General features: G+C 35.3%; 6 protein-coding genes across 22 annotated transcripts; 3 read left to right on the forward strand and 3 right to left on the reverse strand.

The window, feature by feature from the left end:
• Positions 1-15601: 15601 nt before the first annotated feature.
• Positions 15602-41246, reverse strand: LOC123538349 (uncharacterized). Of its 3 annotated transcripts, none has more exons than XM_045322383.2 (13): positions 40976-41246; positions 38793-38985; positions 34367-34505; positions 31770-31935; positions 30520-30716; positions 29704-30195; positions 29025-29110; positions 28404-28492; positions 27633-27754; positions 25194-25361; positions 24241-24377; positions 23354-23448; positions 15602-22424 (listed from the first exon to the last, which is right to left on the reverse strand). In XM_045322383.2, the coding sequence occupies exons 2-13, from the start codon at positions 38893-38895 to the stop codon at positions 22335-22337; spliced, it is 1884 nt and encodes a 627-aa protein (XP_045178318.2). In that variant the 5' UTR covers positions 38896-38985; positions 40976-41246; the 3' UTR covers positions 15602-22334. The 3 variants fall into 3 exon arrangements, with proteins under 3 accessions (XP_045178318.2, XP_045178316.2, XP_045178317.2); XM_045322381.2 differs by having other exon boundaries at positions 23342-23448; positions 40976-41244; XM_045322382.2 differs by lacking the exon at positions 40976-41246 and adding an exon at positions 40814-40942 and having other exon boundaries at positions 23342-23448.
• A 6534-nt stretch (positions 41247-47780) lies between these two features.
• LOC123538451 (D-threo-3-hydroxyaspartate dehydratase-like) lies at positions 47781-73161 on the reverse strand. 2 transcript variants are annotated; one of them, XM_053530349.1, is made up of 9 exons: positions 73048-73161; positions 71226-71395; positions 69972-70109; positions 69103-69248; positions 68442-68619; positions 53804-53925; positions 53423-53624; positions 51317-51422; positions 47781-50400 (listed from the first exon to the last, which is right to left on the reverse strand). In XM_053530349.1, exons 2-9 carry the CDS (start codon positions 71378-71380, stop codon positions 50311-50313), a joined length of 1137 nt encoding a protein of 378 aa, XP_053386324.1. In that variant the 5' UTR covers positions 71381-71395; positions 73048-73161; the 3' UTR covers positions 47781-50310. The 2 variants fall into 2 exon arrangements, with proteins under 2 accessions (XP_053386324.1, XP_053386323.1); XM_053530348.1 differs by having other exon boundaries at positions 73017-73113.
• LOC128550725 (uncharacterized) lies at positions 58437-68286 on the forward strand. Its single transcript, XM_053530346.1, has 3 exons — positions 58437-58546; positions 61425-61487; positions 62446-68286. Exon 3 carries the CDS (start codon positions 62449-62451, stop codon positions 64336-64338), a length of 1890 nt encoding a protein of 629 aa, XP_053386321.1. The 5' UTR covers positions 58437-58546; positions 61425-61487; positions 62446-62448; the 3' UTR covers positions 64339-68286.
• Positions 73162-73164: 3 nt separating the features above from the next.
• On the forward strand, positions 73165-93554 carry LOC123538450 (tubulin delta chain-like). The gene is made up of 11 exons (XM_045322557.2): positions 73165-73340; positions 73551-73646; positions 75549-75601; positions 79308-79386; positions 82097-82297; positions 82771-82929; positions 85454-85549; positions 89495-89567; positions 90053-90194; positions 92432-92592; positions 92886-93554. The coding sequence occupies exons 1-11, from the start codon at positions 73246-73248 to the stop codon at positions 92952-92954; spliced, it is 1224 nt and encodes a 407-aa protein (XP_045178492.2). The 5' UTR covers positions 73165-73245; the 3' UTR covers positions 92955-93554.
• On the reverse strand, positions 93426-236530 carry LOC123538498 (electroneutral sodium bicarbonate exchanger 1-like). 14 transcript variants are annotated; one of them, XM_053530331.1, is made up of 28 exons: positions 236375-236530; positions 209238-209288; positions 185800-186223; positions 182905-183033; positions 167354-167407; positions 164721-164774; positions 152185-152323; positions 150256-150416; positions 148417-148635; positions 144446-144478; positions 137323-137379; positions 133093-133164; positions 126181-126350; positions 125438-125683; positions 123391-123650; positions 122132-122306; positions 121456-121589; positions 120027-120564; positions 118621-118734; positions 117884-118051; positions 114816-114994; positions 113913-113985; positions 113121-113297; positions 112383-112451; positions 108620-108760; positions 107807-108036; positions 105116-105157; positions 93426-101092 (listed from the first exon to the last, which is right to left on the reverse strand). In XM_053530331.1, the coding sequence occupies exons 3-28, from the start codon at positions 185912-185914 to the stop codon at positions 100873-100875; spliced, it is 3969 nt and encodes a 1322-aa protein (XP_053386306.1). In that variant the 5' UTR covers positions 185915-186223; positions 209238-209288; positions 236375-236530; the 3' UTR covers positions 93426-100872. The 14 variants fall into 14 exon arrangements, with proteins under 14 accessions (XP_053386306.1, XP_053386307.1, XP_053386309.1 ...); XM_053530332.1 differs by having other exon boundaries at positions 236371-236523; XM_053530334.1 differs by lacking the exon at positions 236375-236530 and adding an exon at positions 233155-233173.
• A 10424-nt stretch (positions 236531-246954) lies between these two features.
• Positions 246955-278943, forward strand: LOC123538468 (WW domain-containing adapter protein with coiled-coil-like). The gene is made up of 13 exons (XM_045322600.2): positions 246955-247130; positions 247296-247329; positions 249302-249458; positions 250591-250715; positions 251915-252042; positions 252683-252750; positions 253382-253693; positions 270039-270218; positions 270754-270822; positions 274647-275109; positions 275718-275892; positions 276785-276912; positions 278307-278943. The coding sequence occupies exons 1-13, from the start codon at positions 247090-247092 to the stop codon at positions 278404-278406; spliced, it is 1980 nt and encodes a 659-aa protein (XP_045178535.1). The 5' UTR covers positions 246955-247089; the 3' UTR covers positions 278407-278943.
• Positions 278944-287908: the final 8965 nt, after the last annotated feature.

Below are 287908 nucleotides of genomic sequence, written 5' to 3' on the forward strand. Positions count from 1 at the left end.
TTTTAATTTTTTTGGTTGATAACTAATAAGTTGGTGCGTTGTGGGGGGCATTGTAAAGCAAAAAGTCTTGTGGGTTTTGGGATTTTTTCTTATTTCGGCGGGATAATTAAAAGAATCCCAAAATAAATTTTTCAAACTATTTTGGTTATGTAAATTGTAAATTTTTTGTTTGCTTTGGTTGGAAAAGCGAATTCATATTTACGACTTCTGACTGTGTGTGGGTGGTTGTTTAAATTTTTTTATTTTTTTTTTTTTTTTTTTTTTTTGTCTTTTTTTTGCAAAAAGTTAAAATTTTTGCTTCGAACAGTAGAAAGGGTTTTAAATTTGATAAAAAAATGAGATTTAGGGATGTCGGTTATAAAAACCCGATGTCGGGACGGTGAGGAAAGTTAAAGTAAAGTGGTGTTAACGATGGTAAAGAATTTCGGAACGATGCGAATGCAAGGGGCAAATCTTTTAAATTATGGAAGTACTAAAAAATTGGTCGGTGGTTGAGTTATAAATGAAATAAGACGAAGTCTCAAAGCGAGGAAGAAAAAGATTTGCTAAAAAAAATATAATGTCTTTTATGTAACCCCAAAAATTTTACTATCAAAAGAAATTTGCGAGAAGTTAGTATTAAAATTTTTTTTATTTTTCTTTTTATCAACCAAATTATTGTTGTTGTATTTTTTTCTCGCTTGAATGCATCTAATAATAGGGGTTGCGGCTTTTGTCATAAAGTTATGTTTTAGTAATTCCCCGGAAAAATAGTAACAATTATGAATTGAAGATAAAGTGGTCACTTCGGTAATCAAAACCCAACTTTATTTCGGAAGTCCCCAATTAGGCGGTCATAAAATTTATGAAGCATTAAAATTATTTGATGTGACAATGTCATAAAAAAAACACTGGATTAAAAAAAAATTTTTAAAAGCGCAGGGAAAAAAAAAAACCAGACGGTCTGGCATCCCCCATGGTCTGAAGCCCTGTGGGCGGAAGCACTATGTTGTTTTTTTTTTGTCGGTTAATTTACGTGGGGGGAGCGTAAAAAACATTTCACGGATATTAGTATTTTTTAAAAATATAGAATTTTTTACATGTATTTGTGTACCTTTTGGGAAATTTATGGATATTTATTTTTCATTTTCCCGGAGTTGATCTGACCATATTCGCCCTTCATCAGACTTTTTTTGGGAAGCCCATTTTATTGTTAAGGGGCGTCCAAATGAAGATGGGAAGATCATTATAGAAATTTGCGGGCAAAGGGGTTTAAAAAAGAAAAGATGTAAATGTAAAAACCCTCCGTACCCCCCCCTCTTATTAAAATTAAAAGTTGCATTTCCCTTCCGAATCTTTGATTTGTCAAATAAAATTTTGAAATTCAAAAATCGTAAAAAAAAAAAAAAAAAACAATTTAAGTGATTTATTTTTTGAATCGGAAAGAATGTCTCGTTTGGTATAATTGGAAAAAAAAATAAAAAACTGGACTTTGTTTTTTGAAATTATTTTAGCTTATCTTTAATTATATTGCTGTTCATGTAAGTTATTAATAGGTGGTTAGTTTGTGAGTCAGTTAGGAAAAAGAAATAAAAACTTTAGAATTTTCTTTTAAAATTTTATGAAAAATTCATTTTTTTTATTTTTTCTTAACCTAAATTTGTCGAGATCAAAATTACTGCAAAAAAAGTTTTTTAATCCTATAATGGTAATTTTCGCATTAAAGTATACCAGGTGTGGTTTTTGCAAAGCATTTTTCTTTTTCTTGTGGTGGTATTTCTATAAAAATAAAACATTTGAGAATAGTCGAAATACAATGTAACTCTAAGCAATTTTTATTGTGCGGTCAGTTTTTTTGCCCCCATAGATTTGGGATGCGTGAAAATGTCTCCGTTGTAGGGCAAAAGTCTTGTACAAGATTTTTATTTGGGAAACTGTTCTTATGGGCGTTTTTCATTTTCCCCCAAAAAACGTAAGAAACCCCTTCTTTTTCTTTTTAACGACGGGTTTTTTGGGAGGTCATGATAAGACCCAAAACGGTGTTTAAAAACTTTTTTTTTTTTATTTATTTGGGTGTACTTTACAGGTGCAGTGAAAACTGATGTTTGAAGTTTTGGGAAAAATTTAAATTAAACATTTCACTATGGTAGCTAGGAACAAATGATTTTTAATTTTTTGTCAAAAAAAACCTTTGAACAAAAATGAAAAAAGTGTATTTTGTGAATTTTCCCTCTGTTTTGGCTCCAAAATTACGACAAAAAAATGTGAATTGTCGTTCCTGAAAACACAAATTTTTTTGACAACAGCAAATTTATGGTTTTGGAAAAGGGCAGATTTCTTCACCCCCCTATTTTCAATAAGTTGGTAAGACGTTTGATAACCGGCTTCGCCCCGGGTTTAGAAAATCTTATATCTACTTGCGACCCTAAAATGATTCTTTGGGGCCGTTTAGTAAAAATTTTGAAAAAATTCAAAGACATTATGTAGCGGTCAAATTTGAGTCAAATTTCAAACAGAAAAAATTGGTGTAGCTCTCTTTAAAATCTAATATTGATGAAGTATTTAAAACATGGGACATATTTATATAAAAAGTCCGAAAACCCCCCCTTTTGAAATTACAAAACGATAATTTTTTTTTATTTATCCCTTTTTACTTTCGTCTTTTTGTGCAGGAATCTTCAGCGACTTGTAAAATGTCCAACGCTCCCCCTAGTACTAAGAGAAAACCGGGCGATAAAGGAATGAAGGGTTAGTTTGGTTTTAATTAAATTTGTTTTGTGGTTTGACCTGATAGGTGGAAATGTAAGAGCATCTAATTTAAACATAACCGTAGACTTATTTTTTTGAGTTTGAATTTGTTGTTGTTTTTAAAAAAAGTAACAGAAGAGACACTTCCGAATTATCTGTGTAATAAATGCCCCTTTTCTTAAAATGTGAGGGAGTCTTTTATGCCTACTTCCCCTCTAGTTCCCTGTATTGTCTTAATGGTTTTTTTTCTTTTTCAATGCAAACTTGTGGCTTTGCGGTTTTCAGCCAAAATGTCCCCCAAAAAAAAATTTTTGTAAATTTTCAAAAAACCCTGTATGGTGAAGTTATTTTTTTTCCTATTCGCCCTTTTTTTGACTTTTGGGAAATTTAAAGCCCGTTTTTAGTATCTTTCTAAAATTTATCTATCGGAGAATATGTATTTAGAAATTTAGTGTATTTGAGCAAAAGAAAGACGTTTCTTGATGTGAGAAAAAAGTTTGCGATAGGGTTTTCCCTTGTTAGTTCCGGGGATATTTTAAAACCAACCATGGCGTTACCCCAAAGTGGGTTTCGAAAGGTGTTTAAATTTTTTACAACGCAGCTTTATACTTTCTGGTTACTTAGTTAACACTTTCTTTTGTGTTGCCCGTTTTCGTTTCTGTAATTATTTGCTGATAAAGTTTTGAAAAGTGTTTTGAAATGATGAAGTGACAGTTGTTTTTGAGCAATTTCATAATCTGTAAGATCAGTTTTTTGGGTAAAAATTTTTTTAAAAGGGAATTACGATTTAATGAAACCGAAAAATATAAGCATTGTTGATTTAAAAATGATTTGGTGTTTGGTTGGGCTGCTTCATCGATTGAAAAAACTGCACTCTACTTAAGTGGTGAAGCACGACTTAATATGAAGAAAATGGTAATTTGGCCACAGTGTCAAAAATTTAAATTGGGTGTCTTAATTTTTTTGGTATGTTAAAATTTTTTTCGGTGTGGGGGTGGAGCAGTAGGAAGGTTTTCGATTGTAAAATTTTTTTTATTCGTAGTGTGTGTTTTCATAATTTTTTTTGAATGATAAAAATTATTTTTTGTATAAAAAAATTTTTTTTTTTTTAAAAAATAAGAAAAAATTTTTGGGGCACTGCCGTTTGTCCCTTTCGTAACACACGTAAGTTTGACCCTCTTAACTTTCGTTTAGATGGTTGTGCCCAGTTCCCGACTTTTGTCCCGATTGGGGGCAAAAATTTTACTGATTTTTAAAAAATTTTTGGAAAGAATAAGTGTAAGAAAAAAGAAAGTTGCTCTTTAATAAATTTCTCATCGATTAGTTTAAATTATAAGGTTGTTTTTATCCCGGGTTTCATGGGATCAGGGGGGGGCACCCCGGGCGCACCCCCCCTTAAAATTGCCCGGGTACTAATTTTTCTTTTGTTTGGGACAATTACGCAAAAAATTAGTTTTTTCCCTCGACGCTCAGTACATTATTTGTCTTTTGTTCTGACTGAAAATTAAAAAAAAAAATTTTTTTTAGTCGCTTTGCTGATGGGGAAAAAAAATGCATTTCTTTGTCGTACATCGAAAACGTAATTTTTCTTTGTTCTGTGTTTTGAAATTAAAAAGAGCCGGCCTGGAAAAAACCCAAATAGTGCGTTTGACCCATTGCCCAGAACTGTGCATCGGATGGTCGGTTTGATGTTCGTAACAGTTTTGGGTTTTCAATAGGGTTTAAAGCGAAAGCTGGATCCTTACCCGTGTGGGGATGCGCGGGTGGTTTGACCAGCAGGGGGAAAGCCAAAGGGTTTGGGTTTTTTATGGGGCGGTTATGTATTTTTTTTTTTGTGATAGGTTTTTTTTGTTTGGGTGAAAAAAATGCATTGTTTTCCCCCCCCCCGCTTGTTGCCTTTAAAAAGAAATTTGTTAGGTAAACCCCCAAAAATCCCAAAAGGGGGAAAAAATTCCCGAACTTTCGAACGGGTTGTCGAAATTCTAAAAATTCTTTTTTTGTTTGGGGTTTTTTTTTGCCCCAAAAAGGATTTGGGTAATCCGAAATCCAAAAAACCAGAAGCCAGGAGGGGCAAAAAATTTTTGGGGGAGCAAAGACCCCCCCCTTTTTTACCTCATTTTTTCCCCCCCACCCCCTCCTAATCCCCTTTTTCCCCCCCCTTTTTTTTTTCCCTTAAACTCTTTTAAATAAACTTCTTTAAAACCCCCACCCCTCTGGTGACGGGTCTACATGCGTTTCTCATTTTCGCCCCCCGGCTCAAAATTTCTCCCCCTATTATCCATTTTCTCTTAAGGCCCCCCCCCCTTTCAAAGGGGGGGGTTCTTTCGGGAAAAAATTTTCTTACAAAAAAAAACCCTTTGGGGTTTAACTGCCCATAATGTGTCTGTTGGAAAATGGGGTTTTAAAACCCCCCAAAAACACAAAAACCCCCCCCCCCCATTCCTGACTTCCCTTTTCCCCCCTTTCAATATTTTTTTTTCCTTTAAAATTTTTAAGTTCTCCCAAATTTTATTTAATATTTAACCCCCCATTTTTAAATACTTTCCCCCTTTTCTTTCTAAACTCCCTATAATAATAAATTTTTCAACAAAATAACATTTTTTATTCTTCCTTTTTGCCTTTCCCCCCCCCATTTTTTTTTTTTTTTTTAATAAATTTTTCTTTTGTTTTCTTATATGTTCCCCCTTAAAATTTTAGGGTCGGGTTACTTCCTTCGGGTAAAAATAATGGGGATTTTGCTTAATTTTTTAAAAAAACCCTTTTTGCCGGCCCTCTAACCCTTTCTCTTTTTTTTCCCCCTTTCTTGAATCCCCCCCTTTTTTTTTTTTCTGAACAACGGGAAAGAAAGAACAAAGGGGGCAGAAAAGAAATTCCTAATTTACTTCCCCTTAAACCCATCGAATTTCTTTAATTTTCATATATTTAAATCGTTTAAAAGGTTCTGGGACCGAAATTTTACATTGCCTTTTTTGCAAATTTGAAAACATTTTTAACCATAGTTTGGTTTTCTTTATTCAATTCGAAGGCTTAAAAAATAACATGATTATCCCCCGATTTTAAAAAATGGGTTTCACCGAGTTTTTTTTGTATTTAAAATTCTACATCTGAAAAACCGGAATAAAGGCGAGTCTTTAACCGGAAATATAACACAAAACCTTTGGACTCGGCATATGGTTCTTTTTTTGTTTGCTAAATTTTTTAAAATATTATGGGTTTTTGAAAATTAAGATTTTTTTAAAAGACAAAAACAAAAAACATACCCAAAAACCACTTTTTAAAATTTTGTTGTTTTGTGCAAATTTTGTCAAGGGAACTGTACAAAATGTAATGATATTTTTTTAAATTGTTTTAAAAATATTATTTAAATTTGTAATAATAGTGAATCTAATATAATGAAGTTTTACTATCTGTGTTTTATTTGATTTGCAAAAATTTCGCTACCCGGACAGGTCTTGGATACAACCTCATTTAAGCTTTTGTGCCCAAAAATACGGGTAAAAAAGGGCTTTTAGGAAAAAAAAAAAATTTTTTTAGGGAATTTTTCCTGGAGAATTTTTAAATTTTGCTTATCATGAAAATTTGATTTTTGAAGTATTTTTAAAATTCACGCGGTCCTTCACCAATTTTTACTGACCCTTTTTTTTCCCGTCCGTTGGTAATTAAATTCGGGAACTTTTCTTGCCCCTTTATTTGTAAACATAGATCGGTGGCCTAAATCTGTTATTTGCTTTGTCGGACATGCTTAAAAAAAGGAAAAAAAAAAGAAAAAAAAACTAGTATTAATACGGAGGGTTATGTATTTCCCTTTGTTTTTAGATATCACAGGAAAGGGGGAGCTTAGGTGCAGCAGCGTTCAAGACCCCAATGATTTGTTTTACATTGGTGGACTAAATGAAACGTTTCTTAAATAAAATGAATTATTAAAAAACTGCACGGGTTTCTAAAAATTTTAAAATGATGACAGAAGGCGGTTAGTTTTTTCCCGAAAACTTGTATGAACTCAGTTTGTTTTCCCCTGTGTTTTTTTTTTTACAGGGATAACCTGAGTTTGCTAAAATTTTTTTAATTATGTCCCCTTTTTTTCTAAAAAAAGTGATAATCGAGACAGGGGTGATGAAGTCGAATTTCACATAATTTTTTCTAAAAAGATGGTTTTTTAGTGTAGAGATAGCATGAAATTAAAATGCTCCCCATTTTGAGGTTAAAGAAGTAAATTTAGTCAAAATATACTTCCGGGGTAGTTCGAAAGTGACCCCCATGTAATTGAATTTTTTGTTCCCTTTTTAGGCATTTGGGGGTAACCGGGGGCAAATGGGTATTATTTAACGTGGAAATTCAAAGTTTTTAAAATAAGACTTGATGGTTCCCGGTTTTTTTTTTGAAAAAAAAAAGGTTTTTATTTGCGGCCGGCAAATGAAGTATTGATTTTCACTGGTATACCATCCCCTTTTTTTTTTTGTTTTTCTTGTACAAATGCTTGATCGATATTTTTTTTTGAAAATAGGCTTTCTGAAACTGTATCAAATGGATATGAAATCGCCGTAGACCCTTGTATGTCGGTGCAAAAGTTAAATAAAAAATAAAAAAAAAAAAACTGGATTGAAGTAGAGGGAATTTTATAGAAAAAGGCTTTTATTTTTTTGGGTTTTTTTGCAAAGACTGTATTTTAAAACATAACAATTTTATTTCATCCCCTTTTTTTATTTCAATTTCGGGTTGCTATTTTTGATAAAATCAGATAAAAGTTTTTTAAAAAGTTTGGTGTAAAAAGGCCTTTCAGTGTTTGAGATTTTTAATTATTTGCTTTTGGAGGTTTTGTTGTAAACAAGTTTAACAACAGTTAATGTTAAATAAACCCCCCCAATATTCACGGTTTTTTCCTAGGCGGCCCAAAAATTTTTTTTTTTAAAATAATCTCGCCCGGTATGCTACGTTTTGACAGCGAAAAATGAGTCAGCGCCTTCGCTTTTCGGGAAAACGTTAAAAAGAAAGTAAACGGGGTGGGGTAATCCACGGGGGGGATTCGAACACATTTTTCCAATGAATTTTGTATTTTGAAAGGCCCAATCTAATCCACGGGCAATATGATCACGAATTTCCTTTCTATTGCAATGATGCAAATTTTTTTGGACCTTTTTAAAAAAACAGACTGAATTTATACGACAGCTTTCATGCATGTCGTTCTTACCTGTTTTCGTATTTTGATGTAAGTAGTATGTAAGGATCTAAAAGTATTGGTTTTTACCGCTGACAATGTTTTGATGGAATTCTTACATCACAAGTGTCCCGTGGGAAGGGAGTTAACTGCATTTCTCATTATGGCAAACGTTGAAAGATCAAAGCAGCAGTTCGGAATTAGACACGCTTGTTAATTAATGTAAGGCTAATTCCAAACAATCAATGTATGAGGAACAGTTTATCCAAAATAAGTATATATAAAGACTTATACTATATTTGAAGCAAATAACTAGAGCTAGATTATAAATAAATAAATAAGTTGATAAATAAATATATATATAAAAAAAGATACAGTAACAAATAAATAAATCTACTACTTTGTAAAATGAGTTCAACTTCCTTTCATTCATATTGGCTTGTTTTAAACATGTGCAATATGATCCGACTCTGGTAGAGGAGGCGGCGACTCATGTAGCAATAGCATGAGCTTGTCAAGAGTTGCAAGCAAATTTTGGGTGCCAAGACAACCCTGCACGACAAGGTCTTCGTTACTGCTATGCATGTGAAAAAACGCTACATGCACCAATTGTGGATGCAGATTTCACCCTAAATGTGTGGCAGATGAATTATTGGGCTATACAGACGAACTTCCGTTTGAATGCAAATACTGTTAATTTAAACACAGATTCTAAGACATTTTTAACACTGCACACTCCATCATGTATAAGGGTGTTAATACCATATTAAATGTTTCGGACATTAATCATGTAGAAAGTTGTCACAGATGTTGTGCTGTGCTTCTGCAAATTTAGGTTTAGATACAGATGCTCTGTAAATTCCAGTTATATGTTTTGTTTTATAAAGTTTCTTTGTTAAAAATGCAAGTAATACCGTAAAGAATGTCTTTGTTTATCATTGTAAACAAACAAACATTCTGTTTTTAAGAAGTTGGAACTGTTCGGAATTAGCCCCCCTGTTGTTCGGAATTACCCCCTCTGTTCGGAAATACACGTCCAATAGGTAATATCTTCAATACACTATACTGACAATATCTGTATACTTATATAGTTCGGAATTATACACGCTAAATCAGCTGGAATCACTCTATAAACAAGTTGTTTTTAAATGGCAATATAAGTGGGTATTTTCGAACATTCAACATTATTGCTTAACTGTTCGGAAATACCCACACCCGCTCTACATAGGTTAAACTCGGAAAAGAAAGTCGCATTTGTCTTGCGCAGGGGCTACTACGCCGTCTAAATGTATCAGCGTGGACTTCTTTTTTATTTGCTAATATGGGGTCAATGTTCATTTTCTTCGAACGATTTGAAAATACCTGGGCTTTTGTAAGACATGCCAGCTTTTCATCTACGAAAAAATGTTTGCACTCGGAAATAACACAAACTTCATCAAATCATTCCAAAGATCTTTTCTGATATTGTCTAAAAGTGTTAGCATATACCTCTGATGTTAGATACTTTATATTTTGAGCGCTGCATACCTACATATTTCAGAAATATCCTAAAATAAATGAGCCGCACCATGAGAAAACCAACACAGTGGCTTTTCGACCAGCATGGAGCATTCGCGCAGTCTGGTCAGGATCCATGCTGTTAACTAATGGTTTCTCTCATTGCAATAGGCTTTAAAATCGAACAGCGTGGATCCTTACCAGACTGCGCGGATGTGCAGGCTGGTCCGGATCCATGCTACTCGCAAAGCCACTATGTTGATTTTCTCATGGCACGGCTCATATATCACGTGGCGGAGCTGATCTTTTTAAATAAAAAATAAACATTTCACGCGATATCTAGTACTTTAAAATCAGTAAGAATTAATATACATGCACTTGGAACTTATATTAAGGGAAATTTCCTGTTGATTCTATGGAAGCGTTAAATAGCCTTCAGATGGTAATACGTTTTATAAGGCCGCCTGGGATATACCAAAGTAATGATATTTTCATAGATCACTTTATGTTCTTAAAATGATATAGACTAGCCACTAGACTGATGATAGATATATTTCTACATTCCCCTTTTTTCGAATTTAATTCCATAAAGACAAAAGCCAGTCTGTTTGAGAGATTTTACAGAGGATATTGAACATAGGATATTCACTACATTGTCAAAAAATGCAAAAAGATATCATAGCCTATGAGCTTGTCTAAAAATGATACTGAATATTACATTCAGCGGGACGGAATTGATAAATTGTTTGTATAATAAATAAAGGCCAAGGTTTCATAATGAAAAGCAGACGACCGCTTTGCACTTGACTAGAATCCACTTTTCCATACTCAAAAGTCAAGTTAAGGGGACGCATACTGCTACATTCACAGTTCATACAGCAATGCGGAAGGGGTGCATATTCAAGAAATCGATGGTGGGAAAATAAAAAACATATTCCTAAACTGATATAATACTGATGGACACCTGTAATATTCAGTATTTTGTGGATAAGGATGTGGTACTATGAATGTAATAGGAAAACAGAGGTCTTTGTGAAAGTACATTCAACACAAAATATTAAGCTTTTGTATAAGGAAAAAACAGGTTTTTTACAATAACAGTGTTCCAAATAATGTTGAAGGGATGAGATTTTCTTTCTAACACACCAGGTTTGCTTAAACATGTAAAAATTTAACGCCACGTCAGTTCAGCTCGGGATGGACGCCATATTTCTCATTGATAAAAAATGTAAACAAAAAAATCAGAGTGGGATTAGCATTGCAAAGGCATAACATGACATTCTACACAATGAATACCTTAGAACAGATGTCTAAGATGCTACACAGGTCAGGCGGGTTAAATGCATAATGGCGATCACTTGAAATTCATCTTGAAAAGGTGGTTAATTTTAGTTTGTTTACATGGTTTTTAATTTTCCCACGACTTCTCGGCGATTCACTGCAAATGTATTACTGCGCCGGACGAAAGGTAACTCTAATAAACAACGGGAGACAACTTAGGTGTCAGCACGTGTACGATTTTTAAAAAAACATGTCGATGATTATAATTTCTTATCAAATAATGAATCCTATTCAGATATTCGTCTTTAATATTAGAAAATTATTAATTTCTGGGGACATTTGTCAAAAAATATTACTTACATTGGACTACTTTGCGCATCAAACTGGTTTCCGCTTCAGTTGTGAGGCACTTCCGTTATACTTTTTGACAACAATAACAAAACATAAAATGAATCAATAGTCACTTATAAACCGACTGCTACTTAAATCAGTGTAAGTAAAGTTGTTGTTACAACATTATACATGTTCGTTACGTTATGAGATAAAGTTTATCTTGAACTGCATAATCCATTAATTACGTTTAGATGATATTGCATTTACAACTTATTTGACCCCATTTTTTTACGTGAATGACAGCATTCTCGTGCAACTCGTGCAAACAGAATTATGAAAAGTATGGTGGAGAATTCAAGGACAAATTATAAATGACATTAAAGTGAGGATAACTGTATATTCGTCCAGTTTTGATCATTGACATGCCTGCTGTGTATTAGTAACTTTTGTGAACAAGATTAGAATGTTACTTTTGCACATATACACATTGATTGGACCTCTCAACCAAATTTCATACCTTATTTTAGGGATTTTTAAGACAATACATTTTCAAAAGTTTGTTAAATGTGTTTTGATATTTAAGTGCATTGTAGTTCATGAATACCAAGTTAAAAATTAATAATGGCAACATTTCTAGGCCCTTATTGTAAGCCACTAGACTTCTGTAACGATAAATGTTTAATGTATTAAGGGGAATATACTCTTTTAGTTTTGGAATGTGGCATTCCTTGACCATCGTATCTTTTCTTATGCACTACTTTGTAAACAAACTAAATAATGTGTTTTAGCTTACATATGCGAAATGAAAAGCAATACAGTGACCATATTTCACATTCTTTCTTTAAATTAGAATCTGTAGGACATTGATAAATGTTTGGACAAGGTGAAGCACTATTATTTTCGCACCAAAAAGTCTTAATTGTTGACTTTGAATGTACACAAGAAGTCTTATGTAATTCAACAATAACTTTCTTGTTTCAGTTTTCTCATTTTTATTTTAGTGAGCAATCCTTTGTGTACTTATAACAGTTGAAACAGTATCCATTTCATGTACCAAAACCTTGTACTTTTTTGCAGGTAAATTTTATCATACCCCACCCACTTTTTTCTAATTTCAAAGTATGCGTCCCCTTAAACATTCTACACAGATTGAGAAGGTACAGCTACAGTAAACAACAATTAAGTTAATATTTTTTAAGGTTCTTTGCTGGAGGATTAACTTAAAAGGTTGCATAAAACAAAACCTATGTGTTGTTTATGCTCATGACGTATACATAATACACATTGAAGGAACCACATATACACTGCGAGGCTAGTACTACCTACGGTAGCACAGATGTGGCATAGATGTTTTATTACCTGTTTATGTTTTTATTTGTTTCGTGCTCACATGCCATCTAATACCTGCGCGTATTGATATAAAGATAGCATCTGCGCACGTATTAAGCAATATGTTCGCAGGTAATAGCTGGTAAGTGCTTACACAATAGTAAGTCATAACACCGGTACTTTCCAACATGGCGAGTGATACATTTTTACATGTGCGAGGATATATGAGCCGCGTCATGAGAAAGCCAACTTGGTGGCTTTGCGAACAGCATGGATCCAGACCAGCCTGCGCATACTCACAGTCTGGTCAAGATCCATGTTGTTCGCTTACGGTTTCTCTTATTGCTATAGGGTTTGAAACCGAACAGCATAGACTCTGGCACAGACTGTATGGATGCGCAAGCTGGTCTGGATCCATACTGGTCGCAAAGCCACTATGTTGGTATTCTCATGGCGCGGCTCATATATATTTTATATTGATATGTGCGCAGCTATTTCAATACAAGTATGTGCGCGTTTAAGATCTAATACGTCCGCCCGAAATAATTATTATCTGCTCACGTATTTGTATGAAATACAATAATCTTTATTTCTCCTCGGGTAACATTCTGCCCTCGGGTTGACAATATCAATGTCAAACACGTACGCTGCCATATGATATTTATATTATGTGACCTCTGTGCCACCGTAACAATCACTATATTCCCCGATATTTAAGATTAGTACTGTTATTTTAGGAAACGAAAAACGGCATAACACCTCTTAATTTCATCACCTCCATTTTCGGATTGATGAATGTTTATTTCAAAAAAGTATTCACTGACAGAGCAGACAGCCTAAACCGCACCCACTTCTTATATGTGAGGTCGTGGGTTCAATCTCCGACCGCTTATTTATGAAACTTCATACTGAGAAAATATTTTAAACGGTCTAGTAAAACATGGCATTTATTCTACAATTAATGAAAAAGCACTTATCGAATGGTACGTTAAGTACATACAGACTGTAGGCTTTCTGCATCATTAGTACAAAACACATTTTATAACATGTAACGGACATATAGTAAATGAAAGAAAATAGCATAGATAAATGGTTCGGAATATTTAAACTCGATATTAAAATACAAAATATGGTACGAAAGTCTAGTGTTTTTAATCATCAAAGTAGTATGATTGTTCGTAATTGACAGAATAATGCCTTTAAGATTTTGACCTCAAATACCACTGAGCTGCCGAGCGTACCGATCGCGTCAAAGCAGAAACTAATTCTTACATAAACAAATTATTAATTTTTAGTAGTTGCGTTGCTCAGAGGTGTCTTTCATGCCTTTTTAACATTTGAGGAACCAAACATTTTTTTTTCTTTGAAAATGCCGCTTAAACACTATCAACTTGAAAATAACGCCGAAATGCAGTTGATTCTTTGGTAAAACATTCAATATGTTACTTTCAATTTCACTTTACAGCAAACTCGTAGCTATTAAAATTTCTTATACCCCACCCACCCAGTATGTATCTTTTATGTACGGTTGCTTAAGAAGAGATAAGTGCGTTATCCTGTTTACTTCAAGTAAGCTGAAACATTCTCTTAAAATGTTTATTTTAGTAACTGCATTCTGACTTGATTTAAGTTTTTTAATCCTAATATTAAAACAGTTATGATCTCGTAAGTTTTTAACAGTTAAAGTTACAGTATTAATTTTTCAAATTCTTATCAAAACTGGGTGGGGCATTTTTCAGGTCTTATCATTATATCGTCCTTTCTGCTGATTTAATTTCTATAATGGTTCTTGACTGGGCAAATTACGGAGGAGAATTTTTCCAGAAGGTGCGGTATGTTTAGGTTGTTGGAGGATGGTCATTATGTTTTGAATTCAAGTTTATTTGTTAATAATGTCATTATATTGAAAATTATTGATTTCTTCGCATCGTATTTTTAACATATATATGAAGAATACTAGTACATTTGATGGAGATATATTAGGCATTTCAAATAAGAAAGGAAGTACTTAATAATGATTTAAGTCTTTGACACTAGCATTATGACTGAGGCAGATCGGGTTAGATTTGGATATGTTTCTCTTTGTGAACTTCAATTTAAAAGGAGAGTTTCCTCTAATCTCCTGCATTTTTTTAAATTTTTGGATTAAAAAAGTCCCGCGGTGCATATTTGTCATGTCAAATATATCGTCTATGCTTCAGTAAGTTTTATGACCCCGTCATATTATGTGACATCGTTGAGATCGCAATGCTACGGTCATAATCAGCAAAGCGGCCTGTGTTTAATCGTGTCGGTGGCATTGTAATTATACAATGTATAATATTTTCGCTGAGTAGAAACCCAGCTGTTACTTTATGATGGAATATTAGTATTAAGATAAAAAACTGATGTTTTGTTCTGTCAAAATGTCACAATATTTATTTTTTATTTATTTTCTAACCTCCCACGGGATTGTGCTCCCATTTAAAACAATGGGAGGTTTTCACCCGTGGGGTTTACGACTATTTTTTATTTCGCACAGTAATACATCTTTAAGTTAAATTTGAGTTGATATTGATAAAATTATAATTAATTAGCAAAAAGTGAAACATTAAATGCAATTTCAAAATTTCATCGAGTCGCCAGTGGGGGGTTTCCTCCCATAAAGAAAATGGGAGTTTTTTTTCAAAAGTCGTTTTTCAACGCGAAATCATGTCACAACAGTTTTTTATTGTATAAATTATTAATTTGAGTTAAAATATTTTGATTTGAAAATTTTAGAGAAAACCCACGGTTTTTTTCTCCCGTAATTGGTAAAGTGGGAGAAATCCACCCGTGGGACCTCCCATGGGTTAGCAAAAACCCCATGGGAGGAAAAAATACTCCCATGGGAGGACCCACTTTGAAAACCTCCCATGAATTCATTCTTTAACATATAAAGAAGAAAACGACCAATTATTACTCTATGGGATTAGAACTATCGTTAAATGTAAAAAAATCAGAGAAAAGTCAAAGGCAAAAGGTAGCTGAGTTTGCGATCCTCTGAATCTGCAGGTCGCTTTTTAATTGCCAAAACTGATTCATGTTATACCCGTTTTAGCTGTGAAACTCTGGTCAGCAATACAGGGTTATCATGGCCTTCGAATTAATTCCATCTGTATCACCGTTTGTATTACAATTATAATACATATTTTATGGTTGAATGCATACTTATCTATATAAATCCTACAAAGTCTATGTCGGACTTTATCAAAGGGATTATTAAAAAGGTTAGAAAATAAGAAAGCAAAACAAACAATATTTCAAGAGCGTAGCATTTTTAATGATCCACAGAACGCTATATGATTTTTTTTGTAATTGTTACAACTGAACAAACAGCATCAAACTAACAAGAGATGTAGTAAGATTATCTAGTAATAACTGACAGGTTCACAGTGAGAGTAGCGAAATATACCTCATTTTCAATAACATTACATAAATACCGTATTACTGACATATACATAGTATTGCCATAAAACGGAACGCCGACAACTTGGACATATCGGTGTAAGTATTGCCGTTTCATTTCTTTCATCGTTAATTAAGAAATAATTTATAGCAAAAGAATGTTTTAACACTATTTATGCACGATGGGCAATAATACGTCGGGCGTAATAATTTCATGAGGGCACAGCCCTCGTGTAATTATTTGTACGACGTATTACTGCCAGAGTGTATAAATGGTGTTAAAACACGCTTTTACTATAAATTATTTCAATTCTAATATGCCCTTAATCTAAAACAGTAGATAAAATATAGTAGCGCTCTTTCTTGGTCGCAGAAAAAACTTCACCGCACGTTAACATGACGTCATTCTAGCGTAAGCGTGTTTTAACAGAGACTGGCATATTAGAATTTCTATTCTAACATGGCTCGAATTGATTTCCAGTTAAGGTAGTTCTGCACGTTTGAAAAACCGAAAGTGATGGCGTAACGTTATTTATCCGGAAAACGTAGAATAAAGCCTGAATTCGGCGTACGGAAATGAAAATCATTTTATGGATCAATTGAAACCTGTGAGTAAATTTATTACAATGGCACTGTTGCTATATTTCTAAAGTCAAAATATGGTATTAAAACATACGGCACGTTAAAAATTCAAAATAATGTGTTAAAATTAGCGTGAAATGTCCGGTTCACGTTTATTATGGTTAAATATCTCAAAAATAAGCACACGGACCTATACATTTTATTTCACCAAATTATAGTGCCTATGTTTATTAACAATCGTGGAAAGTTTTATCAAAATCTACATTGTAGAAAAAATTCTATCCGCGAAAATGTTATGAAAGTTATGATTTTCCCATAGACTCCTATTATGAAATACTGCATGAGGTCCAAATTTTTCAAATCAGTCTAGCAAAAAATCAAGTACACGTCCCTATCTTTTTTATTTGCTGAATTTTCTAGGTATATTCTGAAGTTTTGAAAAATCAGAGTTTAATCAAATTCTACATTGTAGAAAAATTTTCGATCCAAACGTGCAGAACTACCTTAAACAAAGAAGAAAATCAAACGCAATATATCCTGCGATAAACAACGGTTGACGCACGGACCAGTAAGAGAGCATTATGACGTCAATTTTGACGTCATGTAGCCGCCTGACGTCCGATACATTACTCCTCGCGTAAATAAATTCCAGCATAATATTTATTGAAATATATCAACGTGCATGTCAGAATGAAAACAATCAAGGCCTTCTTGTGATTTATCGTCTAATTGACCACGGTTCATCGTTCAGATGCTTCAGTATTTAACCACTCGGGCTAACGCCCTCGTGGTTCAATTCCTACGCATCTGAACTCTGAACCGTGGTAAATTAGACGATAAACAACGCGAAGGCCTTGATTATTTGTTAATTAACTATTACGAATAGATCTATATGTTATCTTAAAATCTCATTAAAACTTTTCTTTAAAAACAAAATCTTTATTCCAAATTCAAAAGCTCTTTTTCATCCCTTCTATTCAAAAACTCTAAAACACATTCAAATTATTAAAAAAAAACAAGACATAATTTTAGTACTAATATGTATTAGTGTGTAAATTTACGCATTTACTGGCATGTTTTTCATATGGACGATTACCTAGCATTCTCCGGATTTTTACGGAAACCATTGCTCGCATGAGCTACATTGGCGGTCGAAGATTGCCGAAGTAACAGACCATCGTACGGAAATTGCCGATCAACTGTCTTCAATGCATAAAACATATCACATATAAACGTTTAACATAATCTTATCTAATGATCTAATAAAGCGTGTTGTTGTTTTTTTTTTCAAGATATTTATGAATTATCGTAACATTAGTGTAGCATGTATTTGCATTGCAAAGCAGTCAAAAACACTTGTCTTTTTTTTTAATATAAAAATGTTTAAGGAGGTAGGATACCTTGTTACAAGGGTAAATTCAAATTAGTTGAACCGCAGCATGTTTTTGTATTTCGTGTAATATGTAGTTTTAACTGCTATAATCTCAATTTCGTTCGTCTCTGTCCCTTCAAGTTCATTTTTTATCCAGGTTTGAAGAACATGACCCTCCAAAGGTATTTCATATTGAAAGAAGAAGGAAAATACGGATATTTAACACTTTTCAGTGTATTTTAGTTTCATTGATATCCGTAGAACTCTGCATAATTGATAATTTTACTGGTATGCACGTTATCTTTCTAATATAGGCTTAAAATGTATATGTCGCGGGGCTCGTGTTTCCATGGTAACGCATTTTCTCTCATTTCTAAACAATTATGTATAAAAATAGGGGTTTTCGACGGCTTCAGTGCCATTCTGTTAATGACCAACATGAAATATTTGGGTAATATTATTAGCAAAATACCAAGCACTTTACATGGTACCATATTTTTCATAAATTTTAAAGTAACCGTGGCAACAGAGATGTTTAAAATAGCTTATATCTTGCTGTTTGTCGTAATTTCTTTAAAAAAATATTGAATAAGATTATCTTTCTAGTTGATGTAGCTTTAAAACATGTTATTTCTAACGTAGGTTACATTTTCGTGTTATTTGCATTTATTCAAACAAATTTCACAGCTTAGAATACGTACAGCAGTACCCCTCGTCTGCCATTTTTCATGGAAAAATCGTTCAGCGTGCTGCTATTATTCTCATGGATATTGTTGAAATGAAAATAAAAAGCCGAAGCTGTGTTTCTTAAATAGACCAGTGCCAACGCTTTTGAATTTTACATTTAGATACATAGGTCACGGGCTTCGTTTCCATGGTAACATCAATTCAATTCAAGAAACCACAATTTTCTACTGAAATTCGAACAATTTTAGATCTTAGTTTTAGTATGTAAGTAACAAATTATCCATGGAACCTGAAAAATAGGTATTACAAATCAAACTGCTAGACTTTTTATTTGAAAATGGCCGTAACAAGTAACCTTTCACCCAACTATATTCCAAATAACATTGGCTGCCATCATCCATTTTCTTACATTCCGCATAACATTTCAATATAACTACATAACAGAAGCAAAATATTGATTATTATTCAGAGAAAAAGACTCATAAAAAATATTTCAGCAAATAATGGTTATTTGAAAATAGTTAAAATAAAGAAAATGTACAGAATTACGTACTTTCAAGATAAAAGCTATTAATTTTGCGCGGTAACTGACACGTAACGTCATGACGTCAATGACGTCATTTTAAGGCAACATTGTTTTGAAGCGTTTCTGCGGCAATTTATTCATTATTTCTGCATTATTAAACCATAAAGCATCAGATCGAAGACAAGTTCATGATTTGTTTTCAGAAGAATGAATATACAAACACATTTAGTTTGTCGTAAACGTCGTCGTAAATCGTCACGTTAGCTTCCGGTTGGACATGCGCACATACAAATATGAAGGTAACCTACCTCCTTAAGTGAAAATATGTTTCTTTAAGAAAACAAATATCTTAAAAGAGTGGAGTATAAAACATGACTTGTATAGACTTTTCCTCTTCTGTTAACAGCAAGGAAATACAAGGCAATTTGCCAAAACCCGACCTTGTGTGATTTATGAGCGACCTTAAAGGTCCCGGATGCAGATGTAGAATTTACGTCGAGTAATGTCTTTCATTTGACTTCGGATAATGTGTTCACATCACCAGCCACAGTAAATGAGCTTTTTACGCATTAAATGTGGAACCATCAGGGCAAACTTGATTGGGTAAAATAACCACATTGATCAGAATGTGGTGAAGGGCTGATTAATCATGGCGTCGGCGAATCATCAATGAATGGTACATGACATAATTGTTGACGGACGTTTTCACCATTTTACGAATTTTGACTATCTACTTATGAGCCAAAAATTGATCTAAATAAAGTACAACTACCACTACATACCAATAATGTGCGTGTAAACTGATTTTACTTAGACAAAATTGTGACAATTGACAACTCCTTTGCATTGTGTTCAAAATTGCCAAAATTACAGGTAATATGTTGTTGCTCCAAGTTTAGCTTTTTTTCACAGTTTATCTTCATTTTTAAGAAACCAGTATAATATTGCCAGTGAAAAAAAATATATATATATAAAACACAAGGTGTAAGAAAAAACTTTATATTTTTTACTTTTTTAACTTTCGGTTATGGAGTGGTAAGTCCGGTGCAACAAAGTTCCATGACTGTATATAGGTACAACACTTTTTGAGATCGTATGACACAAACTGTTAGGCGCTTTGTACAGATTTTGACAAAGTCAATGGCCATAACTACAGCAGTCTTATTAAATAAAAAAATAGGGTCACTGGGAAAGGAGAAAAAATATCAAACTAGAGCTGCTTTTTAGAAAAGCGCATGTCTCCCACAACTGCCTTATCAGACTTTCAGTGCTTTGATTATCAAAAACAAGTTTCAATGCTATAATTCCGAAGTGTCTAGGCCGATCTGCCTAGTTATCGAACTTGGCTGAGGACTTATTGGCAAACACATTTTGTTCAAGTTTGGTGAAGATCGGATGAGAAATGTTCGACTTATAGTGCGGACAAGATTTGTGACAGACACACACACACAGACAGGAGGAAATCAATATGTCTCCCAGGCCTCTGTGTGATGGGAGACATAATTATAAGGACAAACTTTAAAGAAAGTTGATGTAAAATTATGACTTAAGAAAAAGATTTTAGGATGCGTAATTGTGCTTTGTGCATCAAATGGTACAAAGAAAAGGGGGAGAACTGGCCAACCAACACGGCTCATAGGCACGTTTTGCCAAACACGAAAATAACAAAGCAATTTACTTTTTAAAAGTCTAACATGTCTGTATGTTTGTGTATGCCTTAATTAATCCTTTAAATTAGTTTTTGTTGTATCATTAATATTGTGAGACCAAAGTCAGTCTTAAAAATATTTTTCTCCATCTTCAAAATTATTGCGTTTTCTGAGGCGATATGAGCTTGTTAACTAGTACTATTTTCGCAACGTTTCGGACAAATCAAAAGTATGAATAAGATATAAACTCAAGTGTAAAATATTTTTCTGTCAAATATATAACAAATACATTTATGATGAGATGTTTGCTTTTCTAATAAATTGTACATGGTTTTCAGGTACAAGCAATGGATAACTAACTCAATTCAAAATATTTTTAGCGCGTACTATGACACATATCTACATACAGCATAACCGAAGTGCATTATTCATACTGAAATGTTTTTCTTTGCGTTTTAGAAAACCTATATAGTGCGTTTTATTCCACTTGGCGGGGCGGAGTTAATCTCTGACTTATGCAAATAATGGTAATCTTTTTCTTTTTTTAAAAAAACGAGCAAAATAGGTAGAACAACATGATTGTTTAATTCCGTAACGACTAAAGTTCAACGTCTCATTGGTTACATGTGCTACATATCCTGCACAATAATACAGTGGACCGTCTCGAACCCCCCACCCCCAAGGTCGAATAAAACGAACAATAGAACATGGAGCAAATAATTGATAGATGTGCAAATTGGCATTTGAAAAAGAAATCATATAAAATTGTTTTTTTAAGGAACTTACAACTAGTACAGGAACACAATATCATTAAAATCAAAAATGAATATCATGATATATGAAATTTAATATTATGAGAGTTGTCTTTAGAAGAAGATACGTGAAAACTTCATAAAATCTTGATTTGCAGAAAGGCAGCAATACAATTAACGGGTCAATCGTTTCTGTTTTAAATACTGCCAAGGCCTTTACTAAAATGTACTATGGAATTTGCGAATGCAGGAATAAGTGGGAATAGGTGTCATTTTTTGTATTTCAAAATGTGTATGATTGTGTAAAGTGTATAACTGTGTAGGATGTTTAGCCGAACAGACCGTGTGATTGTGTAGGATGTATAATTGTGTGTGGTGTACAACTGTGTAGCTGTGTAGGGTGTATGAATGTGTAGAGTGTGTAGTTGTGTAAGGTGTGAACATAAGTATGGTGTATGATTCTGTAGGTCGTGTAATTGTGTAAAATGTATGCTTGTGTAGCATGTGTATTATGTATGGTGTATGATTGTGTATATATAAGAATTGTAAAGTGTATAAGTATGTAAGATGTATAACTGTGCTCGGTGTATAATTGTGTTAAGTGTATCAATGTGTAATGTGTATAAGATATGTAGGTCATATGCTTATGGAGGGATATGGTAGCGTAAAATGTATAATTTGGTACGACATATATCTCTATACGGTGTATAACTGTGTAGGATGTATGATTGTGAAGGATGTGTGATTGTGTAGTGTGTATAACTGTGTAAGATCTATGACTGTGTAGGGCGTATAATTGCGGAGAGTGTATGGTTCATATTGGAGATTTTTAAGATTGTCGTACCCTTGTTTTTTCACTGAATGGATAAAGTATGTGTTCCTTTTTTAAAACAAGTGCATAATGTTGTTTTGCGTTTGAAAGTGCGTTCTGTTGGTAGCTTATGAAACAAAGAAGTGCATAATGACAGCTGTTTCTTTTAAAGCAGTGCATTGTGTACACGTGTTTAACAATTTAGTCTCACAAATGCGTAATTTTATCATCCTTAGAAGACTTTTTCGAGCTCTTTTTGACTTTAAGAATTTCTTCTTTTGTTGCTTTCAGCAAACTCTGAAATAGAAATAAAACAATTAACTGTTTCAAGTGCGTCAAGAAATAATCTCACATTCGTATTTTATCGGAAAATTTCGTTTGTTGTCGTAAAATAGTAAGTTATCGACTTCTAAGAGACAACATAGTATTCTCGACTTTGTTTAACATGTGCTCGGCACAAATCATAAGGCAGGAAATATAATTTTTAAAATTTTATTTCTTCATATAGTGCGTTGCTTTCTAAAATCTCTAACTTTATGACGGAAAAGGGCTAATATTTTCAAACTTTGTCACCAAATCAACATGTAACCGTGAATTTATTAACCTACGAGTATGTTACAAACTAAAAGTAATGGGTCGATTTAATTAAAGTTATTATTCTAAATAATGTGTTCACCTTTTCATACATCGACTCCTATGTGCGTCAATGATGCTATGTGCATTTTCATGTTTTTTACGAAACGATGTTCAAAGGTTTGCGACCACACAGGCATTGTAATATAGCTTATAATGCATTTTTTTAAGTACGGTATAAATCTCTTTACCATACTCTACAGATATGTAAATTATTTAGTTATAATATTGGCACAGTCATGAGTAAGTGCCCCTTTTATTAAACAGCATCTTTCTACAATTGAATTACGTTCTTTGGTATCAAGCTTAAACATGCCTCAATGTGCTATTTTGTCTAAAGAAAAACTCTTTGATGCATGAACACAATGCAAATACTACTTTTATTCAAAATAACAGTGGCACATATGCAAATATTACTTTGATGAATCAGTCATTTCACCAGTACAGTGCCGTTTTTTTAAAGAATAAAAAATTACAAAATTAAACGATCGACCAAAACTGCACATAGCAACTTTACGCACTCAGTGGTTCGATGTGAGATATGCACATTTATATTAATACTAATCAAGAACATTTCATACCTTTTTACTGACCTTTCCAATGACGTCAGTCAAGGGGGCAAACATTCCGTAGTTCTTTCTACAGTAAAAGTAACGTTTTCCAAGAAAACTACCATCTGACGTACCGGCTGAAACATACAATATAAAACTGCATTAGCAAGATATCCAAAAATACTTAATGAAATACATTTAAAAATTTATGACAACCTTTTATAGTTCATTGGACACAAAATGTTTATTAATTTTAAGTACTGGACAGAGAGTTTGAATCAGTGTGTACAGTACCGTGTTAGGGCGCCATCTTTCTTCATTACTTTCCCCATAATGTGAAGAAATCGTGTTAAATTATAAGATTCTTTCACCTGTTGTAGGTGCAGATGGGAATTTCCGGCCTCGAGGGTAACTGTTCAGGCGGTTACGAGGCGGAGGAGCCTCGTAACCGCCTAAACAGTTACCCTCGAGGCCGGAAATTCCCATCTGCACCTACAACCAGTGACAGAATCTTTTTCTTGAATCTTTTTCTTGCATACCATATTAAAGAAATAAGAATAGAAATAAAATCAATCGAACGGCTTTCTTTTTAGAACTATTTCTTCCAGCAGCGTATTTAAACAAAGCGCGGGAAACCAACGTCCGTAAACTGGAAAGACGTAATGACGTCCTAAAGACAAATAACAATGTTGAATTCCGGTTTTGTTTGATCAGTTGCAGCGTAACGTTATGAATTGTTGATAAAATAACATTTTTGAATCGAGAAATATACTATCAGGAAACAAAAGGAACGTATATTTTGACTCGTCATATTGTTAAAACTTTTGTTGATATCAAGATAATATGCTCTTCGCGTTTATTTTTATTTTTTTCATATTGAACTGAGGAAGACAGTGATATGTTAATGAAAATATTTTCGTCCGATGTACCTGCTGTGTCCAACTCTAGTCCAACAAACAACGCATGTGATTGGTCAATTTTATCCACGTGACCAATATACCGGATGTAGCCGGAATAACCTCCCTTGGTTGTCACATGGTCGTCTAACTGAACTTGCAGTTTACTACTACAAAAGAAAATGAAAAGAGGCGTCTAATATACATTATTCTATGTTATATCAATTTGATTAATATCAAATCACATCGTTTGATTATTGTTTGAGAAATGCGGAATTTGTTAAACTAGATTACTTTACCTTTCATTTCGTATAACTATCTTCATTATGGAATTATGTAAAAGGCAGTACTAGAAAGATGTATGTTTTAAAGCATAACAACAATGACTTTTATTGCCTAAGTTAACTATGCAAAGAAATTAATATAAAACTTAACAGTTTTATTCCTTAAAATGATTGGATACTGAAATAATTGAGTTATTGAAAAAAATTCAACTTGTGTTTTATTGAATGAAATGACTGTGTAATGAAATGACTGTATAATGAAATGACCGTGTAAGGAAATAAATGTGTAATACAATAACTGCGTAGAAATAATTGCATTATTGAAAAACAAATCACATCCTCTGGAAACAGTTTTATTGACTGAAATGATTGTGTAATGAAATAACTGCGTAATGAAATAAATGTGTAATGGATTAAATGTGTAATGAATTGACTCTGAAATGAAAATGACTGTATAGTCAATGAAATGACGATGTAATTAAATGAAAAGACTGAAAAGAGGAAGGAAACACCAAGAACGGAAGTCACACTGATATTTATTCAACAGCATAGTTCATGTGCGATGTTCATCCAGTTATACAGATATTTAAATAATAATTAAGTTTTTCGACTGGTTCGCCCGCCTATGCAAAGTAGTAGGAATACTATAAAGTCATTATTATTCGTGCCTAAGAAATTAAATGATTTCTCATTATAACTTACTTGACAGCATATCTATGCGGTTCATCCAAGTACACGTCCGAGTAATGTGACAGATCGTCCTCACTGCCCAAGGCATCGTGGCAGGTTGAACACTTACAGTTAGGGATTGGTCCGACGTAGGAAACAGACGTTATGGCTTGCCGCTTTGCGGCTGGTTTCTTGAAGAGGCTGAAAATAGACACAATCGAATATCATATTTATTATAAGAAACGTTTACTGGTTGAGGGAGCAGAAAGAAATATCTGACTCGAGAGCAGCTATTATGGCGAGGGTCACGTTACATCAAAAACTATTACCCGAGAATCAGATATAGAGAATCTGTCATTGGTCTCCGGTTAAGATCAGAAATCCCATCCCTCGGGCGCACCGCTCAAGTCTTAAACGAGGCTGTGCCGAGTTTAAGACTTGAGCGGTGCGCCCGAGGGTTGGGATTTTCGATCTTCACCGAACACCAATGATGGATTCTATTTCTCACTTACCACAACAGAAACAATGAAAACAAGTATGAAAATATGGAACTATTTAAAACGCGGGAAATTGACGTCCGTAAGCAGAAGTGACGTCATGACATTTCAGTGACGCATAATAACAAAGTTCCGCTTTAGTTTTATCGTTTGTAGCGTAACGGTACGCTCTTATCACAAAGTAACGAATTTTGAATCGAGAAATACACTATAAGGAACGGAGAGAAAAGATAAAGGTACCTGATTTTTAATTATTTTACATAAATAATATGTATATTCAGTGCATGAAATAGTCCGTCACAGGAGTGTGGGATAACCCATGTGAGATAAGATTTCCCAGCATTTCTAAAAATAGAGATTTTTCTGTCCGATAAGTGAGAAATTTCTATCCGCACTTTCAACAACTGATAAATTCTTTTTCTTGTATATTATAGACGAAAAGAAATAAATGGAATGTCTATTCTTTTAAAAAGATATTTTATCACAGTAGCATATTAATTTGCACATACTTTCGTAAATTATAGCAGATGAGCCATCTTACACGCGGTATAAGATGCGGACGAGTCATTGGATTATGCTGTCCGGCATGTTGAATAAGTAAGTTAGTAGTTAGTTGGGTTTTTTTTGTTTGTTTTTTTTTTTTAATTTTTGTCAAAACGGTCACAAAATGACACAAATAGTTACTAACAGTAACCATTGTCATAGCTCTGATCAGAGGAACGTTTATGTTGCTCTATGTATCAATGTCTGCTACACTTAAGTGCAACAAAAATGCATACAATATATTCGGACTTTAAATACCTCCTGATTTGCTAGTGGTAGCTCTAAATGGCACATTTGTCTCAAAAGATTACCTGATGGTCCCATAAACCTTTGAAACAGTCTTTGCCTATTTCTTCAAACAAAAATTTGTATCTTACCGAAATATCGAATGATTATACACCGAGTTGTATGATATTTGGCGAGTTGTTTGATATTTGGCGATGTATGATATTTGGCGAGTTGTATGATATTTGGCGAGTTGTACGATATTTGTATAATATTTGGCGAGTTGTATGATATTTGGCGAGTTGTATGATATTTGGCGAGTTGTACGATATTTGGCGATGTATGATATTTGGCGAGTTGTTTGATATTTGGCGAGTTGTACGCTATTTGGCGATGTATGATAGTTGGCGAGTTTTATGATATTTGGCAAGTTGTACGATATTTGGCGATATATGATATTTGGCGAGTTGTATGATATTTGGCGATGTATGATATTTGGCGAGTTGTATGCTATTTGGCATATGTGAAGATGAAAAAGAGTATAACATTTTTTCTTGTCATTTGCTTCAAACCAAGAAAACGAGGATTTTGTGAAAAAAAAGGATAGAAATGATAGCGTAAAAATGATTTCTATAGAATTTTTTTTTTTGGAGAGTACTCGGCAAAAATCTGAGATATGCTTTTGTACTTTGAACTTGTATAAAAACTTTTGTATGATTTATGTATCGGAACTTTTGAATCATAATGAACAAGGCAATCACTAAAATGCACATTTCGCGTTATTGAATTTGTTAACATTTTTAAAAACCTATTGAATTCATGAAACCTTTAAATAGATATACGATATAACTATGTTGTTGCATGATAATCATATGAAAATTTCCACAAGATAATGGCATGCCTTTTCACTGGTTAAAAGGTGGTCACATGGGGACTCCTATATTTTAGTGAAGGTATTAGATTAGCCTAAAAATAAGTGGTAAGTAAAGCAAGGCAATTATTGTTGTTAGTGACCCTCCATTGAAATATGTGTGGTCAGAATGATAAATACGGGAACTCGGTAACGCCTCGCCACCCGTTATTATTCTGACCCTATATATTTCCATGCAAAGTCACCAACACAACAAATATTAATGGCAAAACGAGGCTAATCAGTGAACGGGTCAGCGTGTTTGAAACAATATTAAGTGACCACTTATAGTCTAACCTTATCCTCTCATGTTCCGAGCCCGTTCTGGATGTCCTGTTACTGCCGGTATAATAACCATTGTCTTCTGTCACTTTTTCCTCATCTGTCTGTCCGTACGTCTTCGGTATAGCACCAGATGACTGTAATAATATTGAAACAATTAGTCCGTAATAACGTTCGGCAATTTCCGTGATTTTACGTATTCTCTGCATGCGATTTCGGCATTCTCCGGCTGGTTGTTCGTACGAACTACACTTAGCTGCCGGAGGGTGCCGAAATGGCATAAGGAAAATACGTAATCGTACCGGATATTGCCGAATGTCACGATGGGTCAATAATATAATAGATCACGTCTCATTAAGTTTTCGCTGCAGATTAGTACGGATACTGGTCAAGTTAGTAAAGGAAGTGTATATAGTGTCAAAGAAGGAATCTACTTAAAAGAACTCTTTTCGCCACAAAATACCTTCAAATATTTGTCGCTAAATAAATATGTATAATGAACTATGCGAGATATGAGTTTGCGCAAAATTATGTGGCAAACTAAACACAAGTAATTTGCACAGCTGCTGGGTCAGCTGATGTTATTACCATAAACTCAGGTATTTTTGCCAGTCTAAAAGTTAAGCTATATTTCAAATCGGAATTGGTTCGCGCACTAGAAGATTCGCGATCATATTGCCTCCTTGATGAACACATAGAACAATAATAGCATTTTGGTGAGTATTCAGCGAATATAGTGAAAATAAATCTCTCGCGATAATTTCTGATTTTAAAGTAGTTGTTTACCTCCATGCGTTTGAGACGCTTTTTCAGTTGGTCTATTTCTTTTCTAGCTTCATTCAAATCTTCTTCAAGCTTTGCATTGAGTCTTACGGCTGCAAAATGAAACATTAATACTCAAGTCTCTGGTCTTTAAGTTGTTAAATAGATGGCCTGGAGACAGACACTGCCTTTAAACACAGAATCAAACAAGAAAGGGTACATTTCTTTGTTAAATTTAAATATTTCAGACAATCAAAACCCAACTATTTTGAGCAAGCTGTGAAATTTCCCATTGAGGGCATGAATCGTTACTTAGTTTTAAGTATAGCGTGATTTCATCCAGAAAATACCGCTGTGAAAATACCGTTGTACGGTCAAAAACAGTATGCCAATACTCAGCATTTTTTAGGTTGCCGGTCTGGGACGGGTTAACAGTGTAACGTTCCTTTCCGGTCAGGAACAGGTTAACTAAGTACAGGCAAATATCCTAAACATACATATTGATTATATTTTATGCCAATATTTATATCTTTAAATGTGTTGACTACATGTATAGACTAAATAGTGCCATTCTTCAATTTTCATAATATGACAAAAATGTTGAACACGATGTTTATTTCACTAGTATCCTTCAAGTTTTGTTACATTTCATAAACTGCTCTTCCAGCGACTGATCCTTGTTTCTGTCCGTCTTGTCAAGGCAACACTGGACTTCTTTGGATTGCTTCGATCTAAAACGAAATCAAGAAGTGTCAAACCTGTCTGTAAAGACCACCTCTGATAAATAAAAAATGTCATTTTTGTTGACATGTGGTCTCTAAAAAAACAGGTAGTTCCACGCTATTATGTTGGAATAGGAAAACAGTGGCATTTGCAAACAGTTTCTATAGTAATGACTTTTGTTTGGAGGTTGTTTTTAGAACAAGTTTGACTGTAGATAAAGTTTTCAATAATATAACTTCATCGTCATTTTAAAAATATATTTCAATCTTAAATCATGATTCAAAATGTATTGGTAACTGAACACTTAATTTGAAATAAAAAATAGGATAAAATATTTCAACTCGTATCTATTTATTACATCAAAGATTGCTGAAATATATTTTCAAATAGCTTTCACCAAATGAAGTGTTTAAGTCTAGTAATGTAAATAAAAATGAAGGCATGAAATACGGGACTGAAAATAAATCATTTTGGTATACGTCTGTAAAAACATGTGTGATCAGCTACCTTATTTAATTTGTAAATTAACCGGTTATGAAATTTATTAAGCGTATTTGTCGTTCTGAACTTCATCAACAATTCCTTCACAGTAAAAACTTACTTTATCTTTATCGCTTTCAGATTTGGTATGGTAGTAATTTCGGGTAGAGAAACCCTACGTCGTTCAAGCAGTGATTTTTCTGTTTTGAATTGTTCCTGGTCAATGTTGATTTTCATTTCAAATTCATCTTTATCATCGTCACAATGTTTACTTTCCTCTTCAGTTTTAACACACACAGTTTCATCCTCAATATGAAGAGATACGAGCTCATTATGTTTAACATGACTAGACTCCTCAGTTTTTTCTTCAATAGCCGTTTCTTCGTCATCTTTATACTTCTCACTTAAATTCAGTTTTTCAATGTTGCTAAAAATATCACTGGATAAATCACCAACAATACATGTTGTTAAATCAATATCACAAACGCCATCTTCGTTGATGGTTTCCGGTTTGCTATCACGTGATTGCGCATGCTCACTGTTCAGTAAGAGTTGTGAACGCGGATGAGAGCGTTGCGATTCTCTGAATGCAGAAAGATTAGATGGAATTGACCTGAAAAGCAGAGAATTGCTTTAATCACTACTGCATATACATTGTGTCTCGGATATTTTTAACAAAGCAGGTAAAAGCTTCGTATCAAGGGTGATTAATGGAAAGTTACGTCTGCCGTCCGTGAATGTAATATCATGATACTGTAACCTTATTTACACAATACAAATTTGGGAATAAAGAGGTTACTAAACCTTTGAAATATATTTACATAGTGCCTGAACTATGATTTATACTGACATACGTACTGATTTCTTTCTTAATTATTCCCTGAAGGGTTAAATGCTTGAGATGACTAGATGACTATAACAGTGTTAATTTTTATACCTCGACGAACCATGTTTTCTGCTGTCGCTACTGCTCGCCGGAGAATATTGCACCCCAACAGGTCGGAGAGTTCCGCCACAGGGTTTGTCTAATTTTGGCGAGTAGCTGTATATTCCACCTTTATTCTTGTCAAGTTTTGGCGAGTAGCTGTAGCTACTGGAACTATTGCTGCATCTTGAATTCGATCTAAAATGCTCCTGTAAATCAATCAAAGAAGATAATATTCTGATACAAACTACTAACCAGCCAATTGCTATTTTGTTCATATCGTAGTTTCTTTTTTTCTTTCTTTTTTTTTTCTTTTTTAGCGTACATTTTAGAACATTATGTTGAATATGTATATCAAATATTAAAGAAAATCCAATCGCGCAATATTGTAATTCTATTAATTTTACTACCTCATCGCCCATCTTAAAAGGTCACAAACATGCAAATTAAAGTTTTATTTTCATAAGACGAGGTAAAACTTTTACAACATTACATTACTCTTTAAAAAGTGCTTATTTTCAGAAAAATATTTTAAGCAATGTTTAAGATATTTGTAAAATGAAAAAGGGCCTTTATGGCCCTAGATCGTTCACCTGAATTTCAGAGCTTAAACAGGCTAAAGAGCGCTTTGGATGAGGAGTATAATATGCTCCAGGTGTCGAAAGTGCCAGAGGCAGTAGACTTTAATAACATAAATAAAAGTGAAAAAACTGTTCAAATGCTACTGCTTAAGTTTGATAAAGATATATCAAGCGGTTCATAAGTAGAAGTCATTTAAAGGTATGGCTGTGTTGCGCTCTAGCGGTCCTTAAAAGGAACCAAGTGCCCCCATTTGAGTAAATTTGGGAGAGGACCTTATAATGATGCTATGGTCATGTAATTTGTATGGTCACTTGGTATTTGTTTGTAGGGAAGTTGATCGCTAGGGGTAGTTTGGGGCAAACGACCGTTAACTGATCAGCTTGTGGTGAGGACATATCGTTAGAACACGACTGGCAAATTACTGACGTACCATGAACAGATAGACGGCGGACAAGAGCCAACCAAACTAACTTACCTTAGCCTTCGGCTCGGATGTTCTGTCAATAACCTTGAAACATTTCCTATTTCTATGTTTCAGGAAATAATTTTCTGGGATCGTCCTCGAATAATTTTGAATCAAAGATCCGGATCTTCGCGATATAATAAACATCTAACAAGATACCATGAATATTACGCGCTCATCGCGCGCATAAGCGATATTTTCTAATTCATTTTCATACCTGTATTGCTAGGCTTTGTTCTTGTAATGATTTGATACATTGCTCTGTATATGAACTCAGGGAGGGTGGAGTCGGGCTCATAGAGTGACTTGGAACTGAGCCCCCGTTCAGAGATGACCGGAAAGCGTCGTTTTCTCTTCTTAAAATTCTCAATTTCCGTTCAAGACTGAAAAACAGAGAATAAATGAATCAAACTGCTGCAATATATGAACGTCTTCTTCCTCTGATCCTCCCTATCTAGCTCCATCATTCTCTACATCCCTTCCCTATCAGATCAATAATTTTGATTTTCTTTCAGTGCTAAACTTAAACTACGATAAATCAATTTAAACAGCACCTCTGTGTACCAACACTTTTCTCTTTCCCTTCCCCGTCAGTCCCAACACTTCCCTTTCCTCTTTCCCTGTTCATAACATCGTCAGCTCCCTCCACATTTTTCTCTTAATCAATGTCCATCTCCCTGTCCTGTCGGCTCCCCTCACCCTTCCATCTTCCTCTTTTCCTCACCACCGTGTATCTCCTCATCAGCCCCCACTATCTCTCCTATAAATCCCCCTTCCCTACTTTCCTCTTTCCTTCATACCTGTCCATCTTCTCTTTAGCCCCCCTCGTCCCTTACCCCTGTATATCTCCCCGTCAGTCCCCTCCCTCGCCTTTCCCTTTCCTCCCCACGTTTCCCTCTCCTCTTCAGTCCCCTCCCTCACCTTTCCCTTTCCTCCCCACGTTTCCCTCTCCTCTTCAGTCCCCTCCCTCACCTTTCCCTTTCCTCCCCACGTTTCCCTGTCCTCTTCAGTCCCCTCCCTCACTTTTCCCTTTCCTTCCCTCGTTTCCCTCTCCTCTTCAGTCTCCTCAGAACTTTACCCTTTCCATTCCCCGTCAGTCTCCTCCCTCACCTTTCCCTTTCCTTCCCTCGTTTCCCTCTCCTCTTCAGTCTCCCCAGAACTTTACCCTTTCCATTCCCCGTCAGTCTCCTCCCTCACATTTCCCTTTCCTTCCCTCGTTTCCCTCTCCTCTTCAGTCTCCTCAGAACTTTACCCTTTCCATTCCCCTTCAGTCCCCTCCCCCATTTTATCCTTTACATTATTCGTTTCTCTCTCCCTGGCAGTCCCTCTTCTAAACTTTCCTCTTTCCCTTACCACTGTCTACCCTGCCGTCAGCCTCCTGTCCAGCTTTCCTCTTTCCTTTACCCAGTCCAACCCTACTTTAGCCCTCTCCCCCACTTAATTAACTCTTTCCTTTACCCCTGTTTTATCTGTGGTTTTCCTATTAAAAAGTTACATTTAGATTCGGGTGTGAGATATCATTTAATCTGTGGAAAATTTGCATTTTATAATCTAACATTCCCAGTGTGAATTCGTGGTAGTACGCCTATTTTGTAGAAACTTTTTTGCATCTAGAAATCGTCCGCTATAAAGTGTGTCCTAATGGCCAGAACCATACTTCGTAGAGTATTTCTTCAGAGAGAGGAATATGATAATTATTCATCCCTAAGTTACAATTATTGCGCTTCTAACCGAATTTCTCCGCTCACCGAATTTCTCCTGTTGAACTAGTGTATACAGCAAGTCTACAACAAGCGCAGTAATGTTACTCAATTTGCGATATTACTCGCTTCAAGCCGCTATTTACAGTCATGCTGTATGGCTGATAAGCCCAAGCAGTTTGTAGATAGTACATAAGAAAAGTGCGTATGAATTCCGTGGAATGTGCACGATTCATGTTCGACATGAAAATGCGCTAAGTTTCGCCCCCAGGGAGTAATGTTTTTACACACATAACCTTTAACATTTGAGCTCGGTTTTCTAAATTTACGAGTAGAATTCTACATATTTGACCTTCAGTACTTTCGCATACTTTTCTAGAAATTTATACAAAAAAAATATTTCCGAATTTATAAATGCTAGGCACCTTTAACATCATGCAGAAAAGGTGAAAGACTAAAGTAATTACATTGTATCTAGTAAGAAGAGTAAACAGCGCCTTATCTTTGTGTATGTCTGAGAGTAAACAATACAAACTTTGTTTTAAAGTCATCCAAAGGCATGGAATGAAAATATATAATTCGGTTAAAGGTCATCATGAAAATTACACCACTTCTGACGTGGATATATCTCAGCCAAAAGTTTTTTGTTGTTTTTTTTTTTAAATCTAGAAAAGAAAATCCGGCTTACAAAGATTCTTTAACATGATAACTGATTACCCAATCTAAAGAAGACATCAAGAGAAATCTTTGAATTCCAGAACGAAAAACTTTCTGTTGTTAAAATAACGAAATTTTTATCATAATAATCGTTTTATTGGTTTTTAAAGCTATGTCTTTTTTTTCCAGATTTAAGCGGGCATAGGTTTCATTATTTGATTTTTTTTTAAATTCAGTGCCGTTTTTGTGTTACACATATTATTCATTTTTCACATTTCTTCCAGCAAATTTCTGAAACAGTGCTATCTCTAGCACTTCATGTAATGCCCTGATGGAAAACTCAGATCTTCCACAACAACTTCATGCTACGTATCAGCCACTGGAGCCTAACTTCTCTTTCATCGTTTTTGCAAAAAAATATACATTTTTATAAAAAGCAAGGCAATTTTATGCTTACCACTGTTTAGTTCGCATCAAATTGGCCACATCAGCACAGAGGGGTACGATCCCCTTTCTCGTACTGTTGACAACAAATGCCACAGCCCTGGCCGCCACCTCTTTGTCTTCCATAAGGCCGCATAGCTCGTTGTTACTATCTGTAAAATAAAATGTATTATGATGTGGTATAACGCTATACTATAAGATACAATACTATACGATATGATATAATAAAACACAGAAAAACACAACAAAAGACGATACGGTACAAGCACAGGTACAGTACAAGTACAAGTACAAACACAAGTACAGCACAGTAAGAAAACAGTACAGTACGAATACAGTACAGCACGGCACGGCACGGCACAGTACAGTACAGTACAGTACAGTACAGTACAGTAAGCATACAGTACAGTACAGTACAGTACAGTACAGTACAGTACAGTACAGTACAGTACAGTACAGTAAGAATACAGTACAGTACAGCACAGTAAGAGTACAGTACAGTACAGCACAGTATAGTAAAAGTATATTAAGAGTACAGTACAGTACAGTAAGTACAGTAAGAATACAGTGCAGTACAGTAAGAATACAGTACAGTACAACACAGTAAGAGTACAGTACAGTACAGTATAGTAAAAGTATAGTAAGAGTACAGTGCAGTACAGTACAGCACAGTAAGAATACAGTACAGTACAGTATAGTAAAAGTACAGTAAGAATACAGTACAGTACAGCACAGTAAGAGTACAGTACAGTACAGTATAGTAAAAATATAGTAAGAGTACAGTGCAGTACAGTAAGACAGTACAATACAGTACAGTACAGTAAAGCACAGTAAGAATACAGTGCAGTACAGTAAGAATACAGTACAGTACAGCACAGTAAGAGTACAGTACAGTACAGTATAGTTAAGTAAAAGTATATTAAGAGTACAGTACAGTACAGTAAAGCACAGTAAGAATACACTGCAGTACAGCAAGAATACAGTACAGTACAGTACAGTAAGAATACAGTACAGTACAGCACAGTAAGAGTACAGTACAGTACAATACAATACAGTATAGTAAAGTATATTAAGAGTACAGTACAGTACAGTAAAGCACAGTAAGAATACAGTGCAGTACAGCACAGTAAGAGTACAGTACAGTACAGTATAGTAAAAGTATAGTAAGAGTACAGTGCATTTCAGTAAAGCACAGTAAGAATACACTGCAGTACAGTAAGAATACAGTACAGTACAGTACAGTAAGAATACAGTACAGTACATCCCTATACTGCCTACAAACAAACACATTTTGCACGTAGTGTCTACAAACAAACACCATTCAACTTTACTGTCTACAAACAAAAACATTTCGTCAAATATTCTTCATCATTACTGTCTACAAATATACACTACATACAAACACACATCAAGCATTTAAATTCCTACCAACAAATACGAATCATCTTTCATCAAAACACGAACGGTTTATGTAACGTCCTGCAAACACACACACAATTTATCTTTAAGGTATTAAAACAAACACTGATCACCTTTAGTGTTTACAAACAAACATAGCACACCATTACCGTCTGCAAACACTGTTTATTCTTACCGTCTACAAACACACAAAGTTTTTCTAACTGTCTACCAACAGCCACAAATCATCCCTGTTATCTTTTACAAACAAACACAGGACATTCTTATTGTCTTTAAAACATACATTGTTTACCTAACAGTCTGCAAACAGACACAGTTCATTTCACTTTCTATACACAAACACAGTTAAATCTCATTGTTCACAAATACAGTCCATCCTCACCGTTAACAAAAGAAAGCAGTAAATCCTTTATGCACACACACACACACACACACGCACACGCACACGCACACGCACACGCACACACACACACACACACACACACAGTTCAATTAACTTCCCGAAAACAAACAAAGTTCAAACATACTGTCTACAAACAGACACAATTCATCCTTACTGTCTACAAACAAACACATATGGCCCTATTGTTTACAAACAAACAAGGTTTATCCTCCTAACAGTCTATAAACACACACAGTTTATTCAACTTCCTATAAATAAAGTTTACCCTTACTGTCTACAAATAGACACAGTTCTTCCTTACTGTTTACGAATAAACACAATATATTATTACTGTCTACAAATAAACACAGTTCACCCTCCTTACCGTCTATAAGCAAACCCAGTACATCGTTACTGTCTATAAACAAACACAATTCATCCTCACCGTCTACAAACACACACAATTTGTCTAACTTTCTACAATCAAAGATCATTTCTACTGTCTACAAACAAACACAGTTTATCTTTACTGTCTACAAGCAAACACAGTTTATTTCACTTCCATTGTTCAGATAATTGCTAACAAACAAACAAACATAGTATTTCCCCACTTCCAACCAGCTATCGCAGTTCAGTTTACTGCGGTAATAAGATACTTTAGAACAGTATTATGTTTATAAATGATCTTTGAGTCAAAATCAGGAATTCTTGTTGCGTATCCCGAAAACCCATTTTATAAAAAAATGTTAAGAAAAGATGTCGAAAGAAAAAAGTTCAGCTGACCTTTTTTCGTGACACCTCTTAAAAACTAACGCCAGGGAGGCCAAGAACTAGTTGTTGTTTTCTAATTTGTTGCAATTTGATATATTGTTTACGGTAATTCATTAGGAATCGTTTATGTTGAAACATAAAATGCCTTGAGAATAGCGATAGAAAAGTGTGATAGTTGGCAAAACCTTTCAGCATAAAGATAAATTATTCATGTTTTCGGAATAATATCATGTTTTGAATGAATTCCGCAAATATCTTCGTCTGATCAAATTCGTGCATCTGTAACACACTTTCCAGCTAAGGCTATACTATTAACTATGGTTTCCCGTTCAATTTCGGTTTCCTCTTGGTTACGGTCAGAAGCCACCACTTTTTTTTTTAATTTTATGAAAAATAGTAGGTAGAAACAACAGCTGTCACTATGGATGACAACAGCTGTCACTATGGATGATAAATGCCCCCGAAGCGTGCCCAAGAATGCTACAATTGTCTGTGCAAAAAAGATCACCTATCATTTTGTGACCTTGACCTTGACCTGAGAGACCCGGGTCATAAGCATGACACACCTTCTCAATATGGTTAACATTTGTGTCATATTATTTTCAAATCCCTTGATAAATTGCAGAGTTATGGACCAGACAAGAAACACCTTTGACTTCCAAGTATGACCTTGAACTTGGAGCTAGGGGTCTGGATCTTGCGCATGACATGTCGTCTCATTATGGGGAACATTTATGCCAAGTAATTTCAATATCCCTTGATCAATGGCAGAGTTATGAACCGGACAAGAAACAGACCATGTTAAAAATTTAACCTCTAAGTGTGACATTGACCTTAGAGCTAGGGGTCTGGATCTTGCGCATGACATGTCGTCTCATTATGGGGAAAAGTTATGCCAATTTAAGTTATTTCAAAATCCCTTCATGGATGGCAGAGATATTGACCGGACACGAAACAGACCATGTTAACCTTTGACCTATAAGTGTGACATTTACCTTGGAGCTAGGATTCTCTGGGTATTGCGCATGACACGTCGTCTTATTATGGTGAACACTTATGCCAAGATATTTCAAAATCCCTTTATGGATGGAAGAGTTACAGCCCAGACAAGAATTTACCGGACGCACGCACGAGAGTGCGATTTTAAATGCCCACCTCCGGTGGCATAAAATATACCGAAAGAACTGTGTATCTATAGACATCATATGTCATTCTTCATATTGTTACAACGAATATTTATCATAGGTTCGAACCCGTAGGGATCTCACAATTAAACCAAGCAGGACATGCGTATGAATTAGTGTACAAGAGTAAACACAAATAAAATGGGCGTTGTTTCTATGGTGAATTCGTATTTCAACAAAAGTAAGTATTTGATTTTTATCCCGGAAGTTTTCTGGTCATATCAACAAATATAAAACTGTTAATATATAAAAGTAAAGTGTAAAGTGTTTGTTTATTAGAGTGTCATCCCTACTGAAGTTGACAGCCAATTTGAGAATTATGAGACACCTACATACATTGAACAGCATAACTTCCCGATTCCTATTTTTTAATTGTCGGGCACCAGGCAGGTAGGCAATCGGTAACCATTATTTAGTTAGATGAACACCTAAAATTACCTTTGTGTAAGGTTTATTGTTAAGAGGGGTTAAGATAATCTTTCTTTCCAAATAGTCTTAGTAATTCTTTGATTTTAAATTTGAAAAAAAAAAACATAGAGATTTTGCGTTTTATATTAACTATTAAAATCTCATTTGGTTTTCAAGAGCTTTAAGGATATTTCACACTAAGATCTTATGAGAATTTCTGATCTGTTTTATTTTAAAATTTCTTGGAAAAAATAAAAAGAAATAATAATTCATACCTGTAAATGAGCTGACTTCGTCGGTGACCTGGTTCCATGACCATGATCTGTTATTTTCGCTGTATGGTGGACTGTGTTCTGCGCTGCTGGGTTCCAGCTCCATTCTTTGTATATGTTAGTATTCATACGCGCATCAAAATATAATTCTTAGTGATATTGGTCCCAAATTCCACACAATAATGTCGTCCGTTTTCTGAAGAAAAAATATTTTGTTTTGACATCATAAACGCTTTCGTAAATCGCAAACGTTTTTTCTCTTCAGTTATATCCTAATGGTTCATCTTTACTTTCTCCGAAACAATTTCAATTCAAAGAAAATTAATTGTGTTCCCGGACCTAGAAGCCGCTACACATTTTTCGAAAGTAAGGAAGTGAATTCGTTTGTTTGTAAAATAAATAAAAACTAAATTCCGTGAGTATTTTACAGAAGACATTGTGTCGTCTTTCCCTGATCCGAGCGGAGAAGTTTTCAGTTGCTTGCGGAGAATTGTTTAATACCGGGATCAAATCCAGGAAGTACATGCCAAACAACAGTTACTGTTGAAAAAAAGGCGCTAAACCGAAAAACAAACATGAACCAAATCAAAAAAATTGATTCAATGAATACTAGTAGGCAATATTAATTTAAAAAATCAACAACAACAACAACATAGATTGCACAAAGAATATGCGATGTGAAGTAAAACGAAATTAGCTGACTATATATCTAACACCTTACAATTAGGTTAAATGTAATTTTGTGGATTATAAACATGTTCAACTTTAGGACGTCGAATGGAGCCCTCGAGACAGCCTCTTCCCCACTCCCCTCCCCTTACAACAATGTGTCCAAATGCTTGATAGCACCATCAGCTCGAGCATGGTCGAGCACAAGTTGACATTAAAACATGAGCTTGGTGCGTTTTGTCCGCCATTGAAACTCCCAGAAACGTTATTTAAGAGCGGCAGCCTCCGGAGCATGAGTGATGTTTTACCATATTTATTCACGTATCTGTGTAGTGGAGAAACTAGCAATTGGATGAAAGAGTAGGGTTTAATTTGTCATCTTTACAGCAACACATACCATAAACCCCAGACAGTTATGAACTCGTTTCATGTTGACATATATCTGTAAAACAAATTGTCTCTACGCCAACATTAAAAAGCATTAAAAACGGAAATTTTTTCACCAAGCCCTTTATTATAAAGCCTTCTCATATATGTTTAAGTGAAAAAATTATCCCACCATATACTGAGTGACATAGTTTACCTTTCTTTCCTCTTAACCCATACCCTGCTAAACTTCTATAATGACCTTGTCCATCTTTCAATTTGGACAGTACCATTAACTCTTAAAAGGGGTGCTTATCAAACCAATTGAATGGCAAAAAGTGCAGATCTTGGTCAGACTGCACGGAGGTGCGGGCTGATAATGATCTACACTGGTTGCAAAGGCAGAATCAATGGTGTCCAGCATGATAATCCCTTCCTTTCTAATGAAAATGTTTACATGTGTGGAACAACCATCTCCATCGGAGAAAATCTTTTCTCAGACAGAATCTGAACAATGTCCTTTCTTCCAGCCTACTGGGTAAGCTATAGTGCTTCCAGAATAAGTTGATACTGTGATATTTCTGGAACTGAACGATAACCTCCTCACGAACGTTGTATAAGCACGTAATTTTTCTCCACGATGTATGCGTATGGTTTTCATGTGATTTATAATTCAAGGTCATTCCTAGAAAAGATCATGATAGGAGGGCACTGTCAGAAAAGATGAGGAATCGGCCTCTCATGCTAGAGGTAGGGGGTTCGAACCTCGCTAGTGTCACGACTGTGCCGTATGATATCACATGACCCCCAGTAATTCTAGATGTTATCTCGAAAATTATTTGAAATAAACTATATTTAAACTAAGCTTCAAGTGTTCGAGATTTTCTTCAAAGTTCGGTTCGAATGAATTCGTATATACAGTATGGTACACACAGAAAATACTAACAGAGGCCGAACTACCCGTACGATAAAAGCGTAGTACCACCCACCTTGAAGTCTCCCTGTGTCACGGTAACATTTTTAATCCGCTTAAAAAATTCCAGTAAGTACGCGACTCTAAAACAGTAAAACCGCTTAAAGATCCGTCTAAAAAGAGAAAAATCGAAACTATTTCCGAGAAATATGCCAACAAATATACTAAATAAACAAACCTGATAAAATATGAAAAGTTCACATTACATTCCATTTAAAACCTGTGTATCACGACTTATCTGCCTGTTTCGTCATTAACAAAACACTTCTATTTCACCGCATTAAATATACTTTCCAGGTTTGAAATAAATCATTATCATGTACAAGTTCATGTCATTTTTTTTTCACATATCGATCGTTATTAGGCAGATTCCATTAGTCCGCCATATTGGAATGAGAAAATATAGACTGGCTACGTCAGCCTAAAAGGCTTATCAGCTGAAAGTCAGCCGAACTTGTAAACAAGCATGTGATGAAACGTGGAGTGGAGCTGCATGAAATAAAATACGGTATAGCCGTGTGGTGCTGCTTAGATTTGCGCACTTGAAGTCAATCGAGCTATATTGTTCCGAAATATCTCTTTTGAACTTTTAATAAACATTTTAATACTACAAGGTTTAGGCGAAATGAATGGGCTCCAGTTTTACGTTGCGTTTCCTGTTAACGTAACGTGCACACAGCGGATATACACTTACAAACAATAAACATTTGCAAATAAAACTGATAGGTTTCTTCTCTCTATTTTATTGTAACGAAAAAAAATACTGCTTTTAATGAACATGTATTATACTTCTGCAGTCCTGCTACTGGCTGGAAAAATAGCATGCCATCGTTAACATTGAACAACAATGGTTGGTATATAGCGGTCTTGCAACCAACTGTTATTTGTTGTTTTTTTTTCAGTGAACAATTTCGTTAATTTTATTTTAAACATTTTTCATCACAGCAAACTTCCGTCTTAGCTCTGGTCATGTGTTTTGAGAGGAAAAGGGGCATACAGTCCGACTTGCTCGTGAGACCAGGTCTATTAAGAGAGCACTTGCATTAAGAGACCACTTTTTCAGTTACCAGAACGAATTATTTTGTATTAAGAGACCTTATGTGTTAGAGACACTTAATGCAAGCTGAAAATATTATTAGGAGTTATCCCCCATGAACAAAACACAAGGTGTGTTGGTAGCTGAATTTGCTTGTTGTACATACTGGATCATCAAAATTACATATTCCTAGAACAACCGTTGCCCGAAACATACCAAAATAATTCCTTTGCATTCTCTAGACATTCATTTGACACCCCTGTTGCTTAGAAATAAACGAAAAGTTCTCCGGGCCTGTTCCAGCTCAATATCTTTTGCTTTGTATAGACACAAGAGTAAATTGAAAACTGAAGCGTCCACGAAAAAATGAATTCAACATTTAAAAAAAATGCAAGAACTATAATTGTAGTCTGGGTTACCTGCCCCTTCACCGTTATGTGCTTAACAAATATGTTGACAATATGCGTTGTTATAACAGTTTGAAGACGGATCAAAGATCGCCTTGTGGGCTGAGACGCACGTCAATAAAAACTCAAAAACATTTTTTTTACAAAATTAATACTCCTTTTAAAATCATTTATTGGTTCTTGGAAATACACATAATATACATGCGTGTAAACAAACTGAAATCGGACGTACAGACTTACCGGACATGAAGAGTTCAACGCCCCGAGTAAGGCTCAAACCTACATCGGTGAGGGACATGTGATTCGCAGTCAGAGACCTTAATCACTTGGAGGCCCCTGGTTCACATGCACTTAGTGACTAGTACTAATATGAACGTTAACCATACTCAGTATGGAGTACTAATAGGATTGCGAAGCGTACTCCATGAGTAGTACAAATTAATATGGCCATGGAATATATTCAGTGAGTAGTACCAAAAGTGTCATTAACCGAACTCAGTGAGTAGTACTAATAAAACAAGAGCTCGTCGAACACGAAATGCCCCCCTTGATGCATTCAGTAATTGCACAAGGAACAGAAATTATTTGCTCACTGTAAACAAAAGTTCTACTGTTCTGGTTCAATATGACATTGACCTTTGACCTATTGACCTCAAAATCAACAGGGGTCATCTCCTGGTCATGATCAACCTCCCTATCAAGTTTAGTGATCCTAGGCCCAAGCGTTCTCAAGGTATCGTCTGGAAAGGGTTTAACTGTTCCGGGTCAATGTGACCTTGACCTTTAGCCTACAGATCTCAAAGCCTACAGGGGTCATCTACATGTCATGACCAACCTCCCTATTAAGTTTCATGATCCTAGGCCCAAGCATTCTCAAGTTGTTGTCTGGAAACGGTTTAAATTTTCTGGGTCACTGTAACCTTGACCTTTTACTTACGGACCTTAAAATCAATAGGGTTCATCTGCTGGTCATGATGAACCTCACTATCATCTTTCATGACCCTTGGCCCAAGCATTCTCAAGCTATCGTCCAGGAGCCGTTTAAACTGTTCCTGGCCATCTGCTGGTCATGATCAATCTCCCTATCAATTTTCCTGATCCTAGGCCCATGCGTTCTTGAGTTATCACCCGGAAACCGTTTTACTGTTCCTGGTCACTGTGACCTTGACTTTGATTAACTGACCTTAAAATCAATAGGAGTCATCTGCTGGTCATGATGAACCTCACTATCACCTTTCATGACCCTTGGCCCAAGCGTTCTCAAGTTACAGTCCAGAAACCGTTTAAACTGTTCCTGGCCAATCTGACCTTGAACTTTGACCAAATGATCTCAAAATCACTAGGGGTCATCTGCTGGTCATGATCAATCACCCTATCAAATTTCCTGATCCTAGGCCCATGCGTTCTTGAGTTATCGCCCTGAAACCGTTTTACTGTTCCTGGTCACTGTGACCTTGAACTTTGACCTACTGACCTCAAAATCAATAGGGCTCATCTGCTGGTCATGACCAACCTCCCTATCAAATTTCACGATCCTAGGCCCAAGCAATCTTGAGTTATCATCCGGAGACCGTTTAACTCTTCCGGGTCACTGTGACCTTGAACTTTGACATACTGACCTCAAAATCAATAGGGGTCATCTGCTGGTCATGACCAACCATCCTATCAACTTTCATGATCCTAGGCCCAAGCGTTCTTGAGTTATCATCCGGAAACCGTTTGACTGTTCAGGGTCACTGTGACCTTGACCTTTGACATACAGATCTCAAAATCAATAGGGGTCATCTGCAGGTGATGACCAACCTTACTACCAACTTTCATGACCCTAGGCCCAAGCGTTCTTGAGTTATCATCCGAGAACGGATTGGTCTACATACAGACTGACCAACCGACAGACAGACCGACCGACCTACACACAGACATCTGCAAAACAATATACCCCTCCTTCTTCGAAGGGGGGCATAACAATGAACCGTGTTCAGCGAGTAGTACTAACAGGGACAGGGACCGAACTCAGTGAGTAGAATGAATGGGGGCGTGCAACATACTAAGTGAGTAATAGTAAAAGGGTCGTAAACCTAATCAGTATAGTACAAATAGGGTTGATTAAAGTACTCAATGAGTAGTACTAGCAGGGACAGAAATCGCACTCACTGAGTTGTAAACCGTTCTCCTCGAGTAGTACTAATTACTTAGGCCGTGAACTGTTCTGAATTTACTAATAGGGCCACGAACCGTACTAAGTAAGTAGTACTTATAGGATCAGTACTTACAGTGTCATGACCCGTACTCAGGGAGCAAGTGAGTAACACTTATACGGCCGAGGAACATTTTCAGCGAAAAGTACTTTAACCAGCTCAAGCACACTTTGTGTTGTGTTACAAAGTGCTGTCCTTACGTATTTTCGAGCAACTTGCCATTTATGTAGTAGTACTTATATCAGCATTAACCCTACTGAGCGAGTATAACTAACAGCACCATGACCCCTACACTGAGTAGTATTGACACTGTGCTCATTGCTCAATAAGTACTAAAGGCACCATTAACTCTAACTTTGCGAGTAGTATTCATGGCACTGTAAAACGCTACTCATAGTACTAGTGCCATGAACCCTACTCAGTAAATAGTACTAAAAGTGTCTTGAAGTCTACTCACTAACTTTACTTAAAAACATCATAAACTCTAATCAGTAGTACTATGACACAGTGAATCGTACTTTCTAGGGAGTATCAACAGCGCCGTGAATACTACTCGGTAAGTAGTATTAAAATTACAGTACATCCTACTCAGCATGGAGACAGACTAACATGGAAACATAAATGAGATAGAGACAGACTGACATGCAAACATAAATGAGATAGAGACAGAGTGACATGCAAACATAAATAACATAGAGACAGACTGACATGCAAACATGAATGAGATACAGACAGACTGACATGCAAACATAAATGAGATACAGACAGAGTGACATGCAAACATAAATGAGATACAGACAGAGTGACATGCAAACATAAATAACATAGAGACAGACTGACATGCAAACATAAATGAGATACAGACAGACTGACATGCAAACATAAATGAGATAGAGACAGAGTGACATGCAAACATAAATGAGATAGAGACAGAGTGACATGCAAACATAAATGAGATACAGACAGAGTGACATGCAAACATAAATAACATAGAGACAGACTGACATGCAAACATAAATAACATAGAGACAGACTGACATGCAAACATAAATGAGATACAGACAGAGTGACATGCAAACATAAATGAGATACAGACAGACTGACATGCAAACATAAATGAGATACAGACAGACTGACATGCAAACATAAATGAGATACAGACAGACTGAAATGCAAACATAAATGAGATACAGGCAGACTGACATGCAAACATAAATGAGATACAGACAGACTGACATGCAAACATAAATGAGATACAGACAGACTGAAATGCAAACATAAATGAGATACAGGCAGACTGACATGCAAACATAAATGAGATACAGACAGACTGACATGCAAACATAAAGGAGATACAGACAGACTGACATGCAAACATAAATGAGATACAGACAGACTGACATGCAAACATAAATGAGATACAGACAGACTGAAATGCAAACATAAATGAGATACAGGCAGACTGACATGCAAACATAAATGAGATACAGACAGACTGACATGCAAACATAAAGGAGATACAGACAGACTGACATGCAAACATAAATGAGATACAGACAGAGTGACATGCAAACATATATAACATAGAGACAGACTGACATGCAAACATAAATGAGATACACAAAGACTGACATGCAAACATAAATGAGATACAGACAGAGTGACATGCAAACATAAATGAGATACAGACAGAGTGACATGCAAACATATATAACATAGAGACAGACTGACATGCAAACATAAATGAGATACAGACAGACTGACATGCAAACATAAATGAGATACAGACAGAGTGACATGCAAACATAAATAACATAGAGACAGACTGACATGCAAACATAAATAATAGAGAGACAGACTGACATGCAAACATAAATGAGATACAGACAGACTGACATGCAAACATAAATGAGATACAGACAGACTGACATGCAAACATAAATGAGATACAGACTGATTGACGTGCAAACATAAATGAGATACAGACAGACTGACATGCAAACATAAATGAGATACAGACAGACTGACATGCAAACATAAATGAGATACAGACAGACTGACATGCAAACATAAATGAGATACAGACAGAGTGACATGCAAACATAAATGAGATACAGACAGAGTGACATGCAAACATAAATGAGATACAGACAGAGTGACATGCAAACATAAATGAGATACAGACAGAGTGACATGCAAACATAAATGAGATAGAGACAGAGTGACATGCAAACATAAATGAGATACAGACAGACTGACATGCAAACATAAATGAGATACAGACAGACTGACATGCAAACATAAATGAGATAGAGACAGAGTGACATGCAAACATAAATGAGATAGAGACAGACTGACATGCAAACATAAATGAGATAGAGACAGACTGACATGCAAACATAAATGAGATAGAGACAGACAGACATGCAAACATAAATGAGATAGAGACAGACTGACATGCAAACATAAATGAGATACAGACAGACTGACATGCAAACATAAATAACATAGAGACAGATTGACATGCAAACATAAATGAGATACAGACAGACTGACATGCAAACATAAATGAGATAGAGACAGACTGACATGCAAACATAAATGAGATACAGACAGAGTGACATGCAAACATAAATGAGATAGAGACAGACTGACATGCAAACATAAATGAGATAGAGACAGAGTGACATGCAAACATAAATAACATAGAGACAGACTGACATGCAAACATAAATAACATAAAGACAGACTGACATTCAAACATAAATGAGATAGAGACAGAGTGACATGCAAACATAAATAACATAAAGACAGACTGACATGCAAACATAAATAACATAGAGACAGACTGACATGCAAACATAAATAACATAGAGACAGACCGACATTCAAACATAAATGAATAGAGACAGACTGACATGCAAACATAAATGAGATAGAGACAGACTGACATGCAAACACAAATGAGATAGAGACAGACAGACATGCAAACATAAATGAGATACAGACAGACTGACATGCAAACATAAATGAGATAGAGAAAGACAGACATGCAAACATAAATAACACAGAGACAGACTGACATGGAAACATAAATGAGATAGAGCGAGATAGGGATGGAAACATAGATGAGATAGCGACAAACTGATATGCAAATATAAATGACATAGATATGGATGGACATGCATACATGAATGAGATAGAGACAGAATGACTCGCAAACAGAAATGACAAAGAGACGGACAGACATAAAAAAAGTACATAGAGACAGACTGATATATAAACAGAAATGACGTAATGTAGGTTACCCTCTAGGAGAGAAACAATAAAAGTACAACTTGTTCATATCTGTATATTTGTTCTAAATACTGCAGAGATCTACATTATATAATCACAATTTTATATTCATTGAAAGAAACATGTAAGATTTAAAATGGAATGTTCAGTTTTTTGAAAAATGTAAACCAACATCATTTAACATTATTTAATACCTTGGAAAGATGTCTCATGACTAGCACATATCAAACACTCGGGAAATATAAGGAAGTCTGTAACTGACCAGTTCCCATACAAAAAAAAAGATCTTCCTCCATGTTATGGAAAAAAACATTTGTTGCTGTAAATCTGATAGTTCACCTTTATGCAGTGTGGTTAAAACTGCAGGGGCGGATCCAGGATTTTTTCCAGGGGGGTCCAAATGGGGAAAGGTGGGGGTACGGGGGACCTCACCCGAAAAAAATTGTGTTTCTCGGGATCAACAGAGAGCGAATTTCGAAAATTTTGAGTAAAAAAAAAAGAAGAAAAGAATCTGAAACCCATAAAAATGTAATCATCACTTCAGAAATTAGAAATTCATTATTTTGCAAATTTTCCCATGATATGAAAACGAGCATAGTGGGGGTACGGATGAACAATTTATTTAATTTATTTATTTGGGTTTTACGGTGCACCAACACAGTATAGGTTATATGGTGCCAAACAGGACTACAAATTTTGGTTTCACATCTCATTTACATCGAAATATAAACATGAGGTATGGAATCAAAATTTGCATACCTGCTGGATTCACAGAGTTATAGCAAAACCAAGTGTTAAGACCGTATTAGTCGCCTCTTACGATCATGCAAGGGTAAGGCAGTGGTTCCAATTCTTTTCATACATAGACTGTCCCAGAACCACATGGGGCACGGATGAACAAGGATGAAAAATTCATACTATTTTAAATCAGCGTTAGATACAGGGGTGTACCGTTCTAGACAAGTTCATTTATCCTTAAAATGAATTTACAATACACAGCAAGTTATGTTTGGATTCTTGGTGCCGCAGCACGTTATAATATGAGTTTTGTACTGTTTGTTCAATGGTGAGAGTGCAGCTTTACAAGTTTTCACCATTAACTTTGAAATTCTAGTGGGGTCTGGACTCCCCCTGGATCCGCCAATGGGTTTTGTACATCATTTACAAATTACTTAAATATTTTTATAAATGAAAGCTGTCAATAACATTCACATTTAATTACTAAGAAATTACTTTATTTTATGCTTTTTGGTGAAGTACTGGAATATATTGGTGAAATAAAATTTGTATTTTCTCTGCTTCTTAGAAGTGAAAAATTTTATTTATATTTTTTTGGAACTATGCCTGAATGTGAAAGAATAAGGTTTGTAAATAATCAAAATATACTTCAATAATAACAATAATAATAACAATATAACAATAACAATCAATTTATCACATGTTTGATGTAGCTGGAGAAAAATAAAGCCATAACATAATTCATACTTGTGTAATAAAGCTTTGTTGTGGTTATTTCATGTATAGGTCACATTGGTCTGTAGAATTTGGTCAAAACCAATGACAATGCATGAAATAAAATGAAAATTTGTTCGTTTTACATGTAAAATAAAAACATCTTTCACTCATGAACACCATAATATTATTCTACATTTCCACTTAATTGTGAAAATATTGCACCTAGTGTTCATTCGGTGGTACACAAATGTACTTCTATATTTCAACAAGAGGGCCATGATGGCCCTATATCGCTCACCTGTTATCATTGCACTTGAGGACAAGAAGGTCCTCAGAAAAAATATCTAAGTCCAAAGGACAGGAACAGCAAAGGGAAGAAATTTAACCAAAAAGAAAAAAAAATTCTTACAAGGTATAGATATGTCAAAATACACCTAAAAATTGGAGGTACCATCCATGTTGTACCACAGAAAAGTGGTCTCGGTTTTTCTCTACGGCCAATAATAAAAAAGTTAATAAGCTATTTATAGTAACGTAAAAGGGAAGTAATAAAAAAATAAATATTGTAAGTGAACAAAAGAAGGACCTGCCAAATAAATCTGTTGACATAAATGAAATTTCAGATCAGTATCTTCATTAGTTAAGGAGATATACCCATTTTAATTTGAAATAAAGGGAGGTAATTTGACATAAAATCAGTCCATAGTTATCTACCCTGATTGTCTCAGTCCAACTATAAACGAAACCACTATCGTGCAGACACGAAATTGTTGACGCACGCACGGACGCACAGACGACGGACGAAGGGTGATCACAAAAGTTTATATCAGATTCTGTAAATCGACCCGTTTCTAAATGGACCACAACCACATTTTTTAAATCACAGTAACTAATATAATGTACAAATTGCTGCATCAAATATTTCTACATGAATTTATGGTTCAATTACTTCCGATTATGTAAAATGACTAGACCTAGATAAAACAGTGGTATATATAATCATCAAGTGACTTGCAAGTTGCAACCTCATCCAGCATTACACAAGTAAAATGCAAGGAGTTTCCGGTTGAAGATGTTGGCCAAAGGCATACATCGATTTCAATTCCTCCTCCTGTATTTTTTACCAGCCCCTAGTTGGTCTCCATGCTCCAACAATTTTGTCACCAGAATGTATGTAGTATACTGGATGTTGGGAGGCAGTGCAACAGGACTGAAGTAGAGAAAAATGTTAATACTTTTAACCCTAACCCTGCTAAATTTCTATAATGAACTTGTCCCTCTTCCAATTTGGACAGTACCATTAACTGTTAAAAGGGGTTCTTAACAAAAAGATATTACTTGCTGAATAGCGATCAGTGCAGATCATGATCAGACTGTACAGATGTGTTCATGATCTACACTGGCCGCAAAGGCAAAAACAATTGGTTTTTTTTTTTGTTTTTTTTTGTTGGATTTAACATCTCACCGACACATGATAGGTCATTTGTGTCCAGCATGCTAAAGGTTAACTATATCCTCTCTCACTCTACTTGGGTGCAGAGAGCAAAATCTGTCAGCAATAATCAGAAGCTTGTAATAAATTCATACAACTGTGAAATCATTTCTGTTAGTCCACTTCTTCATTTTCTGCTTTATCACACACAGTTTTCTACTTTTAATATGTTTTTAACAAATATACATTTTTGTTTTCCTATAGCCTGTTCCATCATCTGCCACTTCAATTCAATTCTGAGGAATTTAAATGCTCTGGGTACAGATATAAATATGACCTACACAAGATATGATTTTTTAAAATCAAACAAGCATTCCTGGTGTGGTATGTACAAGTAGTCCTAGGCCTACTGGATATTTTCTATAGCCTATCTCATATACACATTAACTAAATACCTACAATGTCAATAGGACAAGCACAATTTGGGGCCTTGTGACATTTTACTACTCTAACAGCCTATTTAAAATTTTGCCAAATACACTTCAGTCTAATACTTACATGCCATGGGTGCAAGTACAATCCGGAGCCCAGTGGATATTTACTAAAGTCTGTTTCATAATTTGTAAGAAGATTCAATGAAAGCATAACATGATACTAAGCAAAATAGTAGCAGATTCTGTACAATAATACTTACATGCCAAGGATACAAGTATAGCCTTGAGCCTAGTGGATATTTACTATAGTCTATTTCTCCATTCCTAGCCTTCATTTTTCCTACTTCCTGAGTCATTCTGTCCATACTGAAAGGGAGATAACAACATCATTTCAAAATGACCCACATACTATTTCGATTTTGAAACGTAACAATATTACAATTACCATTTCTTTAACATACAAAACTGAAGTATAAAATATAAGATTTTTGCCATAAGTCATATTTCCTTTCATAAATCTCATAATGTTGAAAACAACCTGAAAGACCTGGGTCTACATGTACTTCAAATATGAAATAAGCGTATTTCTTTCCATTAAGTTACTTCAGTAAATAAACCTGTCCTATGCTAACTCAAACAAGAACTGTCAGAGGACAGCCTTGTAAATTGAATTAATATAAAAGATGAAAAAGGTAAACAATTTTCAATTTTTTAAAAATGCAATACAGAGTTACTGAACCTGAAGAATGCATATCAGCTCATCATAGAGGGAAAGTGTGTGAAGTTTCAATCTCTTCCCATTAGTTGGTACTGAGCTACCAGCTTACATACAAAACTTAACCAAAAATTGTTAAGTTGAAAAGAAGGGCATAATTTTGTAACAAGAAGGCCATGATGGCCCTATATCGCTCACCTGTTATCATTGCACTTGAGGACAAGAAGGCCCTCAGAAAATATATCTAATAATAAAAAAGTTACTAAAAATAAGCTATTCATAGTAATGTAAAAGGGAAGTAATTAAAAAAAAATATTGTAAGTGAACAAAAGAAGGATCTGCCAAATAAATCTGTTGACAAAAATGAAATTTCAGATCAGTATCTTCATTAGTTATGGAGATATACCCATTTTAATTTGAAATAAAGGGTGGTAATTTGACATAAAATCAGTCCATAGTTATCTACCCTGATTGTCTCAGTCCAACTAATAACAATAATGAAATTTCAAATAAGTCCTATAAGTACTTACTGATATAAATCCATTTTGATTATAATCAGGGGAGGTAATCAGATATAAAATAACTCTGGAACCTACGATTGGATCTGATTTGTCATGGAATCCAAGATTTATTGTTGTTGAAGATATTTTGGAAGTTTGTATCAAATAAAACCATAAATGAAGTCTCTATATGGCTGCAAAAGCCAAAATAGCCAACTTTGGACCTTTAACTCTAGAACCAATGAAGGAATCTGGCCAGTTCAACAAAGGAATCAAGATCTTGTGGTGATACAAGTTGTGTGCAAGTTTGGTTAAAATCAAATCATAAATGAAGCTGCTATTGTGCAGACAAGGTCAAAATAGCTAATTTTGGCCCTTTCAGGGGCCAGAACTCTGGAACCCATAATGGAATCTGGCCAGTTCAAGAAAGGAACCAAGATCTTATGGTGATACAAGTTGTGTGCCAGTTTGGTAAAAATCAAATCATAGATAAAGCTGCTATTGTGCAGACAAGGTCAAAATAGCTTATTTGGTCTTTTCTTGGGCCATAACTCTGGAACCCATAATGGGATCTGGCCAGTTCAAGAAAGGAACCGTGATCTTATAGTGATACAAGTTGTGTGCAAGTTTGGTTAAAATAAAATCATAAATGAAACCATTATCATGCAGACAAGAAATTGTTGATGCACGGACGGACTGACTGAAATGGACGACGGACGAAGGGTGATCACAAAAGCTCACCTTGTCACTATGTGACAGGTGAGCCAAAAATGCAGAGTAGAGTTAGGACCCTGTGCAACGAATATCAGATTACTAAAGTGAACAAGTGTATGAAGTTTCAATGCATTCCCATTTGTGGGTACTGATACCAGCTTATATGCAAAAACTTAACCAAAAATCACAAAGTTGAAAAAGGGGTATATTTTTAAAAAAAAACAACAGCAAAATGAAGTTACGAAACCAATGCAATGTAGGTCAGTTTTTTCACAGTGAAGAAATGTGTGAAGTTTCAATACATTCCCACAGGTGGTTACTGACGGACACGAAAGCCCATGCATGGGTGAGTCCAATAGCTCTATCTATTCTTCGAAAAGTAGAACTAAAAATTACTTTTCTGTTTTAATTAATAATAGCATAACATTCAACCTTACATTAATTCAGGATGGCCTTCCACTGGAGCTCTGCCTAAGACTGCCTGTGGCCAGTTTTCATTGGGTCCATCAAGTCCAAAAGCTGTCCAACCACAGTCTACAACTATAGTCTGTACTTCGGGTTTGTGACTCACAACAGTTGTAGCGATTTTACATGCAACATCATCAAACGTACAGGAGTTGCAGACGACTTGATTATAATCTAGAAAACATGATAAAAGATTTTACAAGATGTGGGAAAATATGAAAACCCTGTATATAAAATGCAAGAAAATGCATTATATGCCTGTATTTTTATATCATATAAAACTCTGGTATCAATGAATGCTTTGAAGAGACAAGTTAAAAAACTTGATTGGTTTAAAAGGAAATGTTATTTACCATTAAATATATAATTGCCAGGATGCATTTCTGTGAGTGTAGATAAATTGTCTATAGGTTTACTACAGGATGGTGTGGAGCCACATCCAACTACCTTACAATCTACACCATTCTTGGATAATCTGGAAATATAGTGGCAAAGCCATTCATAATGACATATATAGTGATTAAATGTCTTACACACTTTCATCCTCATTTTTTTCAAGATAAAATAGAAGAAAACAAGTCTGTTTCTAAGTCTCTTTGGGATGCACTCAAGAACCTTGGCTTGCCATCTAAGAAGTATAATACATCATCTCCTTCTAACATTGGTCTTAAAATGGATGACGATAATGAGATATGTTTTAATAAGCAAACAGGTTTCTGAGAAATTCAATGCTTTTTTACACAACAGTTGCTTCTAAATTGGTAGATAAATTGCCTAGGTCCCTCCAAAGATATGGAAGGAATTTTGTTTTTTCTTTTTACTCATATAAAGGTGTTTTTCCTAATAATTTTTCTTTTTCAGTCATGTCTGAGAATAAAATTTTAAAATATTTAAGTAAACTCAGTGTAAGTAAGTCTACTGGACTGGATGGTATTCCTTGTAAGTTTGTTAGAGATAGTGCATCTATTATAGCTTGTCCTCTCACACATATCATAAATTTGTCTTTAATTCAAGGGGTAGTACCAGATGAGTTGAAATCTGCAAGAGTTGTTCCCCTTTTTAAGAAAAATGATAAAACAGATGTTGGTAATTACCGCCCTGTGTCCATACGTATAATTTCCAAGATTTTTGAGAGGGTTGTTTATGACCAAGTTGATTCCTATCTCAATGACAAAAATTTATTGTACAAGTTTCAGTCTGGTTTCAGAAGAGGATTTTCAACTGATACATGTCTCATACATCTTTCTGATTATATCAAGTTTGAAATGGATAAAGGTCATCTCATAGGCATGATTTTACTTGATCTCCAGAAGGCATTTGACACTGTGGATCATTCTATCCTTATGAAACTTGAAGGCCTTGGTCTTGGCCTTGATGTATTATGTTGGTTCAGATCATATTTATCTGACAGACAACAACTTGTAGATGTCTCTGGAACCTTTTCTAAGCCTTGTAAAATTACTTGTGGTGTTCCGCAAGGGTCAATACTAGGACCTCTTTTGTTTTTAATTTATGTGAATGATATGTCTGCAGTGGTTAAATAAACTGTAACTCTATGCTGATGATTCTGCTATAATGGTCTCTGGTAAAACTAAGTCTTCTATTGAAAATGATCTAGCTAAAGATCTTGAAATGGTTAGTCAATGGTTAATTGAAAATAAATTGTCTCTACATCTGGGTAAAACTGGATCTATTATATTTGGTTCCAAGCCTAAACTTAGAACTAATAGGGACCTTAATATAAAGTGTAATGGTCAAAATATTAATCCTACCTCAGCTGTCAAATACTTGGGTGCATCCTTAGATCAGAGTTTAACTGGTGAATCTATGGCTAGTTCCATTATTAAGAAAGCTAATGCCAGGTTAAAATTTCTTTATAGAAAGAAGGCCTATCTTAATGAACATACTAAAAGACTTTTGGTTTTATCCCTTATTCAATGCCATTTTGACTATGTTTGTTCATTTTGGTATCCTGGTTTAACAAAATTTTGGAAGGACAAACTACAGGTTACACAAAATAAATTGATCCGATTTGTACTGAACTTGGAACACAGATGTCATTTTGAACAACATCATTTTATTTCCCTAGACTGGTTACCCGTTTCCAGAAGAGTTGAACAAATTACTCTTTGTCATGTTTTTAAAATAAAAAATGGTCAATCCCCTGATTACATGGGTCATCATATCGTTACACAGGATTCTGTTCACGCATACCAAACTAGATCTAGCCAAAATGGGTCATTTGTGCCACCGAAAGTTAAAGGTTTTGGCCTAAAGTCTTTTTCCTACTTGGGCTGCAAGTTATGGAACATGCTGCCTCCCCACATAAGACAACTGCCCAACATATCTGGTTTTAAAAGGGTGGTAAAGGACCACTTTCTTAACGATAAGCTTCATTGCTGAACTTATGTGTTCTTTCTGTTATCTAGTCCCTGGTTGTAATGCATTTTTTTAAGAAATTATATTTTTACAATGTACTGTGATATTGATGTGATATTGGTGTCTATTTATTCATCTGTCTTTCGTTTAATTAAGAATCATAAATTGATTAGTTTGAGCAATTATAATTACATATGCATAACATATACGTTATTTTATAATAATGAATTAAGTGATTTTTTTATATATATTCATGTTAATGTTTCATGCCTCTCTATGTCAGACCATATTGGTACCAAGGACCACAATGGAAATAAGAGATTTTTTTCTCTCTTTCTTGTGTCATCCTTGATATTGATGTGACTGACATAGTTCATAACACATTACTTCATATGACAACTTTTATATGTGATTATAAATTTTATTATATGCATGTATTGTAACTATGTTATGTTTGCTCAATTATCGAAATAAATCAATCTATCTATCTCATGTGGTTTGAGAGGTCCATAAAAGGATGCTGCAGATGGTATCCATACAAAAGCCCCCTGGTCTGAAAATGGTCATATGTACAAAAGCTCCCTGGTGTTTTTCCAAGGTGGACAAAAGCCCCCTGATCAGTTTGGAAGAGTGGACAAAAGCCCCCTGGTAAACTTTTCAGGGTGGACAATTCATGACTCTTGATGTCAATGCACTGACTACGCCGTGCCGACGAAAAATGCCAAAACGATTTGAGGCTGGATGTGCACCCAATGAATATTCTACCACAGTGAAGGACTTGTACTGTCAAATGTATTATGAGTTGCTCGACCTAACTATAAACTGCGTGCTGACCAGGTTTGATCAACCCGGGTACAAGACTTACAGGCATCTCATGCTGATTAAATGTTTGATTGGTGATATCTGTCTTTTGTCGATGCCATGAACTATGTCATAGATATCTACAAGAACGAAATCCAGCAGACAGCTCTACTCACTCAGCTAAAAACCCTTCAAGTGTATGCAATCAGCGACACAAAATGTGATTCCTTGCTATGTGTTGTTGAGCTTAATTATTCAAACAATGAACCAAAGTTCTCTGAAATTGTGACTTTGTTAAAACTTGTGATAGTGATGCCAGCAAATAATGCGATTAGTGAATGTAACTTCTCAGCTCTATAAGACTTATTTGCATACCAGTGTGACACAGAGAAGGTTAAACCATCTCATGACACTCTATGTGCATAAGGAGAAGACAGACAAAATTGACATGATGGAATTAAGTGGCAAATGAATTTGTTTGTGGAAATGAAACACGCTAAAGTATATTTGGAAAGTTTGTTTAACTTAGTAAAGCTAGCTATTGGTGCTAATGATGTTCTACACATATGTTGTACATTGTGTGCGATAAATTATGTAATGAAATTAAAATATATAAACATACAAGTATATAATTAGTGCTTATTTTAGAAAGAAAACAGTGAATTATGTTTTACCTTTCTAATGCCATTTGACTTAAATTCCAAAAAGATTGGATAATACCACTTTAAGTCCAGATCTTGGGCCTGATCCCCTATTTAGACATTACTGGTTCTACCCTGGCAAGACACTGTCCATATCTAACATCGTACTGCCATTACAGTGTTTAAACAAAAGAAATAAACTAGTATGTTTAATGGCTAATGCATGAGCAGTCCAAGAAGTCGCCAGATTGCACCATTTACTCTAGCTATATGCAAAATTTTCCCAAACCCCATTCATGGGAGTGGGGTACCTCTCCCAGACCCACCCCCTCCGCCGCCTCAATGCCCATATCGCCCTTGTGCTCCTGAAAGCTATAATTTAAATTACCGTATAACTTTTGTCTTGCTGAGTGAAATCCCAAACAAAATCACAAGGTCATATACTGAATAATATTCTTACATGTTTTCATTTCATGGGTCAATTAAGCCTAAAAAATTTCTTTGTTTCCGGTAACATGCTCAAAAAAAAATTAGGGTAGGTAGGTCAGAAAAATTTTTTTTTGGAATTTTTTTTATTATTAAAGGGAGACTTTTCAGAAATTAGTTTTGTTTCAAAAAATGAATATAAATAAGGGGGTTATGCCTTTAGAGCATCAGTAATTTGATTTCTAACATCACTGGCCCTGTGTAATGTACTAAAGGTGCAGTTTTGCAACTTTTTGTTAAAAAGTTGAAAAATATTCTCCAAGGCCATAAAAACATTTCGGGTTGAGCCAAAAATTTAGAGTAGGCCAGGATACTGGGGAAAAAAAAACAATTTTTTTTTACACCTTACTTCTAGAAATAAATGTGTCACAAATATCTAAGCTCTTTATGCATATTTTTGAAGGAAAAACCCAGACTTTGTGTGAAAAAGGGCAGTAAGCATGAACAGTAGAAAAACTGTAACTATGTTAGAGTTACCCACCCTCCTGATAACTACTTTCTGTTTTAAACAAGCATTTCTTGCGTAAAAAGAATAACCTGAACTTAACTATATCAGGGCTATTAATTATCTTATAATTATTATTATTTCTTAATACACAATGTTTGAAATACACATGCAATGTTTGAATTTCTACTAATTTAAAAAATAATGTTTGAATGTTACTAAAAATAACTCAACTGTCTTTCAACACAAGAAATGTGATTTTCCAACTTTCTGTTTAAAACAAACATTTTACTGACAATGAATGTGTAAGAAGAATAATCTGGCATTACATTCAAGGCAATTTGGTATGAAATTTTACAAAATTTAAAGAATCCTTATAATTAATCATTATTTTATACCATAATCATTATGTTTGGATGTGTAAGTTAGGTCTATCTATACTGTCTGATCCATGTTTTTTCCCTGGTTTCTCTTTAAAAATAAAACAATTCCATTGGTATTAAACATCATTCTAAAGAACTGTGATGACTATAACAGGAACTTTTGTAATTTTCAGAATACAATATCATTATCTTTGATAAAACCATCTTTAAAAAATCTATTTTGACATAATTTGTATTTATTATTCTTTGGATATCATAAAACTTATTAAAACAACTTATTTAACATTGTTTTTTTTGGAAGTGGTGATTTTGCCCATTTTTTGTAAACTGAAAAATACATTTTTGCCCAGCTGTTTTAAAAATTAAAAAATGATCCTTAACTGACCCTAGAATAATGTGAACCACTATTCACAAAACACTCGATCTGTAACAAAAGAATTAGGCGGATCATAAAGAAAATGATTAAAAATACATGCTCCATTACAACGTTCTGTAATGTTAAAGAAATATTGATATAAGATATCATCTAGAGGACCTAGATTGCTCACCTGAGTCAACTGGCTTGAATAATTATGGTACAGGGACATGCAAGGAAAATGTCTGTTTTTGTAACTGGGTCATTACGTGGTTTCTCACCTGAAGACTTTAAAAGTTTCTACTGTATACAACTGATGTTCAGTAAAATTTAAGTGGGGGCATTTGGCCCCATTTAGGGGCTGCTAGAGCTAAAATTTACTTCTTTTTATGAACAACTGGATGGATCTTTATCAAACCTGATCTGTAGCATCCTTACTATGTCCCCTTCTAAATTTATTTAAATTAGGACAGTCAGTCCCTTTTAGGGGCAGCCTGGGCTAATAATAAAAGTATTTCTCATGAACCAACATATGGAACTTCATCAAACTTGGTCTGTAGCATCATTATATGGTCCTCTTCCAATTTTTTTCAAATGGAGGTGTTTGGCCTACTTTAGGGGCCGCTACAGCTCAAAACTGAAATGCCTTTTAATAACTTCTTTTCATAAACTGCTAGACAGATCTCCATCACATTTGGTTTGTAACATCATTATTAGGTCCTCTATCATCTTTGTTCAAATGGGGGCACTGCTAGAGCTAAAAATAGTAAAGATTTTAAACAACTTCTTTTCATAAACAACTGGATGGATCTTCATCATGCTTGGTCTAGAGAATTATTACAAGTTCCTCTAGCAAATTTGTCCAAATGAGGGCACTTACCCATAGCTAGTAACTGAAATATCTTTAAAAGACTTCTCATGAACCACTTGATGGATCAAAACTTGGTCTGTAGCATCGCTGTACAGTTCTCTCCCAACTTTGTTCAAATGTTTCTGCTTGGTCCCTTTTAAGGGGACACTTAAATTACTTCTTATCCTGAATTGTTCTAATGGTAATGTATTTTTGGGCCCTTACAGCAAAACATAGAAAAAATACTTAAATAACTTGTATTTCAATGAACTTCAGGATATTCACCAACTGGTTCAGAAGCAAGATCAGAACTGGGAACTTGTTTATAATTTATTTCTGTGGAATCCATGTATAAACATGCTATTTTCTAGCATAAATAGCTTTTAAATTATCAAATTATTTAACAGATTTGAAAAGTGGGGGTAGGTGTTGAGTAGGGGTAGGATGTGGGTTGAGCAAATCTCAATCAAATCATGAAACAATATAAGATGTAAGTGTAAGAAATGTGAAAAAATTGGCAGAGTGGTTGTTGTGGCAGCAGTGTGATTCTACATAGGGGTGGCTTGAGGGAGAGGATCGAGGTATGGGTGTTCCAAGAATGAGTGTGAGATATGTAAAAAAAGAATCTAAAAATAGCTTTTGGAACTGTGTGTGTGGATGGTGTGTGTGTGGGGGGTGGGGGGGGGGGGGGGGGGGGGGGGGGGGTAGGGGATAATGGGCAGGTGAAGGAGGTGTGAGGGGGAGGTGTTATGGGTGGGAAATTGGTTGAGGTAGGGTTAGAAGTGACTGTATGAGGGATACCTGGACTAGAAAACTTTACAAACTATAAGTCAATACGAGAAGAGTGCCATAAAACTTTAACAAACACTATTACAAAAGCTGGCTGCAGTGTCCTTGACCTTTGAGGTACATGACCCTGAACCAATATATAAGAGAAGTAATTTCAACAGCTCAGTTGTCACTAAAAAATCTTTCGAGTCATGCAGTGTTTTATGAAGTCCTAATCATTAGGCTATGATGATGCCATTTGTATGACGTTTTTATGATTTTTATTTTTAAAACATACACATTATCCTTTTTATGCCCCCGAAGGGAGGCATATTAGTTTTCAACTGTCTGTTCGTTCGTTAGTCACAACATTAACTTTTTGCATGAAGGTACTTTACTCGTGAAACACTGCACCCAGGACAATCAAACTTCACATGCTGATAATACTTATTGAGTACATGACCCCTACTGACTTTGGGGTCACCAGGTCAAAGGTCAAGGTCACCAGGTCAAAGGTCAAGGCGCTGCGGGGGCATTTGTCACCATAAGAGACAGCTCGTTTTCAAGCTGATTTTCTCTACTTAAGATACCGATCTAATTTTGCAAAACATTCCCATCTTATTACTGTATTATTACAATTAATTTAAATTAAACGCGGTTTCTTGTCGCCTGCATATAGAAAACTCCTATTTTTTGTACAGTTTTATGTAACTTTTTTTCTGGTAATTTTTAAATAAATACCCAAATTCAATTCATATAGTTGTTAAGTTTTCTATACAGAGTGATGCACAAACTTCCCTATGGGGGAAATAATAAGATATAAAAATTAAAACATTTGTGTCATACATATCTTGTCATTTTTTCAGTGGCAGATTATGACAAACACAGTCAAATAGCAGAGAATAATTGTGTTACAAACACGAAAACAGGTAATTCGCTATCGTTACAGACTGCAAATATAGATGATATTTCTTTGTTTCAGCGTAAAACTGAAACATCTTTCATGAGTGCACACCAGATGCAGTATGTTTTATGAGTGACATAGCCACGAGGGAAATGGAAGCTTTGATGTTTGGTTGGCATAAAATCTCTTGCACTCATTAATCTTCGCTAATATTTTTGGACGTCAAAATAACTGATATATTTAGACAATGGCACAGTACTGTAGTGGTAAAGCCTCCATCTTACAAGCATATTACCATGGCTTCAAATTCAGTGCATATAGGTTTTTTGATCAATGTTATGTAATTGTATAGAAATTACTTTATTCTTACTATATTTTCTGAAACGTATCATTTTTCTTGAACTGTCCATTGAATAAACAAACACCTGTCCGGTCCTGAAGATTTTAGTTGACATTTTGTAGAACGATTTACCAACATGTACGTAGAAGCTATTGAATATTTATTTCAATAAATGAATTATAAATCATGATTAGTATGACAATTTTCTTGTCTGTTAAATTTAAAGATACAATAAAGAAAATAGATATGGTCAGACAGAGGATGTGAATTTATTGATATTTCAATATTCGTATCATTATTTAAGTTCAGACACCAAAAATTAATTTACGGAAATATACAGAATATTCAAGAGAGCCAGGTCAAAACTTACGAACAATACTGGGTTGTCTGACATTCACGCATTTAGAGTTGCCTACTGATTGAATATTATACATGCACTTTAGCTTACCAAACGTTACTCCAATGTTTATCTTCGTGGTGTTCATAGATCAAGTACATTTTTATTGTGGTCATATGATATTTGGATACTGAGTATGACATCTCACTCCCATGTTTCGGTGATGCTAACAATAAAAGTTCACTCTACAACATTTCAAATTTAACTTGGTTTTACTGACTTTATATAACTTACTTTATCTAACAGGATATGGAGGTACCTGGAAGAAGGTCTGAAGTGCCATTCAAAGGCCAAGAAGAAAGATCAAGTGTTGAAGACAGTAAAGTGTTCTGTCAGCCATGTAGCAGTGATGAAGACTGGGCGTTCGCAGTGGGATACTGTCAAAACTGTAGTGAGTATTTCTGCCAGACATGCTTAAAACTTCATTGTAAACAGTCTATAAGCAAACATCATGTGATCTTAGAAGGTGAAAATATGCCTGGAGAAAAAGTATCTTCACACCCTCTTGGTACTTGTTCGGAATTCTGTTCTCGGCACACCAATGAAATCCTGAAATTCTACTGTCCCTCCCATGATGATGTAGGGTGTGGTGACTGTATAGTGCTGGAACATAATACATGCAGAGTAGAACGTATCCAAGATATCTCCAGCAACTACTACAATGGGCCTGAACATGGGGATTTACAAAGAAAGGTTGAACAGCTCTGTGAAGATATAAAAAATGTAGCTAAAGAAATGAAAGAGAGCAATGAAAACAAAAATGAGTCATATTCCAAAGCTTTAGAAGATATATCAGCATTCAGAAAAGAGATAAATGATCATTTTGACAGAGCAGAAGCTGAAATAATAGCTGATCTAAACAACAGAAGAGAAGAAGATGAACAACTACTGTCAAAACTGACAAAAATGAAACAATGTTTGGAAAGGGATATCATGGAAATGCAAAAGAAATTACAGCTTCAGTCAAATAAAGCAAATGATGTGTTTGTGGCAGCAAAGAAAATAAAGAAACAAATTGCAAGAACTGACAGCAGTGTCAAGCAGATGTTACAAAACTGCCAAATACATGTAGATCAGTACAGATTTAAACCATCCTCCCATATCAAAAATATCATTTCATCTGCTACTTCATTAGGAGATGTAACAGAATATGAAAGCCTGAAAACTGATCAGTCAGTTCTGGAGGATCAATCCAGAAGAGACACAGGAAAGCTAACAGAGTGCAGAAGCAAGAACCATTCTGATATTAAGAGTCTAGAAGACATGGAACCGGAACAAGAAGACATGGAACCAGAACTAGAAGACATGGAACCAAAATTTGAAAGTGCAATCCAGATAATATCCACTGAAGATACATCAGATTGTGCTATTCTTGCATCAGCCATAATTTCACCCAGTAAGATAGTACTAGCAGACTGTGCTAACTACTGTGTGAAAATAGTTGACACTGAAAAAAAGAAGCTAGAAGCCCGGTATGAACTGAGTAGTCAACCAAAAGATGTAGCTACTATCTGTGAGAACCAGCTTGCAGTTTTACTTCCAGATGAACAAGAAATTCTAATTCTAACACTCATACATAATATGTTCACAGAAATTCGACGCATTAAGATAAAGTACTGGGGTGGAAAAATCCTTTTTCAAAAAGGAACATTCATAACAGCGTATGACCATGGTGTAGATATTCTGGATACTGATGGAAAGTTAATAAAAACTATTCCTACAGAACAACATAAATTTCTTAAGAGCATAGCATTTGCTCCTGATTCAATGTCATTTTATGCATCTTATTTCTGTCAGACAAGTCTTACATGGCCTAACATTGTTCAGAAGTATGATTTGGCTGGAAATCGCTTAGCAGAATACACCAGTTTGGATGAAAATCTTGAAAGTGTTCGAGGTATCACTGTAGCTAAAGATGGTACAGTGATTATGTGTAACTATGGTGCAAACTTAATTTCTGGTAACATTCATTTGTTGTCTCCAGATTGCAAGTTGATAAAAGAAGTTTTAACAAACAACAATGACATGAATCCATTTTGTGTTTCTTTTTGTGATGAAACCAAAAGGCTTTTTCTTTGTAACAAAGATATTATACATCCATACAGGAATAATGTTCTGAAAGTTTTTCAGATGAAATAAGTGTATTGAACTGGAAACAAGAGGGCCTAGGTTGCTCACCTGAGAAACACACCATAACAGTGTTAACATGTCTGACCTAGTGATTTCATGGCAACAAATATTCTGGCCAATTTTCATTAGAACTGGACCAAAAATGTGGTCTCTTGAGTTTAAACAAGTATCTTCTTTGACATGCCCTAGTGACCTAGTTTTTGACCCCAGATGACCTATATTCAACATGACCTAGATTTCATAGAGGCAATCATTCTGGTCAAATTTCATGAAAATCAATTGAAAAATACAGCCTCTATCGCATACACAATGTTTTTTTTTGTTTTGACCTAGTGACCTACTTTTTAAAACCAGTTGACCCATTTTTGTACTTGACCTAGATTTTATCAGGGCAATCATTCTGACTAAATTTCATGAAGATCAATTGAAAAATACAGCTTCTATGGAATACACAATGTTTTTTTTATTTGACCTACTGACTACTTTTTGACCCCAGAAGACCCATATTTGAACTCAACCTAGAATTCATTTAGGCAATTATTCAGACCAAATTTCATGAAGATCAATTGAAAAATACAGCCTCTTTCGCATACACAAGCTAAATGTTGTCAGACGACAGACAGACAGACGCCGGATATTGAGCGATCACAATAACTCACCTTAGCCTGAGCTTAAAAGTGAAATGTGTAACTATGTACATTTATACATAATTAGTGTAAAACTGACAACACAAGAGGTTGTTTTACACGAAAAATGCCTGTCTCCCACCACTTACAATGCAGAAATAGTAAAATTCCACATATCAAGGGCAATAACTCCAGCAATATACACAGTGAGACTTTGCAGAGGTAATTCCTGTGAAGTTTGGTGGAATTCCAACCAGTGATATAGAAGAAATTGCACAAAAACTTTAACCTGAAATTTTAAGTAAAAAGGTGTGTATGTGGAAGGGATATCGACATAGACGAGGATGCCAGTTTGAGTAGGATAGCTCTCTATCTTAGATATTTTCTTCAAATGTAGAAAATCCTCCTGTATTTAATTTTACTAGATATATTAATTGTATATGTAGAGCTAGCTACATTCATGATTAAATTTCATGCAATAACAGTCCATTGTTTAAAACTTCTAGTTTTTTAAAGGTCGTACACATTTATAATGTGTTTAGCTTTACATGTATACAGTGTGTACTATTTTAATGTACTATTTTAAACCTAATGCAAAGTATTGTTAATACATATAAACTTGTTTATCTTATGTAGCACTTGTTCATATTTTCAAATATGAAATTTTGGTCTATTATAACTTTAACAATAGTGACTAGTTAGATATGATTGGAAACAATCTTATGATATCTGAAGATGACATAAACAGACACACTGACTTCATGCAAACAATTCAAAAAAGAAATATTCTAAATGTAAGCAGACAGTAATTCAAAAGATTAAAATGTTTCTGCAATACAGTATTTGAACAGGGAAATTAATATGAAATGAGTATGTTAGTGATAACTTACAAAATCTGAACAGAAATAAATATTTCAAATATTGGCTAACCATACATGCCATATCTCCCACCGGGAGGCTTTTTCTCCCGTATTTTCAGTATATCTCCCGGTCTCCCGCCGGGACATGAAAACCTCCCGTAAAAAAATAAATTCAGAAAAAAAGTCCTCTGTCGAAAAATCGTATCTCGGACCCAATGTAGACCTTTAGAAAATACTTGAAATTCAATATCGAGTAGCCCGGAAATACATTTCAAACATAATTTTCATACTTGTCTATAATCCCTAGCTTGTTTATCGAGAGATACACGCCTGAGGCATTAATGAAAAGAGACATAAATATGAACTTCGTATCAAATATGCTACTGACCATACAACATTTAACATTTTGACTGATACATAAATATTTACTTAATATTTAAAGTGCTGACTTGCAACATTTGAACAGATTTACAAAAATGAACTAAGTATCTGAAGTGCTGACTTACAAGTATTGGTCAACAAAATTTGAACAGAGATATATATGCAAATTGAGTATTGTTAGTGCTGTCTAACAGCTTGAACAGAGATATATATGCAAATTTAGTATTGTTAGTGCTGTCTTGCAACATTTGAACAGAGATATATATGCAAATTGAGTATTGTTAGTGCTGTCTTGCAACATTTGAACAGAGATATATATGCAAATTGAGTATTGTTAGTGCTGACTAACAGCTTGAAGAGAGATATATATGCAAACTGAGTATTGTTAGTGCTGTCTTGCAACACTTGAACAGAGATATATATGCAAATTGAGTATTATTAGTGCTGTCTAACAGCTTGAACAGAGATATATATGCAAATTGAGTATTGTTAGTGCTGTCTTGCAACATTTGAACAGAGATATAATATGCAAATTGAGTATTGTTATTGCTGTCTTGCAACATTTGAACAGAGATATATATGCAAATTCAGTATTGTTAGTGCTGTCTAACAGCTTGAAGAGAGATATAAATATGAGCGGAGTATACCAGTGGTGACCTACAACATTTGAACAGAGATATAAGTACAAGCTGAATATTGTTAGTGCTGACTTACAAAATTTGAAGAGAGATATAAATACGAGCTGAGTATTGCTAGTGCTGACTTTCAACATTTGAACAGAGTTGCAGATACAAATCGAATATCTAGGGTGCTAGCAAACAATATTTAAAGTGGAATTATATGCATTTTTCAAGTAAAGATCATGCTTAAATAGATGTGTTTGTAAAAAGGGTGAAGGAAATTATAGCTTTTAACCCAACATACCAAACTCTTCCTGTTACCAGTACGAAATAATAAGTTTCCAAATATGACTTTTCTTATTTTGAGTGGGGCAGTCTTTTTAAAAAACGTCACACTGCAAGCAGGAGTTGCTTCCCTTCTACTTCAGAAATTTCCATTTTCAGGTAAGGGAGATCATTGCGCAGAAGACTGAAAAAATATCTATTATTTTATCCGTCCATTTTCTTTATTTTTAAAGCATCAACTTTAAATACTAATGCGGCATTATCGTTAATTTAACACATCTAAATGCACAGCAACCGAAAGTTGCTTTTATAGAATACTCACCCAAAACACACTATATGCAGTATTAGATGCACATAATGCCACTTTAAAGGTAGTTCTGCATGTTCAGGAAAGTATTGGCTAACAACATATGAATAGAGTTGTAAATAAAAACTAAGTATTTAACATGCTGACTTACAACATTGGTGGATCTGTTTGTTTAATACCACACTATAATGACAAATGAAAAAGATTCTGACTGGTCTTCACATCATATTTTGTGTGAATGAGCATATATTATTTTATAACAAGCGCTTGTTTTTGAGTCTGTAGTTACTGATCTTAATACAATTTTGCCATTCACTTGTAAATGCTGATGAATGAAAGTGTTTAGCTTATATTAAACCTTTTTTTCCATGTACAAAATAATATATAGCAGATGTATGTATTAATATATTCAAACATGGTGTAGTGGTTAAACATCATAACCCTAGTGAATTATTCTATGTGGAGTAAAACCTACTCAGATGGTTTGAATAAATTAAAACATGTTTTTTTTATATATTATTTTGATTCTAATATACCTTTTATGTAAATAACTTGTATGAAATAGTGAAAAAAAATTTCTTTGCACCAAACTGTAGGTCAATGTGATATCAACGTAACCAAGGTTACACACCACCCAGTATAATTTAAGAGTGCCTAGACATCCAGAAAATGAATCTGTGCACCTAGTAATCGATTCAGAGTGTGTGAATTAAATGTAACTTTGTTTCACTATATTATTTCAATTCTGAAATGTATTTTGAATAAAATAGTAGATCAAATATAGTAGAATTCTTTCTCATACGGTGCCAAATAATACATGTAGGTCGCTCTGACATCAATATTACCATGCCTGTCAAGGTTTTTCTATGATCTGACTTTGAGGCCTATTTTGGATTCCATATGACCCAATTTAAAATTTTACATTGTTTGAATAAAGACAAACATTTCAACCAGGTTTCAATGTTTTTCTATCTTTTGGCTTCCGGTGAGCTAAACTTTTTAAGTTGAAAAAAAAAAGAAAACCATAAAGTACCTGTTTTTCAATGCAATAAGTCTATCAGATGTTTCTTTTTGTGTTCTATTCTTTTGCTCAACATCTGGTGTGTAAGAATTTCCACAGTGTGTGTAAAGTCCCTGAAATTTAACATTAGGGGCGTCGTCTGCTGTTTTTGCAATTTCTACCGCTTCCTCTTTACTCCATAAACAGCCAGCTAAAACAGAAAAATAAAAGGACTGTGATGCAAGGAAACTGGTTACTGTTAATATAAAACTGTCATAAATTGTTCTTCAGATTCCATGAGTTACTACTAGTTTCCATTCAACTTTCAAAACTTGTATTTGCTTTAAGAAGTTTTGCAATTATACGAGTTTACAAACTGTTACAGCCAACATTCAAAACATTTCATAATATCAATTTATTGCGAAACTATACTGGTACATGAATTTAAGAAATTACAACTTCGCAAACAAAAGGGTTTTTTTATTTGCTAAATGTAAGTTAAATCATTACTCATAATATGATCTTGTAATTACAATCTAGGTGTGAGAGGCCCCAGGTTTAATTCCCGGCCAAGGCTGAAATATTTTCAGTCTGTTACATGTAAACATAAACAAAGTTTTGCTCTACCAACAAATGTTTCCCCTCCATTCAATACCTAAATATTAAAGCATTTTCAAACAAGACATATACATACTTCTTCCATACCCACAATCCACTTCTAAGAACACAGACCATTGTTTTCCCTCCTTCAGTGGGGTAGCTATCAGTCCTTTCAGCCCTTGTAATGAATCAACCATCACATGAAACTCTTCCAATCTATTTGCTAGATTAATTAGCCTCCTGAAATTATTATTAATATTTTAAATGAGGACTGGTTGCTTATAGTTCTCAATTTCTCAATTGGATAGACAAAAGCAATATTCACGTTATAAAGAGACATTGTTTTGCAATTGATCAAATTTTGGTGATGATAATTTTGTATTTCTTAATACTTTGAGTGTCTTCACTTTGTGTGTTGCTTTTTTGTGGAAATTAGTAAAAAAAAAAACAATGATCAAGACTTTAACCCAATCCAATAAACATGTAGCCAATATAAGTTGTTAGAATTTTCTCTACATTCTAGCATAAAACTGCTGTTCTTGTCACTTTTCAAAGGGTGTTTCAACAGGAGAGAAAATGTGTGTTGACAGACAGATTCTTGCACTCACGTGCTTTTAAAATACCTTTTTGTAAATGCGCATTCTGTAGCAAAGCGTAAACATATTATGGCCCCAAAAACGAATAATTAAAAAAACGTTAAGAAGCAACTCAAGACATTCCCATGTATTTCATGAAAATTTAACAACCCTGAGTGACAATTAATGTATTCATTTATCAGTTTTTACGCGTTTTATCTTCAGAATCCCTTGGGATACATTTGTATCCTCGCCTACAAAGCTCAGTCACCAATCAATCCCTTAGGATTCTGAAGATGTTATAACACAAAAAAAAATGTGCTAACCCTACAGTAGGATTTAAGCTAATGAACCCTTTATACTGAAAATCACAAAGAGCAGAGCTTACTTGGAAATTCTTTCTTTTACAATTGGGCTTCCCCAGATAATGTCTTCGAAACCATTGTCAGCATAAAATATTGCCTCGTCAATTGTAGATACAACAACTTTCCTCTTTGTTCCGTTTGTCATCAGTTCTCCTCCTTCTCTACAAAACAAAACAATACATTAAAACCCAGCAAAGAACAAAAAGTCAGATATGAAAGGACTGGCTGCTTGAGATAAGTGGCTACCTAATTCAGGTGAGTGCTAAGGCAGGTTCAACTATATACATAACTAAGCCACTGTCCCTACAGCACATGCCAGTATGCTAATATCAGAAGGATCACACAGATATGAAATACAAAGTAAATACTGTGAAATCATTTGATTTCGTGATCATGAAATTTCGTGGTTTTGGTCAAAACGGCAATTTCGTGGCGATATGAATTTGTGGATTACAACTTTTGAACATAAAGTGAATGGGAATTTTACTTGTTCGTTGGGATTAAATTTTGTGGATTGACTCAACCACAAAATCCACGAAAATTAGTCCCCCACGAATATTAATGATGTCACAGTAGTATTCATCTAATACTTTCTACAGGATTTCAGATGAACCTCTATTAAACAGTCACTTTCCTTAAGTAGCCAGTCAGCTAACTTCCCAAATTGACATTTTGTTCCAATTATAACTTACCTTAAAGGCTATCCTAGAATTCCCTGTATACGAGATGGGCAAAATTTTTTCCAATAATAGAACTTTTTCAAACTTTGGATATTGAAGGACAATCATCTAAGAAACAAAACTATGCAATAAAAATCATAGGTCACCTATACTGAATAAGAGTTATCTGCCCTTGAAAACGTCATTTCTGGTTCTATTATTGGAAAAAATTTCACCCCAAATTTTAGCATACATCCTTAAGCAGCCACACTGTGCAACTCCATTGGTTGGCTTCTTAATACAGATTTGACTTAGATAACATAAAAATGTATTGTGAAAATTTACACATAACATTTCACTTTTTTCTCTTCATCTTTTGTGATAAGCACCCCTTTTAACAGTTAATGGTACTGTCTTAATTGGAAGATGGACAACTTCATTAAAGAAATTTAGCAGGGTACGTGTTAAGAATATGTGAAAAGTAAGTGTTTGTGTTTTGGGACAAGATGCACATTAATATTCACCATTATTTGGAATATAAGGAAGTGGCATTATTTTGTGAATATAAGTGAAAAATTAACATTCTGAATATCAACTTCATTAATCATTTAAACATACTTTGTTTTGTGTGTTTTCATATGAGGCCTCAGCTCCACCCCCATCTCTTTGCATCTGTCAGTCATCCGTTGACAATTTCTCTTAACTTTGTCAATATCCACCAGCATACATGGTGTCTCTAGCTCGTGAATTGTTTTAGGCAGTTCTTCTGTCATCTTTAGATCCTAAATCTGAAAAAAAAAATCAGATTTCTTCAGTTTTCAAATCTTGTTTTTGTTTTTCTTACAGGAAGACTAATAGGTTTCTCTGTCTTTAGACTTAAGTTGATGTGTTTGTGACTATACTTTTATTTCAAAGTAAACCTATAAACATTCAACATATAAATATTTTCTAACTAAGCACTGTTTGTGCCTTCAACCGACATTGTGTAAACAATTTTCAGGACAACATTCCATAAAATAAAATAAACTTCTACAAGATTGGTTTCCTTTTAACTGAAATGATCATATATTCTCTTTAAAAGATATAATGATTTTGAAAGGAAACAGCAAAGTTTGATATTATGCCTGAATGCTTTGATGCCATGATGTTGCAGTGATGTTGTGAGGGTTATATGTGTTGTGATAGGCTGTCAAAATAATTATGTAAATTTTTGTTAAAACCATTGAAAATGCATGAAATAAATAAGACGAAGCCATGTTTGTTTACATATAAAATCTAAATCTTAAACTCCTGAACAAATAATCTTACTTTCGGGTCATTAATTAATTATTCTAGTAGAGAAAAACCTGCACGTACAATATTCAATAAATGAATACATGGCAGTATCGATATCATTATTAGGTGTAGGCAGTGGCTACGATTACGGTACCGTAATCCTAGCCTTCGATTCTAGGACTACGGAAGTTCCGTATTTCTAGACACCTATGAGGATAGGCTAGGATTACGGAAGTACTTAAGAGGCATCAAATGTATGTTAGGACATGCATAAATGTTATCGTAAACTTACTTATTTCATTTAAAATACCGTGTTTTTTTTTCATGCCTGCCCTATTATTTCGCATTATCGATCAGTCATTTTGGGTTAGTATAATCTTAAAGAAACAGGCGGAATCAACATCCGTATACAAAAGTTTTTCTTTCCAAAACCACAATAATAAATATAATAATAAATATTTTTTTTTTTTTTTAAATTGGCAGACGAATGAAGAATTATATATATTCTTAATAATAGCTCAAAAATATTTTTTAAAATATTCTTTCCTTAAAAGTTTATGATTTGATTTTGCCAGTCACTTTAGATTTCCTCGCATATAGAATCGGGCGAAATCAACACCTGTGTATGTTTTCATATTTCGTTTTCGCTATTTTAAGTGAAAAAAAAGTAAGTTTACAACATCATTCATGCATGTCTTAACATATATTTGATGCCTTTTAAATACTTCCGTAATCCTAGCCTATTCTCATAGGTATGTCTAGGAATACGGAACTTCCGTAATCCTAGAATCGGAGGCTAAGATTACGGTAACATAATCGTAGCCACTGCCTTAGGTAACGTAATCGTAGCCACTGCCTTAGGTGTAATCTCTGCACAACTTCTGAGATTCTGGACACTGCAAATCAACCTACAATATTTCTTTCACTGATGAAACAAGAAAGCAATTTTAGACCTTATTCAGGAAACTTTCTTTCAACTGCCATACCTTGTTCGATCGTGTTCATGCATATACAGGTACACTAATTAATGGTTTACACAGGTCAGCAGCCTCAGTGTCATTTAAATGTCACTCGTGTTGGACTTGTTACTAAGCGAAATTTACATATTGTCATGAGAAAAACAATGTTCCTGACGAAACATATATGTAAGTTCTTTGAGTCTTACCATAAAGTAATGTTGATATATTTTGCAATTAAATAATAACTGGGGCTTTTCGACCAGCTAATTTTTACACCTCCTCACAACTCTTCCCAAATGAAGGTAAACTTGTAATTCAAAATGGCTGCGCCCTTGGTTTGCATTTTTTCAAGTTCAGATTTTCACGACTAACGAGGTAATTTTCCAACTAAAAAGTTCAAAATCATGTCGACAGTATTTGTGCAGATAGGACAGTGTGGGAATCAAGTAGGTCAAGCCTTATGGAGGAGGATTATGAAGGATGATGAAGTTCACAAAAGGTACTTAAATTCGGAGAGAAATATATTCGGATAGTTTTACCATCCGGTAGTGTGTAATGATAAGTACAAGTACCGAAGTACTGTTAATGTAACTTAATGGAAATTATGTTAACATAATTAAAATATTGTGTGGATCAAGAATTGTTTCTGGGAATAAACATTTATGTTATAAATTGCCAGCACTGTCTTTTTTCCATCTCTGATTTTCAGTCACAGTTTTGTTGCCAATGATGGAAAGTTTAGGTCTGTGGTTGTGGACAGTGAACCAAAAGTTATCAGAAAAATTACAAAGGGGTTGCCATTCAGGTATGTTTCAGAATGATTAACTGAATTGTAGCGAAAAAAAAATCAGCTCAGAGATGTTTATATCTGTTACGGATCTCTGAGCTGAAACGAATCCTGTTCTGAAACCTAACCAGGAATCATGCCAGAAGTCTGTCACTCTATAATTTCATCAAATGAAATGCAATGAACTCACCTTTTACTTTAAAATGTTTCTAATCCATTTTCCTTTTAATCTGGCATAAAATAATCCATGCAACATAATTTGAACACAAGTTATACACACAAGTTTCAAACTGGTCCCCTGTCTGCAATATTTTGTCTGCCATTGCAATTATTGTCACCTGATCAGGGTACTCTTCATTTGAAAACCAATAGGCGATATAGAATCGTTATTTATTGACCTTTTCTGAGTTATGTTTTTATTAAAAATTTTATCGAAAATCGTTATGTTTATGATTAAAATAAATTCATAAATAGGTGAAATTTTGATCTTGATTTTCAAAAATAACCACGTGCTCTGAACTGTTGCATGACATCATCAGTTTCTCACGAGAGACTGTGGAAGATGTTGCGGTTTGATACTGGTTAGTTAACCAAATGGGGTTTCACCATAACTTAATGGACACGACCATCAGAAAATAAAAGGAGCGCCAGTTAAGTTATGGTAGCCAGAACTAACTGAATTGTAGTTATTCTTCACCAGTGATTCTGTAGCCCTGCATATCATTAGCTCGACTATTCATAGAATAGTAGAGCTATTGGACTCGCCCATGCGTCAGCGTCCGCATCCCGATTTGGTTAAGTTTTTGTATGTAAGCTGGTATCTCAGCAACCACTTGTGGGAATGGATTGAAACTTCACACACTTATTCACAGTGATAAACTGACTTACACTGCACAGGTTTCATAACTCTATTCTGCGTTTTTACAAAATTATGCCCCTTTTTTGACTTAGAAATTTTTGGTTAATGTTTTGTATGTAAGCTGGTATCTCAGTAACCACTTGTGGGAATGGATTAAAACTTCACACACTTATTTACTGTGATAAACTGACATACATTGCACAGGTTCCATAACTCTATTTTGTTTTTTTTACAAAATTATGCCCCTTTTTCGACTTAGAATCTTTTGGTTAAGGTTTTGTATGTAAGCTGGTATCTCAGTACTCACTAATTGGAATGGATTGAAACTTCACACACTTGTTCACTGTCATAATCTGACATGCACAAAGCAGGTCCCATAACTTTATTTTGCTTTTTTACAAAATTATGCCCCGTTTTTCAACATAGAAATTTTTGGTTAAGTTTTTGTATGTAAGCTGGTATCTCAGTATCCACTAATGGGAAAGGATTGAAACTTCACACACTTGTTCACTGTCATGATATGACATGCAGTGCAAAGGGTCAATAACTCAACTTCGCATTTTACAAAATTATGCCCCTTTTTCAACTTAGGAGTTTTGGGTTAAATTCTTATATGTAAGCTGGTATCTCAGTACCCACTAATGGAAATGGATTGAAACTTCACACACTTGTCCACTGTCATGAGCTGATAAGCACTATGCAGGTTCCATAACCCTATTTTGCTTTTTTACTAAATTATGCCCCTTTTTTTGACTTTCGTATTCATTCAGTCGACAAGGCTGTTGAATAGTCGAGTGTTGCTGTCCTCCGACAGCTCTTGTTTTTGTACTGTTATTGTCAGGTTTATCTAGGCATTATATTGTGATGTACAGATTTATTCAATACCAAACATTTTCATTGATACTTTAACAATAATGACCACTAAAATTTAACATACAACACTTAGTTAAAAAGCTATGAAAAAACTGTACTATTATATTATAAAGGTAAATAACGATTTATTTCAGATTTAAAATGTTTTTTTTAAGTAATCAGTATTAAATTTTGATATCTTTTTTAAGGGAAGAATCAGTAATAACAGGCAAGAGAGGAAGAGGAACTAACTGGGCTTTAGGTTTGTGGCTTAAGGAGTTTTCTTTTAATTTAAGTTAGAGGAGTTTTGTAATCTTAGTAGAATGTTACATCATGTAGAGGTAGTACTTTAAATTTTCAGTGACAAAAGAACACCCTAAAATGAAGTTAGATTTAAAGACACCGAACTCCACATTTTGACTAAAAAATCATCTTTCTTTAAATTTGAAGTTTGGTCATATTTGAACAGAACAGAACAGAACAGAACAGAAGTTTATTTTTGCTCTAAGGCCACCGGCCCATGCAAACATATTTACAAAACAACAAAATACAAGGCATATGCACATTCATGTACAAGGTAAAAGAAAATGACATATACAAAGTAACAGAAACTGACAAATATCATACACAAAGTAACAGAAACTGACATATATCATATACAAAGTAACAGAAACTGACATATATCATGTATAAATAATATATTAAAGTTTTAGTAACTAAACATTAGACTTCCGTTTCTCAAAAGCATAATATAAGAAAGTAGCAATGGCCTTATCAGAGTTTCATTTTTTGTTGACATCAGAATATTAAAGGTCCAATACTAAGGAAAGTGAACATTTTAATTTCTTTTAAAAAGCACAGAAACTATTTCATTTTATTGGAAAATGAAAGTTGGTATGTAGAAATTCGAAATAAATCGCAGTATATGTACAATAATTTTTCTATGAAGTATGAAGAAAGTTAAAAAGACCTGGGGGGTCATTCTGTCGATTCATTGAAATTTCAACATAATACACATACATTTCTTTGAGTTCCAAAGACCTTCTGTAAATTTTGACCTGCCAATCTTCATTATTTAGTGTCTTGCAGAAGTCTATGCATTGGCTATGAAAAAAATTGCCAACTCACTTTCCCTTAGTAATGGACCTTTAAATTTGTTATGCGTTGGACTACAGTAGTATTTTTTAGGTAAATACATCATTCTTAATTCCAAGTAAAATTCACAACAAAGTAAAAAATGGAACTCATCTTCTATAATATTCTTATGACATTTTCTACACAATCTATTTTCTATTTCTGTTTTTCTATGTCGACCAGTTTCAATCTCAAGATCATGAGAACCTATTCTAAAATTTGTGTACATAAACCTAAATTTCTTGATGTCTAATATATCTAAATACTTTTCATATGAGAAATCTTCTTTGAACATCATATAAAACAACAATTTTTTATTTGAACTAACTGATACATGCCATTCTTGTAGGTAAATATCTTTTAATCTATTTATAAATGTTAATAAAAAGTGTTTTTCTGAATCAACTGATTGGTTTTCCCAAACATATCCAAAACCATGTTTTTGCAGATTATCTCTTACAGCAGATACCCAGTTTTGGTGGCCACTTATATCATCATTATACATCATTAGATAACACATCTTAACTAATCTACTGTTTGGCATTTTTAAAATTTTTAACCAATATTTTATACATCGTTTACATGATTCAATATACAAAGGATATCTGCCACAATCACCAAGTACCGCAGCATTAGATGAATTTTGCCTAGAACACATAAAACGTTTGCAGGCATAATACTGGACACGCTCAAGTTCTTCAAATTTATTTATACCCCAAATTTCGGCTCCATAAAGTAACTGAGGGCATATTTTAGTGTCAAACAGTTTAAAAAATACTGTTTTCTTTAACTGGCCGCAATCATATAAAGACTTTAAAATTGATACAAGAACTCTCTTTCCTTTAATACATAAGTCATGCACCATACTGCTCATAGAAAGTTGTCTTGTAAAAATTAAGCCAACATAACTAAAAGCATTTACAACCTCAAGAAATTTGTTTTTATACATCCATTTTTCATTTTTAGCAAGTGCACCACCATTTTTAAAAACAACAATTTTTGTTTTATTTTCATTCACTTTAAGTTTGTATGTGTCACAGAAATTAGATAAAATATTTAATTGCTTTTGCAAACCAGTAACAGTATCAGATAATAGGGCAATATCATCCGCAAACATCAATGATAAAAGCTGTAACTCAAATGGATGTAACTGAACTCCTCGTACATCACTTGCATCAATATTATGAACATTGGACCTAAGTTTTTGTTTCTACTCTACCTTAAAAATGCCAAATCAAGTAAAAAGCATGCCGCTGTTTGGGAATCCAACAGGAGTCGCTGCGGCAATAATCGTTTTCCTGCACTCTTGTCCACTGCACAGCAATTGTTAAATATAATAGGGTTATTATAACAGTAGCTTGATCTGGGATGCAGTATTTGGCTCGAGTGGATTTTGCCAGATCGGATCTCATGAGGCGTGCAGGTGTCGAGTGTGATCCGACCTGGCAAAATCCACGAGAGCCGAATACAAAGTCCCAGATCTAGCTACTGTTATAATGACCCTTTTATTATATACCTTTACCATTTTGATTCTTGTTTTGTTCTTGAACGAAATCTTCAATGTTTATCGATATTAAATGGAACTTTGTGAAGTTTTTATGTACGCTATTTATAGAAATGTGCCGGGTCATGCATGTTAATGAAAATAGTCCGGCAGCATACAGTACGGAAGGTACAATACGGAATTTAAAAGGTACAATATGGAATTTTTGTCTGTCTGTTCATATTTAATTGTGAAATACAAGCCAATTTTTTACAGAATTTATATAGGTATATAATAAAAAGCTTTATAATTAAGGCAGTTTACTTCCAGTACCACATTACAAACACTTGTCAATTTTTAAATGGAAAAAATCCTGCTAATTCAAATAGATATACATTTGTATATAATAATATTTTTGTGTGTGGCATAAAATTTAACTGCCCTTCATTAAAATTTTATAGAAATCAGGATTGTGGAATTAAAAGCAATTGTCATGATTGAATGAAATATACAGGTTAGTTATTTATAGCCTGCTTGACACCTCAACAACTTTAATTGTTGGAGTACTGTTTAGACACAGAGGAGATGTCACTGTAGAATTTCATGTAAAAACTGACTTGTGGAAAACTACCTCCTCGTAAACATGAAAAATGGCAGAATCAAACAGTTGAATGAACAGTGTCAAAATGAAGCAGTCATTACTCTTGAACAAAAATCAGTTCTGTCTGGCTACTAGTTCCTAGCCAGTACCAGGGTGCTTGAGTATCATATGGTACCTAGGGAGCATCAAGAATTTTGATGTGCCATCGAGTTTCCATGGTGATATATCAGTTGGTTTTTTATAAGATAACCACAGTGATATTGCTGGTGGTCTGGCGGTAACATGCTTGACTGTCAATTTAGGGGTCTGGTATCAAATCCCAATCCAGGCACTAGAAATTTCTGACATGCTCTTGAGTGTATCGCACCCAGCTAAGAAGTCCATACTATATACTCAGCATGTTGATAACCAGACTGTCTTTTTGCAAAGAGCTGGGCTAAGTTAGCCAGACAGGCCTGTATTTGAAAGATTTCTCTCAATCTCTCTGTTCTGGGGGCTTTCTCTTGCTCTATCCATCTGGTCAGACCGCTCTGTGTCTGTACTGGTAGAGGATGAATTTGACTGCTTTTATATGTAAAGCGCCTTTGAACAACATGTTTGTCATGAAAAGGTTGCTATATAAATCTAGTATAGTATCAAAATATGTAACATTTGTTTAACACATGGAATCATGGTCACTTAGGTTATACCATGTTGCCATGGCAGTCAATACTAAAAGAAAGTTAAATTAATTTTTCTATTAACCATTAGGTTACCATGGTCTGAAAAGAAGTGGAGATGACCATTTGTTAGAGGACACATTAGATGCTGTTCGTAAAGAAATTGAAAGGTAAATTTTGAAATACTACGGGTGAACACTAGTGTGTATAACGTCAAACCAATTGCTTATGGATTTAAACCTATGAGAGGAACCTAGATGCTGTCTCTACAGTCCATTACAAAGGTTTGAGTACAGTTTTAATGTTTAGATAGTATTCAAGAGGCATGATACACACTCATTGAATAGGTCAAGGGTCAATAGTCAGAACTGTTGCCTGAGGTCAGAAGGACCTTGGGAATATAGTTTCGATTGTTGGTCCGAAGTCAATTTATTAAGTGTTTTATTACATGACACCAGAAAAAAAATTCATAACTGTTTTCCTAAGTTTTCACTTTAGCCCAGCAAAATTTTAGTGTTGAACTATAGACAGGTCAGTAGCACAAGTTATGTACCAGTCATTTCTAGAGGGAGTGATGTAAGAATAAACATAAGGTTTAGCTAAAGGATGTAAAAAGTCTATTTTTCTGTTGGAGAAACTGTTATTACTTTAATGTAAAAAGTCATACAAAATATGTATGATAGGACTTAAGTTACTGTATAGGTAATCAAATCTGAAACTTATGAAAATATTTTGAAAGGCGATTGATAACTTAAAGGATAAATAGGTAAGAATGGAACAATAATTAAAATGCTTTTATTTATCATATAAACAACTTTACTAACACTTTATTGACATGCCTAATTACATGTACATGTATATAAAAGACGGAAAAATTTTAAAATATAAGGTCAAAATTCACCATGATTTTTTCACTCATAAATTGCTATACTATTCCACTTTTTTTGAATGTCACTCATTTGTGCCACAGAAAGACAAATTGGAATGTGATGGTCAGATTCTGGACTGAACAGTTTGTCACATGTTTTCATTACTTCACATAAAGTGGTGTAGTGGCTATGTACAAAATAGCTTCCTTTTGTTCCTTTTAATTGCCATAGTAAAAAAGGTAGCTTGATTTAAGATGACAAAGTGACAAGGTGAGCTTTTGTGATCGCGCAGCGTCCATCGTCCGTCCGTCCGTGCATCCGTTAGTGCGTAAACTTTTGCTTGTGACCACTCTAGAGGTCACATTTTTCATGGGAACTTTATGAAAGTTGGTCAGAATGTTCACCTTGATGATATCTAGGTCAAATTCGAAACTGGGTCACGTGAGTTCAAAAACTAGGTCAGTAGGTCTAAAAATAGAAAAACCTTGTGACCTCTCTAGAGGCCATATTTTTCATAAGATCTTCATGAAAATTGGTCAGAATGTTCATCTTAATGATATCTAGGTCAAGTTTGAAACTGGGTCACGTGCGGTCAAAAACTAGGTCAGTAGGTCTAAAAATAGAAAAACCTTGTGATCTCTCTAGAGGCCATATATTTCGCAAGATCTTCATGAAAATTGGTCAGAATGTTCACCTTGATGATATCTAGGTCAAGTTCGAAACTGGGTCATGTGCCGTCAAAAACTAGGTCAGGAGGTCTAAAAATAGAAAAACCTTGTGACCTCTCTAGAGGCCATATTTTTCATAAGATCTTCATGAAAATTGGTTAGAATGTTCACTTTGATGATATCTAGGTCAAGTTCGAAACTGGGTCACATGCCTTCAAAAACTAGGTCAGTAGGGCTAAAAATAGAAAAACCTTGTGATCTCTTTAGAGGCCATATTTTTCATAAGATTTTCATTAAAATTGGTTAGAATGTTCACCTTGATGATATCAAGGTCAAGGAAGAAACTGGGTCACGTGCGGTCAAAAACTAGGTCAGTAGGTCTAAAAATAGAAAACCTTGTGACCTCTCTAGAGGCCATATATTTCACATGATCTTCATGAAAATTGGTCAGAATGTTCACCTTGATGATATCTAGGTTAGTTTTGAAACTGGGCCACATGCCTTCAAAAACTAGGTCAGTAGGTCAAATAATAAAAAAACCTTTTGACCTCTATAGAGGCCATAGTTTTCATGGGATCTGTATGAAAGTTGTTCTGAATGTTCATCCTGATGATATCTAGGTCAAATTTGAAATTGGGTCAACTGCGGTCAAAAACTAGGTCAGTAGTTCTGAAATTAGAAAAATCTTTTGACCTCTCTAGAGGCCATATTTTTCAATGGATCTTCATGAAAATTGGTCTGAATGTTCACCTTGATGATATCTAGGTCAGTTTCTAAACTGGGTCATGTGCGGTCAAGAACTAGACCAGTAGGTATAAGAATAGAAAAACCTTGTGACATCTCTAGAGGCCATATTTTTCAATAGATCTTCATGAAAATTAGTGAGAATTTTTACTGTGATGATATCTAGGTCAAGTTCAAAACAGGGTCATGTACCTTTGAAAACTAGGTCAATAGGTCAAATAATAGAAAAACCTTGTGACCTCTCTAGAGGCCATATTTTTCAGTGGATCTTTATGAAAATTGGTCAGAATTTTTATCTTGATGATATCTAGGTCAAGTTCAAAACTGGGTCACATGAGCTCAAAAACTAGGTCACTATGTCAAATAATAGAAAAAACGATGTCATACTCGAAACTGGGTCATATGGGAACAGGTGAGCGATTCAGGACCATCATGGTCCTCTTGTTATCACACTGTATCTGTCTTTTTATGTTTACATAAACTTTATATAGGAATTGTTCATTTTTTGAAATGTGAAATTTGGGTTTAGTATACCTTTAATGTCTTTACAGTTTTGATTTTTTGAATATATTTCTATAAATATTTTGACTTATTCACAGGTGTGACTGTTTCAATGGAATAATTCTGCTACACAGTCTAAGTGGTGGGACTGGTTCTGGTTTTGGTTCCCGGCTTACAGAAATCTTGAGAGACCGGTACCCAATGCATCATCTGATGTCATGTGTGTTTGCCCCTCATGCCAGTGGAGAGAGTCCATTACAGCATTATAACGCTTTGTTAACACTGGCTACCTTACAGAGGTAAATGTATCAACAAAAATGCGATGTTTTGAAGTTTTTAAAAAGGCTTGCATTTAAGAAATAATTTATAGCAAAAGAGTGCTTTAACACTATTTATGCATGATGGGTGGTTATACGTCGGGCGTAATAATTTCACGAGCCCGAGTGAAATTATTTGTACGACATATTACCACCGGAGTGTATAAATAGTGTTAAAACACGGTTGTACTATAAATTATTTTGATTCTAATATGCCCTTAATCTAAAACAGTAGATAAAATATAGAAGCGCTCTTTCTAAGTCGCAACAAAAACTTTGACGTCACCGCACGTTAACATGACGTCATTCTAGCGTAAGAGTGTTTTAACAGAGACAAGCATATTACAATTTACTAATAACGCAGAGATATTATAGTCGCATTCTTGGGTACTGCTACAAAGTTTTTTAGTTTATTAAGCACTTCAGTTTAATCAATAGTTTTTAATACATCATAGAACCACAGACTGTGTAGTACTGACACACAATGATGATGTGTTACATCGTGTACAGAAGAAGAAAGGGCAAGAGAGTATATCATTTGCCAACCTGAATGAGGCCATTGCGAGCCACCTGTCAGGAATCTTCCTTCCCACCGAGTCTCTGATGACAAGAAGGTACATTAATTCAACTTTTCAGATATTTATCAAGATTAGTCCTGCCTTCAAGGTTACTAAGCATGAAAAAGTACTGTAAAACTCTGATGTAACAAATTGTGGATATGTTATAAAGGAAGAGTTTTTATGGCTTCAGTGTTGAAGACCCTGGAGTCATAGTATTTAAACTTTCCATCTGTTGGTCGGCCCATACTTTAAACTTTCTTATGCAGTCAGCTCCTCCATTTACATCAAATTGAAATGAAACTTGGTATACATCATCATCATGATGAAGTGAACTATTTTAAGAACATCATTTGGACTAGCCCTTGTGTTGGCATTGCTTCCCTGATTTGGTTAAGTTTTCTGTGTGAAATTTTTTGTTAAGGTTTTGTATGTAAGCTGGTATCTCAGTACCCACTAATGGGAATGGATTGAAACTTAACACACTTGTTCACTGTCATCATCTGACATGCACTAAGCAGGTCCCATAACTCTGCTTTGCATTTTTTCAAAGTTATGCCCCCTTTTTCACTTAGAAGTTTTTGGTTAAGTTTTTGTATGTAAGCAGGTATCTTAGTATCCACTAATGGGAAGGGATTGAAACTTCACACACTTGTCCACTGTCATGAGCTGATAAACACTATGCATGTTCCATAACCCTGATTCTTACTTTTACAAAATTATGCCCCTTTCTCGACTTGTATTCATTCATTTGACAAGGCTGTTGAATAGTCGAGACAGCTCTTGTTGTTTGAGTTTTTGTATGTAAGCTGGTATCTCAATACCAACTAATGAGAATGGATTGAAACTTAACACACTTGTTTATTGTGATGATCTGACACAACTTCACAGGTTTCATAACTCTGCTTTGCATTTTTACAAAATTATGCATCTTTTTCAACTTTTAAGTTTTTTATGGAAGCTGGTAGATCTGTATCCACTAATTGGAATTGATTGAAACTTCACACTAATTTGAAAGGATTGAAACTTCACACACTTGTCCACTGTGATGAGCTGACATACTTTGCACAGGTTCCATAACTCTCTTTTATATTTTTTTTTAAATTGTGCCCTGTTTTTAGCTCACCTGTCACAAAGTGACAAGGTGAGCTTTTGTGATCGCGCGGTGTCCGTGCGTCAGTGCGTCCGTAAACTTTTGCTTGTGACCACTCTAGAGGTCACATTTTTCATGGGATCTTTATGAAAGTTGGTCAGAATGTTTATCTTGATGATATCTAGGTCAAGTTCGAAACTGGGTCACGTACCATCAAAAACTAGGTCAGTAGGTCTAAAAATAGAAAAACCTTGTGACCTCTCTAGAGGCCATATATTTTACAAGATCTTCATGAAAACTGGTCAGAATGTTCACCTTGATGATATCTAGGTCAAGTTCGAAACTGGGTCACGTGCCTTCAAAAACTAGGTCAGTAGGTCTAAAAATAGAAAAACCTTGTGACCTCTCTAGAGGCCATATATTTCACAAGATCTTAATGAAAATTGGTCAGAACGTTAACCTTGATGATATCTAGGTCAAGTTTGAAACTGGGTCACGTGCCATCAAAAACTAGGTCAGTAGGTCAAATAGTAGAAAAACCTTGTGACCGCTCTAAAGGCCATATTTTTCATGGGATCTTTATGAAAGTTGGTCTGAATGTTCATCTTGATGATATCTAGGTCAAGTTCGAAACTGGGTAACGTGCGGTCAGAAACTAGGTCAGTAGGTCTAAAAATAGAAAAACCTTATGACCTCTCTAGAGGCCATATATTTCATGAGATCTTCATGAAATTTGGTCAGAATATTTATCTTGATGATATCTAGGTCAAGTTCGAAAGTGGGTCACGTGCCATCAAAAACTAGGTCAGTAGGTCAAATAATAGAAAAACCTTGTGACCTCTCTAGAGGCCATATTTTTCATGGGATCTGTATGAAAGTTGGTCTGAATGTTCATCTTGATGATATCTAGTTCAGATACGAAAGTGGGTCACGTGCCTTCAAAAACTAAGTCAGTAGGTCAAATAATAGAAAAACCTTGTGACCTCTCTAGAGGCCATATTTTTCTCGAGATCTTCATGAAAATTAGTGAGAATGTTCACCTTGATGATATCTAGGTAAAGTTCACACCAGGTCAATAGGTCAAATAATAGAAAAACCTTGTTACCTATCTAGAGACCATATTTTTCAATGGATCTTCATGAAAATTGGTCAGAATTTTTATCTTGATAATACCTAGGTCAAGTTCAAAACTAGGTCACTATGTCAAATAATAGAAAAAACGACGTCATACTCAAAACTGGGTCATGTGGGAAGAGGTGAGCGATTCAGGACCATCATGGTCCTCTTGTTTACTTTAATATTAATTCCATTGACAATACTGTTGAATAGTCAAGCATTGCTGTCCTGAAACAGCTTACCTGGTACTATTTTAAACTGTGAATAAGGACTACCTACATGTTAAAACCACTTCGGATCACTCAGGAGTGGTTGCTATAGGATACAGGTTTTACAGTCTAATGAAACAAGTATGTTAATTCTATTTTACAGTGCATACAGTCTTGGAATGGAACCATGGGAGATGATTAGATCAGTGAGTCCGATGCCAAACCTGAAATTTGTACAGATAGCTCAGTATATGAACAGGTAATGGTCAGGCCATGCTACTGATTTTTTCCATAGGCTTCAGTTATAAGAAATGGCACTGTAACATACCACAAAATTGAGAGATGACCATAAAAATATGATTCATTCAATGTGTTTATCCAGGAAATTTTTTTTTTTACAATTTTTCATCAGACAAACCTACCCCTTTTATTGAATGGCATTTAGAGGCAATTTGGGCTCTGACACCTTCTATAGATTCTAAAATGACAAAAAAAGCACATATGTAAAATATTGCGAATTTCACAGAAAATATTGTATTGCTTGATTCTACTCGTTATTGTAAACATTACCTTTTTTCATCCAGTCAGCTTACGTCTCGTTTGCTCATCTGATTTTTTTTTTTAAAGTTATGAGTTGGCATCAGAGTTGGTGTTGCCTGGTTAAGTTTTATGTTTAAGTCAGCTTTTCTCCTAAACTATCAAAGCTATTGCTTTGAAACTTAACACTTGTTCAACATCAAAAGCTGACTCTGTACAGCAAGAAACATAACTCCATTCTGCTTTTTTGCAAGAATTATGACCCCTTTTGGACTTGGAAAATATCAGATTTCTTGGTTAAGTTTTATGTTTAGGTCAACTTTTCTCCTAAACTATCAAAGTTATTGCTTTGAAACTTGCAACACTTGTTCACCATCAAAAGCTGATTCTGTACAGCAAGAAACATAACTCCATCCTGGATTTTGCAAAAATGATGGGCTCTTTTGAACTTAGAAAACATCAGATTTCTTGGTTTTGCGTTTAGGTCAACTTTTCTCCTTAATGATCAAAGCTATTGCTTTAAAACTTGGAGCAGTTAATCGCCATTAAAAGCTGACTCTAGGCATGAAGGGGGCAATTAGCCGTATATGCCTCCGTGGTCCACTCGAATGTAGTCCATATCAATATATAGTGCAATTTTCCCGCCTAGTAAAGGCCATTTTCATGCCAGATATAAGCTTTATTGATGCTTGATCATAAAAATGAATGATGATTTTAAGCTACATTATATGCTTCAAAAGTTGATTTGAAGCTGCCTTGTAAAATGAAAGTGAAAGTAGGTATTTCCTGATGTCTACCTACGCAATATTAGCGTTTTCATCACATGTCTCAGTCACGTGACCATGGTTTCACTGCATTATGGTCAACCCCATATTTTCTGGGTATATTTTGACTGCCTAAAGACAGACCTTCAAGACAAGGGTGGTCTCACAGGAAGTGATAGGCTAGAAATCTTGATAAAAATACGTTATAAGTTGTTAATTTTATATAGAAAATAGTAGCGGAGGCATTTAATACCATCATACCTAAAATGAAAAATTCGCACTTCGTGAAAATTGCTTCAACCGATGTAAAACTGGTACTTTCTGATCAGAATTGAGCAATAAGCACCATTTTAAGACAAACGTGGCATATCAGTTGCATATTTTGGGCAAATTTGAGATTTTTTGCGGAAAGTAGGCAAACTTTTTTTGCAGGTGTGGACTGTCTGTCTGAATGGTGCATATTTCCGACAGTAGCCATTCTTTCAAACTGAAAGTTGGCAAAATTGTTGACAATTGACTTACGTACAATAATTGACTGCAACAGAACGATTTTGAAAACTTTGGTATTTCTTATAGGCATGAAGGGGGCAATTAGCCGGATATGCCTCCGTGGTCCACTCGAATGTAGTCCATATCAATATATAGTGCAATTTTCCCGCCTAATAAAGGCCATTTTCATGCCAGATATAAGCTTTATTGATGCTTGATCGTAAAAATGAATGTCCGCAGATGATTTTAAGCTACGTTATATGCTTCAAAAGTTGATTTGAAGCTGCCTTGTAAAATGAAAGTGAAAGTAGGTATTTCCTGATGTCTACCTACGCAATATTAGCGTTTTCATCACATGTCTCAGTCACGTGACCATGGTTTCACTGCATTATGGTCAACCCCATATTTTCTGGGTATATTTTGACTGCCTAAAGACAGACCTTCAAGACAAGGGTGGTCTCACAGGAAGTGAAAGGCTAGAAATCTTGATAAAAATATGTTTTAAGTTGTTAATTTTATATAGAAAATAGTAGCGGAGGCATTTAATACCATCATACCTCTAGACAGCAAGCACCATAAATCCATTCTGCTTTTTGCAAGAATTATAGCCCCTTTGGACTTAGAAAATCATGGGTAGGACAATATTTCTATTATATAGAGACAAAATAATCAGATGAGCATTTGCACCCGCAAGGTGGTGCTCTTGTTGACTCTTGTGGGTGTTTCTACACCTTTTTATCCAATCCAAATCTATGTCTTAATAACAACATCTGGCCTTTTAGGAAAGTTGGGTCTTGTACTGTGAAATCATTAATATTAGTTGGCAACTGAATTTCAAGGATTTCACGGCTGCATGAATCCAAGAAATCTACTCTCAATTTATTCACAATGGTCATTTTGGCCCAAAGCACTAGTTTTGTGCCCACAAAATTGAATGATTTTATGGTAAGTCATGATTTTGTATTTATGTTTAATAGGAATAAAGAGATCTTCATCATGATATTTAATTATATTGACGACAAATAAACCTACTTTTCCATTTGTTGAAAGAATGACGTACACCATGTAAGTGATCATTTGTTACTTGGAAATGTTTGCGATTTTTGTGAATGGGAAATACTTGCAAAATTAAAGTGACATAGTTTGTGCCAAATATACATGTAGTACAATTGTTTTAAGATAGAGAAGACTCTTACATGTTTAGTTAAATTAAAAAACACATTTTGTCAGTAAAGTTTAACAGTGTCTTGGTGAAAAAGTGATCAGGAATGCAAAATTTGACTGCAGTTTTCAAATTTAACTCTTTTTCAAAACACTTGTGGTAGTAAGAAATCCAGTAAACAGTCACTGAATTTTTTTAATCCCCCACCACTTTTTCAAATTTAACTCTTTTTCAAAACACATGTGGTAGTAAGAAATCCAGTAAACAGTTGCTGAATTTTTTTAATCCCCCCACCACAAGTTGTGGGGGGTAATAGGAATGGTCTCTGTCCATCCTTCCGTAACATTTTGTGTCCACTCTGTATCTCCTAAACCCCTTGAAGGATTTTCATGAAACTTGGGTCAAATGATCACCTCATCAAGATGATGTGCATAACCCATGAGTCAGCCATGTCGGGTCAAGGTCACAACTCAAGGTCAAAGGTTTGAGGCTACCATTTCGTGTTCGCTCTGCATCTCTTAAACCTCTTGAAGGATAATTATGAAACTTGGATTAAATGATCACCTCATCAAGATGATGTTCAGAACTCATGAGTCAGCCATGTCGGCTCAAGGTCATGGTCACAACTCAAGGTCAATGGTTTAAGCCTTCCATTTTGTGTCTGCTCTGTATCTCCTAAACCCCTTGAAAGATTTTCATCAAACTTGGGTCAAATGATCGCCTCATCAAGACGATGTGCAGAATTGATGAGTCAGCCATGCCAGCTCAAGGTCAAGGTCACAACTCAGAGTCAAAGGTTTGAGCCTTCCATTTTGTGTTCATTCTGTATCTCCTAAACCCCTTGAAGGATTTACATTAAACTTGGGTCAGATGATCACCTCATCAAGAACTCATGAGTCAGCCATGTCAACTCAAGGTCAAGGTCACAACTCAAGGTCAAAGGTTTGAGCTCTGTATCTCCTAAACCCCTTTTAGGATTTTCATGAAACTTGGGTCAAATGATCACCTCATCTAGACGATGTGCAGAATTCATGGGTCAGCCATGTCAGTTCAAGGCCAAGGTCACAGCTCAAGGTCAAAGGTTTACCCTTTCACTATCCATACCAGTGGTGGGGGATTTAGCTGTCTTTCAGACTGCCTTGTTTTAACACAAGTGCAGCCTGATCTTGGTCTACACTGGTCAAAAAGGCAAAATCACTTGCCACCAGCAGGCTAGAGGTTAATGATTTTACAATAGTTTTGCTCTTTTCAGTAAAATGAGTTGGTCAGATCTGCTTGGTAAACTATCGGCTACAATAAGGAAGTACGACAGCTCGGGAAAACCTGTATCCTTTTTGTGAAATTGCCCAATATTTCTCCAGCTGAGATAGTGTTTTATTTTAGCAACCAACATTTAAATTAAAAAAAAAGATCTCGTGTTTTGTGCTACAGTTTTCTCTGTTTCTGGTTAAATTGAATTTTAATATGTAGTAATGAAAACAACAGATTATAGTCTAACATAGTACCACTTACTATGTGACTCCAACTACGAGGATCCTAAAAAGGCATACCCCAATATAGGTTCTATCCTTTTGTTCTGGTGTGTTACCGACTTAACATACGTCTGAGGCAGAACTTAACCTAATTGTTTTTTATCGACTTTAATTATATATTTTTACATCTAAAGGAATTCCGTAGACAGATAACAACCATTTTTTAACACAAATATGGCTCGCTATTTAATTTGTTGTAGCGAAATATGCTTTTTTTAACTTTAATTTGTCAAGGTTTACTTTCAAAACAGAAAGATTTTTATTCTTAACCTGCATAGTACAGTAGTTTAGGCAATATTTGTGTGGCACGGGGAGATACCACAGGAGGTTTCCAGCTTCACGTAGGTGCCCTGGAGCCCAAACTGAAACAAGCTTACAACTGTGTCAACTGGAATCCATTCCCAGTCGACTTCTGGACAGGTAAGCTTCAAAATTGTTACCACTTCAGTTAAACACCGATTGCTCAGTCACAAGGGAGTGGCCAAAATACACAAGTAATCCATGCGCAAGCAAGCCGATGTTCTTAAGACATCAATGCTTGAGCAGGTGGTGTCTCACTGTATACCACTCTAAACAAGCATTAGCTTTCCTGCTTGGCTCAATATGGAGAGCAAAAATTTATGGATTGCAGGGTCGCGAGTCCTCAGGCTAGATGTGTGTTCTCTTCAACAATTTGATAGACTGCATCTGAAATCATTTGTCCTCCACCGCCGACTCATGCGGGGAAGTTGGCAGTTTTTTGTTTGTGCTGGTACAGAATCCAGGAAAACTGGTCAGGTTAACTGCCCGCCATTACATAAATGAAATACTGTTGAAAAGTGGCATTAAACAAACAAAACTAAACTTTTTTAGCTCGACTATTCGAAGAATAAGTAGAGCTATCCTACTCACCACGGCGTCGGCGTCGGCGTCACACCCTGGTTAAGTTTTTCGTACCAGTCCACATTTTGACAAAGTCTTTTGAGATAAAGCTTTGAAACTTTCAACACTTGTTTACCATCACCATGTCCAGTTATAGGCAAGAGTACATAACTCTGTCAAGCATTTTGACTGAATTATGGCCCCTTTTGACTTAGAAATCTTGGTTAAGTTTTTCGTACCAGTTCATATTTTGACAAAGTCTTTTGAGATAAAGCTTTGAAACTTTCAACACTTGTTTACCATCACCATGTCCAGTTATAGGCAAGAGTACATAACTCTGTCAAGCATTTTGACTGAATTATGGCCCCTTTTGACTTAGAAATCTTGGTTAAGTTTTTCGTACCAGTTCATATTTTGACAAAGTCTTTTGAGATAAAGCTTTGAAACTTTCAACACTTGTTTACCATCACCATGTCCAGTTATAGGCAAGAGTACATAACTCTGTCAAGCATTTTGACTGAATTATGGCCCCTTTTGACTTAGAAATCTTGGTTAAGTTTTTCGTACCAGTTCATATTTTGACAAAGTCTTTTGAGATAAAGCTTTGAAACTTTCAACACTTGTTTACCATCACCATGTCCAGTTGTAGGCAAGAGTACATTACTCTATCAAGCATTTTGACTGAATTATGGCCCCTTTTTGACTTAGAAATCTTGGTTAAGTTTTTCGTACCAGTCCACATTTTGACAAAGTCTTTTGAGATAAAGCTTTGAAACTTTCAACACTTGTTTACCGTCACAATATCCAGTTGTAGGCAAGAGTACATAACTCCATCAAGCATTTTGACTGAATTATGGCCCCTTTTGACTTAGAAATCTTGGTTAAGTTTTTCGTACCAGTTTATATTTTGTGTAAAGTGTTTGACATATGGCTTTGAAACTTTTATATCTTGTTCAGTATAATAGTCTCTATCAATAGGCAAGAGTACGTAACTCTCTCCTCTTTTTTGGCTGAATTATGGCCCTTTTTGAACTTGGAAACTGGTTCTGTTTTGTATATGTCCATGTTTTGTCAAGACTATTTGACATATGTCTTTTAAACTTTAAACACTTGTTTATCATTATGATTTCCATCTCTAGGCAAGAGTACATAACTCTGACAACTATTTTGACTGAATTATGGCCCTTTTTGGACTTTCAAATTTGTTCAGTTTTTCTTACAAGTCAGCGTTTTGTCAAAACTATTTGAACTGTGGCTTTGAAACTTTTAACACTAGTTTATCAACATGATTTCCATCTGTAGGCAAGAGTACATAACTCTGTCAACTATTTTGACTGAATTATGGCCCCTTTTGGACTTGGAAATTAGTTAAATTTTTCATATAAGTCCATGTTTTGCCTAACATATAACTTAACATATTTGCCATCATGGTCACACATTGCCATTTAGTGCAAGACTAATCGAAATCCACAAATACAGGAACATTTTTTGTTTAATCCATTTTTTTGTTTAGTCTGAAAATCTATGGAAATATTTTGACCTCATTCTTCAATCAATTCTTCGAATAGTCGAGCGCACTGTCATCCGACAGCTTTTGTTTGAGGGGTGGTGGGGGAGGGGCTATAAAAATAGAATTGATGTCAGTATAGTGTTATACAGTTACACTGTTTTTATTGCATATCTCTTGCACCTTTGTATCTTTTAGCAGAGAAGCCTTTACTTCTTTATTGGAAATTTGTTTAAAGTAAGGTTTTATTTAAAACAATGAAGATAAATTGAACTTTTTTGTTTCACAGCTAAACCAAACAACTGTGGATCTAAGAATTCTGCCAGTTTAACAGTGGCAGGAAACAGTTCATCTATAACTGAATACCTAGAAAATGTTCTTGAAAGGTCAAAGGTCATGTATGACGCTGGAGCATATCTACACTGGTACTGGAGACATGGGGCTGAAAAGGTAAGTTCTCCATTGAAATGGGACATGATAAGTATCTCTTTGTTGCACTACTTTTTGTTGCACTATAATCGTGTAGAAGACCTCCGACTCCAAACCTGATTGTACCAAGGAGAGGGTTTGATTACCCCCCCTTGATCGTTTCAGCCAACTTTCTATTCTAAATAAACTATATCAGAGATGAAGATTCTTTTAAATGTCCGTTATAACAGTTTTATAATTCTCAGAAGTTAATTTTTGTTCCTGAACTAGCCAGTATGAAAAACAGAAAACTTTACTTTTGTAAATATTTTCAGGAAACATTCGAAGATGCCTTTGAAACACTTGAAACAGTTGTTGAAGATTATAAGACAGCTGTTAAATGACCTATCACAGTTTTAACTTCAAAATGAGGGATGTGAAAACTTGAGAGCTCCGCTTGTGCTCAGTCCCCGAAGGGGTGTGAATAGCTGCTCAAGAAACAGGATTACACAGCGGCGGTTCATGGACATCACAGGGTTGACTGTTTGGGCAGCTTCAGTGCCCTTCTTCGAAATTCGTGTATTTTGTCATTACTGTTTTTGACGATTTCCAGATTTCGACGGAGAAAGTCTGCAGAAAGGTTCATTCATAAAATAAAACTGTTAACTGCTTCTTACCCCAGCTGGCTTAAAGTTAATAATAATACATTTCTGCATGTTGTCAGGCCGTGTTGACCATGTGCTTGTGCTTAGAACTGAACATAACAAACTAACAGTTGCACACTATTCTGGCAAACTAAACAACATTTTGAGTTAAATTTCAGAAAAGTGTTCCACACAACGCAATACGGACTTTAACATAAAAAGCAAATCATATCAGATGCATAACTTTATTCAACAAAACACATTATTTTAATATAGTTACTATGTTTTTTTATAATCTATCGCACGTCTTACATGATCACGTAATATACAAGTATACAATAAATTACAGTGATATTTATAGCTTTGAAATATTCCTTCTGTTTTTTGTGTGGTTTTTTTTTCTGTTAACTACAAGACAATGACAATTTCTGACTGCTTACACTTATAATATAAGACAATGGAGATATTGCAGTTTAAATAGCTGTATGTATACACATGGCTATGTACAAATCTACCATGAACTTCCATATCAATGCCACCTGGCCATTAGATTTTGCAACCAAGAGGAATAAAAAAAAATTTAAATCAAGCAAAACTGGTTATTACATTTCTATATGAACTTTAAAGTAGCAACTACAGGGTATGTTTAAAATGGTACCACATGGAGAACTGATCATTTCATGTTCTACGTGTACTATAAACGCAGAAATTTTTACAAAGGTTTAATTTTCACTATATTCGCGAGGCCCTACATCTCGTAAAAATTAATCCTCGCGTAAATATTCCCTATTAGAATAATTCAAATTCAACAATTTCGCGAATATTAAACCTCGCAAACTTATTCGAATTTTCTAAATCGTGAAATTTTAACCCCGCAAAAGTATGTGCTTTTACAGTATAATCAAAGTCATTTTTGAGATGCATCGTCTGTGTAAAAACAAGATTTTAATTTTATTGTTCCGACAGATAATTACCTGAAATCGTTAAAAAATAGTTTTTTTTTTTGGTCAAAACGTGTTTAAAGTTACAACCTTCAATAAAATAAGCAAATATGAAATTAATTAAGACCAGAACCACTTATAAAGCGATTCCCTATGGCAAAAAAACTCACATTCACAATGAGAACAAACAAAAATTCTGAAAATAAAACACACATCATAACGGTTTCTACAAACATTATGATTAACATCAAAGAAAAACAAACAAAAGTTTATAACACACTGAGTATGTTACAAATGAGATTGACTGATTTTAAATGTATAGATATATGTGCAACTTGCTGATTATAATACAATGTACACATAGCACATTTAACATTTTTCATACATAAAATTGTAAGTTTTATGAGACAGTCTATGGGATTAAAACCATGAAAATCCATGAAATTGTTGAATTATTATGCTTATAAATTAGATAAAACAGAACAAACAAAATTAATGAAAACATAAACATAATTTAATAAAATTAAAGCAAAATTATTTCCAAGATAATCAGTTTTATAAAGCAGACTATTAGAGAGAGATTAGAGAAATCAAATTAATTTTGCTTACCGGTAATTACTTGTATATGCAGTAAAACTGCTGAGATGTAATGTAACTTAAAGCTTTGAGTTTTGTTAGAATTTTAATGAAATACAAATGAAATGTTTCTACTGTTTTGTCAGACTAACCCTTCAGTGTTATTTTTGGTTGCGGAAATCAAAGTACTTCTAGTTAAAACAACAGATTTTCTGGTATAAGAATATTTAAAAACCCAGCCTATGTTCATAAAACATTTTCAGGCAAAATTGCATTTGGTAATGAAACTTTATTTTTCATTGATATGCGCCTTAAATGTTAATTTCCAAGATTTCAGTACTGATGGTCAGTCTCAACCAGAATTTGATCTTTGAAGTTCTTGTAAAATTTGCTGTCAAAGACTGAAAAGTGTTTAGTGTACAGGAGGCCAGATGTAAATTATTTTGATTTTTCTTTTTCTGAATATACTAAGACCTCCAATACTACCTATAAACTGTGAGATCATAGAAAGGAAACTATGCCATTGGCCAGTTTCAAAATCGTACTTTGAAACAACCAATCGGGAACAGATCAGTCTTATGAAATGCTACCAGCCCATTGGTCGATTTCAAAATTGATGTCACAAACAACCAATGAGATGACAGAATTCAGAAAATGGTCTTCAAACTCAGTTTTATACACTTAAACTTGAATGCTAGGACATGGGTATGTGTTACCATCAAAACAAATACCAGAAATGTTGATTTAATCTTGGTTCAAAACACAGTTAATGAAAGTTATAAATGGTTTTCAACGTATGATATTATGCTCAGTGTAAAATTCTTTGGATTTACCAGCATAGTACAAAGAATATAATGTGTTTATTGAAATGCTAAAGAATAATTATAATGGATTTATAATATGATGAATATAATTAAAAACAAAAAATTTCATTTGATACTATTTATATAAAACAAGTTAACTGTCCAATTATCTTCCTGGAACTGTAGAATTAACTGTCGCACAAACATCAATGAACAGTAAGAACATGGAACCTGGGACAATAAAACGCATTATTTTGTTTACCAGTGAGGCATTCTATGACAAAGAGAATAAGATTTCCATTCCTATTTCATTTTAACTGAACACATACTCATATTACATACAAATGAAAGATCATATAAAAATCTCAGAAACATTTTAAGGAATAAATCCCTTTTTGCTCTGAAAAACAACTTTCTGAGAATGACTGATGTTTTGTATTATCTGAAAGGAATGTGCTTTCATACATCACACATATGACCGGAGGATATTAACAACACAAAATTAATGTGAGTAGATTTTTTGCGATCAAAAATGGATCAACTTGCGCCTGAATTCAACTTTTATGCATATGTTTGTGTGTATTTGTTTCAGATTCACAAAAACTACAGTCTAAATACATAGCAGTATAACTTGTATATACATGTATTTACTGCAATCTGTTTTTCTGTACATATAAATGGATAAAATATAGCTTATTTTCACACACATTTTTAAACAAAGCTTACAAATGAACTTTAAATGTTCTTTTTTGTCCGTAATTACGTTCAAATTTGATTTCGGTGAATGACGTCATTTGTGACGAAGATGTGAATGTAATAAAAAAAGATCTGAAATATGCAATCGTGTGAAATAAATCTGAACGCCTTGAGTCATGCAATTTTCCTTTGCACAACTTGTACAAATATAATAACCTATAAATATAACAATTTTTCTGTCCTTCACCATAATTAACAACTTTCATTCATCACACACAACAGAACCTCACCTAAAGCAGAAAACCCTTAAAACATTGCTTTTCATCCCATCACGAGACTGTTCTATTTCAAGTTTTCCACCGTACTTCAAACATACATTATTTACATATATAAAACTCAGTACAACCTTTCAGTCTATCCATATTAACATCTTGTCTAACAAATTTGTTATGAGACAGACTTCTATGGAGGGTTGTAACTAGAAATTTGAGGTAATCAGTTTCACCAGGGTAATGGAATGGACGCATACTGGCACTCTGCAAGTTCAGTTTCATTATATTTTCTCTGTACGAACTGTGATAACGGCAACAGAATGGCTAAACAGCATAAGTGAGCACTCCATGGCCAAACAGCATAAGTGAGAACTCCATGGCCAGATAGCATAAGTGTGCACTCCATGGCCAAACAGCGTAAGTGAGCACTCCATGGCCAAACAGCGTAAGTGAGCACTCCATGGCCAAATAGCATAAGTGAGCACTCCATGGCCAAACAGCATAAGTGAGCACTCCATGGCCTGATAGCATAAGTGAGCACTCCATGGCCAAATAGCATAAGTGAGCACTCCATGGCCAGATAGTACAAATGAGCACTCCATGGCCAAACAGCATAAGTGAGCACTCCATGGCCAAATAGCATAAGTGAGCACTCCATTGCCAGATAGTACAAATGAGCACTCCATGGCCAAATAGCATAAGTGAGCACTCCATTGCCAGATAGTACAAATGAGCACTCCATGGCCAAATAGCATAAGTGAGCACTCCATGGCCAAATAGCATAAGTGAGCACTCCATTGCCAGATAGTACAAATGAGCACTCCATGGCCAAATAGCATAAGTGAGCACTCCATGGCCAAGTGACTGCAGAACGGCCAAATACCTAAAATGACTGCAAAATGGCCAAACAGCAGAACTGAATATGCAATCAAACAAAAATTACAGACTGCCAATAGCAGTACACTAACTTAATTTATAAAACAACAGAATTATAGTGTTAACATAATGAATATTCAGAACTACTTTCTCGGCAATATATGACCATTTTGTGTTGATTTGCCGTAAAACCCACTCACTCTCTCAGAACTACTTCCCAAAGGACTTGATTAACCCTAAAACTTTCATTCTGCAATTATAGACAGGATTTTGTCATCTGCATCCCCAATAAAAAAGCAGGGGTTATAAAAATCGCACCTTTCCTCATATTTTCAGGTGCACATTCACCACATATCTTATAATATTCATAATTATTACCTGATCTAAAACGTCATGGTATTTCACAACAACTTTAATGTGTAAAAATTAAACTCGATAAAAACAGTGAGATAGTAGTCTATATGGATATTTTTAATAATCACGCTTACTTTGGAACTGAAATATCGATCTGACACACCTTTTCTAAAATCAACATATGTTATACATAAATTGGATTTTTAGACTAAAATATACTTGCGAAGTCTAATTTGTACAAATACCCATAAAATATAAATAAAAATACTATCCACAAATCCATCAAATATTCATTCCAACATTTTTACGTGAAATATATTTACATAAAACATAAGGTAAGATCTACTGCATTTTAAAATGATTGAAAATGTATAAGAACCTTAAAACTGATCGAATCTAAAAATAACATTCCATCCAGATAATATACTGTTCTGAGTGTTCAATAACCTTAAATTAGGATGAAATATGTATTGAACAACGACAAAATCACATTTTTTACCCAAGTAAAACACTTACTCAAATTGTTTTTAGTTCAAGTAACTAATAAAAAAGTGACATCCTAAATCAATGCAGAATTTAGCAGTAGCATAAAAAATACAAATTTTGTTTTACTTTTGTTTCAAATCAAACAAATAACTGAACAAAATACCTAGGTCCTAACAATTATTAATGTGATACTTGCTGGTCTGTATATAGACTGAGAGTGATTTCTTGTTGGTCTATTTTAAGAGACGGCTTAATTATAGAACAAGTCCCATATTTTTGTCTACTGATTCTTGTTGGTCTATATATAGACTGAGATTGATGGTTGTTAACCTATTTATAGATGGAGAGTGACACTTCTTGGCCTATTTATAGACTAAGAGTGATTCTTGTAGTGTGATACTCCTTGGCCTATTTATAGACCGAGAGTGACACTTGGTGGCCAAATTATAGAGACTATTTGCTGGTTTATTTATAGACCAAGAGTGACACTTCTTGGCCTACTTATACTGAAATTTGCAGGTCTATTTATAGACTGAGAGGGAGCATGTGCATCTAATGCCAGTCATGGAATTACAAATAAAACTTTATGCAAGTATATACGTATTAAGTTATGGTGTAATAACAGTAATTTCATGTAAAATGACAATGTGAAATACTAGTATTTGATATCAGGTTACAAAGTGATATATATGCTAGAGGCGTTAATTAAACTTTTTAGTGTTAGTAGTCTTCAACTTGTAAAAGGCCCAGCCTCTCTGTGATATGAATTAAACAGCTGCATAAGGAGATATTTTAAAAGAAAAAGGAAATGAAATAATCCGAAATAACAATTTAATGTCCATGTTGTATTTCTGAGTAAAATTCTGTATAAATCCTTGTGTACAGACCCTGTTTAAACTCATTATGAAGATGTATAAATATACCCTATTCCAAATAAATGAATCAGTGGCAGAAAAAAATGAAGAAAGGGACTATAGTTTTACCCCTTTGTTCAAGACTTGTAATAGTGAAGTAATTGTGTTGAATGTCCATTTTATTATGATATTCACTGCAAACCCAACCATTTTCACTGACTTTTGCCTCCAAATTGTTAATGTCCTATAAAAGGAAAGCTGACAGGCAATGATCAGAATCTAAAAATTGAGTTCTGTAAAATCATTAATATTCATGGACTGTAAAATCTCATTTATATTCATGGACTGTACAATCATTAGTATTCACAGACTGTAGAATCATTTATATTCATGGACTGTAAAATCATTTATATTCACAGACTGTAGAATCATATATATTCATGGACTGTAAAATCATTAATATTCATGGACTGTAAAATCATTAATATTCATAGAGTGTAAAATCATTAGTATTCACAGACTGTAGAATCATTTATATTCATGGACTGTAAAATCATTTATATTCATGGACTGTAAAATCATTAGTATTCACAGACTGTAGAATCATTTATATTCATGGACTGTAAAATCATTAATATTCATGGACTGTAAAATCATTAGTATTCACAGACTGTAGAATCATTTATATTCATGAATAAAAACGTTAAAATTCATGGTTCACTTTTATTGCAAAGCAGCAATAAAATCACAAACTGGTGGAACTAACTGACCATGGATTTTTCCATGAACAAACTATATAGGATAGCATTTCTTAACAAATTCTAAACATGAAAAAAAAAATAAAAAATTTACAAGTCTTCAAATCTAAGAGATGAAACAGTATGAGAAAATGAAATAAATCCATCTTCCCTTGCACAAAACTCGAACATGATTACAGATACTAAAACAAGTTTTATATCACAGATGTCCTAAGTTCTTACACAGGCATGAATCATTGTGAAAACAAAACTAAACACTCAATTAATGTATAATAGTACATCAATGAATTCTTTGCAAATACAGATCAAACAGTGCAAGATTTGCAATTCTTGATAATAATATACATCTATACCCAGGAAAAAACAGTGTTAACTTTAACCGACACCTTAATGACTAAATACCTGCTACAAAGGTAGATATTTCCGTACCTACACAATGAAATTCTTAGTAAATTAACCTCTCCTGAAGATAAACAACTTTTGTAAAAATAAGGCATTTCAGTCTGTCCGGTGCTGTTCAATCTCTGGAAAGGTTACGCTGTATCTTATAGAAGCCACTTTGTTGGTAACAGTTTTTAAGGAAGTGGACCAGTAATAACAACTGACAATTTACTTAAGTTCAGCTATATTTGTGTCCAAAGAATATGGAATTGCATTACCGAGATAGCTGTGATAGTAAATAAATCTCGTATGAGCAGTGATTTCGGTGACAATTAATTAATGAATCTCATATGAGCAGTGATTTCGGTGACAATTAATTAATGAATCTCATATGAGCAGTGATTTCGGTGACAATTAATTAATGAATCTTATATGAGCAGTGATTTTGGTGACAATCGGTAAAATGCCAAAATCATAAATGGAGAAAACGTTACTATAGAGATTTTGTCAAATATCATTACAGGTCCGCTCCCTTAAATCATAAGATATATGCTTCCATCTTGACTGTGTTGTTTATAAAAAAAAAATATGGCAACAAACTTACTAATCATTTCTTAGACTGTTAACAAAGAAATGTTTCAGAACAAGTCACATTATCACTTGAATGATCAACATCTTTGTTTACACAGACACTTTACGTTGCCGACTCTCGCCATCGCTGGGTGGGTCGACAAAGATTGCCGGAGGTTTGATTAGTTCATGCGTGTCCTCTTTGTCGCTTTCTTCTTCATCAATATAAAATGCAACACCTTTCTTAGCCTTGTGTGGATCTTTTTCTGTCGGAGAATGGGGAATGGTGGGTAATCCGTGTGATTCTTTCCTATGACGTTTTTTATGTTTTCTGAAAGACAATGAGCAAAAATTATCAACTAAATGGAACATAAATTCATCTTAACATCATTCTGCATTAAATGCCCTTTTGCAAGATTTTCATACATTATTTTAGAAACAAGTTCTTCTAAAACTAAAGATGGCTACTGAATTGCCTTCTACTAAGTTCTTTTTATATCTAGTATTCATTTATCAGAACTGGCTATCAAATCACCAAAACTCCCAAATAATCTTATGTCAAATGCATGCCATCATGTATCTCTTTATACCCATAGATATTGATCTTGTCATTTGATTAAGAACTATATATAATAGAAGGACATGCATAACTCTAATATTACCCCTATAAACTTGTACGTAGGGGACAATTCAACAACTCTTACTCTTTTCTCCAGATACACATCACAATTTCAAGAATATATCATATCCCTTGATATTTTGTAAACTATAATAAATCGTAACTGGATAAAGGTGAGAAATAGCATTTAATGAGAAGTTAATCAAAGTTAACAGCCTCATATTAAGTTTATGTAGTAGTACAGATATAAGAAAACACTTTGTACAAAAAATGGCTTTCTTTTTTGCCACTTTTTTAACTGAACAAAAACATTTGTAAATGAAAAAAAAAAAGAAATTTGTAACTTTATACATTTGTAACTGGAACAAATATAATGTAATTGGAACAAAAATATTTGAAACTGGACAAAGGTGATTTATAACTGGAACAAGCAGATTTCTGACTGGAATAAAATACTTGAAAACTAGAACAAAGTATGTCAATGGCCACTTATTGAGCTTTAAAAAACACTGATTAAACAAAAAGAGAAGCATAATCATGAAAATGTTGTACATGTATATTTCTATGATATAAACAATAATTTCTGGAATGATTAAATAAATGACAAATACAAGAATTCCTAATTAGCTCATCTGAGTAATACATTTCATTAAAACTTTAAAACTAAAACTCAACTGCTAACATTACTGTGTACAACCTATCATTATGTTTCCACTATTTAAAGCTGAAAGACACTGACTTTCTTGATACAATTTCTATAACACTTTTTTTCAACAGTATTTCATTTAAGAAATAATAAGTTCCCAAACGTGCTTTATAGTAGAATAACTCGAGTTTTGAGTTTTTATGCGCAAGAATATATCACCTGAATGATATATTGTTTTGCATAAGAACAAAAAACTCTGGTTATTCTACCATAAATCACATTGGGAACTTATTATTTCGATTCTAACACGACATACTAGTATCAACAGTGTTAGTAAAAATGGTAACTACTTTTTATGACCGTGCTAAGCACCTGGATCGGATGACGTCATTGCATGCGAGTGGTTTATTGCAGAATAACCCGAGATACATTTTGTATGTAGGTTATTTGCTGGTCATGTTAGAATAAATAATATACGCCAAACAGTGATTTTGTTCCTGTACAGAAACCTTTGCACTTGGGCTATATATTATGTAGGTTTTGCACTTTGACTATAAAGTAAACTTTGTTCTTGGACAATATATGTAACCTTTGCACTTGATCTTTATATGCAACCTTTGCACTAGTGCAGCATAGGTAGCTTTTGCACTTTGACTGTAAAGAAAGCTTTGCTCTTAAGACAATATATGTAACCTTTGCACTTGGTCTTTATATGCAATCTTTGCATCTGGGCAGTATATGTAGCTTTTGCACTTTTGACTGTAAAGAAACCTTTGCTCTTGGACAATAGATGTACCCTTTGCACTTAGGCAATATATGTAACCTTTGCACTTTGGCTATATAAGAAACCTTTGCACATGGGCTAATATGTAACTTTTGCACTTGGACAGTAAAGAATCCTTTGCACTTGGGCTATAAATGTAACCTTTGCACTTGGGCTGTATATGTAACCTTTGCACTAGGGCTGTATATGTAAACTTTGCACTAGGGCTGTATATGTAACCTTTGCACTAGGGCTGTATATGTAACCTTTGCACTAGGGCTGTATATGTAACCTTTGCACTAGGGCTGTATATGTAACCTTTGCACTAGGGCTGTATATGTAACCTTTGCACTTTGGCTGTATATGTAACCTTTGCACTTGGGCTATATATGTAACCTTTGCACTTTGGCTATATATGTAACCTTTGCATTTGGGTTATATATGTAACCTCTGCACTTTGGCTATATATGTAACCTTTGCACTTTAGCTGTATATGTAACCTCTGCACTCGGGCTGTAAAGAAACCTTTGCTCTGAGAAAATATATGTAACCTTTGCACTTGGGCTATATAAGAAACCTTTGCATTTGGGCTATATATGTAACCTCTGCACTCGGGCTATATATGTAACCTTTGCACTTTGTCTATATATGTAACCTTTGCACTTTGGCTGTATATGTAACCTTTGCACTTTGGCTGTATATGTAACCTTTGCACTTGGGCTATATATGTAACCTCTGCACTTTGGCTATATATGTAACCTTTGCACTTTGGCTGTATATGTAACCTTTGCACTTTGGCTGTATATGTAACCTTTGCACTTGGGCTGCATGTGTAACCTCTGCACTCGGGCTGTAAAGAAACCTTTGCTCTAAGAAAATATATGTAACCTTTGCACTTTGGCTATATAAGAAACCTTTGCATTTGGGCTATATATGTAACCTCTGCACTCGGGCTATATATGTAACCTTTGCACTCTGGCTATATATGTAACCTTTGCACTTTGGCTATATATGTAACCTTTGCACTTTGGCTGTATATGTAACCTTTGCACTTTGGCTGTATATGTAACCTTTGCACTTTGGCTGTATATGTAACCTTTGCACTTGGGCTGCATGTGTAACCTCTGCACTCGGGCTGTAAAGAAACCTTTGCTCTAAGAAAATATATGTAACCTTTGCACTTTGGCTTCATAAGTAACCTTTGCACTTGGGCTATATATGTAACCTTTGCACTTGGGCTATATATGTAACCTTTGCACTTGGGCTATATATATGTAACCTTTGCACTTTGGCTGTATATGTAACCTTTGCACTTTGGCTGCATAAGTAACCTTTGCACTCTGGCTATATATGTAACCTTTGCACTTTGGCTGTATATGTAACCTTTGCACTTTGGCTGCATAAGTAACCTTTGCACTAGGGCTGTATATGTAACCTTTGCACTTTGGCTGCATAAGTAACCTTTGCACTTTGGCTGCATAAGTAACCTTTGCACTAGGGCTGTATATGTAACCTTTGCACTTTGGCTGCATATGTAACCTTTGCACTAGGGCTGCATAAGTAACCTTTGCACTAGGGCTGTATATGTAACCTTTGCACTTTGGCTGCATAAGTAACCTTTGCACTTTGGCTGCATAAGTAACCTTTGCACTAGGGCTGTATATGTAACCTTTGCACTTTGGCTGCATAAGTAACCTTTGCACTTTGGCTGCATAAGTAACCTTTGCACTAGGGCTGTATATGTAACCTTTGCACTTTGGCTGCATAAGTAACCTTTGCACTTTGGCTGCATAAGTAACCTTTGCACTAGGGCTGTATAAGTAACCTTTGCACTTAAGCTGCATATGTAACCTTTGCACTTGGGCTATATATGTAACCTTTGCACTTGGGCTATAGATTTAACCTTTACATTTGGGTTGTATATGTAACCTTTGCACTCGGCCTGTAAAGAAACCTTTGCTCTAAGAAAATATATGTAACCTTTGCACTTGGGCTATATAAGAAACCTTTGCACTTGAGCTATATATGTAACCTTTGCACTTGAGCTATATATGTAACCTTTGCACTTGAGCTATATATGTAACCTTTGCACTTTGACTGCATATGAAACCTTTGCATAGTTACTCAAGACAAGTACTTTCTTAATATCAGTCCAACTGTATATTTCAAACCCTAATGGTTTTAACATTTTTTTTTTGTATCTTCCAGCCTTAAACAGCACCAGTAACTTCAAACATAATGTGCTGACATGAAATATTCTAACAAAATATGTGAATTCTTCTCCACTATTGTTCAGCATGCAACATTCCTTGGTACTTTTGTTTACCTTTTAACCTTTAAAACCACAGGTAATCCATGGGTAAGATCTCTAAAAATTTCATAAAGATAATTTGTTTATAATGTGTTATTTCTAGCAACAAGATTAATTTTGACAAGTAACAAGTTAATTCACCATTCTGTTATTTTAGCATGCAATAATTAAACTGGGTTTGAACGCCACAGTCATAAGAAACAGATTGGATATGAATTGTCTAATAGACTAGCTAGCAATTTGACCTACTTTTGCATTTAAACCGTACCAGTACTGAACAGTACCAGAATGAAATTGTGAAAGCCTAAAAAGCTTGTTACATTAAAATAACTGTTCTTTAGATATGAAAACCAATACATTTTAGCTAATCAAATAGATTGTTGAGCCGCGCCATGAGAAAACCAACATAGTGCGTTTGCGACCAGCATGGATCCAGACCAGCCTGCTCATCTGTACAGTCTGGTCAGGATCCATGCTGTTCGTTTTCAAAGCCTATTGCACTGAGAGGAACCATTATTGAAAAGCATGAATCCTGACCAGACTGCACGGATGCGCAGGCTAGTCTGGATTCATGCTGGTCGCAAACGCATTATGTTCCTTTTCCCAAGGCGTGGTTCATTTTCAAGTCAGATTTTAAATGTGCTTTCCAGCAGAGGTTAAGCATTTACTTATACAGTTATTATTTCTTAAATACTCTCATCAATATTCAAACAATAATTCTGTAAAACTCGCTATTAACATATGAGCTGCACTACCCTTTCAATGGATTTTCTCATTTTTTATATTCTAAAAATGTTTGCTCTTAAATAAATATGCATATAACCTTTTGCTCATAACTGAATAAGCATATAACCTTTTGCTCTTAAATCAATATGCATATAACCTTTCCCTGAAAGGTCACTTAGAATCTGACTACACATAATGACATATCTTCTAGCAAACAAAGGTTACAGTTCATGGAATATGTGAATAAGCAGTTATATATTTATTGTTTCTACTTGTAATTAAATTGAAATGGGAGATTAGAATATCAGTTTATAAAGTTAGCCTACAGCTCCATAATGTGGTCCCTTACCTTTATCTACATTTTGTTAATCCTAAAACATCTTAAAAAGTATACAATTCAATATAATTATTATGAAGCAATAGGCCAGAGAAAATTTAAAAGAAATAACAAGAAACGCGGCAATGCCACGAAACCATGTTTTCAACACTTTTCATAAGAATAAAAAAGTATACTGAATCACAGTGCACCCCTTTAAAGCACAACCCTAACCCTAACCATAACCCTATTTTTAGTAACAATGACCTTGACCTTGATCCCAGAAACCCCAAAATCAATCCCAAGCTACAACTTTATATACGTTTTCTATACACCAAGTTTCATCATGATAGCTCATTCCTAAGTTAAGTTATTGACCGGAAACCCTTTTTCTATTTTAAGTAACAGTGACCTTGACCTTGACCCCAGAACCCCAAAATCAATCCCAGCCTTTGTCTTGATATAAGCAACATACATACCAAGTTTCATCATGATAGCTCATTCCTAAGTTAAGTTATTGACCGGAAACCCTTTTTCTATTTTAAGTAACAGTGACCTTGACCTTGACCCCAGAAACCCCAAAATCAATCCCAGCCTTTGTCTTGATATAAGCTACATACATACCAAGTTTTATTCAAATATCTTTACCGAAACAAAAGTTATTGACCGGAAACACCAGTTTGATGCTGCCATCCGCCTGCCCGACCAACGACATACCCCAATAACTCAGGTTTAACAAGAAATAGTTTGAAGTATTGCTTTAGAACACAAACAAGAAGAATTTAACCTTTAGCCTGCTGGCGGCAGATTATTTTGCCATTCTTTTTTTTCCATATCCGTGCAGTCTGATCATGGTCTGCACTGTTCACTATTCAGTCAGTAAATTTTCAGTGAACACCCCTTTAAATAATAAGTTATGCTGCCCAAATTGAATGACGGACCAATCCATTTTAGAAATTTAACAGTGTAAAGGTTTAACACTTCCTAAACAAAGCCAAGCAAGCAAAGAATTTCTGCAGAGAAGGCATCGTCAACTGTTGTTTGTAAAGAATTCCAGCACAGCATAAAACTTAGGAAAAGTAGTTAGTACATGTACTGTGAAAGCATTTCATTTGATGGGAATAAAACTTTGTGGTTTTGCCCAAAATGGCTGTTTTGTTGCTATATGAATTTTGTGGATTTCAGTTTATCAATATAAAAGAAGGGGCAGTTTGTTTGTTCGCAGAAATTAATTCAAGCACAAAATCCTTAATTTAAACTAATTTAGCTTATATTACTTTATTTCAGCTCGATTGTGATGAACGCTTCAAGCTTATTTGAACCACTCTCGAGTACGCTTCCTGGGAAAACCAGTACTGGTGTCATATGAGAAGTCTTGGTCATGACTCCGGTGGGGCTCGAACCCTCAACCCCAGGGCTGAACAGCCTATGCCTTAACCACTAGAACACTGCTCCCCTTAAAATCCTTAAAAATTAGTTCCACGTGAGTATTAATGATTTCACAGTACAGTAAGCATGCCAGGTGAGTAGAGTTCTCCACTCTTTTGTTAGCAATTACTCTAAAAAGCTACACTTTAAAATTATGCATACTGATATATAAAACTTTCAAATACAGGTTTTTTATCAAACGCAAAAGAAAAAGAAAAAAATCGAGAGTTGTCTACCTTTTGCTGCTGCCACTACTGCTTCCACCATGGCTGCTGTCCGTACTTCCCTGATGTTCGTTTGATTGCAGATTCTTCCATATTTGACATTTCGCCACTTCCTCCGTTATATTTACTTGATTTATGAAGCTATCATTTCCACCATTAATCGCTAGATTGATAATCGACGCCTGCGGTCTTTGGTTCACTTCCGGATTTGCGTTTTTGGGATCCAACAAAGTTTCATATTCCTGTAAGGAGTTAAGTTCAAAATTTTGTTTTAACAGTGAGGAAGTGATTTAATATTTGTACATGTATGAGTACATATAGGATTTTAAGTGTCCGACATGTAAAAATTCAGACGACTGCATGTTATTAAAATAATTCTGAAGTACATGTTAAAAAAGTACTGTAAAACCTGTAATAAACAGTCGTTCAATGGGAATGTTACTGTCTGTCTGCTTAAAGCAGGTGGCCACATAAGAAAAGTAACTTGTCTTTTAGCTGGAATTAAAATAAAAAGTCAATTATGGAAAATGTGTAGACTGGCTACTTAGGCAAGTGGTTGCTTAATACAGGTGACCATAAAAGGCAGGTTCAGCATTACTTGTAAAACAAAAATCTAAAATTCTAAACAAGTAGATTTATGACATATACTGACCAAGTCCAGTATGTTTGTTGGACATTATTAAGTACACACTGCAACCTATACAGTCTTTAGAAAAAATATAACTTATGTTTAGAATAAAGACACTAGAAAACAAAGAAAATGTGCCATCAATATCTCAAATTCATAAAATTTCTACCTCTTTTTAATTCATACAAAAAACTTACATCTTGTTTCTCCTGAATTTCAAGTTCTTTATCATCTTTCTCACGTTTGCTGATTTCTGGCATTATATCATCCAGCCACTTCAGTTCTGTCTGTGTAAACAGATAGTCTAATGCCTTCCGTATAAAACACATTGCCAATACCTGGAAACAATTTCAGGGTAAAAGTTATTATGACAATGCAAAAATGAAATCTTTGGGAATAAACATATCAAATGTAACTAGAAATTGCTTTTGTAAAAACAAGCACATTCCCCCCAATGCAAAGTCCCATAGGCAAGAAGTCAATAGGGGTCAGGAGCGAAGGTCAAAGAGACACTGATGGTTGGCTGCAATAGGGATCATCTACTTGGCATGTCCAGTCATCCCGCTAAATTTCAACACTCTTGGCCTTGTGGTTCTCAAGTCACTGTTCAGGCTCCTGTGACCTTGACCTTTGATCAAGTGACCCCAAAATAAATAAGGGTCATCTACTCTGCATATCCAATCATCCTATTAAGTTTCAACATTCTAAGTCAAGTGGTTCTCAAGTTATTTTCCAGAAATGATTTTACATGACCAGGCCCCTGTGACCTTGACCTTTAATAGACTTACCCCAAAATCAATAGGGGTCATCTACTCTGCATGTTCAATCATCCTATGAAGTTTCAACATTCTGGGTCAAGTGGTTCTCAAGTTATTGATCGGAAATTGTTTTCCATGTTCAGGCTCCTGTGACCTTGACCTTTAACAGAGTGACCCCAAAATCGATAGGGGTCATCTACTCTGTATGTTCAATCATCCTATGAAGTTTCAACATTCTGGATCAAGAGGTTCTCAAGTTATTGATCGGAAATGGTTATCAATGTTCAGGCCCCTGTGACCTTGACCTTTATTGGAGTGACCCCAAAAACAATAGGGGTCATTTATTCTGCATGAACAATCATCCTATGAAGTTTCAACATTCTGGGTCAAGTGGTTCTCAAGTTACTGACCGGAAATGGTTTTCAATGTTCAGGACCCTGTGACATTGACCTTTAATGGAGTGACTCCAAAATGAATAGGGGTCATCTACATTGCATGTACAATCATCCTATGAAGTTTCAACATTCTGGGTCAAGTGGTACTCAAGTTATTGATCGGAAATAGTTTTCAATGTTCAGGCCCCTGTGACCTTGACCTTTGACGGAGTGACCCCAAAAACAATAGGGGTCATCTACTCTACATGACCAATCATCCTATGAAGTTTCAACATTCTAAGTCAAGTGGTTCTCTAGTTATTGATCGGAAATGGTTTTCAATGTTCAGGCCCCTGTGACCTTGACCTTTGACGAAGTGACCCCAAAAACAATAGGGGTCATCTACTCTGCATGACCAATCATCCTATGAAGTTTCAACATTCTGGGTCAAGTGGTTCTCTAGTTATTGATCGGAAATGGCTTTCAATGTTCAGGCCCCTGTGACCTTGACCTTTGACGGAGTGACCCCAAAATCAATAGGGTCATTTACTTTTCATGACCAATCATCCTATTAAGTTTCAACATTCTGGGTCAAGTGGTTCTCTAGTTATTGATCGGAAATGGCTTTCAATGTTCAGGCCCCTGTGACCTTGACCTTAAACAGAGTGACCCCAAAATCGATAGGGGTCATCTACTCTGTATGTTCAATCATCCTATGAAGTTTCAACATTCTGGATCAAGAGGTTCTCAAGTTATTGATCGGAAATGGTTTTCAATGTTCAGGCTCCTGTGACCTTGACCTTTGACGGAGTGACCCCAAAATCAATAGGGGCCATCTACTCTTCATGACCAATCAGCCTATTAAGTTTCAACATTCTGGGTCAGGTGGTTCTCTAGTTATTGATAGGAAATGGTTTTCAATGTTCAGGCCCCTGTGACCTTGACCTTTGACAGAGTGACCCCAAAAACAATAGGGGTCGTCTTCTCCAGCAGCCCTATAACCCTATGAAGTTTGAAGGTTCTAGGTCAAATGGCTCTCCAGTTATTGCTCGGAAATGAAGTGTGAAGTACGTACGGATGGACGGGCGGACAGACAGGGCAAAAACAATATATCTCCCCAGGGGGAGACATAATTACTAGATGTAAGTGTAACAATGGTATGAATTTCCACAACTTCCAAGCAAGGCAGTTTTTATTTTTTGCAGCCATTCATTACTTAGCAACAGTTTTCATTAAAAGTTTACTTAATAAAGCAAATTAATTAACATGATAATTATAATTTTGCTTCTAAGCTATCTCAATTGCTACATTTTCTTGCTGTTTACAGTGTTTTCTAAGTTTTTTGCTGTGTGTAGTAAGCTGTTTAAAGCATTTTCAAAGTGGTTTGCGGTGCTTTTGAAGCTGTTTAAAGCATTTCCGAAGCTGTTTAAAGCATTTTCTAAGTGGTTTGCAGTGCTTTCGAAGCTGTTTAAAGCATTTTCTAAGTGGTTTGCTGTGCTTCCGAAGCTGTTTTAAGCATTTTCTAAGTGGTTTGCAGTGCTTCCGAAGCTGTTTAAATGTTTAAAGCATTTCTAAGTGGATTGCAGAGCTTTCGAAGCTGTTTAAAGCATTTTCTAAGTGGTTTGCAGTGCTTTCGAAGCTGTTTAAAGCATTTTCTAAGTGGTTTGCAGTGCTTCCGAAGCTGTTTAAAGCATTTTCTAAGTGGTTTGCAGTGCTTCCGAAGCTGTTTAAATGTTTAAAGCATTTCTAAGTGGATTGCAGAGCTTTCAAGGCTGTTTAAAGCATTTTCTAAGTGGATTGCAGAGCTTTCGAAGCTGTTTAAAGCATCTTCTAAGTGGTTTGCAGTGCTTCCGAAGCTGTTTAAAGCATTTCTAAGTGGATTGCAGAGCTTTCGAAGCTGTTTAAAGCATTTTCTAAGTGGTTTGCAGTGCTTCCGAAGCTGTTTAAATGTTTAAAGCATTTCTAAGTGGATTGCAGAGCTTTCGAAGCTGTTTAAAGCATTTTCTAAGTGGTTTGCAGTGCTTCCGAAGCTGTTTAAAACATTTTCTAAGTGGTTTGCAGTGCTTCTGAAGCTGTTTAAATGTTTAAAGCATTTCTAAGTGGATTGCAGAGCTTTCGAAGCTGTTTAAAGCATTTTCTAAGTGGTTTGCAGAGCTTTCGAAGCTGTTTAAAGCATTTTCTAAGTGGTTTGCAGAGCTTTCGAAGCTGTTTAAAGCATTTTCTAAGTGGTTTGCAGTGCTTCCGAAGCTGTTTAAATGTTTAAAGCATTTCTAAGTGGATTGCAGAGCTTTCAAAGCTGTTTAAAGCATTTTCTAAGTGGATTGCAGAGCTTTCGAAGCTGTTTAAAGCATCTTCTAAGTGGTTTGCAGTGCTTCTGAAGCTGTATTTACAGCTTTTGGCGGGACATCCTTGCAAAGTTCATTACACTGTAGTAAATAAATAGTTAAAGTAATAATCAGCCTGAAGTTTAAACACTCTAATATGAATAATATTGAAACATACCATAATGGTTTGCAGTGCTTCTGAAGCTGTTTTAAGCATCTTCTAAAGTGGTTTGCAGAGCTTTCGAAGCTGTTTAAAAGCATCTTCTAAGTGGTTTGCAGTGCTTCCGAAGCTGTTTTAAGCATCTTCTAAGTGGTTTGCAGAGCTTTCGAAGCTGTTTAAAGCATTTCTAAGTGGTTTGCAGTGCTTCTGAAGCTGTATTTACAGCTTTTGGCGGGACATCCTTGCAAAGTCTCATTACACTCTGTAGTAAATAATATAGTAAAAGTAACAATAAGTCCAGCCTGAATTAAACACTCTAAATATGAATAAATATTGAAACATACCATAATAGGGAAAGCAATGGAGATTGCCTTGATTGTTTTGATCACCCATAACATCACCAGACATAATACCTGAAACACACAATATAACATGACCTTTACAACTCACAAGTCTCAAGTACAGTATGAAATCTAAAATATTCGCAATTTTTTCTACCGTCTATCCTGTGACAATTTCATTGACATTTTATGCATCTTTCAACCAGAAGTAAGTTATTAATACAACAAAGGCCTGACTACTCATCTTGAAAATAAATAAATTGAAAAAAAATTCAAACCTGTTTGTGACTATGACGGTGTCCACTCAATAATGCATCAAATATGCCAGTGAGAAAATTCAGTGCATCGCAATTTGAACCAAATACTGTAAAATCATTAATTTTGTAGACGTGAAATTTCATGGTTTTGGTCAAAACAGCAATTTCGCGGGGATACGAATTCGTGGATTTCAATGTTTGAACATAAAATGAATTGGAATTTTACTTTTTTGTTGGTACTAAATTTTGTGGATTGACTCAACCATGAAATCCACGAAAATTAGTCCCCCACAAATATTAATGATTTCACAGTATAGACAAATATGTTAATCAACATGTTTTTTAAGTACGAAACCCTGAAAATTACATATAATGTGACAAATAGTTTATCAATAAATACTTAATAGCCTACAATGTATTTACTATTGAAAATACTTCAATCTATTTTTAGTAACACCAGCTGTAAAATGGTAAAATAAAGCACCTGGATGAATGTGAAGAAGTGAACTCTTCGTGTTCTCACATGACGGAGGTACGTATAGTCTGGCTGGTATTTCATTGGCATGAAGAGTATCATAATACGGTTCACTAACTGCATTCCTTTCAGTGACGAAATACCCATGAACAAGAAGACCCCATACAGCACAGCCATTGGAATGAACTGAAATACAGAATTTTTTGTGTACAGTTTAGTGAGTGTGTTCAGGTTTCATGTCTTTTCCAACAAATTTTCAGTCATATAAACGAATATGCCTGCTTGAAGCGGTGAGTTCAATGATCAACTTTATAGTGCTGCCTCACTGTGATATCACGCTGTAGACACCTGACATGATATCCCACCCAGTCAAATTACAGTGACACTAGGCTGACCAGTCATAGCACTATCCCCATAATGCTGAGCACCAAGCAAGGAAGCTACTAGTACCATTTTTTAAGTCTTTGGTATGATGCGGAGAGCAATCACACCAAAGACCTCCAACACTCAGAGCTTGTTAGATTTTGAGCAATTAACAATACATTATAGGTCATATGGTGTCTTTTCCAGCTTTTAATGGTAGGGGAAAAAAAACTCAAGTGCCCCCCTCTCCAGGCATTATTTCAGGCATGGGTGGGCACAGAAAGTGGTAAATACTTCAGCAGTGTAGTGTCTTTCATTTGTAAAATGGCACAAACTGACCTAATTAATTTTATATTTTCTATTTCTTAAAGCCATGACTTTTCCTGTCAGAAAATTGTATCAAACAGTGATAGTTTATAAATACTTTAATCGTCTTACCTTCAAAAGAGATGTAAGGAACACAGACAATCCAATCATCAAAAATATCGCAACCCCTGTAACTCGCTGCTCCCTGAAAGACAACATACCGGAATTCATGTTTCTTTGGTTTAAAGTGACAGTGAATTATCCAACTACTATGTAAGTGGCTATACTGACAGGTCAAAAAGTTGGCAAATTGCCAACTTCCATATGTTTCACAAGCAGAAATATTCACATATCCCCGAAAACTGAAATGCCAAACCTAAAGGTTTATTTATCTTTACTTCTCAAAGAGTGTACTGATGCGCCTTGGTGAGCATAGAATTTATACTGGCTTATATTTTTGCAAATTTCTTGAATTCGCAAACACTCCCAGTCAAGCATTTTTCAACTTATACAAGTCGACAACAGAGGTGCAGAATCTACTCAAGGGCTTGTTAACTCATGGTCAAAATGCACCAAAAGCACTGCTTAATCTTTACCCTGCTAAATTTCTAAAATGGACTGGTCCATCGTTTCAATTCTGGCAGTACCACTTATTATTCAAATGGGTGTTCACTGAAAATTTACGACTGAATAGCGAACAGTGCAGACCCAAAATCAGCCTGCTAGGTCACTAAAGCAAAATCACTTGCCGCCAGCAATCTAAAGGTCAAACGCATCAGATATTGAGATTTTACAACAAAATTCTAGATGCAAGTAAAAGAGTCTGTTTTGGTCTTATTTCGCAAAACATCATAATATATAAATTATCATGAACATTAGTATGTGGTTTTCTTTTCATATATTTTGAATTAAAATCTAAAATCAATATTTTAGTGCAGTTTATGATGACCAAAATGTCTCAATAAACTTACGTTACAATCAGGAATTTTTTTTTACTCCTGAAGCGTTACACCTGGATCTTCAAATTAAACTTACCTTACGCCCAGGAATTTAGGTCTTTCTCCCGGAGCAGTACACTCGGATTCTTTCTTCAGAGACATCACATGATTGATAGAGAGGACGGTAGCGGCGACAAAGTACGGCAGACCAAGTATAGAGTTGATAATGATCAAAATGGCAACAAGCAGCAAGTCAAGATGATAACCACACCCTTTCTGTAAACAATACAGTACAACCTCTGTTAACCCTTAGCCTGCTAAATATCTAAAATGGACTGGTCCATCATTCAATTTGGACAATACCATTTATTATTCGAAGGGGTTTTCACTGAAACTTTACTGACGTAATAGCGAATAGTGCAGACCATGATCAGCCTGCATGGAGATGCAGGCTGATCTTGGTTTGCACTGGTTGCAAAGGCATTTACCTCAATGGATAAAATGAAATATGCTCTTTTCAAAGCTCAAAGTGTTAGGAATTGGTCAAAAATTCGTAAGTTGATTAATCAGTACAACAAGAGCTGTCCGTAAGACAGCCAAGCTCGACTATTCAAAATATTGTCACAGAAGCAGGAAATTATTACCCAAAATGTTAAATATCAAAAGAGTTTTAAGTTCGAAAGGGGACATAATTTGACCAAAATACATATCAGAGTTATGGGACTTGATGTTATCAACTAGTTTTATAACCCCGAAGAAACATGTTAAGTTTCAATTCAATATCTGCATTAGTTTTGGGGATAGTAACTTGCATGTTAAACTTTAACCAGAATTTTCTAAGTCCAAAAGGGGGCATAATTTGCTCAAAATACATGTTAAGAGTTATGGAACTTGACCCAGTGAGGTTGGTAATTGACCTTGAAAAAGAATAAATAAGTTTCAAAGCTATATGCCTTTTGGTAATAGCCGAATGTACTTGCACGCAATACTTTAACCAGGATTTTCTAAGTCCAAAAGGGGGCATAATTTGCCCAAAATACATGTCAGAGTTATGGGACTTGGTGCTATCAACTAGTTTTATAACCCCGAAGACACATGTGAAGTTTCAATTTAATATCTGTAGTAGTTTTGGAGATAGTTACTTGCATGTAAAACTTTAACCAGAATTTTCTAAGTCCAAAAGGGGGTATAATTTGCCCAAAATACGTGTCAGAGTTATGGAACTTGACCCAGTGAGGTAGGTAATTGACCTAGAAAAAGAAAAAATAAGTTTCAAATCTATATGCCTTTTAGTAATAGCTGTATGTACTTGCACGCAAAACTTTAACCAGAATTTTCTAAGTCCAAAAGGGGGCATAATTTGGCCAAAATACATGTCAGAGTTATGGGGCTTGACCCAGTGAGGTAGGTAATTGATCTAGAAAAAGAAAAAATAAGTTTCAAATCTATATGCCTTTTAGTAATAGCTGTATGTACTTGCACGCAAAACTTTAACCAGAATTTTCTAAGTCCAAAAGGGGGCATAATTTGGCCAAAATGAAGGTCAGAGTTATGGGACTTGGTGCTATCAACTAGTTTTATAACCCCGAAGACACATGTGAAGTTTCAATTCAATATCTGCATTAGTTTTGGAGATAGTAACTTGCATGTAAAACTTTACCCAGAATTTTCTAAGTCCAAAAGGGGGCATAATTTGCTCAAAATACATGTCAGAGTTAAGGGACTTGACCCAGTGAGGTAGGTAATTGACCTAGAAAAAGAAAAAATAAGTTTCAAATCTATATGCCTTTTAGTAATAGCTGTATGTACTTGCACGCAAAACTTTAACCAGAATTTTCTAAGTCCAAAAGGGGGCATAATTTGGCCAAAATACATGTCAGAGTTATGGGGCTTGACCCAGTGAGGTAGGTAATTGATCTAGAAAAAGAAAAAATAAGTTTCAAATCTATATGCCTTTTAGTAATAGCTGTATGTACTTGCACGCAAAACTTTAACCAGAATTTTCTAAGTCCAAAAGGGGGCATAATTTGGCCAAAATGAAGGTCAGAGTTATGGGACTTGGTGCTATCAACTAGTTTTATAACCCCGAAGACACATGTGAAGTTTCAATTCAATATCTGCATTAGTTTTGGAGATAGTAACTTGCATGTAAAACTTTAACCAAAATTTTCTAAGTCCAAAAGGGGGCATAATTTGCTCAAAATACATGTCAGAGTTATGGGACTTGACCCAGAGAGGTTGGTAATTGACCTAGAAAAAGAATAAATAAGTTTCAAAGCTATATGCCTTTAAATGATAGCTGTATGTACTTGCATGCAAAAACTTAACCAAGGTGTGACGCCGACGCCGACGCCAGGGTGAGTAGAATAGCTAGACTATTCTTCGAATAGTCGAGCTAAAAATACTCGGAAGATCATGAATGAAGTAAGATAAAAGACCAACGGCCACAATTGGGGTCCTTACAGCTAACTTCTTGAATTTCGGACGATGAAATAGCTCTTTATTATTTCTCACATATCTTGTGTCTTTCAGTGAATGGCTCAACATTTACAAGTCTATTCTGCTGAAGAAGTATAGGTCCAGTGGTTAAGGCAAATGCCAATTGTGCACGGCCCCCCCCCCCCCCCCCCCCCCCCGTCTTAGATCCAGCTTCAGTCTATAATATATTCTAATATGGCAGAGTGCTTTTGTCCTGACTCGAAAGTGATTCATTTCTTAATTTTTATATTTTTTGGTGGGTTTAACGTCGCACGTCGCACCAACACAATTATAGGTTATATGGCGATTTTCCAGGTTTGATGGTGGAGAAAGACCCCAGCTGCCCCTCCGTGCATTATTTCATCAGGAGCAGGCACCTGGATAGAAACACCGACCTTCCATAAGCCAGCTGGATGGCTTCCTCACATGAAGAATTCAAAGCCCTGAGTGAGGCTCGAACCCAGTCGATGAGGGGCAAATGATTTAAATTAATTAGTATAAACTAAGAAAGTTTGGGAATAGCTCTGGTAGTTCGGGTCTTTCAATATATCTCAAGTAGAGTGTAAAAATTTGCAGAAACTTGGCAAAATATCAGCAATACATATCATATGTGATGTGGCTGCTGATGAAGAGCCATTTTATTTATATTTAGTAAGAATCAAATCCATTGAATAATTTCAAACTTACCTTCAATTTGTTTTCCTTTCTATTGACAATCACAGCAGTAATTTGCTGATCCATGAAGAGGAGGATGGTGGCCAGTAGTGCCGGAATGACCGCTGCTACACATAACCAAATAGGATTCTTCTCATGGAATGGATATATGAACCAGCCGCGTGTCGCATGATTCGTCGGCTACAAAATTGTTAAATATTCATATATTTTGTTTTTGGGTTCAAGGACGTTTCTTTTCACAGTATTTTAGTTATGTAAAATTGGGCAGTTAACCTTACCAGTGTTCCTGGATTCTGTACAAGTTCAAATTTTCTTTGCAAGTAACTGCCAACTCCCTCACATGAATCAGAGGTTGAGGAAGAATGATTTCAGACACAATGTCTTTTATCAAATTGTCAAGGAGAACAAACGCATCGTCCGGTGATGGAACTTTCCACCCCGCGATCCATTGATCTGCACTCTCTCTATTGAGCTAAGCAGGCTGGCTTAAATATTCATTTATACTCCTATTCATCCCATAACCAACCAGTCACATGACCGATGATAACAAGTCACATGACCATGATAACCAGTCACATGACCGATGATAACCAGTCACATGACCAATGATAACCAGTCACATGACCGATGATAAAACGGGGTTTATTCTTGAGCGAAGCCGAAGTAAAAAGCACATCTTTATTTACAAATAAAAGTACTGAAAGCACTTTGTTATTTTTAAGTTCAAAAATAATGTTTTTCAAGCTTACTTGAAATTTAACAGGAACTTCCAGTTTTGGTGTGTCCAATCCAATGATGGCATCTGTACCAACCATTAGAGCTATTGCCAAAATTACAGCGAAGTCTGATATAATAGTACGTACCTGAAATTTAATACAATACATTCTATACATTCGGCTGAAACTGGATATTTCAAATACTAAGGGACCTAGTGTTTTACTTCTAGAAAGACCCCTGTCTATCGACCAATGCAAAGGTGACTTTCATTTTCTAGTTTAGCGTTTCTTCTTTCATTTTCTTTACTTCCAGAAATAGCTGAAGGTCGAGTGACATCATTTTCTGTGTAGTCAAATACATACATATGCCTGGCGAGTGGCAAGACTGCATAAAAAGAGGATCATGATGACCCTGAATCGCTCTTCTGAGTAGTATGAGCCACATGTTTAAAATGGCACACTGATGCTGAAATATTAGAAAGTAGGTCAGTAGGTCACATTCATGGTCACTGAAAGTCAGTTTTAAGATCGGTGTGCAAAACTGTACATGTCATCCAAATTTCAAGACTGTCTCTTAAAAAACAAGAAAGTAGGTCAGTAGTTCAAGGTCACGGTCAAGTGACCCCTAATCACTTGGGGTCATAAGGTAACTATAATTAAACAGTCTAGGAAATATGATCTGATAATTTTTTAACTATATAACTATATAACTCATATAACAAGTGACTGCCAGGGTGGGGCCCCTTTTCACCCCAGGGGCATAATTTGAACAATCTTCATAGAGGACCATAAGATGATGCCACATGCAAAGTATTGATGCTCTATGCCTTGCAGTTTGGGACTAGAAGATTTTTAAAGTTTTATTCCTATATAAGTCTATGTAAAATTTGTGACCCCCGGGGCGAGGCCTCTTTTCACCCTAGGGGCACAATTTGAACAATCTTCATAGAGGACCATTAGATGATGTCACATGCCAAATATCAAGGCTCTACCCCTTGCGGTTTTGGACAAGATTTTTAAAGTTTTTCCTTTCTGTTGCCATGGCAACCAGAGTTCTGCATGGAATTCAATTCTTTGAACAATTTTAGAAGGGTGCCACCCAAGGATCATTCCTGTGAAGTTTGTGTAATTTTGCCCAGTGGTTTTCCAGAAAATATTTTTACAAAATTTTGAAGGACACATGACACACGACAGACATTGAGCGGTCACGAAAGCTCACCATGAGCCTTTGGTTCAGGTGAGCTAAGAATGTGCCCGGTGTCCTAAGGATATTCTATTTCCTTACAAATATAAAATAGTGGCAATTCATTAAGGCAAACTGTACAAGGCAATTAAAGGTCCGACAAGAATCCATCAAAGGTGCAGGAATTCAAGCAAGCCAAGAAAACTTATTTAGGTGTTAACAGGCCAAAATTTAAGTACATTGTAATCTTACTTACCCATGTTGGGAACCATCGACTATTCCTAGACAATTTAAATCCATAAGCAATTGCGAATGTTCCTATAAACAGCAGACATGACAAGAAAAACACGTCTGCTACATGATTACATCCATCCCCGACAAGACTCCCACCATGTTCTATACAGTGATCGCGTGGCAGTTTATGCCACTCTATATTTGAGTAGTTGATTGTTGTTGTGGGTGCTAATGTGGTGATATTTGCAACCGCATATGTCACATTCGTACTGTTAGTAGGAGCAGACGTTGACGGCGCACTTGGTGCGATACAAATACAGTCATGAAATGGCGACACATCTGGGTTTAAATTCACTGGCACTTTATGGGTAATGTCTATTAATTTCCCAACTGCTTCCTTTATAAATATAAGTGAAATCAGAGCGGCAAAACTTTCTTCTGTGAATCTGGTAATGTATCGTACAAGTGCAGAAAGGTCAAAGGCAACCATAACAATCAGGATGAGACCTGTCCAAAGACCGACCCACCAACGGAATGAGAGATAATTCCAACCGTTGTCTCTGAAAAATATTAATAAAACCCATGCTGCTAAAAAGTCACCAATGGTTCCTTACATAAAAGCGTCATACCAAGCCACACCAGTCCTGTGATTAATTTTTATGCCCCCGAAGGGAGGCATATTAGTTTTCAACTGTCCGTCCGTTCGTTAGTTTGTCACAATGTTAACTTTTTGCATGAAGGCACTTAACTCGCAAACCACTGCACCCAGGACCTTCAAACTTCACATGCTAATAGTACTTATTGAGTACATGACCCTTATTGTCTTTGGGGTCACCAGGTCAAAGGTCAAGGCGCTGCGGGGGCATTTGTCACCATTAGTGACAACTCTTGTTTTCTTAATCTTTTTTTTTTATTAAAACAATCTCTATCTTATCTTTTTTCAAACTTATGCAAAGGTGGATTTCTGACGGTGGTTGGGTAAACTAAACACAAGTAGGTAATAGAGATTTCAAAATAGACACATTCAAAAGCAAAGTACTAAAATAGTGTTTTGTTGCAACATGAATATAAACATAATTATCCAGCTTAAAACTGATTTTTGATTAAATGAAATTGCAGCTTATTACATATTTTACCTCGATTTCTTTGCCGATATCATGTCAAAGTTTTAAAGTAATTGTGGACACTTTTTCTGTCTGCTTTTCTAATAAAAAAGTACTTAAATGAAATACAGAGAGATGCAGGAAAATGAAATACAGAGATTGCAGGAAAATGAAATACAGAGAGATGCAGGAAAATGAAATATAGAGATTGCAGGAAAATGAAATACAGAGAGATGCAGGAAAATAAAATACAGAGATATACAGGAAAATGAAATACAGAGCGATGCAGGAAAATGAAATACAGAGATGCAAGAATGAAATACAGAGAGATGCAGGAAAAGTACTTACTCGCTGAAATTATATAGAATTGTCTCGAACACGAGTACCGGCCCTGTAGAGCCCAGTATGGTCAGAGGCTGCCCAGAACATAAAGCATACAGAACACCTACAATGCATCCCGCCAATAAACTCTCCAATGCTCCCTGAAAAACATAGAATATTGATATATTTAAAGCCAAATAACTTGAAATAACAAAAAGTCATTTATATCAATGTATTTAATTCAAAAGTGTCCAATTATCTACACAGAGAGCTACACACAACTGAATAATTGTACATGTAGTTAGTTTAACCTAAAAATTACAAGATATGAAGTAGTGTGCCTGTAACAGCTTCCAAAGTTTCTGTAAAATTACATCAATTATTGATATGTGATTCAGTGCTGCTTGGTCAACATAAAATGCAACATGAGCACTTGCTTTACCATACTGGTGAAGTAGTGTCAAAAACACGGAACAGCATCAACCTTTAGCCTGCTGGGGGCAAGTGAGTTTGCCTTTTATGACCAGTGTAGACCAAGATCAGCCTGCACATCAGTCAGTAAATTTTCTGTAAACACCCCTTCAAATAATAAATGGTACTGCCCAAACTGAATGAGGGATCAGTCCATTTTAGAAATTTAGCAGGCTAAAGGTTAAAACTGCCAATTTTTTACAGTTCCAATATATAAAACAAATAATCTTACCAAATCATTCTTGGTGGCGTCTGCCAGCAACCCACCGAATGTGATGATTGGTGTTAGACACGCAAAATAAAGAAACATGAAGGATGCCAGAGTTTGTACATGTAGGGCATCTTTGAAATCACTAACGTAAAATGGTGCTTTTCTTTTTATATCTTGAATTAAGCCACCAAACAACCTGCAAAACAATGAAAATATATACACATAAGGTTTTCCAATAATATTTTTACAAAATGCATAAAAATAACACATAAATAAACATGCTTCACCTTTGCATACAAATTCAAAAGTAGTTTCTCCTGTATCCATATCCCCTTGTGACATTGCATTTTGGAAAAGGGGATATTGGGTCTTATGTCAGTTTTTGCTTTTAGTTGAGTTCACCATCACACAGACACAATTATGGGTCATATAACAACTTTCCCACTTTTGATGGCAAAGGAAGACCCGAAGTGCCCCTCCATGCATTATTTCATCGTGGCGGGCACCTGGGTAGAACCACTGACCTTCTATAAGCAAGCTGGATGGGTTCCACATATGAAGAATTAAACACCCCAAGTGAGGCTCAAACCCACATCAGTGAGGGGCAAGTGAATTGAAGTCAGTGACCTTAACCACTCAGCCAGAGAGGTCCTGGTCATTTTTTTGTACTATGAGATTATCTCTCTAAGTAACTCTTTCTCTTCAACAAGCCCTGACCACTCAATTTTATAAAGATTTGTATTAATTAAATTATTTTTACCACAAGTAGTACAAATGTAGTTTTGGGAGACAAGTTCCAAACTTCTAGCATCTCGCTGGTTGATTCTTATTTGAAATTGTTGCTGCTGTCAGAAGAGAATTTTGAATGTTTGTTGATAACATTTGCCCGTTCTTTGAAGGGCGGAGTCATCTCCATGTGACTCCTCCTTTTCTAGAGCTATCTTCTTACCACATGATTTCTTATCTGCCAATTCTTTGAAGAGCGAGATTTTCCGACATTTCCTCTGTCTCTGAAGCTACATTTCCTTTTGTCATTTCTGATTTACCTGCCAATTCTACAAAGGGTCTGGTCATCTCCATGAGACTCCCATTTTATTATAGCTACCTTCCTACCTGCCATTTTTCTGAAGGATGGGGTCATCTTCATGTGACTCCATCTCTTCTATCAATGCCATCGTCCAACTGGACAATTTCTTACCTGCCAGTTCTCTGAAGGGTGGGGTAATCTCCATGTGACTCCTCTTCTATCAAAGCCATCGTCCGACTGGACAATTTCTTACCTGCCAGTTCTCTGAAGGGCGGGGTCATCTCCATGTGACTCCTCCTCTTCTTCTACAGCTACCTTCCCATTGGGCAACACTTTTTGAGGCTCAACAATTTTTTTCCTCCCCTCTTGAGAAGGAACACTTTTAGGTGGCTCAATTCTAATGGAGGGGTCCCACTCTCCAGGGGGCAGAACTGTGACTTGGTCAAGAAATTCATCTATACCAGCCAACAGATCATCCCTGTTATGGGCATGATATGCAACATCATGAAACACCTGTAGAAAAAATAAATTTGTGTTGTTGTAAAACACAGTAAGGCAATGGAGTAAATGACTAAAATTACAGCCAAGGAAAATGCTAACAGAAAGGAAAGAAACATGCTAAAAATTGACAATAGATAAATGAATGAAGTATTGCCAAGCAACAAAGAAGTCCCATACTGGAAGAGGACTCGTCTGAACTGCAGTATACTCTAATGATACCTGTCAATAATGTATGTACGATTTCATCATTTTATACAGTATGTAATAAGGCAAAACGCTTGAAACTGGTATGTCTAAAATTCTATAGTGTAACTGACAATTGCTCTTGATAACAAAAAATATCTTTAATAACATTTCATTTCTGAACTAGTGGGAACAGTAAGAACAAAGAGCTGTCACAGGAGACAGCGTGCTCGACTATTTCGATGCTGGATAGTGAAACTGGGCACATCTGAGGAAACTGGAGCTGTTACTGGAGTGATTATTAACTCCAATGGTGAATGAAGATATTGCACAATTGCCTCAGTCTGTGTCAAAAATATTAAGTAATAAGAGAGGTACAAATAAAGTGTATCAAAACACTATATAAGTATAGCCTAAGCAAAAAGGGGGCATAATTAATAAAATATTGGTGCAAGAGTTATGCATCTTGTGTAATATGATGTGGGTGATAATGTGGAACAACTACTTCAAGTTTGAATCAAATGCATTTCATAATAACTGAGAGATAGTGAAAATGCATCAAAATTAACCTTTAATTCTAAGTAACAGGGGGCAAAATTCATGAAAAATTGGTGCCAGAGTTATGCACCTTGTGATAAATGGTGTGGGTGAAGATGTTGAACAACTATTTTAAGTTTGAATCAAATCCATTCTGTAATAACAGTGATAGAGTGAAAGTGCATCAAAACTTTAACCTGAAATTCTAAGTAAAAAGAGGGAATAATTCATGAAAAATTGGTGCCAGAGTTATGCACCTTGTGTCAAATGATGTGGGTGATGATGTTGAACAATTATTTTAAGTCTGAATCAAATCCATTCAGTAATAACAGTGACAGAGCGAAAGTGCATCAAAACTTTAACCTGAAATTCTAAGTAAAAAGGGGGAATAATTTATGAAAAATTGGTGCCAGAGTTATGCACCTTGTGTCATATGGCATTGGTGATGATGCTAAACAACTATTTTAGTTTGAATCAAATCCATTCAGTAAAAACAGAGAAAGGTGAAAGTGCATCAAAACTTTAACCTGAAATTCTAAGTAAAAAGGGGGAATAATTCATGAAAAATTTGTGCCAGAGTTATGCATCTTGTGTCATATGATGTGGGTGATGATGTTGAACAATTATTTTAAGTTTGAATCAAATCCATTCAGAAATAACAGAGATAGAGCGGAAGTGCATCAAAACTTTAACCTTAAAAACAAAGTGGAAAGGGGAGATAAATCATGAAATATTGGTGCCAGAGTTATGGCCCTTATGCCAGATGATGTGGGTGATGATGAGGAATAACTATTTCAAGTTTGAATCAAATCCATCAAGTAATTACAGAAAATAAGTTGAAAAAAGCGAAAGTGTAAAAAAACTTTAACCAAGGTGGGGATGCGGAAAGACGCAGACGCCGGGTCGAGTAGGATAGCTCTCCTTATACTTTGTATAGTCGAGCTAAAAATGTGATGAAATATTTCATCAAAAAGATAGACTGATGGAATGGCCGGAAAGCACAATCCTGTAGTCCCTGAAAACCAATCGTAGGACCAGTCAGGGAAATATACACCTTACAGTTACAGCAAAATAAATACCTCATCTGTCATCAGGGTAGCTATAGATCTTCCAATTTCATGGTATCTGCTCTGGTTCCCAACTGGACCGAGTAACAGAAACATGAATTTTGTAGGCACTGGAACTTCCGTGAGATCGCCCATCACTGACGATGTCTTAAGACGTATAAATGCTGACACCATGTGATTGAGGAAATCAACTTCCCCACATAAAACATTGGCAGCTTCTGAACCGGGTGGAATCTTCTTCATAAAGTGAGAGTTTAACTGAAATGACAAAATATGAGCAATGAAGTCTCCCTTCTGAAGAGTGTAAAATACTTAGAGTAATTAACACATCCCACAAGTTCCATAGTGGTTTTTCAATCCAGTAAAAAAAGAAGTTAATTGTTTGCTAATTTATTTTCTTCAAAGGAGGTAGCGGCTGCTTAATTTTTGTTCCATATGCAAAAAAAGAGCTGTTGGGAGACAGCAACACACTCCACTACCCAGTTCTTTCCTCTATAACTACTAACTATTTATTAAGTTATATCATTGTTCAAACTAGTTCTACATGTTTCACATTATGACCATTATCAAGAATAGTCTACCAAAGGCACTTATTCCAAAACTGTAACTGTTACAACAAACTTTTACCCTCACAGAATCTTTTATAGATACTGACTGAATGGCAAACAGTGCAGATCATGATCAGACTGCACAGATGCAAAGGCAGAATCACTTGCCGGCAGCAGGCTAAAGGTTAAACAAAGTATACAGATTACCTTCGCTGTGGAAGCACTTTGATACAGATCTTCTCCTGAAGACTGATTTCGCCGCAAGTTTGACCCGAGCGATGACATGTTATTTATCTTTGGATGGCTGTCTTGTCTCATTATTTGGTTAAAGTTTGGCAATGTCTTCACACCCTTCAACTTATTCTTGGGGTCATCACCTTCAGTTACAGAAAAAAATTCACTTGAAAAAATGGTGGAAGTGATACAACAGCATCATTACTTTGGATGTAATTAACCCTTACCCTGCTAAATTTCTAAAATGGACTGGTCCATCACTCAGTTTGGACAATACTATTTATTATTTGAAGGGATGTTCACTGAAAATTTACTGACTGAATAGCAAACAGTGCAGACCATAATTAGCCTGCACGGATGTGCAGGCTAATCTTGGTCTGCAATGGTCGCAAAGGCAGAATAACTCACCGCCAGCAGGCTAAAGGTTAAAATTGTGAATATAAAATCAGCGGACTAAAACATGAATAGTATATTTTCACATATAAGACATACTCGCTTATAAGACGCACCCCGACATCAGACAAGCAATCTGGTTTTTTTTTCCTTTTAATTTCCTTATAGTACACGCTTATAAGATGTGCCCCACTCTTCGAATTGGAACTATGAGTCCTAATAAGTGTCTTATAAATGAAAATATAATTATGGTAGTTTCCACATGATAACAAAAACAAGAAGGTCATGATGACCCTGAATCGCTCACCTGAGTAATATGAGCTACATGTTTCAAATGTCAAACTGATGATAAAATATTAAGAAAGTCAGTAGGTCACATTTATGGTCAATGAAATTCAGTTGTATGATTTGTGTGCAAAACTGTGTATGTCATCAAAATTTCAAAGCTGTATCTTAAACAAGAGCTGTCACAGGAGACAGCGCGCTTGATTATTTCGATGCTGGATAGTGAAACTGGGTACATCTGAGGAAACTAGAGCTGTCACTGGAGTGTTTAATGACTCCGATTATGGATAAAGATATTGCACAATAGCCTGAGTCTATGTCAAATATATCAACTTAAAGTAATAAGAGAGGTAAAGATCCTATGTATCAAAACACTATATAAGTATAGCCTCAGCAAAAAGGGGCATAATTCATTAAATATTGGTGCCAGAGTTATGCACCTTGTGTCATATGGTGTGGGTGATGATGTTGAACAGCTATTTTAAGTTTGAATCAAATCCATTCAGTAATAACAGAGACAGAGTGAAAGTGCATCAAAACTTTAACCTAAAATTCTAAGTAAAAAGGGGAAATAATTAATGAAAAATTGGTGCAAGGGTTATGCACCTTGCGTCATATGGTGTGGGTGATGATGTTGAACAACTATTTTAAGTTTGAATCAAATCCATTCAGTAATAACAGAGACAGAGTGAAAGTGCATCAAAACTTTAACCTGAAATTCTAAGTAAAAAGGGGAAATAATTCATGAAAAATTGGTCCAAGGTTATGCACCTTGTGTCATATGATAAGGGTAATGATGTTGAACAATTGTTTAAGTTTGAATAAGATCCATTCAGTAATAACAGAGATAGAGTGAAAGTGCATGAAACTTGAACCTGAAATTCTAAGTAAAAAGGGGAATAATTCATGAAAAATTGTGCCAGAGTTATGCATCTTGTGTCATATGATGTGGGCGATGATGCTGAACAACTATTTTAAATTTGAATCAAATCCATTCAGTTATAACAGAGGTAGAGTGAAAGTGCACCAAAACTTGAACCTGAAATTCTAAGTAAAAAGGGGGAATAATTCATGAAAAAATGGTGCCAGAGTTATGCACCTTGTGTCATATGATGTGGGTGATGATGTTGAACAATTATTTTAAGTTTGAATCAAATCCATTCAATAATAACTGAGATAGAGTGAAAGTGCATCAAAACTTTAACCTGAAATTCTAAGTGAAAAGGGGGGATAATTCATGAAATATTGGTGCCAGTGTTATGGCCCTTATGTCAGATGATGTGGATGATGATGAGGAATAATTATTTCAAGTTTGAATCAAATCCATCAAGTAATTACAGAGGTAAGTTGAAAAAAGAGAAAGTGCACCAAAACTTTAACCAAGGTGGGGATGCGGAAAGACGCCGACGCTGACACCGGGGCGAGTAGGATAGCTCTCCTTATACTTCGTATAGTCGAGCTAAAAGCAAGAAAGTAGGTCAGTAGGTCAAGGTCACATTCAAGTGACATCATATTACTTGGGGTCATCAGGTAATTATAATTAAACAGTCTTGGAAATAGGATCAGATGATTTTTAAGTATTTTTTCCTATATAACTCACATAATAACTAAGTGACCCTAGGGCGAAGGCTCTTTTAACCCCAGGGGCATAATTTGAAAATTTTTGGTAGAGGACTACTAGACAATTCATCATACCAAATATCAAAAGCCTAGGTCTTATGGTTTCAGACAAGAACATTTTAAAAGCTTTTTCCTATATAAGTCTATATAAAACTTTGGACCCCCAGGGCAAGGCCTCTTTTCACCCCAGGGGTACAATTTGAACAATTTTGGTTAAGGACCATAAGACAATGCTACAAACCAAATATCAAAGGTCAAAGTGTTGTGGTTTCAGACAAGAACATTTTTAAACTTTTTTTCCTATATAAGTCTATGTAAAACTTGGGACCCCCGGGGTGGGGCCATATTTGACCCTAGGGGGATAATTTGAACAATCTTGGTAGAGGACCACTAGATAATGCTACATACCAAATATCAAAGCCCTAGGCCATGTGGTTTTGTACAAGAAGATTTTCACAGTTTTCCCTATATAAGTCTATATAAACTATGTGACCCCCGGGGTGGGGCAATATTTGATCCTAGGGGGATAATTTGAACAATTTTGGTAGAGGACCACTAGATGATGTTACACACCAAATATCAAAGCCCTAGGCCCTGTGGTTTTGGACAAGAAGATTTTTTTTTTTCTTTTCGGTTGCCATGGCAACCAGAGTTCTGCATGAAATTAAATTCATTGAATAATTTTGAAAGGGGGCCACCTAAGGATCATTCCTGTTAAGTTTGGTGTAATTCTTCCAAGTGTTTTTTTTTTTTTAGGAAATGTTGACAGACGGACGACGCACGCCGCACGCGAGACATTGAGCAGTCACAAAAGCTCACCATGAGCCTTTGGCTCAGGTGAGCTAAAAAAGCAACTCTTAACATAGTATTTCAAAATCAAAAGAACAAATCATAAAAAAGATTAACAAAGAAAGCATGCAGTGTTTAAGTACAGTGAAACCCCAATAAACCGTAAAGTGTCGGGACCAAGAGAGTTTTAGAGGGAATTTCAATACCTGAAGTTAATTCTTCAGCTCTGAAAGGTTTTCATTGTAGACAGATTATCTTAAATTAGCCAAGCTTTTTCCAGAGGAAGTAAATCGTCCAGTTTTAAGAGGTTTACAGTGTGTTCAGTTCAGAGGGGTTACCTGTACTCAATACAAAAATGACATTACGCTGTTCTGTTCAATACAACTGGTCATTTTCATGTGAACATTACCGTAACTTTAATCCTGATAACATTTCAGCTGTATTCTGCACCCTTCCCTACGAGTTGCATACCTCCAGATTTATGTGAGAGTTGTTTCATTAAGAAACTAGAGATGCTTTTGAGAAAAGCACATGTCTCCCACAACTGCCTAATCATCTAAATAGTAAGACAGTCTTTATATACTGTTTACTTAATCCACATGTGGACCTGCCCGCTTAGCTCAATAGGTACAGCGTCAGTCTACAGATCGCGGGGTTGTGAGTTCGATCCTCGGGCCAGGCGTATGTTCTCCGTGACGATTTGATAAATGACATTGTGTCTGAAATCATTCGTCCTCCACCTCTGATTCATGTGGGGAAGTTGACAGTTACTTGCGGAGAACAGGTTTGTACTGGTACAGAATCCAGGAACACTGGCTAGGTTAACTGCCCGCCGTAACATGACTGTAATACTGTTGAAAAACTGTGTTAAACCCAAAACAAACAAACAAACAAATAATCCACATGTGCATGCGCTTTTTTTGACACCAAGAGGATGCCTATTCCAATAGCAGTATAGGCGCCGGTTTGGGGGCAAAACTGCGCAAGAAATCTGAGTGTTTTTGGTAATTCAAGGGCCATAATTCTGAAGTGCCTAGACCGATTTGGCTTGTTATCGAACTTGGCCGAGCACTTATTGGCAGACACATTTTGTTGAAGTTTGGTGAAGATCGGATGAGAAATGTTCGACTTAGAGTGTGGACAAGCTTTGTGACAGACAGACACACACACACACAGACTGGAGTAATTCAATATGTCTCCCACACCACTGTGTGGTGGGAGACATAATGAATTTATCCGCTTAAAAGTAACATTTAAGTTATTCAACAAGTGATTTAAAAACACTCATTTAGTCAAAGAAAATTGTTAACATAAAACAAAAGGAACTGTCATGAAATGACATGCATTTTAAAAACTTAAAATATCAGCAAGGAATAATAACTCTATAATGATAAGTTTACTGGGATCTTTTTGACATTTCTCTGAACAAAAGTGTCTAGGAAAATGGTCAAAACTTTGCATCTAGGACATGTGGAATTGTAAAATTTTGAAAAATAAGCATTAAATCTTGCAGTCTTCAGGTTATGAAAAATATTATATCAAGTGAAAACTAACTAAATTTATATAAAGTACTGTTTTAGCAAACAAAAGTTACAGTAATAAAATGTACTTAAGTGTAATAAAATGTAAAAATGTGCAATAAAATGTAATAATGTGGAATAAAATGCAATAATGTGGAATATGTGCTTTCTGACGACAAAAGTGATGTGCAGAAATTCTAACTGCCTAGTAATCAAAGCTTTTAAGTATCGCAAAACAAACTAATCAGTTGGTAAGTGTTTTTATAGGAGACGTTCCATCAATTTAATCGTCTAGACTTATACAATGCAACGTGATCTATCAAAAATGATGCAGTATCTAATCAAGGGACTGGTCCTCACCTCAAACAATCTGAGTTTCCGAAATAATTCATTTGGTATTCCTATACATTGCTTTCATAATGACTCAAGGTGGCGTGTAACATTGTTTCAAACTTTATTTGCTAAAATCTACAAAGATCTTCAAGAAAAAAAATTTGTAAAGCATTATAACTATATCACTTAAGGTGGCATATACCACTTTAAGAAACTTTACTTGTTAAAATTTTCAAAGATTTTTGTGAATAAAATTTCATATAGCAGTATGCACTACCTGAATAGATACTCAATACTCTTTTATAAATTGTAGAATGTTCTTAATAGTTAAATCTTACAAAATATAAAAGATACAAAATATACGGGTTCAGAAATTTAAAGATGTTTGCAACATGCAACTTTACACCAACACAATTAGCAAAGAAAGTAACACATTTTTCAACATCAAGATATACAATGTGTAGCGAGTAGTAGGTGGGTGTGGGGTGGAGCAAATAATCCAAGTTTGGTAAAAATCTGACACAAACTTGTCTGAAAAAAACACTATGTTTTTTTTTACCAAGACAGTCTTAGTAAAATACTGCCTATTTTGGTGCAAACTCGGGACCACGTCTTAAAAGTGATCCTTTGGCCAGTATATATGGTACCTTAATAATGCGAAACTGAAAAGTCTTATTTATTAAGACCTATAAAATATATGTGTCACCGCATGAAGAAATCACTTCTTTCTGCTCTCCAACCCTAAGTGCTGACCTCTTTTCATTACGATAGGTTAAAATATACCATGTCTGGTGATAGTCAATGTATGGAAACATCATGACTTAATTATATGACCATTAAATGTGATCTTTTAGCCTTATTACAAAGACAAACCACAACATTTTTCTTTGACCTTTAAACAGATTATTTAACCTTCATAAACCACAACATTTTCTGTGACCTAATTTCAAATGAAGACCATATATCTCCAAGCTTGTGACCAAGTTTTCCATCCAACTGACTCAATCAATGGCCTAATTTCATGCCTTTACGCTATACTTCAAACTTGTAACCAAGTTTCAATTCCCCTGTCCTAGTGACCTACTTTTAGGCTTTGACCTCTGTACTACAAGCTATCTGTTCTCCAGATTTTCTGTTCAATAAATCTAGTGACATAATTTCAGACCTACAACTTGTGACCAAGTTTTGAAGAAAATCATATGATAAATAGGGTCATAAACCACAGACAGGCCTATCACATTTTGTAACAATGTATGCAAGAGCAAACTGGCAAATACTACAAAAGCATTCTGGTAGCAATGCAGAAAATACAATACATGATGTGGTGCACTAAATTTTAAATAAGCCATAAAATTGAAAATATTTCAGACTGAAAATACTAAGAACATTTATAAGCAATCGTAAAATATTGTTAAACTGGAGTCCATGATTACCAGATCACCTAGCAACAGACAGATTTCAAACAACAAAAATTTAGAAAAAGTTTTATTTTACCCACTGCAATTCACTAGTAGTAAACACTGCAGTCTATAAATAGCATGTGTCAAGTCCTAGAAATGACTTTTCAATTTTTGTAATGTTAAATTGGTTTAGACTGAATATTGTTCTTTCTTTCAATATGAGATTAATATAATCAAGCACACTCAGCATAGTTCAATTTGAATACCAGTCTAAAAACTCTGGCATCTGATTGGCTGTTACTGTGCACCGTCTCAAAACTGACCAATGGCAAGGCAGCATTAGAAAATTCTGAGACTGGTTGCCAAACTCTTAATTTTATCATCTTGGGACTAACTTGTTTTATTTTGCAACAATATCTTTAGGCTTAAAAAAGTCTTATCCTGGAAAAATTAGCTGGAGTGAAAATTGTTTAAGAAGCACACAATAAAGCACACTTAGGTTCCAATGAAGTGAGAAACCTCACATCAATTCACACTTAAAGTACCATTTTCGTTGATTATAGATAAGCGACGGAGAGTTGCAGGACTATGTGTAAACTGTTTATCCAGCCCATACACTGAAAACCAAACAATTTGTTATATGTAAATCATGCAAACAAGTTGAACAATTTCAGTTAGCTGGTCTTGTTAGAAAATGATACCTATTATGAAATAAATGTGGCACAATTAAGTTAAAGCATTTTCATCCTCAGGTAAAAATCATGATATAAAATCAGATAGTAGTAGACATATATCTGGGAATTTTTCATTTTTTCTTCGTTAAGGGCTATTCTTCATCAATTTCTATTTCTACTATAAGTATTTACACAATCTGACTTTGGTATCACAGATTATCAATCATGTTCCTAACACTTAATAATCAATTTGTAAGCACAGACTGATGGACACATGGACTGAAGAGCAAATTGGTTATCAGCAAAGGGTATGGGGACTTGAAAATCTATGTGACGAGACATTATATGTGATGAGTACAAATCTGAAAAAGACTTGGTTATATAAATTATGTAAAACCACCAAATTCTTCACTATAATATCATTATATAATACTTTTCAAATTCTTGATTATAAATAAATTTATACCGTATACATGCAATAAATATTATACAAACAGTAATAAGATCAAAATTTCCCAACATATATAACATTTTTTATATATAAAAACAAACAAGAACTGGACAACAATTAAGACTGCTCTTATGAATATTCAGACTGTTATGCACCAATCAAAATGAAACAATATTGTCACACCTTCACAGAACGATTGGTTAATTTTATCAAACCACACCCTTCTTTTCCTGGTTATAAATAGTTTATTAATAGCATTTCAAAATTACAAATTTTTATCAAATTAAGTGATTTATATTAAACTTTAAGAAATTAAATTCAATAAAGAAACTAGAGATGCTTTTGAGAAAAGGGCATGTCTCCCACAACTGCCTAATCATTTAAATAGTAAGTTAGTCTTTATATACTGTTTACTTAATCAACATGTGCATGCGCTTTCTTGACACCAAAAGGACCCCTATACTACTAGTAGTATAGGCGTCAGTTTAGGGGCAAAGCTGCACAAGAAATCTGAGTGTTTTAGGTAATTCAAGGGCCATAATTCCGAATTGCCTAGGCCGATTTGGCTAGTTACTGAACTTGGCCGAGCACTTATTGGCAGACACATTTTGTTGAAGTTTGGTGAAGATCGGATGAGAAATGTTTGACTTAGAGTGCGGACAAGCTTTGTGACAGACACACACACACACACAGACTGGAGTAAATCAATATGTCTCCCACACCACTGCGTGGTGGGAGACATAATAAACGTTAACTAATCAGTCTTAAAGCTGTAACTTCTTTCAGTTCATATATACAGTGAAATCATTAATTTCTCATTGTGGACTAATTATTTGCGAAATCTGAAGTTGAGTCAATCCATTAAATTCAAATCCTGACAAAGCAGTGAAATTTCTATTCAATTTTAAGCTGAAAGATGAAATAGCCGTTTAGGCAATAAGTATGAAATTTCCTGCCCACAAAATTAGATGATTTGACAGTATGAACATTTTTTACTGATTTATCTGTAAATTTAAAGTCTGTAATTTAAAGCCCTCTTTTATAAAAGATTCATAATAGTTCAAACTAAATGAGGCCATGCTAGTTTTTTTTTTCTTTTTCTATCTGGTCTGACCATTAAAAGCACTAAAACTATCCATGATCGTTTCTACGGTAACGGACCCATAATATGACAATCTAGAATTCCCATTTGATTATAATCTTTATGCAATTTTGGCATTCTGAACACAAATCTTAAGGCATGATGCTAATATCAGCTAGGTAAACATCCAAAGATTAATGCCAAAATATGAGAAAATGGAATTGCATGGAAATTACTGACTGCCTTTACATGTCCATGACCTTAAATAACTCCCTTTCAGCCTTGTCCTGCATGCACTGACAATTTCTTAGAATATCTGAGAATTAACAAAAAAATTTTCAAAAATATTTAGTAGTGAATGTTATTTCCATTATAGCAATAACTAAGTATACCTTAGTGCTGAAAAAGACACCAAACTTAAGTCATTAATTAAAAGTAAAAATTAGAATAAATATTTTCATTATCTGTTTAGATGTATCGAAACCATGGTTACACATTAAACACAAACATTATATTGTCAAGATCTCTAAAGATTATTATATAAAAATCTTATATTTTGTATCAATTCCCTAATTAATGCATCCATCTCCATATCCTCTAACAGCACCCCCCACACCTACCCCCACCCCTACCTCCCATGTCTTGAAAAAAAATCTTTGAATAAATTAAGCTCCAAAGTGAAAACCACCATTGATGCAGTGATATAACTGCATTAATTTAAGTTATAGATTACACCACAAAAAAATATAATAAAAATGTATCCACAATAAATGCATGGCTTATGCAAAATGAAACACCCCAGCAACATTAATTAGGGAATATGGTAGCCTCAGGGCCTTCTTAAAATTGGGGACTCAAAACTATCTAGGTTAATCATAAACCTTAAGCCAGAAATCTTCATAACATGCAAGGAAAAAATATACCGTATAAGTACTTTTTTCTGCGGGAACTTTATTTCTGCGTTTTCTGCGGGTGACAGTAAGACCGTAGATTTAAAATCCGCAGAAAATTTTGCCCTAACATGCTGTGAAACTATGACACAGGCCACCATTGTAATCCAGTTAAGTATAAGATAATGTTCGATAGCGTTATCAGCTATTGTCCCGCATGTAGCCTAAAGCAGAAGAATTAAGTTGAAAATTAAGTAGAAACTTACGGTAATATAATAGAACAGTGTTATTATTGTTTTGCTTTTGAATAAACCATAATAAAATTATCGACTTTGTTTTGATTTTCGTTCACCATTTATCGTTTTTTGATTGTTTGAATGGTCAGATGGTTTTTATATTGTACAATATAGACAGTGTTAACACAAACGTGTTGTTCTTGTGTTGTTGTTGTTTTTTTTTTGCATTATGAGTATCCTAAATTTGCTGGAACCCTTCAAGGTGAGTTTTTTTTTTTTTTTTTTGCAGTGACTTGTTTAAATATTTTCATACATGCCGGTTTTTAAACAACAGTCAGCTGTCAGTTTAAATTATGTGACAAACACAATCTATTGTATTCTTTGTATCTATTGTTAACTGATCCGTCTGGTGTTTGTCATATTTAGCGTAAATTGCATGGGATTTGAAAAAGGCGTGATTAAAAAAAATTATCATACCGTTACAATGCACAGATGAGAATGTTTGCAAAATATAGATTCAGGCATTTTTTCGTGTATGTATGGTATAATTGTTTTATAAAATGACCTGCAACAATGAATGAACATAATCCTCTCATTATCTTTATTTTACGGTCATACTAGTATAATAGCCTCGTAATTTAAACGCCTGCTCTAGTCCTATCTTTTAACTTTAAATTGTCACTGAAAAAGCATGAAAATCCTGACTATGAACAGTGACGCCTGTCAAAATAGACTCTCTGGTTTAACACCTTATTGTATACGTTGTCTTACGTTCTTTATTCTTTCACAGGTGATTTTCTTCCACCGCAAATCATCTTCACTGGTAAAACTACTCGATGTCTACCAAGTAGCTGTATGCATGTACATGTATTTATGCTGAATAAAACTTTATGTCATTTTTGCTTAGTGTTTCATGTTTCCCCTTAACATTATGTGATGATGACGATGTTATATCAGTATCCGTCAAATTTTACTTTAAAACCGGAAGTCGACATAACTGTCAAAATAACAACAAAATACGTATCTTTCTATCTGAAATTAATGAAACAAAGTTGAATACAGAACCGCAGAAATAAATTCCATCAACGTGAGAAGGAAGACACCGCAGAAATAAGGTACGCAGAAATTTAATACCCCATCATTTTTGAATAATCGCAGAATTTGGAGCCCGCAAAAAATAAGTACTTATATGGTATTTTAATGAAAACTGCATAGCATCTACTTGAAAAACCTAAATATTGAATGTTCTCAGCTATCATATATGGTAATTGTCTTGCAACTAATTATTTTGTACATATTAAGTGTATTAAAATTAAAAGTTATATATCTTGTTACATAATTAACTAGTAGTCTTTCGAGTATTTTTAGCAAAACCCGAAACTCAACACCTCAGCCGAGCATTCGACTTAGCATTACACACCACTTAAACCTTTAAGCCATTACCATGATATGCATGGCGCCGCACAGTTTGTACATGCCCAGCAAAAGACACATGAAGCCCTGTGGGGGAAATGTGTTCAAAATAAATTAATCATAAATATTACCAAAACAAATTCGTATTTGTACATGTATAATTCAAATTGTACTTATTTAATACAAAAAAGCTGTGAATATGTTATTTCATAATTTTAGCATAAAGGAAATTGTCTTTTTGCTATTTTTTCTTTCTTTTCCATAATACACATTTCAATTACCTGCTTCATTTTTATCATAATTATATTACTATAAATGGAGAGCTATACATTTACAAATTACTTTTTCTTAACAAGAGCTGTCTGATGACAGCGCGCTCGACTATTCGAAGAATTGATTGAAGAATGGGGTCAAAATATTTCCACAGATATTCAGAAAAGAAATAAATAGATTAGACAAACAATGTTCCTGTATTTCTTTGATTTCCATAAGTCTAGCACTAAATGGCAATGTATGAACCAATTTTAAAGTCCAGAAAGGGCCATAATTCAGTCAAAATAGTTATGTACTCTTGCCCACAGATGGAAATCATAATGATAAACAAGAGTTCAAAGTTTAAAAGCCATATGTCAAATAATTTTGACAAAATGTGGACTTGTATGAAAACAGAACCAATTTCAAAGTCCAAAAAGGGCCATAATTCAGCCAAAATAGATGACAGAGTTATGTACTCTTTCCTACAGATAGAGATTATTATACTAAACAAGTGATAAAAGTTTCAAAGCCATATGTCAAACACTTTACAAAAAATATGAACTGGTACGGAAAACTTAACCAAGATTTATAAGTCAAAAGGGGCCATAATTCAGCCAAAATCCTTGATGGAGTTATGTACTCTTGCCTATAACTGGCCATGGTGATGGTAAACAGGTGTTGAAAGTTTCAAAGCTTTATCTCAAAAGACTTTGTCAAAATATGAACTGGTACGAAATATTAACCAAGATTTCTCAGTCAAAAAGAGCCATAATTCAGCCAAAATCCTTGATGGAGTTATGTGCTCTTGCCTATAACTGGACATGGTGATGATAAACAAGTGTTGAAAGTTTCAAAGCTTTATCTCAAAAGACTTTGTCAAAATATGAACTGGTACGAAAAACTTAACCAAGATTTCTAAGTCGAAAGGGGCCAAAATTAAGTCAAAATCCTTGATGGAGTTATGTGCTCTTGCCTATAACTGGCCATGGTGATGGTAAACAAGTGTTGAAAGTTTCAAAGCTTTATCTTAGAAGACTTTGACAAAATATGAACTGGTACGAAAAACTTAACCACAATTTCTAAGTCAAAAGGGGCCATAATTCAGCTAAAATCCTTGATGGAGTTATGTGCTCTTGCCTATAACTGGCCATGGTGATGGTAAACAAGTGTTGAAAGTTTCAAAGCTTTATCTTAGAAGACTTTGACAAAATGTGGACTGGTACGAAAAACTTAACCAAGGTGTGATGCCAACGCTGTGGTGAGTAGGATAGCTTTACTTATTCTTCGAATAGTCGAGCTAAAAAATAATGGAAACAAGTTTTATACTAGATAAAAGTAATCTAGTCTATGGAATATGAAATTTATCAAGCAAAATTAAAAGACCCTTTCTAAAGTAGTATTCAAATAACATGCTCTGAACAAAAACCATCCACAACAGCAGTGCTGTGCAGGGCAAAATACGCCATAAGCAATTTGAGGATCATAGATCGAAGCAATTTCAGGTTGAGTTGAATATTGCAATAGACAGACAGACAACCAGTACAGTCACATAGTACAACCACATTATACAATTACATAATACATTCAACTGAGCACTTAGCATGACAGCAGCCATGAACTTTTACTAGGAAACCTCAAAATCAAGAGGGGTCCATGATGACTGTTCCTTTTGTACATGTGATCACTGTGGTCTTAACCTATGACCTCTAAATCATTCGCTGCCCAAAATTATGTACCCCGACTCTGTTGCTGACTTCAAAATCATTCACTGCCCATAAGCAATGTTCCTGCAAAGTTTGATGGTCATAGGTCCAGTAATTCTCAAAATATTTAGTGGAATTTTGATTTTTTGTACCAACAGCCACTATGAATTTGATCTCTGACCAACTAACTTCAAATTCATTTGGGATCATTCAATGCACATCAACAATGTGCCTGCCAAGTTTAATGATGATAGTTCAATGCTTTCTTGAAGATACGGGTGAGCAGAAATGGGTTTTGTTCTAACAGTAACTATGACCTTGAAATTTGACCATCTGGAGCCAGTAACTGTTGTTTGAAACTTTAACAGTTGATTAAGCTAACAGTAGATTAACTTTTAGAGTAATATTTCAACATTTTAGAAAACTTGGAAAAACAAATGTATGGCTTAAGGATTATGAACACTAAAATGTCTTTAAAGTAAAATTAAAACATCATACTAGTGTTTCCCACCAAGACTAGTATTCTGAATCAAAATTTAACAGGCAATTAGTTTAACAGTCTGTTAAAGTTTTAAACAACTGGGCCCTGACCTCAAAATCAACAAGGATCATGCACTGCTAAGGGGCAATGTGCCTCTCAAGTCTGTAGATTGTAGGACAAGGGGTTTCCACCAATTGGATAGGGAATGGTTTTCATACCAACAGTCTGGGTGACCTTGACCCACTGACCTCAAAACCATAGGGGTCATTCAATACAAATGAGCAATATGCCTGCTAATTTTAAAGGTCATAGGACAAAGCATTCTCAAGGTATTGAAACTGTTTGTACTAACAGCCGCTGTAACCTTGACCTTTAACCCATTTACCTCAATATCAAAAGGGGTTACCCAATGCCCATGAGCAATGTGCCTGTCAAGTTTGAGGATCGTAAGTCAAAGCACTCTTAATTTATTGAGCAAAAGCAAAATTGCAAACAGACTGGCGGACGGATGGACAGATGACCATCACCACCACTTACTAAATCATAACAGGCATATAAAAAGGCACTAGAATAACCCCAAACACAAATTCCTCAAAGATCTGAACTTTATCAAATGGCATTCAATCAACACAAGCCAAAAATTCCTTGGAAAGGAATCCACAACAAATATCTACAAAAAATATAAGCATTGTCACAGTTACAAAACCACTATCAACATTGCAAACAATCAAAGTTCATAAAATGGGGCATCAATACAACATAACCTAGAAAACTGTAACAAATCAGAAACCATTGCTTGTAATTCAAGGTAACATGATGGTAAAAATTACTTTTGTTTTCATGTAACACGAAGGAAAACACAGTATGGTACCCTTGATTTGTAACTGACATTATCTGGGGCAACAAAAGAACTAATGCTTGTAATTCATTGTAACATGATGGCAAATTGCTTTACATAACATGATGGCAAGCATAGTCTGTAGTTGATGATATAAGGAGGCAAGTGATGTTTGTAATTCATTATAACATGATGGCAAGAACTCCTCTATGTAACATGATGGCAATCATAGCTTATAGCTGATGATCTATGGAGGCGAGTGATGCTTGTAGTTCACTGTAACATGATGGCAAGAACTGCTCTATATAACATGACGGAAAGCATAGTTTGTAGTTGGTGATTATAAGGAAGCAACTATTCCTTCTATAACAAAGAAACATGACGGCAAAAATTGTTTTTATTTTTGTGAAACATGATGGTAAACAATACCCTTTGTACCAAGACAAGGCTTAGAACATTTGTAATTAATGCTTCAAGAAGGCAAATTTCGCTTAAAATACAAAGAAACATGACGGCAAAATTTGCTTTTAAGTTCATGTATAGTGATATCATTTGACATGTTAGCAAGAAATTTTAAGGGTTAGCAAGAAATTTTAGGGTAACTGTTGTAATGCACATTGCACAATAGCATGATGGCAAACAAAGCGCGTGATACAATACTTTCTGTTTTGCTTGGATTTAAGTCACAACTCAGTTCAGATTAAATGTAACTTTCCAGTGCAACTGGATTTTACATGATGGAATTTATTGTTTGCAATTTTGGGGTAAAGAAATAAAGTCTTTAATTGTACCTTGAAGTTTACAAGCTTGCAAATTTGTAGACATGATGGATATATTCACTGGCATTATTTGCACTACATAATGGAATCCATCTCAGTAAAACACTGCTCAAATAGGTTCAATTAGGTTCCCGGCTGTCTTGGTTGTATTTTCTATGTTTGGCTTGCTCTGAACCCTAGGTAACTCCAGCAAAGTGCTCATCACTGTGCAGTGTTTTACTGTATCGGTACTGGTAAAAACTAGCAGTTCATCTATATTTTGTAATATGGGTACTGGTAGTGCTTTATGGGATACCCTCTGTATGCTAATATGCCATAAATTTGCAGGGAATTATGATTAAACCTGTGTTAAAGACCACCTCTGAAGAGAGACCACCTGGCCCTGAAGAGCGTTGGTTTTGTTTCATATCTTAACATTCTGAATAATTATATTCTAACCTGTGAATACAGACCACCTACCGACAAGACCACTTTTTGTTGCTCCTAAGGTTGGTCTTTATAAACAAGTTTGACTGTACAATTTTCATATCCATAGCATGTCCTTAAATCTCAGTGTATGCACTCTGTATAAAACCTTTCTTTTTACTAGCACCAGGCATTATAATTAATGGTTGGTAACAGAACTTCAGTTGATACTTGAAATAAATTCGGGCTCTTTTTGCCACATTTAACAACACAAATGCAGGGATATGAACACCAATCACAATCTATAAAACAAGAGGGCCATGATCGCCCTATATCGCTCACCTGTTATCATTGCACTTGAGGACAAGAAGGTCCTCAGAAAAAATATCTAAGTCCACAAAGGACAGGAACAACAAAGAGAAGAAATTTAACCAAAAAGAAAAAAAATTCTTACAAGGTACAGATATGTCAAAATACACCTAAAAATTGGAGGTACCATCCAGTACCACAGAAAAGTGGTCTCGGTTTTTCCCTATGGCCAATAATAAAAAAGTTACTAAAAATAAGCTATTCATAGTAACATAAAAGGGAAGTAATTAAAAAAAAAATTATTGTAAGTGAACAAAAGAAGGATCTGCCAAATAAATCTGTTGACATAAATGAAATTTCAGATCAGTATCTTCATTAGTTACGGAGATATACCCATTTTAATTTGAAATAAAGGGAGGTAATGTGACATAAAATCAGTCCATAGTTATCTACCCTGATTGGCTCAGTCCAACTAATGACAATAATGAAATTTCAAATAAGTCCTATTAGGACTTACTGATATAAATCCATTTTGATTACAATCAGGGGAGGTAATCAGATATAAAGTAACTCTGGAACCTACGACTGGATCTGATTTGTCATGGAATCCAAGATTTATTGTTGTTGAAGATATTTTGGAAGTTTGTATCAAATAAAACCATAAAAGAAGTACCTATATGGCTGCAAAAGCCAAAATAGCCAATTTTGGACCTTTAAGGGGCCATAACTCTGAAACCCATGATGGAATCTGTCCAGTTCAAGAAAGGAACCCAGATCTTGTGGTAATACAAGTTGTGTGCAAGTTTGGTTAAAATCAAATCATAAATGAAGCTGCTATTGTGCAGACAAGGTCAAAATAGCTAATTTTGGCCCTTTCAGGGACTATAACTCTGGAACCCATTAAGGGAACTGGCCGGTTTAAAAAAGGAATTGAGATCTTATGGTGACACAAGTTTTGTGCAAGTTTGATTAAATTCAAATCATAAATGAAGCTGCTATTGTGCAGACAAGGTCAAAATAGCTAATTCTGGCACTTTCAGGGGCCATAACTCTGGAACCCATAAAGGAATCTGGCCGGGAACCAAGATCTTATGGTGATACAAGTTTTGTGCAATTTTGGTAAAAATCAAATCATAAATAAAGCTGCTATTGTGCAGACGAGGTCAAAATAGCTAATTTTGGCCCTTTCAGGGGCCATAACTCTGGAACCCATAATGGAATCTGGCCGGTTCAACAAAGGAACCAAGATCTTATGGTGATACAAGTTGTGTGCAAGTTTGGTAAAAATCAAATCATAAACAAAGCTGCTATTGTGCAGACAAGGTCAAAATAGCTAAATTTGGCCCTTTCAGGGACCATAACTCTGGAACCCATAATGGGATCTGGCCGGTTCAAGAAAGGAACCGAGATCTTATGGTGATACAAGTTGTGTGCAAGTTTGGTTAAAATAAAATCATAAATGAAACCACTATCGTGCAGACAAGAAATTGTTGACGCACACACGGACGGACGCACGCACAGACGACGGACAACGGACGAAGGGTGATCACAAAAGCTCACCTTGTCACTATGTGACAGGTGAGCTAATAAATCACCTTAATAATGCGAAGGAGTTGGAAATGCAAAACAGATGAACATTTTCAAGAGAATTTTCTTAGAGTGCATTCTGTCTCAAAAATGCATGCATAAAGCGTCAAGTTTTTTCCCTATGCCAGGTTAAAAACCTGTTATTCCCAAATATAATATCAAGCAGCAGTAGCAGGAAAATACTGCAGCACTCTGTGTGCAATATGATAATGGTTACACGGGTTTCTTTATTATTATTCAGGGTATCATCGTCTCCTTGGCATCGTACCATTTTAATTGAAAATGAATGCAGCGGCAGATAAAATAGTTGAGGTAGTAGACCCTTAGTGATACTCAGATGTTTCCGAATGATCACGTACTATCGTTTTGTAATTCTGTAGTCTCTGGATGTAAATGTAGGTCAAGGGTTATACTGTTTTCCAAAAAAACCAAAGAATGCCAAAACTGCAAGCATTGTCATTACCGGTCCCCTACATCAAGGCAATGGACCCATTATGACAATAAACCTATTTCTGTGTCACTACATTTTCTTGTACTTCATTTTAGGCATTCATTATCCACTTATGTGGCTCACACAAGCATACAATTTCTCATAAACAACCAGAGAATGCCAAAATTACGTACGAAAAACCTGATATCAAACGGCAATTTACTTATTATTAAGGCCTATTTTTAGTGCTCAGGAGACGAGGATATATTTTCAAAATATTTTGTCGGAATAATAAGCAATGGTCTCTTGATAAAGAACATTCTAAACTATCCAGGTTATGCATTATAAGTATGCACGATAATGTACCTGTTCCGAGAGTGTTGCCATATTCCTCGTGCTCTGTAAGGTGTAACATACATTTTACGTAACAGTTACAAATGTTAACATACACATTTACGTAACAGTTACAAACTTTTATCATATTCTAAAACATTTAAGTTAAAAATAATTTTAGCTTGCATATTCTTTACAATGTATTTTAAATAATCACCATAAGTATTCAGCCATAATGTCTATTTCTTACTGCATATTACTGTATCAACGCTTAAGATGGTGTTGATTTATGGTTGGGGACGACTTGACATACCTGGGATTATTTGTGCCTCAGATCGACTTATGCTTAAGATAGACTTATGGCTGAGATCAACTTATGGCTGAGATAGACTTATGGCTGAGGTCAACTTATGCCCGAGATAGACTTCTGACTGAATAATTACGGTGTAACAGTCGTATATGAAGCATGTTACAACAGCACAAGCTTTTCGCCAAAACACACCCAACATGCATCTGGCTCAATACTTTTCAATGTTTAATGAAACTAGAAAGGTATCCCACAAACATAAATGCCCCTTAAAACGGAACGATCTGTCTGTAAAGGTCTTCCTTTATTCACATACTGGTAATCAGCTGAAGCTTGAATTATTTTTGCCCAGCAATGAACGAGTTCAACAAACATGATTTTTCGAAACAAACACTACTACCTGACATTTTACAGACTAGTTAAGTGAACAAGGTATGATACAAGTTACAAATTATCAAAATATATTCACTGAAGAACCATTGTTATACATAATATTATACATCAGTAAGCATACTCATATAAAAGCTCAAAATCTCATGCCACTAACTACAAAACAAACAAAAAAGGCCTCCATATGTAGAGAATCTACTGGAAACAAAAAAAAAAGTTGTAAGCTGAAAATAAAATCTGTTTAAAAGCATCATATAGAAATAAAAGCTTTTTGCAAAAGTGCCTTTCAATAGGAAGATAAACAGGCATAGCAGAAGTGATAATTACAATATACATCAGAAATGAAGTTTTTTTTTTTGCAGCAACTTATGCACTGTAAAATCTTTATATTTGTAGATAACTTCTGTCTATGGATTTTCATTGTTCATGCATTTAATTCCAAATAATCTTAATGTTCCCAAATATTTAACAAATTTTGAAAAAAATCTCAACATAAACCATATTTATTACCTCCCTTTATTTACAAAATCAACTGGAAGTTTGGCAGAACTGCTTTTGTGACTAATAAATTTCAGACATGCATGTACTTAATATGACTACTAATGTAATTAAATCGAAACCATCATGCGGCTTTAAACAAAATTTTCAGGACTAATATATGTCTCAATAAGGAAAAAACAATAAGAAACCAGACCAGTCAAACAATACCCTGACATGCGACTGAAAACTTCCCAAGAGCAAAATTTCACCTAAAGTTTACATTTCACTTTAAATTGCTTTTGAAAGCTCATCTTTCAATAAAAAATAAATTCAATTTAAGCACTGCAGATGTCAATATTTTGTCTGAAACTAAATTAAGACATATAATTTTACATTTCAGGGATTCCAACAGAGTGGCAGATATATCATATACAGGAAGTAGTCTGAAGCAGGCAGAACAACAATTAAAGTAAAATTTTGCTATAAGTAAATCTGACATAAGAACATTTCACTTGAATACTGTGAAATTTCTTAATGATAAGGGCATGAAATTTCATGCTTTGGACCAAAACTGCTTTTTCATAAGCAAAAAATTCATCGCTTTCAACACTTGAAGATAAAAATTAATGGAAAAGTTGTACAACATGAGCTTTATCCATTAGCTTACTGCACCCGCCCCACCCCCTCCCCAAACCTGCCTTTACTTCAAAGTGGCACTCCTTACTTTATGACTGAAATGCATAAATAACCTTGGGTACTATTAAATTCAACTTTTAATATTTCATTTGCTATTACTGCATTATAATTCTTTAATATTGCAGCAAAAATGCTTTTAAAAAATCACAAAATGCATTTCCTTACTGCCACCTAAATTGGTACACTTTATTTTAAAATGAAAAGACAAAAATAGCCTTGGGTACAATAAAGTTCTACTTTTAATATTGTGCTTGCTATATCTGTAGACCACAGCAAAATGCTTCTAAAAAGTAAACAAGAAATATCACAAACACAGCAGGCAAACAGATAATTTTCCCTTTGAAGCAGAAAAAGCAATAAAATAACAGGATTTTAATGAAAAAGTAATAAGTCCTTAATTTTATGAAGCTTAATTTATTGCCTTTAGTACAGCCCAAACAAAACAGGAAGGAAAAAGCTTTATTTCATCTGTTTGCTCTACAATAGTAGGAAATTCTGCAACAGCAGTGTAAGCTAGACCTCATAGCAAATGTGCATGCTATTGCAAGTAGTAACAAGAGCACCGCCTTGCGGGTGCTGACGCTCATCTGATTTTTTTTGTGTAATAGAAATATTGTCCTACCCATGATTTTCTAAGTCTAAAAAGGGCCATCATTCTTGCAAAAAGCAGGATAGAGTTATGTTTCTTAATGTTCAGTGTCCACTTATGATGGTGAAAAACTGTTGCAAGTTTTAAAGCAATAGCTTTGATAGTTTATGAGAAAAGTTGACTTAAACATAATACTCAACCAAGAAAATGATTTTCTAAGTCCAAAAGGGGCAATAATTATTGCAAAAAGCCGGATGGAGTTATGTTGCTTGCTGTACAGGGTCAGCTTATGATGGTGAACAAGTGTTGCAAGTTTTAAAGCAATAGCTTTGATAGTTTAGGATAAAAGCTGACCTAAACATAAAACTTAACCATAAAAAAAAAAGTTTCTAAGTCCAAAAGGGGCAATAAATCTTGCAAAAAGCAAGATGGAGTTATGTTTCTTGATGTACAGGGTCTGCTTATGATGGTGAACAAGTATTCCAAGTTTCAAAGCAATAGCTTTGATAGTTTAGGAGAAAAGTTGACCTAAACATAAAACTTAACCAAGAAATCTGATATTTTCTAAGTCCAAAAGGGGCCATAAATCTTGCAAAAAGCAGGATGGAGTTATGTTTCTTGCTGTACAGGGTCAACTTATGATGGTGAACAAGTGTTGCAAGTTTTAAAGCAATAGCTTTGATAGTTTAGGATAAAAGCTGACCTAAACATAAAACTTAACCATAAAAAAAAAAGTTTCTAAGTCCAAAAGGGGCAATAAATCTTGCAAAAAGCAAGACGGAGTTATGTTTCTTGATGTACAGGGTCTGCTTATGATGGTGAACAAGTATTCCAAGTTTCAAAGCAATAGCTTTGATAGTTTAGGAGAAAAGTTGACCTAAACATAAAACTTAACCAAGAAATCTGATATTTTCTAAGTACAAAAGGGGCCATAAATCTTGCAAAAAGCAAGATGGAGTTATGTTTCTTGATGTACAGGGTCTGCTTATGATGGTGAACAAGTATTCCAAGTTTCAAAGCAATAGCTTTGATAGTTTAGGAGAAAAGTTGACCTAAACATAAAACTTAACCAAGAAACCTGGTATTTTCTAAGTACAAAAGGGGCCATAAATCTTGCAAAAAGCAAGATGGAGTTCTGTTTCTTGCTATACAGGGTCAGCTTATGATGGTGAACAAGTATTCCAAGTTTCAAAGCAATAGCTTTGATAGTTTAGGAGAAAAGCTGACCTAAACATAAAACTTAACCAGGCAACGCCGACGCAGACGCCGACGCCGACGCCGACAACCGCTCAAGTGATGACAATAACTCATCATTTTTTTTCAAAAAATCAGATGAGCTAAAAAGAATATATAACACATTTTATGTACTTCAGTTTTTTCACACCTACAAAAATTAGTTCGCTAAACATTGAAAATAAAACCAAAGAATTAACAAACCTTTAAACTTATCAGTCATTCATAATATAAAAATCCATGAAGCTTCAATCAAACAAATATAGAAGATTTATACAGTGACGACAGCAATAATTTCAAACAACCTACCATTGTGATTATGCATTTCCTTTGGAAGTGAGTATTTTCGTCCAATATCCGCCAGAGATCGGATAAGGGGTAGATGTATTTTGCTTGAACCGTTATCATGGTGCCGTTTTTCGTGCTTCTCATTTAGATGGCGATGCCGCTGAAGAAGAACATCCCGAACTTGATCTTTCAACGTTTCTTCTAACTGATTTGAGGCACACATATTGTCTAATAAGATATCTGTAAATAGAAAGTCACGAAATAACAAGACTAACTACAGATATCACTAAATGATATTAATACTCCCTTGCAGTACTGCTATGTCATAGGAAATGGACAATTTCTTTTCCTAACGAACTACATGTATATAAACCCCTTCAACTTTTGTTAACACTTCCCCTGCTAAATTTTTATAATGAACTTGTCCATCTTTCAGTTTGGACAGTACCATTAACTGTTAAAAGGGGTGCATACCAAAAAGATACTGACTGAATGGCGAACAGTGCAGATCATGATCAGACTACACGGATGTCCAGCATGATAAGGGTTAATCTTATTTTGCTTCAAAGCTCACAATTTTACTGTCTTGTGCAGAGCAAACAAACTGAAACAAAGTGCCAATCAAGTTTGAGAACCAAACATCGAAGCAATCTGATGCTATGAACAGGAATTAAACTGTAAACAGCTGGAGCGATGTCTACCACACATAGTACATCCATCTAAGCAAGTAGCATGACAGTGACCACAACTAAGGGACATCAATTTCCAGTGGGGTCCAAGGTGACTGTTCTTTTTTTACTCACAGTCACTGTGACCTCAACCTGTGACCTCTAAGTATCATTAGGGGTCCTTCATTGCTAAAGGGCAATATGCCTGCCAAGTTTAAGGGTCAGAGGTCAAGTTATTCTCAAAATATTGGTTCTGTAGTAACAGTCACTGTGACCTTGACCTTAATACAACAGACCCAATAATCAATAGGGGTTGTTCACTTCCCATGTCTTTGGCAATTTGCCCATCAATTTTGAGGATGGTATGTCAAGGAATTCTTAAAATGCTGTGCAGCTCTAAGAATATCTGTGACCTTTACCTTTGACTTACTGACCTCAAAGTCAATAAGGGTCATACATTGTCCTTGCCTGAAGATCACAGGTCATAGGTTTCTCAAGATTTGAGTGAAAACAGTTTTGAACTAACATTAACTGTGCCCTTGACCTTTGACCAACTGACCTCTAAATCTACAGGGGTCATCTACTACCCATTAGCAACGTGACTGCTCAGACAGATTATAAGTTATTCTCAAGGTGCCTAGTAAACTGTTCCTGTACAAAAAGTCATTGTGACCTTGATCTTTGACACACTTAGAGGTCATTTACTGCCCCTGAGCAATGTGAATACCAAGTCTGAGCATCACAGATCAAAGTATTCTTAAGTTATTTGGCAGAAACAAAATAAATAAAATTTTGATAGACAGACCACCAGTGCCATCACGTTATGTGTCCCTTTGGGCCAATGGAAATGAGACATCAGTGTATAGCTGAAATAAGTTTCTTGCATTCTTTATCTGTAAAACAATGCTAAACTAAACAACCCATTATTCTTTACTTAAATTTGTCTATACTCAGCAGCCAGAATTCTCTCTTAACTGCAAAAAGCCAGTTTGTGAACTGTTTGTGATTTAACAAAGAAGCTTACAAAGAAAGATATTTGACCTCAGCCTTCAGTGCACCTAGTGTTTGTTTACGTTTGTCTTCTGCAGCTTTACAGATTCTTTTTATTGTCTCCTTTCTTTCTTTTGTAATTGTTTTCTAGCTTGTTCTAAACTATAGACGCATATTGAAGTATCATTAAACAAAATCTTACCAATTATTTGGTAGAAGTATTGAACCTCCATGTCCAATATAACTGTCCCATTATGTAGACATGACCGCAGTTCAAACAAGGAATGTAATGACAGAGTTGCCACATGAGGTTTCGACCATCTTTCACCACCCTCCTCCACATCTTCTTCAAACTTGATCCACCTGAAAATATGTATCATAGGCTACAATATTGTTTTTTTTTTATTGTTGGGTTACCAGTGCGGAGATTTTATACTGTACCTTTCTCGTACTAAGAAGTTGGAAGAATGATGTTTAACGTTGCACCAACACAATTATAGGTATAATGGCCACTTTCCAGCTTTGATGGTGGATGAAGACCAAAGGTGCCCCTCTGAACACCTGGGTAAAACCACTGACCTTCTGTAAGCCAGCTGGATGGCTTCCTCACATAAAGAATTAAGGAGAAAACTCTATTTAACAAAAAGGCCTTAACACAGAAGTATATGATAAAAGCCAAGAGTGAAGTCATCCTATCACACACAATGTTTCCCTCATATCAAATTAGCTTAACTCTGTTTTTTGAATTCATGCTAAAAGCCAACTGTCTTGACATACGAGATCTACTAGACAGAAATCAATAAGGTATATCTCCTGCCCTGGTGACAGATGACTGAATGATTGTCTCGACTAATCAATAGCAATTGCATAAATATATTTAATCAAGTATAGATTCTCATATATTTACGTCATTGCTCTTGCCAATAGTACATAGTACTACTGTCTTTCCCATTCTAGAAATCTCTAGTATCCTTGCCAAAGGTCAAGCTCCAATAAAAACTGAACTCAGGAACAAATCTCAGAATAAAACCTTGCCATTGGTCAGTTTCAAATTTGAGTTCAGTCTCAACCAATCAGATGCTAGAGTTTAGGACTAGTCTTTAAACACAGCTTTATAACCTCAGCTAAAGTTTTAGTCTTCCTTTTTTTTTGGTCTTGTAACCTTTCATACCTGTTAGGTTTAATCAACAGTAAAATATATCCAATTCTTAACTCCTTACTAGGTCTTTCCATGCAGATGTAACCTAAAGTCTTTTGTCTTTGCAATTGAATCCCAAAATTAAAATAATCTGAAACTCCTAGAACAAAAGCCTAAAACATTTTTAACATGTTGCCAGTTGGCGGCAAGTGATTTCTGCTTTGTGTCTAGTACAGACAAAGATCATGGTCTGCAGTGTTCGTTATTCAGTCCATAAATTTTCAGTGAACACCCCTATGAATAATACATGGCACTGCCCAAATTGAATGATAGACCAGTCCATTTTAGAAATTTAGCAGGGTAAAAGATAAAACCTTTATTATATCTAGAGTTGTAGTTGTCCCTAAATTTTACTTTTCTTGGTTTTGCTTTCTTCCATTGTTTGGTTTATTTTGTAATACCAAAAATCGCTCTTTCCTTGCTCTATGACTGAGAGACTGAGTTTAAATGAGGACAAAAAGTTCAATGCCTTCAAGGAAAAAAGTTCTCTCCCTATATAAACATGTTGATAAACATCTGACAAATTGTCACAGTATTTGATAACCTGTCATAGACAATGAATGTAATTGTCTTACAGATATTGATTTTTGAAACAGAAAACATGGGTTATTCTGGCACAAAAAAAGGGAAGGCTTCTTTAATACAGGTAGTTTAAATCGAGAACATTTTTTAAATACAGAAAATTAAAGGTAGTACCATTTATCAACCTCAGTGAAAATTTACTAAATGAATAGTAAACAGTAAGACCATGACACGGATGTGCAGGCTGATCTTGGTCTGCACTGGTCGCAAAAGCAAAATTACTTGTCAACAGCAGGCTAAGGAATTTTCAGTGTGGTGAACATGTTTCCGATTTTTGGACAGCATTGTTTTATGTGTATTTGAAAATATTTGACTTTTCTTAACAGATTATTACAATAAACTTAACTATACCTGGCAGTCTCTTTCCATTCCATTTCTCCATCATGTGTAAATAATTCACCCAACTCACAAAATAGGTCATGCGTTCTGTGTTCTTCATCATCTTCTTCTTCACCCAATAGGAACTGCACATGCTGGGATGGGGGTGTGGCTAAAATAGAAATTGCCCAATAAGTGTTAAATCTGCAAATAAACTGACCAATCAGAAGTAACCTCATCAGTCATATCGACCAATCACAGACCTGTTCCTGAAAAACAATCTGATATAATAAATCATCCATCTAGTACTTAACTCTTAAATAAATATTCAAACAATGCAAATACAGCAAAAATATTTTTTTTATCATCATAACAAAAGTTTCTAATATTGAAGCTTTTTGAAACAATGTATTTGTTTCATTATTCTCCCTGAATTCATTTCTAAAAATAATAACACTCCTAAAAACAATTTTAGCTCTGGTTTTGCTTTTAAGTGCTCACAAATTTTTCTCATCTATAAAAAGCTTTGCATTCAAGACAGGAATATGGTATTAAGTACCAAAAAGTAATTTTCAGAGAAATTTTCTACTATTTCTCGAGGGCGCCACACCATTTTGCTATTTTCAGCTACTTCCCCAACATACAGCTCCTTTATTCAAAACCATCAGCTTCTGAACAATTTTTACATCAGTGAAAAATCTTGGTCAGAAGCAGAAAACTCTGGCAAACTGCCAGAAATGCTTTATTCCAAGAACTGAATGATCTGTTCTTCCTGCGTCAAGGCCCAAATTTGGAATGCTCTACTAACATTTACCAAAATGTCGTAAGTCTTTAAATTGACAGTTTTTAGCATCCTTGCAGACAAAAACACCCAGGACCACTAATTAGCAGATGAATTTTAGCACTAAAAGTGGAAATTAAGAAGACTCCGTCTAAAAGGCATTTTTTCTAAAGGCGTGAAACTAATTGGAATGACAATAGTCATTTATTCCTAATGTATATCCAAACAAGATTAATCTATTTGCAAACAATAAAAGAAATATTTCTCAATGGGTGAAAATATTTATAGAAAATGTGAACTTTGCATGCTGGTATTTTTAGATTTAAAAACTTAGATTAATAGAATGATCATAATTATAAATTAGAGCTATCACTAAAGGCAAGTAATAAACCCCAGTCATGTCTTTGGCACTTGGAAAGTAAATACTGTAATAACGACTTTCGAACAACATGTATGAACTTGACCTTGGACGTAGTGACCTGGGTTGCGCACTCTGTATGTCGTCTTGATGAGGTTAACAATAGATGCTTGTCCCAGCTGTTAAGAAGATATTGAACGGACACAACAGAAAGACATCCAGAACAACACTTACGTCAACAGACAAGATGTTACAGCATTACTCCAACAAAGCCCTGATATACTTTGTATCTGGGTGTATAATACATTTCATCTGCAAAGGATACACTCTGGGCTAGTGATCGACCTACTTTGTGAAAAATAGTGCTATAAGAATAAAGACATCAGCATACCTTCACAAAAAAATTATGCCTGCAGCAGCCAAAAAACAGGAATAAAATATGTCATCTAATGTGTTCAAAAGCTCTTTTCCTTGACTTAACTAAGTAGACCAAAGTTAAAATATGGAAAACGGGCACACCCCTGGACAGTTCTGTATCATTTTCTGCTTTATCCGCTGTTAATGATATATTGGAGAGTTTCAAACAGAATTGACCAAATTTGTGTGACATATCTATGTCATTAACTATCCCTTCCCAAAAATAGATAATGAACTTTATCCTATATGTTACGTGTGAAAGTCGCCTTCCCTTGATAAAAATAGACGAAGGCTAATAATCTAAGAGAAACCGTAGTTTTCATCTTTATCATACTCTTTATGCCTAATCAAATACTCGGTTTTCTACTTTAAAAATCCATCTGAGTAACTACCATTACTGTGTCTATAGACAAATTACTTAAAAAGTTCATTGGAAATTTTCCCAGGAAGCCATGCCAAGTGGTTTCATGATGTGACATGAATCCTTAAAACTGCACAATGATATTGACGTTTCTCGTATATTCGTCATGGAAAAAAATCGGCATTACAGCATGAAGTGTGAAATACCAAACATCAACATTCACAAATGTCAAGAAATTTGATGCTACGCAGTGACAATTTACAAGATTTTGCATATCAGCGTTAGATATTTGATATTCTAGAAAACATGTTGTTACAGTAGAGCCTTAATTAACTATCTTTATTGTCAATTCAATACCTGTCAATAAAAAAAATTTAGCAGCGTATCACGATTTCAGTATTTACTGCGATTATATCCATGGATACAGAACCAAATCAAAGACCTGATAATAACGAAAGTTGGTATACGGACAAACCTGTGTGAAAAGTCCACCCTTGTGAAACGGGAACAGTGGTCTTTGTATACAGGTGGCCTCTCTAAACAGGTATATTTAAACTACAAAATGGATAAATGCAAATAGCAGGATTTATAGTTGTGGACTTTATAAAGAGGTTGTCTTGAAGCACAGGTTTGACTCTACAAGAAACTCTAAATTGTAGTGGAAAATGTTCCACTCTTTTTGTTAAATTGAAGTTCCTGATTTTGAAAAATATCAACTCTAAAATTTTTCAATCTAATGGAAATGAGCATTTTTGAAAAAGAAAAAGAAAATCCTGTTGTATATGGTACAGAATATTATATGACTTGCATATCTTTACTCGCAACAATCAAACACGTAATTCTAGTCTTTACAGAGAAGGGCTTTCAGTTTGTTTTCATTTTGTTTTTTCTCACTTTCTTTCAATTACTTTTTTTTAATCCTGTAGTTGCAATATATGATCTTACACAGTTCTTTTCACAAGTTCATGTCAGTTCAATATCAACAAGTTAACCTTTACGTAGCATGATTTTGTACCAGTATTAACCTGTTTTCCCTAAGCATTGGAATGAAAACAATGTCCTGAATAAAGTCACAAGTGAAGGACTTAAAAATGTGTTCTCAAATATAACAAGAGGGCCAAGATGGCCCTAGGTCGCTCACCTAAGAAACACACCATAACAGTGTAAAACATGTTTGACCTAGTGATTTCATGGAAACAAATATTCTGACCAATTTTCATTAAGATTGGACCAAAAAATTGGTCTCTTGTGATAAAACAAGCATTTTCTTAGATTATGATATGACCTAGTTTTTGACCCTAGATGACCCATGTTCAAACTCGACCTAGATTTTATCAAGGCAATCATTCTGACCAAAATTCATTAAGATCAATTGAAAAATACAGCCTCTATCATATATACAAGTTTTTTCTCTGATTTGACCAAGTGACCTAGTTTTTGACCTCAGATGACCCATATTCAAATTCAACCTAGATTTCATTAAGACAATCATCCTGACCAAATTTCATAAAAATCAATTGAAAAAAACAGTCTCTATCGCATACACAAGATTTTTCTTTAATTTGACCTAGTGACCTAGTTTTTGACCTCAGATAACCCATATTCAAACTCGACCTAGATTTCATCAAGGCAATCACTCTGACCAAATTTCATGAATATCAATTGAAAACTACATCCTCTATTGCATACACAATGTTTTTCTTCGATTTGACCTAGTGACCTAGTTTTTGACCCCAGATGACCCATTTTCGAACTCGGCCTAGATTTTATCAAGGTTATCATTCTGGCTAAATTTCATGAAGATCAGTTGAAAAATACAGCCTCTATCGCATACACAAGGTTTTTCCTTGATTTGACCTAGTGACCTAGTTTTTAATCCCAGATGACCCATTTTCAAACTCGGCCTAGATTTCATCAAGGTAATCATTCTGACCAAAATTCATGAAGATCAATTGAAAAATACCGCCTCTATCGCATACACAAGGTTTTTCTTTGATTTGACCTAGTGACCTAGTTTTTGACCCGAGATGACCCATTTTTGAACTCGGCCTAGATTTCATCAAGGCAATTATTCTGACCAATATTCATGAAGATCAATTGAAAAATACAGCCTCTATCGCATACACAAGGTTTTTCTTTGATTTGACCTAGTGACCTACTTTTTGACCCGAGATGACCCATTTTTGAACTTGGCCTAGATTTCATCAAGGCTATCATTCTGACCAATATTCATGAAGAATAATTGAAAAATACAGCCTCTATCGCATACACAAGGTTTTTCTTTGATTTGACCTAGTGACCTAGTTTTTGACCCGAGATGACCCATTTTCGAACTCAGCCTAGATTTCATCAAGGCAATCATTGTGACCAATATTCATGAAGATAAATTGAAAAATACAGCCTCTATCGCATACACAAGGTTTTTCTTTGATTTGACCTAGTGACCTAGTTTTTGACCCGAGATGACCCATTTTTGAACTCGGCCTAGATTTCATCAAGGTTATCATTCTGACCAATATTCATGAAGATCAGTTGAAAAATACAGCCTCTATCGCATACACAAGGTTTTTCTTTGATTTGACCTAGTGACCTAGTTTTTGACCCGAGATGACCCATTTTCGAACTCGGCCTAGATTTCATCAAGGTTATCATTCTGACCAATATTCATGAAGATTAATTGAAAAATACAGCCTCTATCGCATACACAAGCTAAATGTTGACAGACGACAGACGACGGACGCCAGACATTGAGCGATCAGAAAAACTCACCTGAGCATTGCTCAGGTGAGCTAAAAAGGCAGCTAGTCAGGAGTGTGACACAGCCTGTCTGCTAAAGACAAGTGGCTGTTTAAGACAAGTTGAAATTAGTACAAAAAAGTCAATTTAGGATCAAGACTAGCTTCTTAAGGCAAGTGTAGGTGACCTTACACCTAGGGTACTTTTTAAGTTAAAATTATACTACAGTGTGTAGCTAAACAATATTGGTCAATGGATCCAACTATGATCGTCTCAGCAGAAAACTAAATGCAGAGCAGATCGTCTCAGCAGAAAACTAAAACTAAATGCAGAGCAGATCGTCTCAGCAGAAAACTAAATGCAGAGCAGAATCAAGTCGAAAGCAGTACTGCTAAAGCACATACTTTCCCTGGGTAATAACATCGCAAATTTAAATTTTTGAGTATGTTCGCGAGGTTTAATATTCGTGAAAATTTTAAAATGGTATCCTACTTTCATTTGAATTATACTAATGGTATATATTTACGCAAGGATAAATTTCGCGAGATGTAGGGCCTCGCGAATATAGCGAAAATTAAACCCTCGCAAAAATTTCTGCTTTTACAGTAAATATGCAAAAGTGGACAAGTTATTTGGGATGTCAAATTTTGTATCGGTAAAATCGATAATCAGTTATCTGCACTTTACATGAGCATTATTGTCATCCTACAATAGAGACATAGAAGAAACACATTATACTTTATTCTGTTAACCAGTTATCCATTCTAAAGATTTGATGGTTAAATGGTTATTCACAAATAAATGAATACTGCTACCTAGCCCAAAGTTACTATATCATAACACTGCTTTATTGTCCCAGTAAAAGTGCCTTTTATTGGAGATGATTTAAATAATTGCAGGAAATACTCAGGAAATCAAAAACAAGATCTATCATCATGTTCTCGATAATTACACCTGACAGAAAACATGGCAGAACTCATCATTCTATCAGTTGTGTTTGAAATGTATATTCAGTGTATTACATTATGTCTTCAGATTTTCTGCAATAATATAACTGCAATCATTCTAAATGGCCATTTTCTTGGCTGCAACTACACTATATCAAGATAGACTATTGGAAAGACTGAAACTTATGAATGTACTATAGATTCAAAGTCATTTGGAGAGGGTTGTACTTTCTTTCAACAAATTGTGAACTGGTCAACCAATATTGAAAACATGTATTGGAAAATATTGACAAATAGGTTATATAATATGACAATAGGCCCTAGTAACAGTATTCTGTACTCGACTAGTTTTTACTTTCATTAACATGTGCAAAACATGAATCCCAGAATGTTTGTTTCTTAACACATTTCCTTCCCAGCAAACACGAAACAATATATTTAAACTAATCATAAAAAGATCAGTTGTACTCAATCTCTAAGCTCAATACCATTTAAGTAGGGTACTACTCTGAAAACAGCCGTGGGAAATATTAAAATTCTGACAAAAATTCTGTGCTTAATTCTACACCCCATATTTCAGCTCCATAATACTTATAAATTTATAGCATAACTGATTGTCATGCAGTAGTAAGAGAATTGTCCTGACAAAAATTCCAATATTTAACAGTGCTTTAACTACTCAGCACTCCATATTTCAGCTCCATAAAAACTTACAAATTTATAAATTATGGATGTCATGCAATAGCCATTAGCAGTATTTCTGATACAATATCTTACATTAATAATTATCACAGTGCCTTAAATTCAGCACCCCGTAGTTCAGCTCCATAAACTGAGCAAGTGGATTCAATAGAATTAACATGCTGATTGATACTAAAACTAAAACAAGGTTAACTGCTTAACAAAGTAGGGAAAATCAACAGTAACCAAGGATGGGAACTAGCTACAGGGAAAATAAAAGAGAAGTTTAAAAGAAAGAGAAAACAAAAGTTAAAATCTAAACAAGAGATCACAGAGTGATCTTGGCGCCCACCAATGTGCCATTTTTGAGTGTTCCAAATTTCAAGACTTACTGACTAGCTCAAGGTCAAATTTCATTTCCGTACACAACACTGTGCAATGGTCCAAATTCGAAAGCTGTAGCCGGAGTAATGTGAAAGTAGGTCACTAGATCAATTTCAAGGACAAAGTTCTTTGTACACAAAACTTTGCATGTGCAACAAGTTTGAAGGCTGTAGTTTGAGAAATTTGGAAGTAGGTCACTAGGTCAATCTTAAGGTCAAAGTTTATTTCGGTACACAAAACTATGCAAGTGGTCCATTTGAAGGCTGTAGCTTGAGAAATGTGAAAGTTGGTCACTAGGTCAAAATCAAGGTCAAATTACACTTCAGAACACAAATCTATGCATGTGGTCCAAATTTAAAGCCTGTATCTTCAAAAATGTGAAAGTAGGTCAATGTCAAGGTCAAAGTTTGTTTCGTTACACAATCCTTTGCATGTGGTCTAAATTTGAAGCCTGTAGCTACAGAAATGTGAAAGTAGGTCACTAGGTCAATCTTAAGGTCAAAGTTCATTTCGGTAGACAAAACTATGCAAGTTGTCCAAATTTGAAGGCTGTAGCTTGAGAAATGTGAAAGTAGGTCACTAGGTCAAAATCAAGGTCAAATTTCATTTCAGAACATGAAACTATGCATGTGGTCCAAATTTGAAGCCTGTACCTTCAAAAATGTGAAAGTAGGTCACTAGGTCAAGGTCAAAGTTTTTTTCAGTGCACAAAACTATGCACGTGGTCCAAATTTGAAGGCTGTAGCTACAGAAATGTGAAAGTAGGTCACTAGGTCAAAATCAAGGTCAACTCATGTCAAGGTTCATCTTGCCACTCAAAACCATACATGTGGTCCAAATCTGAATGTTGTAGGTTATTGACAAGAAGATTTTAAAAGCTTTTCCCTATACAAGTCTATATGAACCATGTGACCCCCAGGGCGGGGCCATATTTGACCCTAAGGGGATAATTTGAACAAACTTGGTAGAGAACCACTACATTAAAAATGCCAAAGCCCTAGTCTTTGTGGTTTGGACCAGAAAATTTTCAAAGTTTTTCCCTATATAAGTCTATGTAAACCATGTGACCCCCGGGGCGGGGTCATATTTGACCCTAGGGGGATAATTTGAACAATCTTAGCAGAAGACCACTAAATGATGTCACAAACAAAATATCAAAGCCCTAGGCCCTGTGGTTTTGAACAAGAGGTTTTTCAAAGTTTTTCCCTTTACAAGTCTATATAAACCATGTGACCCCCGGGGCGGGGCCATATTAGACCCAAGGGAAAAAATTTTAATCATCTTGGTAGAGGACCACTAGATGATGCTTCATACCAAATATCAAAGCCCTAGGCTCTGTGGTTTTGGACAAGAATATTTTCAAATTTTTTCCCTATATAAATCTATGTAAATTATAGAAATAAACAAAGGGCCATAACTCATTCAAAAATTGTTGAACCAGTCTGATTTTCAGGGGGACACAACTAGGGTACCAATACATCATTCTGACAAAGTTTGGTCAAAATCCCCCTGGTAGTTTCTGAGGAGATGCGATAACAAGAAATTGTTAACGGAAGGACGGACGGAATGACGGACGGACGGACGGACGGACGGAAGGACGACGGACCACGGACGCAGAGTGATTTAAATAGCCCACCATCTGATGATGGTGGGCTAATAACAGCAACAAAGACAAACAAACTGAAAAGCAAATGATATGCTACATACTGCAGAAAATCAAAATAAGGTGGGGAAAATTAGGTATTTTGTTTATAGAGGGTTTATTTGTTTTAAGTTTTCCTAACAGAAAAGAAAAGACTCTTGAATCTATTACAACTGATATATTTTGCAACTTATTTTCTTTTCCATTAAAGAGTAGCCTTTTATCAATAGTAGAACCAAGGAAAATACAGTTGGCAAAACCAAACAAGAGGGCCATGAAGGCCCTGTATCGCTCACCTGACCTATTGACCTAAAGATCATCAAGAATAACATTTTGACCAAGTTTCATTAAGATATGGTCATAAATGTGGTCTCTTAAAGTGTAAACTAGCTTTTCCTTTGATTTGACCCGGTGATCTAGTTTTTGACCCCACATGACCCAGATTCGAACTTGACCTAAAAATCATCAAGATTAACATTCTGACTAAGTTTCATGAAGATACAGTCATAAATGTGACCTCTAGAGTGTTTACAAGCTTTTCCTTTGATCTGACCTAGTGAACTAGTTTTTGATCCCACCTGACCCAGATTTGAACTTGACCTATAGATCATCAAGATCAACATTCTGACCAAGTTTCATTAAGATGTGGTCATAAATGTGGCCTCTACAGTGTTAACTAGCTTTTCCTTTGATTTGACCTGGTGACCTAGTTTTTGAAACTACATGCAACAGATTCAAACTGGACCTTTAGACCATCAAGATTAACATTTTGACCAAGATTCATGAAGATACAGTCATAAATGTGGCCTCTACAGTGTTAGCAAGCTTTTCCTTTGATTTGACCTGGTGATCTAGTTTTTGACCCCAGATAACCCAATATCGGATTTGTGCAAGATTTTATTGTGCTCAGGTGAGCTAAAAAGAAAAAATGTAGAGAAAAAAAAGCAATGTAACAAAATGCAAAAGGGAAAGTAACAGGCTAAACATGAACTAAACAAAGAACTTGGAATAGAAAGCATAAAACATAAAAGTATAATGCACATGAAACAAAAAGCAATAATCAAAATTTAATGAAACTTAAACTGTCATAGAAATACTGATTTCCTTTCATACATTTTTCTCAAATCATTTATTAGAATAAAAAAAATCCTTTCTATCCTAACATAAGAAACTACAACACAGTATATAATATGAATAAACTATAACAGAATAAAGGTTATTTCCATGGTAACAGAAAAGCTACAACAGAGAATAAGTCCCTGGAATACAGGTCATTTCCATGTGAAAAGAAAAGCTACAACAGATATAAAATATTTTGGAATAAAGGTTATTTCCATGGAAACAGATAAGCTACAACAGAGGTAGTATTTTCGAATTCAGGTATATCTGTGGTAATGGAGAAGCTACAAATAAAACAGCGAGTAAAGATATAAGAAATCATGTTGGAAAGTATACAGAATAAACTTGTATCTGGAACAAAAATAACGTCTAGTTACTACTATATGAACTCTATAAGCAAATAAAGGTGATACAACTGAAAGAACTTAAAAATTAGGTCATTACTATAGCAACTAACAATATACAGTCAAATACCGTTACCTCGATATTCAAGGGACTGCAAAAATTGCATCGACGTATCCGAAGTTCGACGTAACGATATCGACTATCTTGGACTACATTTTGTATCTGTGTAGGACGTCTATATTGTCATTATATCCAATGCTTCTTTTAGTGGGTTTGAAGGGGGAAAGAAATAATATAAAACGTAAATATGATCTTAATTTTATTGACAAATAAAACATCTTAATTCGGTTGGTTACCGGGTCCTTCCCCATTTACAACATGGTCGGTAGCGTTGCTAGATATCCCTCCGTTTGGTTACCGGGCCCTTCCCTAAATAAGTCTGGATGCATCGGTTATGTTCCTGGTCGAGGTGTCATTTTGTGGGTGCTTCGATAACAACAATTTTCCAGTTAAATACGCATATTGTTACTCAATCCTAAATGGCAGATTTTTACTACGTCAAACAGAAAAACATATTTCGTCCAAATTAATTGTTATATTGCACACTGTTTTAAAAGACTTATTACTGGGAATTAAATGCAAACTTGCTGACTTTTAAATTGGATTTAAGAATAAATAACAAACAAAACAAACAGACAAACTAACCTGATTATAATTAATACATCGCCGGACAACAATAGGTTGATTTTCACACCTTACAAATAACATGGGTATTTTTTGACAAGCTGTGATATCGACGAAACCAGATGTAAAAACAGTACAGGTAAGTTGAAGGGACTGAAAAATCTCATCGAGCTAAACAAAATATCGAGCTAATGATATCGAGGTAATGATAAATAATAACATTAAAATATGTAGAGAAAAATCGGGACCGACTAAAACACATCGTGCTAACCGGAGTATCGAGCTAACCGATATCGAGGTAACGATATTCGACTGAGTATACATTTTCATTATCAGGGTTTAGGCGGCTATTAAAACATCGAAGATTTTGGTCAAAGGTTATAAAGCTAAATTTGGTAACCAGTTTCTTAACTCAAGCATCTCATTGGTTGTTTCTGATGTCATTCTCAAAACTGACCAATGGCAAGGCAGCATTAGGAGACTGGTTTCCACATTTTGTTCTATAACCATGGACCAAGCTTAGGGCATTCATGACACAATATTTATAAGCAAAAATTAAATTGGGTCGTTGCTATAGGAACACTAAACATCTGATATACCTTGGATACCTTTACTACACTCTGCTTGTTCATGGTGGGCTTTTTTATATAAAATTTGATCATTATTACAACTATCTAGAAACTAAAACATCTAAACAGCATGTGACCTAGTTCAAGAGATTTTCCTATGGTAACATTTTACTGAACTAGTTATTTAAGATACAAAAAAAGCTATGCAAGAAATTAATAGGGAAGTTTTCATCTCTCTGGTTTTCTCTGCAACAATCTAAATATCCTCTATTTAAAGTGAAATACCACTGGGGGGCAAAAATTGTGAAATACTTCTTTATCGACTTGTTTATGACATGCAAGGAAAATCTCTGTGACCAGGAAATGTAATAATAAGAACTGCAAAAACAATGTTGATACACAATAAAATTATGCTTTTCATGAAGAATTATTTTCACTAAGCCTGTTAATTCATACCCAACCCACTATACAAACATACTTTTATTTTGGTAACCATACTGCCTATGAAGTAAAAACAAAATATGATCCAAAAATCAGGTCTCATACATAAATGCAACTTCATTTGTTCAATGATGTGTTTTTCTTGAGGCAATGTGCAAAAATAAAAATTCTGTGAAGTGTTCCAATATATTCTGCTATGTGCACAATTCTAACTATTTCTGCTCCCGCAGCTTTCTGAAATTTCGAGACTTCAGAAATTATTGCTAAAAAACAATATTGCAACATAAAAATAAGCAAAGATTTATATTACTAGGTATAATATCTAATCAGTACAGCACTGCACCAATATTCATTGGCTATTGCTGATAATCAAAATAAAACTGTAATAATTAGCACAGTTATGTATAATATATTTTTTCTACCTGAATTAATACATTATACAGTCAAACTTTTATCACTCAAACCTGGATTATTCCCTCGGACTCATGAGGTTCCTGAAAAATCCCTATATAATGTATAATTTTCAATGGCTCGATCTATTGATAACATGAACAAATTTAGCAGGTCCCATCAAGTTCGAGCGAATGAAGTTAGACTGTAACACGTCCATAGTAATATCGCTTAACTATGAAATGTAATGTGAAATCATTTTATTTCGAAGGCATAAAATTTCCTCTTTTCAGTCAAACAGCTTTTCATGCATTCACAAGTTTTCAGATTTCAAATATGAAACAAAAATATATGCAAGCACTTTGGTTTTTTCCTTAGAACTTAACTTAGAGCATTGCGGTAACCCGTGCAAATAAGATGGAAATCAGCCCCTTGGAATTAAAACAATTTCACAGTAATTCCACGGCACACTTATAATTATCTTCATCTGTATCTTTTTCTCTCATTCCGAAACATGCCGCAATCGACTTCAGACAATACGTTTTGGCACAAACGGACAGACGCTGTACATTAAACACAGACAGCCTTTTATAGAGGCGAATTAGTTACATGAGCAAAGTTATTAGCAAGTTTTCATAATCATAAAGGGAGGCTATCCAATGGGGGTATTTTTTTCACATATTATCACGCCATGCTTATAAAATAGACGGTTACCATAAAGACTAAGACTGCGGCTCAATGCGCTATCCTCGTGTTTATGTTTGGGACCTAGAATTGAAACAAGGCTGAAAAATGAAACCCATAAAATGTTATGAGTAAAACTGAAACAAAAAATAACAGTATAAAACTGCAAGTTTTTTTCATCGAGGATTGAATGGTCAAGATTTGTTAAAGAAAGGTTGAGAGCAAGAGGAAAATCTACTCAGGAGGGTTTTCTTTTTGTCATAGCGACTTCACCGTGACATCTATAGCTAGTTACAGGATGTTAAGAAAGTAAGAAAGAACTGTTATGCCTCCATGATGGTCTGTCAAAAGTAACAACAAATCCTTTTGAATTAGGGACCAAAAAAATCAACCGAAGCCATCCAATAATGTTTGACAGTCAAAAGGCCTTTAAAAGCCTCCAACTATTGCATAAGAAACAAGCAAATTCGATGAATTGGAATCCCCCGCTGACAGGGTCAGAGTTGAGGAATGGCAAAAAAATATATCCAGCAAAAAGTTAAGAATGTTACCAAGAAGCAAATAATTTCAAAATCAAATTAAAAGAAAATGAATGGTTTGTTTGGGTGGGGCTGGGGGGGGGGGGGGGGTGAGGATACAACAGTTTACATGCTGATTATAAATATTGATAGAAAATGAAAAATGAAAAAAAAAAAAAAAATTGGGGGGCGGGGGGGGACCAAGGTAAAGTGGTGACCAGGTGTAGGTACACAACATCACATGTTTATAATAAATGTTCATGGAAAAGAAAGAAAGAAGTTTAATGAAATTCTTCCAATTGGTTGGTTAGTTATGTACAGATCTGTGGATTTTTAAACAATTAAAGGGCAATAACTATATGGAAAATTGACCAATCGAAAAAAAACTTGAAGGGCATCGTCGCAGTATCTTGGTTCATGTCTGTTTCAAGTTTGATGAAATTCTACCTGCTAGTTACTGAGAAATGGCTGCAGACGGACATTTTTCATTAAATCAAGGGCAATTAACATCTGACAGAAATTTGACCTATCAAAAAAAAAACTTGCGGGCATCAGCACAGTATTTGTATGTCTATTCAAATTTGAAAATTCTACTCTAGTTACTGAAAGGCTGCAGCGACATTTTTTATTAATCAAGGCAATAACTCTGGGGAAATTGACCAATCAGAAAAAATTGACGGGCATCATCGAGTATGTTGGTTCATGTTTATATCAAGTTTCATGAATTCTACAAGTATTACTGAGAAATGCTGCGGACGGAGGACAGACGGACTGAGGGACGAACAACGCCATTTCAAACCGCGCTCCGATTTCATCGGCGGGGGATAACAAAGACAATGGTGTACAAACAGACTGACCAAAAAGCAAAACTGCTAGAAAAGTATTTGATTTTAAATCAAAAGCCTCTCATAAGTCATTTAAAGACACTTGCAGCAGTTTCTTGTATGAGAACTAAATGGGGCAAGAATTTCCCAATAACAGAATTTGTTCAAACATTGTATATGAACACAGTTTCATCATGACATTTTAAAAAGAATGCAAAACATCAGGATTAGAATATTGTTAAACTGTTTCTTAACTTAATATTAAGGCTGTATCCTAAGAAGCAATGGTAGATTAGATAAATCTGTTAACATAACTGAGTTCAATTACAAATTAGACAAATTATTGAAATTTCTTGAACAAAACTCCCTGATAAAAATTTCTAATAGCATTGTGGCAATTCATTGTTGAATACTTCAATGAATGAATACAGGATCTAGAATTGTTTTAAACATGTTTGTAATGTATGTTACAATTGCTGTTTAGAGCCTAGAATAGTGACGATAGATAGAAGGTTGCTAGACAGTAAATTGAATTTCAGAAATTAGACAATTTAGACATTTCTTTGGATATTAAATCCATAATATTAACCAAGAATACAAAGACTGATTAGCCATCGAGTACAACATTGGATCTTACAATATTGAATCATAATAAATAATCAATCTCTCCATTTTGTAACTTGCTGCCAAAGTCGAATTGATGAACTCCGAATTATGGAGATTGCTTTCCTTTTTTTCTCCCAAAGGAGCTTTTGAAATTTACTTGACAGAGTCAATTTTTGCCAAAACTGATTAAATACGAAGAGAAAACATAGTATGGACTGTAACATATCAAAAAGTATTTATTTGCTTCTATATAATAGTTTTGTAACATCAGTATTGCCCTCATTTTTTCAAGGCATAATGGGAATGGGTTCCCCTGGATCCTGTACAGTATTGAAAGGTTAAACACAGCTTCCTCACATGGATCAGAATGAATTCGGACATAATGCCTTTTTATTAAATTGTCACCCAGAACATTCCCTTTGCAAAAGCATCACAGCTGCTACCAGCTTGGTGGCATAACACTCCCTATACTGAGCTAAGTGGCCACATTGTAAGGTTAATTAATACATAAGTAATGAAGTTTCTAGATAATACTTAAAGTTTGAACTCATTTAATTTTGTGGGCATGGCATTTCTTTGTCAAAACTTACTATTCAAAACTTTAATGGACGGAAGAAATAGATAATTATTATTTTGTGAAACTGTTAAAAGAGAACAAAAGGATCGTTCTTTTAAAACTTGTCAGGTACTGGGAATTATGTTCACACTCGCCTACCATGATATGTCTCGCGTCTGCTAATGCCACCAAATCTCGGACTGCCCCTTCCACCTGACGATAAACAAAATGTTTGTACAATTAGTAACAAAACGTAACATCTAAAATAACTAGTATGTAATATATAAAGATAAAGTAATACAAAGTAACTCAGAATCAATTTGCTACTGTAACAATTAATGCAACATAAGGTAATATTTATTCAAGTCAATATTTCAAAGTATGAAAGAAATGTCATCATTATAGGAGTTGTGTCATGAGAAAACCAACATAGTGGCTTTGTGACCAGCATGGATCCAGACCAGCCTGCGCATCTGCGCAGTCTGGACAGGATCCATGCTATTCGCTAACAGTTTCTCTAATTGCAATAGGCTTTGAAAGCGAACAGCATGGATCCTGACCAAAATGCGTGGATGCGCAGGCTGGTCTGGATCCATGCTGGTCGCAAAGCCAATATGTTGGTTTTCCCATGGCGCGGCACAATTATAATTATCATGTTTTAAGGTAGTGGACCTGTAACAAATCTCAACAATTTCCTGGTGAGTATGTATTCCCATTAGGCAACTCGGCATCCTTCAGACAAAAGTAGCTCAGAGCTAAGATTATAGTGGACCCATACTGACACTGGGCAAATTACATACTGTAAAATCATTTAATTTCGTGGGCATGAAATTTCGTGGTTTTGGTCAAAACGGCAATTTCATGGGGATATGAATTCATGGATTTCATCTTTTAAACATGAAATGAATGGGAATTTTACTTGTTTGTTGGAATTGTATTTCGTGATTGACTGCATGAATCCACAAAAATTAGTCCCCACGAATATTAATGATTTCATAGTATTTGCCACGTTGCTCTGAAATCTAGACAGATTTTTAGTCTTCTGTATGAGTGATTGCAATGAAACTTAGCCTTATATAATACCTTATACCATCTATAGCTACAATTAAAGCACTGCTCTGCAGCTATTCAAATTCTATTGTGTGTATGCAACCCATGATTACAATAGGTAACAGTTAACAGCCACGTGCCACACTTAGCACACAAAACCACAGGTATTTTATGTAGAATTTTATATAAAATAGACTCTATTTTGACAGACGGCACTGTTCATAGTCAGGGTTTTCATGCTTTTTCAATGACAATTTAAGGTTAAAAGATAGGACTGGAGCAGGTCTTTAACTTTGAAGAATTTTCAAAAGTAACATGTTCTGTGAACACAGGTGTTGCCAACTACTTAGTCACAATACTTCAAAATTTCAGATACTATGTTTATGAATACAGGCTAGGTATTGCTTTTATAGTATTACTATATATACTAAATGCCCGCACACACGTTACACAATCTTGCTTTAAAGAACAACTCTCACAATTTGCAAAAACTTAATTTTGCCTATCTCGGCAAAAAGCTGAGAAATTCAAACAACGATAACATGGTGTACATTCAAGATAACTAAATCAGCTGTAGATCAGGTAATCTTTACGATGGTTATATTTTTACCGATATTCATGAATAATGTCACTCGTGAATATTACTAGTAATTGTTTCATGTCAAAAAACACGAACACTCACGTTTTGGAAATTCTTACCATCGTGAATATAAGGCTGCTACCCACGAAATTGATAAATGAAGTCTATGCAAAAGTTACACAACCTCCATTATCTCATTATTCAAAATTTTTAAAAGACACTGTACTTTCTCAACCTATTACTCATGCAGTGTTACTTTTAATTAGCATCTTTGACGCACCTTAAATCTCAAATTTTGCCTTTGTAAGCAAGAAAAATGTATCTATCATTCGCTAGTAATGAAGACACTAATCACATGATTATGCAGTCAATCAAGCCTGGGTGAAAATATCAGAATTGTCTCCCTTATCGGTGAAGATATATTTCGATATCACACTGCAAACAAACAAATTTTCTTTTTATTTTAGGCTAATTAGTGAATATCAACGGATTTTCTGTTTATTACATGCTAACATGTTCAAATAAAACTAATAATTCATGATGATATTAGGATTTATTTAGGCTACTGTGTTACATATAATGCATCCGCTAAATTACCATGGACACTCAGGCACATTGATATCGAATATTGGTGATTAGGTCCGTGAAATCAACACGATGCCATTTTGTTTTTGAAAACAAAAACTACATTTAAAACATTTTGTTAATAAATGCACAATCAGCGGCCAACAGACAGTAGTTAAGAAAGCATATTTAAAACTTTTCGGTCAATGCCGTCAGTTGGTTAAATAACCGGAAGCTTGCCTTGTTTACAAATGCTGAAGGTCAGATTAAAAAACAACCCAAAAAATGTAAACAACTGGGGAATATCCAAAAGTCCTTGGAAAATCAAGCTGCAGAATTAAATATCATCATGGATTTAATGGAAATATTGGTCTAGGAGCTGTATAGCATAACGAATAGGGATGGAATTTGGAACACAACTGGCTGGGTGGGGAAGAATTTCGACGAAAATGCTGGCATATTACGTAAGGTTGAGTTGATGTCTTGTGATATTTAACTAAGACAACAACCAACTAAATGTGCTGTCACCAGTAAAATCTACTATACGATAATGAGGAACCGATGAAAACTGGAGGAAAGACGTATCTATAGCTACATTAACGGCAAGGCCAAGCAACCACTTTTGAAGGTAACATTTCTAGAGCATTAGATCTATAACATTATTTCTTCTGCAAATTTTATTATAGCTAGCTTGTCCTATATAGGATTGTCCATCTGTACATGTCTCCTGCATGGCTTGAATGTTGGGATAATAATAGGATACCAGCAATTGTACAGGCAACAAAGGGAGTTAATTGAAGAATATATTCAAGGGAGATAATTTTATCTGAAAAAAAGAAGTTCGGCACTGTGAGTGATATAGAGAAATATCTCACTGATATTTTTCAGTATTTCACCAGTTAGCATAAAATAAATTGATACTTCCTACTCAGCATTAAAAGTACAATTCTAGGACTGGTCAGCCCAGTGTCTGTATAATTTTATTAGGTGGGTTAGACTTGTACACACATGTAAAATGTTTCTATTTTTTGTTACAATGTTAAACATATATTATTTTTCATGTTTTTGACTGATGAAATGCTTGATAATTTTGCATTTTCCTAATGGCTTAATAATCTGCATTTTCCTAATGGCTGATGAATCTGCATTTTCCTAATGGCTGATGACTGCATTTTCCTAACAGCTGATGAATCTGCATTTTCCTAAATGCCTGATGAATATGCATTTTCTTACTGGCTGATGAATCTGCATTTTCTTAATGGCTGATAAATCTGCATTTTCTTATTTGCTGATAAATCCGCATTTTCTTAATGGCTTATGAATATGCATTTGCCTAACGGCTGATAAATCCGCATTTTCTTAATGGCTTATGACTATGCATTTGCCTAACGGCTGATAAATCTGGATTTTCTTAATGGCTGATACAATCTGCAGAATCTGCACTGAATCCACATTTTCTCAATTAAGGTGATAATGAAAAAAATCATAACCACACCTGTATTGCTTTTCTATAGCAGTATAACATTAGCAGCACTGCCAATCACCTAATGAAACTGTCTAGACTTGGCAAAGATCTTTACTTGTCACTTATTGTAATCATAGACTGGACCACAAAACTGTCTAGTCTGACAACAGGCCAAACATGATAATATGGCAGGAGTGCACAATTAAAAGACCAAAATCAGCAATTATTGCCATTTCAGGGGAAGTAAGTCTGGCACCCATGGTCAAAAATGGGAATCAAGATTTTGTGGAAATATAATTATTCGGTGTGACTGTGTGCATGAATAGTTAAAGTCAACATACTAACATGAAAACAGGCTCAATGTAGATGGACAAACAAATACTATAACTTCAGGTGAATTCAAAAGCAAGATAATCTTCACTGCTCTAACTTGCTCATCTGGCCTTGGCCTTGAAAATATCTCTGGACACATTATATCCAGAAAGAGAACAATTGTGTATTAACTAGAGCTATCACTAAATGTGATTCACACCCAATTAAAAGCCTTGTTTGGTAATGCTAATATGACAAAATGTTGGCTGGCAAAAACTGCAACAAATGACCTTGAACATATTTTAATGTTAGAATGGTCGATCCTTCCTACTCCTTAAATAATTCAACAGATTCTAGGAAAATGCACTTTCCTAGAAATGCTCTTGAAATAATTTGTAATGAGATAAACGATCCAGTTTCCTTCTCGATTTAGGCATTAATCTTTTCTCATAATTTTTTTCCCATGAAATTTATCATGTTTCTAGCATAAATTTAACTGTTAAAGGCCTGTACATCATTCTTTAAAATGAACTGAACATTATGAGATATGCAAATGAGGATTAAAAGTGCTTCTTTGGCTTTGTAAAGTCACTTGATTATAATTTATAAAATAAGTTCATTTGTTTTTACTTATAAGCAAATCTAAATCACCTTCAGCTTGCTTTCTGGAAAAACCGGTACTGATGTCTTAATTACGAGAAGGTGCAGCCATGACCCGACTGGAGCACAAACCTGTGACCTCTGGGTCAAGAGGTTGACACCAAATTTGGTTCCCTTTAAAAGAAAAGCTTTTCTGACAGTATAATCAAGAAAAAATCTCAGAATAAATCATATTTAGACAACCTGAAATTTATTGCAGTATCGGACTTAAATTAAGTGAAATTTCAAAACATTAAATTTGCACAGTTATTTTAAAATTTTGTGTGGGAGAGAATCAATTCATTGCCACAGACTAAAACAAATATATCTCTACATATAAAAGGGAATAAACATCAAAACACTTTTAATCTTTTAAATGACATTTAAGCCTCAGGAAAACTGTTTCAGAGCTAACAGAATAATTTATCCTCATCAGAAAAGTTTTAGCACTTGCTTTTTTACAAAGTTACATCATCTGTTGGGTTTACAATCTAAAATCATATGGCGCGCCAGGGACTATCTGGCCTTTGATGGTAATGGAAGTCCGTGCACTACTACAGGTATAAGTGGGTACTCTTGTAGAAACCTGACTGACCTTCGGCAAGCCAGCATACTACATCAAAACTGAAAAGATTAATACCAATAATATATCAATCTACAGACACATAAGTCTTATGACAGTTGCAAAACCCACAATTCGTACCCAACAGAAAACGTTGACCTAACATCCATCCTATTTTATTGATTTCTGGAACACATCAAATTTGAAAGATGTCTATATAAAGATATGCTACAGACAAAGTTTCGCAATGATACATCAACTTCAAGTGATTCAAGCAAAGCAGATATAAACGTCTTTTTTGTAGCTGTGACAGCCCCTAAAAGGGGTCATTGCCTCCCATATGAACGAACTTGAGAAAAAGCCAATACATAAATGTTACGGACCAAGTTTGCTGACCGAAAACCCATCAAGCAGTTCATAGGAAGTTATTTAAATGTTTCTATTTTTCTATATAGTTCTGGCAGCCCTTTGAAAAGATTAAAGAGAGGTGAGGGGTGACATTCAGATAAGCAAGAAAGTAGGCATTGATGTCAGTCCTAAAGACCACGCTTTTAACCTCATAAAAATCATTGACATAACCACTATCATCTTCTTGTGTGGATTTCTGCAACATGTCAAAGAACACTTAAATCCAAAAGCATGTCTCACAACTCAAGCTGTCAGAAAAAAAGAATACAGACAGACAGGTGATGTCTTAAGGTCTGAACCATCCAAAAGTTCAGACAACTATGTGTAACCTGGCAGAAATAATTGATCTAACCTCCAACTTATATTGATTTCTGTTAGTGTTAATTCTTCAGGATTTTCTAGAAGTGTGCTTCCTATCAATACACCTATTAATTACTTTCTGTGATATAGGAGAATATAAATACATCCCTAGACTGTCAGACTGTCCTTCCTTCTAGATTTATCGCTACATGCCCCACAGTAGACTGGCTCCCTTCCCTATGTTTGTTCTTATTTATATTTATATGTTTATTCATTAAGAGGGAAGTAACTCCAGCAGGTTGTTTCTACATTGACATTTTTATTGCCCCTGGCTCCAAACATAGGGACTGGTGAAAGTTGGCTTACAATGTCTCACAAATTTGTGAGTAATCTAGGGTTACATTGGACAGCTTTCACCAAGCTGTATGGTTCAGCCATCAGATAAAATGTGCTATTTTAGAGGCTTAATTTCTTACTTTGCTTGCAGTATTTATATAAAAAAAATAACCATGCAGCCAGGGAGCCAGGCTAGCACCACAGTTCTGGTGATTTTTTTTTTCAAAATGTTCATTTCCGCCAAGTTTGGGGTTCAGATTTTCTAGCATAAATGACCCATAGAATATCTCTGGAAAAAAGGTTGTGTGAGCGAGACTTCTAGTCCAGTTATCTGTTCACCTTTTGAAAAAGTAAAATTTGAGTATCAAAATCTTTATCTTTTATTTTTTTATCACTAAGGAAATGTTCATTAAGATGAAAGGAAAAGCATCCAAAATACATTGACAACACATGAAATTACTGGCAACTTTTAGTTTCTTTAATAATGTAGAGAAATTACATAACAAATCATGAATTTCATGAATTTTCTGTGATATCTGTTCTGGTATTTTCATTTAGCAACCCACCTAATGTGTTAATTACTAACAACACTATCTTCTTCACTGCTGAAAAAAAATTTTGGCAACCATTTAATACTATCATTTCACAGTTACTTTTCTAGTGTGTAGGTGAAACATTGAGGCTGTGTAACAAGTTCAATATTAACATGCTTGTTTTTGTTGTTGTTGTTGTGCTTGGAGTTAAATTCCCACTAGTACAGCTATGTACAACAAGAGCTGTCGGAGGACAGCAACGCTCGACTATTCAACAGCCTTGTCGACTGAATGAATACGAAAGTCGAAAAAGGGGCATAATTTAAAAAAAGCAAAATAGGGTTATGGAACCTGCATAGTGCTTATCAGCTCATGACAGTGGACAAGTGTGTGAAGTTTCAATCCATTCCCATTAGAGGGTACTGAGATACCAGCCTACATATAAGAATTTAACCCAAAACTCCTAAGTTTAAAAAGGTGCATAATTTTGTAAAATGCAAAGTTGAGTTATTGACCCTTTGCACTGCATGTCATATCATGACAGTGAACAAGTGTGTGAAGTTTCAATCCTTTCCCATTAGTGGATACTGAGATACCAGCTTACATACAAAACCTTAACCAAAAAATTCTAAGTCGAAAAAGGGGCATAATTTTGTAAAAAAGCAAAATAGAGTTATGGAACCTGCTTTGTGCATGTCAGATCATGACAGTGAACAAGTGTGTGAAGTTTCAATCCATTCCAATTAGTGAGTACTGAGATACCAGCTTACATACAAAACCTTAACCAAAAAAATTCTAAGTCGAAAAAGGGGCATAATTTTGTAAAAAAGCAAAATAGAGTTATGGACCTGTGCAATGTAAGTCAGTTTATCACAGTGAATAAGTGTGTGAAGTTTCAATCCATTCCCACAAGTGGTTACTGAGATACCAGCTTACATACAAAACCTTAACCAAAAATTTCTAAGTCGAAAAAGGGGCATAATTTTGTAAAAAAGCAAAATAGAGTTATGGGACCTGTGCAGTGTAAGTCAGTTTATCACAGTGAATAAGTGTGTGAAGTTTCAATCCATTCCCACAAGTGGTTACTGAGATACCAGCTTACATACAAAACCTTAACCAAAAATTTCTAAGTCGAAAAAGGGGCATAATTTTGTAAAAAAGCAGAATAGAATTATGGGACCTGTGCAATGTAAGTCAGTTTATCACAGTGAATAAGTGTGTGAAGTTTCAATCCATTCCCACATGTGGTTGCTGAGATACCAGCTTACATACAAAACTTAACCAAATCGGGACGCGGACGCGGACGCCGACGCATGGGCGAGTCCAATAGCTCTACTATTCTATGAATAGTCGAGCTAAAAATACTTACTTTCCCGCTTTAAGCCAGAGTTTAGGGACAAGTAATTCAATATCAGCAAAGTAAAATCACCCCCACCCACCCACTTTAACATACAAGTATCTATCTGAAAATGTCTTTTCCATCTGACAATGATGATTATTATCAATATTATTACAAGACTAATGAGGATGGTATTAATGATAATAATCATGTTGATACGATGATGATGATATGATATTAATTGAGATGTTCATGTTTACGATGTTGATGATTGCGGTATTCAATGAGAGATTGATCATGTTTACAATGTTGATGATTACGGTATTCAGTGAGATGTTCATGTTTACGATGTTGATGATTGCGGTATTCAATGAGAGATTGGTCATGTTTACGCTGTTGATGATTATGGTATTCAGTGAGATGTTCATGTTTACGATGTTGATGATTGCGGTATTCAATGAGAGGTTGATCATGTTTATGATGTTGATGATTATGGTATTCAGTGAGATGTTCATGTTTACGATGTTGATGATTGCGGTATTCAATGAGAGGTTGATCATGTTTATGATGTTGATGATTATGGTATTCAGTGAGTTGTTCATGTTTACAATGTTGATGATTATGGTATTCAATGAGAGGTTGATCATGTTTACGATGTTGATGATTATGGTATTCAGTGAGAGGTTGATCATGTTTACGATATTGATGATTATGGTATTCAGTGAGAAGTTGATCATATTTACAATGTTGATGATTGTGGTATTCAGTGAGATGTTCATGTTTACAATGTTGATGATTATGGTATTCAGTGAGATGTTCATGTTTAAGATGTTGATGATTATGGTATTCAGTGAGATGTTCATGTTTAAGATGTTGACGATTGTGGTATTCAATGAGAGGTTGATCATGTTTCGATGTTGATGATTATGGTATTCAATAAGAGGTTGATAATGTTTCGATGTTGATGATTGTGGTATTCAATGAGAGGTTGATCATGTTTACGATGTTGATGATTGTAGTATTCAATGAGAGGTTGATCATGTTTCGATGTTGATGATTGTGGTATTCAATGAGAGGTTGATCATGTTTACGATGTTGATGATTATGGTATTCAGTGAGTTGTTCATGTTTACAATGTTGATGATTATGGTATTCAGTGAGAGGTTGATCATGTTTACGATGTTGATGATTATGGTATTCAGTGAGAGGTTGATCATGTTTACGATGTTGATGATTATGGTATTCAGTGAGAGGTTGATCATATTTACGATGTTGATGATTGTGGTATTCCATGAGATGTTCATGTTTACGATGTTGATGATTATGGTATTCAGTGAGATGTTCATGCTGATGATGTTGTTACTAATGATGATTCTTCTAATGACAAAGGTGATAAGGATCTTTATGATCATGACATAAATAAGATTGTAATGGAGACTTGTCCAGCTTGAATGGTCCAGCAAAACCCCAGGTAATCCTCTCGTCATTGTTTCAAGCATGGTTTGTCAGGCGGACAGACCAACCAACATTCTGCAGGCCAGGAGAATTATACTAAGCTGATGATTGTGGTAGAACTAATGATAATGAGGATATGATGATGACAGTGCAGTGGCAATTTATATTGGTAAAACAAAGTTTTGCACATGGAATTTGCTGCTAATATATCAAACTTATTAAAAATGCCAAAAACAACAACAACAACAACAGTGGTATCGAAGGTTTTACCACAAGATAATCTAATTTTCAAGACCCCATCTTGTTTAATCAGGCTTAAAACAAAATCAGAGGATATACAGCAGGGAAGAACATGCCGATAAATCTTTTTTTTTCTTTAATCAATAACTGAAGAGAACTTGCTTCAGAGCCAAAATCAATGACAAAAAGATTGTATGTTACAAGACATGGATTTCAGTCTTTTATCTTGTAAATCACAAAATGCATTCTTAGATGCATCTCCCAATGCTGAAATATTTAACCCTCACCCTGCTAAGTTTCTATAATGAACTTGTCCGTCTTTCAATTTGGACAGTACCATTTACTTTTAAAAGGGGTGCTTACCAAAATGATACTGACTGAATGGCGAATAGTGCAGATCTTGATCAGACTTCATGGATATAAATAATATTCCTATCAATTTTCTCGTTAAAATAAATAATAAACTAATTAGAACAAGAAAGTAGCTATCATCTTGAAACAGCTGTTTTGTCCAAAAAAACGAACATTACTGCCAATAAAACTGAAAGATTTCACACTGCAGTAGTCCTCAATATCTAGTCTTATTTGCAAGCAATTCTTATTATCTGTAATGTGAAATTATTAGATCAATAAAACATACTGGACAAAAAAATTGCCGAGTTTAGGAAGTTATGAAAACCCAAATCTGTTCTAAATGTTTAAATTACATGGAATCAAAGCAAGTATAAACTTTCTTCCATTTTTTCCTGATTTATAGCTGTCTGTCATTTTACCTTCTATTACTCTCCCACTTATATCAACACACCCGCATCAAATCAATAAGCTTTGAAAGGAAAAGAAGTTCTCTTGCTACACTTTCTGCTTTGACTAAGACTTGGCTGATTAAAACAGTTATGGTGATGATGATGGCCATGATGACGATGATGCTGCTGCTTATGACAATAATTATGTTGCAGAAATGACAATGTTGCTGACAATGATGATGATGTGGCCGCTGTTAAATTTTGTTGCTGCTGCTGATGTTGTTATTCTTGTTGTTTAATGATGATGATGATGATAATGATGTTGTGTCTGTTGTTATGATGATCATCATAATAATAACAACAACAACAACATCATCATCATCACTATCACCATCATCATCAAATGTGTAACTTAATAGTTAAAACAATGATAAAACTTTTCCTTTGGTTCTCTTTACAAGAAATTCCTGGTTTGCTTGTTCTTACATCTAATAGGTACACAACAAACATAACAAATAATGAAAAAGCCTTCTTTTCACTTCCCCAACATAAACTTACAGCATCTCAAGTGATTCTATTTTTAGACATAAATATTTATTCAAGAATCTTCTTTTCTGATACATATCTACTTAACCCTTTACCACACAGAACAGAAGCCAAAGCAACCTCTTTTACATAACACTGATAAGTGATAATCAATAATCAATAATCGGTATATGGCTGATAAAGGTGACTGTCTTATCTGAACAGAGGTGTTGGCATTATTTTGTGATTACACACACTTATGTTAAAAATGTCATTATTTTAATATTTTCTGTAAGTTTGACATTATTTTTGTCAATATAAAGTTTGTAGCAATTTAAATTCTCTTTCCGATGATACAAAATTTATTGTAGTTTCTCTTTGAGTTTCGAAGATATAAAGTGTTAAAAGTACGGGAATATATATTTTTAGGCATAAAATTCTGTTTTGGATTACTTTCACATTGAAATTCATATACAATTTCATTTTGATGTTTGAAAGTTTGATTTATAGTTAATAGACTTATCTTCCGAATCGGAATCGGTAAGTATTTATATAAAAAAAACAACCATCAAACTGAATAACACTACAAAAATAACGGATCATAAAATTTCTGAAAGTGCAAAAAGATCGCCGAGATCGAGACTCGTAACCGACTACAGTATTCTTGTGCTAAAAATTAAAAATTTTAAGATAATATTACGTAATATTTTGATGATCAAACGTCGGTACATCACGGGTGACTTCCGCAGCAATTAACTCTTGGGGTGTCATAAAATATTTGAAAGCCGCGGTCCTTCTGTTTTGATTAACACTTCCCGTTATGTAAGGCCATAAATTCCAAGCCATCGTATACACAAATTGTTGTTTAGGGAAATCCGCATGTATCACGTGTGACCTTCATGACCTAACACATTTAAAAATACTTTGATGTTAAATGGTTGTTATTTTTAGAACGAGGAAAGCCCGCGAACCGGCCAGTTGCAAGCAGTTTTCTCAGTAATTTTCCATGACGTAGCGTCGTGCACATGTAGGAAAAAACCCCGGTGTCTTTCTTTGCAAAGTACTCGATAAATTTAGATAGTAACCACATGATCTTGTACGTAAATAATGATGACGAAATCCCATATTTTGTGTTAGTAAACATCCGGAATTTGTTTCTTTAGGAAAAGAACGAAAATAAAGCGATTGATTATGAGACACGGGATAAAACGATTCTGTTCAAATGGCCGTTAATCGGTATAATACGTTTCTATCGGGGAACCGATAGACTCGGGTCAATACGTTTCTGTTCGGTAATCGATAGATACGGTGATAAACGTATCCATGTGGGAAAGGCATTTTTATTATATAAGACACCCCTTTAGTTTATTTCAATTATAAAAAGAACATCTAACAAGAGGGGTATGATGACCCTATATCCCTCACCTGTTAAACTTGGCCTTGGAATCATCAAGATAAACATTCTGACCAAGTTTCATGAAGACAGGGTCATAAAGGTGGCCTCTAGTGTTAACAACCTTTTCATTTGTTTTGAGTGGGTGACCTAGTTTTTGAACCCATATCAGACCCAGTTTCGAACTTGGCCTAGGAATCATCCAGATAAACACTCTGACCAAGTTTCATGAAGACAGGGTCATAAAGGTGGCCTCTAGAGTGTTAACAAGCTTATACTTTGATTTGACTTGGTGACCTAGTTTTTGACCCAACATGACCCAGTTTCGAACTTGGCCTAGAGATCATCAAGACAAATACTCTGTGCAAGTTTGTATCAAATCAAAGCATAAATGAAACCTCTATATGGCTGAAAGGGCCAAAATAGAAAATGTTTCTGCTTTCAGGAGCAAAATTTCAAGAAACCATGATGGAATGTAGTCGGTTTTCGAAAGGAACCAAGATCTTATTTAAGAAATGAAACTAATTTTTTCGGTGTTCATGAGAAATGAACGACAGAATAGGATCGGCAAATCCATGAATTGCGCTAGCGATTCACGATTAATTAATTTGTAGCATTTAACATTAAAATCAGCTTCCCGGCCATTCTGTTCACCAGACAGAATAACTGCTACGTCATCTAAGGAACATTCTCCGTGACTATACGCAGACGTCGTCAAAATAGCAGTCGGTTATCACTAAGCAGCATTGACGTAACTTTCGCGCCTTTCCTTTTGCTGTTCATACGAAATGAACGTCCAAAGTTTCAATGGAAAAGAATAGGGCGAATGTAAAAATTGTGACTTAAGTTGTGTGTAAGTGTGTTAAAATCAAATGTAAAATGTTACTTCTATCGTGTTGACAAGATAAAAATTAAATAATTTTTGCTCTTTCAGGGGTCAATCAGGGGCCATAACTCTGGAACCTATGATTGAATCTGACGGATTCATCATGGAATCCAAGATCTATTGTTGCTAAAGACATTTTACAAGTTTGAATAAAAAAATCAAACCATAAATGAAGTCTCTATATGGCTGCAAAAGCCAAACCTTGCTTTAAGGGGCCATTACTCTGGAACCCAAGATGGGATCTGGCCAGTTTTTGAATAGAACCAAGATATTACACCAATACAAGTTGTGTGCAAGTTTGATTAAAATTGATTGCAAAATGTGGTCTCTATCATATTCACAAGAAATTGTGGATGGACGAAGGGCGATCACAAAAGATCACCTTGTCACTGCGTGACAAGTGAGCTAAAAACATGACACCCTCTTTGTGTTACCCTTTGTAATATTGTATGTGTGGTGAATCACAGTAATTTTCTGCTTCATCATCCAGGTGGAGTACCTTCGTTTATGCATCTAGTGCGACATGCATGCCAAAGTTATATGCTCAAAATAAACCATTGCCTGACTAAAATCTACCTGAAAATTGCTTTATCAGATGAGTTATGGTGTTACCCAAGAATTTCCATTGATATCTGATAAACTGACACCTTAATGCCACAAATAAGCCATAGCTTTTCACAAGTTGACAAAACCGATTGCTATATACAGTAATGTCATACATATATTTTCCACTGAAAAGATCCTGGTTCTTGTGACTTTCAAAATATTATGTACATTTGTATTTCTGTATCTTAACATCATTATGAAACCAGTTAACCTTCACCCTTCTAAATTTCTAAAATGGACTGGTCTATCATTCAATTTGGGCAGTACCATTTATTATTCGAAGGGGTGTTCACTGAAAATTTACTAACTGAATAGCGAACAGTGCAGATGATGATCAGCCTTCACGGATGCGCAGACTGATCTTGGTCTGCACTGGTCACAAAGGCAAAATTACTTTCTGCCAGCAGGCTAAATGTTAAATCCCTCATTTTTGACTAATACGGAACTTGAAAAACGACATTCTAGATAGATATCAATATGTTTTCCATACAACCATAAACAATATGGAATAATTCTATGGAATATTTGCTGATATTTCCACACACAAAAAATAACTAAAGCTGCTGTCATTAAAAAAAGACACCCACATTAAAAAATTTTGCTTTATACAGACATATCAAAACATGGCAAAAACAGAACCAAGCTGAAACAGAAAAAGATCTGTAATTAATTGACAGTGAACCCAAAGTCATCTGTTAATTACAAAAAATCACAAAATATTCTATCATCAGATTACAGTAATCAGCACTGATTACAACCAACATCTGTGAAGGCTATTTTTATATCATATCTAGCCAGGCTAATAATTACATGTATACAGTAACTAATTAATAACTACAGGTCAACCTGGAAAATGTTCGTAAATTCTAAATTCTTCATGCCATTATTTTAAGCCTACGAGAGCTTGAAAAAAAACCCAGTAAAAACAACAAATATATAGTTTCTTAAAACATAAATTACTTCACACTTAAATTAATATAAATCTTTACATATCAAAGGCTAGATGAACCGTGCCATGAGAAAATCAACATAGTGCGTTTGTGACCAGCATGGATCCAGACCAGCCTGTGCATCCCGCAGTCAGAAGCGCTGTCTGGTCAGGATCCATGCTGTTTGCTTTCAAAGCCTATTGCAAACAGAGAAACTGTTAGCGAACAGTATGGATCCTGACCAGACGCGCGGATGCACTATGTTGGTTTTCTCATGGAGTGGCTCAAATGCTAATTAGGAAAGGTTCATAATAACAGCATACCATTAAAGACTGTCTAAGTGGATTTGTCAACACAATGCAATAATAATCCACTACCTTTAGTATGAAAGAAATCAAAATATAAAATATAATGTTATTACATTTATCCTTTGTAACTAATATTTAAAAGATTTTTTTGTGACTTTTTTAAACATTATTCCTATCTTGTATCAGAAGTATCAAATTTTTGCCATACACAAAGACAGTATAAACTAAAACTCTTTTCCTAGGTAAATCGTACACTTGCATCATAAAATAAACATGTTGAAATACAATCTGTTTTTGAGCTATGTACAAAAGCTGAATGCGATTCAAGATACACTGTAACAAAACATCTTTCTGTTTCGGCAAATCTGTACGAAAAATGAAAATGATTCAAGATACGCTGAAACTAAACATCAGTCCATCTTAGTCGGCAAATCTGTACGGAAAATGAACGCAACTCATGACACGTTGAAACACAACATCTATCTGTGTCTTCAAACCTATATGAAAACTGACCATGATTCAAGTTTGTATAATTACCTTCAGACATAGTTGATTCCAAGTGCGGCTGTGATGACTTCCTTTTATGGCCACGTTTTTGTCGTCTATGCCTCGCACCCTGCCTGGGAAGATGAAGCCCAACAAGAACTGTGTCAGCCGATCTATGATCTGAAGCAATTTTAAAAATCTATACATCTTGTCAATTGAGGCAGTACACATTGTGATGAAAAATCGGCTAATTCATGTAATTGCATACTCCTGTGTGCTATTTCGATCAGCACATACTCGCATATGCTATTTTAGCATGTACCCTTATAAATTATGCTCTTTTGGCATGTACCCTCTTATGCTATTTTGGCATGTACTCTTGTATGCTATTTTGGCATGTACCCTTGTACGCTATTTAGGCACATACTTTCATAATGCTATTTTAGCATGTACTCTCACAAGCTCTTTTGTGGTTTTTTTTGGCCATTAACCTAACAAAGCACAAATAAGCATATGCCAAAATCACATAAACGGCTAATCATCATTTTGAGTGTACTACCTTCGAAACTGTTTTCTTGACTACTATATTACATTTATCACTATTTTTCAACATTATTTCATTAATTTGAAGGCCTTCGTTTTAGGGCTGTGAATCGTCAGACAAGTGGCGATCCGATCCGATCCTCGAGTCAGGGCTGACGATTCACAGATCGAACCACGGATCACCAGCAAATAACTAATATAATGATACAAAAATGCAAGCCTGTTATTTTTGTACTTCTTTCTTTATGGAATCTAAACTTTGGAGTTCTCATAGTGCTTAGTTAAATAGTTTTGACCTATGTTTAATGTTTTGCTCATTAATAAGTCAGGTTCGCGGGTGGACTTGTTCGACCATTCTTGCAAATGAACGATATGATGTCGGTCATTAATATCACAATATTTAGTAACAGTTCCGCACTTTTTGTTAAGAAAATTTTATTTGTTGGACAGAAATTTCGTATCTAACTTTTTATTGAATTTAATTACTTAAATGATAAATGTTTATTCACTGTTTTGACAGATTTCATAATTTAAGTTCGAATATAAGACCAATGCTAACTCTACCTAAGACATTTGTTTACATCCAGTTTAGAATCTGACAACACGTATCGTAATCGTCATGTAGATGTGCAAGAAAATTCATTGAAGACGTTTAATGTGGCTTTAATTTAGTTTTATAGATAGAATTTTACATATTGCATGTACTAATTAAAAAGATCGTGATCCAACGATCTTGGCAATGACGAATATCCGTACTCGAACTTTTGGTCAAACTCGTGGATATCCGAGTACTCGGATACTCGTTACAGCCCTACTTCGTTTCAGCTATTTGTCTTCCTAAATTTCATAAAAGTACAACCTATTGTCAGTATCTGAAAAATTCTCCGAATGGGGGAGGGAGAGGGGCAGAAATTCTGCAGCAGTCCCTATTGTCCCAATGTCAAATGCCTTTGTGTCTTTTTACCAACTTTGCAATTAGCTCTCTTAATAGTTCCAGGTACAATTCTAGAAACAGTTTAAATGAACTAAGACAAAAAATGAGCTCAAAATCTGATCACAATCTTCTTTTTGCCAATAATGTGACATGTGCCTGTCATGTTGTAACAACAGACTGCACCTGAAAATAGATGTACTGAGTATTGATACTGGTCCCTGGCAATCCTTAAAATCATTACAAGAACTGTCTGGAATTTTGACTTCTAGAGACAACACAAGTAAAATAAAGCATCAAAACAATTTTGGAAAAGTTTACGCTCCACGTTTGCTTGTTAAAGACATTTTTGTTAAATGACTATTTTAAAGAACGCGGGTTCGGTTTTTGAATCCTACTACGGTCATGAATTTTATTTACAACCTGGTACAGCTGTTACTGCTTCTACACAGAAAAGGTAAAATGTTGTGATCATGACCTTTGACCTCTAACTAGGCATAGGAAAAAGAGATAAATATAATTGCATCTTTACTAATCCTACCAGGTGTTCTGTATATAAAAGTGCTTTTATTGTGACACTTCGATACAAGCAAAACTGTATTATCTGCACTATAAAATACTTACTGGTATTTCATTTTATTATCGGCTTGTTAAAAGTTAATTTTTACCATAAGTAAGTTGACAAAATCACAGGAACCAGTGGTTCAGGGTTAAATCAAACACATATTAATAAATCCTAAATGATTTTGTTGTGCAAAAATGTATAATATTGTGTCTTAAACTGGTTTCGTTTTCTACTCTATTGTGTAATTGCAAGGGAAGTAAACTAATAGATATATCTGCTTTAAAGTACTAGCCCAAGGCAAGAGTTGACATTCTTTGCGGATCACAACTTTGAATTAAATCTTAAAATTTCTGTTATTGATATTAGCAAAATTATCATACATTGCACATTTGTGAAATCATTTTTGTTAATTTCAAGGACTTGGAAATCGATTTCTATACTATATTTAACGTATTTCTATCAATGAAAATGTTAGGGTCTATCTCTACTCTAACTGTAACCTGCGTTATGCTCTATACAGGTTGTCAGTTGTCCAGGTAAACAAATGATGTTGAGTTAAATGAATATGAGGTCAGGACCTTCCGGACACTTAAAAAACATGGGAGTGGACACTAAAAAGTTACTATTTGACTTTTGACCTCAAGATGTTACTGACTAGTGACATGGACTGTGTACGTCAATTGGTGTCATGATGGTAAACAATTATGTGTTCATTAGTTTTGGTCAAATTCAGTAATAGGCCTCCAGAAAGGAACAACATATGGACAAACCAACCGAATGAATAACACATATTTGTGACTCCAATATAACCCCCATATACTTTGTATCTACTGAGATTTACTTTGTGTATAATACAAAGGTAAAAATCACTGGCACCTACTTTTTAAAGTTTTGATTTTAATTTTACCTTTAATTTCTGCATCACTGACTGTAGATGAATGCACAAAGGAACCAAGATCCCTTAAAGGCAGCCCAAAAGTCTGGCCGTCAGTCGATGTCTTATTTGGTACTGGTAAATCCATTATGTCCTGTAATGTTCTTCAGCCAATCAGAAATATTGTCTGTTTAACTCTCCTCCAATCAAAGGTTCTGTCTCCTGGGACTTTCTCAAAGATACTCTCCTCCAACCAAATGATCTGTCTCTTCTCAGCCAATCAAATATTATTTCTTTTTTTTTTATTGTGACTCTCCTCCAATCAAATGTTCTGTCTCTTTCTAAAAGTGTCTGCTGCTGTTTATGAATGAAACAAAGTTCTGGAGCCAATTTCTGGAGTGTGTTCAAATGTTCGTTGTGCTGTGATGGTAGAACAGATGATCTGGCATTTTTCTATCTGAAAATAGATAACAATTTTATAATGAGTAAGCAAGTTTGTAAGTTTGGAGACTAGTCTCAAAAGACAACTCTGCCATTGGTCAGTTTAATACAAAACCTAAAACTAAACTCAAAATCGACCAATCAACTGCTCTGGCATAAAAAATGATGTTCATTTTTAGGATCAAATAATAAAGATACACATTACTTTCAAAGACAAGTGAGAATGGTTACAAACAAAAAGGAGCTGGTCAGCCAATCAAAGTTTGTCTATTTTTTATAAATATCTGACTGACCAATGATACATTATGCCAACTTATAAAGGTACTTTCATGCAACTTTGAAAGTATATTTTCTACACTACCCCAATCAAACTCATCATGCAGGAAGCTGAACCGATGAACAAATGCCAGTGGCTGCCTAATTATTATTATTTATCATTGTTTTCAATCAATAATATCTTGAGAAGAACATAATTAATAAAACTGATTTAATGTAAATATATATTCTCTAATATTTATTAAAGTGGTATTATGCGCATCTTACTGCACATAGTGTGTTTTTGGTGAATGTTTTATGAAAGCAATTTTCGGTTGCTGTGCATTTAAATGTGTTAAATTAATGACAATGGCGTATAAGTATTTGAAGTTGATTCTTTAGAAATAAAGAAATCGGACTAATAAAATAATAGTTCTTTTCTTCAGTCTTCTACGCAATTATCTCCTTTACCTAGGTATAGGTAGAGATTTCTTAAGCTGAAGGGGAGCAACTCCTGCATGCAGTTTGACTTTTCTTAAAAAGACTGCCCCAGTCAAAATAAGAAAAGTCATATTTGGAAAGATATTATTTCATATTGGTTTCAGGAACAGTTTGGTATATTGGGTTAAAAGCTATAATTTCCTCCACCCTTTTAACACAGACATCTATTTCAGCTGGATTTTTACTTGAAAAATGCGTATAATTCCACTTTAACTTTGACTCTATTTCCTCTATGCTAAGGTCATATTGTAACTTTACAGCTTTCAGTCAAGGGCAAAGGCAATGTTTTTCTTATTTAACATAGCTAGCAGATGAAAGTCCACCACTGCACCACACATTTCCTTCCCAAAAAGAAAGATCCAAATATCCCTTTTGTCATTGCATCAAACAGAAGTAGGACACAGAGGTAGAAGAGAACAATACACAAGCATAGCATGACTTTCATACTTAAAAATATTCAACCTTGCTGATGCCAAAGATAACAGTGACATGTTATAATGTGAATTGCATCAAATCACTTGGCTTTTCACCCTAGCAGGGTTTACCAACATGCCCCCCCCCACCACTCTCAACCACCCTTAGTTTAACACCATCCTTAAGTCCTATTATATCAGATTTTCACAATCGTTGGAATTCATTTTGACACATACTACATTCACACCCAATTTTAAGAAATATCATTCTAAAAGACAAACCAAAATGCAACTAAATATAGAAACCTGTGAAATTCACACTATAAACATAATCCTGATTCTATCTACAACCGCAAATACCACTAAATACCACATCACTATAACATTCAAAACAGTTTCTGTCTGAATACAACAACAAAAACTCCTAAGATGTCTGCATAAGCCAGAAATCGTTTTGTAACAATGAGCAGAGGAAAAATCCAATACATCAACAAGTCACGTTCTATAAAAAAAAAAAAAGGGTCTTCTGATAGAAGTACTTAGATCTTACCTATAATGTATACCTTGTCTTACCTATATGTACAATTTACCTATAAATACAACTTATATATACACATTGCCTTAACTATATGTACACTTTACCATGTATGTGCAACTTGGCCAACCTAACCAAACCTATACATACACTTTACCTTACCTATATGTTAATATTACCATATCTATATGACACTTTACCTTACCTATATGTAAATATTACCGCATCTATATGACACTTTACCTTACCTATATGTTAATATTACCATATCTATATGTACACTTTACCTTACCTATATGTTAATATTACCATATCTATATGTACACTTTACCTTACCTATATGTTAATATTACCATATCTATATGTACACTTTACCTTACCTATATGTTAATATTACCATATCTATATGACACTTTACCTTACCTATATGTTAATATTACCATATCTATATGTACACTTTACCTTACCTATATGTTAATATTACCATATCTATATGTACACTTTACCTTACCTATATGTTAATATTACCATATCTATATGTACACTTTACCTTACCAATATGTTAATATTACCATATCTATATGACACTTTACCTTACCTTTTTTTTTTTTTTTTTTTTTTTTTTGGTTGGGTTTAACGTCGCACCGACACATTTTAGGTCATATGGCGACTTTTACCTTACCTTTATGTGCACTTTTACTATATGTACACTTTACCTTACCTATATGTGCACTTTTACTATATGTACACTTTACCTTACCTATATGTACACTTTACCTTACCTATATGTACACTTTACCTTATCATTATACCATGCCTCCATTTCTTACCTACAAGTACATTAAACCATCTGTTAAACCTGTATTCATAAAGCATGAATATTACTATTCACATTTTCTAAAGTTTTTTTCTGATATTTGTTTAAGAGCACGATTCATCATCATCATTTATGTAACATATTAAACTGATTAAACCAGCATTTTTTTGTAAAAAGACTAAAAAAAATCTCAGATACTAAAAAAAAGACCTTTCATCTCGATAAACACTAATACGCTTCCAGGCATTTTGTCACATGTGAAAACACAAAATTCTTTGTTTACTAACAAACTGTTTACCTTGTTTACCTTTTTGCACCCGTATACATCATTAAAAGTGGGCAAAGTCTCAGTTCTGTGCATGACAGTTGCTGATTACTTACGCACAACAAGACAAAATGAAGCAAACACCTCAACGTGAGTTGTATCAACACAATTTAAGTCAAACAGCGACTATCCTGAATGACGTTGCAGTTTAAATGATGACCATCCCTGCATTATTTCAGGCACTTTAAATGGTGACCATTTCAGGCACTTTGAATGATGACCATCCCTGCATTATTTCAGGCACTTTAAATGGTGACCATCCCTGCATTACTTCAGGCACTTTAAATGGTGACCATCCCTGCATTACTTCAGGCACTGTCAGGCAAACGAGACATACATTATGCCCCTGCAAAGCTTCCTCACTCAATTCAAGTGTTTGGAAATCACAGCAAGGTATATGGTGGGGGCTGGTGGGGGCGAATGTGTGTGAGGGGGTGGGAGTGGGAGGACTGGGAAGAAACCTGACATACTCGGACATGGAGGCCCTTACTTTAGGAAAAACAAGTGCTGTATAATGACAACATCACCGTTTATTTGAAGCTCTTGCAACAATTTACTACCTCCCATACAACAGCTCCAGGTTCACTGACCTTTGTTTCACAACAGAAAATGTTTTTTTTTAGAACAAGAAATAGAAAACAATCCACTTTCTTTCACACCACAAACACACAAAATAACTTACCTGTCAACCTCACAGAAAAAAACACAAACTCATTTACCTTTGACATGCTAACACCAAAACCTAGTTATTTAGGCTAAAGATTAAACACTGAGAAATTAACCGCTGGCTTCCAACAAAAATATTAATGATTATATATACAACAGTCTGACAGAAGGTTGGCAAGTCAGTTGCCTATGATAGACAAAATACATGTGGATGAAACAAGAACTACTGGCATGACTGTAGCAAAAGTGTAATAGATTACCTCCCTTTTTTTAAATAAAATACTGTCAAATATCTCAAGTATACACAATGTTGCTTTTGTATCATCTTTAAATTCTATGAACTCATATAAACAGTGTTGTGTAATAAAGATAGATAGTGACTTAACACACATTTACAAAAAACAAAAAATTACATTACAATTTTAATCATAACAAAAAGGGAGGTAATCAGAAATTCTAACTAGAAAATGCTTTTGTAAACAAGAGCTGTCTCCATAGGATGACATATGCCCCCGATGCACTTTGAATGAGTAGTTATGGCCGATGTTAGAGTTTAGGACCTTTGACCTACGGAGCTGGGTCTTGCGCGCGACATGTCGTCTTACTGTGGTACACATTCATGCCAAGTTATTTGAAAATCCATCCATGGTTGACAAAGATATGGACCGGACACGCCCATCAATGCACTATCCTTTAAAGTCTAAGTGTGACCTTGACCTTTGAGCTACGGACCTGGGTCTTGCGCACGACACGTCGTCTTACTGTGGTACACATTCACGCCAAGTTATTTGAAAATCTATCCATCGATGACAAAGATATGGACCGGACACGCCCATCAATGCACTATCCTTTAATGACTAAGTGTGACCTTGACCTTTGAGCTATGGACCTGGGTCTTGCACGCGACACGTCGTCTTACTGTGGTACACATTCATGCCAAGTTATTTGAAAATCCATCCATCGATGACAAAGATATGGACCGGACACGCCCATCAATGCACTATCCTTCAATGTCCAAGTGTGACCTTGACCTTTGAGCTACGGACCTGGGTCTTGCGCGCGACACGTCGTCTTACTGTGGTACACATTCATGCCAAGTTATTTGAAAATCAATCCATCGATGACAAAGATATGGACCGGACAAGAAAATTGCGGACAGACTGACAGACCGACAGACCGACAGACTGACAGACCGACAGACGGTTAAAAAACTATATGCCTCCCTTCGGGGGCATAAAAAGCTCATGTTTCCCCCAATGCAAAGGCCTGTAGGCAAGAAGTCAATAGGGGTCAGGAGCGAAAGTCAAAGAGACACTGATGGTTGGCTGCAATAGGGATCATCTACTTGGCATGTCCAGTCATCCCGCTAAATTTCAACACTCTTGGCCTAGTGGTTCTCAAGTCACTGTTCAGGCTCCTGTGACCTTGACATTTGATCAAGTGACCTCAAAATAAATAGGGGTCATCTACTCTGCATGTCCAATCATCCTATTAAGTTTCAACATTGTAGCTCAAGTGGTTCTCAAGTTATTTCCAAAAAAATGATTTTACAGGAACAGGCCACTGTGACCTTGACCTTTAATAGACTGACCCAAAAATCAATAGGGGTCATCTACTCTGCATGTTCAATCATCCTATGAAGTTTCAACATTCTGGGTCAAGTGGTTCTCAAGTTATTGATCGGAACTGGTTATCAATGTTCAGGCCCCTGTGACCTTGACCTTTAACGAAGTGACCCCAAAAACAATAGGGGTCATTTACTCTGCATGAACAATCATCCTATGAAGTTTCAACATTCTGGGTTGAGAGGTTCTCAAGTTATTGATTGGAAATGGTTTTCCATGTTCAGGCCCCTGTGGCCTTGACCTTTAACAGAGTGATCCTAAAATCGCTAGGGGTCATCTACTCTGCATGACCAAACATCCTATGAAGTTTCATCATTCTGGGTCAAGTGGTTCTCTAGTTATTGATGGGAAATGGTTTTCAATGTTCAGGCCCCTGTGACCTTGACCTTTGACGGAAATAACCCAAAATCAATAGGGGTCATCTACTCTTCATGACCAATCATCCTATAAAGTTTCAACATTCGGGGTCAAGTGGTTCTCTAGTTATTGATCGGAAGTGGTTTTCAATGTTCAGGCCCCTGTGACCTTGACCTTTGACGGTGTGACCCCAAAATCATTAAGGGTCATCTATTCTTCATGACCAATCATCCTATGAAGTTTCAACATTCTGGGTCAAGTGGTTCTCTAGTTATTGATCAGAAATGGTTTTCAATGTTCAGGCCCCTGTGACCTTGACCTTTGACGGAGTGACCCCAAAATCAATAGGGGTCATCTACTCTTCATGACCAATCATCCTATGAAGTTTCAACATCCTGTGTCAAGTGGTTCTCTAGTTATTGATCGGAAATGGTTTTCAATGTTGAGGCCCCTGTGACCTTGACCTTTGACAGAGTGACCCCAAAAACAATAGGGGTCATCTACTCTGCATGACCAATCATCCTATGAAGTTTCAACATTCGGGGTCAAGTGGTTCTCTAGTTATTGATCCGAAATGGTTTTCAATGTTCAGGCCCCTGTGACCTTGACCTTTGACGGAAATAACCCAAAATCAATAGGGGTCATCTACTCTTCATGACCAATCATCCTATAAAGTTTCAACATTCGGGGTCAAGTGGTTCTCTAGTTATTGATCGGAAGTGGTTTTCAATGTTCAGGCCCCTGTGACCTTGACCTTTGACGGTGTGACCCCAAAATCATTAAGGGTCATCTATTCTTCATGACCAATCATCCTATGAAGTTTCAACATTCTGGGTCAAGTGGTTCTCTAGTTATTGATCAGAAATGGTTTTCAATGTTCAGGCCCCTGTGACCTTGACCTTTGACGGAGTGACCCCAAAATCAATAGGGGTCATCTACTCTTCATGACCAATCATCCTATGAAGTTTCAACATCCTGTGTCAAGTGGTTCTCTAGTTATTGATCGGAAATGGTTTTCAATGTTCAGGCCCCTGTGACCTTGACCTTTGACAGAGTGACCCCAAAAACAATAGGGGTCGTCTACTCCAGCAGCCCTACAACCCTATGAAGTTTAAAGGTTCTAGGTCAAATTGTTCTCCAGTTATTGCTCGGAAATGAAGCGTGATGTACGGACCGACGCGGACGGACAGGGCAAAAACAGTATGTCTCCTGCATGTCCAATCATCCTATGAAGTTTCAACGTTGTAGGTCAAGTGGTTCTCCAGTTATTTCCAAAAAATGATTTTACATGAACAGGCCACTGTGACCTTGACCTTTAATAGACTGACCCCAAAATCAATAGGGGTCATCTACTCTGCATGTTCAATCATCCTATGAAGTTTCAACATTCTGGGTCAAGTGGTTCTCTAGTTATTGATCGGAAATGGTTTTCAATGTTCAAGCCCCTGTGACCTTGACCTTTGACGGAGTGACCCCAAAATCAATAGGGGTTATTAACTCTGCATGAACAATCATCCTATGAAGTTTCAACATTCTGGGTCGCGAGGTTCTCAAGTTATTGATTGGAACTGGTTATCAATGTTCAGGCCCCTGTGACCTTGACCTTCAACAGAGTGACCCTAAAATCGTTAGGGGTCATCTACTCTGCATGACCAATCATCCTATGAAGTTTCATCATTCTGGGTCGAGTGGTTCTCTAGTTATTGATCAGAAATGGTTTTCAATGTTCAGGCCCCTGTGACCTTGACCTTTGATGGAGTGACCCCAAAATCAATAGGGGTCATCTACTCTGCATGACCAATCATCCTATGAAGTTTCAACATTCGGGGTCAAGTGGTTCTCTAGATATTGATCCGAAATGGTTTTCAATGTTCAGGCCCCTGTGACCTTCACCTTTGACAGAGTGACCCCAAAATCAATAGGGGTCATCTACTCTTCATGACCAATCATCCTATGAAGTTTCAACATTCAGGGTCAAGTGGTTCTCTAGTTATTGATCGGAAGTGGTTTTCAATGTTCAGGCCCCTGTGACCTTGACCTTTGACGGAGTGACCCCAAAATCAATAGGGGTCATCTACTCTTCATGACCAATCATCCTATGAAGTTTCAACATTCTGGGTCAAGTGGTTCTGTAGTTATTGATCGGAAATGGTTTTCAATGTTCAGGCCCCTGGAACCTTGACCTTTGACGGAGTGACCCCAAAATCAATAGGGGTCATCTACTCTTCATGACCAATCATCCTATGAAGTTTCAACATTCTGGGTCAAGTGGTTCTCTAATTATTGATCGGAAATGGTTTTCAATGTTCAGGCCCCTGTGACCTTGACCTTTGTCGGAGTGACCCCAAAATCAATAGGGGTCATCTACTCTTCATGACCAATCATCCTATGAAGTTTCAACATTCGGGGTTGTCTACTCCAGCAGCCTTACAACCCTATAAGTTTGAAAGTTCTAGGTCAAATTGTTCTCCAGTTATTGCTCGGAAATGAAGTGTGACGTATGGATGGACGGAAGGACAGACGGATGGACAGACGGAGGGACAGACAGGGCAAAAACAGTATGTCTCCTGGGGGAGACATAAATATACTGGCCAAACTTTTCTTTCAAATCAATACCAAATTTCTGCATAAACCGTTTCCATAGAAGAAAGATAAGAAGAAGCAGTTTATAAAGCTTTATGCAGAAACTGCAATGACAGTCAACTTCCTAGTATCTTTTTGCTATGGTAATATTTAGAGCAAAATTTTGATACTGTTTTGAAAATATATACTTTTCATAAAATAAATTGGCTTGGTGCATTTTGTAGGTATAGGTAGCACGGCAGAGGAGAGGTAGGGGGTGTGGAAACAAACACGATTTTATTTTAAACCCAAGATGAGTGGGCTATTTTTATTTATAAAATTATACTTTGTAGAACTCACTGAATCAAACTGATGAACAATTATAATTCATTAATATTCATTACTACAGAAAAACAAGAGGACCATATTGGTCCTGAATTGCTCACCTGTCCACACGCAACCCAGATCATTGTGGCTAAGTTTCATTGAAAATCAACATTCTGACCAATTTTCATGAAGATTCATTGAAAAGTATGGCCCCTAGAGGCCACAAGGTTTTTCCATTTTTAGACCTACTGACCTAGTTTTTGACTGTACCTGACCCAGTTTCGAACTTGACCTAGATATCATCAAGGTAAACATTCTGACCAATTTTCATGAAGATCCATTGAAAGATATGGCCTCTAGGGAGGTCACAAGGTTTTTCTATTTTTAGACCTACTGACCTAGTTTTGGACCACAGTACACCCAGTTTTGAACTTGACCTAGATATCATCAAGGTGAAAGTTCTCACCAGTTTTCATACAGATCCCATGAAAAATATGGCCTCTAGGGAGGTCACAAGGTTTATCTATTTTTAGACCTACTGACCTAGTTTTGGACCGCACATGACCCAGTTTCGAACTTGATCTAGATATCATCAAGAAGAATATTCAGACCAACTTTCATATAGATCCCATGAAAAATATCACCTCTAGAGAGGTCACAATGTTTTTCTATTTTTAGACCTACTGACCTACTTTTTGACTGCAGTTGACCCAGTTTCAAACCTGACCTAGATATCATCAAGGCAAACATTCTCACTAATTTTCATGAAGATCTCATGAAAAATATGGCCTCTAGAGAGGTCACAAGGTTTTTCTATTTTTAAACCTACTGACATAGTTTTTGACTGCACGTGACCCAGTTTCAAACTTGACCTAGATATCATCAAGATAAACATTCTGACCAATTTTCATGAAGATCCATTGAAAAATATGGCCTCTAGAGAGGTCACAAGGTTTTTCTATTTTTAGACCTACTGACCTAGTTTTTGACCGCACGTGACCCAGTTTCGAACTTGATCTAGATATCATCAAGGTGAGCATTCTGACCAACTTTCATAAAGATCCCATGAAAAATGTGACCTCTAGAGTGGTCACAAGCAAAAGTTTACGGACGGACGCTGGACGCCGCGCGATCACAAAAATGCATTCTAATTTCCAGTTCCAGTACAGGGTATAATGTGAAATGGCCTTTAAAGTTAGTTCAAAAAAGTTGAAAATAATCTGGAAAGGTATGCTGCCTAAATGACATCACAAGCCTTTAACAACAAGCAACTGTCGACACAATGGGCCTTTAAACAATAAGCAACTGTACAGACATCCTTGAAAAAATAACAGCCAGAAAATGTTGGAGACTGAAAGCATTTCAGCCCACACTCTGCAATTCTGTCAGAAAAACTGAAGGATTAGAAACAATACAATTTAAGTGCCACATCTGCATAATCCTTTATTCATTTTTATGTCCACAGAAATTCAGAAAGAGTGGGTGTAAGATTAGGTTAGTGGATAAATGCTTATGCTTTTGCAATGTGTGTATCTAAGTGACTGACAGCCCTGTGAAAGGGACGCTGAATGAGTGTTACAAATAAAGCCACTATATGAGTGCGAGTGGAAACGAGTGCAAGAGTATGAAGGATATGACTGATTGAATAGCAGAGTAAATGAGTACTGTGAAATCATTTAAATCCGCTGGCATGAAATTTCGTGCAAACGTGAAAAAGGACTGTTTCGCGCGGGCTTTAATTCGCGCATTTTCAATTTATAAATGAAAAAATAAAATTAAAAAATAATATTAGCGCGGTCTTAAATTCGAGCATCGGTTCTGGCGCGAAATATGCGAAAATTCGTCCTACGCGAATAAAAATGATTTCACAGTAGTTTGGAACTGTGAGTGATTGAGTTAATTAGTGTTGGAACTTGGAATATGTTAGAAGTGATGGAGTTTAGTACAGGTAGGAGCTTATGAAGATAGTGTGAAAGCACAAGGAGGATTCAGTGAGTTGAGTCAGAGATGGTGAGCGTACATGTGAGAATAGGGTTTTAAGTAACTCAACATAGGGAAGAGCGACAGAGTAAGCAATTTAAGAAGCATTGGTTTTAAAAGCTTAAGACAGAATGAATGTAAGTTTCACCTGGTCAATGAGGGGAAGCTGACTGACTCTGTACAAAGAGGAAGCAAGTGACTAAGTGAGCCAGAGAGGCTGTAAATATTCAAGACTGGGAGACTGACTGAAGATTCAATGAGTCAGAAGAGGAAGTCAGTGACAGTAGCAGTCAGTGAGTGAGTCAATGATAATGAGATCTGAGAGCAGATGAATCAACATCTCAGTGGGACGAGGAGTACGTGACACAAGCAAGAAAGGGTATCTGAGACTGAACCGGAGAATGACCTGAGACTAAAGAAGAAACAGTGGAGTGGGTGGCTCTAAGGGAGTGCGGGGCTTCTGTGAGCAGTAGTAAGGTCACCAATTTTGATGAAATTGGTGTATATTGAGAGTAGGAGGTAGACAAAAGAAATTATTGTATACATTTTTGTTTGGGCTTATAACACGATGTAAGTCATAACGTACATCTATAATCTCTTCCTGAATTTAGATTTCTCTCACAACAAACTTCAGGAGCTCACTGGAACTATGAAGACAAAACTGTAACCTATACTTATCATAAACCACACAACTTTTCCTATCAGTTTCAGTCGAGCTGACAAACTTTTCCCCAATAAACCAGATAGCAAAGTGAATGACGTCAATTAGCAAGAAAAGTCTCAAAGAAATCAACCATTTTATTACTTGCACTTGCATATTTACTTCCCTTCCTGCTTCCCAAAGCTAATGTTTACATTTTCTATAGTTACTGACCCAGTAACGAACTAGACAGACAGAATGCCTGTGCTGTATATAATCTGATTGCTTCCCCATGTCTTCAATAATCAATATCTGGAAATAGGAAAGAGTGTTAGTAGTGCATTCAACTCTCTTAGGAAGCATAAGGAACCCAAATATGACCCCATGTCGCTCACCTCGAGAACCCTTCTTTGACACAGAAACTCTTATTTCACACGATGACCTGTAATTTCTATGGTATCTATAGCAAAACAGGTACAAACTTCATTCTCATCAAGGTGGCTTGCTACATACTTCTAGCTGCTTATTGCATTATTAAGAAAAAACATCTCTTCATCAAATCCTATACGGCCTCAAGAGCTGCTTTATTTTAAATAATCACTTCAACCCGGGCTTATTCTGATGTTCTGATAGGGATGAGTCTCATGGGGTCGAATATTGGCCCAAATTCGAATATCGTCCCAAATTCCCAATCCAAACAGGCATGCTCTTTTCCAATTCCATTTCTGAAAATTCATATGAGAAATCAAAATATGCCAAGTTAAAGAAACAGTGAAAAATCAGAAATTTTGTCTTAACTGTAGAGTATTTCGGACAGACATATATTTGGATACACCAATATGCAGTCGTAGAAAGTGGTTTGAATTTTTGTTCCAGAAATTTACTTTAAATTTAGTATCACTAAATGTAAGACTTTGTAATCATCTTGACTGACACTAGGTTTCCTCTTGCAACAGTCTTGTTTCAATCAAAACTTACCAAAGAAATAACAGCTAGGTTTTACCAGCAATAACCGAGATCAATATTTCTAACAAAGATAACATACAGCCTATGAAAATCAAGTTTTCATTTTTGTCCCCATTTTTAATAAATGTCATATTTCAATATCAATCCTGCACCTAAAACACAAAAAACAGTCACTTAAATCATCATTATTATCACCTAAAAAGATATTCATTATCAAATATCAAAATTTTACTTGCAAAATTAACATTTTGAGATGAAATTTTTCTGATTTTGTAAGACACCTTTTCCCCTAAAACCATGTGAATAAGCACTGGTGCCAGACCAGAAAGAAAATGCCTCTATACATGTTATACCCTACCCTTAGGTATTCTATAAGAACCATGGTCATGAACGGGAAAATATACTAACCCGTTTCAATCGTAAATTTCTCAACTTAAACGCACAGTTCGGTGAATGGGTACCTAGTATATTGAACAAACGATAATTTATCTTCCATCGTGCACCAGTCACATTGTCTCAATATTCCATATTGCTGAGATTATCAACGTATTTTATGCTTTCGTCAACGTTACAGAAAAAACTTGCTTGATCTTCCCTAATGAACATCCGGTCTAGAGGTCAAAGCAGTGTGCACATGTTTGGCAAAATGTAAACAAACAAAAACAGAATTTAAAAAAAAATCACATTTTTACAAACCCCAAATGATGAATGAAATTCATCTTGTATATGATCTTCAATTTTAAATCGTACATTGGTCTGCATCTGTTCTGTTTATTTTATTCATTTTGCACATTTATGCTGCATTTTCACATTTTAGCGAAACACGTGTAGTAAAATGACGATTGACATACATTTTCACATTAGCCAATCAGAATGGTTTCGTAATCTAGAACGGAACTTCACCAGGGAAGTTCAAGCAAGTTTTCTGTGTAATGTTGAAATAACTATAAACTACGCATTGTTTTTCTAAGATAAGATGTATTGAAGAAATGTGACCGGTACACAATGGAAGATAAATTACCACTTGTTTGATATCCATAGTACACATGTACCGAACTGCGTGTTTTAGGTATGAATTACGCCATTGAAACGGGTTTCCCCTTCATGACCATGGTTCTTATAGAATACCTAGGGGGTTGGTATTACATGTACAGAGGCATTTTCTTTCTGTTCTGGTGCCAGTGTGAATAAGCCTCACTAGAATACCTGATATTTGGTCCACAGTTCTGGACAGCTATAAACTGTTGCTATGACACACAGAGGGTAGGGTGACCATGACACTTCTTTTTAAACCCTGTCATGACTGTGCCAAAGAAAGAAAAGCTTATACATGATCCCTACCCTTAGTATCTTTAACCATGTCATAATGGAATAATGAACCTTCAATCCTAAATCCTAACTTAAACGCCATTTCGGTATGATAACACTAGTATATTGACACAAACATAATATTCCATCTCACCGTCAATTGTCTCAATATTCCATATTGTGAGAATCAACGATTTAGCTTTCGTCACGTTACGAAAAACTTATTGCTTCCCTAATGAACTTCCGTCTGAGGTCAAAGCAGTGATCAATGTTCAAATGTAACAAACTAAGCACATTTAAAATAATCACATTTTTACAAACCAAATGATTAATAAATCATCTTGTATATGATCTTCATTTAATCGTACATTGTTGAACTGTTGTTTATTTTATTCATTTTGCACATTTATGCTGCTTTTCACATTTAGGTAAACACGTGTAGTAAAATGACGTTACATACATTTTACATGTAGCATCAAATGGTTCGTAATCTAAACAACTTCACCAGGAAGTTCAGCAAGGTTTCGTGTTGTTGAATAAACTATAAACTACGCATGTTTTTCTAAGATAAGATATTATTAAATGTGACCGACACAAATTGGAGATAAATTACCACTTGTTTTAAATCCCATAGTACACATACCGAACTGTCGTTTTAGGTATGAATACCCATTGAAGGGTTTCCCCTTATGACCAATGTTCTTATAGTATCTGGCGGTTGGACTTTATGACAAAGTCATTTTCTTTGGTTCTGGTGCCAATGTGAAAAGCCTACTAGAATACTGATACTTGTCCACATTCTAGAACTAAAACTTTGCTAACAAATGGAGTGACCGCACTTTCTCTTTTCTGTATGATCCAATATTAAATGACTAAACTGTCAATTATCCTTTACATCAAATGATTTGTGACTCAATCCAACTATTGCCTTTGTATATATATAACAATATTTCACCTTACAAATGCATCATGTATCAACATGGATGCAAAGCTTAGGTAACTTACCTTTAGAATTGTTGATGTAATCTAACCAAAGCCAACATTCAGTGCTAAACCAATTCAACGTTATTATTGTGAATCATAACATACTAGTTTATCTGAAGAAAAAAAAATTAACTGCAATAAAAAAATACAATAACACCTCCCGTCCCATAAAAAGAACATGTTTTGGTATGTAAGACAGTCATGTTTGAATGTTTTTGTTTAAAGACACTTTGTTAACATACTAATTTAGCAATCATTGTTTATTAAAGACATTATAACATGTCATTTGTGCTACATTTACTTAACTTAAGCCTATCATCACTATCATAAGCTGAACTTATTTTTTTCTGTGACTGAATGGGTATTAAAGAATGTCTTAACTGATTACTTAAACTAACGTAAGTGATGAGTGACATTCAGAAACAGTTGACAAGGGACTCATGACAGGTGCCAAATACTTGCCTATGTGACAGTCAAAGGGCTTGCAGAAAGATGTGGATGCTGAAACCTACAAAGACAAAAGTCTAGCGGGCAGGTTTTACAGCTGGCATTGAGCTGACATGTATGGTTGCTTAGCAACTGGTTGCAAGAGTGAAGGATGGCAATACGGCAATGCTTGATGAGAATGCTGGCAGTGTGACAGTCAAAGGGCTGGCTGACAGATGTAGATCCCTCCCAATGAGACCGTAAAAACTGGCTGACAGGTGCTGATAATGGCAATTAGAAAGTCACTGCTGATTTTAAATGGCTGGCTGATAGGTGTGGATGTTGACAATGAAACAATTAGAAGAACTGGCTGCCAGGGTGAAGGATGGCAATACAGCAATGCTTGGTAAGAATGCTGGCAGTGAGATAGTGTGCTGGCTGCCAGGATGAAGGATGGCAATACGAAAATGCTTGGTGAGAATGCTGGCAGTGAGATAGTGTGCTGGCTGCCAGGATGAAGGATGGCAATACGGAAATGCTTGGTGAGAATGCTGGCAGTGAGATAGTGTGCTGGCTGCCAGGGTGAAGGATGGCAATACGAAAATGCTTGGTGAGAATGTTGGCAGTGAGATAGTGTGCTGGCTGCCAGGATGAAGGATGGCAATACAGCAATGCTTGGTGAGAATGCTGGCAGTGAGATAGTGTGCTGGCTGCCAGGATGAAGGATGGCAATACGGAAATGCTTGGTGAGAATGCTGGCAGTGAGATAGTGTGCTGGCTGCCAGGATGAAGGATGGCAATACAGAAATGCTTGGTGAGAATGCTGGCAGTGAGATAGTGTGCTGGCTGCCAGGATGAGGGATGGCAATACAGAAATGCTTGGTGAGAATGCTGGCAGTGAGATAGTGTGCTGGTTGCCAGGATGAAGGATGGCAATACAGAAATGCTTGGTGAGAATGCTGGCAGTGAGATAGTGTGCTGGCTGCCAGGATGAAGGATGGCAATACAGCAATGTTTGGTGAGAATGCTGGCAGTGAGATAGTGTGCTGGCTGCCAGGATGAAGGATGGCAATACAGCAATGCTTGGTGAGAATGCTGGCAGTGAGATAGTGTTATGGCTGCCAGGATGAAGGATGGCAATACAGCAATGCTTAGTGAGAATGCTGGCAGTGAGATAGTGTGCTGGCTACCAGGGTGAGGGATGGCAATATAGCAATGCTTGGTGAGAATGCTGGCAGTGAGATAGTGTACTGGTTGACATAATAATGATGTGTACAGTGCTGACAGGTGTGGTTGCTGGCACTAAGACAGTATAATTGTAAGTTCTGGCTGACAGGGCTTGCTGACTGATATGTTACAAGGCAACAATGAAAGCCTGCGGCAAAATACTTATGTAGGCACTGTGACAGTAAGACTTGACTGATTAAATGACAAGATCAGACTGGCATGGATAATTATTAGACGCAATGCTAGACGAATGGCAAAATTCTCATATCTCTGACACATTGTATGAACAGATAAGAAATAATTCTTGACTTACCTTGCCTTAAACTTAATATTATCATGTGATTTGCAAATTAATCTCCATTTCATCCAATTTTCTGAAACTATATATTCCTTCTTTAACTATTTTTTTTTTCTGTAAAACACACCAAAAATTCTGCCAGCAACCTTTTCCTTATCAGTATCACCTTCGATCATTACCAGAAATCTTTCCAGAAATAATCCAATCTACAGTTAGTTTAATAACCTCTATCTGCACTAGTTCTACCCATGATCACTGTTCATGATCAATATACGATTTTCCCCCCAACTAGCTCTCTCCGTTATAAATACAGTTTACCCATTTTATGTTTTTTGTAAATATTTACATACCTTTCTTCCTTCTTTCATAAGTACTGACGAACATACTAGAAATTTCTAGGTCACATAAAGTTATCTTTGACTATTTACATTTAACGTGATACAGATATTGTGAAGCATTTAATACAGGTCAAAGGGCTTGCAATGTCAAACATATCAAAAGTTATATGTTTGTAATCTTTATTTAAAATGTATTAAACTATTTAAATGCCAGATGAAGAAAAATAAATGCAAACAGCTGGTACCACCATGTGACCAGAATTTTGAATTAACTTTCATATATCCAACTGTTTCCTTTTCGAAATTTATAAAAAGCTGTTTCGAGGGTTCAACGCAATAAGGGGGCGTATCTACATATAATAATCATATGTAGATACGCCCTTATTGCGTTGAACCCTCGGTTTGCGGAATATTTCTATGAAAAGAATCTGAAGACGCTTTCTGCTAGGTGTATTTGTTGTTACTGTTGTTCTTCTTGTTTTAGTTGGGTGGTTAAACGCCACACCAACACAAATATGGCCAATCACATTTAAGATTTTTCACCTTTCATAACATTATAATCTATTAGAAATTTAAGGTTACAAATAGTAAGAGATCTATTACAAATTACAATTTCTTGGCCAAAATCTGATTAACCACCTTTAAAAAACAGGACATCAAATTCCACAGGCAATGTCCACAGGACACAACTGTAAAATCTAAAATATCTAACCCAGAAGTGACCCCAGCTGCCAGGCTACACAGCTGTTCAATATAATTATGTCAGTTAATTAATAACCACTATACCAGATACCTATTGAAATATATTGACACTGATGACTATCTTTATCGTTTCATAATAAAGGCCAATATAAGAAAGAACATTTTATTTTTTTAAAGCACAGAAATATTCATTATGGAAAATAAGTTGTGTAGAAACTCGAATAATGCAGTATATGTACATTATTTCAGATTGAAAGTAAAGACCTGGGGTCATTCTTTCATTCTTGTAATTTCAACATAACATCATATCTTTGATCAAGTCTGTATTTTGACTGCCAATCTTCATTTTATGTCTGCAGAGCTATGCACTGCAGAAAAAAAATGCCAACTATTTCCCTTATAATGACTTTATCGTTAAAAGTTCTATTTAGAAACAACAATTGACATTATCTTTATACTGTTCATAACAGTAACTTATGCTATTAACAATAATTTTACCATCTTTTTTTTATTTTGTATATTAATCACTTTCACTGATATATAATTCGCGAAAAGGTACCAAACGCTGATAATTAAATAATGTTGTGGTACCTTTTTGCATTAAATCCAGCTAATGGCTATTATGTCGATAAAACCAAATTTTCAAGTTTTCAATATACCTAAAATTCCAAAGTTCCTTGCAATATTTGAAGTCTATCGGTACAATTTCCTTTCAAAATACACCATGTATTGTGCACGGCTCAACTACAGTCCAAAATATTGCAATCTGCAAACAAGAAGTCCTTAAAACTGAACTCTTAAATCCACAAAACTGTACTTCAAAACTGGCGATATGCAGTCAATGAAGCGCCTTGAATGAATACAATGTACACACAATATCAATGTTTCCCCGATAAGCCTTAGGTAATATTACAATAGAGAATGATCTTTTGCTTTTAACTTTCTATTAAGTCAGTAAACTAAAATACACCTCAAGTTTATAAATAATATAATATCTATATGTGTGTGTTTAAAATTAACTTCAAAATGCTAAATATAACAATTCCTGTTACTGTTTATATGAACAAAAAAGTGTTTATCAAATCCTATTGCTGAGGCACGTTTTTTTTGCCAAAATTTGATGTGCAAAAAGAAAGACATAGTATTTTCACAATTATGCTTGAGGAATCCCAATCATATATAATTTTTCATGGAAATTTTGCAAGCTTATGCTGTAACAACCACAAGTATTATTCTATGATTCTTAACCCTTACCCTGCTAAATTGCTATAATGAACTTGTCCATCTTCCAATTTGGACAGCACCATGAACTGTTAAAAGGGCTGCCCATACCAAATAGACACTGGCTAAATAGGAAACAGTACCGATCATGATCAAACTGCATGGATGTGCAGGCACTGGTCGCAAAGGCAGATTCAGTTGTGTTCAGCATGGTAAGGGTTAACAAGAGCTCGCAGAACATGAAATGCCCCCCTTGATACATTCAGTAATTGCACAAGAAACAGAAATTATTTGCTCACTGTAAACAAAAGTTCTACTGTTCTGGTTCAATGTGACTTTGACATATTGATCTCAAATTCAACAGGGGTCATCTGCTGGTCATAATCAACCTCCCTATTAAGTTTTGTGATCCTAGGCCCAAGCGTTCTCAAGTTATCATCCAGAAAGTGTTTAACTGTTCCGAGTCAAACAAACACTGTAGATTAATCCAAATCACCAAATTAATTTCTAACCATGGTCTAACCATTTCAACAGCTATACACTTACATTGTAACAATAACAGTACTTTCCAATCATGATAAAAAAGCGCTCAATAGGTTAATCCAAATCATCATCAAAAAATCTTGTTCCAACACTATTCAGTTACATTAAATACTGTGAGATTAATCCAAATCATAAACTAATTAACGAATCATGCTTAACTTTAGGGTCGGTCAGGTAACTGTATTTTTAGCTCACCTGTCACATAGTGACAAGGTGAGCTTTTGTGGTCACCCTTCGTCCGTCGTCAGTCCATGCGTCAACAATTTCTTGTTCTTCTAGTTATGGGGAGGACTCTTTTGACAGGTTGAAAATGGTCTTTTAAGCCAAGACACTCAACATTTGTCTGGTAAGAGGGGTTATAAATATGTGCAGCAGCATTACAAGGAATGTGAGCAGAATTTCAATCATCCTCTTTAACACTTTCATTTTAATTACTGATTTCTCTAGATTAAATGGAATAATCTGGCAATCTTTTGGTGTAATTCAAGTGCAGTTGGTACATATCTGTCAATCAATGGTATAAGTATGGATGCACGGATTCTCTGACATGATGCATAGCAGGTTTTCTAGCAGTTTGTCATGTCATTTGGCAGGGAAAGTAAACAAGAGGGCCAAGATGGCCCTAGGTCGCTCACCTGAGTAACACACAGTAACAGTGTAAACATGTTTTACCTAGTGATTTCATGGATACATATATTCTGACCAATTTTCATTAAGATTGGACCAAAAAATGTTGCCTCTTGAGTGTAAACAAGCATTTTCTTTGATTTGACCTAGTGACCTAGATTTTTATCCCGTATGATCCAGATTTGAACTTGTCCAAAATTTCACGAAAATAAACATTCTGACAAAGGTTCAGGAAGATTGGGAGTAAAAAAGTGGCCTCTAGAGTGTAAACAAACTTTTCCTTTGATTTGACCTAGTGATATAGTTTTTGACCCCACATGTCCCAGATTTGAAATCATACAAGCCTTCATGATAACATTCTGACCAAGTTTTATGAAGATAGAATAAAAAATGTGCCCCCTAGGATGTAAGCAAGCTTACTCTGATTTGACCTGGTGACCTAGTTTTTGACCTCACATGATCAAGATAAAAAACCATCTGAGATTTCATGCAGACAAACATTTTGACCATGCACATCAAATGAAAAATGCAGCCCCTATTGCATGCACAAAGTTTTTCTTTGATTTTAAAACGTGACCTAGTTTTTGACTCCAGATGATCCAGATTCCAATCTGGGCTAAAGATCATCCTTTTGACCAAGTTTATGAAAATAGGGTCATAAACTTGGCCTCTGGAGTGTTATCGAGCTTTTCCTTTGATTTGACCTTGGTGACCTAGTTTTTGACTCACATGACCCAGATTCAAACTTGACCTAGCAGTCATCAAGACAAACATTCTGACCAATTCTCACGTGTTTCAAACTTAAATTGTGGACTCTTGAGTGTCAACAAAATTTTCCTTTGATCTGGCCTATTGACCTAGTTTTTGACCCCACATGACTTAGTTTTGAACTTGATCTAGAGGTCACCAAGACAAAACATTCTGATCAAGTTTCATAAAGATTGGGTCGCAACTGTGGCCTCTAGAGTGTTCAAAAACTTTTCCTTTGATCTGGCCTATTGACCTAGTTTTTGACCCCACATGACTCAGTTTCGAACTTGACCTAGAGATCATCAAGACAAACATTCTGACCAAGCTTCATTAAGATAGGGTCATAAATGGGGCCTCTGGAGTGTTATCAAGCTTTTCCTTTGATCTGACCTGGTGACCTAGTTTTTGACCCCACATGACCCAGATTCAAGCTTGACCTAGCGGTCATCAAGACAAACATTCTGACCAATTCTCATGAGTTTCAAACTTAAACTGTGTGTAACTCTAAGTGTTCACAAGCTTTTCCTTTGATCTGGCCTAGTGACCTAGTTTTTGACCCCACATGACCCAGTTTCGAACTCAATCTAAAGATCATCATGAAGAACATTCTGACTAAGTTTCAAAAAGATTAGGTCAAAACTGTGGCCTATAAAGTGTTCACAAGCTTTTCCTTTCATCTGGCCTAGTGACCTAGTTTTTGACCCACATAAATCAGTTTCGAACTTGACCTTGAGATCATCAAGACAAACATTCTGACCAAGTTTCATAGATATTAAATCACAACTGTAGCCTCTAGAGTGTTCACAAGCTTTTCCTTTGATTTGTTCATATGACCTAGTTTTTGACCCCACATGATCCAGATTCGAACCTGACCTAGAGATCATCAAGCCAAACATTCTGACCAAGTTTCATAAAACTGAGTCACAAATGTGGCTTCTAATGTTCACAAGGCAAATGTTGACGGACAACACACGACGGACGCCACACGCCAACAGACGCTGGACAATGACTGGTCACAATACCTCGGCTTAAGCACTTCATGCACAGGTGTGCTAAAAATAAACATAAAATCTTTCTTGAGTCTCATAACTTCAGGTACTTGAAGTTACATAATGATTTAATGCTCTGTTTAAAGAGAGATATTACAGTCCCGTACAGTCTGACAAAAGTTATTTTGGATTTACAAAGCAGATTTTCTTTACCTAAAGGGAGATAATATAAAATATAAATCTGATTAAAACTTGTTGTTAAGATGAATTCTAACATTAACAGCAAATTGTTATCATGGCCAAGAGAACCTGTCTATAACGACCACCCTTGAGAGTGTCAAAATGTGGTCTTTATAGCAAGGTGGTCTTTATTCACAGGTTGAAATACACTGTAAATGTATAAATGGGAAATAAAACATGTGGTCTTTAGAGCCAGGTTGTCTCTGTTCAGTGGTGGTCTTTAACACAGGTTTGACCGTATATAATTTTGTGTTAACTGTCTGACATTAGCATATATGTCTGTACAGTATATTAATACTGTGAAATCATTAATATTCGTGGGGAACTAATTTTCGTGGATTTCATGGTTGATTTAATCCACGAAATTTAATCCCAATGAACAAGTAAAATTCCCATTCATTTTATGTCCAAAAGTTGAAATCCACGAATTCATATCCCTATGAAATTGCCGTTTTGACAAAAACCAAGAAAATTCATGTCCACGAAATTTAATGATTTTACAATATGTGCTGCATACTTTGAAAAAGCAATGTGATCCTTTAAAGACCTACCACATAATGTGATAATGTGATATAAATTATGAGCATTAACAAAATCTGTACAGACTACTTAAACATGCAAAGTTTATGTCCAACAGACATCATAAATAATAATTAGCATTTAGTAATCTCTTCTTTGTTATGCACATCAGATTCAAACATTCTGTAGAAAAAAAAATATGGTAGATAAGAATAATCCTGGTGGATTAAAGAAGAATCCTGTCTCAATAGAGGTTATATAATGCTTAATGCATGAGCATACGAACCATTTACTAATGTCAAAAAGACATGAATGTTAGACAGTTACTGATCAGATAAAAACATGCCTTCTTTACATTCAACTTGGACAACCATGAGCTTTGATAAAATTTTCTGGACAACTATGTATAAAGCTATCTAAAAATCTTGAAAGTGGTCAAAATGAAATGAATCTATCTGGTCCATCAATAATTCAACAGTAAAAGACTCTGTGAAGGGCCACAACTCTGTCAATTTAGTTCAAAAGCAAGTGCAGCTTCAACATATGCCTATACAAAGGGCCACAACCCTGCGAAAGACATTGATACGGGACAATATGATAAAGTGTGTAAAGTGACTTTCCAATTCAGTTGAACAAAAGCAATGTGCTTGGAAAGGACTATAATCCAAGTAACAGATTTAAGCTTAAAATAGCAATCAAGGGACATAACTTCTGGGGTAAGTGGAAGTAACTTCAACTGCTAAAGGAGAAAGTTTTTCGTTACCATACCTCATCATGTCAAATGTACAGTTTGATTAACACCAGTTCAACAACCAAATGACAACCAAGGGAGATAATTTCTGGAATAAAGGGAAGTCATTATCTTCGAAAAGAGCGAAACTTAACATACCTCATCATGTCAGATATCCAGGTTGGTCAACAGGAGATCAACTACCAAAACCTGCAAGTAGAAAACACAACTCTATCTAGAATCATTTATTGAACTTTATCTTACATCAGAATATAGTACGTCAGTCCATTGTGGAATTATATCAGACTTCAGGAAAGTTGGGAAAAATGGCCGAACATTCGGTCCAGCAATGCCTAAAAATCTGCGGGATTGAAAAACAATAAGCCGGACTAAAAAAAAAATGTTAATGCACCACATAATGTTGCTTTTCTCCATCATATACGAGCCAGGTGCATTTCTCATTAGTCCATTTCTCATTAAATGTTTGGTAAACCCTCTTATTTTTGTACATTCTTTTCTTTTCTTTTCCCTATGATTATCAAGCATTAATTCATTCTGCCCCAGGCATAATATGTGGGTAGTGACACCATTTTGATGCAAGGATCATCCTACAAGGCGATTTGAGCGATATCGTCGCTGTAAAGCCGGCCACTTCGCCTAATTATCGCCTCCAGGCGAAATCCGAATCGCCATGTTTTTCTGAGTATTGTATTCTGTTTACTTAAAGTTGTAAAACTTGATGCATATTCTAGATTAAATTACCGATAAATCCATAGTCAACCCCGCCTACTCGCCTGTCAAATTTCAGCCAATCGTATCGTTAATATCCCACAGTGTTAATCAATAATATTGTAAGCCACCGGCATTATGAAAATTTTCAATCGGCATGTAAAAAGCCAATAAACTTAACAAGTGCATGTTCTTATGCATCAATAGTATATTATTTATTGATTTTATTAAAACTTACTTCAAAAAATATTTCAAATACTGTCAATTTCTATAAATGAATTGCCCGGGCGCTGTGGATAAAAAAAAATACGATTCCGCAGACGTCTGAACTGCCGTACAAAATTATTGTAAAAAGATCGCCAATATCTACGAGTTTGGTACTATTTTCGAAAAGATTAATAAATATATCAATTAAATGTATAAATCTGAACAATTTGATGCAAGAATCGGGCATTATTAAAGCAAGAGAATCGACACATGAATGAAAATGTTCACGGCGTTTCGATCGTGCACCTGATAAACTTACGAGTTTCGGACATACAAATTTCAGATAAAAATTTTAAGGCAACTTTTTCTTAGCTAAGTTAATACTTTATTTATAAATTCATGAAAATAATAATGCAATAGTCAATTTCCTTAAATAATTACAGTTTATAAGTTATAGCAAGACCCACAGAAAGTGGAAATATATAATTAATAAATTATAGGCTGGAAACTGAATACATTGTACTATGCAGATTCTTCTCCTTAAATTCCTCGATTTCTCCCTAAATTCTGCGGAGGGAGAAGTCACTTCTCCCTAAAATTTTGACTTAGGATGATCCCTGTGATGTGTTGTCAAGATGTTGAGGTTCTCTGGGTACGACAAATGCCGGTCAGTCGGACCACATCCAGATTAACAGCGGACCGCATCAAAATTATCATGTCATGTCCGTCGGACAGACGACTTTCCGGAAGTCTGTTATATAATATATACATATTTTAATATGTTGTTCGGGCTTCTTTTATACTTTTGTTACAGTCGCTTTCGTAGTCCAGCTCATGTTTAGAACCAATCTCTGACAACTGAGTCAGAAAGTCTACTCTCCCCAGGCTCAGTGGTTTGAGCATTGGCCTTCAACCCGGGCAACCCGGGTTCAAATCCCGCCTCAGGCACTAGGGATTTTTTCATCATAAAATTCATTCCTCTTTAATTTCTGTTATGCTTTGAAATGCATAAGACTTTTTTTAAACTTTGTTTTCTTGTAATTAAGGGAAAAAAGAAAGACCAAAAACATAATTATGCAATTCAGGATATATCTTCTAGGTGACATTTGCAAGTATTTTCAAAGGTTGATAATATGTTTGTTTTTGACTTGTCTGCAATGTTGATATTTATACATTTCTGCCCACGCAACAGATGTCTCTAATAAGAAAATATAATATAAGTATATATATATAGTATACACAGAATATTTTCCTTAACTTTGTGAAAAAGATGAGTTAATTATAAAGCCTTAGGTGGAAATTGTACAAAGTCTTTTCCCTTATTTTTGTGGCCAAGATGACGCCACAGATGAGTTAATCCAGCCGGGGTCAAGGCCAGTGCAACCTGTCTCAAAACCCTAGCACCTGACTGCTTGTTTTTTTAAAGGCCTGCTCCAGTCCTACCTTTTAACCTTAAATTGTCGCTGAAAAAGCATGAAAATCCTGACTACGAACTATGAAATAAAGTGTGGCGCGTGGTCGTTAACTGTTACCTATTGTAATTATGGGTTGCATACACACAATAGAATTTGAATAGCCATGCACGGAGCAGGGCTTTAAAACACAGTTTTAACCATTACCCTGCTAAATTTCTAAGATGGACTGATCCATCATTCAGTTTGGGCAATACCATTTATTATTCAAAGGTGTGTTCACTGAAAATTTACAAAGTGAATAGCGAACAGTGCAGACCATGATCAGCCTGTATGGATGAGCAGGCTGATCTTGGTCTGCACTGGTCGCAAAGGCAGAATCACTTGCGACCAGCAGGCTAACGGTTAAAACTGACCTGAATGGCGGGGTGGCTTCCAAATGTAGACACTGGTTTCAAAAAAAAATAAACAAATTCCATGTAACCACCAGAGAGCCTTGCATGTGTTTTTCGATAACATATCAATTATTCAAGAGATTTACCTGTAATGGCTTTTTTTACAGGGTATTATTTCTTCCTTTGTCAGACTTGGGAGTAATCAAATCCGAAACATCTACTGTAGACATAAGTTCTTCTGAACTCTTGCCTATTATTTTTCTTCTGGGAGTTAACTTCCGATTAGATAACATTTACTTGTCTTAGTAGCATTATCCCCTTTTTCACTGACTGCATGGACCTAAGCATGCGGAGCAGAGGAGGATTCTGCAGACCAGCTCCTTGACTTATGGTTTCACTAGTAACAATAAACATTTTCCAAAAAAAAATTCAAACTATCTTCACAATCAAGTTCAAATAGAATTTTATGCACACTAAAATTTCCAGATGTGTTTTATATCGTGAGAAACCCAACCACGAAAAATCATCAGCTGAATGAATGAGGCTATAAGTCTGGTTTAATACCGTGCCATCCTTTTTTTCCCACTCATGTTTTCCACACACAAAACAGGCAATCACCTACAGACCCAGTTTTTTCAGACATATTAAGAGCTTTTTCTCCCGATTTTAACAAACGTAATGAGAACACACAATAATCATTGGAATGACGTCAAACTATCTGCTGTCAATCTGTTAAAGTAGATATATTGAGAGTTTTACAACTTGGGTAATATGGCAACTGCCCGGCTTGTGATAGTAGAGCAGACCTCAAGTGCCCCCTCCAGACATTATTTTGATGTTACAGTAAGACACCATTTACCCACTCCAGACACAATTTTAATGCCAGGGCAAGACCCTAGGAGCTCACTATGCTGGAGCTGTGAAGCAAGACCCTATGTGACGTATGTGTCCCCTCCTGACAATGTTTTAAAGCACAGGTACCTGGGAAGGTCCACTGACCCTACCCGCCCCCTCTCATCTTCCCCACAGCCTACGGACACTCCAACTGTTTCAATAAATAATGAAAAGACACAATAATCAATTACAACATAAAGGTCACATGCCATGGAATGACGTCAAACGGTTTGCTGTCAAATTCAGAGAGTGGGAGAAAAGATTTTCAGTATTCACTTAAATATTCTTACAAACATAAATTCAAACTAAAAAAATTTTCAGCTGCCATACTTCCAGAGAAATGCCACCAAGAACAATTAAATGCATCAATTTATGAATTAATTCTAATTCTGTTTCTCAATAAGGAAATGAAGAAACAGACATTCGTCACATAGCTAATTTCTTCAAACACACAATAATGAGCATTTTCTCCTGTATCAAAACCACAGAATATAACATGTAAATTTTAGAATGACGTCAAACACATTATTCATGATGATATTGCACAAACAGAATGTTGAAATAAATATTTTTTCTAAGTATTCTACTTTAAGTATCCCCTTTACTCCAAGTTTATGTAAACAACGGCAGTCATTCAGTCTCAAATCAATTTTTCATTCAGTAAAGTAAGGTTATATACTATCATTACATATTTTTCACACAAAAATTATGCTTGCCTACAAAAGCCAGTTTCTTACTTTTTCACAATATCAAAATTTAATGTTCAATTATTTGAGAAAAATCTAATCAAAGCAGGGTGACAATATAGACACTGAAATGACGTCAAAGAGTCGAAACATTCAATGCAGAGTTTTCACAAACCCTTTAATACAGCTTTTCTTTACAGCAAAAACCAATTTTTCAAATTTTGTGTGCAAGCCTTCATATAAGTCAACAGAGAAAAGAAATCCTTTAATATTCCGCTGATAATTTAGGGAAAAAAATGTTTAGTTTCAAAACAACCATTTTTCTTAATTTTTGGAATGAGCCTTTTATGCAATCACTTTCTTTTATTTCTTTGTTATAATATCATGGGCTGAACAGAAAACTGTCATAACTCAATTGAATTTTAAGAATGAGTTACAACAGTTTTCTATTCAATCTGCAATACATAATTTACAAACAAAAAATTTTGCCTAACATTATTTTTGTCAGTGCCAAAATATGCTAACTCTAGCCTCATACCTTAAATTATGCATGAAACTGTAGATAATATAAATATAAAGCACTTCCAACATTCACTTCTCATACAAGTTCAGTATCTCTTTGTCACATTATTTCATACAAGTCATATAAACATTCCATGCCTCAGTACAAAAGTTAAAAGCTCTTGACCCTATTCGTATTTAAGTCACAAGTTAATGAACAATGACCGAAATATCTTAAGTTTTTAACTTAGAATCACAAATTTGCAGGAATATCCATGGTATGTTCCTCAATTTATCAGTGCATAATTATATACACTTCCAATCCTTAAATATTCACAAATCTTTTCCTAAGATTGATTAATTTCCAAATATGTTAAAGATAGAAAATCTTACAATTTGCTTTTAAGTCCCATTTTATACACTGTCACAATACAATGTGTGCAATGTGCAAATGAATACCTTAAAACAGAAATAAAATTTTCGAGAAATTTTGATTATTTACACAGGTTATCATGTAAAGTTCAAATACAGCCACAGCTGTGACAATGCACCTTTTATGATTGATCAACTCTCTGCATAGCCATGTCAGGACTGTTTGCTCTGTGAGGCCACCAGTTTTAATCCAGAACAGTCAAAATCATCTGCTGGATATTTCAATATACAGTTCTAATAACTTAAAGACCTGCTCCAGTCCTACCTTTTAACCTTAAATTGTCACTGAAAAAGCATGGAAGTCCTATGAACAGTGACGCCTGTCAAAATAGAGTCTATTAGTATATATAAATAGTAATACCTATGGTTTTGCGTGCTAAAGTGTGGCGCATGGCCATTAACTGTTACCTATTGTAATCATGGGTTGCATAAACACAATAGAATCTGAATAGCCGTGGAGCAGGGCTTTAAACCCACTATATGGTATAATCGGAGACTGCTGGGACATCTATATTTATGTGACACCAAGTCACTTGCCCTCGTCTCTGTGGGTTCAAGTCCTGCTCAAATCTTCAGCTAGCTTATAAATGGAAGATTAACTGGACTACAGAACTATGGTGTCCCTCAGATCCTGACATAGTCTTGACCTTGAGGGGCACTGCAAGTGGGTTCCTCTTCCATTATTAAAGCATGAAACACCATATGACCCTGAGCCAACAAATATAAAGTCTGATAAATTTGCATTAAAATCAGTACTTTGTGGATAAATTATATCTTTAATCTCTTGACCACTCCACTGCTGCACTGGTCACAGGGAAAACCACTTGCAGCCAGCAGACTAAAGATTAATCATTAATTTTGAGCCAGTGTTTTTTACGACCTGTGCACAAGGTGGCCGACCCACATGACTTACCTGGATACATTACACAAGGAGAAAATGTCTGAACGGTCTGCAATAAGTTCTCAGAACTTTTCTCAAACATTTACCCCCAACCATCAACTACGAAAATGTGTACATTTAATATCTACACAGTCCACGTAAGAACTGATGGCAGACATTATGTGTGGAGGAAAGCACTCATATTACTGTCTAAATTGGTGCACTTTATTTAATGAAAATCTGTCAAGTAATAAGGAAAATAATATGCAGAATGTTATCTGAATCAAGCTGTTTTCTGTGTGTGTACTGTATCCAAAAGTCAAGTGGGTTGGCCACCCTGTGTGCACAGACAAGCTAGAGTGTCAGGTAAAAAAAACAAGAGGGCCATGAAGGCCCTGTATCGCTCACCTGACCTATTGACCTAAAGATCATCAAGATCAACATTCTGACCAAGTTTCATTAAGATATGGTCATAAATGTAGCCTCTAAAGTGTTAACTAGCTTTTCCTTTGATTTGACCCGGTGACCTAGTTTTTGCCCCCACATGACCCAGATTCGAACTTGACCTAAAGATCATCAAGATTAACATTCTGATTAAGTTTCATGAAGATACAGTCATAAATCTGGCCTCTAGAGTCTAAACAAGCTTTTCCTTTGATTTGACCTAGTGACCTAGTTTTTTAACACACCTGACCCAGATTTAAACTTGACCTATAGATCATCAAGATTAACATTCTGACCAAGTTTCATTAAGATATGGTCATAAATGTGGCCTCTAAAGTGTTAACTAACTATTCCTTTTATTTGACCCCCGTGACCTAGTTTTTGACCCGACATGACCCAGATTCAAACTTGACCTAAAGACCATCAAGTTTAACATTCTGACTAAGTTTCATGAAGATATAGTCAAAAATGTGGCCTCTAGAGTGTTAACAAGCTTTTCCTTTGATATGACCTAGTGACCTAGTTTTTGACTCCATCTGACCCAGATTTAAACTTGACCTAAAGATTATCAAGATTAACATTCTGACCAAGTTTCATTAAGATATGGTCATAAACGTGGCCTCTACAGTGTTAATTAGCTTTTCCTTTGATTTGACCCGGTGACCTAGTTTTTGACCCGACATGACCCAGATTCAAAATTGCCCTAAAGATCATCAAGTTTAACATTCTGACTAAGTTTCATGAAGATATAGTCATAAATGTGGCCTCTAGAGTGTTAACAAGCTTTTCCTTTGATATGACCTAGTGACCTAGTTTTTGACCCCACCTAACCCAGATTTGAACTTGAGCTATAGATCATCAAGATTTGACCAAGTTTCATTAAGGTATGGTCATAAATGTGGCCTCTAGACTAGCTTTTCATTTGATTTGGCTTGGTGACCTAGTTTTTTATCCTACATGACCCAGATTCAAACTGGACCTTAAGATCATCAATATTAACAATCTGACCAAGTTTCATGAAGATACAGTCATAAATGCGGCTTCAACAGTGTTAACAAGCTTTTCCTTTGATTTGACCTGGTGACCTAGTTTATGATCCCAGATAACCAAATATCGAACTCGTCCAAGATTTTATTAAGGGTAACATTCTGACCAAGTTTCATTAAGATTGGGCCAAAAATGTGACCTCTAGAGTGTTAACAAGCTTTTTCTTTGATTTGACCTGGTGACCTAGTTTTTGACCCCAGATGACCCAATATCGAACTCGTCCAAGATTTTATTGAGGGTAACATCCTGACTAAGTTTCATTAAGATTGGGCCAAAATTGTGACCTCTAGAGTGTTAACAAGCTTTTCCTTTGATTTGACCTCATGACCTAGTTTTTGACCCCAGATGACTTAATATCGAACTCATCCAAGATTTTATTGAGGGTAACATTCTGACCAAGTTTCATTAAGATTGGGCCAAAAATGTGACCTCTAGAGTGTTAACAAGCTTTTCCTTTGATTTGACCTGATGACCTAGTTTTTGATCCCAGATGACCCAATATCGAACTCGTCCAAGATTTTATTGAGGGTAACATTCTGACCAAGTTTCATTAAGATTGGGTCAAAAATGTGACCTCTAGAGTGTTAACAGTCAAATTGTTGACGACGGACGGACGGACGGACGGACGGACGGACGACGGACGACGACGGACGCCGGACACAGGGTGATCACTAAAGCTCACCTTTGAGCACTTCGTGCTCAGGTGAGCTAAAAAAGGTAAAAAAATAAGTTGTTTAACTTCAATATCTTCACAGACTAGTTGTTACACAGGCATTGTTTTTTGGCAGGGCAATGACCTCATTATTCATTAATTAACTAGAAAGACTACAATTGGTTTTGTTTGTGCTTTTGAATATAAATTGCATTTTGGGTACATATTGAAATTGTGAATAGTGTCCAATTCAGTAAATGATCAATCTACATGTAACTTAACAAATACCAACGAAATTTGATCTTTTAAATAAAGAAAGACATAACCTTGGGTACATTTAAAAGTGGCGCTTTGGAAGTTTTCGACTGTAACCTAATATTTTTTCAGGTAAACATGTACCTGTACTTCAACAAATTCTCATTGACAATGGAAAGAAATTTCTAAGAGTATCAACTGACCTGGTTATGGAAATAGTATCATTTGGTAATAAACTTTAAATAAAGTCAATTTTAAATACTATAACAGACACGGGTCAAAACATGGGAAGCAATATAATAAGGCTGGCAAGCAGTCTTCGAAATCAGCAAAATGAATTATACCAATGGCCAGCTCAAGACTAAATATCTCAGGGATTTCCAAATTACTACACCTGTGCTGCTGCAGATATGGTTGTCAGCCCTAAGATCCCTAGGTCAAAAGTTCAAACCCAGCTGTGGCCTGGAATGGGACTATATCTGATAGTTTAATACAAGTCATAAACATAAGGTGCGAAATGAAGGAACTATTTTTGGGCGCAATCATGAAAACATCCATAGACCTTTATTTTTAAACTGGACTGGTCTATTTGTCAATTTGGGCAGTACCACTTTAATTACTATTCAAAGAGGAGTTTACTGAAAATTTACAGACTGAATATCTAACAGTGCAGACCATGATCAGACTGCATGGATGTGCAGGCTGTTCTTGGCATGCACTGGTCACACGTCACTTAGGTTAAGTTGATACAACCCAAAACGTCAGTAGGTCAAAATTTTAGCTTCATGACTTACAATCAAAGTTTACAAAGTAAAACGTTTGAAACTAAAGCTAGAACAATAGTATTCAAATCACTCCTTATTGATAAATGGAGTTTACAAGCCCTTTGATGAATTGACTAGATGATAGAACATATATAAGTGCTTTAACTTTCGAGCCCTCTGACACTCAAAGAAGATGATAAAACAGAAGTACTTTGTGACTGAATGATGACCCTTAAAACATAAGTTACAACCTAGTATTATTTGATTCATTGACTATTTCAGTGATTTAGGATGAATTATTACCACAATTACTGACAACATAGGTATATATCAAAGATTTAATAAAATAGTGTATTTTTCTAACACTTTTATAGCCAATATTTGGCCCCATTTCCTTCCAAAAAAGCATGTTTCTCCCCCACCCCCATATCCTATTCTTACAACAATCCCTCACCATTTTCTTATTTTAATAACTATTTAAACCAAAAACTGAACTGCAAAGCCATGTAAATTTTTACCCCCCCCCCCCCCCCACACCACCACGAAAAAAATCTCAACTTTGCTTCCACAACAAAATTATCTCTAATCTTAGTATGATCAATTTTGACACCTACTTTGATAATGATCACTTATATTTTCTATCATTCTTGAACAATTAGAAATAATCTAAAACAAAAATAAAACAAAGCATACCTACACGATACACAAGCACGTTCACAGCATTATCCACAATAACCATTAGTTAAACCTTTTTATTTGAAGTTAATCCCCTTTTAAGGAAGAGTCGCACAGCACAGGTAAGACCTACTTTGATAATGATTTTTTTTATATAACCCAGTCACCCAGCTTGAAGCCATCATCAGCTGTACCTATTCACACCTACACTGTAAATAGTACCATTTTTGACAGCGCTTTACTTTTGCTAACATCCTGTGCACCAAACGAATTAAAAAACAGTAACAAATGCCAACAAGAGTTCTAGAATTAACACTATTACTTAAACACTCAATACTGTAAATTTATCAAACTCATTTTCCAATCACCAACTAAAACCAGGCACAAAAATTATCTAACCTACAGTAATTATTAATACCTGCACTGCATGCTGTTGTCTGCTTATTTCATTGAGAGTTCTGCCAGGTGCTTTGGAATCAAAAACTCATGCTTCAAGGTATTATGTTTTGAATATTTTGGTGATATTTTTCAAATAATCTGATTTATATTTCCTCATTAGATAAACTACCTGAATGCATGTGCGAAACATCTTAAAAGCTTTATCTCTACTCCCATCAAGGAAAGACAGTTTCATGTCAATAGGTTCTTACAACACTTAATGTTACCCCCATTTAAATATTAAAGGAATTGTCACAACCTACATTCAAGCTGAAACTTTTGTTGATCAATCCTTTCAACACAAAGCCAGTAAAGAAAACTTGCACCTATATTTTACATAACATTAAATATATAAGTTCACCAAAATGTGGAATACTTTTTAAAGTTTAACTTAAAAAGTTTGTACAAAAGCTTAGAGCTACAGGGGTACACCCCCTCCCCCCACCCCCACCTGATTAGCTCAGTAGATTTACATAATATTATGAAAACTGAAAGGCTGCTACAAAATGATACTAATGATCCAAAACAAAGTCATACTATGAATAAATTAACATAATGAGCAAGTGGCATAACCATAATTATTATTAACATGGAACTTTTTAATTATCAGTTATTGTTAGATCACCAGTGCTCCAGCTAGCTATTTACAGCAGGGCGCATCGCCAGTTCCAAAATTCGTTCCGCCCTGTTGCCCCGCCAGGCACCCTGCCCGTTTTACAACCATTCATTTCTTTTTTTAGCCAAACTTCCATTTTTTGCCTCTGTGATTATAATACACTGCTTTATTTCCCCCTTTTTATCGAGTGATACACGCCGGGGGGCATTGACATAATTAGCAAACATTTAAACAATATTACCTGCTGTAATCGTGCCCGAGGCAGGCCATGATATTTTAGACTGCTCCACTAGCATTAAAATCATTGAACCTTAGTGTTAAAACAGTTTGCAAACCAGTCTGAAATCATTTTCATTTCGCGCCACTGTCAAAGTGTACTTTCGTTTTCGGTAATATAGTCGTAAATACCCCTTTATACACAACTGAAACTTAAGTCCAGACAACAGACATTTATATGTAATTAATAAAAATCGATCACAATCAAATTTAAATAGGAAAATATTTTGATTTTATCGTTTTACAAGTTTTTGAAATCGAATGTAAGTTGTCGTCTGCTTTGGGAAATTGCCGTTTTTTCATGAAGATTTCTTTGAAATTAGTTTACTAAGATGTAATGACAGGGTACACTTTAATGTCAGATACTGTGAAATGCTGTTAAACTGTCTTTACATCATAATATTTTTTCAAAAATATTGTTTAAACTGGACATTCGACGACTTTTAGAAAAAAGTGTAACCATATCCGGATATAAAATTTTGGATACCCGGAATATGTCTATTACAAGTGCTAAACTTGCTATTAGACTGTTGTAAGTTAAAAACTTTGCCTGATTTCATTTATTTAAGTGGAAGTTTAAACTTTATTTTCTGTATATAGATCTAATATGTTGCAAGTATAAATTTATAAATATCAAGTAGCCTACATGGAGAAGATGTGTGAGATAAGAATCTGGGTCAGCATTGTTTACCCCTTATTTTACTAGCGCCACCTAGCGAGTAGCTGGCTTATTATCCCCATTGTAGCAAGTAAAATAGGCCTAAACACATAGATATTGTTATTCAGTATGCAATTACAAAGAAATGTTACAAGTTGAAAATCAATGCCAAGTAAAATACAAACAGCAGAATTTTTAGTTAATAAATAGGTGCATTAGAGATGACAGACATAGCCTATTAAAAGACCATACCTAAAGTGTGCCAAAAAACATGCCTAAATTATGCCAAATTCCATGCCTAAAGTATGTTAAAATGCACTGTATGCATGGACCAGTTATATTTTTTTCCCGGGGGAGCACGGTCCCGGACAGACCACCACCCCAGAAGTGCCCTTTTCAGTGCCAGCACCCTGCCCTTTTTTAATCTTAGCTGGAGCACTGGATCACTGTTTCAAATTGTAAGATTGTGTATCTGTATGTTGAGGCCCTCATTGATGATTGGGACACCCAATGTGTAGCCTTGTTAAATAAAGTCGTTACTTACTTACTTCCCTTATGAAAAACCATCCCTAATGTCAGTGTATGGTCAGTTTATGCCTAGTGTGTTTCCAGTGAATAATACTCTAAAATCCAGTTACTTGCCAGCCTATTTCCAGAGCTGACAATAAACTGATCCAGTGTGTCACCACTGAATAACCATCATGTGTCCATGTACTTGTCAGCTAATTACCAGCTGTAAAATTTAACTTCCAGTCTGCTCTCGGTTTATATACAGTTTGTTGTCAGTGATGTTTGTAATGACATTTTAACAAAACTTCATTGATTTTTCATATAAAATTATTTGAAGGAGCTAAATTATGTAGAGTAGCTGGACATAAAACACTGACAACAAACTGGCAACAAACTGGTATGCAGTGTCAATCTGGCAACACACTGGCTACATAACTGACAACAAGTGGCTTTAGGACTTTCCAGTCTGTTGTCCTTGTATTGTCAGTGCACAGCCAGTCAACTGGCAATACTTTTCTGACAAGACACTGGCAACATACTGACATATTGCCAGTGTGTTGTCATTGTATTGTCAGTGTATAACAGTCACAACATGCCAGGCTCTCTTACATGTACAAGAGAAACACTTTAGCAAACTGGAATCTAACTAAATTCCTTTATGCAATACCAAGTTATGTGCACTTATACATTAGTGTGGCAGATGTACCAGTATCCCAATATATAGCTTGCTACTCAGTGTTACTAATCTTTTTTATTTCCCCTAGGAAAATTGTCTTTATTACCATTGTATTGCCATAGCATTGTCAGCGTATGGGAAGTTTGTTTCCAGTTTAGTGCCAGTATATATATTCTTTTTATCTTTATTAATGTTTAATATGAATATTAATGTGCAGTACAGCCTGAGACTTAAAACCTTCATTTGCTTGTGAGTCAATTTTATTACAAATTAAGATTTGCAATATTTCAGTTATCAATAATATAATATTGAAATCAAAGGAAATTTGATCAAGATTATGGTAAATTAGCATGTTTAATTTTTCAGGGTAGCGAAAATACATGACTTCTAAATTTTCGGTATCTGTTTAGCACAAATAGTTGTTGCGGACAGAATCTGTTACAATGTAAACAAGTAACTGTAAAATGATGAAAAAGTACCTTTACAATGTGCCCATCAATGCTGGAGAACTATTGAAAACTGAAAATAATTTTGGAGGGAAAAATCCAAAACTCGGCCATTTTGATAAGGTGTCTTGTAATATTTGTTTTGTTGTGAAAATTGCTAAGATAGATATATTGCCAGTGTATTGCCAGTGTGTAGCCAGCGTATTGTCAGAATCTGCTCTGAGTAAATTAATATCTAATGTACTGTCAGACAGACAGAAAATCCATACAATATTGTCACTTATGTAATTTTTATCTCGACTATTCAAAGAACAGTAGAGCTATTGGACATGCCCGTGTGTTTTTTTTAACAAAATTATGACCTTTTTTCGACTTAGAAGGTTAAGGTTTTGTATGTAAGCTGGTATCTCAGTACTTACATATGACAATGGATTGAAACTAATCACACACTTGTTCACTGTCATGATCTGACATGCACTAAGCAGGTCCCATAACTCTACTTTGTTTTTTTTTTCAAAATTATGCCCCTTTTTCCACATAGCATTTTTTGCTTAAGTTTTTGTATGTAAGCTGGTACCTCAGTACTCACTAATGGGAATGGATTGAAACTTCACACACTTGTCCACTGTCATAAGCTGATATGCATTGTGAAGGTTCCATAACCCTGTTTTGCATTCTTACAAGATTATTCCCCTTTTTCGACTTTTCTCTTCATTCAATTGACAAGGCTGTTGAATAGTCAGGCATTGCTGTCCTCCAACAGCTCTTGTTTACAATTCCAGTGTGTTGCCATATCAGTTAGATTATAGAAATTATGCTTTTTATTTCCAGTTTCTTGCCATTTTCTGGCCAGATTTCTTCCTGACACTGGAAACAAGCTGACAATATTGTCAGTGTGTTTACATGCTGATGGTTATGAGCCAGTTTATTGTCATATAGTTTGCAGGTTATGCCTAGAAACTGGAAATAATATGGAAATAGTGTCCATGTTATTTTCAGCTAACCTTTTTTTCTTGGAAGTTTGTTCCCATATAGGAGTCAAATTATTTCCAGTTACCTTTGTTTTTTGACAGACTGTTGCCAGATCATTGACAGTTACCTTGCAGCTTAATACCAGCTTGTTTCCATATTTCATTTTCGTAAGGGTTAACAACAGAAGTTGTGATCTTTATGATATAAAAATTTCCATTTATTTCATCTTCAAATCTTTGTCTTAGGAAACAGCCTAATGCTGCAATCACAAAATTTTATCTCAACAAAACCAGGGTCCACGCTTCTAGGCGACGTGAGCGAAGTGGTCGCTTTTTTTCTGATGACTTCGCTCTGTTTGTACAGAAAAGCGAAAAACAAGTCGCCCTAAAATCTGACGCCCGAGGCAGTTATCATACATGTATATATCACATCTATCAGCTTCTAATCAGCTTGTAAAAACATTACATAATCAATTAGGGAAACTTCTCCCGTTACGGGTTGTGAACTTCACCTGTCAACAAAGTATGTTCCGCCTATCATCGAATATCGTTAGGATGATTTTAATTGGTCGAAAACTTTGGAAACACCAATCAAATGAGGCGAAACAAGATTGCCTTTAATTGATTTTGTGCATCACAGATAAAAAGTGTGTGCATCACGTGTGAAAACAAACAACTAAAAACTGTCAAAAATAGGGTAAATAAAAACAAAAACACAAGTATGTCGGCGCAAGAGTCAGTAGCTGTTTATAGGATGATAGCCCATCGCAAATTGACCGATAGGGCCTAAAGAAAAGCTCTGAATAATAACCAGAGTTGTTCGTAATGTATGGTTTTAATTGCGGCTGCCAGACGTAAATATTACACAAATTAAATTGAAAATCAGACAACATGTATTTAATTTCAATCAATAAAAATCAATCACAATCAATTTTAGATAAGAACACATTAGCTTTTATCTTTTTGTAAAAGTTTTTTGAAAACGAAAGTAGGCTGTCAGAATGTCTGCTCGCGGTGACAACTTGCCGGTATTTCATGAACAGTTTTCTTAATTTTCTTCAATAAAAAGGTATTGTCATTGTAGACTTTAATATTGTCTTTGCATCATCACAATTTGTCAAATATATTCTTTAGACTCGAGAATTGGGCAATGCTTATGAAAGTGTATCAGTATCTGGACATAAAATTTTGGATATCCGGATTTTGACAAGCTGGGGTTTGAAACAGGGGTGTGCATGGATAAGAATTGAAAAATTAATTTTCTATTGTTAGTTTTGACTGGTGGAAGGAAGATGAGCCTGGCAAATCGCACTGTGTTATATGTAGTCTGGTAAAATTTGATAATGCATATGCAAGGGGTCATGACACATTAGCCAAACAACAAATAACACTACACATGCCTGTTATAATACTGATGGTGATTTAGTATTATTTATGAATGTTTCAAACTACTGCATAAATGCATGCTCACTGTGTGTGTTTGTATTTGATACTTGGCATTTTGTACTTATAAGTAAAATATGTGTTGTTTTAAAATGTTATTCCTTTGTGTTGTACCATCAAAACTGTAATATACGGTTTAATTAATGACTGTTTTGACCCGCAGCCTCACTTCTCCCTGTTCTGAGAAAACTTCTCCCTATTTCCACTGAAGGCAGAAGTCACTTCTCCCAATTTTTCTGGGCTAGCTTGAACCCTGAAAACTGAACAATTTCAAAGTATTTTAAAGTTTGCCATACAGGTTGATACAAGATTAAGTTTCCGCATAAATATACATAAAAAGACAATCTGGCCTATCAGTGAGTAAGTACAACAGGATACAGCTTTTTTTTTTTAATTAATTTTCAAAAACACCAGGATATCACAAGATCAGCTAATGTATTTTCTTGATGGGTGACATCAAATTTATGTGTTAAATGTTTACTTTACCAGTACATACAAATAGAATGAAAATTATGTACATCTTTATTCAAATTCACAATGTCCTATAAAACCAAGGGAATGGTTAACCACGAAATCTATCACCTGAAATCTTTGTCAATCTAATCAAGGAAGGTGTCTCGGGTCATTCAGAACAATTTTCATCCTTTATCATTGTTACTAAATTTTGCACTAGCATGACTATAAATAGTTTGGCTATATTAAAATTTGCACCTTTTTACATCAAGTCTTCATGTCATTCAAAATCTTACAATGTCACGGTCCTGATCAAAGTAACATAAATGGCTAGGGCCAGCATATACCTATTATTTCAGAAATATATAATTTTATTACAAATTATAACATTTAATGCTGTCTTTTTATTAAAAGGATGCTGGATGCTATACATTAGTCCAAAACACATGTCATCTTTACCAAATCCTTTTTTATGTTCTATAGTCCTGTATAATGTATATTATAATTGTAACTGACTGTCATAAGATGACAACGATAATATCCGTTATTCATTGAATATTTAGGTCAAATAGATTACCTCCCTTTTTGCGTTGCTCCGCCATTTGCAGAATTTTAGGCGCAAACAGATAGAAAACTCAGTTTTTCTTAAATATAAGGTGCTTAAATATGTATAGGCCTAAAGAGGTATATTTTAGTAGTCCTTAATAAAATACCACGTTGTTTTTGTAGAATCATAGTTATTAAATAGTTTTTTCGTTGAATTTACATATAGAATGTCATACTCTGTTTTCGCGGTTTTCTAAATTTCGGATAGATATTTTTGAAAAGAATTAAAGGAAATCACTCCTTAATAGGCATCACTTACAAAATACATCCAAGTATAATTCTGACTATTATTGCGTAATTCAAATAGTATTTTGTGATGTAAGTTTTGCATACCACTTGTACTAATGAGAAACTGAATTCTTGTATGTTTTGAATTTCAGTTTGACGTAGACAACCGAATAAAGAATGAATAAGGTCTTCAGTCTGTCTTGGGTACTAATATTTCACCTTATATTTCGCTAAGTGTTGTAATCGTATCCGACAACACTTACAATAATTATGTAATACAACCAGGGTTTTTTTTTATTCTATAGCAGAGGCCGAATATCGGCCTCGTTCCCCAGCCGAGGATTTCCCCCACAGCCAAGGATTTCCCCTACCGCAGTCGAAATTCCCCTACGTCCGAAATTCCCCCCTCCAAAATCGTAAACAAAGCAATGGAGATTACTCCCAGCGATTTTCCCGACCGAATATCGGACCCGTTCACAATTGCAGACGGTCTTTCACAATTTTCAATGGGTGCGAAAACCTTTAGAAATAGTAGAAAAATGTTAGAAAACCGTTCAGTGGACCCGAGGTTCCGGTTTTGACCAGCGAAAATCGATAAAAACTCGTATCTGACCCGCACATAATATGCCGTGGGCGTCTGCTTGTCTCGCGGTAATACTCTTTGATGCGTAACGAGTTCGAAAGCTCTGTCCCTTGTCAATCAAAATCCCAGTGAACTGCATACTGTTTGTCGACACTAGCGTAAGTATGACAGTAGGCGGAGCGTCGTATGTTAATTAGCTACTGGCAGATGTCAATCACGCCACGCGCAGACTGACACGTGGTTATCATCCGTATGTAATAAAGATGATTGATAAACAATGCAGCGTCAGATTATCGTGTTTGTACCTCTTGTTAATTAGTGGTAACAGCTTATGCTGTATTGTGTAATATGTGTTGTTAATTTAAAGTAATTATTTTATGTGCTTGATTCGATTAAATAAGCCGGTCGGCCGTTACGCAAATTTATTATCTTTGCCGAGGTATTTTGCTAGAGCAAAATTAAATATAAATGTTTTAAGTAATCAGATATTATAAGTATGGAATAGTTCTGGTGAAAAGATGAAATTTTATCAAGAATTTTTAATGTTTGCTTTCGTTTTTTTTCATATTTGTCACACGTTTTCGCGATCATGATTTTCGGACTTTTTTATCCTTTCTTACAAGATTTTCTAGTACAATTGAAACAAGAGATCACAGAGTGATCTTGGCGCCCACCAATGTGTCATTTTTGTGTGTTCCAAATTTCGAGACTTACTGACTAGCTCAAGGTCAAATTTCATTTCCGTACACAACACTGTGCATGTGGTCTAAATTCGAAAGCTGTAACTTGAGAAATGTGAAAGTAGGTCACTAGATCAATTTCAAGGACAAAGTTCTTTGTACACAAAACTATGCATGTGCATTAATTTTGAAGACTGTAGTTTGAGAAATTTGAAAGTAGGTCACTAGGTCAATCTTAAGGTCAAAGTTTATTTCGGTACACAAACCTATGCAAGTGGTCCAAATTTGAAGGCTGTAGCTTGAGAAATGAGAAAGTAGGTCACTAGGTCAAAATCAAGGTAAAATTTCACTTCACAACACAAATCTATGCATGTGGTCCAAATTTGAAGCCTGATCCTTCAAAAATGTGAACGTAGGTCACTAGGTCAATATCAAGGTCAAAGTTTGGTTCGGTACACAATCCTATTCATGTGGTCAAAATTTGAAGCCTACAGCTACAGAAATCTGGAAGTAGGTCACTAGGTCAATCTTAAGGTCAAAGTTCATTTCCGTACAAAAAACTATGCAAGTGGTCCAAATTTGAAGGCTGTAGCTTGAGAAATGTGAAAGTAGGTCACTAGGTCAAAATCAAGGTCAAATTTTATTTCGGAATACAAAACTATGCATGTGGTCCAAATTTGAAGCCTGTACCTTCAAAAATGTGAAAGTAGGTCACTAGGTCGATGTAAAGGTCAAAGTTTGTTTCGGTACACAAAACCACGCATGTGGTCCAAATTTGAAGACTGTAGCTTGAGAAATGTGAAAGTAGGTCACTAGGTCAAAATCAAGGTCAAATTTTATTTCGTATTACAGAACTATGCATGTGGTCCAAATTTGAAGCCTGTACCTTCAAAAATGTGAAAGAAGGTCACTAGGTCGATGTAAAGGTCAAAGTTTGTTTCGGTACAATTACCATGCAGGTGGTCCAAATTTGAAGGCTGTAGCTTGAGAAATGTGAAAGTAGGTCACTGGGTCAAAATCAAGGTCAAGTTTCATTTCGGAACACGAAATTATGCATGTGGTCCAAATTTGAAGCCTGTACCTTCAAAAATGTGAAAGTAGGTCACTAGGTCAATGTCAAGGTCAAAGTTGATTTCAGTGCACAAAACTATGCATGTGGTCCAAATTTGAAGGCTGTAGCTACAGAAATGTGAAAGTAGGTCACTAGGTCAAAATCAAGGTCAACTCATGTCAAGGTTCATCTTGCCACTCAAAACCATACATGTGATCCAAATCTGAATGTTGTAGGTTATTGACAAGAAGTTTTTATAAGCTTTTCCCTATATAAGTCTATATGAACCATGTGACCCCCAGGGTGGGGCCATATCTGACCCTAGGGGGATAATTTCAACAAACTTGGTAGAGAACCACTAGACGATGCTACATTACAAATATCAAAGCCCTAGGCTTTGTGGTTTGGACAAGAAGATTTTCAAAGTTTTTCCCTATATAAGTCTATGTAAACCATGTGACCCCCGGGGCGGGGCCATATTTGACCCTAGGGGGATAATTTGAACAATCTTAGCTGAAGACCACTAGATGATGTCACATACAAAATATCAAAGCCCTAGGCCCTGTGGTTTTGGACAAGAGGGTTTTCAAAGTTTTTCCCTATATAAGTCTATATAAACCATGTGACCCCGGGGTGGGGCCATATTACACCCCAGGGAAATAATTTGAATCATATTGGTAGAAGACCACTAGATGATGCTTCATACCAAATATCAAAGCCCTAGGCTCTGTGGTTTGGGGCAAGAAGATTTTCAAAGTTTTCCCCTATATAAATCTATGTAAATTATAGAAATAAACAAAGGGCCATAACTTACTAAAAAAATTGTTGAACCAGTCTGATTTTCAGAGGGACACAACTAGGGTACCAATACATCATTCTGACAAAGTTTGGTCAAAATCCCCCTGGTAGTTTCTGAGGAGATGCGATAACGAGAAATTGTTAACGGAAGGACGGACGGAATGACGGACGGACGGACGGACGGAAGGACGACGGACCACGGACGCAGAGTGATTTGAATAGCCCACCATCTGATGATGGTGGGCTAATAAAAAGCCAACAAAAGTATGCATTTAATAATAATATGATGACTCTTGCAAAAGCAACTCTTATTTTAAAGCATTTTTTGTGAATAAAAGCATGTGATCTTTAAATATTCAATGATTTGAGCATTTCAACTCTCCCCACCCACCTTGTTACAATGATAAGTGAACATTAGTGCAAGTCCATCTAAGTGACAGTGTGTATAGTTGCTAAAAGTTGCAAGAATATGTAATAAAAACATAGTTTAAAGTGTTTATTATGCATAATTGTAAATTCCCCCCTGAGTGAAAAAATTCCCCAAAACTGCTTGTCGCGCGCTATTTTCTTCCCCCAATGACAGGCTGGGGCCTCTTCCCCCAGTCGTAAAAAAAACCCCTGACAACATAACAAGAGGGCCAAGATGGCCCTAGGTCACTCACATAAGAAACAAACCATAACAGTGTAAACATGTTTGACCTAGTGATTACATGGAAACAAATATTCTGACCAATTTTCATTAAGATTACACCAAAAATACGGTATCTTAAGTGTAAACAAGTAGTCTCTTCAATTTGACCTAGTGACCTATTTTTTGAGCCAAGATGACCTACATTCAAATTTGACCAAGATTTGAACCAGGCAATCATTTTGACTAAATTTCATAAACCTCAATTGAAAATTACAGCTTTTATCGCATACAAAACATTTTTCTTTGATTTGTCCTAGTGACCTAGTTTTTGACCCCAGATAACCCATATTCTAATCTGACCTAGATTTCATCATTCTGACTAAATTTTATGAAAATCAAGTGTAAAGAGCAGCTCCTATTGCATACACAATGTTTTTCTTCAATTTGACCGAGTGACCTAGTTTTTGATCCTAGATAAACCATATTTAAACTTCACCTAGATTCCATATCGACAAACATTCTGATTAAATTTAATGAAAATCTGGTGTAAAATGCAGCCCCTATTGCATACACAAGGTTTTTCTTTGATTCGAAACAGTGACCTAGTTTTTGACCCCAGATGACCAATATTCAAACTTGATTTAGATTTTGACATGGCAATCATTCTGACCAAAATTCATGAAGATCAATTGAAAAATACTGCCTTTACCACACACAAAAGGTTTTTCTTTGATTTGACCTAGTTTTTTACCCCAGATGATCCACATTTGAACTGGGTCTAGATTTCATCAAGGTAATCATTCTGACAAAATTGCATGGAGATCAGTTGAAATATACAGCCTCTATCGCATACACAAGGCTTTTCTTTGATTTGAGCTAGTGACCTAGTTTTTGAACCCAGATAACCCATTTTCGAACTTGGCCTAGATTTCGTCAAGGTAATCATTCTGACTAAAATTCATGAAGATCAATTGAAAAATACAGCCTCTATCGCATACACGAGGTTTTCCTTCCATTTGACCTAGTGACCTTGTTAACCCATTTTCAAACTCAGCCTAGATTTGATCAAGGTAATCATTCTGACAAAATTTCATGAAGATCAGCTGAAAAATACAACCTCTATTGCATACACAAGGTTTTTCTTGATTTGATCTAGTGACCTTGTTTTTGATACCAGATGACCCATTTTCCAACTTAGCCTAGATTTCATCAAGGTAATCATTCTGACGAAATTTCATGAAGATCAGTTGAAAAATAAAGCCTCTAAGCATACACAAGCTAAATGTTGACAGACGACAGACAGACGCTGGACATCGAGTGACACAATAACTCACCTGAGCATTGCTCAGGTGAGCTAAAAAGGGACTACTTTTATTTATTTATTTATGTTTCTTCCAATTCAATGGCCTACATCTTTTCCACTATGTCAGTGACCTATCACTGCATTTATATTTCAAGCAAACGATCAACCTGATGTCATTTCAAAGATACCATCTTTTTACTTTCATAGACTCTAGTCTTGCTATATTAACATGGTACAAAAGATATGATTTGAATGACATCAATCTACCGGTAATCTAAACTTTTAAAGTCACTATAAAAACCGAGTCTTCCCTATATTTTTGTACTGTGTCCTTTTTCATCGACACTCTGGACTTAATGTAAGTTGTCCTAATTATATTTCAAAATATATCAAAGTGGACATCTATGCAATCGCTCATCTGACTTAAAGTTACAATTCAAACGTCAACATCTTTTTCTTTTCAAATTAAGCTGGTTTACCAGTAAATTTAATGCTGCTAAGTCTTTCCAAAAACAAATTTAGATACTCCCTACCATATTTCTCTAGAGACGCTAAATAATTTTTATGTTACTTTATATGCTCCGTTGCCTGTCTATTGTTTTACTAAACAAACTGATTATCTCCCTTTAAATTTAAGTAAGAAACTGGTAAGTCCTCACTGAAAATTGACAACATTTAAAAAGCTTTTACATAAATAGAGTAAGACGATGCTGATACTTTAGTTTATAACCAAAGTTTCCTTTGAGCTGAAAGGTTATTTAATTTCAAAGTACAAACCATTTGTTTGAAGTTATTCTTGTGGTATTTGAATGTGTAAACAAGTCTTTGTTTCATCAAAGAAGTATAAAATACACAGAATGGCAACTGGCTGTAATCTCGCGTGAGCTCGTGTCAGAGCGTGATTCGGCGTTATCTTACTAAAAACAAACATCGGCGAGCATGCAGTTACAATTTGTACCTTTAAAACTACATTTAAAATACATGTTAGCTTCTAAAACAAAATTAGTTTAATGAGAAATGGTCTTAAGACACGAAGTACAGGGGGTTTTTTTGCCATCGAAAGAAGCGTGGTCATACGGTGATAATTATTTTACCGATGAATAATTGCTTTCGCATACAAAATGGCGCGTGGAGAAAGCGCCACTTCCGGTAACGAGATCTCGTTTTTTTGTCACGGGAGGTTGGCGAGATTTGCTCTATATGCCTTTCAAGTTGCCAATCTATTTATTTTATAGCTCTTTGGTTTCATGTAAATTTATTTATTTTGCTGGGTTTAACGTTGCACCAACACAATTATAGGCAATATATATGGCAACACTCTAGCTCTGATGGTGGAGGAAGTCCCTGCGTTATTTCGTCACAAGCCGGCACCTTGGTAGAACCGCTGACCTTCCATAAGCCAGCTGGATGGCTTTCTCACATGAAGAATTCAACGTCCCCCAGTCAGGCTCGAACCCACATCAATGAAAGGCAAGTGATTTTGAAGACAGCGACCTTAATCACTCGGCCAAAGAGGCCCCAGGCTGCTACATACCATCTATGTCACTTTAATAGCTGCACACGCAGCCAATAATTACAATTGAGACATGCCAAAAAATTAACTTAAAAATATTTTCTGTACTGATAAAAAAAATATCTAAATTGGAAAAGAAATTATTGATAAAACAGAAGCAAAAACTACAGTCTACACCAGACAAATATGTTCTGTATAGGAATGTCAAAATTGAAGTACTTACAAGTGAGATCATTAGCGTTAAATGCTTGATTTCCTCGTTTGTAGTGGCCTTAACCCTTTTTTAATGGGTATTTTAACTATACAATTACTGTATCAATGTCAAATGCTTTTCAAATTGCAAGTCTATATTTAGCTACTGTACACTAACTATATTGAAAAATAAATAGTAGTCACGTTTACTTTAACCTTAAAGCTTGAGGAATTATACTAAAACAGAAAATGTAAGACGTACAGTTTAAGATTTCTTGTTAATTTATGTATTAAGTTTAACCAAAATGTTTAAATTTCTCAACTTCATAAAATTTGTAAGCAAATATTAAACTGTACTGAATTCGAACATTTATTTTTTTATTACACAATACAGTCTTCTCTCTGACAGAGCTACATAATATTTATGATTATAACATGCCATCCTTCAGGATTTCCTGGTGCAAAATACGTTACCCCAAAGGCCATTTATCAGCCCTCCCCTTTCCAGAAACTAAGTGGTTTGAAGTAATGCAGTTAAAAATTGTTGGCTAGGCTCATACAATGCTGAAAGCTACAGAATCCTACTATAACAACTGTTTGTAACAGAACTCAGCAAAGAAACAAAATTGTCTCCTCACAGTTTTCTTCATCACTGAAAGTTGCTTTCTTTTTTCCAGAACAAAAGTCAAATATACCATTCCATTCTTTCATGATGACTTTAGTTCACTGAACAACCGAGAATAAAATCCTGACGAAATTTGAATTTTAGAGGAGGAATGCAGTAACTTGAGTAAGATTTGGAAGAATTTGTGTGTTTGTAAGAGGTGTGCACGAGAGGAAACTCAAAAATTCTGGTTAAAAAAACTGCAAATAAACTAGTTTTTTACCATCATCCCTAGTCAAGAACTAGACAATGAACAATGTGCCATTAAGTATTAACCTAAAAATCATCAAGTGATATGACGTACCTATGGGTGGAACTGAATTTTATAACAGGTTAAATGCATCATTTAAGACAATAACTCAACTGCTAATACTTAAACATTTTGAAATTCATTTGAAATTCAAATGTTTTAATTAAGAGCTCTTAGTCCCAAATACCAATAAATCAATAAACAGATGTTATTGTTCTTTACTTTGTATTGTGCAGTATTCTGATAAACACAATCACTCTAAAAACTGGGAAAACTGGGTTAAATGAATATTCATTATTTACGTCAGTTTAAAACAATTAAAAGGCACCAATATCTCAGTTCAAGGCTGAACTCAAAGCATTATACAAGAGTTGTCTAACAAGTGGTTCATCCGGATACCGTAAGCACTGGAGGGATGAAGCGGCGACTATAATTAATGCTTCTCATTCAGGAAGCATTTAAACCTGTTTTTACTGTCAACGTGATATTCAAATTGAAAAAGAAAGAACATTGAATGTCTACACAGCACTATGTAAACGTGAAGAAAAAAAATTTTGTATGTATAATTTAACATTTAATTGTGCATGTACTTGTGAGTAAGCTTGTTTCTCAAGGACCAAAGTCACATTCAGTAACTCTTCTACATAAACAGAACATGTAAGCATATCACTGGTATAAAGTACACTAAAACCGTTGAAACAGCTGCAAGTTTTATGGCGTCAACCTCCCCCCTCCCCACTCCAATAAACACACAATTTCCTATTTCAAAATGGTGTAATTTTCTATTTAAAATGTTTATAATAATTATGAAGTTTTAGATAAGTATTTATTTTTGATACATGAAAAACATAATTTTCAAATGCAAACTTAGGTAGAAGATATTCTTCCTTTATACATCTGATTCTTCAATGGTACAATGTGGTCATTCTTTTAAAAAAATGTTTATTCATTAATATACATGATTAAGACATTCATTTTGATATAGTGACAGGATGTAGTTAAAGTCCCTGTGGCAATGAAATGCCTATTACAATGAAAGAAAACACAATTACATGATAACAAAGCTAAAATTAGATATGTTATCTGATGTTTTCATTTAAACATCATTACTTAAACTAGAACACTCATAACATGTAGAAGTACATCTTTTCGGAAAAGTCACATTGGCAGTCTGCTACAAATCAAATATGATAGGTGTTATAATTTGGGATATCGTCGTAGAAAATGGTAAGTTTTGGTCAACATGAATTTACGTTAGTAGTTTTGAATTACTTTAAGTATAATAGTAAGATAGGACTTAAGTAAACTGTCTGCAGCACTTAACAAACAAACATTGTTAATACCCAAATTTCAGCATATAAACTAATTTGTATAAAATGCTTTTAAATTTGAAAAGAAATAAATCTGACTGCATGTAATACGGAGAATTCTACAAACCCCATACTGTATAGAATAGAACAGAATTTCTTTTATTTCAAATTTCAGGCCCTCTCGGGCATGACAATTTTGATTCACAAAGTCCCAAAAGAGGTAACTAACTATACAAACCAACAGAAAAAATAATAGTACAGTTACTAATAAACAATTCATAAAGTAATACCTCAGAAAAGTATAATATATAAAAATATGACTAGTACTGTAATATCAAGGTCTTCAAAACATTAATGACATTCATGAGAAAAACTGTGACTAGTATGAGAATGGGTCATTTAAAGAGCCTGCACCACTGCTGGATTCATTGCTGTATCTAAAACAAAGAAAAGTGATATAAATCTAAGACAAAAACAGTCATATATAAATCTGGCTATCAGGTATATGATGGTCAGATTATCATTACTTAAGAAATATTAGTTTGTTCATATCAGAATTTCATTTGAAGATAGTAACAAGAAGTTTTTACACTTTTCAGAAACTTTTTTGTTGAGATTGACTATTGAGGTAAAAAAAATCCTGTGGTGCTCAACAAGGTTTTTAATGCAATTAAAGTAAAGAAGAAACCACATGTTGCACACCTGTTGAGTCAAGCACTGAGTCAAATGAAAGGCTTGTCTGAAACCAGGGAAAGAGACCTCACCGAGGTCCTCAGTTCTAATTCAACTTGAATCAAGTTTCTCTCTCCCTCTTATGAAAACATGGAAAGTGATGTATATGGCAATGAATAATAAATGATATCACTTTCTTAAATCTGCCCTGTTTCTTGTAATACAAAATAAAATAATCAAATGAACCAATGACCTGGTCACGGATACAGCAGCTGCGGCTTTGAGTCAGAAACAAGTCAGACTTTGGAGTACTGTTTATAACGCCGACATTTAGTAATATATAAAACATACCTACACAGTTATAAGTCCTTATCTTTCTTGCTATCTTCGATGTGAGTTTTACAAAAGAATAGCACAAACGGTAAAGCCTTTTTGTTTTGTTTTGGTTTAGTTCTCTCACGTTTTGTATTATCCAACCTGACACTGACTGCGCATGTGCAAATTGAGAGAAACACATGTTGTCACACCCGTGAATCATTACTACGTCAACGGCATTGTTCGTTTAAACAAAGACAGCTGTATTTGAAAAGTAGTTTGTTATTTAAAAGATTTAAAGTTTTAAATAAGGTTACAGTTTTATGTAATAATTGTTCCCTTTTAATGTCTCAAATAATTTTAATTTTATGCCAAAATATACCGATATGAACGACGGCGCTCACCAGGGAGAGACAGCCCCTCATCTCGTGATAGTCCCAGATATATCAACAAATCTTCATATATTGAGAGAAATAAGGAGAAATATGAAAGGGGTATGTGAATTTAAAAATACTTTTTCACATTTTCAGTCTGCTGTAACTGTGCTCTAAGATAGAATGTGAGTCAGGTTGAATGTGTGTCAGGTTGTAATATGATAGACAAATTTAAGAAATGAAAAGTTGACTGCAAGCTATGGTTAAGGTTGGAAGTTCTGTTGACATGTTGGGTTGAGTATTGCTTGTTCCATTGAAACGTCAGCTGTATTGATATATGTCCCTATAACACAGATTCATGGGAAAGAAAAGTACGGATGCCGCCTCTATTCTACCTTGGATAAATGTCAACACCTACACAGTGTTGTAAACATGGGGTGCAAGCTGGCACGTATAAATGATACAAAAAAAGCTGAAAAAGAATTTTTTTAAACACTGACGGAACAAACACCAGCTTTATTTAGCGTCTCATACAATCGACAGAAAATATTGAGCTAAATAGCTCGGACCTAAATAGCTCTCAGTGTGCGAGACACTAGGTATCCAGTAACAGATACTTTTTTTAACCTGTGTTTATTTTAGCTAAAGTATGAATTTAAGAGAAGGGGTAGACTTTCAATTCACAAAGAAAATTGAACCAAAATTGTGTAAGGTTTTCAGTTCATAAATACTTTTGTTACAACCTGATTAGAATGTAAACTGAGAACTGCAACAAATACTTTGGGTAATAAAGAAATCGGATTCTATTCAAAAATCTTAACAGAAAAAGATTCGAAACACTCTTAACTAAATAAGGTATACTCAAACTCAAACTAGTTTATTGCCTTAAAGGCCTTCATCCTATACACATATACAATACAGTTGTAAATAATAAACACAAATGTTTCTGTGACTGCACACAGTATATAACGAACATGAGATAAAGCAAATTCATAAGCACTAGTAAAGTACCATTTATCAAAATGTATATCTGTTTCATAACTAGAATTTCGATTATGTGTTTGCAGATAAATAATGTGAGACAATGATGAATATTTTAGTTGAACTTTACAATGCAAAATTACCCATTTGATAATAAAAATAAATTCAGATCTTAGGAGTGTGATTTCTCTAGCCTTAAATACAAACTTTCAATGCAAGGACTGTACGACAACAATAAAAGTGCAAATGGTACTTTTTCCATATACAGAGCATTAACATATCAATTTGTTAAAAAAAACTATACCACAAGAAATGATTTTCTCAAGATCATTGCATGAAAAACAAACATTGCAAGATTTTTTAACGTGTTTCATTTTTTTTTTGTGAACTAAAGTGAATTAAACTTATGTATGGTAGGATTAGTAAAATAATGTCTTATCTATGTGTTGATCTAATAGTATTATAAAACGGACAAACCAATAAGATGTGGTATTCATTTTCTACTGTATTTTCACAAAAGATACAGAATCTTTGCTCACTTTCTATACCAACATGCCCACCCTTCTCAATCATTAGTGTATACGATGATGTCCTAAGTGCAACCAAATGATATGTAATTTTTCGGACTCACCCATGCCTCGGCGTCCGCGTCCGCGTCCCGATTTGGTTAAGCTTTTGTATGTAAGCTGATATCTCTGTAACCATTTGTGGGAATGGATCACTTATTCAATGTGATAAACTGGCATACATTGCACAGGTTCCATAACTCTATTTTGCTTGGTATCTCAGTACCCACTAATGGTAATGGATTGAAGCTTCACACACTTGTCTATTGTCATGAGTTGATATGCATTGTACAGAATCTATAACCCTGTTTTACAATTTTACAAAATTATGCCCCTTTTTCGACTTTAATATACATTCAACTGACAGGGCTGTTGAATCGTCGAGCGTTGCTATCCTCCGACAGCTCTTGTTTTACAAATCGAGGTTTACTTCTGTTACCCAGTTTTTATATCCAATGCTATTATAATATAAAAGCATATTATAGCATTTCCTAACATATCTGCCAGGCGGCAAAAACATAATTCTAAGTCAATACTTGATACAACGTTTAGAAGCAATTATTTGCATCGGATATCTTTCACAATCGCCCACAACTGCAGCATTACACGCTCGAAACGGGGCTGACGTTTACAGGTATATGTTTGAACGCTTTCATTACGTTCCATACGGTGAAGTCCCCATATCTCGGATCCATATAGCAAAATCGGTACAATTTTTACATCAAACAATTTGAAAAACTCATGCCTTGGCATTGGCATTAAGTGATTTAAAGAAGACAATAGTGATATTAAAACCCTTTTAGCTTTCACAGCCATACTCTCTGACATTTTAAACAATGATAATTTACTCATGAAAAAAGTCCAACATTGCTAAAAACCAATATTTTAGATTTTGGACATTTCAAGTGTTAGCTGTCACCGTCTGCAATAGTTATATAGTATATCAAGCTCTCCCTGTAGATTCACTACTATATTCATAACTTTAACATGTCCAAAACATTGTGGAATGATACTTATTTCACTTTCATGGAAATTAGCTATCAAGAGCAGCCAGATATAAAATTTAACTGTATTATCTGAAAGACAAAAATCTGCTCAAAAGAGGGTCCGAGATATCCATATAGGTAAGTATCAATAACCGAATGGAAAGGATGACGAATCTTCCAAATAATTGTAGTGATCCCTATATAGAAATATAGAATACCTAAAATCAGTATTAGTATCATATGTTAGGTTACTTCAATATCCCGGATAGAAATTGGTCATCTGAGTCCCTGCAGTCCAAATGCAAGAACGGTAATAGGATTTACTAATAGAATAAACGTCTTCAAACTACAACAAATGGTCAATGTCCTCACCAGAAATAAATATACTAGTATTGAATCTCTTTCTAACTTATCCCCTACACTAGTCCACAACACTAAAATATTCCCAAGCCTATGCACCTCTGAAAAAGTCTTCCAAGCCAATGTAGTCAAATGCTACAAATTCAAAACAACTGGCCACATATTTTTGAAAGTGGCTGCAAGAATTTTATTAAAATGTGGCCGAATTTCAGCAATTCAGCTTCAATTTGGCAGTTTCTCCCAAAAAGCTGCTACAACATTTTGAGGCCCAGTGGAGGCCCTGCCATGGAATTAATGTTTAAATAGGCAGACCCTTCCAGTCCAAAGGGTTAATTAAGAGATATTACATAACACATTATATAGGGTCAATTCAAGTGAATCTTATCAGAGTTCGGAATTAAATTTACAAACTTTACATACACCATCCGACTTCAGCATAGAATGTGTTTAATGAGGAATTACAGAAACACGTCTGAGCTCCCTGCACATTCCAGTTTGGGTAAAAATTTTCAGCATGTACATTTTTCACCAAGTTTGGCATAGAATGTATATCTGACATCGAAAAATGATAAAGTGGGTGAAAATAAAGGTTAGATATCAGTAACATACAAAAAGGAGGTAAATTCTGCATTATTTCAAAAGCGTTGCAACTGTTTATTTTATAGGGATGGGAACGAATACTGAAATCAATATTCGAATATTCGATTTGCCATATTCGAATATATTCGATTTGATTGAGCCTGCACATGTCCATGGACGGTTGTGGAAATGCATGCTACCGTCCACGCTTACGCCACGTCAACGCAACCTCCAAGTAAGCCTTAAAGAAGAGCTACGAAAAGCAAACAAGACTTGCCTATTGGTCATATTTGAAATATGTTTCTTTCTATGGTGATTCCAAACTAAAGTATTCATATATTAAACAAATTAAGACTAAAACCTGCCATGTAGCACCTCTGAGAGGCAAGGGTCTCACTTACACTGATCGGTAAAACAAACGTATTAAAGAAGCATTTTAAATTGCTGTTTTCCAGCTTTCAATCGTTCAGTCTAAAACAGTTGTGTAAGAAAATTGTTTGTTCCACTTAAACACCTTAGGTGCCCGAAATTTAAATATATGTCGAAACTGTTGACAAATACTGCTAGGACCATACTCAGCAAAGCATGTGCTCAAGATAAAACGCCAGCAAAAGATACTTAAACTACTACATTATAATAAACAAAAACAAGGAAGAATATCCAACAGGGAAAGCCCCAATCTAAAAACACAGCCTCCCCAAACGCAAACCAAGGACGCGGACGCGCACACGACCAACTCACACGCACACCACACACACAAAGCAAACACACAAGGACAAAACAAACAAATAAAGGAACACAGTGGGGTACCACCTTGGAACGGTCAGTGGCAAAACCACCACTGGGGAGCTTAAACCGGTTTATGGTGCACTTAACTTCACTCTCACCCCCACCATGTTTCAAAGTCGTAGGACAGTGTAAATAAAAGTTATCCCGTCAGGTGAAACCAACGACAACTATTTCAAGAAAAATGTTTTATTCTATCAGATTGATAAAGTGCATTCGTTGCTCCCATTATATATAAGAGTCAAGGGCAAATACCTACAGACCAATCGCTCTCACCTACATTTCCTGATATTCTGACACATTGCGAAAATAACGACTGATTAGCCAAAACCAACATTATTTGAACATAGATGTATTTGACAAACTTGAACGTAGTAAACAACAGAAGTTCTTGTTATGGACTTCAGTAAAACATTTGATAATGTTGATCACAATAACATATACAAATTTGTACAGCTGGGAGTCCATCCTAGGCCTCTGGCAACACATTGGATTTAATCATTCTTTATTGAGCGCAATCAAAGAGCTGTAGTAGACGGCTTTACGTCGACTTATATTCGCTTCCATCTAGCATACTATTTAACTATTTGGCATCCCAGGCTAAGATATTGAACCAGCAAAAACGAAATTATTAACAGGTATTCAGCATACTATATCTGTTATGCCTATGATTCACAATACTCTAACTGGCAAACCCTAGAATAATGCAGCAAACTTCTTTGATCCTATTTCAAAAAAAAGAACAACAACAACAACAACAAATCACAAAAAACAAATGTTACCTAGTCCAATCAACACCATCATAACGTCACCCTTACCTGGAAAGTTTAAATACTTAATGCCACATTCACGTTCATGTAACTTCTCCAAGAACAATCCGACTGCGGAGTATCCTCCTAAGCGTTGTACAGTCCGGCCCCAGACTTGCGCTGTGTGTTATGTTATTGCTATTGTTTTAACTGTATCACTGGAGTCTTATTCTTCTTTCAGCTTGAATCCCGTCAGATAGATCGCTCTAACATTTAGCAAATGTTGCTCGTGCGCCACCACTATACAATCCCCGCTCCTCCAACTAGAAATTGCCAACAGTGGAATAATTTTATTTCCAAGAACTGTATGGGGGTAAAAAGCACCCATACAATTCTTGAAAACAAAGCCATCCTACTGTTGGCAATTTCTAGTCAGAAGGGCGAGGGCTCGGTCACACTCGGGGGAAGGGGGGATGTAAGGTGTAGAAAGCATCCATAAAATTCTTGAGAAAAAAAGCCATCCTACTGTTGGCAATTTCTAGTCGGAAGGGCGAGGGCTCGATCACACACGATTGTATATTGGAGGCGCACGTGCAACATTTGTTAAAAGTTACGCACACAATCTTCCCGCATAAGAACCTACGTAGTGGTCTAGTTGTAACACTGTTGCTTTACGAAACCAGGAATCACGTGTTATATTCCCGCTCCTCCGACTAAAATAATCAACAGTTCCGTGTGTGCAGGGAAGCTTCTTGCGTTATAGCGACTTCTGTTATTTGAACTAATTATAATTAATAACAGCCTTTTCAGATATGGGTACTACTGACAGCGACTATATGCACAATCAAGAGTTCTTCCATACCCTCGTGGCGAAGAATACCATCGGAAACGGGGTGTTGAGAGTGATTAAGATACCTTATAGAATTTGTTTCACAAGAGAAACATGATAGTTCTCCAGAAATTGACATCATATGTTTGTTGCCTTATATTCAGATGTATCTTGGTCGTTCAAAGATTTAAAAGTACTCTTTAGAGTATAAAAAAGAAAGAGCAGATACAGTTAAGATATTCAAAATTGTAAAAGATACTGATATCATCGTTAATAAGCTGGTTTCTACCTTTTCATAATCCAATTGCTGCAGGGCACTCACTTAACTTCTTTAGAAAATGGCTAGGACGGGGGTTATTTTGGGGTTTGAGCCAGACACATGCGGAATAGCCTCCCTCGGCTTACTGATGCATTATAAACAAATATTGAGTAGGTCCTAATAAGGCGTAAAAATGTTTATTTCCAGTAACATGCTAAAAAATAGGGTAGGTAGGTCGGTATTATTATTATTTTTTTCTTTTTTTTTTTTACTAAATGGGACTTTTCGGAAATTATTTTTGTGTAAAAAATGAATACAAATAAGGGAGATATGTCTTTAAAGCATCAGTCAGCACTAAAAATCAAGATGAGATAATTGTTCCGTGCTGATTAATTTATTGTAAAATAAACTGTTGATAAAAGATTCACCAGAGTATCAAACTATCAAATGAATGATATTTGAAATTCAACAGATAAATTAAATTGATTTAAACAAACATTACTGTATATTAAAATGCGCATGAACCCATTTATGTTGTAATTTAGCAATAAAAAGAAAATTATGGAATCAAAAAAAAAAAGCGATTAAAAGGGTGTGAGAGATACGAAAATGTGTTTATTGAAAATAAATAATCAACATGGAACATCTTGTTTTACAATCAGTTAACAGACAGATGAAGGAAATGTAAACATATGACATATTCGATCGTAATTATGGTCACCACATATGCGGAAAACATAAATACTGCGTAATCAGCATTATATTTAAAATGGTACATTGTCAGAACAGAACAGAACAGAACATACCTTTATTAACTCAAAAAAACCATTACAGTTATATGAGTATACAATGCGATACAATTATACATAACATACAAAACATAATTTAAGATCACTTTGTCTAACCTATTTTATGCCAGTTCGATTCCTCGTTATTCATTTGATGCTCCTCGGTTAGGCCTAAAAAATCTTTGTTTCAGGTAACATGCTCAAAAATATATTGGTAGGTAGGTGTTTTTTTTTAATTAAGTGAGACTTTCGGGAAATTATTTTTGTGTTAACAAATGAATACAAATAAGAGGGTTATGCTTTTAGAACATCAATAATTTCTAACATCACTGGTCATGTTTAAAGCATAAAAAGTGCAGTTTTGCAACTTTTTGTTGAAAATTAAAAAAAAATCTCCAAGGCCATAAAAACATTTAGGGTCGGGCCAAAAATTTAAGGTAGGTCGGGGTACCGGAAATAAACAATTTTTACGCCTTATTAAGGTTCGAATGGAAATGTTAACAACCGGGTGAATGCTGGTATCTGTGAACAATTTAGATAAAAGTTTTAGCTGAATATTGGTTAAATCTTGTTTGATTTTTCATTTGCAACAAAATTCAAGAAGTAAATAACACACATCATCTGGAAAAAGGTCCGTAACCCTAGACAACCCCTAACAGGAGTGTCTATATAGGCGATATACGGATCCGTACCTGTAGATCAGATTCTAGAGGTACGGATCCGTACCCCTGGACACTATAGGGTCGGGCCAAAAGTTTAGGATTGGTCGGGATACCAAAAACAAACATTTTTACGCCTAAGCTTAAAGGGTAAGGAAAGCCTGAAAATAAGTTAATTTTATATGAAGGCCATCGTCAAGCCTTTCATAACGCTGGAAGAATTTTTAAAATCGGATAACTATTGAAAAATATATAGCAGTTTAAAAATTAAGAAAATGACTGATAATGGGGTCAGCCATTTTAGTGTGTTTATGACGTCATTTACACACTACTGAATAATTTATTTAGCAAATAACCTTTTAAGGAGGTAGGTTACCTTTATATTTGTATGTGCGCATGTCCAACCGGAAGCTAACGTGACGATTTACGACGACGTTTACGACAAACTAAATGTGTTTGTATATTCATTCTTCTGAAAACAAATCATAGACCTGTCTTCGATCTGATGCTTTATGGTTTAATAATGCAGAAATAATGAATAAATTGCCGCAGAAACGCTTCAAAACAATTTTGCCATAAAATGACGTCATTGACGTCATGACGTTACGTGTCAGTTACCGCGCAAAATTAATAGCTTTTATCTTGAAAGTACGTAATTCTGTGCATTTTCTTCATTCAAACTATTTTCAAATAACCATTATTTGCTGAAATATTTTTTATGAGTCTTTTGCTCTGAATAATAATCAATATTCTGCTTCTTTTATGTAGTTATATTGAAATGTTACGCGGAATGTAAGAAAATGGATGATGGTAACCAATGTTATTTGGAATATAGTTGGGTGATAGGTTACTTGTTACGGCCATTTTCAAATAAAAAATCTAGCAGTTTGATTTGTTATACCTATTTTTCAGGTTCCGTTGATAATTTGTTACTTATATACTAAAACTAAGATCTAAAATTGTTCAAATTTCAGTAGAAAATTGTTGTTTCTTGAATGGAATTGATGTTACCGTGGAAACGAAGCCCGTGACCTATGTATCTAAATGTAAAATTCAAAAGCGTTGACACTAGTCTATTTAGAAACACAGCTTCGGCTTTTATTTTCATTTCAACAATATCCATGAGAATAATAGTAGCATGCTGAACGATTTTTCCATGAAAATGTCAGACGAGGGGTACTGCTGTAAGTATTCTAAGCTTAGAAATTTGTTTGAGTAAATGCAGATAACACGAAAATATAACGTACGTTAGAAATAATATGTTTTAAAGCTACATCAACTAGAAAGATAATCTCATTTAATATTATTTTATAAGAAATTACGACAAAAAGCAAGATATAAGCCATTTTAAACATCTCTGTTGCCATGGTTACTTTAAACTTTAAGAAAAATAGGGTACCATGTATAGTGCTTGGTATTTTGCTAATAATATTACCCAGATATTACATGTTGGTCATTAACAGAATGGCACTGAAGCCGTCGAAAACCCCTATTTTTATACATTGTTGTTTAAAAATGAGAGAAAATGCGTTACCATGGAAACACGAGCCCCGCGACATATACATTTTAAGCTTATATTAGAAAGCTAACGTGCATATTAGTAAAATTATAGATTATGCTGACTTCTACGGATATCAGTGAAACTAAAATACACTGAAAAGTGTTAAATATCCGTATTTTCCTTCTTCTTTCAATATGAAATACCTTTGGAGGGTCATGTTTTTCAAACCTGGATAAAAATTGAACTTGAAGGGACAGAGACAAACGAAACTGAGATTTTAGCAGTTAAAACTTCATATTACACGAAATACAAAAAGATGCTGCGGTTCAACTAATTTGAATTTACCCTTGTAACAAGGTAACCTACCTCCTTAAAAGACTTAATTTTCATATGTTTCTTGAGTGCAAGGTGTAAAACATGATAATTTCTTTCATTTTAGCTGGAAAAGGTAGAGAATTATTTTACAGTAATAAGTAAATGCAGTTCAAATGTGTATCTAAAAATTTATTAAATCCGCCATTTTGTTTTTTGTTGACATGGAAACAAAATGGCCACCAATTTGACCAAATATTTAAATGCTCATAACTTTCTCATTTTTACTCCGATTTTGAAAATTCTTTCACTTGTTTAAATGATTTAAGAAATCCCAACTGACAAAATTAACATTAGAACAACGTTGCCTTTCCCTTTAATGCCAACGAGAGCAAACGATGGCATGGTCAAATAAGTTAGAAAAAAGTGACTTGTAAATGGTCTTAGATATAAACAAAAAAAAACACACAAGCAAAATAATAACAGTTAAAGGGGAAATGACAGGCGTGAGAAAATATTAAAAATCAAATAGTATGACAAATTAGTTATTTGAAGCATTTGGATCATAAACGCGGGAAAAATGAAAAATGGACACAGAAATCACTGGATAGTCATATTAACAATGGCTTCGAACTACATGCAATTAAATGTTGAGCGTAACGAAAGGATTTCACGTGTGCATCACTTCACAGTGATATCATTTTGTCCTTGTTCTATTTTTAGAATGAAAGTGACCTTGATTAAACATTATTATAAAAGTCAATACATTTTAACTTTCATGTGATATATAAGCCAATTTAATTAAAAATAAATTCTAATTTATATGAGAGAAAAATTTTATTTGTGTGTTTTACAAAAATAATAAAGGAACGGTTAGTACCGGAAATTCACGACCGAAACAAGTGCCCGGATAGAATATGGCGTCGACTGAACTGACCCAGAACTGCTAACAGTCACAAATTTCAATCCAGAATTGTCCCATTTTAGCGCAAAATTGCGTTAAATCAATCCCAAACGAATGCATTAATGGTAATGCATGCAAGGAAACTCCCCAGAATCGATGATGGGTAAGAATCTGTTAAAAATCCCTTTTCCCAATGTAGCAAAAGTAAGCCGCCATTTTTGTTGTCAATTTCACATTTTTTGTTACATTTTAAACGTAGTTACTACGCTATATAGCTTTGATACATATTTCTAACATTGTTCTTGTAGTTTATTCTGTCTCATTGCAGGTATCCTGACAAGCGAGAGGCCCAGTCATACCAGGTATACAGCTGTTTGGGGCAGAGAGCACAGATTGCTTGCTTGACATGGGAGGGGTTGTAGAAAATGCTGATTGAAACGTTTACAGACATGGTTCTGCATGAAGAAGCAGACTAAATTGTTTTGAAATACATTTGAAAAAAAAAAAAAAAAGATTGTTTTTTCATGCTTTTCACTGAGCACGGCCTGTACCGCTGACAGCTGTGTTTGTGATACGCAATTACAATTGTCCAGCTCTTTTTTTGGCTTAAGAGCGTAGACGAAAAAGCACATTTTATGACATAGAAGGACCTTTTCTGTGGTGAACCTTTCATGATGATTCTACTCCATTTTTTTCTTCCATTCAATTGATAGTTTTGTGAATAAACGGCAAAACATGAGTTTGTCACTGTTTTAAAAGACACACTCTAAAGTTTACACACATTTTACATGGCTCCGCTCCGTTTCGCGTGTTCGATCGATAACGACCAACCCCACTGTCGGCTATACTGAGTGTAATGGCGGACATGTAAAAACAGCGAGGTAGCTGAATAAAACATAGTGTTTACGCTTTTTTAATGTGTTTTACTGTTAAATTTACACCATAAAATGATTCAGTTTTTTTTTTGTTTTACGATCACATTTAAGTATATTGCCTGATCGTGCTTTTACCTAAATCTATTTTCACCACTGAAAAGATCTTTATTGGTTTCTAACATAAAGAGACAGATTCTGTCCTATCACGAAAATATCTCCGAATCAGTTCTGATGTCAAATTACTTGGACTAGATTGTATTAATGCTATAAAATAACATAGTTATTTAACATGATGTGAAAACAAACAGATTTGCAACTAGATTTACCAGTAAACGTTTAACATTCATTCCTAAAAGCATTTACATGTTTACTGTAAGCCTCTGTGGAGCTCATGCTATGAAAGGGACAAAAAATCTGCACCTATTACTCAATGAATAAATTTCAAAATATAAATCTTAAATTTTTAGTAATAAATTTACGTTTCTTTTCAAACAGTGATACTCTAAATTAAACTTGCATAATTGCAAAAACTATTGTGATGTTGGCTATTGCAGATTCCTCTAATTTTTATTTGTTCTTTTCATATCTATCAAAGTAACTTGGCGCGAAGTAATTAATTACAAACTGAAATAAAGTTCCTGCATGCATTAATTTCGTTGATTCATTTAGAAGATTATTGCTGGTAAATGTTGCCTGTTTCTTTGGTGACATGGCTTCTATCACAGCTTTTACAGATCATTTGTGTGACTTTTTACACTTCTACAGTATTTACAGATTTATTTATACGAAAAACATTGTTGCCAAATTTGCAACTGTTCACATGTAATATTAATTCAGTCTGTAAAAACATGATTTTCATTTCGTTGACGATAACAGCTAAAACTCATCTTCATATATCTCGCGTGGATTTATTTTAATTCTCATGTACGTAATTTCATCTCTGAGTTGGTATTGGCATTGTATTTAAGTCTGTGATGTTTTAGAATATTATTTTGATTATTAATTATGAAATGATTAGCAAATTTATGTTCAAGACGAAACAATTTTAACATAACATTTCGTTATCAAAAGTTCTGTATTGCTGAACTGGCCCAGTTGTGAAATATGGAATTTTGTCTGTGTGTCCTTTGAAATTACTTTTCATTTAGCATCATTCAGTACTATTAGTCTACTCATAGATATTGTGCCACTGCTTCTGTCTTTGATGTAACTCGGTTAATTATAGATTTCAAGAAAATTTGGGAGAAGTGTCTGAGCAATGAAATATATAGCAACTCTGGCAGAAACATTTGGTATAAGGTACATATGTAGTGATTGGTTTTACGGTTGTTTTAATGAATTTATACCTTTATAAAATCATTTCATTACTATGTCCAAGAGTAGATTCAGACAGTAACTATGAAAGAGCAGTAACTTTATTGAAAGACATATTTACAGATATTTCTAAAAATGTTTTCAGTCCTCCCAGTACCCATCAAAGACCGGTTACAGTAACCATAGCGACCGATATGAACGACGGCGCTCACCAGGGAGAGACAGCCCCTCATCTCGTGATAGTCCCAGATATATCAACAAATCTTCATATATTGAGAGAAATAAGGAGAAATATGAAAGGGGTATGTGAAGGTTTTCACATTTTCAGTCTTTGCTGTAACTGTGCTCTTAAGATAGAATGTGTTTCAGGTTGTAATATTATGCTGGACAAATTTAAGAAATGAAAACTTTACTGCAAGCTATGGTAAAGGTTGGAAATCCTGTTGGCATGTTGGGTTGATTATTGCTTGTTCTATTGAAACAGTTTACAACACTAGCTATATTGATATATATTGATTACAGCAGAATATATCTGCTTGATTTGAAAAAGTAATAAAACTGCCTGTCCTTCATCCCACAAATTCAGAAACTGTTTAAGGTAAATATTATTTTTAATGATTCAGTGTGAAGTGATCCCCTTCCAGAAAGAGGAAACTATTACAGTATTAGTTTCTGGAAATTATGGAGAAGGCAGTGCTTGTTACTAACATTAAATGTTATTCACATACAAACATTGAAATGAAAGCACAAACTTCTGCAAATTATTGTGTGTATATAAGAGTGCTTGCTGTTGTTTTTTATCCATCAATCTATGATCGAACACTATCATTATACCTGTTAAAATGTGTAAAATTAATGGAAAATCCAAACAGATTGGTATGGTAAAGTTCTTGTATTAAGCCTGAAACAGCAGGTACTGCTTAAGCTGCAACATAATGTAAGTTTCTGATTGCTGCCATAAAGTGCAGAACTGATCCCTTTCCTGACTTTATGGATGTGGATTTGGTAACTCCTCCACCATCAAAGCTGGAATGTTGCCATATGACCTATAATTGTGTCGGTGCGATTTTAAACCCATCAAAATAAATGAATAAATGTTCTGTACAAAATACTTTTTTGAGTTGGAGAATTTTTTTCTATAGTATTTCCATGTATTTGATTTTTTTACTGTATAACACATTAAGCACATGATGTGATTTAAGTAGAATTTCTAAAAGGAAGAGACGACTCTGGTAAGTGTACATTTGTGGTGTTTCTGCCTAGATGAATGCATTGCCGTTACAACAGATCCAGGGGTGATAGTCCTTGTTTCATACGAGTGTTCCTCTATTTGTGAAAATTAGTGAAAAGTTGTCTGCTGTTGAGGTACAAATATATGTCAACTTGAATTATAACGAAGGTATAAATTAACACAATCTGTTTATCATTCTTAAGGAAATGAAAATTCCCCTGGGAAGAAAGCCAACCATAACTATGCAGGAGGAAGTAATAATACTAACGGTGGAAACCATGACAGGCAGTCCTCCAGGAGTGCTACAAATTCCAGAGATAAAACAGAGGTATGTAGGATTCGTATATCGTATCCAGATAGGTTGAAGGAAGGATTTTAATGAAGTAGAGTACATTCTAGGTTTAAGGAAGGATTTTAACAAAGTAGAGTACATTTCTAAGTAGAAAAGTGTCTGTGCTCTAAAGATTTAATCTAAATTGGACTTGTATTAGATTGAGCAATTAGAGGTATATATGAAGAACAAATTTTGCCAAATCTTTTGATGTTTTGAAGCTTGTCCAGTGGAACACAGCGTGTTTGAGCGTAAATGTCTCAAGCATCCTTGCTAACTCCAGCAATCATCCCTGAAATTCCATTTGGAGTACTGAAAATTCTGGATAACTCAGGGTTTTTTCTAGCTAATTTGGGAACATAGCCTATACCCCCAGAATTGGAGATTTTGACGCATAAACGTTCCAAATTGGGAAATATTTAGTCCCATAGGATATAGTAAAGATGTGTATAAACTCTTTCTCATACACTTGTTTCACATTGTAGAACATCTTTAACATACTTCCATTACGAAATTGTCCATAACTTGGTCAATTTTGTGCAATTTTGATGAAATTTTTTGCAGAATGTAGATTGGGAATTTTTGCATTAATTTTGGGAAAAAATACATACTTTTTGGCATTGGGAATATAGCCGAATAACGGCTATAAAAAGGGCTGAAAAAAAACCCTGTAACTTGAGTATTTTTTCATCCCATTTTGCAATCTAATATGTGGTTTACTAATTAATCTTCAAGGTTAGCTATATTGTAAGCTAGTTATGTAAGATTTTCACAAGATAAACACTAGTTAGTATTTCTGGGCAGTGCATAAAAAGAATTATTTGCTGTGAAATTGTTAATGTCAGAATTTATTGTCCTGGACACAGAATGAATGGAGGTAGACTAATTTTTGCAGATTTAGTGGTTACAGTATGTCAATCTAGGAAATTAATATTGCCAACAAGGAAGTAAAATTCACATTCATTTTATCTTGTTAGATTGACATCCAAAATTTGTATTTCCATAAAGTGGCTGTTGTGGCCAAAACAACATTATTCTGCATTCTCAGAATTATATCATTTGACAGTACTATTATGGAATTTAGAGGACAAGCCTAGTCAGGTAAGTTTCATTTTAAAATACTCCTTTAACACAGAAGTGGCATTATATTGTAAAGGTAAATTATGTATGATGTATTGATGCTATTTTTAAAACAGGTGCAAAAATCTGCAATACGTTCATGTGGAGATTGGTCAGAACACCTTAGTTCCACAGGGAAGAAGTACTATTATAATATCAAGACAGAAGTGTCTCAGTGGGAAAGACCTAGGGAGTGGAATGACTCGTAAGTTTTTAGTTGATCTTTGATATATGAAGCATTTGGTATGAAAATCTTGTTTGCAGCAGTTGCAAGTATATACACAATTCGAATGAGACTATGGTTATAGCTGTTGCTAAATCTGTTGCCCCTCACAGCTGTGGGTTCAAGTTTGGTTAGGTGCTGGATTTTTGAAATGGGTGAATCCATCGGGTTTGCTTCTGGAAGGAGGGTGGTTCTACCCAGATGCTAGACTTTGTCTGATTCTATTGAATCTAGAACTAAGCAAATATTTATCTGTCATACATACAACCCAGCTGAATAGAGAATAAAAACTGAATAAAAGTGAACATTATAAACAAATCCAGAGGTAAATTAGAAATCTTGAGGGGGAGGGCCGATCACTAACTTTGTAAGAATTTGGGGAGCCAACCCCTTGCTAAAAAATTTATTTACTGTTTCATAAATGTTTCTTTTCTATTTGTGCATGTATATAAGCAGTAAAATATGAATAGATTAATCATGATTATTCTAAATCATAGTATGAAATAATTCAGTTAGTGATCAGAGTTTAAGATACAACTCTCCCATGTATAAACTAGGTTGTAAAGTGTATTGACTTTCATATTGTTAATTTTATTGTTGAATACTTAATGTATTATTTCAGATCGGCCGTACGACCAGACAGACATTCAACTGATTCAAGAACCAATAGTGAAAAACACAACTCTAAAGGTATACATTCTATCAGTGGTTCAGGTATTGGCTTAATGGATGAAGTCTGAAAGTTTTCTTTTGTCATGTCATAGTTTGTTTCTTCCCTTTATACAACACTTGCATTAATATTTCTCTTTAGAACTTAAGGTTTTTTAAATACATGTTTGTCAGAAGTGTGTCAACAGTCAAATATTTAGGCCTTAAAAATTATCTTTCCAAAGAAGGCAGTCTCAGAATAGGAAAGAACATTTTTTTTTGTTGATTATGTACTTAAAATTCCCAAATAATTGTAAACATTTTACTGTTTTGCTGCAATTCTTTTGTAAAGTTTTGAACAATTGTTAAAATGCCATCCTAATTTACGAAAGATTTAACAAAGTATATTACCAAAAGTCTCAATTAGACAATTTATGAGGACATTTTCCCCAATGCCTTTTGTGTGTGTAATATTTTGTTTATATTCGCAAACAGTGCAACCTTGAATATAAATCGGACATAAGCGTTATTTTGTACAAATTTACAGCTAATTAAAAAGCAAAAATTGTAAAAGTAAACTTAAAAGTTTAAATCTCAAAAGTCTCCAATACTTATTACATGAAAAATTTTCAGCAAGCTGAATTTTGGAATTTCACATATATATTCATTGCAGATGTTAAAAATAGACACTCTAGTGGTGGCATTGAAAAACGTGAAAAACACTTGGGTGACTTGCGGCACATGGTTGCCGATGGCAACCCAAAGCCGGACAAAATGTACTTGTTTGAAAAACTGCAACAAAGTCAGTCCAAACTGCAAGCGGAAATGCGTGCAAACAAACAGCTATACTCATCCGATACGAAAGATATACATAGACGTAGTGACGATGGTTCAACTAACGATTATCCAAATTCTTCTAACTCTAGTCGGAGTCGAAGAGACAGTGAAAGTTCACGGACGTTGGCGAGACAGACTTCGAGAAACGGTGAGTTTTAAAAGGTTAAGAGCCCTTGATGTGGCTCTTGTATAAGAAAAATCAGTGTTGTTGAAAGTGATAAATGTGGATTACATTGTAAAATGAGGATTTATTGAAGAGGATTAAGACTATGGTGAGTAGGGTTGGTTTTAAATTTCATGCTTGCTTTGTTGATTTGAAGAGTCCAGTATTAAGTTAAGTTACTATTTAATATAAATGAGTTTTAGGGATTTTAAACCAACAGATTGATATTTTGTTGTACAATATTCATATACTTTAAGAGAACTACATGTATATTGTTTAAAATACTGATTTCACTATCAACTGCGCTTCGAGTGCGGGAGGTCGTGGGTTCGATCCCCGTCCTTGTCATACCAAAGACGTAAAAAATGGTACTAGAAGCTTCCTCGCTTGGTGTTCAGCTTTAAGGGGATATTGCTAGGACTCGTTAGCTCAGTGTCCGTATAATGTGACTGGTTGAGGTATCATGCCACATGTCTGTGGCGTGATATTCCAGTGAGGCAGCACCGTCGTTTATATGACTGAAAAATTGTTGAAAAAGTCGTTTAACCTGAACACACACACACACACACATTCATTTAATCTTGCGAAAGCAGAAAGTCTTAAGTTTTTAGCTGGACTATCCGAAGTATAGGGGAGCTATCCTACTCGCCCCGGCGTGAGCGTCACACAAATGTTAAAGTTTACGTACCACCCCAAATATTTTCGAAGTCCATTGCTTTGATACTTGTTTACCATCATGACCCCAGTCTGTAAAAAGGAGGAGGCAACTCTATCAAGCATTTTGACTGAATTATGGCCCCTTTTCGACTTAGAATATGCTTATTGTAATGTTTAAGTTTTACTCATAGCTTATATTATACTATCAAGCACTGAGAATAGTTGAGCGCGCTGTCAACTGACAGCTCTTGTTTGAGAATATCTTTAGAAGGTAGTTCGGCACATTTGTAACAGCTATTGTTCTGTAGTGAGCTGTATGATTTGTGATACCATATTTTTTTGAGACATCATTCTATCCAAAGGAAATTCAGCTAGTAAAAAATATAGGGTAATTTCTCTGTTAGAAGTGTGTCACGCTTTTGGTGACATTTTCCCAGGTAGGAAAATCACTTGTCCCTCACCTATGTGGGTTCAAGTCTCAGTCGGGACTTTTGAGTTGGCTTACGGAAAGAAGGTGGTTATACCGAGGTGCATGCCCATGATGAAATAATGCACGGAGGGGCACCTGGGGTGTTCATCAATAAAGCTGGAAAATTGCCATATGACCTATAGTTGTGTCGTAGTGACGTTAAACCCAATCAAAGAAAAAAAGAAGGTAGAAAATATGTCCAGAGTGCAAGGTTTGAATATAAGCAGGCTTGCTTGCAAATTGCCAAAAAAAAAGAAAGAATGTTAGAACTATAAAGATTTTTACAATTTTCATTTCTACAACTTCCAGTTTTGGTTTGCTGTAAATATGCTTTTACACGGTAGGCATTTAGACTACCTGTATAATGGCTGCTAGGCATTATTTTTAGCTTTTCTAGGTAGGTGATGTTCACTTCCAATTAATCAGATGTGCAGAACTACCTTTTACATGTTTTAGTATTAGTAAACGGATTTTAAGTTGTCTGCACAGTACATAGGTCTTAAGGGTTTGCTTTTGATGGTAACAGTGATCATACAGTTCTTCAGACTGTATTAACATGTCACAAGGTGTTTCACTCATTGTCCTGGCCTTTTGGATGGTATGCAGATGTTGAGACCAAGTACAATGAATGGCTTCTTCTGATGCATTGCAATGGTACTAGAATTCTCATGATAGATCTGTTTAAAGTTAGTGCTCAAATGAGACTGGCTATGTTGAGACCTTAGACAAACTTTATGAAGTTTGACTGGTGTAGACATATTAACTGAAAACAGTTTCAGACTAGAGGTCCTGTGCAGCGACCTGGACCATTATGAACAGACAACCCTCACCCAACCAAATATTTGGGTCTATGATCAGAAACCTTTTTCAGGCAAGTTCAGGTCAAGGTCACTGTATCTTTATGGAACAGTAGGGTTATCCACTTAACACAGGCAGTCATTCTATGAATTATGATAGCCCAAGGGCCAAGTGTTCACCAGTTATTGATAAAAAATGCAGATGGTTCTTTTACAATTTTTTTAAGCTCGCCTTTCAGGTAGTGACAAGGTTAGCTTTTGTGATCGCCCATTGTCGTTCGTCCACAATTTCTTGTGAACACGATAGAGACCACATTTTGCAATCGATTTTAATCAAACTTGCACACAACTTGTGTTGGCATAATTTCCTAATTCCATTTGAAAACTGGCCAGATCCCATCATTGGTTCCAGAGTTATGGCTCCTTAAAAGGCTAAATTTGCAATTCTGGCTTTTGCAGCCATATAAATAGAGACTTCATTTATGGTTTGATTATGCCTCCCTTTGAAGAAGGAGGGGTATATTGTTTTGCAGGTATTGGAAGGTCGGTCGGTCGGTATGTAGATCAATTGGTTTCCGGATGATAACTCAAGAACACTTGAGCCTAGGATCATTAAAGTTGATAGGGAGGTTGGTCATGACCAGCAGAAGACCCCTATTGATTTTGAGGTCAGTCTGTCAAAGGTCAAGGTCACAGTGACCTGGAACAGTTAAACGGTTTCTGGATGATAACTCAAGGACGTTTGGGACTAGGATCATGAAAGCTGATAGGGAGATTGATCATGACTGGCAGATGGTCCCTATTGATTTTGAGGCCATTAGATCAAAAGTCAAGGTCACAGTGACCCAGAACAGTTAAATGGTTTCCAGATGATAACTCGGAACGCTTGCGTCTAGGATCATGAAAGTTGCAATCTGACTAAAGTACTTGATCTTCTAAACGAAGATCTGAGAACGACCCATTCACATTCGTCTTCTGTATATTTTGGATTTCCAGTATTGCTATTTTTATTTTATCCAATCAGACGACTTGTTCGAATGTCAAAGAGTAAGAAAAATGTGCAGTCATTCCAGGGCTCGAACCCGGGACCCCTCGCTTACAAAGCAAGTGGCCTACCGACTGAGCTAACCGGCTATCTGATACATTATGACATAAGAATTATAAATATCAAAAGTCAAGGCTACAGGTAGATTTGCAAGATGTTGTAAGTTAGGCTCTGATTGGCTAGCGAAAGGGTCGTCAGAACGAGGCAATGAATAGGTCGTTCTCAGATCCTATGCGTAGCGTAATAGGATATGTACTTTAGTCAGATTGATGAAAGTTGATAGGGAGGTTGGTCATGACCAGCAGATGATCCCTATTGATTTTGAGGTCAGTAGGTCAAAGGTCGACCCGGAACAGTTAAACGATTTCTGGATGATAACTCAAGAATGCTTGGGTCAAGGATCATGCAAGTAGATAGGGAGGTTGATAAAGACTAGCATATAACCCCTATTGATTTTGAGGTTAGTAGGTCAAAGGTCAAGGTCAAAGTGACCCGGAACATTTAAACCATTTCCGGGCAATAACTTGAGAATGCTTGGGCCTAGGATCATAAAACTTGATAGGGAGGACCAGCAGCAGGGATCAGCCTAGGTCAAAATTTTAGGGAGAAGTGACTTCTCCCTCCACAGAATTTAGGGAGAAGTTGCAGAGGTCGCGAAAGCCGTCGGACCGTCGGACATTTCCGGTAAATTTTGATCCGGTCCGGCATGATATATCAAGTTCACAAGACCGAGTGTCCGATAAAAATTGCAGGTCAATATGATAAAATAAGAAGAAAGTCCTCCACGATTTCGCGAAAGTTCGACTTTCATCATTAAATTGTAAAATGGAATCTCGAGAAATTGATGTCAAACTATATTTTAGTAAGCGCTTGTTTCATTGGTACTTAAAATAGAAACAGTGGAAACCCCTCACGACGTCACGACAATTCTAAGAACGCGCGTTATCATTGGATGCGTACTAATCGTGGATGGTACTCGATTTATGTACGCGGGAACCAGACGGGAATTTCCAGAAATTCCGAGGTCATCTTTCTCTTTATATGTCAACATCAACGTGCCTCGGTGCAAACAATAGACTTGTGGGGTAAAAAGCAGCGATGATATAGCAAATGAATATGAATAAAATCTGTAAAATTACTAAAAGATCCTTTGGAAGCAAAGAATGCAACCAAGAAGAATAACAACAGACTCGTTTTGACTGAGTCTGTTCGCGAGAGGTAATGAAATGTTCAACATCTCTCACGCCCCCTAGCAACGGTTAAGCGGGACTCTAGATCTATTACACATATGTTGAATGGACTCCATGATCCCAAAGGACCAGAAAATATAACAACACTGAATCCAAGTACAGGGAGACTTTTTACAGCCTGAAAACTTAATGTCTGAAATCTGTTTCAATTAATAAGTGGAAATAAACTTAAAGGATGTAATTTGTGTAATGCTGTCTATATAGACTATATATAAATACCAGTTTTAAAGATCAGATATCAAATTTATTAAAAAGAATTCGGTCTGGTAAAATATTATCCGGTCCTGTAAAAAAATCATGTTTACCAGACCGACTGTCCTGTGAATTTTCAGGGTCTTTCGTGAACACTGAAGTTGAGAAATTTAAGGAGAAGAATCGGCATAGCATTCAGTTTCCTGCCTATATATCCACTTTCTGTGGGTCTAGCTGTAACTTTTAAACAGTAATTATTTAAGGAAATTGATTCTTGCATTATCATTTTCATGAATTTCTAAATAAAGTATAAACTTAGCTATGAAAAAGTCGCCTTTAAATTTTTATCCGAAATTTACATGTCCGAAATTCGTAAATTTAACAGGTGCACGATCAAAACGGCGTGAAAATTTTCATTAATGTTTTGATTCTCGTACTTTTATAATGCCCGACTTTTGCACCAACTTGTTCAGATTTATACATTTAATTATTTTTATTTATTATTTTTTTCGAAAATAATACCAAACTCGTAGTTAATGGCGATCTTTTTACAATATTTTGTACGGCAGTTCTGACGTCCGTGAAATAATTTTTTATCCACAGTACCCGAGCCGTTCATTTACAGAAATTGACCGTAATTATGGTAATTGAAATAATTTTTGAAGTAATCTTTAATAAAATGAAAGAATAATATACTGTTGCATAAAATCATGCTCTCGTTAAGTTTATCGGCTTTTTACACGCCGAGATTGAAAATTTTCAAAATGGCGGCAGCTTACAATATTATTGATTGACACTGTTAGATATTGGCCCTTAGAAGTTTCTAGTGTTAACTATATAGGGTACTATAAATATGGCAATTTCTGCATCATAACTTTTGATATATTTGACCTAGAACTATGAAACTTAAACAGAATTTAGATCACCATAATGTGGTTGTGTACACATAATTTCATTTGGATTTATTTGTAAATTAAGAGTTATTGCCCTTTAATTGTATAAAAATCCACATATTTGTACATAACAAACTTACCATTTGGTAGAATTTCATTAAATTTCTTTCATTCTTTTCCATGAACATTTATTGTAAACATGTGAAATTGTTTACCCACACCTGGTCACCCCCTTACCTTGATCACACACCTCCCCCCTATCCCCCGACACCCCTCCCCCCCCCCCCCCCCCCCCCCCCAAAAAAAAAAAAAAAAAAAAATCATTCCTTATTTTAGATTTTTTTCAAAGAAACTTCATATACTTGTTCACCACTATAAGGTTATGGGGCCCATCAAGTTTCAGACAGATTGCCCAAGTAACACCAGAGTTATGGCCCTTAGAAGTTTCTAGTGTTAACTATATAGGGTACTTTAGATCTATAGATATGCCAATTTCTGCATCATAACTTTTGATATATTTGACCTAGAACTATGAAACTTTAACAGAATTTAGAGCACTATAATGTGGTTGTGCACAGACAAATTTTACGGATTTCTTTTTGTAACTTCAGAGTTATTGCCCTTTAATTGTCTAAAAATCCACATATTTGTACATAACAAACTTAACATTTGGCAGAATTTCATTAAATTTCTTTCATTCTTTTCTGTGAACATTTATTATAAACATGTGAAGTTGCGCACCCACACCTGGTCTCCCACTTGCCTTGGTCACACCCCCTCCCCCACCCCCCCTCCCCCCCCCCCTCCCAAATTTTGTTGTTTTTTTTTTTTTCATTTCTTATTTTAGATTTTTTTCAAACCTTCCAAGTTGTACCATTCCCCCACCTCACTTCTCCACCCAGTCATGCCTACCACTGATCATGCATCCTCTGCCCCCCCCCCCCCCCCCCCCCCCCCCCCCCCCACACACACACACACACACACACACACCTCCAACTTCACCCTTTTACCTTTTTTTTTTTTTTTTTTTTTTTTTTTTTTTTTTAATTTTCAATCAATATTTATAATCAACATGTGAAATTTTGTTTCCTCTCCCATTCCCCTGCACCCCCACCCCCTAAGAAAATAAATATATATCTATATATAGATATATATATTTCCATTCCTTTTTTAGCTCATCTGATTTTTGGAAAAAAAATGATGAGTTATTGTCATCACTTGAGCGGTTGTCGGCGTTGGCGTTGCCTGGTTAAGTTTTATGTTTAGGTCAGCTTTTCTCCTAAACTATCAAAGCTATTGCTTTGAAACTTGGAAGACTTGTTCACCATCATAAGCTGACCCTGTATAGCAAGAAACATAAGTCCATCTTGCTTTTTGCAAGATTTATGGCCCCTTTTGTACTTAGAAAATATCAGATTTCTTGGTTAAGTTCTATGTTTAGGTCAACTTTTCTCCTAAACTATCAAAGCTATTGCTTTGAAACTTGGAATACTTGTTCACCATCATTAGCAGACCCTGTACATCAAGGAACATAACTCCATCTTGCTTTTTGCAAGAATTATTGCCCCTTTTGGACTTAGAAAATCAGTTTTCTTGAATAAGTTTTATGTTTAGGTCAGCTTTTATCCTAAACTATCAAAGCTATTGCTTTAAAACTTGCAACACTTGTTCACCATCATAAGCTGACCCTGTACAGCAAGAAACATAACTCCATCCTGCTTTTTGCAAGATTTATGGCCCCTTTTGGACTTAGAAAATATCAGATTTCTTGGTTAAGTTTTATGTTTAGGTCAACTTTTTCTCTTAAACTATCAAAACTATTGTTTTGAAACTTGCAACACTTGTTCACCATCATAAGCTGACCCTGTACAGCAAGCAACATAACTCCATCCTGCTTTTTGCAATAATTATTGCCCCTTTTGGACTTAGAAAATCATTTTCTTGGTTGAGTATTATGTTTAAGGCAACTTTTCTCATAAACTATCAAAGCTATTGCTTTAAAACTTGCAACAGTTTTTCACAATCATAAGTGGACACTGTACATCAAGAAACATAACTCTATCCTGCTTTTTGCAAGAATGATGGCCCTTTTTAGACTTAGAAAATCATGGGTAGGACAATATTTCTATTATACAAAAAAAATCAGATGAGCGTCAGCACCCGCAAGGCGGTGCTCTTGTCTTTTTTTTATGTGTTCAGACCTTCAACATGTTAAGTTATGACTGCACAAACCTTGCCCTCAGCCATGTTCAAGATATCTTACCTGTGTTCTCCTAAGGACATCTGATCTTTTAAGTTCAAATGTACATGTAAAACAGCAACACCTGGTGCCAAACCACTCAAAGACAATATTTCATTCCAGTTAAACTTCAAGCTCACATTTCAATTAACTGCATTTAATTTTAAAAGCTAAGCTTATTACAGTAAGCATATCCCATTCAAAATAAATTCTTTAGTCAGGATCAAAGTATCATACATTTATTATGTACTCTTTAATTAAACATTTGTTTTCTGTTAAATTGATTTTGACTAATGAAATTATTTGCTTCTTATTAACATCCTTAACTTTTTGCCCGATATATCTTTTTGCCATTCCTCACCACAAACCCTTTCGGCGGGGGATACCAATTCATCGAATTTGCTTGTTACTAATGGATTTGATTCAAACTTAAAACAGTTGTTCCACTTTATCACATGACACAAGGTCCATAACTCTGGTACCAATATTTCCTGAATTATGCCCCCTTCTACTTAGAATTTCAGGTTAAAATTTTGAGACATTTTCACTCTGTCTCTGTTATAACTAAATGGATTTGATTCAAATTTAAAATAGTTATTCAGCATCATCACTTACATCATATGACACAAGGACCATAACTCTTGCACCAATATTTCATGAATTATCCCCCTTTTACTTAGAAATTCAGGTTTAAGTTTTGATGCACTTTCACTCTATTACAGTTATTACTAAATGGATTTGATTCAAACTTAAAATAGTTGTTCCACCTTAACACCCACATCATATGACACAATGTCCATAACTCTGGTACCGATATTTCATGAATTATGCCCACTTTTACTTAGACTTTCAGGTTAATTTTGATTCACTTTCACTATGTTTCAGTTATTACTAAATGGATTTGATTGAAACTTGAAGTTGTCTTACCACATTGTAGGGGTATAACGATACATCGATATATCGATGCATTGCGATACTGAGTGTCCTGATTGTATGCATCGATAGAAAAGTCACAATCCAATTACAATCGCCGATAGTTCCTTCAGCAATCGGTAGTTTTGAAATTTTACTAAATACAGAAACAATAAATAATTTATAAACCAAGAAACAGAGCCAGCTTTCATTTGCGCCTCGGAAAATGTTTACGTCTCCATTACAATAATTAACCTCACGGAATTAAACTACCATAAAGGACTGAGAAGTCTTGGAGATAATTAATAAAGTTAGTTTCTTAGAAACTTTGATTAAATACATTTAAATAACCTGTTTATCAAACTGTTTGGTAGGGTCCTTCATTTAGTGCTGGTACACCTTAGTCCGATCCGTCAATTTTCGTCTTTTTCGACGTGTTGGGTTATTAAACATGTTGACATTCACAACAAAATGGCCGATTTGTTTGAGTATACCTTGCATAGGTTTATTGTTTTACTTATTGTTTCAAAGCTAAGGAAGGCAAGAAATAAAAAAAAATGTTAAAAATATTTAATGTTAGATTTATTTTTGTCCATTTCAGTTATACAAACATCTCAATGTGTATTAACAGCAATTATAAACAGTGCTGTGTCGTACACTGTGTAATAATGTCAGTTGGTACCGTATAAAACATGGTGGCCGATAACTATTGCAATAGTATTGCAATAGTAGCCTGCAATAGAATAGTATCGCAATAGTTTTTCAGCAATATCAGTAGTATTGCAATAGTCAAAATTGGCCTCAATAGTCACCCCTACCACATTGTCACCCACATCATATGGCACAAGGTGCAAAAATCACTCTTGCACCAATATTTCATGAATTATCCCATTTTTTGCTTAGAATTATACTTATTTAATGTTCTTTATCTCTCTTATTACTTAATACTTTTGACACAGACTCAAGCTATTGTCATTAAGCACTCTAATGACAGCTCCAGCTTCCTTAGATGTGCCCAGTTTCACTATCCAGCATCGAAATAGTCGAGCATGTGGTCTCCTGTGACAGCTCTTGTTTCCCTTTTGACGAGCATCCTATACCCCTAAAAAAAACCTGTGTGGTTTCAAAAACTATGTCAACTGCACAAATCAAAGGAAAAGCTAGTTAAGACTCAAGAGGCCATATTTATGTGTTTATGACCCTATCTTCATGAAACCTTGAAGAATGCTTATATGAATCTTGGTGATTCCTAGGCCAAGTTTGAAACTGGGTCATATTGGGTCAAAAACTAGGTTACCGCTCAAATCAAAAGAAAAGCTTGTTAACACTGTAGAGGCCACATTTATGACCCTACATGAAACTTGGTCAGGATGTTTATCTTGAAGATTCCAAGGTAAGGTTTAACAGGTGAAAGATAAAGGGTCATCAAGACCCTCTTTGTTTATTCCTCATTGCAAAACCACAGTTAAGACACTTAACTTAGTTAAAAAAATATAAGTTAGTGCCCCATGTAACAATTATGACCCTATCTTCATGAAACTTGGTCAGAATGTTTATCTTGATGATCTTTAGGTCAAATTCATATCTTGATCATGTGGGGTCAAAAACTAGGTTTCTCACGCAAATCAAAGAAAAGTTTGTTAACACTTAAAGGCCACATTTATGACCCTATCTTCATAAAACTTGGTCAGAATGTTTATCTTGATGATTCCTATGCCAGGTTCGGAACTGGGTCATATGGGGTCGAAAACTAGGTCACTTGATCAGATCAAAGGAAAAGCTTTTTAACATTCTAGAGGCCACATTTATGACCCTATCTTCATGAAACCTTTTTAGAATGTTTATCTTGATGATTCTTAGGCCAAGTTATAAACTGTGTCATGTGGGGTCAAAAACAAGGTCATTGGCTCAAATCAAAGAAAAAGCTTGTTAACTCTGTAGATGCTACATTTATGACAATATCTTCATGAAACTGTGTCAGAATGTTTATCTTAATGATTCCAAGGCAATTAGAGTTAGAATCTGAGTGATTTGAATTTAAAAATTAGGTCACTCGCTCAAATCATAGGATAAGCTTGTTAACACTGTAGAGGCCATGTTTATGATCCCTATCTTCATGAAAGTTTGTCAGAATGTTCATCTTGATGATTCCAAGGCAAAGTTTGAATCTGGGTGATGTGGATTCAAAAACTAGGTCACTCGCTCAAACCAAAGGAAAAGCTTGTGAACCCTCTGGAGGCCACATTTCTGACCCTATCCAGGTTTTTTTCAGTATTTTGGGAATGGTACTGGTACCCGTGCTATTGGGAAAAATCGTATCGTTTTTGGTCAAATTAGGAATTTTTATGAAGCACATTTTATAGTACTCAGTTAATTCGAAATAACAACTGAAAAGGCTCTGAACTCTTTAATCATGAATACTGTCATTCAATTATCACTTTACAGAGGAATCTCAGTTTTTAGCAGTTTTGAACTTTTCAATAACATCTCATATGAGAATGAACTTGTAGATTAACTCATCGGTAATGGCGGTTTGCCAGACCAAACAGAGACAGACCTCTCTTCGCCTTTACTTAGCCTCACAAAATGAATCACTGAAGGCAGCCGGAAAAGAAGAAAAGAATCTATAAAATGCTTTCAAAACAACAGAATGTTCAAGAAAAAGAGGGTTCATCACAAAGCAATAAAGGGGAAGAGAGGTCTGTCTCTGTTGGGTCTGGCAAACCGCCATTACTAGTCTTTAAAACTGGAAAAGCCTTTTCAACATAGTTTGAACCTTTGAAACTAGTCATTTGAACTTTTTCTAGTCAGTAATGTTTCATCTCTAAAGGAATTAAACATATTAAAATGTAAATTAATTCTTCTATACCTGAATAAGGTGTACAGGTGAATAAATCCCTTCTTTTTACCAAAAACTGGTATTTAATGATTCGTAATCTTTGGGATTCATTAATTTTGGCTTGGGACTAATTGTTTAAAATATGTGAGTCCCAAGGACTCGCAAAAGTCAATTTCAAAATGAATCACTGGCCTTAATCTTTTTCAGTAGTATTTACTGTTGTGCGACATTTTATCAGTAAAATGGGAATTGATGCAAGTAACAATCGTATCTCCAATAACCAAATAATATTCTGAATCTGAATCGTCCATAATCCCGCATGTTTTTACAACGGTAGTTACGAAATGTCTGTGTGTGAAAACGGCGCCTATAAAATCTATGCTGTCGTAAAAAACACAATACAGTGCATTTCATTTTGCGGCCAATTTACTTTCAGTTTCAAGTTTCGGAAATGGGAATTTTTTTCCTGATTGGGAATGGTACCGTTTATCGGTATGGCTCATATAAGGGGAAAAAAAACCTCTTCATGAAACTCAGTTGATGATACCAAGGCTAATTTTGAATTGGGGCGATGTGGATTAAAAAACTAGGCCACTCACTCAAATCAAAGGAAAAGTTATTAACACTCTAGAGGTCACATTTCTGACCCCATCTTCATGAACCTCGGTCACTCACTCTCTCAAAGCAAAGGTAAAGCTTGTTAACACTATATCATGCAGGTCAACCATTCAAATCAATGGAACTCTTGTTTAGTAACATTCTAGAGGCCACATTTAATACCCTGTCTTCATTAAAATTGATCAGTATGTTTATCTGGATGATCCATAGGTCAGGTTTGAATCTGGGTCATGTGGGGTCAAAAACTAAGTCTAACTAATAATGAGTCTTAATTTTAGACAATAATCTACAGGTAGTAACAAAAGCAAACATAATAAAGTGTAATACTGTAACTGTTTCAAAAAATAAGCTGCCAACACTTTCGCTTGTGCTCGTCTGCGAGGCAGTCAGACATTTAGCAGAAATGCCTGAAAGACTGCCCTTCATGCCATGCGAAGCTGTATTAGGACACATTAAACTTTCTGATTTGTATTTGCGATCTCTCTGTGCTTTGACTTTTACATCCATTATTGTCAGCAGACGAAGTTGTAACGAGGTATTTGTCCAAAACTCTGTGATAATTGTTTACGTTTCTGGTTTCTATTCGTCGAGTTACCGTGTGCAAAATCAAGGCCGGGACAGGGAACCAATCAGAACGCAGAAAAAAGATGCTAAATATAGTTGCAGTATGGTTTTCCCAAAACTGCAGCAATCAAGAGGCCTTCGGCTGGTGAAACATTCGTTTTGTTTGTCAAATTCTTTTATAAACTCCATAAACTTGAAGCAATGGATGTAGCGTTTATAAACTATTCATTCCTTTTCTCATTTCAAACCAGAAAATTTGTGCAAAAAACACACTTGTCTGCCGTCAAAAAGTCCTGAGTTGGACAAGTCAGACATGTATAGGAATTCCACACCACTGCCTAGGCCAAGTTCGACACTTGATCATGTGAAGTCAATGACTTGGTCACCTGCTCTACTCAAAGGATAAGCTTGTTAACACTGTAGAGGCCATATTTATGACCCTATCTTCATGAAAATTGGTCCGATTGTTCATCTTGATGATTCCAAGGCAAAGCTTGAATCTGGGTGATGTGGATTCAAAAACTAGGTCACCCGCTCAAATCAAAGGAAAAGCTTGTTAACACTCTAGAGGCCACATTTCTTACACCATCTTCATGAAACTTGGTCAGAATGTTTATCATGATTAAATGAAGGCCAAGTTTTATATTTTAACCACACTTACACACAACTTAAGTCGCAATAAGATCTCAGTTCATTTCGAAAACTGGCTAGGTTCCATCATAGGTTCTAGAGTTACTGCTCCTGAAAGGAGCAAAATTTTCTATTTTGGCTCTTTCAGTCATATAGAGGTTTCATTTATACTTTGATTTGATACAAACTTGCACAGAATGTTCATCTTGATGATTCTAAGGCCAAGTTTTAAACTGGGTCATGTAAGGTTTCTGATCATAATTCTGCGGAGAATGCTTCCAGTAAATACATGGCTGTTGAATAACATCGGATGATTTGTGTGTTGTAAGTTGATGACCCTAACAAATGAGGTCAGTAGGTCAATAGATTTATGCTCCATGTCTCCTAAACCACTGGGAAGATTTTCGTAAACTTTTAAATTTTACTGCATTAAGACAATTTGCGGAGCAAAAGATCCAGGTCACTAAGTCCATTCATTGTCAAGGTTTGAGGTCAAAGATGAAATAGCTTAAATTTGTGTCCATTCTATGTTTTCTTAACCACTAGACCTAATTTCATGAAAGAAGCTTCAGTTGTTCACTTCATCCAGACGACATGTAGAGTGCCTTATCCAGGTCATTAGATCCAAGGTGAAGGTAAGGGTCAAAGATCAAATAGCTTGAATTTGTGTTGGCTTTATAACTTGACTACTGGAAGAATTTTCATAAAACTAACATTAAGTTCACATGTTGAGTCCATAACCCAGGACAAGGTTTATACTTGTAGGTCAAAGGTCATGATCACAACATTTTTCTGTCCCTGTATCAAAGCAGTAACTTGAGGTATTGATTTGCCTTAAGTGACAGCTTAAGATCTGATTACTTTTCCTTAACTATGACCACTTAACTTTTCCCCTAGTATTTTTGCTAGTCTTGTGTTGTACAACTGAAATCTAGAAAACAGATATTTCATTTAGTCAGTAAGCATCAATCACAAACCAATTTAGATTAGAAAATATATTGGCTTAAACATCTTCTAAAAGTTTTTGAAATTGAAAGTAGGTTGTCAGAATGCTTGTTTGCGGTGTCAGACTGCTGATTTTTCTTGAACTTTTCTCTTAATTTATTCTAACAAGAGGTAATGTCATGGTAGACTTTAATATCAGATACTGTCAAATGCTGTTTAACTGTCTTTGCATGGTCTTAATTTATCAAACATATTCTTTAAACTGGAGATTTGGGCAGTGTTTATGAAAGTGTATCAATATCTGGACAATTTTCGATATCCAGATATTTTTGAGGTGGGAAGTCTCATATAGGGGCTGGTGGTCTCAGCTCAAAATTTTTCAAAAGTTTTCACCTGTATTTCATATTTGCCTTAGTCTAAGATCAACAGATGTCCCCACTGTCTTGGGGGTCAGGTTAAGTGTCACAGTGAACTTGTGACTAAAATAGTTTAAGATCTGTCCTGTAAGAACTCTGGCCTATGGTCATTAAACTAAATAGGATGATTGTCTATGGTCAAAGGTGAAGATTAAAGTATACATCAGACTAAAATAACACACCTAGTTACGTCAGACAGGCCATCAAAAGGGAATACAAGGTTTTTTCCCCATTTGAATAATATATCATTCAAAAGATGATTAAAGAAAAATTTGATTGATCTGGTGTTTATTCAGATATGATATTATTTGAATGAAAAATACTTTTAAGAATTCAAAAACAACTTCAGAACATAATGTGTTGTTGCTCCATACTATATGGATGGATCTGAAAATGGAGAATACTTCAGTGCAGAATAATTCTAAAACTAAATACTTGAATCTGCATTGGAATACTGTTTATCACAAATAAAGTAAATTGTGTGCTTTTTGTTTCACAATTGTAGAGAAAGCAGTTATGCTAAAACTTCACAGTTTTAAGAAGAATCAGCTCTCATCATTTTTTGAGGAGGTTAGGTGTGTGTGTGGGGGGGGGGGGGGTACCCCTAGCATATATGTTTTACAAACACTTCATGTTAGTGTAACTGTATCTCTTGTCAAAGAATAGATTAATTGCAAAATGGTGTTACTGCTTGGCCCTCACCTTCCTAAGTAAAATGTAATCTAGATCTCTAGCGGTAATAAATAGGAAGTCAAGCTGTGACTGCTTTTGACACATGTTTTCTACCCTGGGGGGTGGGGTGGTTGGGGGCACATTCTGTCAATTTGTAAACAGATGTTTTGTCCTAAAGGAACATACGTAGCCATGGTGATGAAGCACTTGCTTGTGGTCCCAGGTAGAGCTGACTGGATTTTGTCTCAGTACATTGTAGCTTTGTTTAGGGTCTGTAATGTTCAGTTGATATGAAAACTGGTTCCAGGGTTATAAAACTCGAGTTTTGAGAATATTCTTAAATCTCAAGCATCTGATTGGTTGATTTAGGGCTCAAAGTTTAAATTGACCAATGGTAAGGCAGCATTGTGAGACAGGCTGTATCAAAGGCTACTGATTAAGGCTTTAGGCCATATGAATTAAATGCTTCATTGTAATCCCTGCCCACCCCAGGTTATGTCCAAAATTGACTTTACATCTGGTGTTTTATTCCCTTTTACTCAAATACTCGGATATTTTTTTCACCAAATCACAGGACTCGGTGTGAATCTTAAAAATGGAAATAAAAAAAATCAAACATACTACTTGTATTTCAGTAAGTATTACCATCCATTTTAATGTGTATTCTGTTCTTTAATATTAGTTTATAAGTTTTACGTCTACATACAAGATACTATCAGTCAGTAAATAAATAAAAAATGTGCTCTCCCTCACCTCCTCCAGTTTCAATAATACTTTTCAGATGATAATCTAGCGTTTGATTTATAATGGCCTTTTATGTATAACTTACTATGTTTAGTGATAGAAGTAAAGGTGGCTGTATCAGTCATGCTAAATATGTTTTCGACCAGGGGAAATATCAGACTAAAGTCTTACTTTTAAGACAAATAGTTTTCTTGAAGTTGAAGAAATCAGACATGCCCTTTAGCTATGCTGTATGAATATATATATTCCAGCTCATTGGAAAGCCTGGCAGTACATGTCCAGAACTAAACATTTATTAGCCACAAAGGGGAAACTGTTTTCTTCTTTTCTGGCAAAAGTTTTAGGATTCTGAGAGGACTTGGTGGCCATCTTTGTTTTGAAATCTTGTAAAAGATGCCACAAAATTTTGAAACTTGTTTTTTGATAGATCATTATTTTTCCATTTCAGACCAAGATGACATAGATTCACCAAGTAGTACTCCAACCAGTCATCGGTCCGGAAGCACGCCACATGGATGTATGAATCCCGTCTCTAACATTTCAGCCGCTAATTTAAACATTTCAAATATTCCTAACCTCATTACTCAGTTAAGTGGTGGACAGAACAATCAGGAACTGACCAACCGAGGTATTCACAGTTCTTAGTTGTTGGATCATTGACTTTACTGTTGTATGCTTCCTCTGCTGTCTTGGGATTTGAAAAACTTTGCCACTTTTTGCAGAAATTGGTGAAAAATTTGTAACTGATATGGCAGTTTTAGTGGAAATTTTATGACCAGTTAAATACTTTTGACTCTGCAAAAATGGCATACCGGTTTATCCAAGAGAAACAAAATTTGAAATTAACTAATATGCTACAAGCTTTCTTTACTATTAACTGGTGGAGGTTCATTGATGCACGGGTAGAGCCTGTGACTTCTGATCTGCAGAGGTCATGGGTTCACATCCCTGTAAGAGTGGAATTTGACCATGGTCTCTACAGTCTCTGAGGAGACCGGTGTCAGGAAGAGTTACTGAGCATAGTTAACCTAAGCTCAGAGAACTTTCTCTTCTATCAATGGCAAATATTTTTAAACTAACATTAAATAGGAATAGACTGAAGGTATGTGATTATATGGCAGTTTATAGTGGACTGTATTCTATGGTGTTTTTCTTAATTTTAGCATTGCAGACGTTACAGAAACTGCAGCAGGCTTTGTCTCGGCAGATAGCTGCACACCAAACTAGCGTGTGTAAGTACTTACTTGCTTCTTCTTCTGCTTGGTGATTCTTATTCTTAAAAATTAATTCTAGTCTTGCATACATTATAAATGGCCCGTGCACAATCAGAAATTTTATGAAGCGGTTAAGTTAACCTTCAGGCTGCTGACAGCAAGTCATTCTTCCTTTGCGACCAGTGCAGACCAAGATCAGCCTGCACGTCCTATTCAGTCAGTAAATTTTCAGTAAAGACCCCTTTGAATAATAAATGGTATTACTCACATTTAATGATGGATCAGTCCATTAGAGAAACTTAGCAGGGTAAAGGTTAATAAGAATGTTATTATGTCTCCCACCACACAGTGGTGTGGGAGACGTATTGATATACTCTGTCTGTGTGTCTGTCTGTCACAAAGCTTGTCCGCACTCTAAAGTGGAACATTTCTCATCTGATTTTCACCAGACTGAAACAAAATGTGTTTGACTATAAGACCTCGGTCAGCTTCGATAACTAGCCAAATCAGTCCAGGCGTATTGGAGTTAGGCCCTTGAATTACCAAAAATCTGCCTTTTTACTCTTGTCCGCACTCTAAGTCAAACATTTCTCATCCGATCTTCACCAAACTTGAACAAGATGTGTTTAACTATGAGACCTCGGCCAAGTTCGATAACTAGCCAAATTGGTCCAGGCATTTTGGAGTTATGACCCTTGAATTACTGAAAAGTCTGCCTTTTTACTCTGTCCGCTCTCTAAGTCGAACATTTCTCATCCAATCTTCATCAAACTTGAACAAAATGTGTTTTTACCATAAGACTTTAACCAAGTTCGATAACTAGCCAAATCCGCCTAGGCACCTTTGATTTATGGCCATTGAATTGCTGATTGGATCCACTTGTCAAGACCATCTAATTGGATCCATTCGTCTAAACCATCTAGAGAAACTAGACATTTTTCATAGGGGCAGTTGTGGGAGACATGCGCTTTTCTCAAAAGCACCTCTAGTTTTATGAAAATTTTAATGTAACATTACAGTCTAGAGCAATATCTAATTCTTTAGTAATGTTACAAATCAGCATGTTATTGCAGGAAATTATACTATACATCTGTGATAGTAATGTTAACGGCAATATATATATATATTTTTTTAGCTCACCCGTCACATAGTGACATGGTGAGCTTTTGTGATCACCCTTCATCCGTCATCCGTTGTCAGTCCGTCCGTGCGTCAACAATTTCTTGTCTGCACGATAGTGGTTTCATTTATGATTTTATTTTAACCAAACTTACACACAACTTGTATCACCATAAGATCTCGGTTCCTTTCTTGAACTGGCCAGATCCAATTATGGGTTCCAGAGTTATGGCCCCTGAAAGGGTCAAAATTAGCTATTTTGACCTTCCTCTGCACAATAGCAGCTTTATTTTTGATTTGATTTTTACCAAACTGGCACACAACTTGTATCACCATTAGATCTTGGTTCCTTTTTTGAACTGGCCAGATTCCATTATGGGTTCCAGAGTTATGGCCGCTGAAAAGGCCAGAATTAGCTATTTTGACCTTGTCTGCACAATAGCAGCTTCATTTATGATTTTATTTAATCCCCAGCCGTGGCGGAGGGATTATAGGAATAGTCTGCGTCCGTCCTTCTGTCCGTAACAAAATCGTGTCCGGTCCATATCTCCTAAACCCCTTGAAGGATTTTCATCAAACTTGGGTCAATTGATCACCTCATCGAGAACTCATGAGTCAGCCATGTCAACTCAAGGTCAAAGGTTTGAGCCTGCCATTTTGTGTCCGCTCTATATCTCTTAAACCTCTTGAAGGAATTTTATAAAACTTGGGTCAAATGATCACCTCATGAAGACGATATGCAGAACCCATGAGTCAGCCATGCCGGCTCAAGGTCAAGGGTCAAAGGTTTGAGCCTGCCATTTTGTGTCCGCTCTATATCTCCTAAACCCCTTGAAGGAATTTTATAAAACTTGGGTCAAATGATCACCTCATCAAGACGATGTGCAGAACTTATGAGTCAACCATGCCAGCTCAAGGTCAAGGTCACAACTAAGGGTCGAAGGTTTGAGCCTTCCATTTGGTGTCCGCTCTGTATCTCCTTAACCCCTTGAAGGATTTTCATCAAACTTGGGTCAAACGATCACCTCATCAAGACGATTTGCAGAACTTATGAGTCAACCATGCCAGCTCAAGGTCAAGGTCACAACTAAGGGTCGAAGGTTTGAGCCTTCCATTTGGTGTCCACTCTGTATCTCCTTAACCCCTTGAAGGATTTTCATCAAACTTGGGTCAATTGATCACCTCATCGAGAACTCATGAGTCAGCCATGTCAACTCAAGGTCAAGGTCACAACTGAAGGTCGAAGGTTTCAGCTCTGTATCTCCTAAACCCCTTGAAGGATTTTCATGAAATTTTGGTCAAATGATCACCTCATCAAGACGTTGTGCAGAATTCATGAGTCAGCCATGTCAGTTCAAGGTCAAGGTCACAGCTAAAATCAAAGGTTTACCCTTTCACTATCCATAGCAGTGGCCGGGGATTTCGCTGTCTTTCAGACTGCCTTGTTTTAACCAAACTTGCACACAACTTGTATCACCATAAGATCTTGGTTCCTTTCTTGAACTGGCCAGATCCCATTATGGGTTCCAGAGTTATGGCCCCTGAAATGGTCAAAATTAGCTATTTTGACCTTGTCTGCACAATAGCAGCTTCATTTATGATTTGAATTTAATCAAACTAGCACAAAACTTGTGTCACCATAAGATCTTGGTTCCTTTCTTGAACCGGCCAGATACATAATGGGTTCCAGAGTTATGGCCCCTGAAAGGGCCAGAATTAGCTATTTTGACCTTGTCTGCACAATAGCAGCTTCATTTATGATTTGATTTTACCCAAACTTGCACACAACTTGTATCACCACAAGATCTTGGTTCCTTTCTTGAACTGGCCAGATTCCATCATGGGTTCCAGAGTTATGGCCCCTTAAAGGTCCAAAATTAGTTATTTTGGCTTTTGCAGCCATATAGAGACTTCGTTTATGGTTTTATTTGATACAAACTTCCAAAATATCTTCAACAACAATAAATCTTGGATTCAAGACAAATCAGATCCAATCGTAGGTTCCAGAGTTATTTTATATCTGATTACCTCCCCTGATTGTAATGAAAATGGATTTATATCAGTAAGTACCTATAGGACTTATTTGAAATTTCATTATTGTCATTAGTTGGACTGAGCCAATCAGGATATTTAACTATGGACTGATTTTATGTCAAATTACCTCCCTTTATTTCAAATTAAAATGGGTATATCTCCGTAACTAATGAAGATACTGATCTGAAATTCCAATTATGTCAACAGATTTATTTGGCAGATCCTTCTTTTGTTCACTTACAATAAAAAAATTTAATTACTTCCCTTTTACGTTACTATAAATAGCTTAAAAACCGAGACCACTTTTCTGTGGTACAACATGGATGGTACCTCCAATTTTTAGGTGCATTTTGACATATCTGTACCTTGTAAGAATTGTTTTTCTTTTTGGTTAAATTTCTTCCTTTTGTTGTTCCTGTCCTGTGGACTTAGATATTTTTTCTGAGGACCTTCTTGTCCTCAAGTGCAATAGTAACAGGTGAGCGATATAGGGCCATCATGGCCCTCTTGTTTTTTGTTAATGGCAAAATTTGTTCATACAGTATTTTAGTAAAGCAGTCATGTGGTGTTTTGTGGAATGTTATCCTAAACCAAACTTATCCAGTTGCTTATACTTGAATGCTTCATCAAACCAGTCAAAGTCTAGTTGGGAACTCAGGCAGTATTATGTAAAATTTTGAATATTTCAGCAAACCAGTCAAACCAGTCAACGACTGTTCAAGCGTCGCCGAGACATCAAGTAACCCAGTTACCTGATGAGGCTCTCGCCACATACCAACAACTCCAGCATCATCAGCAGCTTCAGCAGCAAGCCCAACAGTCACTTCACGCCGCTCTACAGGCACCCGGGACCCCGTCTCACCCTTCTCATAGGAGCCCATATATAAACTCTCAGAACAGTTTACCCCTTCCTAATTCAAGTCCCCAACCAATTGTTTCCCTAGCGACGTCTGTATCGCCGGTCGCAACGACTGCAGGCTCAACGTCGATACCTATAACTCATACCGGGAATCAGTTACATAGGGGTAACACTGTATACGGGAAATTTTTAGGGTCTCAAAATACTTCAACCCCGTCATTCCAACATGCCATGGAGGATATGCTTGGGGATAATTCAAAAGGAGTTGAAGGAGGAGGGGATGAACGGTCATGGTAAGTGCTTTTTACCAACTACATGCAAGAAAAAAAAATGTCTGCCAACTATCTTCCTGTTTTAAAGTACCACTTGCTTAATTTCTAATTTATACATTAGTGGTTTATTTTAACCCGTGAAGAAAGACCATTTTTTCATGCTGTCTAATACATGGTCACTGTATACAGGTTTTGCAGGAGGGATTGGTTGGTAGGTCGAAGGTACTAGCATGTGTCGAGGGATTCTGCTGATGCTTAACATAATTTTAGCATAAAACAAAAGCAAAAAAAAATAGATATATTGTCTGTCCATGTCATTAAATATGCTGTTTGATCAGTTGTCATCATTTCCTTTCAGATACTGTTTAATATATGGATGTAATATGTTAATGCTTTGCCAAGTAATACACATAGGTTAAAAGGTGCGTTAACAGCATGTAAATGCAAGAATATCTGTTAACACAGGTTTACTTGTGTGTTCAAGCACCCCTTGAGAACAGACAATACAGCAATTTTACACAAGAATGTTCAGACTTCTTTATGGAAGTGGGATAAACTACTATCTATATATAGACTAACGAAGTTTCAGCATCACCTTTATATACATTATGTGTTTCCTGTTATTCTAGTTGTAGCCCCACCCCCAGTGATACAAGCTCCCAGGGTGCACCTGTAGATCCAGATATGTTCTCGTCCAACATGGGACAGAAGGAGACAAACCTGATGTCATCTCTAAGTCAGTATTACAGTGAACACTCGGTGTCACACGTAACAGGTTGGCAAGGAGAACTGTTTGAAAAACAGGTTTGTAGTTATTGTACATTGTATATATCCTGGGTCAGGGGTTATAAACTGTGATATTCAAATGAAGACCAGTCTGTTAACTCTGGCATCTGATTGGCTGTTTATAAGCACCTTTTTGAAATTGACCAATGGCAGAAATAGCATTCTTAGACTGGTTCTCAACTTAACTTGATAATATTTCTTTGTGGGAAGCTTTTCAGATGGCTTGTGGAAGGTCTAAAGTTCGCTCCAGGATTAAATCTGGATAGGATTTTAAACTCCACAAAAGCAAGTTCGTGTGTGTAGAAAAAGAGAGAGCTATTTTACAACATTCTAGCTGTCATATCAAAATGCTTATTTACCGTGTGATGCATATTCTGATAAATGACAAAGAAATATCCAGTGTAACTGACATTTTCATACTCTGTTTTTGAAGATTATTTGAGCCGCACCATGAGAAAACCAACATAGTGCATCAGTGCAGTGTGTTCAGGATCCATACTGTTCGCTTTCAAAGCCTATTAGGGGAACCGTTAGCAAACAGCAGGGATTCTGACTAGACTGCGCGAATGCGCAAGCTGGTCTGGATCCGTGCTGGTCGCAAACGCACATTGTTGGTTTTCTCATGTTGCGGCTCATTTATAAATTTTGTGTGCTTAGGATTCAGAATTGTGACAACATTTTGATCTAGAATTGCTAAATTGTTGAGTAATTAAGTACTTTCTTTTCCTTTTGCTATTCCTTTTTGCCAAAGATATGTTTAAATCAAGACTTTATTAATAGACAGCCCATAAGTAAGAGATTGTTTTTAATCTGCATTTGTGTAGAAATGCGTAAAAAAGTAAACTTTTTGATCAGTAGTGATGGTTAAGGTTCTTTTACGATGTTGCTTAAAATAATGTATATTTTGCAGGCTCGATTTTACCGTGACGAGGCTCTTAAAATTGGTAGTTTGATAAGTAGTCAGGTATCTGTAGAGTTAAAACGAGCAAGGTCATTGGTGCGAGTGGAAGAAATACAAGCAACTTTACATGAGCAAAGGTAGGCGTTCTCTTTCATCCTTGGAATAAGAAGAAACAACTTTCAACCTTTACTTCTATACAATATACTTTGTACTAACAAATTATTATGCCCCCGGCATCTACTGATGCGGGAGGCATATAGTGATCGTCCTGTCCGTCCGTTCATTCGTCCTTCCGTCCGTACAGGGTTAACCAAATGGGACCGTTTCGTCTAGCATCAATACCCCTTACTAGAATGACTTGATACTAATGCAGATGAAACCTGTGACCATTCCTCATCTTCAGGCATCACCTGACCTCAGTTTGACCTTGACCTTGACCTCATTTTGGACTTAGGTTGCTTTATATGGGCCATCTCTTGGTTAACCAAATGGGACCATTTCGTCTAGCATCAATACCGCTTACAAGAATGAATTGATACTAATACAGATGTAACCTGTGACCATTCCTCATCTTCAAACATCACCTGACCTTAGTTTAACCTTGACCACGTTTTGGACTTACGTTGCTTTGTATCGACAAGGATGCCACCGGGGCATCAAGTGTTTATTGAACGCAGCTCCTTGTTTTTGATGCTGAATTAGGTCGTTTGGCGAAATCATCCAAATTATTTAACAAATAATGCAATAATGCATGGCTTTAAAGCACATCTATGTACATATTTACAATCTGAGCAGTGAAATCAGCTCTCAATATCTATAGAAAGTTATATTGACTATGAAAAAATGATAGAAGGACTGGGCTGTGGAAAACATTTGATGTATAAATGCAGATTTGGGCAATATAGAAAAGTACACCATAGTTCAACAGTGCGGGTCATTATACTATTTTATAAACCGGTTGATCTTTAAATTTTGAATAATTTGAATAAAGATGAAAATAACGAAATGAGGTATATTAAACAGACAATATCATATTTTTCTCAGTATAGGCCAATGGGCAAGTAGGACTGCCAGGAGACAGATAAGACCAATATGAAATAAGTGAATTTAACCAATTTCAAAATGCTTGAATACTGTACCGTCTCTGTTTTCTTGCATTTGCCTTTGACTTTCTTGTATTGGCTCAGTAGAGTTTGGCATTGGCTCAGTCTATTTTATACAATGTGCACAATGCATCTAATACTGCGTTCTAATATCTGTCCAATATTATGTACTGTAAAAGCAGAAATTTTCGCTAGGGTTTAATTTTTGCTATATTATCTTGCGAAAATTTATCCTTACTTAAATATTTACCATTTGTATAATTCAAATTCAAGTAGGATACAATTTTTACAATTTCGCAATTATTGAACCTCATGAACTTACTCAGAATTTCAAATTCGCGAAATTTTGACCCAGCAAAAATGCATGCTTTTACAGTAGTTGTATATTATACATGATGTATAACATGGATATTTGTTCTATTTTGTAGGAACTTATTTTTGGCTCAGCAGATCGCTGAGTTAGAGAACATGAAGCCAGTGTCTTCTGTGTCATCGTTTCTCCCTTCATCATCGACCAGCACGTCCTAGTAGATACAAACATTTTAGTGTGAAATCATTTGTGATAAATTTGAAAAGCTGGAGTTTTAACCACGGATTGGCAAGTGCTCCTTTGTCATATAGAAATTTGTTGGTTAAGAGACGACAAGTGGGTATCGTAGCGGTCCAGATAGGAATAAGATGGTCCTTTAGCGGAAAGTTCGGCGTCAAACTTATTGTAAGCCCAACAAATTACGGACAGTAGTAGCATATGGAGGATTAAGATATTCTGCTACTGTATTTTTCACGCGGTGGATTTGGGCTGCTCGTGAAAATGTGGACTGTTTAATGGGGAGAGAATTTCTAAAGGAATTGAGATAATTAAAACATTCTTTGCATCGACTACGAATGACAAGGGCATGCAGAGGATAGGATGACCCAGACAATGTCGGAAATAGGTCGATAGTGTAAAGAATTTGTACATGGTGATGGAGTGGTTTTTGCCTTTAAGGGTTTTTTCTGTTTCTCAGCCACTCTGTTATGGTCCTGTGACTCTTGGTTATGTACTATATGTAAAGAGATGTACATGTAAACATATTGAAGCATTTTTTTTTAAGTTGTGCCAGTATAATTCCAGGTTCTGAATCTGCTATGTTAATCCCTTCTTAGAAAAAATTGTCTGAAAAATATAGAGGAATATTGAAATACTATGTATTTGTCTTGACAGAGTGCTTCCTTCAAGTAGATAAATTGTGAAGTAAAGTGATAACAAATTCTTGAAGCAAATTGAAACTGAATTTCACAGGTTTAGAATTTGGTTTGAAATAAAAGTTTTCATCTGGTTTAAGATGTGATAATTTTCTTAAAGGTAGGAAATGGGAAGATGGTATATAGATTTAGTAGATTTTGAGTTTTAATACCAGAAATCAATCTGTTGTGGTCACCACTGAGGTCACCAATGAACTGAACAGGTCTAGGTCACTGGCATTGGCACACTTGCCTGGAACCGCTGTGGATACCTAAAGGGGACAGCTGGGGTCTTCTTTCACCATTAAAAGCTAGAAAGTTGCCATATGATCTGAATTGTGTCAATGTGACTGAACACACATCAAAAACATAGTGCCAAAAGATCTCTTTTCAATCTGATCCACCTTTGTAACATGTGCATATTTTAGTTGTCTACAACCTACTAAGCAGTATTGCTGTTCCAAAAAAAAAAAATCTCTGATTTATATCAGTGATGAGCAGATAAACCACAGTGGCTGTGAATCATGAATAATTTGTTTGGGACATGATTGTGGACCATTTTCATCATTGGCAAAAGCTTAGTTTCAAAACAATGTCCCCCAAGTAAATCTAGTGTCAGATAACCATTTTGTTGACAGAATTGTTATTTAGGCATTCAAGTTCATGTAATGAGCATTGACCAGTCCAATCTGCAATATACCAGACATATTTCTTGACCAAAATCCAGTCAGCTTTTTGACAAACTTTGGCCACAAGTGTTAAAAAAACTTATCTCTTATTAAGATCAGTCAGTGATCGTGCTATTTCTATGCTGACAGAACATAGACGGTATACTACATTGTGTATAGTTGGTCTGCCTAATGTGACCAGATGGTATCCATATATGGAAAGTTTGACTAGTAAATATTTGATTGGTATATGGGAGCTTTTAAGCAGCTTTCAGTGATAAACTAGAATTCAACTCTTTTTGATTTGTTGTTGAAGCAGTGATGTTATCTAAAGCTTTATCGCTTAAAAGAAGGAAATTCTAGCAAAGTTCTGTATGCAGAATTGAAATAGGTGTAAAAAAACATAACAACAAAAATGCTTTCTCTGAATCTCATTTGCCTCAGCTTTTATTGTTGTCTGTTACTCTATAGTGCTAAAATAATGAAGTCATAAACATAGGGCATTTTCTGTTGTACCGTGTTTCTGCTAAAATACATTCACCTTTCGAGCATCTAAAGCAAAATAAGAATATAGATAATGTTGCTTTGTTGAAAATATTCTTAAAGCTATGAGATGCGGTTGGTTTATAGATATTGTAATATCTCCAGTTCATTAACCCTAGTGGTTTTATTTTCCGCCCAGACATTTTCTGATCAGTGAATTTTTAGTTTCAAGCTGTTATTATGTTAATATACTTGGCTGTTTTTTTCACGAAAAATGCTGTCTTGAAACATTTTAACACGGCTGCCAACAACTGGGGCCATTATTTCCTCTCTATATTGATGCTGTTTCCCTGAATATATTGTACATCCTTGGCCAGTATAATTTTCAGGCAGGTCAAAAAACTTTCATTTTGACCACGGCTTAAGTATAATTTAATAGTATTGAACGATAGGCCAAAACATTGTGTGTCTCCCATTTAATACCAGATTCAAAGTGTTTAAAGTAACATGTGCTTCATTTTGACGGATAAACTATTTCATTAATTGACCACGTTTCATATAATAAGCACATATAGGCTATAGCAAAATCATTCGTGAGGGTAGTTTTTTTTTCACGGTCGTGTCTGTCCAAGACATTAACTCTTAACAAACGAGGAAAATTACCATGTATTTTATCTTTAGAATTGGAAATCTGTGGGAATTAATTCTGTCAAGAAAAATCCATTTGTCAGTAACCACAGAATTTTTAACCAGTAATTACAGCATGTCTGCATAAATCTCGAATATCTAAAATAGTGCTTAAAATGGGAGGAGTAACTAAAAATAGAAGTAACTTAAAATGGGAGGAGTAACTAAAAGTAGGAGTAACTTAAAATGGGAGGAGTAACTAAAAATAGGAGTAACTTTAAATGGGAGGAGTAACTAATAGTACAAGGAGCAGCTACTGTGAGAGATTCATCCACAAGAGAATGGAGTGACCAGGAGAAAAAAAAAAGAAATTTAACTGAAATGGGTACTTCAATTTTTCCATGTATATTCTGTGGTTTATTTTGAAGCAGAATCTCCCGACTATCCTTTGTTATAAATTTTAGCTTGGAACATTTGAAGATTACAACTTTATAAACTCCTATTTTAGTCATTTTGTTTCATTTTGTAACAATACAAAACCACTGTTGAATTATTCCCTAATCCTAGATATAAAAAGTACATTTAAAATTTCCTCTGTACAAAAAACAAATCTTCACCAGAGGCAGTGGTCATATATGAGGACATGAAATGTCATTCATTAACTACAATGGTAAGATGTGCTTATTAGATGTCAATGTGGCGATATCTTTTAAATGGTGTCGTTGCGTTTTCATTCTTTTTAATTTTTTTTATTATTATGTATCACTGTATATAAAATCATAGTTGATTATAATAAAGAAAGACTTGTAAATTATATTTTATTTCTGTAAATATTTTGTTATTGAAGAAATATCAGATGTACATAGGCTTTAGTTAGTGTGAATGCAATAAATTGAATGTGTAATGCAGAAAAAGTGTGACAAGTATGTGTTACTAAACAATTTGTGTGTAATACACAAGGTGTGTGACTTGAGTGTAATGTTTCAGTCATGTTACTTTATATGTTACATAAAATAGTTCCAAGTAATATGTTGCGCTGAATTCATGTGATTTAGGTGTAATGCATAAGTGTGTCTTGGAGTGATGTACAAAAGTCATTGATTTATATAATTCTAGGTCTTTTGATATTTCATAATGTAATGCCTTAGTCACATGACTTGTCTGTAATGCAAAAATAAATGTGAATTTTGCGTTATTCCCAAATCATTTGATTTTTGAATTATGCCTAAGCCAATGACTTGTATGTTATGCCTAAGTCATGTGACTCAGTTTTGTGCCTTAGTCACATGACTTGTGTGTTATGCAAAAAGAATGTGAATTTTGTTGTAATGCCAATTTAATATGACCTCTCAGTGAGTAGAATAAGCTGAAATTGTAAGAATTAAGGTCATGTGACATTAATGTGAAGGAAAATTAGTAACTGATATTAATAAGACTTTCAACTTGTTCATGATACATTTGTTATGTGACTTACATGAACTGCAATGCGTGATAAGTATATTGTATGTGTAATCATACAGTATTACAAAACCTGTATGTAATGTATAGGTAACATTTCTGTAACATCTAAGTGGGACCATTCAGGGTCTGCAATTTGCCAAGCCACTAACACGCTTATCTCCCTTTTATCTTGGTCAGTATGTTACTCATAAATGCAGTATCAAATATGACTACAGGCAGTAAACTGGAGCGTAGAATACAATGACTAGAGATTAGGGTTAGGTTTAACACAGGTATATGATACTTTGCTAAAACCAGTAACATCTTACTGCCTCTAGAGCTAACCCAGTCAGTACAGCTAGGTAATATATCATTCAAAAACATCTCTTAGAAACAGAATTTTATTTTTAATTGCAGAGCTGAAAGTTCAAAAGTAAGATATTTTGCTTTAACCTATAGCCTGCTGGTGGCAAGTGATTCTGCCTTTGCAACCAGTGCAGACCAAGCTCCATGCAGGCTGATCTTGGTCTGAACTGGTAGCTATTCAGTCAGTAAATTTTCAGTGAACACCCCTTCAAATAATAAGTGGTACTGCCCAAATTAAATGATGCAACTGTCCATTTTAGTAATTTAGCAGGGTAGAGTTTAAATTGTTAATATGCTGGTAGGAAAATTGAGCGCATAATATTACTACAAGATAAATTGGCTATTTGGTTATAATGAGAAGTTAGTTAATTTTGTTGTTAACTTACATGTAACTTCTTTGAAAATATACATTTCTGAAACTTTGTTTTTTTTTCATAACAATTAATAGATTTTGTAATATGTTTATTTTGATGTGGAAAATGAAAAAAAAAAGTAAACACTAATTAACATGTTACACAATTTTTTATCATCTAGATTTTCATCTGTAATCTGTTAATTAATTTAGAATGGGGTTTTAATCAAGTTTTACTGTTTATGCTCCGAAGTAAAATGTACTTCTAGAGATCAACAGACATTTTCACTCTTGCAATAGACATTACCAGTAAATATATTGTAAACCCATACATACAACATTTTGTTACGTTTCATTTCATGTGTTAAGTGTATTTGGCAGATTGGTCATATTTGTCATTTTTCACCTCTTTCATTTTGTCTTTGTTTCATACTCTCTGTATTTCATGTTATAAAACAAGTGTAGAAACATTTCTGTTGTAGAGCCTTTCTGTCAAATGTCAGCAGTGTGTTTTGTGTTTTTGTCTAGTCCAATGCTGTTCTGTTAAAGGTACAAAGACAATATTTACATACAAATGTTTTGCTCATAAAAACTGATAGCTACAATTTATTTGCGTAATACTTATTCTGTGGAAGAGCACTATCTATTTTTGTTTTACACTCTTTGGAAGTTTCAAGCTTTAAGAAAAAGTAAAATGGAAATTCAGAGAAGAATTTCGAAATTTCATTTTTTTGCTGTGCAAGTTAGTAAGAGCCTTGTTGATCAATACAATATTATATTTTAGGTTAAGTTTACATTTTTTCATGATGAGAAAAAAAAGATTTTTTTTTTTTGTTTCTTTTTTTTTTTTTGCAAAACGGATTTAAATAGACGGGACTTATTAAATTCTGATTAATTAAATGCTTACATACTTCAAAAACTTTCTAAAGTATTTTTCGGCAGTTACTTGTAACAATTTGCGCAGCACTGTTAAGACAGTTTTCTGTATATCTTGTCATCAAATAACTCGTACAAATTCCATCGCATGTGACTCTTTGGATTTTCTGTACCAAATCTCAAGAATGGTTTACAATTGTGTTTGATTAGAAATCCCCAGTTCATCACTGTTTTGGCTTCTTGTTTGACATGAAGTTAATCTTAAACCAACATATGTATGTAAATGGGAGAGTTTTTAGGGATGCCAGTTTCTCAGATATTCAATACTAATGTTACACTATACGGAGCTGTTGGCACATACAATGTACATGTACTTCATTAAAGAAGCTTGTAGACAACAACCTGAAAACTATCTTGAATAGAATACAAGAATTGATACACTTTTGGATGAAGGTTAACCCGTACTATGCTGGACTTGATCGAGTCTGCATTTGTGACCAGTGTAGATCATGATCAGTATGCACATCTGATCATGATTGTGCAGGCTGATCATGATCTGCACTACTCGCTATTCAGCCAGTATCTTTTTGGTAAGCACACCTTTTAACTGAATGGTACTGTCCAAATTGAAAGATGGACAATTTTCATTATAGAAATTCAGCAGGGTAAGGGTTAAATCATTTTAGGTTATGAAATATTGTGCATTACAACAGTGAAGATTTATCTGACTTGTCACTCTACCTCCACATTTAGAAAATAATTGTTTTTCATAGATTAGATAAGTAGGATTAGTAAAAGAATATATGAGCCACACCACACCATGAGAAAACCAACATAGTGTATTTGTGACCAGTATGGCTCCAGACCAGCTTGCGCATCTGGCAGTCTGGTCAGGATCCATGCTGTTCACTGACGGTTTCTCTAATTGAAATAGGCTTTGAAAGTGAACAGCATGGATCCTGACCAGACTGCGTGGATGCCCAGTCTGGTCTGGAACCATGCTGGTCGAAATGCACTAAGTTGGTTTTCTCATGGCGTGGCTCAATTACTAAATTCAGTAATGGATGAAATGTGATGTATGGCTTGTACAAGGTTGAGGTCATGTATGAAAGAGGTCAAGTGTTTAAATATTTTATCATTAATTGAAATTCCATAGAATTTCTATCGTGTGCTTTGTACAATATGTTTCATTTAGCTGTATAATTTATATATGTACAAACTCAAGAGCTAAATAAAAGCTATGAACAAGTGATACACAGTTGTTGTAGGTATTTATGGAACCCATTTAGCCGTGTAATTGCCTGAACAGCTTCACACTGGCTCTGGCACAGGCATCAACCCGCACCAATCAGAATATAAACTGCCTGCAACGATAACCAATAAATACCAAGAAAACTGTACTATAGGTCAAGAACTATGTCTTTCCATTGATTTTGCCCGGTCTGTTCACATTTACAAGTTATCTCCAAAGCCCTTGGCTGGACTTCATTGAAACTTCACAGGAGTGATTGGTAAGCAGCCTTCTTGGATTTTAGTCATATATAGTGACAAGGTGAGCTTTTGTGATCACGCAGTGTGCGTGCGTGCGTAAACTTTTGCTTGTGACCACTTAAGAGGTCACATTTTTTGTGGGATCTTTATGAAAGTTGGTCAGAATGTTCATATTGATGATATCTAGGTCAAGTTCGAAACTGGGTCACGTGCAATCTAAAACTAGGTCAGTAGGTCTAAAAATAGAAAAACCTTGTGACCTCTCTAGAGGCCATATATTTCACAAGATCTTCATGAAAATTGGTCAGAATGTTCACCTTGATGATATCTAGGCAAGTTCGAAACTGGGTCACGTCCCGTCAAAAACTAGGTCAATAGGTCTAAAAATAGAAAACCTTGTGACCTCTCTAGAGGCCATATACTGTAAATCCGGTATTATTCGCGGTGTTTTAATTTTCGCTATTTTTCGCGAATCGGGGTGCATCGCGAAATCATGAATCCGCATAAATAACCTTCCATAACATACAGACATCCGAAAAAAAGTCTAAAATACCGTCAAGTTCAGCAATGAATACTAGCTGCCTATACATCACTGTCTATAATATTGAATGTTTTTCAATTCATTTCACATTGCAATATATTATGAACGATTCATGTATAATATACTGCTAATTAAGGTTAGATTTACATGCAGCTGACAGTTTTTAACGGCTAGCATCTCCTTGATGCACTTTGTATGTGTCAAACAAGCAGAGCGCGTGTTGCCCGATGGGAAGATCCGTATCATCCCTTATCTTCTCAACATACCTGATCTTTTTACACATTTTGTTTAGGCAACAATATGGATTAGCGGAAAATTTATCATACCATTGTATTATATACTTGTACGTTGATTATTTATGAAATGGCTGTAACAAACTGTGAACATTTTATCAGCTATTAAGTGTAATAAGAATAATCGCCAGTCAATTGAGTAAGGATTCAAAGGCTCGATTATTTCAGTTTGTGTGAATAAAGTAACCGATTGCTAATACGAAATAACCGTTACGGACCATGTGTTTTTAAAGTACGGTACTAAAAAATGGGCATTAATAAAATTGAAATTTCGCTAATATAAGATAAGAACCTTCGCGAATTTAAATTTCTGACCCCCTCCGTCGCAAATTCATTAATCCGCGAAATAATTCAGGATGCCGGAATTCGCGAAATAAAGATCACGCTAATTTAAAGTGATTTACAGTATTTCACAAGATCTTCATGAAAATTGGTCAGAACGTTCACCTTGATGATATCTAGGTCAAGTTTGAAACTGGGTTACGTGCCTTCAAAAACTAGGTCAGTAGGTCAAATAATAGAAAAACCTTGTGACCTCTCTAAAGGCCATATTTTTCATGGGATCTGTATGAAAGTTGGTCTGAATGTTCATCTTGATGATATCTAGGTCAAATTCGAAACTGGGTCACGTACGGTCAAAAACTAGGTCAGGAGGTCTAAAAATAGAAAAACCCTGTGACCTCTCTAGAGGCCATATATTTCATGAGATCTTCATGAAAATTGGTCAGAATGTTCACCTTGATGATATCTAGGTCAAGTTCGAAAGTGGGTCACGTGCCTTCAAAAACTAGGTCAGTAGGTCAAATAATAGAAAAACCTTGTGACCTCTAGAGGCCATATTTTTCATGGGATTTGTATGAAAGTTTGTCTGAATGTTGATCTTGATGATATCTAGGTCAAGTCCGAAAGTGGGTCACGTGCCGTCAAAAACTAGGTCAGTAGGTCAAATAATAGAAAAATCTTGTGACCTCTCTAAAGGCCATATTTTTCATGGGATCTGTATGAAAATTGGTCTGAATGTTCATCTTGATGATATCTAGGTCAAGTTTGAAACAGGGTCATGTGCGGTCAAAAACTAGGTCAGTAGGTCTAAAAATAGAAAACCTTATGAACTCTCCAGAGGCCATACTTGTGAATGGATCTCCATAAAAATTGGTCAGAATGTTCATCTTGATGATATCTAGGTCAAGTTCGAAAGTGGGTCACGTGCCATCAAAAATTAGGTCAGTAGGTCAAATAATGAAAAAACGTAACCTCTCTAGAGGCCATATTTTTCATGGGATCTGTATGAAAGTTGGTCTGAATGTTCATCTTGATGATATATATAGGTCAAGTTCGAAAGTGGGTCAAGTGCGATCAAAAACTAGGTCAGTAGGTCTTGAAATAGAAAAACCTTGTGACCTCTCTAGAGGCCATACCCTTGAATGGATCTTCATGAAAATGGGTCAGAATGTTCACCTTGATGATATCTAGTTCAAGTTTGAAACTGGGTCACGTGCCCTAAAAAACTAGGCCAGTAGGTCAAATAATAAAAAAACCTTATGACCTCTCTAGAGGCCATACTTTTCATGGGATCTGTATGAAAGTTGGTCTGAATGTTCATCTTGATGATATCTAGGTCAAGTTTGAAACTGGGTCAACTGCGGTCAAAAACTAGGTCAGTAGGTCT

This window comes from Mercenaria mercenaria, chromosome 18, assembly GCF_021730395.1.
Source record: "Mercenaria mercenaria strain notata chromosome 18, MADL_Memer_1, whole genome shotgun sequence".
NCBI classification, from domain to species: domain Eukaryota; kingdom Metazoa; phylum Mollusca; class Bivalvia; order Venerida; family Veneridae; genus Mercenaria; species Mercenaria mercenaria.

What these genes read in the sequence shown, in the direction of transcription:
- LOC123538349 (XM_045322381.2), bottom strand. Translation starts at nt 38,895, where the DNA reads ATGGAGCTGGAACCCAGCAGCGCAGAACACAGTCCACCATACAGCGAA. An exon ending in CGAAGTCAGCTCATTTACAG is followed by an intron (nt 34,506 to 38,792) that starts GTATGAATTATT and finishes TTTATTTTACAG; the next exon opens with ATAGTAACAACGAGCTATGC. An exon ending in AACAAAGCCTAGCAATACAG is followed by an intron (nt 30,717 to 31,769) that starts GTATGAAAATGA and finishes ATTGATTTACAG; the next exon opens with GAGCATTTTAGATCGAATTC.
- LOC128550725 (XM_053530346.1), top strand. Translation starts at nt 62,449, where the DNA reads ATGGAGGTACCTGGAAGAAGGTCTGAAGTGCCATTCAAAGGCCAAGAA.
- LOC123538451 (XM_053530349.1), bottom strand. Translation starts at nt 71,380, where the DNA reads ATGACAGAAGAACTGCCTAAAACAATTCACGAGCTAGAGACACCATGT. An exon ending in GTAAAAGAAAGAATTTCCAA is followed by an intron (nt 69,249 to 69,971) that starts GTAAGCTCTGCT and finishes TAATAATTTCAG; the next exon opens with GAGGCTAATTAATCTAGCAA. An exon ending in CTTATTGCATTGAAAAACAG is followed by an intron (nt 53,926 to 68,441) that starts GTACTTTATGGT and finishes CTATATTTCCAG; the next exon opens with ATTATCCAAGAATGGTGTAG.
- LOC123538450 (XM_045322557.2), top strand. Translation starts at nt 73,246, where the DNA reads ATGTCGACAGTATTTGTGCAGATAGGACAGTGTGGGAATCAAGTAGGT. An exon ending in AGGAACTAACTGGGCTTTAG is followed by an intron (nt 75,602 to 79,307) that starts GTTTGTGGCTTA and finishes ATTAACCATTAG; the next exon opens with GTTACCATGGTCTGAAAAGA. An exon ending in ATAGCTCAGTATATGAACAG is followed by an intron (nt 85,550 to 89,494) that starts GTAATGGTCAGG and finishes TGCTCTTTTCAG; the next exon opens with TAAAATGAGTTGGTCAGATC.
- LOC123538498 (XM_053530331.1), bottom strand. Translation starts at nt 185,914, where the DNA reads ATGGATTTACCAGTACCAAATAAGACATCGACTGACGGCCAGACTTTT. An exon ending in CAGACGCGAGACATATCATG is followed by an intron (nt 164,775 to 167,353) that starts GTAGGCGAGTGT and finishes TTTCAATTCTAG; the next exon opens with GTCCCAAACATAAACACGAG. An exon ending in CCTAAATTCCTGGGCGTAAG is followed by an intron (nt 113,986 to 114,815) that starts GTAAGTTTAATT and finishes GTTGTCTTTCAG; the next exon opens with GGAGCAGCGAGTTACAGGGG.
- LOC123538468 (XM_045322600.2), top strand. Translation starts at nt 247,090, where the DNA reads ATGGTAATGCATGCAAGGAAACTCCCCAGAATCGATGATGG. An exon ending in GAGAGGCCCAGTCATACCAG is followed by an intron (nt 247,330 to 249,301) that starts GTATACAGCTGT and finishes AAATGTTTTCAG; the next exon opens with TCCTCCCAGTACCCATCAAA. An exon ending in GAGAACTGTTTGAAAAACAG is followed by an intron (nt 275,893 to 276,784) that starts GTTTGTAGTTAT and finishes TATATTTTGCAG; the next exon opens with GCTCGATTTTACCGTGACGA.